The 264,820-nt window shown below is 37.3% G+C and overlaps 8 protein-coding genes across 21 annotated transcripts; 4 read left to right on the top strand and 4 right to left on the bottom strand.

Annotated features, from left to right (window-relative positions):
* Nucleotides 1-772: 772 nt before the first annotated feature.
* Nucleotides 773-2,201, bottom strand: LOC116730446 (lymphocyte antigen 6G-like). The gene is made up of 3 exons (XM_032579695.1): nucleotides 1,830-2,201; nucleotides 1,262-1,369; nucleotides 773-1,123 (listed from the first exon to the last, which is right to left on the bottom strand). The coding sequence occupies exons 1-3, from the start codon at nucleotides 1,972-1,974 to the stop codon at nucleotides 963-965; spliced, it is 414 nt and encodes a 137-aa protein (XP_032435586.1). The 5' UTR covers nucleotides 1,975-2,201; the 3' UTR covers nucleotides 773-962.
* Nucleotides 2,202-2,534: 333 nt separating this feature from the next.
* Nucleotides 2,535-57,555, top strand: msh3 (mutS homolog 3 (E. coli)). Of its 8 annotated transcripts, XM_032579595.1 has the most exons (25): nucleotides 2,548-2,634; nucleotides 11,423-11,595; nucleotides 12,646-12,763; nucleotides 12,859-13,148; nucleotides 14,609-14,821; nucleotides 15,009-15,125; nucleotides 15,220-15,337; nucleotides 15,424-15,563; nucleotides 16,559-16,725; nucleotides 23,104-23,213; nucleotides 23,416-23,530; nucleotides 23,962-24,046; nucleotides 24,455-24,564; nucleotides 27,756-27,888; nucleotides 29,744-29,931; nucleotides 30,876-31,044; nucleotides 31,222-31,286; nucleotides 33,265-33,381; nucleotides 33,657-33,764; nucleotides 36,118-36,232; nucleotides 36,505-36,662; nucleotides 44,343-44,529; nucleotides 53,525-53,657; nucleotides 54,020-54,188; nucleotides 57,215-57,555. In XM_032579595.1, exons 2-25 carry the CDS (start codon nucleotides 11,461-11,463, stop codon nucleotides 57,294-57,296), a joined length of 3,342 nt encoding a protein of 1,113 aa, XP_032435486.1. In that variant the 5' UTR covers nucleotides 2,548-2,634; nucleotides 11,423-11,460; the 3' UTR covers nucleotides 57,297-57,555. The 8 variants fall into 8 exon arrangements, 6 of the variants coding, with proteins under 6 accessions (XP_032435485.1, XP_032435489.1, XP_032435486.1 ...); XM_032579594.1 differs by lacking the exon at nucleotides 11,423-11,595 and having other exon boundaries at nucleotides 2,535-2,807; XM_032579593.1 differs by lacking the exon at nucleotides 2,548-2,634 and having other exon boundaries at nucleotides 11,332-11,595.
* A 1,324-nt stretch (nucleotides 57,556-58,879) lies between these two features.
* rasgrf2b (Ras protein-specific guanine nucleotide-releasing factor 2b) lies at nucleotides 58,880-115,899 on the top strand. Of its 2 annotated transcripts, XM_032579591.1 has the most exons (29): nucleotides 58,880-59,699; nucleotides 82,446-82,552; nucleotides 84,846-84,993; nucleotides 87,911-88,000; nucleotides 88,075-88,211; nucleotides 91,016-91,132; nucleotides 91,261-91,340; nucleotides 93,178-93,371; nucleotides 93,487-93,596; nucleotides 93,675-93,793; nucleotides 96,349-96,509; nucleotides 96,593-96,659; nucleotides 97,064-97,200; nucleotides 97,619-97,701; nucleotides 99,247-99,495; nucleotides 101,903-101,995; nucleotides 104,545-105,026; nucleotides 105,667-105,792; nucleotides 106,759-106,848; nucleotides 108,105-108,211; nucleotides 108,926-109,038; nucleotides 109,173-109,233; nucleotides 110,902-111,005; nucleotides 111,260-111,344; nucleotides 111,429-111,626; nucleotides 111,942-112,021; nucleotides 112,235-112,352; nucleotides 112,446-112,514; nucleotides 113,884-115,899. In XM_032579591.1, the coding sequence occupies exons 1-29, from the start codon at nucleotides 59,424-59,426 to the stop codon at nucleotides 113,974-113,976; spliced, it is 3,894 nt and encodes a 1,297-aa protein (XP_032435482.1). In that variant the 5' UTR covers nucleotides 58,880-59,423; the 3' UTR covers nucleotides 113,977-115,899. The 2 variants fall into 2 exon arrangements, with proteins under 2 accessions (XP_032435482.1, XP_032435483.1); XM_032579592.1 differs by lacking the exon at nucleotides 101,903-101,995 and having other exon boundaries at nucleotides 58,882-59,699.
* Nucleotides 115,900-118,524: 2,625 nt separating this feature from the next.
* LOC116730428 (creatine kinase U-type, mitochondrial-like) lies at nucleotides 118,525-129,106 on the top strand. 2 transcript variants are annotated; one of them, XM_032579668.1, is made up of 10 exons: nucleotides 118,525-118,726; nucleotides 120,633-120,794; nucleotides 121,059-121,257; nucleotides 121,346-121,441; nucleotides 122,173-122,394; nucleotides 122,489-122,574; nucleotides 126,980-127,103; nucleotides 127,261-127,395; nucleotides 127,874-127,999; nucleotides 128,830-128,946. In XM_032579668.1, the coding sequence occupies exons 2-10, from the start codon at nucleotides 120,655-120,657 to the stop codon at nucleotides 128,944-128,946; spliced, it is 1,245 nt and encodes a 414-aa protein (XP_032435559.1). In that variant the 5' UTR covers nucleotides 118,525-118,726; nucleotides 120,633-120,654. The 2 variants fall into 2 exon arrangements, with proteins under 2 accessions (XP_032435559.1, XP_032435560.1); XM_032579669.1 differs by lacking the exon at nucleotides 118,525-118,726 and having other exon boundaries at nucleotides 120,655-120,794; nucleotides 128,830-129,106.
* A 5,650-nt stretch (nucleotides 129,107-134,756) lies between these two features.
* LOC116730437 (corticotropin-releasing factor-binding protein-like) lies at nucleotides 134,757-141,928 on the bottom strand. The gene is made up of 7 exons (XM_032579683.1): nucleotides 141,801-141,928; nucleotides 141,598-141,685; nucleotides 140,371-140,528; nucleotides 139,300-139,510; nucleotides 138,416-138,570; nucleotides 135,925-136,045; nucleotides 134,757-135,331 (listed from the first exon to the last, which is right to left on the bottom strand). The coding sequence occupies exons 1-7, from the start codon at nucleotides 141,879-141,881 to the stop codon at nucleotides 135,177-135,179; spliced, it is 969 nt and encodes a 322-aa protein (XP_032435574.1). The 5' UTR covers nucleotides 141,882-141,928; the 3' UTR covers nucleotides 134,757-135,176.
* Nucleotides 141,929-160,425: 18,497 nt separating this feature from the next.
* On the bottom strand, nucleotides 160,426-164,759 carry LOC116730436 (homeobox protein orthopedia B-like). Of its 2 annotated transcripts, none has more exons than XM_032579680.1 (3): nucleotides 164,547-164,759; nucleotides 163,882-164,291; nucleotides 160,426-161,676 (listed from the first exon to the last, which is right to left on the bottom strand). In XM_032579680.1, the coding sequence occupies exons 1-3, from the start codon at nucleotides 164,620-164,622 to the stop codon at nucleotides 161,173-161,175; spliced, it is 990 nt and encodes a 329-aa protein (XP_032435571.1). In that variant the 5' UTR covers nucleotides 164,623-164,759; the 3' UTR covers nucleotides 160,426-161,172. The 2 variants fall into 2 exon arrangements, with proteins under 2 accessions (XP_032435571.1, XP_032435572.1); XM_032579681.1 differs by having other exon boundaries at nucleotides 164,586-164,758.
* A 66,308-nt stretch (nucleotides 164,760-231,067) lies between these two features.
* On the top strand, nucleotides 231,068-241,219 carry LOC116730434 (secretory carrier-associated membrane protein 1-like). 4 transcript variants are annotated; one of them, XM_032579677.1, is made up of 10 exons: nucleotides 231,068-231,298; nucleotides 233,077-233,157; nucleotides 233,320-233,430; nucleotides 234,085-234,099; nucleotides 235,846-235,954; nucleotides 237,168-237,296; nucleotides 237,398-237,557; nucleotides 237,650-237,751; nucleotides 237,834-237,951; nucleotides 238,741-241,219. In XM_032579677.1, exons 1-10 carry the CDS (start codon nucleotides 231,242-231,244, stop codon nucleotides 238,900-238,902), a joined length of 1,044 nt encoding a protein of 347 aa, XP_032435568.1. In that variant the 5' UTR covers nucleotides 231,068-231,241; the 3' UTR covers nucleotides 238,903-241,219. The 4 variants fall into 4 exon arrangements, with proteins under 4 accessions (XP_032435568.1, XP_032435570.1, XP_032435567.1 ...); XM_032579676.1 differs by having other exon boundaries at nucleotides 231,069-231,298; nucleotides 235,846-235,957; XM_032579679.1 differs by lacking the exon at nucleotides 234,085-234,099.
* Nucleotides 241,220-242,047: 828 nt separating this feature from the next.
* LOC116730442 (LHFPL tetraspan subfamily member 2a protein-like) lies at nucleotides 242,048-258,944 on the bottom strand. Its single transcript, XM_032579688.1, has 3 exons — nucleotides 258,806-258,944; nucleotides 248,511-249,143; nucleotides 242,048-243,506 (listed from the first exon to the last, which is right to left on the bottom strand). Exons 2-3 carry the CDS (start codon nucleotides 248,902-248,904, stop codon nucleotides 243,250-243,252), a joined length of 651 nt encoding a protein of 216 aa, XP_032435579.1. The 5' UTR covers nucleotides 248,905-249,143; nucleotides 258,806-258,944; the 3' UTR covers nucleotides 242,048-243,249.
* Nucleotides 258,945-264,820: the final 5,876 nt, after the last annotated feature.

The raw sequence follows: 264,820 nt of genomic DNA on the forward strand, positions 1-264,820 counted from the left end.
GAAATGAAGTTTTACAAAAATTTCAAAATAAAAGCCTTGACAAAAATTTTAAATCATACTGAATGGTGCACGTCCACCTTACTTAAAGTTCTTGTGATTCTCCACATGCTATTGATTACATTGCAGCGTTCTTTAGCATTGATGCTAATTTCTAGCATGACAACGCCGGGCCCAAACCGACGGGCACGGTTTGGCAGGCCCCGGTTAAATTTCTTCAGAAATTTTCTAGTTTAATCTTATTTCTTTGTCACAATTTTGTAAGAGACACAAAGTCAAGGGTGCCTTCCGGTAAAAATATTTCTTTCCTCCTTTTGATTATAGCTTCTTTCAAATACATCTATAACAAATACCGTCATAATTTCTTTAAACTTAATTCATAATAATATTTTTTGTGTGTGTGCATGTGTTGATTACTTGGGTTGTAAATAACATGTTATATGAACTTCATGTTGGCACCCAGTAGAAATAAATGTAATGACAAGCAAATTGAGATGTTCAGAACTCTAAACTAATCTCTCCACATTACAGGCAAATGCCATGTATAACTCTACAAATTGTTCTTCCTCTTCCATTATGTAATTTTTTTTTGACATATTGGGAGAGTAGATTTGGAGTCACTGGAACAGCTTGATAGTCTTCATTTTACTAATTTTATTATATTGGAAAATATAAGTAGAACACGCTTGATCAAGTTATTAATTGTTTTGATATTGAGAAGAACATATAAATAAAACACTTCACTTATAACAATAAAAATATTACAGTACAGCAATTTGAGCAGTTCATTAGTTTATTACTTCATTTCTTACATTTTTATTGTTTCATTTTAAAAAGAGACATATGTGTATTACATGATGAATAAAAATGCTGTATGTCTGTCCTGACTGCATGTTTGCTGTCACCTCAGAGTAATTGTTAAGAAACCAAGCAATAAATCAGAACAGGATCATGATTTCAGAGCCTTAAATAAAGAGCATCATAAGGGCTGAAGACAGGAGCAGCAGGATGACACCGGGGCCAGTTGGTACGGCACCGTTGCACAAGTTCCCTTCACAGCACTTTATGGGAGGAATGCATGCTGCGCTGTGCTGGCAGCCCTTGGTAATCAGTGCTGTATTCAGTACTGTAAGAGCAAGAAACTTCTTAATAGTATTCATAAATATGCTCTATAATATCCATAAAGTGTTCATACAACAAGTTAAATCTTTTTGTAAGTGAGCAGTTCAAGCAGCAGAGCTTCTGACAAATTTTAAAAGCTTACCTTCCACCTTGAGAGAAAAACATCGATCGAATATCTCAGAACAATCTGTAGTGCCTGTGCAGGACTTAGGTTCAGTAGATAGACATGTGTAGCATCTCAATCCAAGTGCTAAATAAAGCAACAAAACAGATGACTATAATCATCAATAACAACAAAAAACAAGGTAAGAACTTGACAAATGTGTGTCTACCATATTAATCTTACAAGCTGCTTAAATGGAAACTTTCAATTAAATAAAAAATAGTGTTAAAGCCTGTGAAGGTGACAACATATGAAAACGGTCTGTACTGTTGATCTCATCGTTAACACAGTTCAGTACATGTTGTACAGAAAGGAGTAAATCAATCCCTTCGATAAAAACAAGACTCAATTTGGTATACAATCTCAAAAATATAAAATCCAGTTCAAATATTTTGTACACGAATAATGAAAGGTTTAAACAAATAGGTGACTTACAGCTTTGAACCTATATCATAGGAAAAACTCCTAAGCTTTAGAAGAAAACCTGAATTAATAGCTAATCTTTGTTTTGTTTTCCCCTCTGTTGTTAAATTCAAGATATTCTTACCAACAGAAAAAGCTAGAAACAGGACAAGAACTCCGTAAAGCTTCATCATGAACGTCAGCTGTGTGAAGGAAGAACGTTTTCTTTCAGTCCTTTGTACTTTCACTTCCTTTTTCATGGAAAAGGAAGGGTACTTGGATGACATCATGGTCCTCGTAAAAACCCAACATTTCTGTCGCTTTCACCGGTGTTTATTCAAGATATTGGCATATGTAATTTAGAAAAAGAAATGTAGACATGCCAAAATCATTAAGTGTATTAACAGTTCTCTGAAGTTGTATTTCGTCCTTGGAAAGTTTAAAGCTTCTTAATGGCTCTCAAAAAACATTAATGTCTGATATGGAAAAAAACAACAACATACAAGCACCGTCAAGGTTAACAGGCTATTACTGTCTTTAATCTTGACTGCTGAACAGGTCAAGGTAAAAGTTCCGGCGAGACAAACTGACTCTCTTATAGTTTTTAGAGTCTAAGATTATGTGGGAAAAAGCTTTAATACCAAAAGCCATTTTTATATTTCAAAATAAGTGTGGTATGTTCAGCTGAGGTTGCATATTACTTTTAAAAAAATCTAATATTACAACAGATAGTCCATTAAAACTTATTCGGCACATCATTCAAATGCGTCACCTTTTTATAACGGTCAAAACCGGAAATAGTTTCCCACTCCCGTTCTCTTGACAATGGCTCGTTAGCGTCATTTTACGCGTCTGGGTGACGTCAGGTCCTGCGCCGCTATGTTTTGAAAAGCCGGTGTAGATTCAGACTACTACCTTGATTACTTTCGTTCTGACCTATTTTTATCCAGGTTTTAATAATATTTCGGGTAGAAAGGGAAATGTGAACATGCCAAAGTCTGCGAAAAAGCCCTGCACTACTCAGACCTCCATCAGCAGGTACTTTGGAGGACTGAGCAGCAGCAGCAGACCTCAGTCTGGGATTAAACCAAATCCTGCAGAGCATCGGCTCTCAAGAGGGAAGGTGAAGTCTGCTACTTAAGTCATTGGATATCCGACATGTCATCTGTGGTTTGCTTAATGCAACTCTCCCAGAATTCAGTTTCTCAGAAAGTATAATGTCACATAAAGAACGATTTTTAAAACACAGCTGTTATTTCATGGGCTTTTTGTGACCCACACAATCATTGACAAAACCTGCGATATATCAGCACACAATCACTGGACAAAGAAAGTTACAGCTAAAAGAACCATCTACTGAAATATTACTGTGTCCAGTTATATTAATTGAAAGTTGAGAGGAAGGAAGAAGTGTGGTAGAAAAAGATGCTTACGCAACAGGGATAGTTGAACCGTAATGGGTAGATTTTGAATCAAAGTCCACAGAAGAGTTGGTGGGATATTGTATTTTATTCAGGCATCAAGGTAATAAAGTTTGAAGGAAGCGTAAAAGTTGCTTGAGGTACTGGTTGAAGTTTTCACAGTGTAAAATTTAGGGTGCCATATCATCTTCAGAGCAGCCATTTGCAGGAAATTTTAAAATATTTCATGTTTCGTCCTGCTGACAAGCTTTATGGAGTTCAATAAAATATTCAGGATGAACGTTCATCTTTTGCAGAGAAGCAACTGGTGATCCCACCAGTGCAATACCTAATGGACGTACAGGATTCCCGAAAAGCATTCTCTAATGTGTAACATTTAAATCCACATGCTAGAGAAAGAAACAAACAAAAAAACACAAACTGATCCCACAAAGCTGTGAGCACGGAATTGGCTAAAATGTCTTGATATGATGAAGCTTTCAAAGTTCCTCTTACTGGAACTAATGAGCCAAGCCCAGCTCCTGAAAAACAACCCCATGTCATGATCCCCCCTCAACCAAACTTTACACTTGGCACAATGCAGTCAGACAAATACCGTTCTCCTGGCAACCACAAAACCCAGACTCGCCCATCAGATTGCCAGATGGAGAAGCTCAAATTATCACTCCAGAGAACGGGCCTCCACTGCTCTAGAGTCCAGTGGTGACGTGCTTTGCACCACTGCATCCAGCACTTTGCATTGCACTTGGTGATGTTTGGCTTGGATGCAGCTACTCCACCATGGAAACCCATTCCATGAAGCTCTCTGCGCACTCTTACTAAGCTAATCTGAAGGCCACATGAAGTTTAGAGGTCTGTAGTGATTGACTGCAGAAAGGAGCGAGGAAATTTCACGACTGGATTTGTTGCACAGGTGGCATCCTATCACAGCTCCACGCTGAAATTCACTGAGCTCCTGAGAGCGGCCCATTCTTTCACAAATGTTTGTAAAAACAATCTGTATACCTAGGTGCTTAATTTTATACACCTGTGGTCATGGAAGTGATTGGAACAGCTGATTTCGATAATTTGGATGGATGAGCAAATACTTTTGTTGATATAGCGCATAATAAGAAGAGTCAAGTAGGATGACATATTAAAAAAAACCTTTATTTTATTTTCCAGATTATGCTAAAGGCCTTCCATTGAAGTGAACAAATAGAAAAAAGTTATATATCGTTTACGAGCAAAATAGAAAACAATCTATGGTAGAATTGTTATTCTTGCTCATTAGAGCGAGTATAAAACATTCACAGTCAAGCATCTTGTAAAAGAATTAACATAACGAGAGATCCGCTTTTAAGAAATCATTAACAAATTGGTGAAAAGCAAACAATGATCTAGCTAAAAATGAGCTACAGTAAAGATAAGAATTTCAACATATCATTTTATTGGCTTTCACAGTAAATGGTAACTGAAGGAGGTAAATGTTGTCTCTGCAGGTGAAAGCTAAGAATTTAAATCCCATCCATATGTTCCAAAGTTACCAGTAAATTAGTTAAATAGTCAAAAATAATTGGGAAAGCAGATCATTACTACTATTATTGTGATTTTGTTGTTGTTTTATATGTACAGCCAAGGGTGTATTCAACCTTAACTTTATTTTAATCCAACCTTGTACAAAATCCCACAAAGTATTCCAAATCTTAGTTATCTATTCAAGGTAAATGAAGCAAAAAAAACAATAAAATATACAGTATATATATATAGGTATATATATATATGGACTCTTTTGTGCGCCACTTATTATGCCAGGTAAGAAACTTAAGGTGCTACATACTAGAAACTTTTGTTAAATCACTACAAAACATTTTCATTCTATAGAAAACCACAAGAACTGCAGTTGTTTTTTTGTTTTTTTTGTTGTTGTTTTTGAGAGGGTGGTCTGTGACTAAATAGAACTTGCTTTTGAGTTCCAAGAAATAATTTTCATGCTATGGAAAACCACATGTACTGCAGTATTTTTGGGGGGTAGATGGTGGAAAGAATTGGTTTAGAAAACCTTCATGGTGCCTGTCAAGTCAGCCTCACTTTGATACATTCTGCTATGAATCTCGGTTGTATCTAATGTGACTTGAACTAAGTTAGTTTTTGGAGACAAGAAATGAAGCTGAGGCAAAAGGTTGTGATTTCTACACTTACCCACCAGAGATATCAGTGTGGACATTTTTACACAGAATACATTTCACTGCTGTGAACAACAGCCTGAGTAAAAGATAGAAAGGAAATTCATAAAACGAATTCAAACTGGTTATCTTCTAGGCCTGTATTTTGTTCAATCTATCTTCTTGTCAACTCTGACCAGTATGCTGACAGCATGATGTTACCATCAGGGCTGGACTAGGACCAAAATATAGCTCTAGTATTTTTTTCCATGGCAGCCCATGTTGACTACTTCGGTGATATGCAGAGGCACACAACATACCAGAGCATATGTGCATGCTGTATTGTTTCAAAAGTTAAGACAAAGCACAGCAGCTGACAAGGAAGAGTGTAACTGTGTTAAATATTTGTAGTCTATAATGGTTTAATAATTTTTACCTTAAGTTGATGAGTAAGTTAAATAGAGTTAGCATAAAAAATAGTTATATGCAGTTAAGTTATGCTAAGCTAAACAGGATAATTGCGTGACTAGAAAAATAGCTTGTTTTCTAGGTCACTGTAGCAAGCAAATGTTTCCTGTCAACCATACTGTTTCACCTTCTTGATCACTTACTTTTCATTATCAGTGCTGAAACTTTCCCCAAGAACTAGAAGATCCTAAATTGCAGCTGCGCATCAGCAAGACATCGTCACACAACAATGCTACTCCATTATGCTGTTACAAAATGCAACCGTTCTTAGGAGCGTTGGACTGAGAAATAGTTTGTATAATGAGATCAGCAGAATCTCAGTTCCACCAGGCATTTGATAATTGCTGCTGCTGCCGCTAGTTTGGGGGCGATGAGTGGCAAAGGGCTGCTCTGTGAGGTGAGAGCTTGTCTGAGGTCTGCAACTCCAAGGAGTTTGTGCAAATAGTCAGCACTTTGTGTGAGCAACCGTCTAGGCCACAGGTGTCAAACTCCAGTCCTCAAGGGCCGGTGTCCTGCAGTTTTTAGATGTGCCACAGGCACAAAACACTGGAATGAAATTACCTCCTCCTTGTGTGGATAAGTTCTCCAGAGCCTTGCTAATGACCTAATTATTCTATTCAGGTGTGGTGCAGCAGAGGCAAATCTAAAAGTTGCAGGACAGCGGCCCTTGAGGACTGGAGTTTGACACCCCTGGTCTAGGCACTCCTGAATGGCTTCAAAGATTTCTCAAACATTCATGAAAAAATCAAAGCAACATTCCAAGTATGTTTTTGATGACAAGATAATATTATACCATAATATAAAGACTGTATTTTACATAATACTGTATAAGACTGTAAGTACTGAACAAAAATAATTAAACAAAACTTCAACTAAATAAAAATGAGAGATAACTATTCAATAAATCTGCAGCCCCTGAAAGAGCCTGGTATCCTTCACATTTTATTCTTAATCTTAGAAAATGTAAAAACATAATAGTGGATCAATTTATCTTTAAATAACTTTATCAGTTGAAATTGAAAAGACCACAAAACAGCAATTTGTTGATTGACCATTTGATTAGTTTATTCTTTCATGGCTTACAAATTTTGTTTTATGTTTAAAAGAGACAAACTGCTGAATATCTGTTCGGACTGCATGTTTGCTGTCAACTCAGAGTAATTATTAATAGACAAAACAATAAACCAGAACAGGATCATGATTTCAGAGCCTTAAATAAAGAGCATCATAAGGGCTGAAGACAGGAGCAGCAGGGTGACACCGGGGCCAGTTGGTACAGCACCGTTGCACAAGTCCTTTTCACAGCACTCAATGGGAGGAATGCATGTTGTGTTGGGCACGCAGCCCTTGGTAATCAATCCTGTAAGAGCAATAAAACTTCTCAGTAGTATTCATAAATATGCTCTATAATGTCCATAAAGTGCTCATACAATAAGTTAAATCTTTTCAAATGATCAATTCTATCAGATTCTCATATATTTAACAGCTTACCTTCTATCTCGGCAGAAGCACATCTGTCGTAAGTTTCAGGACAAGTTTGAATACCTGTGCAGGTATTGGGTCCAGCTGTTACATATGAGTAGCATCTCAATCCAGATGCTAAATGAAGAATGAAAAGAATTCAACATGAGCATCAATAACAACAAAAAACAAGCTAAGAACTGGACATATGTGTGTCTTTCATATTAAACTTACAAACCGCTTAAATACAAATTTTCAATTAAATAAAAAGAAAGTCATAAAGCTTTTAACGGTAAAAACATAAGAAAATTGTTTGTACTGTTGAACATAGCATTAATACAGTTCAGTTCAAACTCTTATTACAGAATTCAGTACATTAATGAGTTCATTTCTGTGAAAATTTTTACAGAAATGAGTCAATCAATCAATCAACCAATCAATCTTCAATAAAAACAAGACTCAAAATTTGGTTTAAAACTAAAAAAAATATAAAATCCAGTTCAAATGTTTTGTGCACTAATAAGGAGAGATGCTCCAAAACTAGGAGAAAACCTGAATTGCTTATAAAAACTAATCTTTGTTTTATTTCCCCTTTTTTGTTAAATTCAAGAAATTCTTACCAACAGAAAAAGTTACAAACAGGACAAGAACTCCGTAAAGCTTCATCATAAACTTGGCCGTTGGAAAGAAAAAACGTTTTTCTTTCAGTCCTTTCTTCTTTAACTTCGTTTTTCTAAATAAGCCCGCTCCAATGAGACCTGAATATAAAGAGCATTCGAATGACATCATGGTCCTCGTAAAAATCCAGCATTACTTTTGTTCTGACTGGTGTTTATTCAGGATATTGGATTTTTATTGCACTGTATTTAAAAACTGTTCAAAGAAATAAAAACTAAAATATTTTTAGTATTCAAATTCAAAAATACTTTATTGATCCTGCCTTGGAAAATAAAACTTTTGCTTATTTACAGGGAAGAATGAACTGATAACGAAGGTTTCTGAGCAAATGTTATATTTATGGATCTGATAACAGAGGTTTCAGTGAAAATGTTTTTTCTTCTCTTTCAAACCAAAACTCCTTTGAACCAGGTTTGATTTATGGACAGAAGTACTAATTAACCAGAGATGGGAGAGGCGGGTGGAAGGCAGAGTGTACATGACTGATAAGATACAAAAGCAGAATTGTATGTGTTAAGTTTCATTTTTTCTTCCTCCTTCTCTCTTGCTTTTCTTTTCTCAGACGCTGATATTTACTCTGATTTTCTAAATAAAATATCTAAAAACAAATGTGCATTTCTCTGATTGATTCAGTGCATCTCTATAAAAAAAAAAAATTCTAAACAATCTCAAAGGAAAATTAAAAGTTGTTGTAGCTCATTAATTCTTCTAGAGCTACAACAGGAAAGATCTTCTGTAACAGTCTGTATTACAGTGATTTTGAAGAACCCTCTGACTGAAGACACTCTTTTATTCCTGAGACAGTCTCATGAAGAAGATGGTCAGGTTTGTCCACAGACATCCTCGGTGATGTCTCACCAGAGTTTTCCCTAGAGTGACACAAGCAAAACGTGAACGCACAAAAACAGAACTTAAAAGAGCACATGGTTTCCTGTGATTCTGGCACAATAATGCTGCATCAATCTACTTTGAATATTGTTCATGCTGCACACACTGTTTTGTGATGACTTTTTTTGTGTTTGTAGCTACAAAAGGTTTTCTAACATGTCATGTTCTGAACTCTGGATAAATATGAGCTCAGTATTTAGCTTGTTAGACTTCTTCCTTTTGGCATTGGTAGAATGACTTTTAGATGTTTATGTCAGAAAAATCAAAAAGTTCTCTGAAGTTGTATTTCCTCCTTGGACAGTTTAAAGTTTCTTACTATAAACTACTTTAAACTTCTTACTTTAAGTTTTCCAAGAATTTATAAACTTTCAAAGTTTAAAGTGCCATAATTTGGAAAGTTACACTAAACTACTTAAAATTTTGTACTGTCCATATCAGACAGTAAAAGACATTACTGTCTGATATGGAAAAAACATACAAGCATTGTCGAGGTAAGCAGGTTAATTATTCCTATACGTAACCTTGACTGCTGTGCAGGTTAATGTTAAAGCTCTGCCAGATTAGAATTACACCGGTGAGTCAAACTGACTTTCTTTCTAGTTTTTAGATAAGATTATGTGGGGAAAAACTTTTAATACCAAAAGCCATTTTTATATTTCAAAATAAAAGTGTAATATGTTCATCTGAGATTACATATTACTTAAAAAAAATCTAATATTACAGCAAATAGTCCACTTAAACTAATGAGTCACCTTTTTTTAACGGCCAAAACCGGAAATTGTTTCCCATTGATATCCATTTTTGAAAGATGGAGATATTATTGTTGTGACAGGGGAGGAGAATAGAAACATTTTGGTTATAAATTTTGTTAAAGTTCACAGGTGTAATAATTTAAGTACAGAGGAAAAGTTTGTAAAATCAATGAAAATGATCATTTGTTGGAACAAATTGTAAGATCTAATGACTTATTAAATGGCTCCTTTTCTTTATTTGAACTAAACAATGTTCATAGGAAATCAAAAAACTCATCCCCAGATAATATTTCTTATATTATGTTTAATAAGCTTAGTAATTCATCTAAAAAGGTTTTCCTGGAATTGTTTCACAATTTGGAAAGTAGGATGGGGTTTTCTTTATTGATGATGGAGCAATCTGGAAGAGGGGTAAAATCATACATTTTATTGTTAAAAATATACAAGAAGCAATTAATAAAATGGAAGATTGGTCCTTTAACTGGGGATTAAAATTTTTTACAGACAAAACAAATACTATTTTTTTTACGAGGGAAGTGTCTGAAAATTTAAAATCGCAAATATATAATTATGATTTAGAAAGGGTAAAGCCGTTTAAGTTTTTGGGTTTATGGCTGGATGAAAACCTTACTTGGAAAATTCTTATTCAAAAAGTAATGGAAAAGTGTAAGAGAGTTTTAAATGTAATGAGGATTGAAAGCATTGAAAGCAATATACACAAGTTTAGTACGGTCTGTGTTTGATTATGGCAGCATAGCTTTTGGATCAGCATCATCAAACATTACTCAAAAAATTAGACAATATTCAGTATCAAGCCTTGAGGTTACATACAGGTGCCATCAGAACAACTCCAATGTGACCTTTAGTAGAGATGGAGAGATGTCACTTCATCTCAGAAGATTACAGTTCATTTCAACTTACTGGTCTCATTTAAAGGGTCACAATGGAAATCATTCATGTCAAGAAATTTTAAAACATAGATGGGAAAAAGAAATTAAATTCTTTTAGGTTGGGCTATAGAAAACATTATAAAAGACTTTGACTTAACATAAATATCAATCAAGCAGTTCCTCTATCACCAGTTAATTCTTCTCTATTTCCTAATAGTATTGTTGATTTTACTTTGTTGGAGAAAAGGAAAAAAAGAAAACCTTTCAGATCCATATTCACTGCAATCATATTTAGATAAGAAGTACTACGTATATGTCCAGGTTTATACAGATGCTTCAAAAAAACTCAAATAGCAATAATGGGGTGTCATTCATTGTTCCAGAATTCAGTTTTAAAACTGAATTACTGATGGAGTCTCAGTTTATACAGGAGAGATGATGGGAATCATTCTAGCTCTAGATTGGATTGAGGAAGTTCATCCACTAAGAAGTGTGATATGTTCTGATTCGCTCATCATTATATTTATTGAAAAATAATTCTGTTGGCAGACTAGACCTTTTGTTACAGATTCAATTATTAATTTATCGAATTCAGCCAATGGGGTTGTTAGATATTTTTACATGGATGCCATCACATGTAGGAATAAAAGGAAGTGAGTTGGTAGACAAATATGCAAAACAAGCAAAAAAAATAAAGAAGTTATATTGATATATTGGTATCATTCAGTAAAGGACAAATAAAATCAGTTATTAAACAAAAGATTAAGGAAAGATGGCAGAAACAGTGGGAAGAAGAAGAAAGGTTGGTGAAATGAGGAGAACACGGGGAATTAGAAAGGCGGAAAAATTATACATCAACACGTTACTTGCCAACCGCCATAAAAAATGCGCGTAAATCGTAATTTTACGCTTAAGGCGCGTAAAATGACGCTCAGATGCGTCATTTTACGCGCCTGGGTGACGTCAGCTCCTGCGCCGCTATGTTTTGGAAAGCCGGTGGAGCTTCAGCTACTTCGTTATGACCGGTTTTATCCAGGTTTTTAGAACATTTCGGTTAAAAAGAGAAATGTGAACATGCCAAAGTCTGCGAAAAAGCCCTGCACTACTCAGACCTCCATCAGCAGGTACTTTGGAGGACTGAGCAGCAGCAGCAGACCTCAGTGTGGGATTAAACCAAATCCTGCAGAGCATCGGCTCTCAAGAGGAAAGGTAAGACCTGCTACTTAAGTCATTGGATATCCGACATGTCATCTGTGGTTTGTTTAATGCAACTCTCCCAGAGTTCAGTTTCTCGGAAAGTATAATGTCACATGAAGAACGATTTATGGGCATTTTGTGACCTCTGCTCTGTCAGCACTCAGTCACTGGAATCCTCCACTATTACGGTTTGAAAAAAGTCACAGCTAAAGGAATGATATATTGAATATTCCAGTTATATTCCAGTGTCCAGTTATATTGGAAGTTGAGAGGAAGGAAGAAGTGTGGTAGGAAAAGATGCAAGAGCAACAGGGATAGTTGAACCCTTTATTGGAGGACTTTGAATCACAGTCCACAGGAGACCTTGATGTCTGAATATTGTATTTTATTCAGACATAAAGGTAACATCTTCTGAGCAGCCATTTGCAAGAATTTCTTTAAATATTTCATGTTTCCTTCTGCTGACAAACTTTATGGAGTTGCTGATTTAATTTTCCAACAAAACTTGGCATCTGTCCACAATGCTAAGGGAAAACTACCTGCTGGTGTTGCTCTTCTTTTATTGATCAGCAAACTGTCCTGACCTGTATCCAAGCACTATATGATAGACACCAGACCCAACAGCGCCGATGAGCTGAAGGAAACCTGAATAAATTAATTAATGGATAAATTAATTCATCAAAACCTCAGCAAAGCAACAGGCTGCTTGCCTCCATTCTCTGATTAACAAATTCATGCAAAAAGGGTCTCAGCCAAGTACTGAAGGCTCATACTTTACAGTACAAGAACATACATTTCCATATATTTCTGCAGTTTTTTTAAAAATTGGTTTTAGGTAAAGTTATACTATTGTGATAAACCACATTTATGGCTTTCATAAGCACCAAGCTACAATCATCAAAATTAAAATAAAAAAAACAAACCCCGATTGCTTTAAATATTTTACTCTGTGTGTCTACAAATCAAAATTTGTTAGTTTCTTGAATTAAATATTGAAGTTAATTAACTTTTAGGTGTACACTAATTTATTGCACCTGTGATTATTTGGCTTCTGTACCTTAGTTGAAACTTTCCTCTGGTGATGAAGATGGGTTGCCATCAAAACGAACCAAACTGGCTGTGAAGGACCAACAGGTGGAAGACGTGCCGTGTGAGCCCAGACCTTCTCAGAGTGTTAAAGGTGAACACAAGCTTATCATCTAATTTCATTTCTTCTAAAAGTATTTTCTTTACTGTTTGAAAACAGAATATTCTTGGTTTGTTTCTTATCCCTAGAGGCAAAGCCAACATGGAGCCGAGGAGGAGGAGGTCTCTGCTCCTCTACTTTGGAGAAGCTGAAAGGTTTCTCCTGCATGGCTGATCCGTTTTTCCGGGCCATTCAGGACGAAACAAAGATGGATGACCGCAGCGGCAAAAGCTCTAATACGAGGAGTTCTGTTTCGCCTAGTTTTACCGATTCTCATCAGCAAATCAGCAACACACTGCCTGGGATAGAGAAGGAGCGGGATTATGAAACACAGGATCATAAAGAAGAAGAGGATCCAGAGCTGGCTGCCACTAATCAGGTATGTTAAACAAATTCTTCTCTATGTGAAAAAGACATGAGAACATATTTAGACCTCAAAGGTTGGTAGTTTAAGCCCTGAAGATAATATTTAGCTGCTTTCTGTAAATGTTCTGACTAGGGCTGCTCAATATATCACAAATATATTGTCATCATCATCAAAATATCAGTGTGTACAATATTCATATGACAGAGGACTATTTGGAGTGCGGTAATGATTGGCTAATATATTTTACAAGTTCTGGAAGAGCCAGTTGGACATACAGCAAAAGTTCAGACCTCTAACTCTTTCAGATGGGGTCAAGTAAAGCCAGGCTTGCATCATCAAGCAAACAGTGATTGTTAAGTTTATTCTTCACATAAACTCTGAAAAGATCACAAGGACAAAAAGACTTGTCTTTAGCAAAAGGAGAGAAGCTTGTCAGACTTGGCTGTTTAGGCTAACTCCAACGAGAGCTTGCAAACCTTCAATATTTATTCTCTTCAAAGCATAGGCGTTCAACAGCACAGGCAAGTACAGGAAATGCATTCCATATATGGCAACTGCAAAGACAGGCGTTTTACACAGGATGTCACAGTTTCCCTATACTTGTAAACGGCTGCGAAAGCGTCTGCACATTGTCTGGAAACTACTTTAACAGTGAAACACTTTTTGCAGACAGAAAAACACAGCAGATATAACAGTAAAAAATGGTAAACAGTATCAACATTTCCATCAATGACATTACTCCAACTCTCTCTGTGCCCACGCCTGATGCAGTAAGAATCCACTCAACAAGCTGAATATGTTACTCATAAGCATATTCTTTACTTTTGGATTAAACCTGACTATAAATATTGCATAGCAAACAGTGCTTTGTTATACAAAGATTGAGCACATTACTATAGTCATGATGATTAAATACTTTTTGTCACTTTGATCAACTTTGTTTTCTCTGTGCTTTTTTGATCTGAGGAGATAAATTTTAGAATAATTTGCCACATCCGTTGATAAAGTTTGCAAATATTGCTCATAAGGTACAAATGTTTCTTATTTCACTTCCTGTTTTTGGTTTAGTTTGTCCTTATTCCCTTTACCTGCTGTTTATTTTTCTTGTCATGTATTCTGTCTTGGCATTTCAGTCATACCATATCAAGAAGCTGGTTCCCAACATGTGTCGGAGCAGATTTGCTCCAAAAAGGATATCTGAAGTTTGTGTCATAATTGACTTGACTTTATTAAATCAAGATTGCATCTTTGTGTTTTTTATGTTATTCATTTATTGGGATATTCCTCAGTGACTGGAACCTGGAACAGCAGTTTGAGGGAATCAGTGAATCATTTACCTTTTTTGCCACTCAGTGAAATTTTACAGCTAATCTTTTTTTAATGCATCGCTGTTCACAGAGCTTAACCTCAACCTTGAGCACTGCTAATAAACTAAAAATAACCACATTTGAGCATACTTTCTTCCCCTGCAGGGATTTTGCTTGTCTAAGATCACAAAGTCAGGAGAAAGGGAGGGAGACAAGGTTGCAGAGTCTCCATCGGATTCCAGCGCCCCCTGCAGACGCTCCAGAAGCACATACACCCCCCTGGAGCAGCAGGTCCTGGAGCTGAAACAGCAACAAAAGGATGTGCTGTTGGCAGTGGAGTGTGGCTACAAATACAGGTTCTTTGGAGAAGATGCAGAGGTAAAAACCCAAACTTGCTTAAATAATCAAATCTAATCATAGCTCCAGTATATCTGCTACTTTGCAAAAGAAAGTATTCATTTTGAAATTACACACTCCTCATTTCCTAGTACTGGGGGAGGAGAGAAAACATCTTTGCTCCAGATTTAGACCAAATAATAATTTAGAAACTTTTGCATTTGAACAGATTGCTGCAAAAGAGCTGAACATAACTTGTCACCTGGATCATAACTTCATGACGTGCAGCATCCCGACTCATCGCCTGTTTGTTCACGTCAGGCGCCTGGTGTCTCATGGACACAAGGTACCAGATGATTGTTAGATTCTGCTTCTCCTCTCCCTTCCACTCTGTTAGCAGAGACAGATATTGTCTCGTCACTTCTGTCTGTCATTTTTAGGTTGGTGTTGTGAAACAGACAGAAACATCTGCGCTGAAGGCGTCAGGGACAAACAGAAACGCTCTGTTCAGCCGTCAGCTCAGCGCCTTGTACACCAAGTCCACTCTGGTGGGAGAGGGTATCCTTACGGACATTTTCTGTCCTTACATGCCCCTAAAATAGCTTTTTCATCCCTTGATGTCCTTGACGAGGTATTATTTCCAGACGTAAACCCGGTCTGCAGAGTGGCAGACGTGGAGGAGGGGGGCTGTGCTGACGTGGTGTCGGACCCTCCTGACAGCTTCCTGCTGTGCATCAGTGAGAACTGGGACAAAGTGAAGAAGCAGCTCTCCGTGGGGGTGGTGGTGAGTCTGATAAACAGAAACTACAGCTGAAACCAAGCAACGTCGTATTCAGGTCAACAATATGAAGCACACCGATACTGAATGTATCTGAAATCTACAAGATTTTAAGAAATTCCTGAAGGGAAATAGTTTTTTTTAGCTGTTATTCTGTATCTGAACCAGATAAACCGTGAGAAGATCTGTGGTTATTTGTCAACAGGGTTGAGAGTGTCTGGCTGCGTCATGTTGTAAGACAATATTTTCCACCTAAAGAGGTTCTGTAGCTGATTACATCTTCTCCTCTGTTTAAGTGAGATATTTTCAGAACAAATTCATCTGTTAAAACTTATGTGAAAGTGTTGGTCAGTGCTGATGTTTTATATATTGGAGTCTTTCTTGGCAGATGTTATTGATATTTGATCAAAATTATCAATGATGCATGCACAGGTTTATGATGTGCAAAGTGTGAGATAAGTTTTCTAAAATATGAATTGTCATGTTTGTTATATTCAATCCATAACAGAGTATTGGGGCAATCATAGATTAAGATTAGGAATGAGTAAATATCTGCCAAAAACTTATTTAATATTCTTTGTTGTCAAAATATAATAAATTAGCAAGAAAAAATGAATATTTTCCTCGATTAAAGGCATAACTTTCCGATATAAGTACTGAAATATTCTCTGATGTCAGAAATTTGTAAGAAAAAAAATGTGAACATGTTTGAGAAAAATCTCTTATAGAAATATTTTTTGTATGTTTGTCTGGATTAAGGAATAAATACATTTTCCATATTGTCATAAAGATAGATTTTAAAGACATTTAAAAAAAATTTTTTCCATCTTTGTTTAAACAAAGTTGGAAGGAGAATCATTTGTATGCACATTTAAAAATATGGCTGACTTTATTTGTAAAGTCAGCAATCCAATGTGAACTGAGTGATCAAACTACCTCTTTACCCTCTAATCTTTTGTTTTCTCATTTTTCTGTTCCTGTGCTTGTATCTTGTGCATCAGGCGGTCCAGCCCAGCACTGGAGACGTGTTGCTGGACTGTTTTCCTGATGGTCCGTCTCGCTCCGAGCTGGAGAGCCGTATCCTGAGGATAAACCCAGTGGAGGTTCTGGTGCCTTCGGATCTTTCAGAACAAACCTCCAAACTGCTGCTCAGTATCGCTAATGCCAGGTAATCTGCTCTCACGCCACAAGGGGGCGACGTATTTTCATTTTCTTCACGGCAAACTTCTGTGCCGAGCTCATCTCTGCTTCGATAGAACTGAGTGTGTTTGCAATTTGGTTCATTTGATTCTGAGGGATTGTGTTTAGATTTCCCCAGGCCGGCAGGCAGCCCTGCTGAGTGGAGCACTTTGGGCTTAGTGTGGCAGAGGAAATTGATGTGGGCGCACTGAGCGGTTATGAGATTGGGTCTTCAGCACGCAGGTTCTGACCACAAGGCTCAGCAGGTCCACAAGATTCATTTGCTACTTAAGGTTGTAGATGGATTTTGCTGAAACTGGAAACTTTACAGTTTAGTTTGTGAAGATTTTTGGCTCAAATTAAATAAAGATTTGATTTGGAAAGACAATCATGTCATACTTTATGAGTCTCAAAAACACGGTTTGAACAAAGTTATTAGAAGAAAAATTACTGTTATGATTAATTTTCCAAATGCTGGTCACATTTACTGCATGATTATAAAAGTGATCAAAGGAGTTTATTGAGATAATTCATATTAGTTGTTTCTATAACTTTAATGTGTGTTAATCGAACAAAAAGAGCTTTATTTCCATATGATTGAATCATCAACTTTTTTTTTTTTACCTCATTTTGGTCAGAAAGAAATAAGCAATCTTTATATATATATATATATATATATATATATATATATATATATATATATATATATATATATATATATATATATATATATATACACAGTACAGACCAAAAGTTTGGACACACCTTTTAATTCAATGAGTTTCCTTTATTTTCATGACTATTGACATTGTAGATTCACACTGAAGGCATCAAAACTATGAATAACACATGTGGAAATATGCACTAAACAAAAAAGTGTAAAACAACTGAAAATACCCCTTATATTCTAGTTTCTTCAAAGTAGCAACCTTTTGCTGTGATTACTGCTTTGCACACACTCTGCATTTTCTTGATGAGCTTCAAGAGGTAGTCACCTGAAATGGTTTTCACTTCATAGGTGTGCCCTGTCAGGTTAATAAGTGGGATTTCTTGCCTTATAAATAGTCATGAAAATAAAGAAAACCCATTGAATTAGAAAGGTGTGTCCAAACTTTTGGTCTGTACTGTATATATATATAATATACACCGCCTGGCCAAAAAAAAAGTCGCCACCTGGATTTAACTAAGCAAATAGGTACAAGCCTCCTATTGGATAAGTACTGCATAGGCAATTATCTTTCAACTGGCAACAAGTTATTTAACCCCAGCTGATGCAATGAGTAACTCCTCATTTCTTAAACAACCATGGCAAAAGACACATCCTGTGGTCGTGGAAAAGACGTTAGTCTGTTTAAGAAGGGTCAAATCATTGGCATGCATCAAGCAGAGAAAACATCTAAGGAGATTGCAGAAACTACTAGAATTGGGTTAAGAACTGTCCAACGCATCATTAAAAACTGGAAGGATGGTGGGGAACCATCGTCTTCCAGGAAGAAATGTGGTCGGAAAAAAATCCTGAATGATCGTGATCGGCGAATACTTAAACGTTTGGTCAAATCAAATCGAAGAAAAACAACAGCAGAACTCAGGAGTATGTTTAATTGTGAACGCAAAAGCATTTCCACACGCACAATGCGAAGGGAACTCAAGGGGTTGGGATTGAACAGCTGTGTAGCCGTAAGAAAACCTCTAATCAGTAAGGCTAACCAGAAAAAAAGGCTTCAGTTTGCTAGGGAGCATAAAGATTGGACTCTGGAGGAATGGAAGAGGGTCATGTGGTCTGATGAGTTCAGATTTACCCTGTTCCAGAGTGATGGGCGCATCAGGGTAAGAAGAGAGGCAGGTGAAGTGATGCACCCATCATGCCTAGTGCCTACTGTACAAACCTGTGGGGGCAGTGCTATGATCTGGGGTTGCTGCAGTTGGTCAGGTCTAGGTTCAGCAACATTGTGTGCCCAAAGAATGAGGACAGCTGACTACCTGAATATACTGAATGACCAGGTTATTCCATCAATGGATTTTGTCTTCCCAAATGGAACGGGCATATTCCAAGATGACAATGCCAGGATTCATCGGGCTCACATTGTGAAAGAGTGGTTCAGGGAGCATGAGACATCTTTTTCACACATGGATTGGCCACCACAGAGTCCAGACCTTAACCCCATTGAGAATCTTTGGGATGTGCTGGAGAAGGCTTTGCGCAGTGGTCAGACTCTCCCATCATCAATACAAGATCTTGGTGAAAGATTAATGCAACACTGGATGGAAATAAATCTTTTGACACTGCAGAGGCTTATTGAAACAATGCCACAGCGAATGCGGGCTGTAAAGCTAAAGGCGGTCCAACAAAAATATTAGAGAGTGCGTCCACTTTTTGGTGGCAACTTTTTTTTGGCCAGGCAGTGTATATACTGTATATATACTGTATATACAGTACAGACCAAAAGTTTGGACACACCTGTCTAATTCAATGGGTTTTCTTTATTTTCATGACTATTTATAAGGCAAGAAATCCCACTTATTAACCTGACAGGGCACACCTATGAAGTGAAAACCATTTCAGGTGACTACCTCTTGAAGCTCATCAAGAAAATGCAGAGTGTGTGCAAAGCAGTAATCATAGCAAAAGGTTGCTACTTTGAAGAAACTAGAATATAAGGGGTATTTTCAGTTGTTTTACACTTTTTTGTTTAGTGCATATTTCCACATGTGTTATTCATAGTTTTGATGCCTTCAGTGTGAATCTACAATGTCAATAGTCATGAAAATAAAGGAAACTCATTGAATTAAAAGGTGTGTCCAAACTTTTGGTCTGTACTGTATATATATACTGTATATATATATATATATATATATATATATATATATGTTCTGATACTGTTCTGATACTGACCTGTAAAAATATTTATTTTTCCCCATAGATACACAAATAGCATTGTTGCTCCTCCTGGTTAATATCTACATTACTATTGCATTAGCAAAAATTATTAACTTGTAAACAAAAAGTTTTTGAGTTTTTGGGATTATTATCTTTATGTTTTTTACTTATTTTTCTTTTTTTTTAATGGTAATTGGTGGCAGGATAAACTTTGGGTTCTTGTCCAGCCCATTATTCTTACTGTAAATAATAAAAGTAATAAAATGTGTTTTGTCTAAATTCCTGCATTTTTAAGCATTTCATTGTTACTAAAAATAGCTGATTTTTAGTATTTCTCACTCTGTTAAGTCCTCATTCCTCATAGAGGAGTGTTGTGTTTCTCACAGTTTAACAGTGCTTCAGTACGTTGCAGTCATTGATCGGAGAAAGAAAGAAAGAAACATTTCAACTTGCTTGATGCAGGAGATTTCTTGTTCCAGTCATTTTCTGGCTTGATCAACACAAATCTCCACTCTCCAATTTTACAATCTATTTATGACTTTGGTTTTGCAAGAGAGAGAAAACACAACTTCTTTTTAACATCAGGAAGATTTAGTTTCAACTGTGAGATCAAAAAGACAAAGAACTGAGATTTATGTTTGTTTGACTGACGACACGGCCAGCACCGCTGACGCGGAGCTGCTTTGTTGCGCCGTCCTTCATGTTCACATCGGCGCCAATGACGTCCTCTGTAGCCCGGCCATGACCACAAAATCCTGAGAAAATGAGACATGAGAAAGAGAGGGAGTGAAGAGCATTTGATTACAAGCCGATAGTTGGATAAACAGGAGAAATGTCTGCCTCATTCCCTTATAAAACGAGATGGAGCAGATTTATTATCCTCTCTTGTAAAATTCTTGCAGCTATTTTCTTTCTTTTTTCAATTTTCAATCAGTTTCATTGATAATCACTGCTCCTCGGAGAGCTACCAATCAGAACCAAACTCCTCTTTGGCCTCTTGTGTCTCAGATAAATCTGTTACACGTCCGTAGCAAAGGGAGCTTAACGACAAAATTTTCTTGCTGATTATTTTTTCACTGTTTTAATGACTGAACCTGAGAGAAATGATACATTGTGCATCAGTAATTCAGAGATAAATGTTTCAATGAGTACCGGTAATGAGGCTCTTTTAAAAGAGCAGCCAGGAGAGCGTCTGAATCGAGGGATTTTCGTGGCTGCTGACGTCAACGTGTCGGGGCTTCTGTCTCTGGGGTGGGCAGGCGAGACGGGACCCGTGGCAACGGACTTGTGTCCATGGAGTGGCTGGTAATGAGTCCCTCAGAGGTTGATTGTGACTGGGTGTGGTGTTGGTGGCTCTACTGATGCAGACAGAGAGGGAGTTTGCATTTTACCCGGAGGCTTAAGGTGGGGAATATTAAATGTTAAGATTAAATGCAAACATCCCAGAATAGATTCACTCCAGCTCATGCAAATTCACCAAAAAACAAACAACATGAGTGTTTACAGTATATGTTTTTTTGGGGGGAAGGATTTAGTTTTCACCCTGCAGCAATGGTGCTAATTAAAGATCTGAATTGACTGCAAACTCTAACCATTAATTTTTGAGTGGCAGTTTTTCTGATTTAACTCTATTTGTGGCTCTGATTGATTGAGTGGCTCTCAACATTATTGTTTAAGAAAATGCTAATCTCCAAACCACTGAACAAGTCAATGGAAAAGAAGCATTGAGGAGAAACCTGCGGGAATTATAATTAAGATAATGAATAATTATATGCATAGCTGAGGTGCAAAATAATACATTTAATAAATAAAATTTGATGAATAAATAAATGACCAACTAACTGGGGAACTGGTGCCTCTCCAGTGGTCAGTAGCTGAGGACAGGTTGGCAGAAAAACAACACTTCTACCAAAGAAACGTAAAGTGTCTGTGTGACTTGTTTGGTATTTTTTTCATGTGGTATGACTTGTGTTTCTACATACCTCATACCTGGGGCAACCATGGTTTTTAGGCCCATTTGATTATTTATTTATTTATTTTCTGGTAAAGGTTTTTTCAGCACTAGTGGCCTTTGTTCATTTGTAACTGGACAAGCAAAAGGGCAGCAGGAGAAAGTGAAGACATGCAGTAAATGATCCAGGGCTGGGAACTGAACCAGTGACAAAGACTGTAGACTTCACATGTGGTGCAGCTGCTCTACCACTGAGCATTTTTATAGTGTCTATTCTCATTTATTTATTTTTTTTCATTGACATTTTACATTTTTCTTGACTCTTTAAGAGGGATCTACTTCATCCCCTTGCCATTTGGAAAACATTTTTTGCTCTTCTAGTTTGTGGTATTGTTAAGAATTTGCCTTCACTGTTAAACTATTTTGAGTGCTAATGGCATAGGAGAATATTGGATTGTTTTTTAATCTGGCCGTCAGGGTAAGCTCTACTTAAAAGTGTGAAAAATCCTTAATTTTTATTTATTTACTTTAATTTTTAAGTCATGCTGATGTAGAGGTAAAGACAGATATAGGAAGAAACATTTATTATCCGTAGATGATGCATTCTGATATATACTGTATATATATACAATATATATACTGTATATATATATGGCTTGATGCATTCTCTCTTTGTACTTAAGATGAGTCTGGATACTTATTTTCTACTTATCAGTTGCTCTTAGGTTTTATGGACAGTTAAACTATTAACAAGATACTATTGGATGTATCTAATACCTTTATATTTTGTATTTTATGGTTTTAGCTCAAAGTGTTAACTGTTCCAACACTGATCCTGTTTTCATTCTCTTTCATTTCTTTTTGCATGAACCTGAACCAGGATCAGTCTTGGCTGTCTAATATTTTAAGTCGGGCTGAGCTTAATGCAATCCTCACAACGCTCAGGCCCCATCAGGGTTTTGCAGAAATGCTCCTACAACACCAACCGTGGATCAATAACCGCTTCAGTCGCAGTTCTTGTAAATGTCGTTATGTGGTGCAACTGACTGGCTCAGTGATTAATTGCTCCAGTTTAATTTCAAGCACAATGTGGGATCTATTGATTGCTTTTATATAATCTGAGCTCCTGGACGGACCATTTGCTGAACTGAAATATGATGATTGTGTGTTTGCGCATGGGTGCTGGAAAACGGAAGAACGAAAGTGCTTCAGCGCTGCGAAGAGAGCCATGGCAACAACACGCTAGACAAAGCAACAGAGTCCTTGAGAGGCGCGATGCCGAGAGAGTGGATGGAGCAAGAGGGAGATACGATGGTGCACCAAGGAGATGCAGAGGAAGATGTGGCTTTTGCGTCTCTATAGTCTGCTTGAACACAATATGCAGCTGCATCTATATTTTTCTCAAATAGAAAACTGTGATCAAGCTGTGAAGTATCCAAGTTCAAACAGAGTGACAAGCAACACTGAGTCCATGGATCGATACTAACATGTGGTTGTTGTAATAAATTAAGGTTATTGCTGTTGTTGTTCCCCTCCAGTGCTCAGACTGATGACCGAATCAGAGTTGAGAGAAGGGACAGCGCTGAATTTGAGTTCACCTCTGCAATGAACACAGTCGTCAAATTCTACTGTCACACCCCGGAGAAAGGTGGATTTTTATGTTCTGTCATTTTGTTCAGCTTAAAGCTTTTACTCTGAACGCATTTCCCTCTGTTTGGTTCCTGCTATTAATACCATGACAGCCACTCAGTGGTAACACTGGATGTGTCTGACAAGGACTGAGCGATGACTCACGGCTGTGCTTTAGTGTTAAAAATCCGAACATGACTGCGTGTTTTGTTTTCCTCCAGACTCGCGCTCTCTGTCGAGTGTGGCCTCCTTCGACAGCCCGGTCATCTGCTGCCTGGGGCCGCTCATCCAGTACCTCCAAGAATTCAATCTGGAGAAGGTTCTTAGAAATGAAAGGTACATGACACCGACATATCCTACATGATTAATGTTGGGAAACATGGGAGAGATTATAGAGATAATGAATGTAATTCTTCCATATAGAGATAATAATTTAAAATTTTCTTTGGGTACAGCATTTACAAGAAAATGTTGCTTTTTTTCTTTGTTAAACATTACTGTAATGAATCTTCGCAATGTTTAAAATAACCAGGAACATGTGACAGGATATCTGATAACCTGACACTTGTATTTATTATTACAAACATACAATTTTTAAATTTATCTGCAACCTTTGAAATTAGAGAATAAACGCCTTCTTATATATGCCAGTTGTTTCTTGTTGGGCTTGTGACAGTTTCTGTCATCTGATCTACACAACCAAACACTATAATTGTCCTAACAAGGGGAGGTAATGGTGTTCAAATAAGATTTTTCATTTTGTGCAGCTCATTTCGGCATCTGTCCAGTGAATCAGGGGGAATGAAGCTGAGTGCTGCCACTCTCAGGAACCTGGAAATCCTCAATAATCAGGTACATGCTCCTGTCATTTAGCTATTATGGCCAATTTTTGAGGAAAATAAGATTGTGTATGTGGAATTAATAAATGATTCATACTATGCTACTGTGCTGCAGGACATAATGCACTTTGTATGGTTCTATAAAATGCACATGCTGCGCTGCTAAACGTTGTTTACTTTGGCTCTGTGTCAACAGCTCAAAATGTGACATTTGAGCACCTCAGCCTTCATTTATTTGTTAAATCATATGTTGTTATTTTTGCTGCCTAATGCGTCTTGTGTTCTGCATGTCAGCCATAATGATCTACTCCTTGTGATTTCCATTTCAATAATTTTTATGTTCTTATCCTAAAGTGCTTTGCTGCTTGATGGTGCAAAGGTGAATTATTTTTTTATTTTTTGCTTTTTCTTTGATTCATAGACAGATGGGAGTGTGAGGGGAAGTCTGTTGTGGGTGTTGGACCACACTCGCGCTCCGTTTGGACGGAGACTGCTGAGGAAGTGGGTCAGCCAGCCGCTCACAGAGCCTCAGTGAGTACAGGTCACCTTTGACCCCAGGTTCATTCTCACTCACTGGGTTCTCAGTCAGCCTGTACAGTATCAGTAAAACATGTGACAATTATTGCTAAATGCCATAATAAGGATATGATTTTTGAATTATGTGCATCATTTTACTTCTTTTTTTGTGTTTTGAACTATGTTTAGGTTTTTAAGCTCTGAGTTTGTGGAGCAATTTGTAATTTTTTCTTTTTTTATCTGTGAAAGGAGCTATACAAATAAAATGTACTTACTTACTCCAAAGCAACAGAGCAGGAGATTGATAGGAACAAGTCTGTCTGTAAGCTCATCTTTAAAAAGTCTTAAATCCATGTATCTAAAAATAAGGCCTTAGAATGTCTTCAATTAATTTAAATAATTGTAAGTTGACCTTAAATACTTTAATCACAGGACTTAAATGTTGTCTTGGCAGTATTAATTAATCGCGTATATTCAACATTTTATTTTTTTGTGGGATTTATACGTTTGGGTCTCGTTTCGCTCTATGAATCCCTGTTAACTTACACTTGCTTGCTTTCTGCAAAAACACACACCATCATGGGTAAGTGTAAATCTAATACAAGCTTGCTGGATGAAGTTTTTACATTTCTTTTGAGATTCTTCAGAATGGTTTTAAAAAGTCTTAAATTTGAGTTGTTGAATCCTGCAGAAACGCTGGTTTGGTGAAGAGAAATGGTGGCAGAAAATATTCTAGCTAAACCCTGAGTGAGCCAGGAATACCTTCTAATGGTAAAAACCAAACCAGTGACAGGCTAATGGTGTTAAATAATGTTACCACCAGTTGAGGAAGCCTGAGAACCGACTGGGAGAAAACAAGAAACTCTGCTGCTTTCCAGTTCCTTCATATCCACTTTGCTTTTTGATATGGATCTTTAAGTAAAATGTCATGAAAACAAACTTTGAGAATGAAAATTGTTATTGTCATCTTTTCATCTTTATAATCTCCATAAATGAGCTTCAAGAAGAACTCCTCTATTTTTTTGTTGCTTTAGTCTTGTTTGTGAATGAAACTGTGCAACATCCACAATAAATAACTCTGGTAAAGAATATATACAATACAAAGTCCGTAATCTCAATGTACATTGATTCCTCTACTGTTTACAGCAGAAGAAAGAATATATGTAAAATTTGTTTAGAGTCAGCTGCTTAAAAAAACAGGGTTTTTCAGTCTAATTCTGCTTTTTATGCAGTCAAATTGTTAGTAATTTCTGTCTCTGAGGGCAGCCCTCTTTTCTTTCTGCACAGGGATTATGTTTGTGGATTGGGCACCGCTTTTCAGATTAAACGGATAACATCTCTGCAGAATTTAGACATGAATCTAATCCTGATTACACGCAGGCGGATTAATTCCTCGACACACTGCACATCAGCAAAAGGCACGGATGTTCTGGCCCAAAGCTAGACAATGCACCATGACTTTTTGTTCTGAGTATGATGTTCAGGTCACAACTTCTCTAAATCTGCTCCAATCTGCTTGTTTGGGGGCTTTTTAATGGCCATACTCAGATGAACTCTTTGTGCTCCTCGGTGAATTGCTTTAATGGAGTTATTTGCAATTCAATCTAAATAAATTCTTTGATGTATTTTTACAATGATTTTTGTTTTATTCTGGAGTGAAATTCTTCATGTCTTCCCTGTCTGCAAAACCTCAGATTATTTTAAAATGAACAGCTTTTCAGAAATGGATCAAACATGAAGAGAAAGACCAAAAAGCTGAAAATAATATATTCTTTTTAATGAAACTGTGTTATTTATCTTAATTATAATAAAGTAAAAGCTATCTAAAACTGTCACCATTTTCAGGTGAATGAAGATTTTTAAACCCAGTATAAGAGGTTGGATTATGTCACTTTGAATGGTTGTACTGCAGTGTAATTTTTGGATTGCGTTGGTGTTGCAGTCAAATAAATTCTCCCATCAAATGGTGACACAACCAGAAATATTAACATTAATTAAAATTTTTGAGATCTTACTTTTTTGTTTCTCTTACCACATCTTCTAAAATAAAAGTGAAGTTACTGGAGCGAGACAACCACATGGAGTTTGGTGACTAATTTGCTTTTTAAAAAATTTCCCCTTTTATTAAGAACTGAGAACAAAATTAAATCAGCTACCCACTCAACAGAGTCTGACTGTTCAGCTTTACCACTTTTAAAACCAAAATTAATTGCCCACTTACAATTGTTATTATTAACTAGATCTCATATCGTCTGACAGATATTTTACTCAATCTTTTACTTACTCAGGTTTCCTGTGTTTTTCTTGTTCACATTTTGTGACGTTTCAGTCACAAATCATAATGTGTTTCATTCTCGATAATATTTAGGGTCTGGACTTTGACTGGGCCATTCTAACAGATAAATATGCTTTGATCTAAACATTGTTGCTACTGCAGCTCTGGTTTTAAGGTCACAGTTGTATTGGAAGGTGAACATTTCTAAATTACAATTGAAACAAAAATGACTTTTTTTTAAAGCTTCGTGAATATGAAAACTGAGAGGTTTGGTTTGAGACAATAAAACATTTTCTTAAACAGTTTTTTCAAAATTTGCATTTTTACATTTCAAGCTAACAAAGTCAAGCATGGGGATTAATTAGATATTTTTAATTGACATATTTCATAAACTCACAATATAACATCTTTTAGTTTGTGACAAAATGTGATAAAGTCCAAGGGATATTAGTGACTCTGCAAGACGTTTAACTGTAAGAATCAGCTCAGTTTCTCTTCTGCTTTCTGCCTGCTTTGCAGAGCTTCCATCTCAGAGTTTTTCCAGTTATGTGAATAAAGCTCAAACTGAGAATTTCCTGCAGTGTGCCACATGTGTGAAATGGAAACTGTAGGCAGAATCTGCAGTATAATTGCTTGGACCTTTTTCTGAGGTGTTCATGTGACAAAATATAAAACACTGCAGGAAGTCAGGCGGTTGTTTGGTACTTAAAGGCAGCACTATAACTGCAATCAGCGGGGTTGCAATAATTCAAGAATCCAATCAGTGGCAATCATTTCAATCAGAAAGGATTCAGCTTTTCTAAGAACACATATCTTTTGCTCCTTGCATAGCTTGAACGTTTTGATGGCTTTAACTCCTTGCCTTTCAGCCCGTCTTTGTAATTCACACCTCTTCTCTTTCCTGCCGTCTCCTCCTTCCTCTCTCCTGCAGGTGTATAGCAGAAAGACAGGATGCTGTGCAGGAAATGATGGAGTCAGACTCAATAACTCTGAACTCCATCAGATCTCTTCTGTCACATTTGCCTGATCTGGAGAGAGGCATCTGCAGCATATATCATGGAAAGGTAATCAAAAACACTTGGCTGCATATTTTATTTAACTGTGTGCGCTATAAAGCTTTGTTATCCAGAGATGGTTATAAAGTACCTGAAAATATGGTCTGACCCTCTCAAAGACAAAAAAAAACATTTTCTTCTTCTTCCTCTCATCTCGATTGTTCTGTTTTTTTATGGCAGACTTGATTAACAGAAGAGAGCAAGTCACCTCACTGTCACTTTCCTGATTGTCTAACAGAACCTCATTTCCCACCAGACCCATCTAAGAAGTGCCACATACCTTTCTTCTGTCTCCATATGCGTATTTGTGTGTGTTTGTCTGTGAAGCAGCACACTGGTGTATTGCTTCGTGCTCATCTTTCTGTCTCCTTCATTTAGGGTTAAAAGAAAATGATCTGATGTCTTCAAACGTGGACACACAGCGAGCACACGGCGCCGGGCCTTAATTGTCATGTTGCCCATCTGTAGATAAATGGGTCTGTGTGAAATGGCCTGTGTCTCAATGGCTCCATTGACATAAAGGCAGGGAGGGCATGCCTGTGGTCTTCTGCTGCTCTCTGTTTGTTTTTCATAAAAGTGCAACGTGGGGGCTGCAGACGTGGGGCAGCACTAAAACCGCAGCGAAGCCTTTAGTACCAAAACCCCCGGCGGCGTGACCGTCATTGATGTGAGGCTTCTGACTTGTTGCCATACAGTAATAATATTGGATATACTCTCTCTCATCAGAGCCATTCCCAGGGAAAAGATTGATTCGTGCTTTATATTAACTTAATTTAATTGCCACAGCAATAGTGTTGACGGTAGAAAACAGGGGCTGCTGTTATTTAAGGTTGACTGGTTTAATATTTGTCATCATGTGGATTGCTGGAACCGTTTCCCTTTAAACACAATTTAAAGCCTTTATCGCCATTTTTGAATCAAAGTTTTGACATGTGAAGGTGCAATATTTTTAATCTTTTAAAGGAACAGTATGACGCAAAATACTTAAGTGTGGCTGTACATTACTGACAATAAGTGGGATGAATTCACTTTTTCTCATTACTCTTTCTTTTGCACCATCATGAAGATCATGTCACCTGTCAGTTTGGGCAACACGACTAAAAGTCCATCCAACAGGACAAATTCAATCGAAACCAAATGTTTTACACTAAAAGACAGAACTTTTTTTTTATCACTGTCTGACATTAATATTGGTCAGAAATGTTGCAGTTGGAACTCTAATCTACAATTTCATGTGTTTTTACAGCATTTGCTTTTGTCGTGCATTATCTGCTGGGAATGGGTTTATTTTTATTTTTACTGTAATATTGTAAAAGCTGGCAGGCTGTGGTTTATTACGAGTTATGTGCTATTTGTCTGACAGCTTTTTAAGCCTCAGTCACATTCAGGGCAGATTACTGTTGTAATCTTTCTGTTTTTACAGTAACACACCATTCCATGCAAAAAAAAATAACTGAATAAATAACACATGGAGATACATGATGGTTAAAAAAAAGCAAGGACTTTTGCCACTGTATTTACTGTGGTGTAAAAAAAATTGCACTTTTTGAAATTTATTCTGCATTTTTTGTTACTCTTAAGTCATTTAGATCATAGTGGGACTTGCTGTGTTGCACTTTGAGATTGTTAAGCCTACTTCATGTAGTCAGACAGGTTCTATTTAATACTGTTTTTCTAACAGGTCTGTCTGTGGCTCACATTTACTCCTTGTGAAAAAGGGTTTACTCTGGATTTCTTCTTCTGATAATGGAATTAGTTTGATGATATGAAACATTTCAGTGTGATTAAAAAAGCAAAAACAGAAGAAATCTTTATTACAACGTACGACACCACTAAGCTGGTTGTTTTTCTGCATGCGCTGCAGTCTTCCACGCAGGAGTTTTTCCTCATCTGTAGCAGTCTTTCTCGCCTTGGGCTGGAACTGCAGGCTCTTCTTCCAGCTGTCCAGTCGCAGATCCGCTCCTCGTTGCTCCGGAGCCTCTTATTGGACACTCCTGACCTGCTGGCTCCGGCCCATGGCTTCCTCAAGGTGCTGAATGAGAAAGCAGCAAAGTAAGTTGAACTAAAGACAAGAAAACCATAGAAACTGTGCATACCTTGACCGACTTTTAAATATTCTTCAAAATCACTCAAGAAAAATAAGATTAACTCCATTTATCCATCAAAGCATGTTTTGATGGATAAAGGTGTGAACAAATCTTTCTCTCTTGCTTGTTATGTCTATAGACCAAACAAGAGTTTTTTTAAACTTTTAATTCATGTAGTGTAAAATTTTTAAAAATATTTATCTTAATCCATCCTAATTAAAAAAAAATCAAATCTGCATATATTTGTTTTTTATTGACATAAATATTACCTAGACCCTGAAATGTTTTACACATTTTGATCATTTGACGTTTTTGTTCACTTCAGGTGTTCAATACAATTGAAATCAGAAGTTTACATACAATGAGTAAAAAAACATATTCTTTTTAACTGTCTGAAATTAAATCAGACCAAATTTCTCTTAGGTCAGTTACAATTTCCAAAGTTATTTCTTTTTGCTAAATACCACAAAGATGAGAGAAAAAAATATGTCAGAGATTTATTTAGTAACATCTTCAAAATCAGACGTTTATATTCAGAATGATTATTATCTGTTTAGACGATGAGGGAACGGCTGGGCCAGACTCCCTGGTATGATGACATCCACAATAAAACTCCTGAAATCATGTAATCGATTTTTTATTATTTTTTTTCTTCCTTCCCAAAAATATCAAATACCATGTGCCCAACCATTTGAACACTTTCTGAAGGTGCTGCTTTAAGCTGATTCTCCACACTGTTTCTGACAGCTGGCATCAAGTGCCGCAGTTAAAGGCATCTGAGTGTTATATATTGACACAAGGATGTTTCTTTGTCTTGTTGTGGTTCAGATTGTCAAACTGTGAACTCAAAGATTGGCAGAGTGAGGTGTTTACCAGCAGCTGTCACCTTTAAATTGGTTGTTTCTGCAGGTCGGGGAATAAGACGGAGCTCTTCTCAGATTTGTCTGGCTTCCCGATGCTGCAGGAAAGGATGAGCCAAATCCAGTTTGTCCTCGCTGAAATTCAAGCCCACCGCAAAGAGGTCCGCTTGGTGCTTAAGGCCCCTGCGCTCGATTACGTCACTGTTTCTGGACAGGAGGTACGGCCTGTATCTGTGTGCGAGTCTGGGAGAGGGGAAGAAAGTGGGAGGAGGTCAACTGGCTATTTGGGTCGAAGTCCCAGCTGTTTGTGTTTGTCTGATTTGAGCAAAGCTGACACATTATTTTGCCTGTCTTCTCTGCTGTGATTTATCATCGTCCTTCTCTTCTGCTTTCAGTTTCTGATTGAGGTGAAGAACTCATTGTCATCAATCGTTCCACCTGACTGGGTCAAAATCAGCAGGTCAGCTCACTTACCAGTGAAACAATCAAACACTTTTTACAGGTTTTCCCATTTTAAAATTCCCAACCTAGAGACTTCAGTCTCTAGATTATTTTAATTTATTTCTATTGTGGACAAAACCCTGGAAATAGTTGTACTTAGACCACTTTGACCTAGATCAGGATCAAATTCAAATCCTTTGAAACACACTTTGCAATTTTATTTTAGGTTTTAATAAATATTAAAAACAATAGAGTAGTGTTGATGTTTATGTGGGATATAAACCAGAGCTATATAAGGAACTGAGACAAAAATAAGAAGAGGGAAAATTTAGCTTGTTTGTTCTTGAAACAATTAAAATTATAGGATTCTTTAAGGATGGCTAATCTTTTTGAAACATGCCAAATAAAAGAGTTTCAACTTAAGACTTTATTGAGCCCAGAGGGAAATTTGTATTGTTATTCTTAAGTATACCAAATAAATGCAACAAAGACCATTGGCTTTACAACAGTTTTGTTTTTAGTATTGTGATAAGTGCTATAAAAAATAATATCCCAGTTCAAACATTTTCCGACGCCCTATTGTCTTCATATTTTCCACTGTTATCAGACAAAGCTAAACACAGAAGCACTGGACTGGCATATCTTCTGTGATTCTTTGTAATTTTAAGAGAGACAGAAAAATTATGTTGAAATAAAATATGCATTAGGTTATTCAAACCCATAATCTGACAGTTAGGAGGACCTAAGCAGACTCAACTCCTTTCTGAGAAACATGCTGTCATGTCATTTGAAAAGGGAATTATAAACAAACAATGAAACGAGCAAATAAATAACCAAAGTTGGTGATTTATTTTTTAACACATTGTTATTGATCCCATAAGTACAACTGGACCGATTATTAAAAACCAATATTTATGACAACAGAAAATCATTCAAGGTAACAAAATAGCTCTTAACGGGAAATTTGGCCGTAACTAAAACAACTAAATAACACGAACAGATAAAGTTATGCAATCATCTTGAAATCAGAAGCCTGAAATCCAATATTGCTGTGACAGTCAGATTCTTGATTATTGTGTGTGTTTGCATAAATAAACATTTTTGCACTACCATTGCTGTTCAGATGATTCTCGGGAATGGTTTACTTAGCATCTAGAGGCGAGCTGTTTGCAAACCACCTCTCAGCATCAATTCGTTTCACCCACACAGCCGCACCTTGAATCATCACGTTTTGCTGCAGGAAAAGTTGGTTGTTGTTGAACTCTTTTCTTTTTCTCGTGAGGCGACTGGATTCCCAAAAGATTTGCAAGATAGCAACCAGAAAAAGCAATACATGCGTCTGCGCTTCTGGCTTTATCTCTGTGTTTGTTCAAATCGATGTCTTTGCTTGCTGATGTTACGTATTTACACTCTGAGCATCAGCTCAATATCAGCTGAGTGGAAAGTAAATGCTCATTGTTGTTGCTGCAGTTTCTTTTCTGACACCTGAAGACTATCTACATTCTAGCCCTTTGTTTTTATAACAAAAATTGTCAGTTTTAAAACTTTGCAAAAATGTTTTTAGTGTCTTGTAAAAATTTTAATAGTCTTTAATCTGTTCATGTTTAGTAACTTTTATTTTATTGAAAAATTATGATGTAGACTAACACTGACTTGTTCATAAGTGTGAATTGAAAGGAAAAGGACATTAAAAATCTAAAAAGGTTGCTTTGCATTTGTATTCAACCCCCTTTACTCTGAAACCTGTAAATAAAACCCACTGCAGTAGTAAGTGTACTGAAAATTTGAAAGGTTAAAACTGGTAGTTAAGAACTAGAGTTTGGTAGTAAGTAGTTACATTCACTCAATTACATTTACTATCATTTAGTAACTTTCTGGAAAAATGTACTTGTAGTGGTATTTTTCCTAAACTACTTTTTACTTGAGTAACTTTATTATGAATTATCAATACTCTTTTAATGCTTGTTCTCCTCCTCTTCCTCGCGGGTCCTCTGCAGCACGAAGACTGTCAGCAGGTATCACTCTCCTTTCCTGGTTGAACGGTACAAGAAGCTGCAGCAGCTCCGAGAGCAGCTGCTGCTAGACTGCCAGAGGGAGTGGACCCGATTTCTGGAGTACGACAGAGGCAACTCCACACACACACCCCCACACACACCAACACACACACGCACACACGCCAACACACAGTTCTTGTCAGGAATTCAAATAAAAAACAGTTAAAATACATAACAAGTCTGCGGTTCAGAGGTATGTGTCCACAGCTCTCTGCCTGCCAGAATTAGTTTGTTTAAGTCAAGCACCCTGTCAGTTGTCTGCTCTGAAACCTGTATTCACTAAGCTTAATTTACACTTGAAAATCATTTTTTCCTCTCTCTTTCTCTCTCTGTAGTCAGTTTGGGGAGCACTACCACACCATGAAAAGAGCTATTAGTCACCTAGCAACCATGGACTGCCTCCTTTCATTGGCTGAGGTGGCCAAACAAGGGAATTATTGCAGGTGATTTCCTCTTATGCTGACCATAAATATTGATGCATGTGCCGGATCATATATTTTGTGTGTGTGTTGGGGTATTGTTTATATTTCTCTGTGTGGATGGGTGTGTGTATGACTGTGTATGTGGTGGTGGGGAGGGGGGGTGGTCGTCCTCTGTCGTGTCCTATAGACTCCGACAGGCTGTATGTGGGCGTATGCACCGGGCTGAGCACTGTGCTCTGCCAGAATACCAACATCTCTCCCACTCACTCACACACAACCATCTTTATAGTGTCTATTTCTGCACGTTAGATTTCAGCTTTTTCCTCCATCCACATCGTAGTACTGAATGCGTTCTTTCATGCAGCTTCCTTTTAACCTCAGCTCACTGTAAATTTCTCACTTTGGCTGTTTTAAATGTTGCATTCAGCTACAATAGCTGAAAGCTTGTGCTTGCAGTGTTCTGGAAGCAGTAAAAGAAAGATGATCTGCAAGCCTGTCAAAAAGAATTGAGCCTCATGGATGGGGAAAAGGAAGACGTCTCATGAGACAACTCAACTTTTGCAGGGCATAAAGCTCTTAATTCACCTCTTCGTCTGTGTTTTGACCCCGGGGCTATGGTTATAAGATCCTGACCAGAACATCCTGCATTCAAGTGGCCGAAATGAACATTCTGTGTAGGGTGGCTGAAATAAGCCTAAGGCTATGTTCACACAGAAAGTCTTAATGCTCAAATCCAATTTATTTTTTTTGCTAAAATCCATTTTTTGCCTGCTCATTCATGCTACTTATTGAAACCGACTGCAATGAGACTTTAGTGTGAACAGTCTGCGCCCCAAAACTGACGTCACTCAGAGGTGCAATGTTTAAGGAAGTAATAATGATGGAGCCGTTTATATATGATTTTAAAGTTTATTCAGGGAGTTATCACTCCCTGAATAAATCGCAAGATCATTACAAGATCAAAGGAAGCTAATAAAAAGAAAGGACAACTAATAGAAGCAGCCTTTTGTGGAGCACTGACCGCAACTTGAGTAGGGAAGTCTGTTTGGATGTGTAGTCGGAGCCAGAAGTGGTGGGATCGTGATGTGATTCATGATCCCACCACTTCTTTTATAATTCTTTTAAAATTTCATAATCATCAATTTCAACCATTGTTTATGTCCTAATTTACCATGACTGGCTTCTTATGGTGCAAAATTATGATGCATGTCTCACATAAATGACATAAAACCCAGATAAAATGTGACATGATCGTTCAGATCGCAGACTCTTTGAAAGCAATCAGATACGTATCAGATTCAGTACAACATATGAAAGTGGAATCGATTGGATTTTTTGGGGGGGTGAAATAATTAAAATTGGGCCGTTCAGACTGCAGTGAAAAAGCCAGATATGGGTTGCATTTGCCTTAGAGGAGGAGCTAAATTATTTTGGTGTAAAGTTGTTGCTGCTCTGCATCAAAATGAGTCAGGTGAGATGGTTCTCTTTGAATGATGCCTTCTGGATCATTTCCTTTTGAGGGTTTTCCAGTCATGTTCCACTGGGAATAGACAGAGTAAACCAAGACAACAGCAAAGAAATTATAAATCTGTGCTGGACTGGAAGCAATGAGGAGCTCATTCCTGCACCGCAGAATGAGCAGGAGAGAGATGTCTGAGTTTCAGCCCTGATTCCCGTTCAGGATAACTTGGAAAATGGATGCATGATCTGAGCTCTAATTTTAAAATTAGACATAAAATTGTCATCTTCCTGCTTTTTTTCTACATTCACATTTACCTCTTTTCTCTTTCAAAAATGTCCCATTGAATCACTTTCAATCCCAGCCGTTAAAACCACTGCTGCTCACTCTGTTGTTTAGATGTTAATATTTTCAGGGATATCACTGTCAGAATTATTTGCATCCCTGCTGTTAATACTTTGTACAATCCGTTTGCAAACAGGAGAGCATTTTCTCTTCTGTTACATCTCACATGGTTGGATAATATATAGAAGGAATCTTTTATCATTATATTGATAGATTGTCTAGATTCCTTGGTCCTCCTTTAGGTTCTCTTCTCCACACAATAGAAAATCTTTCATCTTGATCTGAAGCTGTTTCACTTCTTTTCTTTTTTGTATGTACTCCCAATTTTCAATATCCACTTGAATATTTTAAAGGATAAAAATTAAGAATCAGTTGCCCTTTTTATTCTTGTTTCAGATTTAGGGCATCTATTGTTGTTTTTTAAAATATTTTTACAGTTTTTACAAATTCACCTCAAACTGCCACTATTTTATCGGAAACAATCAAACTTTGGTTTAAAAATGAACATTATCTCTTTGAGTTTTGTTTCTACTGTGTGTTCATGTCTTTAACCGACTTCTCTCTATTCAGGCCAAACGTGTGTGAAAATAATCACCAGATAATGATCACTGATGGCAGACATCCTGCGATAGATTTATTGATGGGAGAGCACAGCCAGTATGTTCCCAACCACACTGTATTACAGGTACAAACACACACGCACATGTACATATTCAAATAACTCTGAGACAAAGAGCTTTGCACGACACACGCTCACACACACGCATACCCACACACTGACTTCCTCGCTTGGCGCTCGAGTGGGTGTAGGTTAATCTTGCAACAGAAGCACAAGGCTGTGGGAAGAGAAGCCAAGCTTTTTCAGTCCACCCACCTCCTCAGCTGTGCGTGCATGCATGCAAATATCTCATTCTAGTCACAGTTGTTGTCTTCTTCTCCTCTTTCTGTTTGTTTTAGCGTGACGGCAAGAGAACTATGATAATCACAGGGCCCAATATGGGAGGCAAGAGCTCCTACATCCGCCAGGTCGCCCTTATTTGTGTTATGGCCCAGATAGGCTCGTACGTCCCGGCGTGTGAGGCCTGTCTGGGCGTACTGGACGGTATTTACACCAGGTAGGCCTCAAACTCACACACATTTAGGGCTCTGCTTGCAAGGTGTTGGACATTCCTGCATTGAGTTGTTTAATACAAGCCAGAAATTGCTAACTTGAAAGAAACTCCCTGATTTCTTAACTTGTAGCAAATCACTCATAAATGAAAATAAATGCTACAAAAGATTATTGAATATTTGTCTATAAAAAAAATTTATGAATTCTTTGGAGAGACCCTATCCGCATGCTGCAACATCTTGAATTACTAAAAAGTTCCCATACGGACTTGCAAAAGTTCCTCGTCTTCAAGTAATTCTAAAGATTTTCATTCATATTTAGTTTTTTTTACTGCATCCCAAAACTGGAAGCCATTCTTGTGTTGATTTGGTTGTAAGCTTGGATTCATAGTGATGTTGACACCAGTCAGCTTTCTAGGCGTTAGCTGACTGGCGTCTGGTACTGTTCATGTTTGAACCCACTGTAACTTACATAGACCCAGTTCTAATTGAAGGAACTTTGGTTTTTGCCATATTGCACCATTACAACCTGAAAATGTTGGGCATTTCTTATTTTTGCTCACAATCGTGACAGCAATGCTGATTCAGATTCCAACTGGCTTTTTGTCCAATTATATATTTTTATTCGTCCGTTTTTTATTAAATTTTTCCCCCCCCACTTCTCCCCCCTTTTTTTGTTGCATTTTTTACTTCTACCAGTTACTTTATGTGTTGTCCACTTCCCTTTGATCTCTTTGTATGTGTGATTTGTTTTATTTGTTGCTGATGTGTGGTATATATTTTATTCCATTAGGAAAAACGTATACGTCTTTCTTAATTCCCCTGCTCTATATGCAATGCTGTCGAATGTGTTTTTATTCCTTTTCTCCTGACTGATGCCTTTGTTAGATGAGATTAGTTTGATCCTTTGCAACCTCTCTGCAATGACTTTAGCTAATCTATGCAGATGAGCAGATGTCAAACAAAGACTCACTATAATTGATTGTAAGTGTGAACACATGAAAATTGAATGGAGAGATACTGCTGCACATGCTGTGGGTTTCGCTTTCCAGTGTGGCTGAATATCTACGATAGAGCCTTGGGTTTGTTTCAGTGCATTTGATGCTTGATTAGATAAAAAACTGTAGAAATTTGAGGTTAACTTGTTCTTTCTCAGGTTCTCTGAGGATTAATGAGCAGTTTTGCTGTGAGGTAAAGCTGTGTTTTAAAAAAAGCTGCTGGAGACCTTTACCATGGAGATTCCACTTGAATTATATATAAGGGACTAAAGTGTATCATGCATTTTAGTTAACAGTTAATTTATTGAGGCTTCCTACACAAGTCTAGAAAAGGATGGGATTTCATTTCAGTATTTTCCAAGTCTGGAGGAGAATGGAAAAAGAAAATAAAAGTATAAAATAATTATTTCCTGTCTTTACCCAAATAACATCATCCTGTTATTAACAGATACTGCACAAAGTTCAGTCGGGCTTAAGCTCAGAAGACTTTTTGTAAATATGTGACTTATATTTTTTATTCCATTTGTTTTATTTAATTTTTAAATATGGACCTATTTGTCTTTAATAAAAGTGATGCAGATAATGATATTCCCATTATTTTGTCTGTTAAATTAACAGTGAGCATACTTGAGCAACTATGTTTGTCAAATGAAAGGTCTCAAGCTGCATTATTAAGATTTAATTATGTGATTTTCTCTTGTTTTCTCAATAAACAGTAAACATGCCCAAGCTTAATAACTCACACCTTCACTCCTAAGCGTTCTTTATGGGTTCATTATTAGGCAATCGTTTATAAGGACATTGGTGAAGAAGAAGACGTCTCTCTGCCTGAACGTCTCATAAAACTAATCTCACTTTCCCTGCCTGTGACACCACTAAGTTTATTTTTAGGTCTGACTCTCAGACAAATCCCATTTAATCCATTTTGTTGCTTACCTCAAAGAAGGTGTGCAACAGGACGAAAAAAATGAACAACAGTCATTCGACACAGCTGACTTTATTGTTCTATCTTGGTTCGATATGCCTCGATTCATCTCTCTCTGCCAGACAAACTCTCAGACAATAAGGCTTTGTTGCTTCAAGCTTTTTTCTATTTTATCATTATTCTTATTATGATGAGAGTTACTATAAGCCCTCCAGTTCTCCCTGCATATTGGTATAGAGTGGAGGCCAATATATGGTCTCCTTTATTCTCCTGCTGCAGCGGTCTGTGATTAGACCTAATGGCTTGCAGATGTGTGCAATTGTCTTTTTTGTGGGTTTAAGCGTGTTCCCATGTAATAGCCTAGTGGGAGCCTGAGATTGTCAGCAGTATGTGTTCAAACTCAAGTTTTAAAAGAAACATTCTGGGATTTGGGTTGCAAGCTTGCATCTTTAACCTGTACCAGCAGCTTCTGGGGTCTGTAAATATAGAGGCGGAAGGTGTGGAGTTAACTTTGAGAACTGAAGAAAAAGCTTGGATATGTAAAGTTAACGTGAAACTATGATTGTACACAAATTAGATAAGATAAGATAAGAATTACATTTCTCTCAAACTGAAATTGAGAATACACAGGATACAAAACTGTGCAAGGCAGTCTCGTTTTCGTCAGTTTTCCACAGGGATACTGTGGCTTCACACACCATCAGCTTGTAAATGTGTGACTGACTGATTGTAGTGTAAAGTGCTTTGGAGTCCTCAGACTTGATAAAGCACAAGCTATACAAGGTTATTTACCGTTGGTAGTTTATGTGAGTAAAATTTGTAATTTTTCTTTATATAGCAATCTGTTTACAAGTCCAAAACCACAAAGGTGTTTTACAATAAAAACAGGCATGAAAAATTTAAAGATAAACCATAAAAGATGAGCTAAACAGTATGTGTATAACATCACAGCACCTTTTCCCTTTGCAAATAATTGCCGTGCAGTAGAATATCTTAAAATATACACAACATTGTCAGGTTCTGCCAGGTTATGATTATCATGTATTTTTTATGTTAATTTATATTGACCTTTGATATATATCTTACACATTTCAACACCTTGCCACTTCAATGAACATTTCTTGGAGAAACGTAAAATGGCAGCGAGCTTTACACTCTTTGTTGCTTTTTCTCTCTCTCTCCCTTTCTCTCAGTCTGTCGCTCTTGGTTGCTCACACACTCACTTGCTCACTGTCTTTATTTGGACTTTTCTTCAAGTGCAAAAATAATATTCATTTAAATTGAGGTTACAGTTCATTTTCATTTTTTACAGGGCTTTGGAAGTAGATAGTTTTAAGTTGGGGTTTATTACACTTTAATAATTTTTTACAAGTTAAATCAGCCCAGAGTAATCCCTGTTTTACCCAGGTGTTCCTGTGTTTTCCTGTAATGTTCCTGTGTTTTTTTTGCCTTTGTTTTTTAGCTCACTTTTTAATTTGCAATATAGATGTTAAAACTGTCTTTATCTCAGAAATGAATAATTAATTTCCAGAGGCGAAACACACCCACATCATGTATCTGCTGTTGTCTCCTCTCCTCCTCTGTTGCTTCACTCATCCTGTCAGTGTCTAATTAGACTATTTATCGTCTTCCCATCAGAGGTTATGATGCTGGGGCAAATCTGTCTCGATAAACGCTCAATCAGCTCCTACTGCTGTGTCAGCCATAATAAATGCAGCAGTTGGAATTGCCTCGTCACATGAGAGAGGGGAAAATGTAAATTAGAGCTTGGCAGGTGATTTTTAAGGGGAATGATCAGATTTTTTGGGGTTTGGAGTAATGGGAGGGTGCATTGATGTTAAATCCTATCTGGGCTGATCCAGATGACTGATTATAAATGAGGACAAAGAGAATAATCTGGATTAAAATTCTGTCCTGCCTTGCAGAGTCTTATCATTTTTCTGCCCTCTCCACTATCAAGCAGTAATATGTCTGTTATGGCTGATGGTGTGTGTGTGTTGTTTCATATTGGCTGACAGATGCATATTTCTATGTGGATGCATGCAGCTGCTGTTCTCGCTTGTCAGTATTGAGTCCTGAAGGTTACAGAGCACATTCTTCCATGGCTCCATGGTTGTTATGGAAACAGCAAGGGGAAGCAGGATGTAAAACTGTTTTAAAACGACCTTTAATTGACAACGCGTTCAGAGCTGTGATTAGACCTTCTGCTGAAATCTCTTCCTTGCATTTAGAAAGTGACTCTTTTCTTGTTTCGGAGTTCAAAAGATACGGTCAGTCTCCAGGAAAGTGAAAACACCAAATAAATATCGGTCTGTGCTCTGCTGCCAAGACGTCTGTGGGTAACACAAACACCTAATGGGGCAGATGGGTGTTGGAAGCATGTGGAGAAATCTTTTTATTCTCCACTCACTGATTCATTTGTGAGTTTTTATATAGCTGTAGTTTTACTCTGGCTGTGCTTTCTTGCAGGTGGTGTGAGGGGATTTTTTGGCCTTTTTCGTTTTATGTGTAACTCACACTGATGGTTTTATTTCAACTATATATTTTTTAAAACCCCAAGGCATTAAACTTTGTGCATGAATCAGAATATTGGAGCAAAGATTTTAGAATAAGGGATGTAAAGTGCTACCTTATTTATAGTCCACAGATATAGAAATCCACAGATGTAAATGCTAATGATTAAATCTATTTAAGTTTTAAATATTGTTTTATTTCTTGATATTGGGCCTCATATGGTGAGAGGTTTTGGAAAACATAATTTTTCTGCATGATAAAAAGGTGAAATGGGTGTTGTGATGGGGTTTCAGTAGCTATATGGTGCTTTGAAAAAGGACTAAAATACTAATTACCCTCTAAACTTCACATTTTATCAGGTTAAAGTTACAAACTTTAACCTTTTATCAGGATTTTATTTCATAGACTATTACTACCTGCTGTAGGATTTGACAGGTTATATATATTTTGCATACATTTGGTGTAATGAGAGGTTACTGTAGCCATTTTTCCATCTCGAATATGACTATTCTCTTATTTGTGATTCAAGCATACATACGGTTTCTAAACAATAGTTGTATTTTCTTGTCTTTTGGACCAGTCACTGTGAGCTGGTGAAGTGGTTGTCATTCATGTATAAAATGTGGAAATATTTTAGAGCATTTTATACAAAGATAAAGTGAAATTTGGCAAAAAAAGAAAGAAAAAGAGGTGCGAAATGTTGACTAATGGAGCCTATTTTGAGAATCCGAGTTTCTGTCAGGGACTCATTCAAATCATCAGGGCAGCCAGCTGTTGCTGCGTTTTCTCTTCAGTAGACGAACTCTGGCGTCAGATTCTGTTTATATGTTCTGCCTCTCAGTGTGGATCTGTCAACGGTCAGCTTTTAGACACAAAACATGAGAATGAAATGCAGCAGCACGCCTACCACGCCTCTTTCCTCTAAGGCATGTGTACAGTAGCGCAACCATGGTAACGGCCGTTTGTGGTTCATTCACAGGAATGGATGAAAGTCGGTTCAGAAAAAGACTGATTTGGAAAGAAGAAGCACTGACTGGAAAAGAGCTTCGGTCAGGCGTTTGTGTCGGATGAAGGAAAATACAGACTTCTAGTTTGCTTTCAAAAATCCAGATGAGCGTTCAGAAAGGTTTTTACACCTGGAAAGATATCAGTATATTGGTGTTGCATCAGTAATCTGAAAACAGTTGATAGATTTTATATAGCCCTCGGATCCATATAAAATCAGTAACTATATACATGTACGTCTAAAAAAAGTGGATGTTGTGAAAAAGTTGAATATTGCCATCAGGAAATAGTGGGTAACTTCTTGCTTTCTTTTAACAACCTTTATTGAGATGCAACCTTTATTTTGCCTCCATGCGACACTGCACTGCTGCAGTAATTCATGCAAAAGAAGCCCCAACCAACTACTGAGCGCATATAAAGAATACACTTTCCAGAAGCTTGATGTTTCTGTTTAAAATATTGCTATTATTTATATTTAATATTCTAATTTTCTGAGACAAAAAGTGGTTGGTTTTTATTATCTGTAAACCACAACTATGAAAAATATAAGAAATAAATATTAGTCTGCATTTTGTTCTTTTCATCTTTTGTTTGTTGCAATCATTGCTCAGATTGTAGCTTGGTCTGTCCACTGAAGTCATGTGGAGAAGATAAGACTGAAGACAGATAAGACTGATTGCTGTTTTTTGTGTTAACATGAGTAACACGTGTATTTGTACTTATCCACACTACGTTAAGAGTGTGAATACTCGCACCGATGGTCTTCCAGCTGTTAGCTACATGGAGGCAGTTTGGTACATTCTGTTCCTATATGAATCTCCTCCAGAGAGAGTGTGTGTGGATATTTTCTGTGCTAGATTGTTTAATTATTTTACAATCACGTATCACCTGCAAAAGCATACAGTGTCTGGAGTGCTCTGAAATGCACTTGCCCCCTTATGAATTTCTTCTGTTTTTGATTTTTTTTTTTGTCAATGTAAAACAAACTCATTGACAACCATCAAGGTTATACAGATATCAGAATTAGCTTTATTCACCAAGATTATACTCACAACCAATGAATTTAACTTTAATCCCCCTTTACTCTTATAATAATGTAAATGTTTAAATCATGTTATTTTGTAAATACAGTATGTACAGTACAGACCAAAAGTTTGGACACACCTTTTGATTCAATGAGTTTACCTTATTTTCATGACTATTGTCATTGTAGATTCACACTGAAGGCATCAAAACTATGAATAACACATGTGGAAATATGCACTAAACAAAAAAGTGTAAAACAACTGAAAATAGCCCTTATATTCTAGTTTCTTCAAAGTAGCAACTTTTTGCTGTGATTACTGCTTTGCACACACTCTGCATTTTCTTGATGAGCTTCAAGAGGTAGTCACCTGAAATGGTTTTCACTTCATAGGTGTGCCCTGTCAGGTTAATAAGTGGGATTTCTTGCCTTATAAATAGTCATGAAAATAAAGAAAACCCATTGAATTAGAGAGGTGTGTCCAAACTTTTGGTCTGTATTGTATATATTAAGTGTTTTTGCACAAGAGGAAAGCAAGGTCGATGTAGTGGAATATGCATGTCATCGATCTGGACCTATTTTTGCAAATAACGTTCTGTTACCTGAAGGCAAAAGTCTAAACATTTTGTGTCCAGTATATGTGGGGTGTGCAGATATGCGAGTTGTTCTATTTCTGACCCTAAGCCTGCATTTGTTTCCATTAATCATTGTAATTAATCGAATCATCTTTGTCTGACATCAAAATTAGTTTAATTGTTTTTTCAGAGAACTGTAAATGATCAAGACAGAATTTATTTCCTGGGGCTAATTTCTTGCTTTATTCTGGTAAAAATGTCCTGTTGTTGGAGGAAAAAGTTAATCAAAGCAGCTGGGATGCCTCAAGTACGGAATGGGCAACATGTTGTTATAATTATTTTTTTTTACTTTTTCCCCACAGTTTTGACATAAGTAACAATAAACTCTTTGAAATTTCATTTAATTTTTATCAACACTTTTTAATTTCATTCAATAATTTCATCAATTCACTGAATGAGGATTGTTTTAATGTTGAGGCCAGTAAACATTTTTGTAGTTTGTTGACAGATGTAAACATTTAGCTTTTTATTTCTATCAGGAGTACATGGTGAAATCATAGTCTGAATACCTGGAAACTGGACAGACTTTTGTCTGAGTTGAACTGGTTTGTCGTAAACTTTATTTTCTTTTGCCTGATATTCAGGATGGGGGCTTCGGACAACATCTTCAAAGGCCGCAGCACGTTCATGGAAGAGTTGACGGAGGCCTCAGAGATCATATCTCAAGCAACAGAACGCTCGTTGGTCATCCTCGATGAACTCGGACGGGGCACAAGCACTCATGACGGGATTGCCATTGCCTACGCTACCCTGGAATACTTCATCAAAGATGTAAGTTGGTTTTTATCTGTGCTTATGATGAAATGTATTCATCATTACACACATACTCTATAATAATTTGTTATTTTATAACAATTAATAGCTCATAGAAATCGATGAGCCAAAAAACAGATAAAAAGGGAGAATTATTGATACTGACTGCCCTTGACAGAAAATCATTGACATAATCATTGGCCACCGTCAAGCATGCTGGGAATTAGGAATCCAGATTTGGTCTTATTGATTGTTTATGAAATATTTCCTGCTTCTTTTTATCATATTTTATCACATCAATAAGTGCAGAATAGATCTGCACAATATAAGAAAAGTGCTACTGGAGCGATGACATCTACTAGCGTACATTTTTCTTGCTCTTCTCTTTCACACCCGTCACTATCAGCTGTGCCAGGTGTAAACTGCCCTTTGTATAACTAATATTGCCCACACTGGTGCTCTAAGGATAATAACTTTGTGGTAAAGGTTACCATGAAATCTTGTAATATTAAAATGCCACAATGTCTCTCATTAAAGCAAAGTCTGTCTCCTGAAGTACTACAAATGTGCTGTGAGCATGTGACTTTATCTGGTGAAATAAGTCTAAATGTGCGATTCCACAACAAGAACCTCTTCTAAGAACGTAGGTAGTTTTCTGGGATTGGGGGTGCTATGCATTTGCTGGCATCTCATTTACCGTACATTTTATTGTGCCTATATTCAAATGCTTAAAAACAGCTCTCCTTAGTGGACAATAAGTTCAAATTTTCAGTTTCCCCAAGAAAGTATAGACTCAATACAGAGCTCTGTTGAGAGAAATTGTTCAAATGTTTTGCAGAATTTACTTCTAAGATACAAATTCAATTTGTCACAACTCTACAGGATTATGGCTTATTAACTAATTTTAGGTTTGAATGGAGCAGGCATGTTGCTGCAGTTGCTTCATGCATGTTTCTTTAGGATGCATGTCACAGGCTTAAATTGTGATATATCTGTGGATTATTACGATTACAATTGTAAACTTTTTAACAAGTTTAATTTTGGAAACTTGTCAAATTCAACTTTATGGCTCAGAGCAATATGGATAGAGCAGCCAGTAACCAGTGGATAACGTTACTGGTTATGCATCGATATTAGGTGATATTGGTTTATATTGAGAGACTGGTTATGTGTAAGTTGTCTTTAAAAATACTCGGAAATTTAGTGAAATGTCAAGAAACTTAAAATACTCTAGCTTGCATACTCCTGATGTTTTGTGGTGTTCGGTACTGAAAACTAGAGAGTCTGTGTGTGGTATTACTTTCCTCTATGCTGCAGCCGCTCTTGGGGAAAGGGATTTACTATATCAGATGACCAAACATGACTTGAGTGAGTTTGCATTTAATTTGGGTTTGAAACATTTGTTTTTTTTAACTGCTGTGATGAAGAATATTACTGTTTTAGCTGATTCTGTTTAGATTGTTTTTGTCATCAGGGCAGTAATAGTGCATAACATTTTTTTGCAAGGTTCTAAAAGCCCTGGAAATTCTTGCATTTGATAATCTTAGCTTTAGGTTTTAAAAAGTCTTAAATAAATTCAGTTGTTCTCACTAGAGCATAGATTACATTGGATGTCTTAAAGTTGTAGGTTCATGCATTCTTTCACGTGCTTTTTTCTATTTTAAAAGAAATGCACAGGCTGCAATTGTTCTGTGATTTGTTGTTCTGGCTGATAAATTCAGATTTTATCATGCTGTGACAAAAATACAAACCCAAAGGTTAAGGGAAGCAAACAGCTCTCTTCGAAGATTTTATCCCCAGATAATCAGCTTTTCTAGCAAACTTGCAAAAGAATCCCTCTTGTGAAATTGCTTTTTTGTACATCTAAGAAAAATAACAAAAATTAAACTTGACTTTTCCACTACCAACTCTTCCCATGAGGGAAAGTATATATTTACTATATACTTACTATAAAATGTTAGAAGTTGTTTTAGTGTTATGACTAGGGTACATAACACTCAAGTCACATGCCGAAGGCAACATTGTCCAATTTAATTGCCAAAATTAAGTTTAACTTAGGTAAGCTGTTCAGTAAGATATATAAGTAATTTGTCAGAACTTACATATTTAAATCACTATATTACTTAAAGGTCTTTCAAATTAATTGTTTTTTCTTCCTGGAATATATTTGGTTTGTACATTTATTAATCTGTGTTTATGTGAATGCCGGATTTTAATGACCAGTTTGATGGTCAAACAGCAATAATGAACCTAACATTAAAAAAAAAAACACAAAACGCACATCTCTTAAATATAGGCTAAATGAACAAAGCAGAAGGAAAATAAAGTTTGATCATGCTAAACATTTGTAGAAAAAGTCCACAGCATGATTTATGCAAATGCTCAGTCTGCACTGGCGAAGATTCACTCACGTCTCAATGATGGGTGCTTGAAATCGATACTGACCTTTTCGCTGATTAATTTGGTTGTGATAGGGAATTTAAATGTCAATTCCAGGTGATCAGTGGCTTTCTATAGACTGAGAAAAATTATGAGATGGTGATAACAGCAAACACAACGTAGTCTGTCCTGAGGCCATTGAACAATGTGAATTCTATGCCCTTGACCTCGATACACACACACTAATCAAAACAGGAGCACCTCAAAGTGATAAACATAATCCTCTTCATTTCCCCACCTTTAGGCTTTTGTTTTTCAGTAAGAAAACATACATGGTTCCATGGGGGATGACTGACACCAGCTATTACCAGCCTTGCTAAGCAAATAGGATTTAATGGCTGCAAACTCTGTTTTGGGAAACAACCTTTCAAACTTTGCTCCTTTCATTCATATACTAAATGATTAGTTTGGCTTAAACGTCTTGAAGCTTTGTTATGTCTGCTTCAGTGCTTTTGTAGTGTAAATAAATAGAAGGGGCTTAAAAATGGAGCTGCAGCAGCTGTAGCTTTAGAATAAAGCTGCAGCTGCTTTTCATTGGTTTCATGAGTTTGACTTTACTTCTGGTTAATGTGTAATCGAAACTGAACAGCTGGATAAAATTTGGGAGCTCTGGTATTTTATTGTGGATTAATTCTGCTTTCTAAGATCCTTTTCCAACAGGTTTTGGTTGCTATGTATAAATATGGATGAGTAAGGATGCATCTTTAAAAACTTCCCTCCAGTTTTTACATTTTGCCAGTTTTGCATTAATCTTGGATGGAATCATGGGAGTTATGTAATTCTGCAGGAGACCATGGAATGAAATGTGTCAGTAGTCATTTATGCAGCAGGGATCTTTTATTGGCTGGAGGAGGACGCTCTCTACCTTGCATAACGGCATTGATTTATAAGAAAACGTCTCGCTATTAAAAGAAAAGAAAACAAAAGGGCAGTAAAGAAGTTATGTGATATGGGAAGAAGCCTCTTTTCAATTCTGGCTTCCTGCTTGGGTCTTTCATGCTGTCTCCTTGACTTCCCACTCCTCCCCCTCCTGTTCCCTGCTATGCAGACGCTAAATGTTAACGTCAAAAGCCGGACTACTCCTCCTTGATCTCAGTTGTTATAGAAACACACCTTTCCATCTGAGAATAGTTAAGAGTATGGATGGATTTCACAGCACGTCTCAATAATAGAGACAGCCTTGGAGCATTGTTGAGTAGGGAGGAGAGGTTCTCTAAAATTAAAAAGATCTGGTGAAAGTTGCTCTATTACTGGCATGATGGATGGAATCAAATATGTTTATTTGATTCCATCCTCTTCTTTTTGAAGAAGCTCACATTGTTCTCTGGGATGTACGTTGGGTCCAAGGTCATCTGGACCTAATTCTATGACTCAGCATTTGCATGTGAAAGAACTACTTTTGCAAAGAGGGAATCATGTCCTTGGAAACAAAAAGACCTAGAGCTTCACACTAATGGATAAATATCTTGTGCAACAAATCCCTGCATGTGGGAGTAAATGTTCTGATGTGTTCATGCTGATGCACAGAACTCCAACCACATTTTCTTCTAAGCTCTCTGCACTTGTTTCTGCCTTCAGTACACTCATGCACATGGGTTAAATGCTGTTATTTTGTGCTTTTTTTATGCCGCTTTAGATTTTTCCAAATGTCTTAAAGTTCCGACTTTGTTGAAAAAACTGGGGTGGAGGTTTTTGAGTGAAAGCACAACTTTTGTGGTTTAACACCATAAAAGTGAATCTAAAGGTAAAAAGTAAGAAGAAAAAGTTATGCATGGGAAATAAAAAAAAATCTTATTCTTATGTTTTTCAAGTTCTGAGTATTTTACCACCACTTTAAGTTCAAATATCCTGTAGATAAAAAAAGCAACAACAAAAAAACACAAGTACGTAACATTACCATAATAAAGTAACTTATGGCACATTTTGCATTGTCTAATAATGACAAACCAAGTCAGCTGGGTTTTTTCACACATATTTTCCAAAGAGTTCACCCTGTATTTCTCTGTGTTTGAATCTCAAATGACCAATTAAATATTTTGTAATCCATGTGCTTTGTTGTTTTTGACTTTCCCATTTAGGCTTGCTGTGAAAACTTTAAGTTGAAGTTATACAGTTCAAAGAACTCCATCAATGAAACCATAATAATAGTATCAAGTCAGTCTTTTTTTAAAGCATTTTATTAAAACCCATCATAGTTTTTGCCCTTTGTAATAATCAGCCACTCAAGGTCTTATATACTTCATGACGAATGAACACATTTATGACCCGTCTCTTTTTTTCTTTTTTTGGCATCTGTTTCCATTATTGTTCTTGTGCCACTTTTTGGTTGGTATAAGTTGCATAATAATTCAGGATTGTGTCTGAAATAAATTTTGATATAAATTTAAAAAATCATGTTTTAATATGCTCCCTAAACCAGGCGGTAAGCTTTTCAGAGTTAATGGACAGTCAGGTAGCCTACATGGAAACTTTTGTTTTTTATAGTGCAGAAATTATCAGCTGTGAAAGATTAGCGTTGTGTCAGATGTTTTATTCAAAGCAACAAAGTGTGAACTGAACACATCTGGACTTTCTCTCTCACGCAGCAAGGATTCCTCTTTTTTGTTTATAGACATAGCAGATATGGGTTTACATTAATTGTGCTGATTTGTATATATGTAGACTTGCAATGTTAAAATCTCTTCTTATTGAAATCTTAACTGTTGTCCTTTTTCAGTTTCTTGTGAGACAAATACCCAGGTAAACAGGTAACCATTTAACTTAAATGTGATGAGACAATTGTTTTATTAATGAAATTCCGCATTAATGAATCTTTTAATCATTGTCTAATCGATTAATTGTTTCAACACTAATGTGATCAGATTATTGTTCTGCGGAGTCGAGCTCTCGGGGCACCCTGAGGTTCTCTGGTAATGAGCTACCATTAGAACCCAATTAGATTATTATTCAAAGCAGGATTTCCAGCCTCCATCTGGAAATCCTGCTTTGTTTGTAGCCTTTAGTGCAAGAGAAGACTTTTCTATTTGTGCATGTTGATTATTGATTTGTTCTTGTTGAATCTTAACAGGGTAGGAGGCAAGCACGTGGGAGTGAAACCACATCTGTTGATAGACCCAAATCATTTCTTTTCTGCTCCACGTCCATAAGATTGATGATTAAAGAAACATAAGAGAAAACGGGAGATTATGAAATATTTGCTCAAGTATTAAGACACGCTATCTTTATTACACTTTGTATATTTTGGAACGTGTAAACTTTCTATTTGGGGGTCTTTGACAAAGATTGTGCCACCACCATTCATAACAGGTGGTATTCTTGTGTTTAAAAGCCTTAACATGACTTTTCTAAATATTCTTCTTGTAATAATGGGCCAACAGTTCAGCAAGTCTCTTCTCAACCTAAAGCTTTTCTCAAGAGGGAATTTAGTTTGGCGATGTAGACCGTTACAATTTTTAGCTATGTCAAAAGTTTCAGTTTGCATTTCTTTTTTTTCTGCTCTTTGGATGCTTTTTACAGTCAAGTTACTTGGTTTCATTTGATCAATTTTGTCCCTGACTCATCGTATTGGTCCTTACAGGGATACTGTTGTCTCCAGTTTGAAGGACTTGAGTCTTGATTGTTCTTGTATTGTTCCTGAACCTCAAAATCAACATCTATTCATCTGAGGGTGAGGGTCTGGATCAAATGGCTGAAACTTGGAGATCACTGAATGTTTTAACAAAACAATATCACTTACATGAAGTTCCAAACTTCACCTTATTGAATTTATAAACTGTGGCAGGAAACCAGCAATTCAACAATTCTTCCATTAAAGTTGTCCCATGTCCAGCCAGAATTGCAAGTTTTATGTCTATGATATCACAATTTTGTCAGGTTTGTTCTGCTTTTACATCTTTATCTCCACACAGCTTTAAATTGTACTGCATTGGCTGTATGACTTTAACAACAAATGCTCATCAGCTGTAGACTTTAATATTCTGTTCAATGCAATATTAACCAACACAGTCTGTGACCACAAAACTAAGTGGGAGACGGGTTTTGAAATAAATGCCCTGAAGCAGCAATGCTAAAGATTTGCTTCTAAAATTTATTTTCCAATTACTGAGGAAAGGAACCACATTGACCTCCTTGTGGAGCTGAGATGCAACAGTGGATTTAGTACCTGATTATTTTTTAATAAGTTTGAACAGTTCATCTGTCGAGTGTCTACTTGGAAAAAGATAATTGCATTTCTCTGGCTAAAATACAGATGAGTTAAAATTATGTATTTGGTGAAACTAGGTGTCAAGAGTTCACATTTAAATATAAATCAAATGCAAAATAAAACCTTTTTAAGAACAAAAAAACAGGTGCAATCTTTGTCACTATGAAAAACATTTATATCATTTAGACCTAAAAATGTATGTAAATGTTGCAAATGTCTATTTTACTGAGTATTAAAAGCACTGCATTTAAAACTGTGCCAATAATGACTTGGTTTCAACAATTCCTAAAATGTGGGAGAGGATTTCTCTAACAGTATCTTTGTACTTTATTTTCCATTTGCTTGATTACCTCACTAATGTGAGCAGAAGAAATAATGCATCTGTTTTACTAAAAAGCTTTTAGAAACCGTCTTCAGAGAGATGCACTAACCAGTGAAATGTTTCTTCAGATGTCTGAAGCGGCCTGAGTAAGTGACTGACTGTGTGCACCACTTGCTTTGTGGTTTTCATGTGGAACCATTAATTCCAGGGTTCAATCATGTTGCCTCTCTGTATCTTTCACCTCTGGCCGAGGTGAAGAGCTCCTCTCACTTTGGTCATGTTTTTCAGAGCCTGAAAAGCTGAGTTTAGTGTCTGCACCTAAAGGCAGGAAAATTAGAGAGGCTGAATGCGGAGGATATTGAGTGATAAAACAAAATAAGTGAGAACACTGTAAGGGAGAAAATAAATAAGCAGTGAGTGTACAGGTTATTATTTCAAAATGCTGGTTGCAGGGTACAAAGACAGAGAATAAAAACAATGGTAATGTTGATGCTACATTTTTGTTTTGTAGCTGCGTCTTGGATAGTTTTCTCAAGCTGTTATATCTCCCTTTTGTTGTGTTTTGTGTAACAGTAAATACATTATGTTCACTATACAGAGACCCAAGAGAGGAAATTTTGCTTTTAGACATCATCAGTTAACTTTTAGCTAAATAAAGGTGGCATACTTCAAATGCACAGCTAAAAGAGAAATCGACAGTATGCATTAGTTGTTTCATCCTAAAGACTTTTTATTGCATTCACATGGAAAAGGCTGTTATTGTTTTGAAATGTTAGGGTTTCAGTGTTGCTAAATTTTCCATCATGTCATTCCTATCCTGTCGTTATATTTATAGCATTTCATGGGATGAAGATAAGGACAGGTGTGGGAGTGACTGGAGCATTTTCACCCTATATCCGACCGATTGTTTCCACACTGTTGTGTTGATTCTGGTATCAACTTCTCGTCAGGTAGCTGAAGTTTCTGTTTGTTGTGATACTAAGCATGTATATCAAGCTTCTTATCAGTTTAGCTAAATATCTTCTTTTTTGTCTGCTTCTTCAGTCACGCAAAGTTCACATATTTGTTATGCCGTTTTAATCTCTTGAGCCCCAACCTTTGGCTTCAACAAGTCTGTTTGTTGAACACACACCCAAAGTGAAATTAGATATTTACTCTGATTGGTAGTTCAATTTCAAGACAAAAGTGGCTATTTTGTGTTCGTATCTTTCTCTCTGTCACATAAAGCCCACATAGAAATTTTCTTTGTTTTTTAGATTCATTGATTACCAACAAAACCAAATTTTACAAACATTCTAATTACATTAGGAACAAATTATAATCAGCAGCCTGAACACAATTTACCCAACATTAAGATTGTTGTATTTTATTAACATCATGAGTCTAACAGACAACAGAAACAAGGGTTTCTCTTTAATGCAAATGTATTAATGTAAATTTTTGTTTTGAAACGGTAAACAGTGGTGTCCTTGTTTATCTACTACATGACCTTTTGTCCTATTTCCCTTAAGATGTTTTAGGAAGTTTAAGACGACTGTCTTACTGTGTCCAATCAGCAAAGGCAAAAACTGTCAAGTTCAGAGACAGAAAACCTTTTTGTCATTGCCATCGGGGATCATGAGAGCATGAATGGCTTACAGAGAATTACATTAAAGTCAGATTTATGCGCAAGTTTAATCTTTTGATCAGCTGATGAACATGCTGTTTGAATTAAAGTGCAGTTTTAATTTGAATAAAGGATATTTCTTTTCCTTCCTTCTGATTCGTCTTGCACTTTGAGGCTCCACTTCCAACCAGGTTATCATCCTCAAGCATGAAATGTGACTACTTCCTTCCAGGTCTAAAGATTTTTATAAGGAATGTTTTGCAGTTTGAGGTAAAAAAAAACCAAACAAACAAAAAACGACCTCATTTCATTGAAACCTCTCAAAAAACCCAACTCCACTCATTTGAATCTGATTGTGCAGAACACTGACCTTAACATTTGGAGGTTCTGCTGAGTGGACCATCCTGGATAGTAATCCTATACTTTCTCCTCTCTCTCACAGGTGAAGTCCTTCACCTTGTTCGTGACCCATTATCCTCCTCTGTGTGAGTTGGAGCAGGTGTATCCTCAACATGTGTCCAACTTTCACATGGCTTTCTTACTTAATGAGCCTGACGTCACAACTGACGCTGATGGTACGTTTCCACTTTTATGCTAACGTTGCTGTAATACCACAGACCTGTTGCTAGATTGTGCAAAACATAGACATGGTTGTTTATATCAGGATTCCTTTTTGCACTTTAAAGGGGATTAATGATGCAAAATACACACTGTGCACATTTTTGTACTTCCATTTGGTTCTCTACTGCTTCTCAAAACAGTTCAAGCATTAAACAAAAAACACAAAGTCGGTTTTTAGCAGACGAAAACTGCATTATGTATGTATGATTTTGTGCAAAAAATGTAATGAACATGTTTTGTATAGTCCTAACCTAATCTGTTCAGGGAAACATAATAGGTAATCTCTAAGATTTTATGCCACTGGGTTCGTTGTCAGATGGAGAGGTTCAGCCAGAGTTCATCACCTTCCTCTATCAGTTAACCGAAGGAGCTGCTGGGCGAAGCTACGGCCTGAATGTGGCCCGACTGGCTGACGTTCCTGACCCGATACTACACACCGCCTCTCGTAAAGCCCGAGAGCTGGAGCGCATGGTCAACGCCAGGAGGTAACGCACACATAACCACCCTGACATTTTCTTCAAGGAGACACTTACTGTGCATGTCAAGTCAGTCTGTATTTTCATGGTGTGTATACTGTGAGCTCCTTGTGTTCTCTTTACCTTTCTGAGAGTGATGCATGAAATCTTATGAGCTCAGTATAAATCCCAGTTCCCAAATGATTTAAATATTTTAAAGCTCAAATGCAAGATTGACACTCAAAGATGCGGCTCTGTCATAATGTTATAGACATAAACAAAATCTAATGTTTATTTAAACTTCAACACTCAAATGCACTTGATTTCATTCTTGAGTTCACACATTTGAACCGTAAAATGTGCCACTCTTCCTGGAAAACAGGGAGCGATGCAAATGACACAAGATTACAGAAGAAAGATTTGTCATTATGAGATGCTTAAAAATCCCCTTAAGTAACTGTAGCAGGTGTTAATGAAGTAGCTTTGTTTTGAATGGTTATACTTAGAGTAACACATGCATTTCAAAGTGAAATGGCAGCAGCAGAGTCTCTGTAATTTAGTTTTTTGTTCTAATGTGTCTAAATATCTGGAACCAAATAAAATAAATTGGTTTCTTTTGTCATGCCTAATTTTTAATGAATGTTTCTTGACCGTGTATATGCTGCAGTGAATTTTTATGCTGAATTATGACTCATATATTATTAAGCTTTGCACAAATATGCAGATCTGTGAAAAGATGTAACCAAAAAGCATATTACAGATTTCTTTCATTTTTGACTGATTTGTCACACTTACATGTTTTAGATCATCAGTCACATTTTAATCAGGCAAAGCTACTCTGAAATATGCTAGAAGTAGTTTTCATTTCAACATATGATTTCATTTCAAAAATATTTAACAAAACCAACATGACTCAATGTGAAAAAGTATTCACATTGAGTCACCTGCTTGATTTTTTTGCATCATGGGGGAATTTTAACATACTCTTCTTTTCATAATTGTTTTATGCAATTATTCAAGGTGACACCACCACACCTCAATCAGATTTGAGTTCAGTCTTTGACTAGGCCACTTCAAAACCTTTATTTTGGCTTTTATGAGCCATTCAGAGGTGGTCTAGTTAGGAACAGCTTTGTGACTCAAGTGTGCTTGAGTTTAAGTTGGTTGAATGTTCTCCTTCAGAATGAATGGGAGTCACATCTTCCACAAAGTTCAATTTGCTTTTCTTTGTTTTTCCACTAAATATTTTCTTAGAAGTGTCTCTGGAGACTTTGTGTTCTGCGTAGTTTGGAGTGGTTTTGGCCTTGAAACTCTTCATTGTGTTTACCATTTCTGACCAGTTTCTAATTCTTGTGACATGATCACTTGCAGTGCAATAGAATAAAACAGAATAGAAATATCCTTTACTGTCCCGCAGTTTGGAAATTCAAGTTTACCAACAGCAAATGGAAGAATGCATATAAAAACTATAAAAACAGAAAAATAACAGGTAAAGAAAAAAACATAAGAAAAAAAATGCTATACAGTTATTAAGAATAGCATACTTTTGAATTCTGTAACTGAGTATGGTTGTTTAGAAATGCATAAAATGTGTTTGTGTATTTGTGCATAAACACCTGGATGTTGTTCTGGGTTACTTTGTGACCTCCTGGGTGAGTCATTGAATATTGGCTACTGCAGGAAGGTTTCCAAATTGTTGGATGTTTTTTCCATTTGTGGCTCTGAAATTGGATCACTGATGTCCCAAGACCCTGGAAATGGCTTTGGAACTATTCCCTGATGGATGTCAAATACTTTGGTTCTTTAATGTTGGTGTTTCTTTTTGAGCATTTTTTAGCCTACCTTTTGTTGTTAGAAAGGGTTATTGAAGTGGATCTTGTGATTTTGCAGGTTTATTAGTAATCAGGTCTCAGTGTGGTTAGTAATGTTTAGTGACAAAGTGATATTTAACTCAGCTTTTTGAATATGTTTTTTCTTTTAATGAATGAAAAAATTTGAAAAGTGCATTGTGTTCGCTTAGTTTTCTCTTGAGAATCAAATCTGGTTGATTTGAAACATTAAGATGTGACAAAATAGCCAAAAATATAAGAAATTTGAGGTGACGTTTTCATACCACTGTATTTTTCTGTGTATTACAATCATATATACTCAAAGTTGAGAAGTGGAATATATATTTTTTTACAAATTTTAGTTCTGATTATTAAAAAACACATTTTTATCTATGCAGTCACAAAGGTATTTGCAATTTATTTTTTGAGGGAAGTAAATTTTACTCCCTAAAAGAGGCCTACATTAATAATAATAAAGTATTATTAGAGTTTTAATAATTTACGTTGCCATTTGGTTGGATTTGCACTCTTGAAGCTGAAGACAACATATTCTGTCCTCAAAGCCCACAGTCATTTTAGCTGGATGAACATGGGAGGTGCTGATATCAGCTTTCTGGTGGAAAGGCTTCTCTGTGAAGAAGCTGAAGTGCAAAAAAATGTTCTGAATGACTTTGGACACATTCACTGAGTTTGTATATTAAATTTAAAATCCATCTGTTTGATGCTGACGCAGAAGGCTTCTCTGTTGGAGTTCAACACACAATTCCTATATGGCTCAAATTCAGCTTATTGCTGAGTGATGAGATGGAGGACTGGATAATTGTTGGTGTTTTACCAATAAATCAGCATATTGCTGTATATGTCATTCTCTGTGTATAACATACAGACTGCTGCATGGCCGTTTATCCTCTAACCTCTCCACCACATAAAACAAATGTCAGCACTACATACACACACACACAGGCCTGCGCACGCCCACACACACCCCCACACCCCACACACACAGAGAGACAGCCACTCGATCAGAGTAATCCTTCTTATATTAAATGTGTTTGTTAGATGCGTATGTCCAACAAAAAAACAGAGAGGAGTTGAGTGTAGATTTCATTTTATTTCTACATAAATGTTTGAGACTGCAGCATTTTTGTTTCCATAATATTTAAAGGAAACACAATATTTTCTAGTCCAGGATGGTTAACGTTTTGGTGCGTTTCTGTGTCTCTGCAGGAAGTATCAGAAACTTCTCTCAGCTCTTTGGAGCATCTGCGACAAATCCTCCCTCGAAAAGTGGTTGCAGTCAAACTCTTGATGTCTCAACAGCCACAACCATCGAACTGAAAACACTTCCAAGAAATAAATCGTGCCATCAATGACTGAACATTTTTAATGCTCACACAAGAGTTTTTTTTCTCTCTAAAGGAGCTTGTTGATTATGCAGTTTCAAGCCCCTCAGGTTCTGGTAGCTGTCACAATAGTTGATACTAAAGGGTCACATTTTACCTACAACTGTGTGGTGTCCATGTATCCAACGATCAAATAAAGACAAATGCCATACCTGTCTTATTTTATTACCTTTAAACTGGAGTTCGTTTGGTCAATATTGAAATCATAATCATTATGTTCGATTCATTGCTGAGACTTTGGAAACCCATTATTCTTTAAAAAACAGGAGTGTGCAAGTAAAGTGGAACGCATTCAAATAATCCTAATGTTTAAATTTAATTTCCTTGTTATTGTTTTTGTTTTGAGCTAAATTGAAACAAAATGCGTTTATTGGAGGTCTTCACTTATTGTTGAACCGTTCTGGACTCGTGTAGCATTTTAATAACATACCCCTATTTTATTTGGTATATAGTTAAGCGGTTTTTTATTGCATGCACACTAATTGCATGGACTGCATAAAACTAAGAACACAATTTTGCTTTCAGCAGTTTGCATTTATGATGATGGTGTTTAATGATAATACCCCCTCCATCTCAGCCATAATAGACTAAGCAGCCCAACTCATGTAAGATCATTTCAGTTAGGCATTGACAGTTTTAAAATGATATTTTATATATTTCTTGTATAAGATCTGACTGAAGAACATTTTGTGGGTCTATGTAAATTTGATATGTCGTTAGTTGGAAGCAAATTTAATACATGATTAAAATAAAGCTAAAATTGTTAAATGAATTCCAAACATCATGGAACATTATTGGAAATGTTCCACCATTAAGGCATAAATTCTGTTTCCCCCCCTTTTTTTCCTTCCAAAGGAAAAGGAATCAAAAGCACCTGAAGCATAACATGTGAAACTTCAACTCTACTTTGACTAGTTTGCAACAATCAACAGTATAAAAGATCTCATAGCACTTTAAAAGACAAGTCCATCTCAGTTCAAATGCATATGAAATGCATAAACAAATTTATATAAGTAGAACCTCGTCTTTCCAGAGATTGTTACTAAAATGCTGACTTTGCTGCACCTAAAAATCAGCTTTTAAGTGGCTAAATCTAGGAAACGTTTTCAAAGAAATTGACCCAAATCCGTGACTGAGAAAGAAATTTGTCAAAACCGAGCCAAAAAAGTATTTGAAAATTAGATGCAATTCTGTTAATACAACAAACTTTGTATAAAACAAAACAAACAAACAAAAAAACTCTAGCTGTATTTGCTTGATTTTAGTCTTTTTTCCCCTTGTAAATTGACTCAACGATTTTGTCCCACGTGACAAAAAGGTTGGACACCCCTATCTTAGGCCTTCATAAAACAGCTTTATTTATGCCGAGATTAAAACACACAGGTGGAATTTATTAACTAACTAGAGTAAAGAATGGTGAGTTGAAAAACAGAACTGTAATCGAAAATGCAAAAGAAAAAAATATCAACAACTTGTGTTCTTGTTATATTTCTTTGCTTGTTAAGCAGAGATAAATCAACAGTTGCCACTGAGGATCTCTGTGAGTTTCATCTCTCATCTCTCAATCTCCCGGAGAAACAAGCAACTCTCGCTCCGCCTTTAAATCCACTAACTCCAGGATCCGCGCACATCACGGAGAGGGAGACGGATAGAGAGACCTTGAGAGACTGCGCCTCTGAGCGCAGGAGAGAGAGGGACAGAATTAACCGCTGCCAAAGCGGATTACAGCGCGTCGCCTCTGTGATTCTTTCTCTTCGTCTCCCGCTTGAGGGTTTTCCCCTCCTGCTCTCACAATCGTTTCTTCTTAGAGGAGAGAACCATGGCTTTATTATTAAGTGCGTGTTGGATCGGCGCATCTTCACAATGAGTTCCTCCGCTGCTGCGCTTCCGTCACCCCGGCAACTTTTCCGTGCGCCACGGCGCCACTGAGGCGCTTCTCGGTGGGAAAGTTTTACATGAAGCCCGCAGGGACCATGGGCTCTCGGTGAAAGCTCCCACTTTCTTCCCTCTGCCTTTCAAGCTGCGCGGCAAAAATGCAGAAGAGCGTCCGCTACAACGAAGGGCACGCACTGTTCCTGTCGGTGGTGGCGCGTAAAGAGGGCACCAAGCGCGGCTACCTGAGCAAGAAGACGGCGGAGAACAGCCGGTGGTCGGAGAAGTTCTTCGCCCTCTACCAGAATGTACTGTTCTACTTCGAGAACGAGCAGAGCGCGCGACCAGCTGGGATTTACCTGTTGGAAGGATGCACCTGCGAGCGCACGCCTGCGCCAAAAATATCCACGACCGGGAAGGAAGCGCTGGAGAAACAGGTGATGTATTTTTTTTATTTCGTCTCATTTATTAATTTATTAAGGTCAAATCCCAAACATTCAGTCACTGAGATTTAATGTTCCTAAGTCAGATTAAAAGTGTGACACAGAGAAAGGTTACACAGTTACATCTGAATAATTAGGAACAGCATCCATATTTTTGTTTGTACAAGACATAGAGACAGAGTTTTTCATTCCACCCAACTTCCCAGTGCTTAAGTAACACACAGCAGATGTTTTACATGTGCAAGTTATCACTGTTGTAGCTTGTGCGCCGTTTTTCTACCACTCTGTTGTTCAGAATATTACAGTTGAGTGGAAGGAAAAAGTGTGGCACAAAAAGGTACACAAGCAAAAAGATACAAGCAGCCTTGAGAGGACTGAGAAGGAAATCCATTCACAAGTTTTATAGATTCACAAAGCACAAACTGCATCTGGAGAAAGAGCCTCACAATTCAAGAGCCACCTTTTATAGACATATCCAAGTCATGAGCTACAACAGATTTATTTGTGTTAGGATATTCCTAAATTAGAGATAACATCAGAATGATAAGGAGAATGTGAACTGGCTGCTGCTCAGGTGTCCAAAGTCTTATTTTGAGTTAAAAGTAAAATTAGAAGTTTTAGTGTAGTGAGTTTTCCACAGTCAGTGGGGAGTCATGTCATCTGCTGGTGTTAGTCCAATGTGTATCATCAGGTCTAAGCTTAGCACAAACATCTACCAGGAAATGTTAGAGCTCTTTGAACATCCCTCGGCTGACGAGTTCAATAGAGATGCTGATTTTATTTTCAGCTGATTGGACACCTGCTCACACAGGTGAGCAGGTGTCCAATCCTGTGTCCAAACCACGGTCAAGAACCACTGTTTCAATGACCGTGGTTCTTGATTGGCCAGCAAAGTGGCCTAACCTGAACGCCTTAAAGAATCTATGAAGTATCATCATGACGAAGATAAGATTAATCAGAGCTAATAACTTAAATAATCTGATGGTCATCACAATCTGGGGTTCCTTAACGCCTCGCAGACCTTTTGCTTTTTAAATTGATTCACTAAAACAGATTTACTCACAGATTTTAATTGAGAGACACATGTACGTGAGAATGGAAGATGTATTGGTGGGAAAGGAAAAGTGTCTCATTCCACAGACTGGGTGGAATTTCCTCCCTCTTTTACCTTATTTAGAAAATGCTATTTCTCTGCTTTGTCATCAAGTTTATTGTTGTTTATCAGAGCTCAAGTACTACTTTGACTGTGACAGTTTCCCTGTTTAAATTCTGAATATACTATATATTTGTTTGTTATTTTTCATCTTTTATTATATTTAAAGTGTTTTAAAATATAAATATGTTGTTTTATGTTAAGTATTGACACATATTAAATACTAATAGGACATTGTTGATTTTATTAAGTCACAGGCAAAGGCCTTGAAGTTTGGTGACCTGCAGATTTTAGATAATTATGTCTCTGCTTCGTCAATCACCTGATTGACTTATATAATCAGGTGATTAGCAGGACTGTAAAGAACTAGAGTAGATGCTCAGGTGTGTTGAACCAGAGACATGTCTACATGTTGCAGGACACAGGCCCCGTGGTGGTCAGCAATGAAAATGTTGTGAATTAAACTCAACCTGCTTTCAGTGTTGTAACGTAGACTACCTTCATATTATGTTACATTTAAGGTATGACTGCATTGAATTCAGTTTATAGAAACATTTCTGCAGACTATGCAGGCATATTCCTTTATCTTCAGTTTCTATTGTTCTATTAAATCTCTATTTAAAGAACTCTCTCAGATCAAAGATCTCCTGGTCAAGGCAGACAGTTTGAGGTAAAGACTCAGAAATATTGTTAAGAGGTAGGCACGAATAACAAATGATGTTCAAATGATGAGAGCTTATATAACATGTTTTCTATTTTCATGTTTTCAACTGATTTTTGTAATTCTCTCATGTCATTTTTTGACAGCAAAATTCTAAAGATTCACCAGAAACTCAGCTCACAACCCTTCCCCTGTTCTGTTTTTGAACTTTCTCCTCCAGCCCATTCCTTCTCCTCCTTCCAGCTCCCAACAACGTCAGAAATTACAAGTCTAATACATAAGTCCAACTCGTCCACCTGTCTGCTTGATCCTCTTCCTACAGTCCTGGTTAAAGCCTGTGCTTCAACCATAATCCCTCTTATTTCTACCATTATTCACTCCCCTCTCTCCACTGGAAAAGTTCCTGCATCGTTTAAAATTGCTGCCATAACTCCTATTTTAAAAAAACCTGGTGCTGATTACTACAATCTGAATAATTTTCGTCCTATCTCCAACTTGCCTTTCATCTCTAAAATTCTTGAGAAGATAGTAGCATCGCAACTTCACACTTATTTATCCAACAATAACCTGTATGAACTGTTTCAGTCTGGTTTTCGTCCCCTCCATAGTACAGAAACAGCTCTCATAAAAATCACTAATGACCTCCTTATGGCAGCTGACTCTGGCTTGCTGTCCATTCTTATCTTACTTGATTTGAGTGCAGCGTTTGACACTATTTGTCATGTCACCCTACTTAATAGACTGTCTTCCATTGGTATCACTCAGACTCCTATAAACTGGTTTAAATCATATCTTTCCTGCCGCACTCAGTTCGTTCGGATCAAAACCTTTTCTTCCCAGCCTTCCTCTGTTACATCAGGAGTTCCCCAGGGCTCTGTTTTAGGGCCCCTTCTTTTTATTATTTATCTTCTTCCCCTGGGTAATATTTTTCGTAAATATAACATTGATTTTCACTGTTATGCGGATGACACCCAGCTTTATGTTTCCAGTAAGCCCGCCTCCAACCTTCCACCATCCTCGCTTACTGATTGCTTGACTGAAATTAAATCCTGGTTCTCCTCTAATCTACTTAAGCTTAATAGTGATAAAACGGAGGTCCTTCTCATTGGTACTAAATCTAATCTGGCCAAAATCAAAAACTTTAGTCTTGAAATTGATAACTGTTCCGTTTTCCCCTCCCCTCAGGTAAAGAGTCTGGGTGTTATTCTTGACAGCACCCTTTCTTTCCAGTCTCATATTAACAATATTACCTGCTCAGCTTATTTTCATCTACGCAACATCAACCGTCTTCGCCCCTCCCTTACTTCCCATTCCGCTGCCATTCTTGTTCACTGTCTTGTGACATCACGCCTGGACTATTGCAACTCCCTTCTGTTTGGTCTCACCCAGAAATCTCTTCATAAGCTTCAACTGGTCCAGAATTCAGCTGCCCGTATCATTACTAAAACCCCATCCATGCACCACATCACTCCTATCTTGCAAAGACTTCATTGGCTGCCTACCAAGTTCCGCATAGAATACAAAATTCTTCTGTATACTTTTAAGGCTCTTTACAATCTTTCCCCACTATATCTCTCCAATCTTATTCATATTGCCACTCCCTCTCGTTCCCTCAGATCATCCTCCTCTATCCATTTGTCTGTCCCCTCTGTCCGTCTTACTACCATGGGGAGCAGAGCTTTCAGTCGCTCTGCCCCCCAACTCTGGAACTCCCTACCACCTCATCTTAGAAACATAAATTCATTCCCTAAATTTAAAACCGAACTTAAAACACACCTTTTTAGATCTGCCTTTTCAACATGACACAATTGGTTTGCTTGATTTTTATATAGATTTTTACATAGATTTACATATAGATTTTATATAGATACATTGTTGTGTATTTATTCTACCTACTTTTAATTGCTATATTTTATTGTTTTTGCTATTTTTCGTTCTCTGTACGGTGTCCTTGAGTGCCAGAAAGGCGCCTTTCAAATAAAATGTATTATTATTATTATTATCCATCCTTATAGTAGAAGTCATTTAAAACTCTAATCATGCTGGCAAATAAAAAACATCTTGGTGTTTCAAGGTGAGACATCAAAAATTTACTCCTGTACTCGTTTCCATCTGATTAAAATACTTTCACAATAAGTGTCACATTTGTAGTGCAGTTTGCAGATGGAGAATATTTAAAAAGAATCTTTATAAAATTAAACAGGAACAACATGTGTTTTTGTAAAACAAACAAAAAAAACCCAACTCTGATGATTTACTGAACTTTAGTTTTTATTAAGAAGTTAAAATATTTGCAGACTTTGAACTTAAACTTCCAAGTGTCAAAATGGGATTTTTTTCCTGAGACCAACATGAAGCAAATAAAAATCAGTAAAGTGTGGAATGCATTTCTAAACACCTGCCTTTGACTCTGATACCCCTAAATAAAACCCAGTGGAAACAATTGTTCTCAGAAATCACCTAATTAGTAATTTGAGTTTTCCTCAATGCATTTATATCTCAGTATATACACAGCAGGCATGAAGCTGTGGAGAAGTTCAAGACAGCGTTGGGTTATAGAACAATATACTAAGCTTCAAAATCTCAACAGAGAAATGTTAAGTTCAGTATCTGAAATCTACAATTCTGTTTCCCTTATTTAGTAGACTGGACATGGAGAGCATTAATGAGAAGCAGCCAGCATGCCGGTGGTAACTCTGGAGGAGTTGCAGAGAAGCACAACACAAGTGGGAGAACCTGCTGACGAGGCAATTTATAGAGATGGATCCCACAATCTGAGCTTTATGGAAGAGTGGCAGGAAGAAAACACTTTTATACTTATTTTCCATTTGCCACATGCCATATAGAGATATAGAGGATTTAGCAGCAAACATGGAAGATTAGATCATAACTGAACTTTTTGACAGACATGCAAATTCCTATATATAATTCTATGTATGTACACAGAGCATTCCAGAAAGAAAACCTGTTAGATGTTGCAAAACACCTGAGCCTGGGGCAGAGACTTATCAGCAGGACAACCACCTCATATTTACAGCCAAAGCTGCTGGAATGTTTTAGGCCAAAGAGTAGAGATGTTTAATTAAGGCTAATTAAGGTCAAGATCTAAATTCAGTTCTGCAAAACCTGAGAAAAAAAATGATGTTCACAGGTCCTACTCATCCAATCTGTATGAGATTGAGCTATTTAACAAAAAATTACCAGTCAACTCAGAGGAGTGAGATACAAATACACACAACCGTTTCTGGATTTTATTTTTATTTTTTTGCAAAAGATCTAAATATTATGTATCATTTCCCTTCCCATCATATCTATCCCATTAAAATACGTGATGTAAAAAAGTGAATGAATACTTTTAGTAAGAAACTGTAATTCAAGACTCCTAGTGTGCAATCCAAAGACTAGGAAAAATGAGATTAGACATTTAAACATTTTGAGTAACTGTGTTTTTCTTATGTAAAAATAAGAAAAAGAGGAAGTTGTTAAGAGCACAAGAACATTTTCCACACAATAGGAAGCCATATAGGGATTTTATTAGAACAGCATTGCTTTTCTTTTTCTTTTTTTCTTTTTTTTAAGTAAAACCTCCAGCTGTGTGCAAAACCAGTGATGTAATCTCAGAGTTGTATAATTGGTATATGGAAATGTGCAGCAAGCCTTGCATAAGACAATGCAAATCACAATAAAACAACGACCAGTGAAGCAACATAAAAATATTCTATTTTATCAGCCTAAGAAGGAAAATCAAACTTCAAGGCCTCCATTAAGTTCCCATTTTGCTAGACAGCGTTCAGGTTTTCTGAAACTCTTGCTCGTGCTGCAGTTTCTGGTTTAACTGAACTCTTCCTAATCTCCAGCTCTGTAAAAAACAGAAGCTCCGCCTTTGTGATCTAAATTACAAAGTTGAAATAAAGCTCTGCGGATTTAAATAATTTATGCTTGTGCAACCTGGATTTGTACTAACAAGCCAGCAGCTGAATGTTTCTGGGTCAGTTCTTTGTGCATTAAATTAGTGATATGCAGTGGGATAGTTTGAACTGGAAATGTTGTGGACTGGAAGTTCTTCACATCACTGTTGCTCATGGGGAATTACAATTCGCAAATGTTTTTACTGAGAATGAAGCTACTGAAAAAGTGAATAAAAAGGCACGTTTATGACCATTTCACATTCAGAAAAATGCAAAGAAAAGTATAATTTTTCATCCATATGTACCGTTAAAATTTAGCCTAAACAAAAGCATTGGAACTAAGATTTGGATCGCCTATTTGATGTAGAAAAGTTTGTTTTTGTTATCTGTCTTTTCAACAAAACTTTCCGTTACAGGATTTTTTTTACTCCAATGTAACTATAATAAAACAAAAACGTAGTTTTTTGGCATAGCCTACACAGCTGTATTGGTGAATGCTGTGTGCATGAGGAATGTGATATTTATTTATTTATGGATAACTTAACTATGTTTGAAAATGTAAATTTTGTAATTAATCGACTGTTTGATACTGTTTGATTTTAAAATCACCTGTAGTTAAATAATCATCTAAAATGCAAGATGAGGTCAGACAACCTCAAAGTTAGACCTTGTTGGCAATGGGCTCTTTGCACATACTGTGCTGACGTCACATCTGCATGAGCGAAATGCGGCTTTCTTGTTTCTGCTTTGAGTTACCATGACAGCTAGAAAAGATAAAGTCGTATTTCAGATGGAAATAAAGCAATACTATGAACATTGTTGTCTTCCAAACATAATGGGCTTTTCGTGGATTGCTGAATTAATCGCTTAGCGATCCTTAATTCCCGGACATGTGGTTTGTAAATATTTGTCGCTACCAGTTAAAGCTAAAGCCGCACAGCAAAGTTTGCAGCCTTCACTTCACTCCGGATCAACTTCTTCAGCCTAAAACTACCTGGGTAGACGGATGGTAAATAAAGGAGCCGACTTGTGTTATTTCCATGGAATCACTTCTGTATTCAGCCTGAAAGAGCGAGTTTATGGGAACGAGAGAGCAGACCAGAGCCAGACAGCCGAGCATCTGATCCGTCTGTACACACAGTAAACACAATCCTATTTAAGCTCTTCACAAGAAGCATGCAAAAGTAATAAAACGAAATAACATGGTGGCCTCAAGGAGCACGGCCATATTTTTCTAAAAGCAACAACTTTGAACCTGAATAGTCAGCTGAACTCGAACCGTTAGAATGGATTAAAATGTTTAGAAACTTAAATAGCTCATTTTTATAAGAAACATGTCTGTGAATTTTATCTACTAGCATACGCTAAAGTTAATGTTAGCCACAAAGTTTAAAGAAAGTTAAACATACCTTCATATCTGTGAATGTATAATGAGGCATACATATTAAAACCTTTCTCCAGCTTACTTGTTGGGGCTTCGGATCAATGTACATCATTAATTGTTACCTTGGCCAAGCCCTACAAGCACCGAGTGTAAAATGCCATTTTCAATAGACCGGAAACGACCGAGCAGCTTTTCCCCGAACACGGAAGCTGACGTGCAAAGAGCCCATACACAGCCAGCTAAGAATGGAAAACTGAGACTTCAGCTCTACTGAAATCAGACAACAGACCAGAAACTGTTACCTGATCTCATGAGTCCTAATTTTAGTTGCAATGTTCAAATGGTGACATCAGAATTGTATAAACATAAAACCCTGTATCCATTCTGCTTTGAATTAATGATTGAAGTTGGTAGTAGTGATGTAAAGGTGTGAGACATATTGTCTTGGCACAGTTTGGGCGTCTTTACACCAGCTGAGCACCATTTAAACGTCACAGCTTACCTGAATGTTTCTGCTTTCGATGTCCTTTGAAAGCACTGTCCGTGTGCGTACCCTCAGTTACAAGAGTAGCAACTATTCTTGCTATTCAGGAATAGTTTTTTAAGTCTCAAGAGACTTGAGTAGTTTCTTGAGGATCCTGTGCTAATGGCGGAGAAACAACTGGCCATTACAGAACTGTTTATCCATCCTCACTGATGGCCATGCTAAGTAGCCTGAGCTTTCATCAACATTTCCCAGCAGATCAAGCTGTTTTTGCTCTATTAGCACATTTAGTAGCAAGTGCAGGAGGTTGATTGACAGCGCTAAGACACTCCTCCTGGTTCTGATTGGTTGTTTTAGACTGGGAGCGGTGCGTTTCCTCAGATCATAACAGTAGCTCAGGGAGGAAGAGGAGGAGCTCTTGACAATTTTAATAAATATGTCAAGAACATATTTTTAAAAGTTACATACTGCAGCTTTAATGGATTACGTTATCTTCAAAATGCAGCTATGTTATTTAAACAAAGCATTACAAGTCAGTTATTTTGTCCTCTTTCATTATATTCACTTTTCTTTAAACTTTTTGTTTATCTGGAAACAGTTCAATTGAGTTGTATGCATACCGGCTGTGGGGTAGTGTCATTACACAAGAACACAGCTTTGTAGCGGAGTTACTACTGAACAGAGCAAATTGCCATGCAGTTGTTCTGTTGCCGGCACAGATGTCAGCATAAAATCTGTTTTGTCTGATGTTCCAGAGCTTGGCAGTGATGTCTTATTTTGTCGCCTTTTATTCTTTCACTCTCTATCCCACTCTTTTCTCGCCCTGACACTGCAGCTGTGGCGTTTAATTGGGGTTATTTTCAATCTGTTCTCAGGTAAAAATCTTTGGCTCTGATGTGTAAGTGTTTGTCCACAAACAGACTCACAGAACATAAGAAAATCAAGTAATGATGGCGTGTTTTCCCTGATATCAGCTGATGTTTTAATCAAGTAGCATTTCAAAACTTGGCCATCTTTCTTTGCGTATGTGCAAACAAAACAAAGTAAGGCCTTTCCTGGTTCTGTCAGTTGCTCTTTCTCTTCACTGTTTGTCTGTGCGGCAGAGTCAGTCTGGCAGCAACCTGCAGCATCACACCCCCACAGTAAGCCACACAAATGACACACAGCTCCAGCCTCCCTTCCTTTCTCTCTGTTTTGCTCTGAGAGAGACGCAGACCCTTCAGATAATTTGGCGAGCATTCGCAGCAGTCTGAATGGTTTCCACAGCGACTGTGGGTATGCGTTGCTGATGTGAACAAGCATGTAAAGGGGCCAATAGATCTGACACAGCTCAGGGAGTCCATAAAGCAGGAACAGATGACAGTCATGAAAGTGATTTTTTTCCTGATAGCTGCTCATACATCAAACTTTGCTGACAGTTGACATTAATGTTAAATTAATGGGGTGGCAATAAAACAACTGTTCAGTTTGAGGACAGAATGAATTTATATTTTATTTGTCACTCACCAGGGAGACTTGCATGGTTGCAGCAGCAGAGGACGAGACTGGATGCAGAAAGAAATAGTTTACCTAGAAGTCTATTTGAGTCTATTAAAGTAAGTCTGAATAAAGAATATAATTTCAAGGATTTAGTGACAGGTTAAACAGTATATTATACATGCATTTTTGTGATATTTTACTCAATGGAAATTAGAATTGTTGGAAAACTTATCTAGTTTTTGCTTAATATGATGAAAATTGTACAATTGGGAGAATTTATTTTTGCTGGTGAAGATTTTTCATGTCCTTACATGAAAAATCTTGTAAGAAATCTTGAAAGTGAAAAAACAAACAAATTTGACTTCTTATTTAAATCTGGTAAATTTGAGATTTTTTCTAACACAGCAAACAGGTCGGCGATGAAGATGCAGAGAAGTTAAAAGAGATTTAGGTCATAAAACAATATGCCAAGCTTTGAACAACAAACATAGCTCTTTTTCAGACACCATCTGAAAATGGAAAGAGTACGACACAGCTGTGTCCACATGTTTTAATCTCAAAATAAATTGAGCTGTTGTCAGAGGTTGGTTAGAATAGCCTAGTGAGAAAATAGCATCAAGAAGGCCAAGGGAGGCAGAGTTATTAGTAAACAATATCTGAAGCTTTGGACTTCACATCATTCTAAAATGTAGTGTGGCAAAATAGAAAACTTCCATGTAGGGAACACAGAAAACATGAAAGAAGTAGTTCTGGTCTACGTCTACAATTTAGTCCATTCAAAGACTTTTTGGCTTAATTTAAAATGTTATATAGTGGAAAACGCAGCCTGGCCAACAACCTGAATACCAGAGGTGGGATGCAGTGAAGCACAATTAGCTGGTTTAGTTTACTTAAATACATTTTTCATGTATCTGTACTTTACTTAAATAGATTAAATCATAGATACTTTCGACTTTTACTCCAACACTTTTTACATTAAGTATCTGTACTTTCTACACTGCTACATTTCTTTGTGTTGCGTTACATTCACGTCATTTTTTTGTTTTATTAGTTTGAAAGTAATCAGTGACTTATGCAACTTATTCAAAAGACGGCTCCATGCGGCCTGATATCCGGTTCCAAGTTCTGGAAATGTTTTCAGGAAATTAAAATTGATTGAAGATGGATGAGACTAAATATGGGGTAGAAAACCTGCCTCAAAAGAGTTAAGAATAGGTTACCCCCCTTCAGCAAGAAAACAACCTCATACAGCCAAACCAACAGTGGACAAAGAATATTGATGTTCTAAAATGGTCCAGTCAAAGTTCAGACCTAAATCCAAGTGCTAGTAGTGATAAGCCATGCTACAAAAGACATGCAGCTGTTTCTACAACAGAGCTGAACACAAGTAAAGGCCACTCCTTTCAAACTTTTAATTGTAGAAGATTTTTGAAAATAACCATTTTCAAGGCACCACCCTGTTTTGCTACATCACAGAAAATTGATTTTCTGTAATGTAGCAAATATACGTTAAGATGTAGCATATCTTAAAGTTTGTGGTTGTAAGTTGTAACATAATTAATGTGAAAAAGTTTATGCTGGACGCTGCATCAAGGATGAAAAGGTGGGATCACACTTAAGAGGGGTCATAACTTTTGCTGATGTATTTGAGTGGGCTATGTTTGTGTGCATGTGCTTGTGATTAGTTCCAGTCACAAAGCGCTGCTAGCCTCTCACAGCTTAGTGTTTTCTCTGATGTGCACTAATTGGAGCTGATTCTTCATTTATTCTGATCCGCTTTCCTCTTCAGGGCTGTTTGTAATTTCCTCTTGTTTTTTTCTCAAGTGCTAAAGCCGTTACGGGTTCCTCAGCGTTAGAATTGAAAACTGTCCTCTTCAATTTGAAATGCTGTGAAAATTAAAGTGCAGATTGCACTGAGGGACGTTTCTACTATCCAGGAAACGCTTCTGGTTCAAAAAAGGCTCATTAACATATTCTCCCTCCATTTGAAAATAAAAAAACTGTAACAGGATTACGATGAGCTTCTTTTAAAGAAACTAAGCAGGATTTCACAAAATATTCTCATGTATATTCTCTTCGGTCTTTGAAACGTAGAGCTACTGTAAAATCTAAAGATAATAACCTTATAATTCTATAGAGACAGAAAACAGAGGGAAATACCCTGCAAAATTGATTGAACTGCTGTTTTTGCTACACCATGCAGTGACATAACTTTTGAAAAAAAATATTCACATACAGATTGCATACTAGTTTACTTTTTTCTTTAATACCAGCAAAAATCAAAACTCTCCATAAATATGGATGAATGGTGTTATAAAGATTTCCTCAGATGCAATAGGGGTTATTTTCTGTGTTTTTATTTGTGATAAAGCTGCTTTAAAACTGAATACAGTGAATAAATGAACAATAGATTTACATACCACTGAGCATTGAAGCTAATCCCACTGAAAACACTTTAAACCTTTACTAGAATCATTCAAAATGCTCCTGTTTTCTGTGCTAGTTTTCTGAGATCATTAGCTTGACTTTTAAACTCAATGAACTCAATGAATATTGTTTTTTTTATTATCTATAATTCACTGATAGAAAAAATGTATAAAGTAATAACTTTTCATCTCTGGAGTTTTGCATACCAGGACATAATTGGAATGATCTGATCTTCAACAGATGTGTAAGGTATTTAACATCTGTGGAAAAACTAAGTACACCACTTTATTCAGGAACTTTCTGAACCACAGTTGTCAGCAGGTAATCTGAATAGTTTCTGCCTGATTCTAGTAATATATTACACTGTTATGGGGGAATTTTAGACCATTAAAGTTTGTGCACCATTAACTTTGGTGAAAATTAGTTTAAATTGTTTGTCTGAGTCCAACCTGGAAAAAACTAAAATAAATGATCAGTTCAACCCCCAAAATTTGCGTGGAACCATAGAATAGAAGAAAATTGTTTACTTTCTTTTTTCCATGATTTTAAATGTGTTCTTCTCAGTAATCATTTATTGCAGGGGTTAACAACTCCAGGCCTCGAAAACTTCCATTCTGCAACTTTTAGATGCATCCCTGCTCCAACACACATGGATCAAAAGGCTGAATTACCTCTTGGGCTGTCAGCTTGCAAAGACCTGGTCATTAACCATTCATTTGATTCAGGTGTGCTGAAGTTGGGACGTTTCAGTTGACAAGCTGTCGCAGATTAGAGAGAAATAATGCTTTCTCTTCTCCTAAATTGCAGCTTACTGGTTTGTGTTGATAACCTGATAATTTATTTAAGATTATTATGTGTAAATCATATTCACCTTATTGTTGCTGATATTAATAAGGTGGTGTTGGGAAGAAAAAGATGTACACATTTTATGATGTAAGGAAGGTTTTATTGTTTGTGTTTCTGAGGACTGCTTTTATTTGATCTGGTTAGTAACAATTCTCAAGAACATCATGAAACAGATTTATGTTGTTCAGATATGTCCTCTCGCACCGTGGGACTCAAAGGAGATCCTCTTTATATTCCATATCGTTGGCATCAAAACAGCAGGATGTTATGCTCCAACTGCTCCTAGCAATATTGAGAAAGTAGAACTATAAAACAAAAAAGCAGAAAATGGGACTATGGGTCTGCATATATATCTTATTGTCCATGGGTGCATGCAAGGCAGAAAACTGCAAAACAAAAGTGTTTTGTGCTTTAATATCAAAGTTGTGACTCATCTGTACTGTACATCTAGATTGCTTCCTAACCTGTAGTTATCGACAAGACATTTTGGAAATCAGAGCTGCGCAGAGAGCAATAAAACCAGCAGGACATGAGTTGTTAATTCAGTGATTGTCATGATAACTGTGACATCATGAGGTGGATTCAGTGATTCCAAATATCACTTCATCAGATTTAGATAAAAACAAAATGATTTTTGTGCTGTGGTGTAGAACTTTATGTAAATGTTTGTGCTGGTTCCTTGTTTGTGGAGAATACTCCACCGGTCACAGAAACCACCCTGTTTCACTTTGGGGGCATGTTATACACACCTACTGAAATCACAACTAAAGCTTCCTCTTAAAGGCACAAACAACACAACAATTAGACATGAGCTTGAGCTAGGAAATTATCATCAAAGCAGACAAATTTGGCTAAATAGAAAAGCTTTTTTAAGAAAACATAAATCACATCAAACCATTAGCAATCAAAACAAATAGTCCAATAATAACAGGAAACAGGTGGATAACCTTGAAACACACATTAACCAAATTTCAGCTGTGAAAATGCAAAGTCACATATTTACGATATGTGTGAGAATATTTCTGGACTCATCACCATATGGTTGCATGGCAACTGGAGGAGGCTCTTGGAGGATTTCCTAAAATAAAAAAAGAGGTTGTTGTATTTTACAATTAGAAATAGTAACTGAGAAGTAGCAAATATTTTCCAGTGAATTTTCTGAACTTGAATTTTAAGCATCACGGCATACTCAGTGGTTCAGGGGAGAGCCGTGAGACCAGGCGTTGCATCGGGCGGACCAGACTTCAGATTGTTTGCAAGTTACTCAGAGGATGTTCGCACACGGCAAATTAAATGTCAGAATTTAACCAAACATGGACGTCTCTGCACTATTGAAGAAAATCTGCTAAACAAATAAACAGGCAGACAAAGAACACACAAACTGCACAGTTAAAGGCTAAAGGACTTACTACTGTGATGTTTATAGCTGTGAGGTGAAAGTGCTGCTTATACCTTTGTGCTGCTCAGTCAGTAAACAAACTCGATTTAATGTTCCAATTCCTCTAGGGCATTTAGGATCTGGTGAAATCCGTCTGTTGTAGCAGTATTTATGCTGAGCTACAACAGCCAAAGCCTCATTCTTGGCACACATGTCTCAATCTAATCCAGCCAAGGATCAAATAAGGAGATTCTAATCTGACAAAATGTACCTGTAGGGTACAAAGTGCTTCAGAGCTTTCTACAGTATTATTCCTAATGGCAAGTATGATGGACGACACCGCAGTAAATAAGTTTAAATGTGTATTTCTGAGTCTGCAAGATTTTCATTATGTTAGTGGTTTGGTTTGCTCTTGTCCTTGGAGCATTTCATAAGGCTTCATTCAGCATATTATTGCCCCTGTGGGAGCAACAGGAGCTGAGAAATCAAAGGGATATGCAGACGAGAGAGGCTGTTTTTATTTCTTCCCAATAACTTAATATATGGAACAGTAATACATTTAGTGGTAATTTTAAGTTATTTTGTAACTTTAAACTGCTGAATGTGTATTAATGTTTATATTAACAAAACCTCTGAGCACTGCCACTGACAAGCTTTCATCTAACCACATAACCTCCTTTGGGTTATGTGGCAATTATTTTCACTCCTGATGTTCACATCAAACCTGAAATATTCATATTTATCTTTAATATGGAGCCATTGTGACCTGACATAATGTGCTAGACGGGCATTTTTACATCACCATTCGTTCAGCTCAATCTGCATTTTAAATTGGACTTAGAAATAAAGTTTATAGCAAATGCATCACTAATTTTGTAATCATGATAATATAGTTGTTGCTGGTTTAAGGAAAATTCCCTCCTGCAGCTCACTGGCAAGCTAACCTATGACACGGCTCTGGACTCTCTGGATACACCGGTTGTCTGCCACAACATTTACTTGAACTTTAACTGTTTGTACATTAACCCAGATTACCTGCTACTAAATCTGACAAAATGGCAAGTTAAACTGAGAAACTTCACAACTGAAGACTTTATACACCCCGCTGAAGTTCAATAAACTTAGTATTAGCTGCAGGCTAATGCATTGGAGACAACAGGAATAGGTTGAAGTTGTAACTTACCTGGTGTTCTTTCTTTCTGTTTGTTGTTCTGAGATCTATTTCTCCATCTTGTTTTCTCAGCCCCTCCTCTTCACTGCAGCACAAACAGCCACAGAAATGTTCAAATTTCATTTGGTTGCATTTGAATGCAGCCAGGAGTGTCACATGCATGGAGCCTTATCCACACTAAGGAGCCTTGAACCTGTGCATCTCTTTATGTTTAATTTCACAAGCTAAATCTCTCCTGTGGCACAGGAGAATGTAAGATTTAGCTGGGAGGAGATAATTCATTTTTTGTAGCCAATGGCATTTTTAAATGTACCCAGAGCTACAACAGAGTTTTGGGGAAAATATTTTACTTCTATATTTATTTTATCATATTCCTGGAATAATCTACAGAAAGTTCTTAAACTAAAAACAGTCACATCCTCTAATGTTTAAGTTTTTGATAAAATTATGAAGAGTAGATATGCCATTTTTTTTCTTGAGAGGCCAATAACTCCCATCCTCTTTTATTTCTTCTTGTGTCCATGTTTTAATAATTTTCATTTGCATGGTTGTTACTTTGGCAATGTAAAAGAAATTTCTGATTTTAGTGGGACTTCGTGGTTAAAAAAGGTAAAGTATAAATAAATAAATAAATAAATAAAGGTTGTTAGGGAAATTGGAGGAGCTAAATGCTGCATGATAATCCTGGAAGAAAACCTTTTAGCGGCTGCAGAAATCTTGAGATTGAGATGGAGATTCAGAATGTGAGCAAATGCGTGGAGCACTTTTCAGATTCTTGTCAGAAGTATTGAAACACAATATCAATGTCCAGCTACGTACTTTACTGTTATACACTGTCTAGCATTGATCTGTTATGTGCAAGCTCTTTAAACATACATTTAAAGAGTATTGAATGTTTGAAGTTTGCAAATAACAAAATGAGTAAAAATCCAAGGGATACAAATACCTTAAGGCATTGATTATTATGGTCTCCAACTCATTGTAAAGCTGAATTAGAGAGGCTCAAAACTATGGCACAGAAGGTTCAGGGTTTGAATCTGGGCCTTGGGTCTTTCTGCATGGAGTTTGCATGTTCCCCTTGTGCATGAGTGGATTCTCTCCAGGTACTCTGGCTTCTTCACACAGTTCAAAATATAACTGTTAGGTTAACTGGTCTCTCTGACTTGATTGTATGTGTGTATAGTTGCTTGTGTTTTTTCTTTGCATTGACCTGTGACTGACTTTGACCTGTCCAGAGTGTACACCGCCTCTTTCTAAATGTCAGCCGAAGATAGGCCCTGCAGAAAAAAGGCGGGTATAGACAATGGATGGATGGGTTCAAAAATGTGCATATTTACACATACATTTTATAAACTAAGCATCCAAATAACGCTGTAAACGCTCTGTGGCAGTTTATCTATTGTTGTCTGAATGTATTTGAATACACACTAATGTCTAATCACACCTTTAACACTCAGTATTCAGATTTCTCTCTAATAAGCTGAACACAATCAAAGCAGCAAAATGCTTCCTGGTTTTAGAGTCTGATTGAGAGACGGGGGGAACAAGGCCCATCTGTGGTACGGTGGTACCAGACGGCGCAGTGGCATCATTGGTGCTTATTTTGGTCTCTAGTCATTTGTGGATCCCAACACTGATTCACTTCTTCCTGTTACACCATGATGTCTCTGCATCCCTGAAGCCATGTTGTACAAAATAAAAAAATTCTACCAAGTCCAAAGTAATATTTAAGTCTATATTTGGCAATAAAGAGAAAAGCATTCGAGCCCTGTCGAACAAAGAATACTTTTTTGTCACAGACGTTTTTCTCTCCTCTCTCTTCAAGCAAATCAGAATTACTAATAGAACGCTGCCTGTGAATAATAAGAAATTCTGCCATTCATTGTGCTTGTTCCTCCCTTTGGCACAACACACTCCTTTATGTCATTCTGTCACAGTCTTGTTGTTATATGACAGCTTCGAAGATTGGAGGGAAAAAGGTAGTTTCATGTGGGTGTTAAATTGATTGTTTATAACATGAAAAAAGAAGGAGCAGGGAAGGGTCTCAAGCTATTTTTTTAGCCTTTCCCTTTTCTCTCATTCTTTATTAGTCTCAGTGAAATTTCCTACAGTGCATCGAAGCCTGGAGGGATGGAAGATATGTTTGAGTTGATGTGAACGGAAAAGAGCTGGTAGACCTGAAAGCAGCGACAGAGTTGGGAAGCAAAGCAAAAGGGTCCGATTAGGGTTCAGACCTCTCATTATATTTATGACATCCACAGGAACAACCCAGCCCCTGCAGTTTTACCCGTTGTCTAATGAGGACATAGTACAGTATGGCTGTATTCAGTACTGTAAAGCTTCGATGCTACAGTCTGATCCAGATGCAGCAACATTAATCTTTAATGATCGCCCTGAGACTGTTGGGTCACTGCTTCTGCAAGAGTTGATGGCATATAAACGTAGGAATTGGATGCTCAAATTGATATTAAAAAATTATTGGCAATAATATTGAAACAATATTGGTATTATTGTAGATAAAATAACTTTAACTGAATTTAGGCCACAAAATGTAACTGAGGTGAACTATTTTTTAAGGGGGACTTCAGTGAAGAGAAACATTCATGGTGCAGAAAGTTTTCTGTTTCTTCAGTACAAAAGTTGTACTTTGCTGTAATAATCTACCTTGCTAGTAGATATACAGTGGACCTCTGGTATTTTCAGGGGTTAGGGATCACAAACACTTACACAAAAAAAGCTCATGACTGCCTATTTTAATAGTTCAAAGACCAAATATACGTTAATATGCATTCATGCTGCGTCTGACCTCACAGAGGACTTTGTTGTACTCAGACAACATTCAAGCATAGGTCGGAGACACTAAGTCTAGACAAACAAGGGATGTATGGATTTAAGCACATGATGTGGAAAGTAAGCATGTGATAATTTTGTAAGATGTACACAGTGGAGAATGCCTGATGTTTGGTGTTCAGAGCCTTTTAAAAGGGAGGGAGTGCAGAGATCAAAGGAGGAGGACTTTTATTGGTTTATTCCCTCTGACCAGTTTCTAAATATTGGGCTTGCTGAATCTGTAAATTTGGATTGCTCAATAATGATGTTTACTTTTTAAGTCTGTCTTACAGAGTCTTTACTACTACATCTCAGACATATTATAGTCAACTCCCAAATATACTTCAATACATAAGGTTCATGAAATAAATTTTAATTTCAAAGTAAATTGAAAATGTTGTATTTTCTCAAATACCAAAAATGCTTTTGGTATTTGAGAAAATACAAAAAGCAGTGTCAAATGATGACTTATTTTAAGTTAAAAAAATATCCAGAACAACCTTGAAGGGTTGTAAGTGTTCAAATATTGATTCACAAAATACCACCACATCTACCTGCATTAGTTCATCTTGATGACGTCAAGGCAGACGGTTCCTGCATGAAAAGTCACAAAAGAATGCGACCAAATGCCTCCACAGTGATGTAAAAGACTCATTGCCAGGTATCACAAAGGTTTGATGCTGCTAATGTTTGCTGAGCCAGTTATAAGGATCAGAGGGTCATTACCTTTTTACAGTTCCAGGCTGTTTGAAACAGCTTCATTACCATAATAAACCAAGTCATCATGTGTATTTACTCTAGCTGTAATGTTCTGATAGTAAAATCTGCTTGATGGCCTAAAACAACTAGGTGTGACAAAAAAAATCAAACACTGAGGAAATCTGTAAGGCAGAAAACTGATTTTTTTTGTGGTACTATACCTGTAGGCTGGACAGTGAGTAGAGAAAAAAAGACAATTTCACAAGCAATCTGTTGCACATTTCAAATGTCAGTGTGTTGGTGAAACACCCATCAGCTGCCTAATGAGTCACCATAGGGCCTTTTGCAAGATGGACAAAGTAAGCCCTGCCTACCAGCATACATCTTATTAACAAGAGTGTTAATCAGTTGGAAGCTTGAACATTTCTTTTTACTCTTGTCTCAGCAGCTGTAGGGAGTTTTCACACCTGGAAGAAAGTGGATTAATATTTGGCACAGAAGTGCAAAAACATAAAAACTGCATAAAAATCTGCAAGGATGCAACTTAAAAACAACAACCAGGACCTAAAATGGAAAAAAAATAATAATAATGCTACCTTATTCAAGGATTTCTAACATTTTGTCACCTTACAACTGCAGACTTAAAAAACAAACAAACAAACAAATATTCATCATCATGCTAAATAAAATCCACTCCACATTCTATGGTTTAAGGGTTTGTCTGCTGTGGACAAAAAATATTTGAGGCCCTGACTTTTGTATGTTTTACCAAATACCAGGAAGGAGAGCATATTACATGAGAAGGTACAATACTATATTTTATGCTTCATTGTCAGCACAAGTCTGAAATGTGTTGTGCATCACAGCACTACTGTATGCAGACATACAGACAGAATGAAAAGTAATCAAATTACAAAAGAAGAAATTCTTCACTTGCTCTGAAGGACCTAGACAAATATGTTTTGTCTTTTTACAGACCGGTTCAATGTGGATTTTCATAGACAACAGATAGTCAATCATGACTCCTAAGTTTTTATAGAATAGCACCTGATTGAACATCCTATGAAAATGATGTATGGTGTCCTTTAAAATGCCATCTACTCTGCACACACTAGGCTTTGCTTAGATGACCTGCAGATGTGTCAGCGAGACACCAGTGATCTTTTCAGCAGCTCTCACTTTCCTGTTGTGATTGTGCCTCACTATGGCTGTGCTGCTGCCACACCAGGATGTGATACAACATGTGAGAATGCATTAGTGTATTGATGTCTTAGTAGAATGCTGTCATGGCTGGGAAGAAAATGCTTACATTTTTAAGTCTGTGAAGGAAGTGCAAACGTTGTAGTGGTTATTTCTTTACAGTCATGGTGTTTTTCTCATCAGTTCGGTGGATCCCCAAAAGCCTGGATTAATCGTGTTGAAATAACTAACTAATTTAGTAATCAATTAGTTGTTAACTGGAATATACAGACTCAAAAAAGAGGCTATATAGCTGAAAGAAAAACATACAAGGCAGTAATTAACAGTTTTAGGCAAAAAAAATGTAATTTCTTTTTTAAAAATGATTTTAATGTATATCTCATATTGTATGAAAAAAGATGTGCCATTTTTTGTCAACTTAAGCAATGAATCAGAACAATTGATAGATTTATTGATTACTAAAATAACCATTTGTTGCAGCTCTATTTGGAAGTAATTCTTCCTTTTTTAATTTTTTGCTCTCTTTGTTCAATTGGCAGTAAAACATTCTCACAGACAAGGCCTCTGTCACGATGCTTTTTAGTATATTCTCTGTTCTTAATTTTAAGAGTCTCTGAACTTTCCACAATTACACAGTTATTTGTAATTGTGGCCAAATAACTCGATCTTTGTTTTGCCTGTGAAACTGTTTTTTTTCCAGAAGGCATTTGGCTTGTCCATGTGGAAATCTGCAAGTTTCACTCCTGTTTGATTGCATTGATTTTGGAGAAGTAAATGATTTTCTTGTTGGCAACCTTTTGGCCAATTTATGTAACTCTCTCTTCACTGTCGACAGTGACACTGGTCTTCCAGGCTGTTCAGATGTTTGAAACCTGGACGCAGTTGGATAAATGATTTCAAACATACTGTCAGGATCTGTGTTTTTCTGTGTTTATTTAGAGTTTTCTGTGTCCTTAAGTCTCTTCGTTGTCCTGTCCTCCCCTTGATTGTTCCCAGGTGTGTCTCGTCTCTGTGATTACCCTCCCATGTATTTAACTCCACCTGTGTTCTTTGTTCCTCGTCGGGTCCTCGTCAATGTTATGTCAATGTCGTTGTCAATGTTTAGTCTAGTCGTGGTCAGTGTTTCCTTGTGCCTGCTGCTGGACTTATTTACCATTAAAAATCATCATTTATTCATCTTACCTGGGTCCGCTGCGTCTGCCTCACCAACCCCCACCCGCACCTCATGACACATACAGTAATTAGTTTTGGAATAAATAAAGCAGAATATCATAAATTTTGTGGAATGAGCCTCCTAAAGCACCAACACCAAAATCTACAAAAGAGTTGTGAACTGCTCTTCTGTCAGACTGTCCCAGAACAGCTGTGGCTACATCAGGGGGTGAATGTGTTAAGGGGTGAATGTGTGATCCTCTGGACTAGATAAAGCGCTATACAAGAATAGGCCATTTAATAATAAGAAGCTCCTCAAAGCTCCTCTGATAAATGTATGTAAAACACCTGACCAGAACTATATTATCAAAGCAGCAAGGCGATTAATTATCAAATACACCTGTAAGTCACTGTATGTAATCACAATTGTTTTTCATTTTCATGTACATGATGTAAAGCTAAGCATCTCTGACTGAGAATATGTATCCATCTGTAAAATCTGCATTTGCAAAAATCTTTTATTTTGTACTTTAAGATATTTTTGCTAATGTCTAAAATTACAGGATGGATCATTAAAAGCCATCATGAATGGGGCTTCAATGCACCAAATAGTAGAAAATGGAAGTGTAAAACAGCCAAACCATCGAACGTTGCGTTGCCATGGAAATGTTTTCTTGTTAGGTGGTGACACAGTTTAGGAATATGTACTTGGTTAAGATTTATTACGTAACTGTGGCCCTCTTCTCTTTTTGTGTCTCTCCCCATCGGAGCTTAGATTATTGTTGATGTAGTGACGCAGCCGGGTGGCGAATTGAAATGACAGGTACATAATAAGCATGATGAGGATGATGGAGGTGCAGATAAAGATGGAGGAAGATCTCTAAATGTTCACGTTTCAATAAACTCTCCTCAGTTCCTGGCCCTTCCCCACTGTAGGGGTTGAAGCCCGTCTATAAACCTACAGGGCAACCGTCTCTCCTCTCTCAACTCTTTTTGGTTCACTGAGTCCTCCGTCTGAGAAAGAAACATAAAGAGATGAAAGGATGAAGGGAGATGGAGTAGGAGGAAGAGGAGGAGTGGGTTTCGACAACAAGAGGAGCGAGGATGCTGGCTGAGCGGGGCAGAGGAGGTGGAGTGGGAAGATAGGTGAACTGCATCAGGAGAGGGAGGAGGAAATGGATGGATGGATGAAGTGAGCGGGAGAGGAGGACAGAAAGTCCATGCAGAGTTCAGTCTTCTCTGAGTTCAGTTTTTCTTGACTAAAAATAGCAGCTCTTCTGGTAACCCACTGCCCCAGGACACGACCATTTGACTAAAAACCTCTATCACTTCACACAGCCCTTATGTACGTGTGTGTGTTCTACTGTAGTTGTGTGTCTCTGTACTTGCTTGTGATGGCATGTGCCCGTGTGTGGGAGGTTTTTTTTTAAGAGAAATTCACACAGATATTCGTATTGATAAAAACAGACAGGGAGGGAAGAGACCAGCAGAGAACGGGCTAATTGATGGTGATGATAATAGGCTGGTGAAGAGGGGAAACGCAGGGGACACTCGATGTTTTATTTCAGTGAGCAAATGGCTGTGTTGAGCCACCAATGCTACCTCATTGTGTCTTTTTGTCTGTCTTTTAGGGCTGCATATGGAGATTGTTGTCGGGTAAATTAAAGAAGCATTTCAAATGACTCAGAATGGTATCTGGGAACAGAAGTCTAAATTTAGAAATCCATATCTTTAACTTCCTCTGTTTTTGATTTGTTTCTTTTGTTTCTTTGACAAGATTAGTTATTTCAAGGTGATGAAGTAAGGCTTCATGCAACAGGAGAACTATATCACTGGCATGCAAAGTCCAAACTTCTGACACTTTTACATTTCCACCAGTCAAATATTTATGTTTATGAACTGGAACAACACGTTCTTATTTGTTGGAGCATCACATTTCTGATCAAGTCTCCTTTCTTTTTCCTCTTAGCACTACTTCCTGATTGTGTTTGGCCACGATGGACAGAAACCTCTGGAGCTGCGGACGGATGAGGAGTGCGAGTGTGATGAATGGGTGGAGGCCATCCAGCAGGCGAGGTACATAAAGCGATAACAAATACTTTTGTTGTAAATAGGCGTTAAAGTTGAAGTTGTATTCTCTGACCATGTTCCTGGAAAGAGAATATGTCTTCACATCAGGATTTGGTCAAATCTAACTTTAATTAGTAATCATGTTTAATTTACCCAAAGCTGGTTTAAAGAAGAGAGATTTAACATATTCTTGGGACTAAACTTGTTTTAGAAGAGTGAGAACCCTCTTCTCTGATAATATAGATACTAATAATCAATCTTGTCTTAGACTTTTTCTGTACTGAAACTGGTTTTGATTAAACCAACCAGGTATAAAAAGTACGTTTATTACAGCTGCGGTTACCTGTTGGTTCATTCAGGTTAAGTTTGAGGGAGGAATCTGACTTTCTGAGTTCAGACACTTTTACCTCATATTTACTATTTCCTTAATCAAAGGTTGAATGTTAAGATGCATTTCATTTTGTTTTACAAATGTTTGTTTACGATTACTCTTGAACTCTTAAACATCAGGATCTGGCCAGAGCAAATCCTAGAAATGATTTTATTGGATGAATAATCAATCAGAGCATTTTTCCTTTTCCTTTGATCCCCTGTAAAACAGTTTGGATTACCTTGTCTATGAATGCTCTATGAATGGATGTACCTTGCCTTTTTTGAATCAATTTACTTCATATGGTTTCTATTAATTATGTGTATGGGTAAGCAAAAGGTAAAAATAAAGTTTTATGTAATTTGTGCAACTCTAACCTTTTGTGTAGCTAATTGTACAATAAGTCAACACAGGCAAGTCAATGTTTATTGACATTTTTCTGAACAGTTTTCTGTTGCAATCTAAAGAATTGCAAGGCTTTTTTGCCCCATCAAAGGTTATAGGAAATTTTGTGTATTTATGTTGTCATGTCATAGATTTGCAAGGTTTTGGAAACATTCTTCATCCTTCATTACATATTAACATTATGGCATCACATGGTTTGTCAAAATCCTGTATTTTTATTCTGAAAGTATGGACATAGTTCAATTTGGGACACAGTTTCAGAAGACAAAGCAGCTAATCAAAATGATAAAAATTAATGTTTTTAGGTATCTAGGCGTGATGAAGTTCAAACAGTATCAGAATATGAGAGAGGAGTTTAAAGTGACTTATGATATAGTTATTGATGCTAGATATAGGCTGGCCTGAGTATTTAAGAAACTGCTGATGTACTAAATGGATTTATTACACACAACAATGTTTAAAAAAAGAGAAAATCTCGGAAGAGTTGCCAGGAATACATTGTTGGTTGCAGTATGGTTCAAGATGTTAGAAACAATCAAATAAAAACAGCTGTTCTGACAAAAGAATGTGGAAAACCACCTTTGAACTGAAAATAATGGGAATCTTGAAGTGGATGGGCTACGGCAGCAGGAACCACATTGAGTGCTGCACTAAGTCTCACCAGATCCTCTGGATTAAAAACATCTCTCCACATGCAAGTCACCAGCGTCATGGACTTTAAAGCACTAAAATATCCTCAGAGATGCTGGCTTTTTTAACTTACAAAAGCCAAGATCGTTTTCTTATCTGTGCCTTGTTGAACCCAGTATCTGCTGTGGTTTTTAGAAGCAGGTAGATCGTTCCAACCACAGAGCATCTCCACTGATCCCTTGTCCAGCTGAGTTGGGATTTTTCCCAGAGAAGTTACTTAATCGTATAAATATAGCCACATAATTTAGAAGTGGTTTGTAATTCTTTCCATATCCTTCGGCAACAGCAACTACCCTACAGTTATTGCTGTTGTTTGTCCTCCTTGGTATGAGCAACAAAGAGTCATAAACCAGTGATAATGTGCTGTGACTACTGCTAGTAGCAGCTGGTTGCTAATTTCCTCTTCAACATTACAGAATGTTTTTAATTTTTCATGCAGCTTTGTCAGTTACATTTTGCTTTTACGGCATCGATACCGCAGCTCTCACACACCATTTACACAAATATAAACTACTGCTTCAGAATCATTTCAAATGTAACTGAAATTTGTCCGAAAAAAAATATTTCACTCATTCGAGACTGAACTTGGACTTGGTGCAGGGAGGAGGAGATGTGTGTTTGCTTTTTACTCTAAAGGTTGCAGTAATTCTGGAACTTGATGAAGCTGAGATAATTTTTTTACTCTGCCAGTTTTAAAGAGTTTTCATTCCCTATTTGATCATTCCACATTAGAAAAAACTTACTTAGATAACTAAAAGTTCAAAGTGACTGAGACATTCATCCTTATGAATATGTAAGCTGCTTTTTATAATATAAAATGTTCTTTTTTCACAGCTATTCTGACATAATCATTGAACGAGAAGTGCTGATGCAGAAGTACATCCACCTTGTACAAATTGTGGAGACTGAGAAGGTGGCTGCCAATCAGCTCCGCACTCAGCTGGAGGACCAGGATACAGAAATTGAAAGACTTAAATCCGAGGTAGATGATATGCATTTCTGACTGTAGATGCACATGGCTTTATTCAAAATAATTTAGTTTATGTTTTTTTACCTTTTCACCCTCCGTTTTAAACATTTGTCTTTTGAAAAGTCCTTTGTTAATATTTTAAAATGGCAACATTTAAATAAAGAGAATTAAAGCATTTTACAAATGGACTTGGACAGCTGATTTAGTGCTTTCCATTAAAACAACTCCTTCAGTCGTTTATTGGATGGTCTTATGTCTCTGCTCTTATTGCACTTCTGACCCTCAAGGCACGTTTCTGCTACAGGAGAGAAATACAAATCATTTTCAATGGAAATCCGGGACCGATAATATTAAAAGGAACACCAAGTACTTTACAGCACTGCAACATTACGAAGCCGTGCATGATCACAGATAAAATCATAGGATAAAAACCTTAGAAGGGCATTTCAACAGGACTCTTGCATAAACATTTTTCCTCTATTTCCCAGTTATATTCTATATTCTCTTACTCACCATTCTGCCCACACAGCATTGTGTTCTCATTTGAACAAATCACAAAGGGTGAATGCAAAAAGAAAGCATTTGAATAAACCTATACAGTGTACATGTCAGTGTCGGTGTGCTTGCTGTGGGTCGTTTTCTATGTTTGTATTCTTGGCAATAAGGGAGTGGGTGCACTCGGTCACTTCTGGGTGTAGGAGGCCCTCCATAAAGATACTTGATTGGCGTCCTCACAGACAGCCAACCTCATCGAATGAGTCCTGTTTCTGTGCAGCCGTCGCTGCCTGATAAATCACACGTTTGTGTGAACACATAAAACCCAACAAACCTTCACAACATTGTTAATCAACATTATTCCCCTTCCTTCTTTCCCCCCACACAGATTAACAGGATCCAGTTAGCTGTGCGCATTAATTAGATTTATAACATCATTTTGCTTAGTAAACATAAGTGCTCCCACGATGCTTTAAAATATGCAGTGGAAAAAGTCCTTGTGATGCAAATGGCTGGTCAGAAGCTGTAAAGATATTGCTTTTGCCAATTTTAAATAGCTAAGACAAACAGTTGGCAGACAACAAATGAATGAAATGTGTTTAGGACATTGTAATGTTATTGTAATGATTAGGAAAGTCAAACAGAGGCAGACGCAGCCTCATTGTGAGCGATCATTGCAAAGACCACGTTTACTCTGAGCGTTGTTGGTTGTCTTTGGGGTTCTACCAAAAGGTCAGCAAACCTGAGCAAACCTTACAGGACATGTTGCTGTAAATTAGGCTTAGAAATTCTGGCTGAAACCCAACAGTCATGCTTTATCTGAGTACAAAAAGCAAAACAAACTATTTGAAAATAGATTAATTGTGGTAACACTCCTGGCTAATGCCATGCACCAATCAGTCATAACTTTATAACCTCCTTTTCAATAGCTTGGTCTCCATTTAAGACGTTTAAAAAGAAAAATGCATTACTAATGTTTTGCCTCGTCAGTGAGAAGTGCATTAAATCAACAAGCATAGGATAAACATACACAGCATTTTTAGATAACTAAACATCATTTATGGAGTTGTTTTACAACATCATATCACTTTTATGACTCACTGGGATAAACATATTGTGCAGATTGTCTAAACATTATTTAAATTACAGCAGATTTTATCAGATTTAATTCCTCTGCAGTTAATCAGCCAAATTGAACTTTTTTTTTTGCAAAACAAAAAGGAAGATTTTAAATTAGTTTCCTTACTTTTAATGATGCAAATGCACATCTGCCCCAGACATAACCAGAAAGAACTCCAAAGTTGTTCCTAATGTTACAGGGATTCGTTTGAAATTGCATTCTGCTGCGAATAACGATTGTTCAAAGGGGGTGCTGTTTGTTCAATGGTCCAGCTGGTAAACTCTCAATAAGTCAAAGCTCTGCTGTCGTTTCCAATTTGGTCTCTGCTCATTTGTGTCAGTAATCTCTAGTCTAAACACCCAGGCTTGCGTGTGCAATCTTGTCTTTGAGAAGAAACGACGCACTCACTGTATTAAATTTCTCTTTGAGCAACAAGTGTGCCACTGTCTCTGTCTAATGTGTGTTGTTTTGGCGAATCTTATTGACAGGATTCAGGGATGCTGGATGGTAATAAAACAATACTAATGAAAGTTGTTTTGCAATAGAAAACATCTGCATGTTTAATGAAGCTGCTCATGAAAAAAGGATTAGAACTTAAGAGCCAAGGTGCAGCTGGTTATTCAACTCATTAAAACATAGTGGTGCATGTCTGTTTGTTTGTTTTCTTCTGTGTGTGTATGCTTTGCATTTATGAATATTTAAACAAACTAGCCAGTGTTACACTCAGGACTTGGCAGACTGGCTCTTCTTTGCTATAATTTGCATGATAACTGGCAAATGGGAAAATAAAGATGAGGTGTAGCTGAAAATGTGTTTGGTTTTATCACTTGAGCTCGACCACATATGTCAGAAGCAGATACTGATAATTGGGTTGAAAGTAGAAACAAACAGGTTAAATAATGTCACACTGGAGTATATAAATCTGTGAAGAGTTTTTTTTAAGTATTGCTGAAAATGTTGCTCTTCTTGTCCAAATGTTAGCCAGAACGTGTTTACTTTTAGCCAGAACGAGCTGTCCTCCATGTTTTTCCCCTGCTCTCTGTTCTGAATGAAGGCTTTCAGTGATGAGGAAGTCTGATTGGTATTTGCTATAAACACACCAACGATTCTTTGAGCACACTCTGAACTAAAAATATTCCGGGAATCAGCTGGAAGCAAAAGTGGGGCATCCTAATTTTGTTAATTACATAATACTCTGAAATCCTATTTTAATAAATATCTGTGTTAATAAATAATGAAAGGGATTTGTTATGCATCTGCTGTTTTACGTGACAATAATTTCTGAATCTGAACTGAAATCTCTTTTCTTAAAAGATTGTAGCTTTGAACAAAACTAAGGAGCGGATGCGGCCTTATCACGTCTACCATGAGAACGAAGACCCAGATATCAAAAAGATCAAAAAGGTAAACATTATTACAATCACCTTTATTTCTTATTTCTCATATGTGCATTTACCTTTAAACTGTTCCTTCCACAGGTTCAGAGTTTCATGCGGGGCTGGCTGTGTCGCAGGAAGTGGAAAATTATTGTCCAGGACTACATTTGCTCTCCGCATGCTGAGAGCATGAGGAAGAGGAACCAGATTGTCTTCAATATGGTGGAGGCAGAGACAGAGTATGTAAATACATCATGCCTCGAGCAACATCACAATCTGCATCTAAATGGTCATGGTTAACTTCCTATGGAAATAGCCTGATAACAGTTTGGTGGCTCTGTAAATGTAATTTTACTTTAGATTTAATTTTACACATTTGAATTAGTCAAATTAGCAGAAGGAGTGCAACATAGAGATCACAGAGTTCTCAAGGTGGTTATTATACGGACTAATTTTGGTTAATATTATAAAACAATATCTGGTGCCAGATAAAAGTTGAGATTAAGACTTTCTACTTGGAGTGCTCTTTATTAAAGAAAGAAAAGAGAAAGAAGAAAAAAACACGTTTTAATTTTAATAATATTGAAAACACAATTAAAGATTAACAAAAAAAACCCTTTTGGTTGGTCATGCAACATTTTGCATGAGAAACTTTAGCGTCACGTATCATTTACATATTTTACGGCTTCATTGTTTAAAAATGTTCAGTGGTATATTATTCATTTTTATTTGTGGTTGAACATATATTTTGCACTAAGATAGTGGCTGATCTGGTGACTGTTTTGCAGATGAAGCTCTATGAATGATCTCTCATGATATCTAGGATGACAACTGACTGGATTTTTATGGGCAATACTAAAACTAGACCTGACAAAATGCATCGGCTTCAGATTGTCAGATTGACCAGAAGGCATCCGTTCTCCATCTGTTCCTCCTCCTTTTCTGACTCTTCCGTCACTTTGAAACTAGTTAACTCTGAACTAATCACAACTTTAAAAATATGTCAAAATTATTTTCCAATCTTTATGCTCCAAAGTGAACATTCTTCAAAAAATAACAAAAAAACAAAAACATCTTAACTTTTGTCCTGTTTCAAACTTTTTAAAATTCCACTAAACCATTAAAATGACGGCCATACGTTTTAAATCCTTCCTGATCCAACTCTGACCTAAATGTGTCAATAGTTTCTGAGCACCTCAGGCTCTCAGGAACCTGTTTCGATAACACAAAAACTAGATGCTGCTTCTCCTTGTTTAGTTCAGGTCATGAAAATAAAAAATCTTTAAGTCTCTGATGACCTGAGAAACACAGATTGTCCTTTCCAGATTAACAGCTCGGAAATGTTGTAGGTACTGTAGGGTCAAGACTATTCAATGCCATATAAATCCAGCTACAAGACTTTAAAATGTATTGTTTTGCAAACTGGGACACAGTGATTTAAGCTCTATTATATAATTAATTTTTCCAGTGTTGGTTAAGATTGTGGCAGCATCATTTTAAATAAACTGCAGTTGTTAATGTGAAGTTAATATGAGCTGGCGCTTTTTTAAATTGTTGCTTACATCTGATACCAAACATTTTAACTGATGTAATACTTTATAATTATTGGTGCTCTTGGTAAAGATGTGTAGCAAGCTTTCCTATCCATTATTTTGTTATAGAGACTTGTTAACCTCAAGATCAAAAATCAAATCAAAATTAAAGTTTATTTGTAGCACCTTTGTGTTGGAAAAATAAACCGTGGGTCCCTGTTAGAGCCGGATGTCTTGAAGACAATCAAGTTATAGCAATATTATTGTAGAATATTGTGATCGCAATACTAGTTACAATAAATAATTTCTTGTTTTAAATTTTTTTCTATCCTAGCAGAGCTTATTCAGTTGAGCATCTTTAGTCTAAAAATATCAAATGTAATTTTAAAAGTAAGAATCAAACCTTTACAACACATTTGAGAGCTCTTGTTGGAGCTGGTCAAGTTCATTTTAAATGATATGTTTATGTTTCTCTTCTGCCATATTTAAAAGCTAAGCTGATTAAAGTTACATTTATGCAAACTTATGTAAATGATGACTTCCAATTGTTATAAAAGCCTTTGTACTTGTTTTTTTGTTTCAGACTGTGTAGTGCACAGTTTTACATTGTGCACTACAATCCTGTTAAAATCTTAAAGCAAACTGTTACCTGTCACAATGCCACACATGGGTGTTACATTTGCGCTATGATTTTTATTGACAATCTGCAAAGGTTCTTTGGAAACATGTGTGGTTTCTGTGCGTTCACCATCTGTTTTAGGCTCGCTTTGAAGGAAGGCACCATTAAAATTAATCAAATTATCAACAGGATGAAATGATCCAGATGACAGGAGTTGCCTGAACATATAGCACAGGGTGCATATTTTAGCATTTGCAGTAAGAAGGACACAAAAGCAAAAATCAGTTTTTCACTGATTACAGCAAGACTCTGAACCCTGAATCAGTTTGCACTGCACAATTGTAAAATCAGATCTTAAACCACATATCCCTTTCTTCTCCTTAACTGTGATGCATTAAGCAATTGATCACATGATAAATATAAATGAGCTTCGTAATTTTCATTCTGATATATTTTTGAAGGGTTATTTTGTTTACATATACAGTACATCATAATCCATTTTATTTATGATTTCTGTTGTCTGTGGTGTTTATTTCCATTTTAATTATTCTTTTTATTGTATTTTATTTTGGATATTTAAAATGTTTTCCAGTTCCATTGTGGACAGTTCATTTCAGCAGAGAATGCAAAATGTAATAGCAAAATTTGTTATTATGGCAGGCTATGGTGGCTAATGTATTTTGTATTCAAACTGGGACCTACTTCAGTCCCAGTCTATTCGCACAATTTGGAAGTGTGTGCGCATTACCACATCTGAAAGCCCTTTCCCACAGGACGCACATTGCATGCCACTCTTTATTTGCAGTATGGCTACCCCTATATTAGGATATCTTGTAGAACAACCAATCTTTCATAATTTCTTTTTACCTATGTGTGTGTCGGTGTATGACAGGTATGTCCACCAGCTCTATATCCTGGTCAACTGTTTCCTCAGACCTCTTAGAATGGCCGCCAGTTCAAAGAAACCTCCCATCAGCCATGATGATGTGAGCAGCATCTTCCTCAACAGGTGTGTTGCTGTATGTTTGAATGTGTCTTTTTATTACTTTAAAAAAAATAAAACCAAAAACTGTTCTCTGCTTTTCCATAAATCTCCCTAAAGTCGACACTATTAATGTGTTTTCAATATGCTCCCAGTGAGACCATTATGTTCCTCCATGAGATTTTCCATCAAGGCTTGAAAGCGAGGATCGCCAACTGGCCAACTCTGGTGCTGGGTGAGCTGTCACTCGCCTTCACACACAGAGCAGAGCACACAAACACAATCCATAACCACGCTCGCTGAAGGCATGAAGGTCTGCTTTTTAGCGATTCTCCGCTTCAATATTTCCTATTCACACCAGACATCACTGTTAATGTCACTTAGTCCTATTCACAAAAACCCCGGCGTTCCTATCTCAGTCTGCACTGAGCAGACTCATTGTCTTCACAGACAATAACTATCCAGACCAGAAGCTTCTCACCCCCTAAAAAAAAAACCCCTCACCAGATAAGCATCACCCTGGAGACAGGCGGCTGACAGATGTGGCAGCAAATTACTGGTGACAAATTATAACATAGAGGAAAACGCTGATTAAACTTGTCGACCTGATGTGGCTCTTCTTTTCAAGCAGAATCTAGATGTAGACATTTTATCACTGACATCTTTCATATCAATTACTGCTGTAGAAAACATGTTTGAGATCCCCTCATTATGCAGCCAGTCCTTTTATCACCAAAAAGAACTGTGCAGTTTTTATTTTTCATCTATTTCTTTTTTTCCTTCTCAGGTCATGAATACATTTTAAGAAGGGAAAACATGTTGCAGACTGTGGTTACTATATTTATTAAATAGACTTTATTAAGAATTGGAGGGGCTGAATGTCTGATCTCTTTTGAACAGCTTTGATCTGCTAATACTGATTTTAGCCCATTTCTGTTTCAATTTAGTAAAAAGCTCATTTTTGTGAGCAAGTGTTATTTATTTATTTCAGGAAAAAATGTGATGTCACACCCTATGTTTGAGAGAGGTTTCACAGTTATTTTAAAACAAAAAGAAAATGGTAAGAGATTTTAATCATGAACAATCTTTAGCAAACTATAAAAGCAATTACCGTCTTGTGTGGCTAACATTACTAAAGTGGTCTCTATATTCTAGAAAATGCATATGTGTACCATAACCTTTAGATTTGCAAAAGGTTAATAACATAACAAAATGTAATATTTTCCATGGTAGACATTGATTGAAAGCTCAAAGAATAGAAAAAAGCAACTTTGCTCTAATACATTGAGTCTTCCTGTTATCTCCTGAAAGTGTTGCTCTTTCTCACTATCATGCAGCCTAAATGAAACCCTTAGAAAATTAAATGGTTTGTGAAACTGTCCAACTTTGTTAGCTTGACCAGGGAGTGGTCAGTCCAGCATGCTCACCATTCAGGAGAAAAATATTATTTTTGGAGCTTTCAACTCTCCAGTCATTGGTTTGGGCTGATTAAGGTGAAAAGTATGAATTTCTAATCACCAGACAATTTCTCAGTGCATCGTTAAGCTTCATAAATGATGTACTGCATGTACTCTAGTAAGCACATTAAAATTTCTGTATATCTAATAAAACATTTGGACTCTGCTGATTCTACTGAAAAAATACCCAGGGGACATTTTCTTCTACTCATAGTCTCATTTATCCATTTATAGCTGAATTAAATAAAAAATAATGCCTGGAAATCTTTTGCTTTTATGTTTATATTTTTATATTTTATCGGACTGAGCACACAAACTTTAAACACTGAAAAAAATTAACAGTAATTAAACTAAATATGTGAAACATGAATCCTTGCAACTCGTGGAGGAGCTGCATAGTTCAACAGTCATTGGACAGAAAAAGTGCAACTGAATAAATATTTATAAATATATGAATTGTTGCTATTATTACCAATAAAACTGTGGAAAACATCCTACTGACAGTGAGACAGATATTGTCCTAAAAACAATGGAGGGAAAATATATATATATATTTTTGTCACAATTTGGAGGTACTGACTGCATGTGCATTTACATTGTATGTTTTACCTCCAGCTGACCTGTTTGACATCCTGCTGCCCATGCTAAACATCTACCAGGAGTTTGTGCGTAACCATCAGTACAGCCTTCAAGTTTTAGCCAACTGTAAGCAGAACAGAGACTTCGACAAACTGCTGAAACAGTATGAGTCCAACGCTGCCTGTGAAGGAAGGATGCTTGAGACTTTTCTCACATACCCAATGTTCCAGGTAGATCATAAACTCTGCCACACTCTGATGCTTGGAAACAAACTTTTGCACGACTGAATTAAATGTATATATCCACTCAACTTTACTTTTCCATAATGCTCTTTACTCCATAAAGATCCCTCGTTACATCATAACACTACACGAACTCCTGGCCCACACACCTCATGAGCATGTGGAGCGCAAGAGTCTTGAGTTTGCCAAGTCCAAATTAGAGGAATTATCTAGGTAGGTGTTGAAATACTCAACATTTTTCTATTCACTCTGATTATAAAAACTGAAATAACTTCCTTATTGTGTGTCCAGAGTGATGCACGATGAGGTTAGCGACACAGAAAACATCCGGAAGAATCTGGCCATTGAGAGAATGATTGTTGAAGGCTGCGACATCCTGCTGGACACCAGCCAGACCTTCGTCAGGCAGGGTGAGTCTTCATCGGTTCACAGCAATACTCTTTAGCAGTTTGTGTCTTACATGATACAGAAAACGCCTTGTTTACTGTGATTTATGCTGTTTCATTCAAATTGCTTGTTAACAGCTGTTTGTATTGGGCTCTTGTCCCAGTAGTTTAACGTCTGTATGCCTCACATGCTGGTCAGCTGCAACTAGAGGATCTCCTACAGACACCAAAAGTGATTTTTTAAAACCTAATCAAGACATTGGGATGATGTCTCGTGCATATAACTGACCATTCACTATTTTGACTGGCAGATGCTTCAGTAACTGACTGGTATTGCTAATTGCCCTAGTCACTATATACTTTAGGAGCCTCAGGTTCTCATCTTTCCCTTTGCAGATGATGCGATTCTGTCGAAATCTGGATTTTGATGTTCGGTTTTCCCTCCTGGGTCTGTTTTCCCCACATCTGTATGCAACTAAACACATGCATGATTTCACCATAGGCTCTGCCTGGTTTAACAAAGTAAAACCACTCAATTACCTTTATTACTCCACATACCTTACATGGCACTGCACACCTTAAGCAACAAGTAGTTATAAAAACACAATCTTTCAAAACTGAATATGTTGAGGAGTTATTGAGTTACATTAATTCAGTATGGACTCTGGTGTTCATCCTGGATGCTCTAATTCAAAGTGTAGAAACCTAATAACAGCTTCCTACTGTTTCTTAACAACATAACTTATCAAATTTAATCAGATTGGTAAAATTAGATAAGATTTTCTCATTTAGCAGCGGTAATGAAACTCCTTGTCTGATGTTGTGCTGTGAAAAACAGCCGCAGCCCCTTGTGGCATTTATAGAGAACCTTTGTGGGCATCCTGTGGTGTTTGGCTCTTGGAAAATAGCAGCAGGTGACTGTGGGTTGCAGGATTCTCCTTTTGATGATTAGGTTTTCCAGTTGATCCTACAGATTAGGATCTTATGCTTGTTGAGCTGCCTCTACTGTGTGGTGAAACACACAGTCTTGTTAAGAGGGGCGATGTCATCTGGGAGTGGTGCTGCCTTGAAATTGGTGATTGATGCCAGGAACCAAGATTTCCCAGCAGAACAACGTGTTGTAACCAAATAGTCAATGTAATTTACCTGTCAGTGGTTTTATTGTCAAGTCTGTTGGCTGGGAGAGATCTACAAGTCTTTAAAGACATGCTAAACTGTCCTAGGAAATCAGGTTGAGTTTTTCCCTCTGTAGCTGACTCATCAGAAGTGGCTTGTTTTTTCTAATTTGGATCGTGTTTTTAATCCATCAAAAAAATTCTCTAAACACTCAAAGGCATTTAGTAAAGATGGTTTCCACTCAATCCAGAAAATGTGGAATTTGGTTTTTGGTTTTAGTATGTAAAGAAATATGTATATCATCCATCCATCCATCCATCCATCCACCCATCCATCCATCCATCCATCCATCCATCCATCCATCCATCCATCCATCCATCCATCCATCCATCCATCCATCCATCCATCCATCCATCCATCCATCCATCCATCCATGTCTCTCCATTTGTTCAGCAATGCATCTGCTCATCCATTTATCTATTTGTCCATTTTTACTCACTATAATAAAAACATGCCCCCCAAAAATTAAGTTTAGTCCAGTTAACTTTTATTTTACTGTTTTTCTCTCACTTTGCGCATGTCTTACATCTCTGTTGACATTTGCACAACATCTTGTACATTTTTCAAAACAATTAGAACAAACTACCAAACCTAAAATGGATAGTTCATTCATCAAAAGCAAGTATTCATGTCAATGAAAGTCAGATCTTAGTGATGGACCCTAAAACTTCTCAAGACAGCACTTTATAGTTTTTGCACAGCTATTTGAAATCTACATTTAGAAGTTACAAGTTAATGTATTTAGTGAAGTAAATAAGTACAAGGCACTAAACACATATGATTCGCAGTTCTCATTTGTTCACAGCTTTGTGCAAAAGAAAAGCATAAACTTATTTACAACAAACACAAGAAACAACCGTTGGACTAAACTGTGCAGAACTGTAAACAATATTATTAGTGAAAACTGAGTTTCTCCTGAGAGAAATTGTTCAGTTTTGGGAAAGAAAGAATGATAAAGAAAAAGTTGGCAGATTCTGACAACTGTTTAAATAAAATTTATATGTAATGACATATGTATGCGATGAGTTTTATAGGGAATGACTAATTAGCATTCATTCATAGCTATTGTTCATTTTGACTGACATGACATAAGTACATAACACTGTCATAAAGCAGCAGAGAATTGTGTGGAAGCAATTGGTGCATGTCTAAAAGCATTTGCAAGTTTGTTGGAAGAATGAGAAGCTGCTACTTCACTAGTTCTTTAAAGGCAAATGTTGTGGAGGCTCAACTAACAATCGCAGGAAATTTAATTCTAATCACATAAATAGATCAAATCAGTTGAGAAAAACTCAACATGAATAATATGTAGGAAACCTGGGTAAACAAGTTCAGTGTGTGTTTCTTCTCTTCAGTCAGTTTAATGATGAGTAATGTAATCCTATGCCGCTCCTGCTCCACAGGCTCTCTGATCCAGCTGCCGTCCGTGGAGCGAGGGAAACTCAGCAAGGTCCGTCTCGGCTCCCTTTCCCTGAAGAAAGAGGGAGAACGGCAGTGTTTTCTCTTCACAAAACACTTTCTAGTCTGCACTCGCAGCTCTGGTGGAAAACTGCACCTCCTGAAGGTGACATTACTGTTACACTGTGTTCTGCAACAATACACAAGTAGAAAAAAAGAATCTAGAATGTTTTTTTCTTCCTCTAACAGCAAGGTGGAGTTTTGTCCCTTATTGACTGCACACTCATAGAGGAACCAGATGCTACTGATGACGAATGTAAGAACAGTGTTCCCTTTTCTTTGCTTGAATACCTCCTACGTATCGGGTTATTTAGACTTCATCTCTTTTGAAGGTTAATTAGATGTCAAACAATAATTAATTTCCTTTAAATATCAGACATTCACCCTTTAAATACCATGGTTTGATCTTTTGACATTATAGAACTGTAACTCCTTTATGTGAAAATTAATTTTGCATCTAGGATTGGTACACATAAATACAAAGAATGAGTCATACATGTGGATACTCATGCTCCATTTTACCGTTAATCCTCAACAATGCACAGAAGAAGGTTTGCCTAATTAACCTTCAGTGCTATTTTCCTTATAAATATTTAGGAACATATGCATCTAGGTGTGTGTTGTAGTTTAAAACACTGATTGTTTTCCTCTGCATTGCAGCTAAAACGGCTGGTCAGGTATTTGGTCAGCTGGACTTTAAGTTGGTGGTGGAGCCATCAGACTCGCCTTCCTTTACTGTGGTGCTGCTGGCACCGTCGCGGCAGGAGAAGGCTGCATGGACCAGTGATATTAGCCAGGTAATACACCAACACAGATCCATACAAACACATAATAACAAGAACACCTCCGAACAGCAAGAGCATGTCTCCGCTGGGCATTGAGGGGGCTTAGTGATGAGTAAACAGAGTGCAGTGCCGTTCCCCTGGGCTCGCTGCCTCTGTGCTTCACAAACAAGGTAACAGCATACAAGCATGTCACACTAGAGTAATTTTTGTCACAAAGAATACAATGATGGGTTTATAAACTGCGTTCTTGTCTTGACATATTCTTATTAATCCTACCTTTGTAATAATTTAAAGCAGGAAGCATGAGAAAACAATAAAACCCGGTCGAACTACATTGGGATGTTTTCTATTGCTCTCTCCACCAGTTGTCTGTATAATCTTTAGAAAATATTTTGTCTTTGGTTAATTATTGTACTCTGTATATTTACAGTGCATCGATAATATCCGCTGTAATGGCTTGATGACTAGTGTGTTTGAGGAAAACTCTAAAGTCACTGTGCCTCATATGATCAAGTAAGTATGTTTTTGTGAAGAAAAGCACACATATCTTCATGCTGTGCACCTAGAGCAAGCTGCATGTTCAAAGTGAAGTGCTATGGAGAGAAATTAGTTTCAAAATTGACACAAGTTTGGATTTTAAATAGGCATGGGCCAGTTTGCGATATCTGCAACTCCAGCTCTTGAGCGCCAATCGCCTGCAACTTTTGCATTCATTCTTGTTGAAAATCATCTGGATCAAAAGGCTCATTGACCTCTGCTTTTTTGCAAAAGCCTGATCATTAACAATTTATTTGATTAAAGTGTGTTAGAGCACAGGTGCCTCCAAAAGTTGCAGGGTATTTGAACTCGAGGACTGAAGTTGATGACCTCTGAGCTAGACCTATGTATTAAAAAGTAAAATGTCAGGCTGCTTCAGAATCTCCATTGGGCTATACCTTTAGTAAAGCTTGGATATTTTAATGAGAAGTGCAAGACTATCTAAGAGTTTTATCTTAGATTTTACTTTCTGATGCATACTCTGATCCTCGCTCTGCCACCCGTTGCTTAGCACAACTTTTTTTTCCATTACACTTTTTTCTCACGAGTCAATTAGTAGGAATGTAAAATGAGTCTAAATGAGTCCATTATTAAGTTAATGCTATTTTGAAAATTGTGAGCATCCGTGTCTGTTAAACAGCTGCCAAAACCCATGCTGTCAGCCTGACTGATTTAACATTCAGTCTTCATGCACAATTTTCATAAACAAACACTAAACTCTTCAAGAAAATAAAAGAAAGAAAATAAGGAAGAAAGAGTTACTCATTGAAGAGCAATAAAGGAGGCATTTTGTGCAATAAACCTGCTTTGTGGTTTTAAATTTGACCTCCTGCTGGTTGAAACCATTTATTGCAGCCCCATAGCCAAATGTAGCTAATGTGCACTGAGGACAAATAATAACAAAATTACTTCAAATCAAAGCGAGTACAAAGCATCCCTTTGCAGAAGACTCTCTTTTCTTCTCCCCTCAAAAAATTTATAACAAAAGCACCAAACCTTAGAGAAGGGACTAAAACAAAAACAGCTGCATCATCTTAAATTTTCTTCTTTTAAATGTTTATGATAATATGTCAAATTTGTGCAACCACTGTCATTTTATTCAGGGATATAATGACATGAGAAGTCATAGCAGCTCATGCATAGTTATGGAAATGAAAACCTGAGTAAGATAAGACACATGTGTCGTCTTCACTGATTTGTATGAAAATATGGACACTTAAAAGAGCATGTAACAATCATATTCACAAATATCAAGATGCTTTTACATCTAAAGCTTTTGTGACCATTTTGATACTAGATCCATGTTCCTGTGAAAAAGTAATTGTTTTAAGTCAAAGTTTTATGTATTATGTTTGTTTCTTTTAATTTATAGTTTTCATTTTTATTTCTCTCTTTATTGGCCTAACCTTATTTTTGCTCAGTGGCATTTAATAATTTTTTCTTGCTGTGCTGCCCTGCAGTCACCCACATGCTGTTTTGTGTTTGTGTCGGCGTGTGCGCGTGTGTGTGTGTATCCATCAGATCCGATGTGCGCCTCCATAAAGATGATATTGACATTTGCTTCAGCAAGACGCTCAACTCCTGCAAGGTCCCCCAGATCCGTTACGCGAGTGTGGAGCGGCTGCTGGAGCGGCTGACCGACCTGCGCTTCCTCTCTATAGACTTCCTGAACACCTTCCTGCACACGTACAGGATCTTCACCACGGCAACCGTGGTCATGGACAAACTGGCTGACATCTACAAGAAGCCCTTTTCCTCCATACCCATCAGGTCTTACAATTTACACATACAAATTATGCAGTCATGCCTTTGGTCATACAACACACATTTGCTGCAGGGATTGCATTATTTTTCTTTAAAATGTAAGAATCAGTTTTTGACTTTACACATGACAAGATTAAGCCTACCAGCTTGAACAAGCAATGTTTGTATCTGAAGGGCCGGCAGGACAGATGCCTCAACAAATTTTGTTTGGCATCAACATAAAAATCTGCTGTGTGTCACATGATGTTCAATCTAAATCTCATTGTATCTCTGGCTGCATCAGAGCAGGGTGTTTATGCTCCATCCACATTTCTGCTCAGCTCTGGGTTTTGACTGGAAAAGTTTGTGTTTTTTTATGCCAAAGGACATAGTTACTTAACTCACCATGACTTGTGGCTGCCTTCACTGGATGAGAACAAGAAGGAAGCACTTGAGCATTAGAGGCACACAGGAATGATAGTTGCATGTTTGCAGTTTTTCTAGATTTTAATACATGCTTTTCCAAATAGATTAAATTAAAGCTGTATCGTACAGAAAGCATGTTTTGCCTAAACTGTATCTTTATTATTTTAACAATTTTCTGGTAAGCTAGTCACATGGAGGTAGGGATGGTTATTGTAGGATTTGCTTTAAGCAGATAGGTAGTAGAGATGCACCATTCAATGTGTTGTGTTTTATAAAGGTGAAGCGATCAAATCGAGCTTAGTCAAATCTGATTTACCCGTAAGAACAATTAAATATAACTACTAATTTATATTTTAAGTTAATCACTTACTCTAGAAGTAAAGTCAATGTCAATGCACGTGACTGTAAAACAGGGCAATTTTAAAAGATGGAGGTGGGTATTGTGCAAAATCAACTTTACTGAGCTTTTTATCTTGCTATAATGTTATTCCCTCTTGGCAGGTGTTAGCAAACACCCGATGGAGCTGCAAGTCTGCTGAGTTCATCATACAGACTACTTCTCAGTCCAATACTAATAAGAACTGATTTAAACAGCATCATGAAGAAGCATTACTGTGATGATGTTGGAAAGGTTAGGAGCTTCTTAAAGAGACAGAGGCCAATTTCAGGCGTCAGATATGGCTAAGATGCACAGTCAAACTTCTTTTCAATTGTTATAACTGGCGGTAAAGTTACTATGTTACAACTGAAGGTAACATAGTAACTTTATTGTGGTATAAAACTTTGACTATGTTGCAGGAAAATACATAATTCTCCCTTTTGAAACAAACATAAGATGACAGCGAAGTTCCTGTTTTGAGCTTTTTTAACTTTATGATTTAGCTGTCAAGTATATTAAATAATCAAGTACTCAAATCAAATTAAAATCAAATTATCGCTCCATTTTCGGGGTAATTTGATTTTCTGCGGTAGGTGAACCTTGCACCCAGCCCACTAGCAGCATTTAATTAAGTTAAACATTATTTAAATTAGAAAGTCCTTCCAAGACATTTTCTTTCCATGAAAATCTAAATAATCTCTTTGGTTCATTAGTTTTGTCTTCTTTTGTTTTTGGAGTCTCCAATTTTTGAATACAGAGAAGATAAACAGTATTGTTGGTGTCTGTGTGTAACGCCATATTTGTAGGGAATTCAGAATAATTTTGTTTTTAGATGATGTTTCCTTTTGCGTCAGATTGATTGAAAGCCAAGGCAGTTTCTCAAATATCTTCTATGCTGGGAGTGTCATAGTCTGCCAACTTATGAGTCCAGTTGTCACCTACTGGAGCTGATGAAGCCACAGCATCATCAGCTTGACCTTCACTAGTTCTTTAAAGGCATAATAATTCTAGTAGATTTAGAAAAAGAAATGCAAGAAGGTTAAAAGAGTCTCTCTTAATCCTAACTGACCATGACCAAAAAATGTTTATTTGATGTCAGAAAGTAAGAAAAGTTTCACTTTGAAAAATGTAATATCTGGTTTTAACTGAAACAGATTCTCCAGAAAATAAATTGGGGCGTCTTTGCCCAGTACAGTTAAACTGCTTTCATGGGTTGAAATCGGAAACTGCTTCCAACTCTTTCTTACAAGGGGAGAGATTTCTTTCTCACATCTCATTCCTACAGGGACTGAGATGAAATATCTCCACACATAAATATGTATAGAATATGCACATATATAAATATTTACAAATTAAAATGATGTGCCTTTTTGAGGTTGGGTTTCCTCCCATGTGGCCACAGATCATCTTAGGAGTCTGAATATTTCCTGTGCCCTGCTGTTCTCTGACTCACAGTGTCTGCTCCTTCCTCAGGCACAACTTTTCTCCAAGAGAGATTCATTCATCACTCTTCCAACATCATCCCTCTGACCATCTTCCATCGCTTGGATTTCTGTCTCAATTCAACCATTCCAACCTAACATTAAATCATTTTTTGTTATCCATCTCTTTTGTCCCCACATATCCCAGGGTGCAGAGCCACTCATTTGACCGTCTGTCCATCTCATCCATCTGTCCTGACTACAGTCTGAAGATCAAGAAGATAGCCATGGATCAGTCCAAGTAACTTGGTCTTTTCTCTGTTGACTCCGCTGCACTTTCTCCTGTCTGCTTCTTCTCTCTTCTGGTCATGGTCTGATACTGAACTAATGCATGGCTCTAGCTTTTGCTAATCCTGACTGAGAATTTATCCAAATGATTTACTGGGATTGTAACTCTCCATCTGCCTCTGACATTATAATGAATCATCAATAAAGAAATGAAGGGAAATCAGAATATATTTTAATGTGTAAAGGCTGCATTAATCCAAAAGCATTTTTCTCAGTGGAATATTACTTTCTTTAGATGTTTTCTTTCCAACAAATTGTTATACCCATAAAAAAAATCAGTAAGATATTAATCACCTTAAGTTTGCATTCTCTTAATCTGCTTGTTGTTCTTCAGCTTATCATTACTTCTTCATGTTCTTCATGCATCTTCCCCTCTCCAGCTTTTCATTTCTTTTTAAGATGCATCTTGTTCTCTGTTTTGAATTGGTAAGAGAGACCCATACAAACAGAAGATGCCTGTGTTTGCCTTTGCATGATAACTCTACCCATAAACCAATTTTGACTCGACTCCCTGAACTGCAATAATCAAATGTTTTATTTTCCATTTGACAACAGCTTTCATGACACAGAATCAAACACCAAACCTGCGGTGACTCTCAGACTTAAGGAAGATTTTTACTTCTATCTGTAGAAAACACAGGTTACGGATTGACTGTAATTTTATCCTTACCTTAAATATTAGAAGATATCCATATTTTTTGATCTAGAATAGTTTTACATAAACATTTAGTATTGTTTTCATTGTGTTGGTTAGCAAACATAAACTACAGTTACTCTCTGCTATTATTGCTCACAGTTGCATTTACATTTACAGTACATAATATATGTAATTTCTAATTAGTACTTAATTAGAAATTACATACTAAGCACCAGAATGATAATTCTTCGACTTTTCACATTATTGTCATCCAACATCCATCAACAAATTACTTGATAATACAGTAGTAGAAAAATTAAATGTTCATAAGGTGACAATATAGCTGGTTAATATTTGATAAAATTAATATTAAACAGTTTCATAAAGCAAAAATTAATTTTTTTATTTAAAAAAACGTCAAGAAGACTATTACATTACTGTTCACTGACAGCGGACACTGGAGAATTTTTAAGCAGAAGGAACCTGTTTAAAGTCACAATATAGCATCTGAGTTGGATAATAAGTCCAGATTTTGACTAGGCCACTCCAGGTCTCTATCTCTTCCAATTCACTTCCATACCAACTTAGAAATATGGCTAAATCAACACAGAAATGGTTAATCAAACACAAAATCACTGTCTTCCAGGGCCAGCTTAGTCCCCATACATAAATCCTCTAAAACATAAGTGGCAAGCCTGAGAGAAAACTACATGAGAGAAAACTCTATTCTATAGGATCTGGAGAGATGTTGCAAAGCACAATGTCCAAACTCATTCTCTTTCTGCTCCAATTTCATAAAATGTTATAGAGGTAGAGTAAGTCATGTCCTTTTGCTAAATGTTTCCCCACTGTGGGACAATAAAGGATATTTCAGTTCTGTTCTAATCTAATTTAATTGAACAGACTTAGTTTAAGTGTTCCTTAGGTGAGTTTGACAACTATTACTTCCTAACATTGTAATAATTCCCCAATAAATTAAAAACGTTGGGTCTTTCTCCAGTTTACAGTTTGAGATTAAGTTTGTATAAGTATATGTGGATATTTACATATGTGGATATTTACACAATAAATGTGATATAACATGCTGACTATTTTAAAGAAACATTATAATGTTTGTGTTCTTACGAGTGTAAATGTGAACCAGTCTGCACTCTTTCAAACCTATTACATCTTTGTGAAAATAAACTGCACAACACAAACTCTAACGAGAGTGAAAATTGATCGTGAAGAGTGTCAGACCGTAAAAACCAAACCATCTTGACAGCTGCTATAAAACCTCTCAGGGATAAACTGCATAAACTGATGATAACTGTCTGTGGGCTCGACATTAATAGGACAGTATTAAGTTCATCTTCACTTGTCTACCTTTTACCGCATTTATTGAAGCTGAGTAATCTCCCTGGCTATACAAAGCGATAATATTTCTGATGTTTTAAAAAGGTGTGAATTTAAACATTGGGGGAATTAAAGCTGGCAGTCACCAGGGTAACCTGGAAAAGGTTTTTATTTTTTCAGTTCAGTGTGCTGGGATGCAGAGGTACAACAATAAAGAATCTGTCACTGCTCTAACATCCTTTATCCGCTCTGCCCGCTCAATACAAATCACTCTGAAGAAATCTAATAACAGGAAACCTCATGCCCTCCCAGTTATCTGTAAAATCTTCACTTTAAGGAAATATGCCAAATACAACTTTCCTCATTTGTTATGAAAACTGTTCTAAAAGAAAAAAGTTTTATAATGAGAGAACAATCTTCCACACTGCTGCAATTATGTCTGTTTTCTCTTTTCCCCCCTGAACTCTTTCTTTATTGCTTTTTTAATATCCTATTATTTTGCTAACATATTGTTTTTCTCCTCTCTCCAGGTCCTTGGAGTTGTTTTTTGCCACAAACCAAAACAACAGAGGCACTGACAACACAAACGATAGATCTCCTCGTCTCTGCCGCAAGTTCTCGTCTCCTCCTCCGTTATCCATCCAGTCCCGCACCTCTTCCCCTGTCCGGATCCGAAAGCTTTCTCTTCACTCCCCCATCACTGCCAGGGTGGGAGGCCTCGACCTGACGTCTCCTCTGTCCAACTCAAACTTCAACCACAGCAGCTCCCAGTCGGCTGCCAGTAGCCCCACTTCTGCCCAGACCCCTCAAACTCCGACGCCGCAAACCCCAACCCCGACTGCTACCTCTCCACCTTCCTCTTCCACCTCGCCTCCTCCCAACAACTGCAAGCCGTCACAGGACCCTTTGACTCCCTCCTCACCTGACCAGAGTCCCATCCCAGCAGCAGATGGGGAGGAGGCTCCGCGGATCGATCCTTTCGGGGGAAAACTGAGGCGGAGCATTCGGAGAAGTATGTTGAAGTTTCCGTCAACACAAACTTACCACAACCTCCAAGTGTCCAAAGAGAAAATAGCTACATCCACGTAGCCGCACTCACAAATGGACACATTTGAGCACGTCAGCATGTGGCAGGAGAAAAATCTGCAATCAAACCCTCTAGTTCCCACTGCAAAGGTATAGACAGACAGTTTTTTAAAGTCTGTAGCAGGAACTTTCTTCTGTAACACCTCTAAAATAAGAAAGACCAGAGAACATGCCAAACACGCCATTCAAGTAAGGCAGATGTTCTTTACAAGTAGGGGAATTTCTACAAATAAAAATTTCTGAGAATTAGCTTCCAGTATATTCAGAAATGTATAACTGTTCCTGTTCTGGTCGGTGTCTTTTTTTGAACATGTCATCCATCTCTCTTAAAAGCATGTTTTCTTTCAAATTAATCAAATATATTTGGAACAGATATGGACGAAGTCGGTAAAATCCCAAACCAATGTTTGCAAATAATAAATATATAGTGTGTCAATAGAAAGATGTCATCATTATTACATAAAAAAAGTTTTCTTGTCCTGTATAACTGCAGCATTAATGTTCATCATTATAAGCAGTGCTGTCATTTATTGTACCTTTTCTCCTGATCTGAACTTGCTGTCTAGCTGTGTTGGAATCTGTGTCGCTGGAGAAAATCATCCCAGAGTCTCCGCAGAACAGCGAGGCGGGAGACATGTCTCCGTGTCGCTCTCCGTCCACACCACGCCACCTCCGCTACAGACAGCCTGGAGGTAAATCCGTGGGTGTGTTTGTGGGCCTTATTGCACACGGTTACCCCACAGTGCCAGGTTGGCAGCGCTGTGCCGCCGCCCGGTTAGTGAGCCAATCAAGATTTCTGCTGCAACAGCCTGACACAAAACTCAAATCCAAAAAGTGGCAAGAACTGATCAACTAAAAATGCTTAAAATTGTTGTTTTATATGCAACTTGAACTTTTTAGAGTGCACGATAATCTGTAAATTGAATTGCTGCAGACTTAATCACTGTTTTAGGACTGATTGTGATTTTTGTTTTCTGTCGTAAGATTTAATTTGGAAGTAATTTTAATGCTGTATTTATCTTTTTATCTAGAGACAAAATTACTGCTTTGTCTGTGTTTTTCTTCTTTGTCTATGAATACATTCCATGAAACTTGATATTCAACATAAGTTTGCAGTCCACAAACATTCATGAAATGGATTATTTTTACATTTTCAGATAAAATTTTATTCAGCAGGACTAATCTGTCACACAATGTTCCTTGTGAAACCGTTTTTAAAAATGCAAATGGATACTATTTAACTAAGCTGAATAAAATTTGTTGAAACTTTGACCTTTCCAAATAAAAAAGTTCTACAGTCTTTTGTTGCTTCTCAGTTTTAAGTTCAAATCTTTTAATTCTAAATAAATAAAACATTTTTTTTTCTTTGTGTGGTGCAATTATTAAACACATTACTCATCATCAGGCTGTAATTAAGGTTGACATAAAAATGACAAATAATGTTCACTACAACAGAAGAATGATCTCAGCGGACAACCTTTTAATCCTTAAGTAAAGTTATGACTCATAACATCGAGTGATTTATTTGGAGCCACTGTAATCCTGATGGGCTGTCAGAAGAGGTCATTTAATGCACTCCTTTCTCTTGAACTGCAACAGCAGAAAAAACCAACTGTGTTGCTGCTGCTGATGATAATTATGTGTCTTTGTGTCTGCAGTTCAGTCTGGGGAGAATTCACGCTGCTCCGTCTCTCCTGCCTCAGCGTTTGCAATTGCAACTGCAGCAGCAGGACATGGTACCCCACCAGGTAAACACACAAAAGGCACACAGAGTACAGAAACCTACTGCCGAGCTTTGAACTGAATGGTTTATTGCATAACTTTTAATAAAATTAGAAAACTAAACTATAGAATTCTTTGTCCATGCAGGTTTTTATTTGTCACTCGTGTGAGGATGAATACAAGGAGCTCTTGTGTTTTAATCAAACATTAGTTTGTTTAGCATTAATATTTATTCAAAACCAACAAAACAAAACAGTAGAGACACTTTATTTTACCCTGTACTAGTACTAGTTTTCTGGTTCCAAGTATATTATAAAAAATATGAGAAAGTCTTGAAATGTGATGCATAAAAAATGCTGTGCTGGAATGCCACCAGGCGTTCACATAAAATTAGAAAATATTTAAAGTTATGATAAATGCTTGAAGATTTTTTTTATAGCCATAGCAAACCGTAAGCCATTAAAGAAGCGTTTGAAGGAATGATGTGTTCTGTATTAAATATGAAAGTTGTTTTAAAAACATATAGTGCAGTTCACATTTATTGTCTTACCTGGCAAATGTTTGAAAATAGCTGGAATATAAATACACTTTCAGTGCATTAGCATTAATCTCTAGCTCAAACATACTGAACAGTTCAAACTTTATTGAAGAGGTAGGATTTTGAGTTAGTGAAACAATGATTTACAAATCATTATACTACTGAAAAACCTTCCAATTTTATAGAATTGACGTCCATAAATTGATGCTCTATAAAAAATCTTTGAGGTACTTGAGAAGAAAAACTTGCCAACAGCATCAGAAGAACCCAGAAGTGAGCATGAAGGACTTTTCCACATGTTCATCTCTTGTTTTATGCCAAATCCAGTTTAATTCTGACTTCGGTAGATTTTTTTTAATTTCTCATTTTCACTTTAGGTTTTTGCTCTGACTGAAGATAAGGGCAAGTTAACGTGAAGTAGATCATTTCTTTTAGAACATTTCCTGAACTCTGAAAATGGACACACATTTGCCTTTCTTGGGCAGCAAGTTCTCTTCTCTTTCCCATTTTGAAGAGTGGCTAAGAAATATAAAAATAATTATTCCGTTTTTTTTTTGTTTTTGTTTAGTTTTTCTGACCACAGAACAGCTTTTCATTTAACTTAGCTTACTTTTATGCTAAGTGAGTCATAACATTGAGACCTGTGGATGTGCCTCAGGTAAACAACTAATCTGTTACAAAACTGCTGATATGAAACACTTACGCATGAGGAATTTTGTCGCCTGTGTTCATTCTCCCTCACAGTGTTTACTAACTCTGAGAGGACCTGTGATAAAGAGTTCATCATCCGCAGAGCTGCAACCAACAGAGTCCTCAATGTGCTGCGTCACTGGGTCTCCAAACACTCACAGGTTTGTTACACCTACTGCTGTGTGCAGGTCTGACTGTTCCTGCTTGTGTTCATGCATCTGTGTGGTCTAATTAAAGCAGGTGACTGATGGATTCTCTTGCTGCTCCGCTGCTCTCTACTGAAAAATATAAACGGCTCACAAGCACACCCTGACACAAACCCACACACCCAAACACACAGCATATTGTTGCTGTTTCAGCTGGACAGCCGGCTCGACTGACCAACCCCTCTGCTAAACAGCCATTGTTTAATGAATTGAACATCAAGGTAATTGCCTGACTCTGCGCAGAGGTCCTTCTAGGCTAACTGCATTGACCTGTTTTCTGTACATTTCTTCAATAATACAAAATTCTGCGATGACTTGCCAGCTTTAGTGGGCTTGTTAACACACAGCAGAGCTCCAACACAATATGCTCTTTTTGCTCTTCTAGTGACTAAAGAGCAAAAAGAGATTGAATGCTGACCTTTGAACTAGAGTTGAGGTGGGAGTTTACATGGGAATTTACAGAATGAAAAGGTGTAAAGACTTTTAAGGACCGAGGGGAATCTGGATGGTTGGAAAAATGCTCAAGCATCTGGAAATATTTGAGACACAGCTAGTTCCAGATGCTTGACTAGCTGGAGCTGGACAGAGTGGAAAAGCTACAGTAGTTTTAGTTTGGTGTCTTCAGTACAAGCGTGCTCAGTCTAGGTGTTTATTTGTCTTTGTGATTAGGACTTTGAGATGAATGGGGAGCTGAAGATGTCGGTGATTTATCTCCTGGAGGAAGTGCTGCGAGATCCAGACCTCCTGCCCCAGGAGAGAAAAGCTACTGCCAACATATTAAAGTGCGACACCAGCACACAGCAGCAGTAACTGAATTAAAGGAAACAATACGTCTCTTTCATGAGATGTTGCTTATTCTATAAATAAATTTTGATAAACATCTTTTCTTGTCCTTTTCAATTTTTTTGTCTCCCAGTGCCCTTTCTCAAGACGAGCAGGAGGATGCCCAGTTGAGGATAGAGGATATTTTACAGATGGTAAGATACCGAGAGCATTTAATGACAGATTTTATGAGAAAATAAATAATTTTTACAATTTTTATCCTGCAATAATTCCCTGCATAAAGATAAATTATCAACCCTCGTTGCCAAATATTGCCCTCATCAACTACAGCCTAAGTTAATAACACACCATTTAATTTTGATTAATGGCTTTATGGCACCCTGCTGGTGCCTTTATATATTATTAATAATGTTGCAAAATAATGTATCCTCTAAATCGAAAACACTGAAAAACTGAAAAAACGTTTATACCTTGATACCCCAATGTTTTTACATTTTGTCACAGAACAAGACCAAGCTTCAATATAATAAATTAGCATTTGATATGATAGAGCAAGACAAAAATAATTTACACATTTTTTACCTGATGTGAACATGGATGTTTTCCAGAACTTTTTACAAATAAAATTTTGGTTTGTCATACATTTTTATTCAGTCCCCTCTCTCTTCGATACACCAAAACAAAATTTACTGCAACCTCTTTCTTTCTTAAGCCAATAAACTGAGCCCACCTGTGTAATTTAATATTAGTATAAATACAGCTATTCTGTGAAGGCCTCAGAAGTTTTTTGGAGAACATTAGTAAACAAACAGCTGCGTGAAGATCATGAAACAAAACAGACACAGCATAGATACATTTCTGGAGACATTTAAGCAGAGTTATGTTATAAAAAAAAATCCACAAGCTTTGAATATAGATCCACAGTTCAGATGGTAAAATCTATTGACAAATAGCTGTTGTTAACAACAGCTATTTGTTAACAACAAATAGCTGTTGTTAAGTGTACAACAGCTATTTGTTGTACACTTAATAAATCTGATCCCTGTGGAAAAGTGGCAAGAAAAAAAAGCCTTTATTTAAAAAAGCCATCAGAAATCCCATTCAAAATGTCCCATATGCCCTGAACACACCTTCCCCAACAGTGAGACATGGTGGTGGCAGCATCATGCTGTGGGGATTATTTTGTTTAGCAGAGACAGAGAAGTGGGTCAGAGTTGATAGGAAGGTGGATGGAGCTAAATAGGGAAATCCTTAAAACAAGAAAACTGTTAAAGTTGCAGCTTAATCAAAGTCAAGATTAAAATCAAGTTGATAAATTTTGTCAAAATGTAAAAATTGATGTTCACAATTGTTTTCCACAAAATCAAACTGAGCTTGAGCTGATTTAGAAAGCAGCACATGCAGGAGATTTAGTCTTTTGATGTGACTGGTAGAAACATAGGCCACTGATTTTCAGCTGTAATTGCAGTGAAAATAAATCATTAGAGTTTAAACTCAGGATTGAGACGAATTCACTCCAAACTTATTAGATTCACATAAAATTACACGAAGGTTTATGTGACATGCAACATTTTATAGAAAAGTTTAGGTGGCATTAATACTTTCACCAAGGAATCACATGCAACCATAAAAATACCTAAGCTTCACAGTATGTTGCTTGTGTAAGATGTGAAAAGTCTTGGTCAGTCCTCACTGTCCTGTCCTGCAGGCAGAAGGGGTCAGAACTCCCTCTTCCTGACTGTCAGTCAACAGGGGAAGGTTGGCTGTCACCTCTCATATCCATCACAGTTGCTCCCTGTATTAGACATCTATATTATTTATGCTTGTTTATGAGTTTGTTCTCTGTGTGTGTGTGTGTTAAGGCGGACTGTCCAAAGGCTGAGTATTTTGAGTCTCTCTCGGCGATGGAGCTGGCTGAGCAGATCACTCTGCTGGATCACATCGTCTTCAGGAGCATTCCCTACGAGTCAGTCCTTTCATAGCACTCTATTTTAGATGAATTGTGAGAAAACATTAACATTCTATAGTCCATAAATTACAGAGTTCAGAGAGCTGTCTACTAATAAATTAGTTTGTCAGAGTTAAGTGGTTTAACATTCCTCTGTAAATTATGACAGAGCAGTCAGACCCCAGAGGAAAACATCTGTAAGACTTCCAGAACAGGCTGGATTAACAAGTTGATCTGAGCTCAGCAGTTTGTCTTTGTCTCCTCTCTGCCAGAGAGTTCCTGGGCCAGGGCTGGATGAAGGTCGATAAGACTGAAAGGACTCCCTACATCATGAAAACCAGTCAACATTTCAATGATGTAACTTGTGCCTCTGTGAAAAATGTGTCTTATTTATCTTTAGGGCCCATTAGGTGCTTTAAAACCTTTCCATTTCCTTTGCAGATGAGTAACCTTGTGGCATCCCAGATTATGAGCCACACTGATGTTGGCTCGAGAGCGAGCTCCATCGAGAAGTGGGTCGCCGTGGCGGACATCTGTCGCTGTCTGAACAACTACAACGGAGTGCTGGAGATCACGTCTGCGCTCAATCGCAGCGCCATCTACCGTCTGAAGAAGACATGGGCTAAAATCAGCAAACAGGTACAAACAACATGTAATAAACATTTTAAACTAACCACATTGTACAACATGTCCTAAAGCTATTACTTCTAATGTGTGCCTAAATGTGAAACCTAAAAATTACAAACATTATGACAATTACAAAAATACAAAACAGAGTACATTTATATTGTTCTAATCCCCAGATAGATTGTAATTTACTAAAAGAGTATAAATGTTAATTTTATTATGACCGATACGTGGGCCAGAAGTTAATGTAGAGCCCATATTTGTTTTGTGCTGCTTGCAGCAATGCTTTTAAAATAAATGTCATTGTTTGTTTGTTGTATTTTCCAGACTAAAGCTCTGATGGATAAACTGCAGAAGACCGTGTCCTCTGAGGGAAGATTTAAAAACCTGAGGGAGACGCTGAAAAAGTAAGACACTGTACTCATCAAAAAAAAAAAAAAAAAAAAAGGTAATTTTAATCTGCCCTATTTTTTTAAGTTATTGAAATTGTATACTGTAAAATATCCCAACGTGAAAGAAAACAGTTCAAATGCATCAATGTCTAAAATTATTATGACATGTGAGACATGTATGTACATTTCTGACCTAAACTGTATTATTTTCAAACATTCATCATGCAGCTGCAACCCTCCGTGTGTGCCATACCTGGGAATGTATCTGACAGACTTGGCCTTTATTGAGGAAGGAACTCCCAATTTTACTGAGGAGGGTCTTGTTAATTTCTCCAAAATGAGGATGGTGAGCATTATAGATCCACAAGTTTGACCAAATAATAAATACATCGGGACTCTGGTTTTTTTTTATTAGTAATTGTTTTTACATTTTCATTAGATCTCACACATCATCAGAGAGATCCGTCAGTTCCAGCAGACACCTTACAGAATAGAGCATCAACCTAAGGTACTTTCTTTTGTTACTTTTTTGCTTCATTGTCTTTATTTCTGCTACTATTTGTTGTAGATTTTGAGAACATAGAAAGATCAACATTTTATATTTCTTAGGGGAAGTAAACTGTATTGTCCAGAGATGGAGCAACAAAAACACTGCAGCCAACCATTTCTGATTAGAGTAAAACTTTGTTGGGTTTTAGTAAAGCGAGAAACGTTGGTGTATTTACAAAAGTGCAAAATATGTTGTGCATATTTGGGTGCCAGAATAGGTAGTATTCTCTGAGTAGAATAACATTTTAGTCCCTCCTTTAAATCTCAAGGAGCCACATGTCATGCATAAGGATGACAGGAGCAGACAATGTTCCTGGCTTTGCAGCATAAGCCAGAAAAAAGCATAAGCCTGTTTGGCAGAGTTTAGATAGCCTGCTGCAGACATTGGACATACTCTGTAAGCAGCTGTGACTATAATTTATTTGCATATTGGTCGCTAGTAGCTGATCCTGGCTATCACCTTTTAAGAGGAGTGTTTATTCAGATTATAGCATTTGAAAATTACAGTGAGTCATCCCTCATTTCTTTATATTTTGTAAACAAGAATCCAGTCATGTTTTAGTCATCTTTGTTCTAAATTGGGTTTAACCAAAGATGCACACATTAGAGATAACAACTTTCACAGAGTGCTAATGTATGGAAGATTGACTGAATGCACAGAGGCAAGATTTTTGTATCCTGAGCAGAATCTGCTAAAATGGGATGAATCTGATCACCAGCCTTTTTTATTGCATCTATTCTTTATATTAATCCCAGACTTTTGTTGCTTTGTGGTGCTTGGACTTGAAGTTTTGTCACGTTTATCAAAATATTTAGTTTAATTTATAAAAAAGTTCAGATGTGTTCAAACACATTTTCACCAATAAATGTTAGTTTAACAACAATTTGGTGGTTCTCAAAGAGCTATTGCAGAAGCCCTGAACACCTGGCCCATCCTGTTTCAGGTGTTTGCAATATTTTCTTTTTTTACCCTAAATATCTTTCAGATACACTTTATGTCCTGTGGGTCTTCTGTACAACTAACCTTTGTTCATTATTCATCTGTTTTTGTTTTTGAGGCACTCTGTTGAGAATCTGACACTAAATGCTTGAAGAAGCATCGCCCCCAAGTCTGATGTCTTGAAAACAAAATATAGAGAATTTGAAGATGGGTCAACACCATATATACAGACTATAGACACTTAAAACAAAACACATCCCTGCAAAAATCCATTCAAATCACTGATGTCATTTTTCTGTTGTAAAATCGTTCCAGCATGTTAACCATCTGCAGCAACAACCCTAAAAAAAAGATACAAACTCTTGTCTCATTTGTCATTCTGGCTTAGGTGACTCAATACCTTATGGATAAGACTTTGACCATGGATGAGGACACGCTGTATGATCTCTCGCTAAAACTCGAGCCCAGACTGCCTGCCTGAATTATCTGTTTGGAGCTATTGAGAACCCACCGAACCTCTGAGGATGAAACACCCACCCTGATAATAATTCATCAAGAGAAAACTGGAAGAAAGTCATCAGAGCAATGTAGAAAGGAACGAGACAGAACTTGTGGAAAATTAGCTGTTTTGCAGAATAATGAGGTAGCATGAGAAGAGGACAGAGATGGGTAAGGTGTCTGAGCGATTGTTTTCAACAAGACCAAGATGAATGCGGGTCGGATGCACAGCATGACGGTTTCCTTAGTACAGAGTGTGGTGCACATTACATCACTCTTCCTCAGAGAGCCTGAGAGTGCAGAGAAAGAAGTGGATGAACATAACAGAGATGTAGCATAAACAGGTGGAGATACAGAGAGAGGTCTGAGCTTATGTCTCTGTTAGATGATTTGTGTTCTGTTGCTTATGCATTTCCATGCAACGCCCCGAACAAAGATCCCTCTTACAAAACGCTTTCTGTCATGACAGTCACCACATTAAACCTGCATGATCTCATCTTAGGATGTGTCTGTTTGAATGGCCTTTGACCTGACCTCTGAACTCAGCATACAGCACTCCAACCAGAAGGACTTTATTTGGCATTACGCATCCTCAGTGAGCTTAGTAGATTAAAATCTACTGCTCTCCTCAAATCTATTGTTAAATGACACACTGAAATTAAATTTCATATTTCTTGCCGAAGATTTTCACGTCGTGAAAAAATTTAAGCCTACAATTATCTTTTATCTGTGTTCAGCCTCAGATTTCTGTAAGAAATGAAAAGCTATTTTTTTACTTATTGCCCAGATGAATGATACAAATTTAAGATATTTTCCAGTGCCTTCCACTTGTGTAGGTCAACTTCTGCATACTTGACAATTTGTCCAGTCATAGCTTTATATAACTCCTCAATGTACTCTAAAAATAATCTAAAATGGATTTTAATTTTAGGTTAAAACTTGTCAGAAAATAGGTAACATATGCTCCATGGTACTGTAGCATGTTGGTGTAAAGATAGGGAATGCAACATTGAAAACATAAGCAAACATCGCCCTCTACTGTTCAATTGTTGTAACGAGCCCAGCCAGCCTAAACCATTTGCAGCATCTGTGTGCAGTTATAATGTTTTGGCTTTTGCAAACTGTCAGCTGTGTGAATGTGTGTTTTCTGAGTGACCGCATCTTAGGCAGGGGCAGCTCTCTCTGAGATGTAGCTTTGCTTGACTGACGGTGGGATCATTGTTTACAGTTTAATTTATTTAGTACATTAAACTATATTTATTTTTTTTTGTATATAGTGACTCCTCAGATATGTGCGAAATTGTTATGCTGTGTATAACATTTTTATTGTTTTTCATTTATTTAATTTTAATCAGTTAATTAAGTTTGTTTTGGTATTTATATTGAATTGTTGTTTTGCATCTCATGAACCTACACAAATTATGTATTCTGTAGAGTGAAAAAAAAAAGTAGCATTTGAATGATCAGACTTTGTTTTTCATATTGATGATATGATAAATATTGTTGCATGCACACAACAGCTGCATGCTGTGCATGTCTGACTGGATTTCTCCTTTACCTTCATCCGCTGCTTCTCTGTATGAAAATGTTCTGTGTAGCTGCTAAGAAAATATATAAAAACAATATTTTGTCCAATTAAATCTGGCATGTTTGTCTCTTGTCAAGCCCAGTCTCAGGGCTGTCAGCCACAAAACAACCTGTTTTATTACACAGTGATGTGCTGAAGCTTTTTCTCATTTAAAAATGTGTCTCTGTAGTTCTGGACGTCTGTTTCACTCAAGGGGTTAGAAAAGCAGTTTGCTGTATTTGTGTTGTAATTATTTATGTGGGTTTTTTTTTGTGTTACTTTATCTGTTTACATTTTTCACTTGTGGGTGCAGGGAAAATAAATACAACATGCCTTATGCATTTTCTCTCTTTCAATTTAATGCATTGCAGCTTCGATTATATTCAAATAATGCTACTCCAGCTTTTACCTTAAACTGGTCCTATGTTCAGGCCACATGGAGCAAATTATGCGCAACAGAATATGAGATTAAAAGATTATTTATTCCATATTTCACATTGTTGGACTGAATCTCAGAAGACATCTTAAAATAAGGCACCAGTGGCAAAATTATGTACATTTAAATAAGAAGGAACATATTTAACCAGGATAATTTTTTAGTTTTCACCCAATTTTTTACAGAAAGCACCACGATCATTGGGGAAAGAAAGAACGCTAACCCTGTTTTTGTCTTGCAAATGAACAGCCACCTGTTCACCTTTCCAAGAGAACAGCTTACTCTTTTCCAGTAAAGAGATATTTAAAGAGAGCAAATGATTTTTAGTTTTAACCAATAGCCAGTTATGTGGTTTATGAGGTTTGAGATAGCACCTAATAATCAATATGTGATAGTAAATTGATAGAATGATGTAGAATGATGGAACAGCAGAGTCCAATGTATTTGTGTGGCATACTAACGCTAGCAAGATTTAATGTTTTCTGGCTTTAAAATGTGACAAACTTTAAATCAAAACTAATTTTTCTTCTGCTATAATGTGTGGACAGACACACATAACACCGAACAACACAAAATATTTGAGCCAAGCTGGATTATAATGCCAAGAAAGGCATGGTTACAAAAAGTAAAAAAAAAAAAAAAAAATCAAATGCCTGAATTTTACTAGATATATATGTAATATTCTTGCTTTGTTTAAATGTATTTTACATTACATCATTTTGTTACATCTTGCATAAAAAGTGGTTATACATTTTTTGTACAAACACTTACTGTAGTCCCTGTGAAGACATTTAAAACTCATTGCATCTTTAAGTGTGAAGAAAACAATCCGTGTTCATTGGAGAGGCCATTTGATTAATCTAACATGCAGGCTACACAAAATGTTAGCATATTTAATTCATTTAAGGCAGATTCACATTTAAGCTATTACTGCATTAGTAGCTAATTCATTAAATTACAATATGTATTCAAACTGTTCATGGTTCTGATTAAATCCACTTGTGTTCTAATTCATTAACCACAGTCTAACTCATGTTGCCACAATAATGTTTTCAGTGGACTAACTTCTTTTTAAAACTACAAACAAGCACTTGTTTTTTATGCTGGTAAAGAGTTGATCCATGGTGATCTTTTGGAAGAAATTGAGTTAACAAGTTGGACATTTGCACCCCAACCTGCAGACTCACAGCTAACCCTTTGCTGAATTTCACAAATACTGATGTGCATCTCTGAAGACTGTATAAGAAAACTAAGTTTACAACCCCCAGTTCAGCTACGTTCAACAAGTTTACATCTTGCTTTGCCACTCTGTTGCGTTTTTTTCTCTTCAATAATTTTCTTGGTTTAAAAAGTGAAATAATTGCTTCCAAAATGAATGGAGAAAAAGCTCTTATATAAATTTTATTTCAAGCTCCTGTTGACTTAATTGACTGGAAAAGACACTATAAAAAGAAACCGGAGGAGTTTACAGCTTAGGGAACTCCTTAGAGGTATATGAAAAATAGCTCTAAATGGCAAGCAGCAATGATTCATTTAATTGATCCCCCTTGACTTATTTCCTCTGAACATTTTTAGCAGAATCATTTCCCTAAAGCAAGACTTTATATTGAATAGTTACTGTCTTAATCTTTCAGTAACTGCCGTGTGAAAAGGGACATAGATATGTGTGTGTGCTGTAGAAAACCGTCTGACAGGATTAACAAGAACAGACAAGTAAGAAAAAGAAAAATCATTAAAAAAATACTTTTTACAAGTGATAAAGTAGGGAGCTTCAGCTTTCTATGTATAATCTGTTCAGTATAAGAGCAGGGAAGCTCGGTTCAAAGAGCAAACTGCAATACTCACATTGTGCTGTGCTTGTGTTGTGTTGTGATGGATTACAAAGACGAACAGCTATAAGTAAATAAAAGACCAGCATCACCTTCCCATGCATCTGGAGTTTGCATAATGTGATTTCCAGCCGAGCAAAGGGTTTATAAATCAACTCAGAGAACAACACTGGATCCAGGTAGGCTTAATCAGGAGAAAGTGGAACAGCTGTGGAGGAGAGCAAAACAGGAAGATTGAGAGAAGGTCATAAAATAAACACAGAATTAGTCGAAATAGACAGAAAGCGAACTATAAACCAAGGGGTAAAAAGCTAACACTGATCTAAGAGAATGAACTAAAATACACAGCGAACACAACACAAGAAAGAACTAACTCCAAAATGGAAATACCTTAGTGACAACAATGAACAACAGAGAATGAACTGAATATGACAAGACCTTATGGATAGAAATAAACAAAGAAATGATTGGAAAACTAACACAAAACCTAAACACCTCAGGGTTGTGTGTTTGCCAATTAAAGAATGAATATTTCCACTAAATAAGCATTCCCAATAATTGTCTAATCACACTAAATTGCTAAATCAATTGTTTTGGAAAGCAAAAATGAAAGTTTATTATGAATAGAATGAATTCTAAAAGAGAAATTAGTTTATACAAACAGCACAAGTTTTCAGGTTGCAGGTAACTAGAATAAGAGCAAGAACGCAGACATTATGAGTGACGGAGAAAAGAGGATTTTCTGTCTGATGGCCAGGCAGAGGCTAATCCTGGACCGGTAGCTTCGTCCGTTTCTGATCCCTTCACATTCTTCAGGCTGCACTCACTTTGCAGATCAAGCCTCTCTGAACTGAGCTCCAGGAAACTCTCCGGACCTCTTCTTCTTTTCAGCTGAGCAAAGGTAAGTGATGAGATTTGTAATTAAACTTTTGATTGTTTGCTTCTGAAATCTGTGCTCACCTATGTCTTGTAGCCTAAAGTGGATCCATTTTCTCTTGAAGAGGTCCATAAGTCTCACAGTACAACTGAAAAACCTGACTTTATCTTTTAAAACACGCACAGTATAAAATTGGATCATCATTTAAACTTTATTTATTCATGAACTGTGGTCATCTACAGGCTATTTGAGATAAAAGCTTAATATTCTTATATTATACAGCACTCAACATGACTGCGCTCTTTCATTCAGCTAAAGGTAGCTCATTGGATGAACATTTACTGTCCATTCGTACACAGCAGACAATTGTATTAGAGTCTTTTAAGCTGCCTACTGTTCACAAGTGTCAGCCATCTGTTGGCTACTATTGTCTTAAAAGCATTCTTTCTCAAACATCCAGTTGTGTTACTTACACTTTCTGTATGTGGTTCAACATAAAAATTTCTACAACTAATCGTTTTAAAAGTAAATGACTGTAATGTTGCCTTTTAATATTTAAACAAAGGTCACAGGGCACTGGTGCCTAACCCCTTTACTTTTCTCTCCTCATGTAACCTTCAAATCTGGGATGAGAATCCTAACTAATCCCCTTTTTATAATCTCTTTAAGGGGGGCATTTTACTTAATTTCCTGACCTTCGTGTGAGTTTTACCCCACTTTATGCTGACCCCTGACCCACTATATGCCTTCAGTCACTTTGTCTTTTTACTTTACTTGTTTTCTGTTTTCTCTGTGACTAAATTGCGGCTCATTTACTTTTTTGTGCTTCCAAAATTGTCCTGACTGTTTGTTCATAGCTTCATATTTTTGTTCTGTTCACCTTTCTCTCTGATCCAATCTGGTAACTGTTTAACTCCACCTTCACCGGTCCACTCACTGTATCACTTTCTTTTCTTCTGGCTTGTCTTGCATAAGCGTAGCTGGCCATCTCAGCAAGTTAAAACGGATCTTGCAGTGTGCAGGCCTGATTCCAAATCTAAGATAGCACTTTGGCATTACTCAATATCAAAAACTGTGAATACGTTAGTAGAATTTCGACCGTGCTGCAAACTTTCACGTTTTGCAGTTGTGTTATTCTGTTATTCATTTTGTTTTACTCTAAAACAGCAGCTCCTCTTTCAGTATCCAATCACAAACCAACTGATCAGCTGAGCTGGAGACTTTCTCAGGGTGGCCAATCAGAGAGCTTCTGTCTGCTTCAGGAATAATCTCATCATGCAGGCTGAAGGTGTATCTGCCACCTAAAGATCTGATAGCCTAATGCAATTAGGAGTTTTATCACACCTGAAAAGATATATGTCAATGAAACTAAATTAAATTAAACTAACATCTTCCACTCAAACACAAAAATAATTCATAATAACATTGATTTAAAATTTTAACTCAAATATTTTTATCTTTTAAACAGTTATTATAAGAGTCTTTTGGTGATATAATTTATGTGCTACTACTTTTACTAGACGTGTAAATATCATTTATACTTTTTATTTGTTTGGGAAAAAATACAAAATCATCAGTTCCACATGTACTGGCCTTATTGTGCATATTTTATGTGGGTTTTTTTTTACTTACACACAATTTTGTAGAAACACTGCAGTTGTCAATTGAGCAACCTGTGTACAGTCTGTTTCCAATTATCTACTTACTCATTGTCTGTGACCTTTGTGCACAGTTCAACCAAATGAACACGCAAACACTACACCTGACATTTATAGCAAACAAGTCAGATATTTAATCTAAAGCAGTTGGGATGGATTCAAAATTGCTCAAGGATCTAACATTTAATTTATGTTATTAATTGATAGTTTAATTTAACTTTTATGCTGTAAAGTTTGCAAAACGTCACACTGACCTTTTATTTCTTTGCCAGGAAATACCTTGACCAAATAACTATGGCGAACTCTTTCACCCGTATGATAACTGGTCGTAACACAGCAGTGATGATGGCCATGGGAGCCGGCACTTTGGCATCTGCATTTCTTCTCAATGACAGCACTGCTGCAGCTGAAAGGAGGAGGTTCTATCCCCCAAGGTGCATTTCTGGAAAGTGTTTTTTAAACCTTCAAAAACGAAGCAGTATTAGATTTAGCGGACTAGATAGTTACAGCCTCACATTTTAGCACATATTGGAGACTCTGACTAATTAACGGTAAAGGTAAACCTCTTTGTACAGCATTTATTTATATGTTTTCCAAAGAACTACTTATTTCATTTGCCTTTTCTACGTTGGCTCTTTTAGTCAAGGAAACTGTATTTTCTCAAAATTACACCTAATCAATTACTAATTAATTTCCAGTGCTGATTACCCTGACCTGAGGAAGCACAACAATTGCATGGCAGCAGCAATGACCCCGACCATTTATGCTCGTCTGAGGGACAAGGCAACGCCCAACAATTGGACCGTGGATCAGTGCATCCAGACTGGAGTGGACAACCCTGGACACCCCTTCATTAAAACTGTGGGCATGGTGGCTGGGGATGAAGAAAGCTACGAGGTTGGACATTGTATCCAAACCATTCTTTGCTTTCAGTATCATTTTAAAAGTTTTGTGAAGATCAAGTGTTTTTTTTTTTTTAAATCAGGTGTTTGCGGAGCTCTTTGATCCTGTTATTAAGGATAGACACAATGGATATGACCCTCGTACCATGAAGCACCCCACTGATCTGGATTCTTCCAAGGTGACACACAGACAATGTGTTTACATTACAAATGTGTGCAAATCTTTGTCTGTATTCTACTGTCAAAAAAACACAACTGCCATAAGAAATTAAATTAAAATAATCTGCGAATAAGCTTGTTCACGTGATAAGTCATTTAAAATCATGTCAGAGACAGATGTAAACAGTTACATGAGATAAATTCATATTTCAGCCGGCTCATCATCCACCAGCCATCAGGAAGATTTTGGCATCTCATTCAGGCATTGAAGTGACAATCCCCTTAAACTTGGGAGCCAAATGTAAACGCCATTTTGGCAATTTTACAGAAGATCTATGGATTCAACACGTTTGAATGACACAACTTTTTATAAACTGTGTGATGCTGTGAGATTTCTGGTGGAGCCAGATGCACATTGTCCACAAACACGAAGAAAAAAAAACCCAACACGCACCTCTATCTCATGCTACTTCCTGTAGTCTTCTTCGTGGTTTTCGCCTTCAACGTCCAGCTGCTGATCACATGACTCATGTGATGCGGAATTATTTTTTTTTTCCATTACGGTTTTGTGAAACACATCGGGTTTGTTATGGCTGAAAAACCACCTCAGTCTAGTGCTAAAAACCTGTTAGCGAAAATCATGAGTTTTTTTTTTTATTTATTATTGGCATATTGCCAATATGCAAACTTATTTTCGTCATTACAATTTGCGCAATTTCATGGTCGGTACAGTGTAATTCTGTTTTCTCAGGTCACCTCAGGAATGTTCGACGAGCGCTACGTGTTGTCATCCCGTGTGCGCACCGGGCGCAGCATTCGCGGACTGAGCCTCCCACCTGCGTGCACACGGTCCGAGCGCCGCGAGGTGGAGCGTGTGGTTGTCACTGCCCTTTCTGGCCTGAAAGGAGAACTGGCCGGCCGATACTACAGCCTGGGAGAGATGACTGAGAGAGAGCAACAGCAGCTTATCGACGTCAGTACCCAACAGGGCAACGCTGCTCTTTCTTCTGCTGTTGATGCTGTCTAATGTCCCCGCCAATTATTCTGTCTCTTCGCTGGCCAAACAGGAGCACTTCCTGTTTGATAAACCTGTATCACCTTTGCTCACGGCAGCTGGAATGGCCAGAGACTGGCCTGATGCTCGTGGTATCTGGTAAGCAAAAAGCAATAGACTGTAGAGGAAACTCCACTTTTAAGCTCAGAGTATCTGTAAAGCCTGAGGAGTCTGCATCAGTATTTGAGAAACTCAGTTAGTGACCTTCTAGCTTTGTAAAGGGATTGTATTTACTTTTTGTACTTGTTAATACAGACGACAATCTGATATATTTAGTCTTATCTCAGTGTTGGTCCCATATGGACTGATACTAAGTTGGCTATGCTCACAATAGATGTGTGGCAAAGGACCCACTTAGATTCACAAATAAGCCAGCAACAATTAGGCACTCTAATTAATATGTTTATTATTTAGATAATTTGTTTAATTTATGGTGTACGTCTAGAACACCATGTGAGTCTGTTCATGTTTTTACACAGCAATTTTCTGCTTTGAACCTATTAAGGCGAATAATGGAGGACATATTATGTAATCTATGGACAGTCACAATATTTCTAGAATAAGAATATACAATAACACAAGTACTAATCATTGTAATCATCATAGTATTTAGCAAAATTATTTCCCTTTTGAAAACATATCTAATTCCTGTTTGAAATTTTAGCATAATAAAACAATATTTTGGCTAGAGACAAGTATGACTGTAGAGTCTTCCTTGAAAAAAGTAGTAATGTGTCAGAATGATCTACACAGGATACTGAAATAGTTTTGCCCCTATGGGTTACTTTTAGTCAGGCCTAGTGGGCCCCATACAAGAAGCCCATATTGTAAACCAAATTTGATCCATCCTGCCTGAGAAAAATACATGTAGGGTCACACATAAATGATAGGAAGAACAAGTACTAGATTTGGTACATTGAATCTTTGCATCTGAAATACTTAAAGCACTTGTTCTGAACTGTTTTTTTTTAATTTAGTCACTTATGTACATCCTCCCCTCTGGTTTCTCAATTAGAATATGTACAAACAACAATGTGTGTCCTTTTATGTGGCGCACAACATTTGATGTGAACTTACATTATAAGATCATAATGTACAGAGAGAAGTGTGATTAGATGAGACTCCATTGGGTTTTATCCTGACACTTTTTACCCAGACAAAGACCAGTGATACACTGAAAATGGTTTTATGATCTACATACAACCATTTTCTGATTTAAAGTCTTCTTGTAAGTTTTTCCTTGTTTGTCATCACACTGTATAAAAAGTCACTGTAGAATTTACAGTAACTCACTGGCAATAGGATTGCTAGCCAGTTACTGTAATTTTATTAGTTTTACTGTAATTTTTATTACTATCTTACTGTAATTTGATTAGTGTTACTATAATTTCTTTAAAATAGCACAGTAATTGTATAACATGGTTACTGTGATTTCATCACATTTTTATAATAAAATTACAGTAGTCCTGTAGTAGAATTACAAAAAGTTGTAATTTTACAGTAGTTGATGAAATTGCACACTTTGCTAGCTTTTAAAAGTTTAAATATGAACTTGCAACTTCATTTACCAAACTCTCAAAAAAAAATTATATTTTTCTAATTAAAAAAAATATACATATATATTTTAAAATCGCTTTATTTTATTGTCAATTTAAAGCAAAACAAAATATAGTATTTTGCAAAAGCAATATTTGCTGGTTACATAGAAGTTAAAGTATTGCAACCAAAGTGAAAAATACTGTGATACATTTACCCTCATAGTAATATTACATTGAATACAATGAATGAAATAATTTACTAAAACAAAAGTGCCCAAACATCAAAATTTCCAAGCAAACTGCATGCGATAGTCGTAAAAACAATGTTTTACCAGCTTTTCATGTAAAACTTGCAGTCAAAATTCTAAATGTCTGTCGTTTTCTTCCTTTGAAGGAAGGAAGGGATCCAGCAATGTCAAATATTGAGGTTACATATTTTTCAAAACTTTATTGGAACCCCAACAGTACATCTTAAACATTTGGGCACGTTTAAGACTTAGTGAACAGCCAAACAAAACCAACATGGATGAGTTCTGAGTTGCTCTCAGTCCTGAACTTCTCCATAAATAATCAAAGGGTTGCTGGAAGATAAAGAAAAACATGTTTTAATACATGAGATAGACAGAACATTAAACTGCATTTATGTCAGTTAAAGACAGATAGAATGAAAAGGAAAGATTTAGTGGACAGACTCTCTCTGACCTTCCTTCATTGTAGCTATCCTCCTGTCTGTCTATTAGAAATGGACAGGACAGAACATTAAACTGCATTTAAGACAAGCAGAGAAAAAGACAGACAGGGAGAAAGATGGAGTAAGAGAACTGATTGTGTGTAAATGTGTAATTTTACCATTTTAAAAGTTCTGCTGGTTCATGAAGGAGAATGGAGACACATGGGTTCACTGCTGTCCTAGTGTTTTGCATAAGTCGTCCTGTTGGTTTTCCGTTTGCAGCTTTTGTTCCACTCTCTGGGTTGAGATCTATAAATAGCCTAGAAACAGATGGGAGACAGTTTAAAATTACTCTTTTGTTTTTTTAAGTACATATTACATTTTTAGATTAGATGCCTGTGAACTACCAAATATGTTTTGTAAAGGCATTACTGAAATAGTTCTCATAGTTCTCACCTATGAAAAAATACTCTAGGTGGCAAAAGGCGCTGCTGGACTCGCATGTGCACTTTGATGCTGTTTTCTGAAAAATAACAATGTTCAGTGATATTAGTTAGAATTTTAACTTAATACTCAGGTATAGAGAGACATTTCTACAGACAGATACATTCCTCTGTCTCTATCCATATACTATGTTTGCAAACAGAGACACCTTCTTTACCTTCTCTGCCTATCTGTAGACCTATGATTGGCAGATACAGTGAGATGGCAATATCTCACTATGTCGCTATGTCTATGTTACAGTGAGACACAGACAACTGGCGTATCTGGGGCGGTGAGAAGGGTGAGGGGTTGGTCTTGTCACCAACAAGATGCCGCTCTGGGCGGTTGCCCGCGTTGCCCATAGCAGAATCTGACACTGGTTGATTAATCACAATTAATCACTATGCCTAACTTTGAAGGCTTGAAATATAAATATACACCCAGCTGTGCAAACCCCTCTTGCTGCACGCCAACAATTTAAAATCCAAGTAATTATCTTGCATTTGTACATCTGTAGTCTCCCATACTCAATAGGAACCAAGAGAAATTTACTCCACTACACATGCATACAAGTGGTACCAAACTTGTTCAGGAGCCAACTGATCGATAAGATCTATTTCAATTTCTAGTTCTTGGATGCCCCACCCTTTTATGATACCATGAAGCCCATATCAAACATGCACATTCTCAAAAAATGTTTTGCTGTCTCAAACCAACCACGTCTAAAGATTCTTAGTTTTCCAGGTTTTTATATTTAAGAAGGTTTATAGAAACTCAGTTTGTTTTAAACGTTGGTTTAGAAATGTTCCTCTACATTCATTTCCTGTGATGAGGCAGCACTATATTGTCCTCATCCAGCCAGCGAAGACCGGTGTAATTCGTGTACGTGAAATTGCGGGCTAGTAAACTAGATGTGCACAACGTTGGCTAAAGACCCAACACAAGAAAGATGAAACTGTTCAACTCTAGTTGCTGTCTGCTGTCGCAGGAAAAAGTATTTCGTTTTTCGTAGCTCCCCGTGTGTAACGTGCTGCTGTGAACTAGATAACCCTCCGCGGGAGAGAGGCTCTGATTTCAAAATAGATGATTCAATTAATCTGCGTTATGTGATATTAACGCCTTAAAATGTTCAGGTTAATTGCGTGTGCTAACACGTTAACGTTGACAGTCCTATGTGCGAGAGAAATAAAAAAACAACAAACAGTTGAGGCATCCTATCCGCAAACAACTTCCGCAAAAAGACCAGAATATAGCCATCTGCATATTCTAGGTGAACTGAACTAAAAAGCACTTGTGTTGCACATAATGCTAGCTGAGAGATAACCGAAGTTAGCTTTAGCAAACAAGCGAGAGTAGCTCCATATAGCCACATAAATATATATTTTCGTACACAAAACTGCAATATAATGTTTTTTAAAAAGTACTTACCCAGTTTAAATCATTGTTGGCCCACCCTCTGGCCTGTGAACTTTCGCCTCCAGCCGGTAAAAACCCCACAATGCAACTGAACATTAAAAATTTACAGTACAGCTGTAAATTTCCGCACGTTATCCAGCGGTCCAATCACGTCCCATATACTTTCCATACGCATTTCAGATCACAGTAAAGAGCTGTATTTTCAAAACCCAGCCACCTTACTGTATTTTCATGCTGTAGGTTTTACAGCCATTTGTTACAGTGCAGCTCAACCTCAGGAGCTTTCTTGATTTTAAGCATGATTTGAATTTGAATGAAAGGCAATTTGTTTAACTCAACGTGACTGAATTTTTACATGACTTAATATTTATATTGAAATATTTCATGTTTGGTTCAGGCACAACAATGAGAAGAACTTCTTGATCTGGATTAATGAGGAGGACCACACCAGGGTCATATCCATGGAGAAGGGAGGAAATATGAAGCGAGTGTTTGAGAGGTTCTGCAGAGGTCTCAAAAAGGTCTGACAACAGATTTAAGTATTTTTACTTGAGTGTCACAGCATATTTTTAAACATAACACCTGTTTTATAAAAAAAAAAAAATCTGTTAGTGTCAAATTCCTAATTTTCTGAAGACTTATTACTAAATTTTGTTAATTTATTTTTGTAACATTTAGGTGGAGCATCTTATTCAAGAAAGAGGGTGGGAGTTCATGTGGAACGAACGTATGGGATACATCCTGACCTGCCCCTCTAACCTGGGCACGGGGCTCAGGGCTGGAGTGCATATTCGCCTGCCGTTGCTCAGCAAGGTTAGACAAGAATTACACAAGCAAATGCAATGGCTTATTCTCTTATTCTTCCCCATTTTCCATTGCTTTAGTGCCTAAAGATTATTTCTGTTTTTGCTTATTTATTTTGAATATGCAAAAAATACCTAGCTTCCCACTTGTTGCATAATAACATGCATCTCACAATAGCAAATCAAAATTAAAGGAAGCACAATAACTATAAAACATCATAACCCAGGAAAAATAGCTTGAATAATCAAAAAGAAGTGAGTAGAAGCATAGCCTATTGTACCTCACCCCTTTGTTGAACAAAGACTAATTATATACAGCCATATGAACACACATACATACACATTTCTCTTTACATACGTGACTTCCCTATCATCGCCATCTCACTGCATTTGTGATGAACAGGCTTATCCATTATGTTTCTAACAACACATTTTCATACATTTTCTTAAACTGTCTGATATTTTGATTTTGTGCTGGTTTAAATCAGGATCCCCGCTTTAAAAAGATCCTGGAGAACCTGAGACTACAGAAGCGAGGCACAGGAGGAGTGGACACGGCTGCCACCGGAGACACCTTTGACATCTCTAACCTCGACCGTCTGGGCAAGTCAGAGGTAAACAAGGGAGTGGAGGGAGGTGGTGGTGAGTGGAAAAAAAGGCTAAATAGTAAAAATAAAGTTGAACAGCAGGCAGAGAGTGGCAGAGTCTGACTGAGGAGAACAGATATACGGACCACAGCAGGTGTGGACTGGGAATAACCCTACCTGCTGGTTCTTAAGCTCTAATCCTGGCAGGGAAGTGTTACGTGAGGTTATAGACTGCTTTTTCCTTTGCTCAGTCGGTCATACAAGGTCTCCAAATAGACTGTGTGGCACCAGACTTTACTGATTAAATGCTAGAAAAACCAATACATGCATAAGGTCAGGCCTATCTCTACTGGCCTACCTCAGAAAACACAGAGGAAGTCTGATTTGAGAGAACAAAAGACTGCAAATGTAATATTCCCCTAACTCCTTATTGAAGAACCTGCTATACTTATGTCCAAAGTGGTTTATAGTATACAGTATACCAAGTATTTTCCACTCATGGTGGAAGAAGCCTGTCTAGTTTATGACAGAGTGCACATGAAACATGATTTCTTGCATTTTAGTATTTTGCAGACGATGCAGACTCTACACTTAAAGATAGTTTAATAGAGAGCAGTAACATTTGTAAAGGTCTAAACAGCAATGTACTAGAAATTACATTACAAAAAGCCCAATGTCACTTCTTTTTATTATTAATCCTGATGAGGAAATGTTGCTGAAAAAGTAAATTAAATCCACATAGTCATGAACTTCATACCAAACATCTGTATTACAATTAATGTAAAAATAATCCTTGCAACTTACAGCTTTTGTGGATAAAACACCTTCTGAGGATCCTCTCTGTGATTCCTCTGCAGGTTGAGCTGGTACAATTAGTGATTGATGGTGTCAACTATCTCATTGAGTGTGAGAAGAGGCTTGAGAGGGGTCAGGACATCAAGATCCCTTCCCCAATCGCTCAGTTCAAGAGGTAAACGTTTCTTCCGTTGGCATTGAGGAAGAACATTTGCTTCAGTGGCTCATTATTTAATCTTCTGATATTCATGACATGTATAAACTCTGTTCTAACTTTCATGCACAATACAGCTGCTACATGTACATGGATCCTGATAAAAAATAAAATAAAATATTTAAAATTAACAGAATTGTTATGTCTGCTTTTGCTTTATAAATGTGGGTTGGATAACCCTCAAATAATTTCTGTTTCTCCCACCAGAGAAACAGAAAAACTGAAGAGTCCACTGTACTGAACCCCTTTGAAAACCTCCTGGTTATTCCCCAAATATTGATTTCTGAACTCTTCCTGAGTTAAAACAGTAGTATTGTTGTTTCTTAATGAATATGAACTTGTTTTCTTGGTATTAGTTCAGGTCTAAAAGCACTGCATCCTTTTTGTTATTTTGACCATTTCTCTTTTTCTGCAAATAAAAACTAAATTTTTGCTTGAAATTTCAGAGGCATGTTGTCAGTAGTTCATAGTATAAAAGAACAACGTTTATTTTAATCAAACCTATACCTGTAGAAATTAAAATCAGGAAAACAGATTATTTTAAGTGGTATCTTAATTGTTTCCAGAGTTGTATGTAAATAACATGGGATTATTTGAATAATTTATCGAAGTGGACTGATTTATTTTCATACCTATTTTATTTAAAGAACAGAGTATAGGCTGTCCATTTTGGTCAACTTCGAGCAGTTTGCCTATAGGTCCCTCTTTGAGCAAAAAAAGAAAGTATTAGTCAGACCATTATTGGTCCTGGGGAGCATGTGGCTGCCCTGGCATTCAGCCCTCACCTCCGCAATACGTTTAATCCGGGAGTAAAAGGCCAAGCTCATTAACTGACGGAGAAACAGAAGACAGATCCAACAGAGGTAGACTAATAATACCACTCAGTTCCTGCTTTATATTGTTTACAGGCTTACGACGGAAGACCAAGGAGGATATTGCTTAATGAATAAAGGCACCATGCCAAGATAAATTAATGTTTTAATTTCTTAAGAAAACAGTCCTTTGATACCCTGCTGGTAAAACAGCATTTCTGAATCTGTCTTCTTTTTCTGGCAGCAGATTAATGACGCACAGTAGATCTATTAATGCTATTAGAGAGCCAAAGCAAACGGCTAACAAAAATTAGTGTATTAGGAATCATTGCTGCAATGAGCCTAGATGATGCCATAATACATTTAATAGAAGATTCAATTTGATGTCCTGTCCATGAAAAGACTTTACTGATAAAAATGGCTTAACTTTTAGTCTGCTTGTACTGTGAAAGAAGTTTGCTATTGACTAAAAAACGATCAGCATAATTTTTTTTTTCTCTTTTACCCATTTGCTGGCATGGTTACTTCATTTACTCACAGCATCATCACCTGTTGAGTAAATGACTGGCACCAATGAAAGATCAATAATTAAAATCATTAAAAAAAATGTTTTTACTGTGACATCCCTTTAAAAATGTTTTGTTCATGAAGTAATTGAGCAGTGCAGGATGATCATCCTTAAGAAATAAAGGCATACATAAAGTATTGCAGATTCCCTGAAGATGCATCACCATGCACACTGACATCATAAAAACACACAGAAGAGCACGAAGTCCACTTCATAGTTCTCTGCACTAACCTGGTGATTATTATTATTATTATTATCATTAGTAACCTTTAATATAACGCTTACTGGATTGGCCATTTTGAATTGTTTCATATTCTATACTTTAAAATGTTACAGTTTTAATACATCCACTGATTCACCTGGAATATCAGGATGTTCCTGGAATCACTGGGAATTTCAAGTTTCATTGTCTGACATCCTAAGAGCCTTCCAACCAGCTCCCTACTCTGAGAGGTTAACCAGCTTTCCATCCAGCAGATTCAGAGATTAAAAAACCTGCAGAGTCTTAACGTGAACAGAATCTATAGAAAATCTAATTAGACTCGTCTGGCTGCTGACGACCTTCACCCAGAAGTCATGCCCCACTTGAGACTACGAATTAGTCAGGCTGAGTAGCCTTGCAGCCAACTAGGATCCACAGACCACAGCTGGTCGCTCTTCCCTTAATTTACCACTTGCTCTTAGCTAGATTTTGTTTAGTGACTCAAATGGAGCCCATGGGTTCAGTTTACTAACTTTAGGATTAGTAAACCTTTAAAAAGTTCCTATAAATTCATGAATCATGCACCAAGACAATTTGAAGAGCTTAAGATAAAGGTGACTCAAATGATTGAATATCATTTAAGATATTTTTATGCTTCCTAAATTAATGATGCTTTGCAAGGGTTAATAACAGAGTAATAACAGATCTTGTGCATAATGACAGAAGCCCAAAGTCTCCTTCCTTCTGAGTGGGTAGTAACTATTGATAACAATAATAAGTGGTAAGTAATGACTGATTGGGGTTAATTTTCATCTAAAATACATATTATGAAGCAGCTTATTATTGGGTGATATTTGTTAAAAGGTATTGAGATTAGTTTTTTGAATTTCCTTCGACTGGTATGCAGTATATCAGTCTAATTGCAACCTGCAAAAAAAGCTAATCAAAGTTTGTCTTGTGAACAACAACTTTACCAGATGTTTCTGTAGATTTTAAGTTTTAAAAAAGGAGATTGGTTATGTTTAATTTAAAGAATACTAGCTCGACATTACATAGAACCTTGCACCAAAAATCATTTAGTTAATTTGGTTCATGTTGACTTACCTAAGATGAAAAAAGCTAATCATTTTGAGAAAAATAGATACATTTAAAAAAGCAAAGCAGCAGAGGGCAGTAGATGAGAAATTAAATTTGGAATCAACGGCTTCTTGTAAAAGTACCAAAGTTAGCAAACTCTTTTTATTATTATTTTTTAAATTATTTAATAAAACAGGGGAAAAACAGGTTGAAGTGCTCGTATCTGGCATTGGCAGATAGCCTCTATAGAATCTGTTATAATGACACATTTCCTTGGGACTAATTAATGACAGCGTATTGTCTTATTCATATCCATGGTATTGTTAGAAAAAACCCGAATTGACTTCGATTGACGCCTGAAGTGTAGGAAACAAACAGCTAAATTTGTCCTTTTTTCAACTTCACAAGCTTTGCTACTGAAAGTATGGATTTTTTTATAACTACAAATATAAACTCTTAAATGTTCAATGCCTGTTATTGAATAACATAACTGTTTTGTTCAGTCTTGAAGAAACTGGGCTAGCAAATTAGACACGTCTCAGTACACTTGAACATAAAGAGGCTAGTTTGATTAAACTAAAAGTAACTTTTGAAAATTACTTTTAGGTGAGTATTAGGCAAGACACATTTTTATTAGGCTCACATAATCTATACAATGCGTTTCACTTACTGAACTGAACTGAGATGACCTGACTTTTCAGTAATATTCTAATTTGCTGAGATGCAACTGTATGAATAAAAAAAATAACATAAATTCTCAGTTTTGTGAAATGAACAGTCAGGTGAAAATGTTTGTGATGCTTTAAGCATCCAGATCTAAGCAGACATGATTTGAGCAACCCCATAATTATATGTGTGTTTCTCTCAAGACCTGCTTTAATTATGCAATCTTAATGGTCTGAAAGAAAGAAAAGTGATGTTGCTTTTGCCTGGAGTGGTATGAATAGCTAAATTGGGTGTCTTAACTTTATAGCAGCGTGTAATACCTCGAAAAAAGAAAACTGTGCTAATTTTTTTGTTTGGCGTCACTATGATACTTTTGCACGATGGAGCAAAAATAAGATTTCTTTAATTACGGGGTTTCACATGTAGTAGTTAGGAATAAAGCAGCTAATGCATTTATGTGTTTTAGCTATCCGACAACATTTTGATCAAACAGAGTAACATTCCCACTGTATTGGGAGGAAAGTACTGGTTATGTCTGAGAGATAGTCAAACGACTGAATCATTATAACACATTAATTTCTCCAATACGTTTCTTGCTAGAAACAATCAGAAATCGTATTTCATTCAATGGCATCCAGGGTGCGCCTTATACTATAATGGAGGCTGAGAATTGTAAGAGATGGAGTGAAAAAAAAAAGAGACATCCGCTGGTTAATTGAATCATTGCAGGCCGAGAAGGTTTGAGATTAATTCCACGTAAGGAAAAGATCAAAAGCGTCCCAGTAAGGAGGACGTTGATGGAAACAGGAGCACTGAGGCTTGTGGGATAATCCCATTAAGGGCTGTATGTTCATTCAGACTGAAAATGCTTTGCTGTACAGTGGCTATGGAAGACATTTGGGTTTAAACTGGAGAGAAAAACTAATAATTTCACTGAATTAAAACAATACAGTGTGTTATTCTTAGCTCTCTTTAATTATGGCTATGAGCACTGACCAACTGCAGTAAAAATTATTTCAGAGGCAGTCTCTGGAACTGATTGGATTATAAAATACAAGAAAAAAAGTGTCAATGTATAATACTGATCACAAAGAACCTATTTTTAAATACATATTAATAAATACATTGAAGATTGTGAACTGAAGAGTCATTGTATAACAATCAGGGACAGGCTTCTGTAATTGAGAATATGCTCACAAGCATGTTAACACATGTGAATAAATGCTGAATTATATTTGATTACAAGAATGCATTAATTAGAGATTGAAGTTGATTTAAAAGTAGGAAAAACCTCAAAATATCCTGAGGAGAGTCAGTCACTAAACAAAAAAAGGGGTAAAAAAAAAACTATGGAAATCCATTTTCACCACTGGGATTTAATTTGTATTGATGCCAGAGCTCACTGTGTCTGCTATGTTGCAATGTAACAGTTTAACAAACAAATAAAAAGTGAGTTACCCACATGTAAATATTACATTATTAATATTTTCAGCAGTAGATTGTTTCAATGTATGAAGACGTTGAATATGGATCCAACAAAAAACTGGTTGCTGATCAACCATGGAATCATCAGAGGACATATTCATGAAAATTTGCTTGAAAATGTGTGTTTGTATGAGTCCAAGCACAAAATACTAAACACAGATAAAACAAAGTTAGTCACAAAAAATTATTAGTATTTTTTGTAAGAGAAAAAAAGCCTGTGAAAAATGTCATGGTTGATTTCTTGCTGTTCAAAAAAATGTTCCCACATCAGTCTAGTTTAAAAATGTTTCGTTTTCATCATCCAAAGCTAACAGCAACAATAAAAACAATGTTCTTTCCTTCCCTAAATCTACTATAAAACTAATTCCACAATAAGAAGTTGCATAGAAAAGGAACATTTAGTTTTAAAGAACATTTTGTGACTAATGATTGGTTTTTGTAACTAGTTCTGAGCCAATTTGGATCTTAATCAGCAGATGTGGAATTTTTTTGTGCCATTTGGTAATTAATAATCTGAAAAACAAAAATTAGCTTTTCATAGGCTCATTTTCAGACCACTTTTAGTTACCATCTATTATCTGCCAAGCTCAGTTTATAGATTTATGTGTGCAGAAATTGTTGAGCCTTTTACATTTTACTTACACGCCACATAAAATTGGAGAGCCAGCTTGCATTTAACCTTTTAACATTTTTATGTAATGTTTTTTTTTAGTTTAAATTTTATAAATCAAAGCTTAAAACTTTTTTTTTTTTTTTTCTTTTTGCATTCCCTGATTTCTTGGCAATCCTTGAAAGGTGCCATAAAAATAAACTTGCCTTTATTTTGTGTTCAGTTTACTTACACTCTTATTTTACAGAACCATTTTATTTAGGTTAGAGTTGGGTTTTTTGAAATAAACATTTTATCTGAGTCTTGCACACGAGTTTTCTCACAATAGGGAGTCACAAAAGCCAAACAATAAAAATGTGCTTTACCATGCAAGTCAAATATTTATTTTCAAATTGTCAGTCCGATAAAAACAGAAGAAATCAGAGAAATATAAAAAACTATAACCAATGCTAACTGAGAGCAACAAAGCTAAAGATTTCTACCTGTAAATGTGTCACATTTGGTCAAATTACTAAATATCAAACAATAAACTCCAGCGTCATTCAACTAATTCAGAAAAATGTATTACATCAGCATAAATAGCTTATTATCAAAGAAAGCATGATTACATCACTGACTAAAACATTTGGAAAATACAATGCCAACTATTTACTGACAGCATGAGTTAAACAGTACAGTTGTGTGCACAAGATGTGTTTTTCACAGAGAAGCTGGATAACCTGGTGATTGTCTTCCTGAAAGCTCACAGTTGTATTTTCTCCTGTGGTTGTGCATTTCATTCGACAGAGCAGAAGTTTTCCAGGCCGTTCTCTCGGGTTTTGGGAATCTCATTTTGATCCAGTAGTCGGTATTGGAAGGTAACACGGTTAATGTAGTTCCCACTGGAGACCAGCCTCACCACAGAGTTATCACAGCCAATCTTCATCTGGGCTAAAGAGCCAAAGAGACAAAAAAAGAAATACTGAATTCAGACAGAAGAACTCCCCTGGTTTTTCCAGAGGTTCCTATTAGTTTGTTGATGCAACTTATTTGTGAACTTCAGTGCACACTCACTGGCCACTTTATTAGGTACACCTGTTCAACTGCTCAAATAAATTAAACAACTAGAAAGCCATGTGGATTCAATGAAGAATAAGAGAATGGTAAAGAAGAATAAAAAAGGTTTGTTTTTCAGCAAAGAGGAGAATAAATTTGTGCTTTTGTTATGTAAAATGGGAGAAAATGTCTAATTTGCATCGCAGATATTTGGACTTGCGCCACGTGGGATGTTATAATTTTGAATGATTTGCAGCACGCTATGGCAATTTAAAAGCATTGTTCCCTGATGATCTAATGGTGCTTTAGAGAGTGGCACCAAACAGGAAGCTGAAATGTAATTATTCTACTTCAGACAAAACAATATGTACAAACCAAAAACAGCAAGCTTCTGTTAAAAATCCCATAGCATGCAGTCATCATGGTGATAATGTGACCTGAAACAGTTCTGTTTAAAAAGCTGGAAACGGATGAGAGAGCAGACTTACCGAGCCCAGTGAGGGAGAAACACAGGTCGGCTACAGGGAACATCTTGGAGGTGTCCACTCCGTTTCCTCCCAACAGCTCCACGTAGTCACCTGATCCAGAGCAGCCTGGCCACGTCTGTCTCTGCAAACATGGACACACAAAATAAATTAACCATGATAGAGGATAGTTTACTGCTGATGTCATGCATGTTTTAAAAAAAATGTGAATAGTGTGTATGTATTAGGAGCAAAAATGTTGCATTCACATCGTTCTTCGTCATCAGGACAGCATAAATACTTAGACTGTGATCAGAGTCTTGCTTTATCTATTTATTTATTAAAATATTTATTTAATCTATAAGAACAGTCTGGTATTAATATTTCAATGGTGTATGACTTGTCCCCAAGAGGTAAGATAATGATTTGCTTAATTAATCTGAAAGTAGGTCAAGTCGTCAGTTTCACTTTCGGAGGTCAGACAGCATAATGTAGTTTGAGTAATCTTATTATTGTGTTATTGCTGCAAAAAATTGAGTCACAGTTGTGTTGATTTTATTGCAGTGGCACATATGCAGCTGGCATGTGGCAGTATTTATACATATAAATGTATAAATTTATATGTATAGCATCCTGCCTAAACTGGTGATGAAATTATGCTCTCTACAGAGTCAAATGCTTAGTGAGGCGATGCTGAAAAATAATCACCAGGTCTTCCTATTTCATTATTTAAAAGAAATAATAATCGCAGCGGTGTAACTATCCTTAGAAAATGGTCAAAGTGTTCTACACCAAGTTTTCTGACACACAGTGATATAAAATGTGGATGATTTACATGTTTTAAATCCCTTTTTTTTGGCAGGAAACACTTATGATGCTAGAGAGGTGAGTAACAAAATAAGAAGCACGACATACAACAAGAAGAGAAAATGCAATTAAATGGAGATAAACACAATAAGTTTCTTTGTGCTCTTTTGATGATTGAGATAAAGTTTGTGTTGATCCAGCAATGTAAAGGATGCAAGAAAATCAAAACTACTTTAAATTACATTAGAATATGTCACATTCAGTTACTGAATATTTATTTGTCCATTCAGGTTCTACAACGATAATCCAGAAACTGACTGGTGAGTTGTCCAAAGGTCCAATAACTTGGGATGCAGCCTTATCATAACCCTAAATCACAAATTTACATGAAACCTTCCAGATGCAATCTTTCATACTTTTGTCCATTTTTTGTTTCAAATTATAATGATAAATACTTCCAACAAAGAAGTTGTAATCTATTTGCCATATCACCTAATCACATTGTTTAGTCAGACATGATTTTATCTGCAGTGTAGCTGGAATACTTAAATCTTCTGTCTGATGAGTTTTCACTTTGACACAAACTGAGTTGGAATGAATTGGCATCAGTCTGGTAAATTTACTTTCTGTGCAAATTAATCATAATACCAACAGACTGCCAACCACTGTGTTATACCAGTGCCAAAAAACGCATCAGTAATTTTGTTTGTTTCATTTCTATCAGAAGGACTTACAAAACATCAATACTTCTCTAACTCAACAAGATGTTTATTTGGTTAAAGGTTTTCAGCTTTTAATATTTGTTGAGGATTGAAAACATTGCGATTCAAATGACTTTTCATTTCTGACCATATTACTACAGATTTTGTAATTATCCTACTTGTAGCAGCTGTCAAAGTTAACTTAGGAAGAATACCACTATCATATAGTAGAAAATCATAATAATGGTTTTTTACTTATTTTTGTAATTAGCTTCATTTATAAATAAAAGCAGTGATTTAACAGAAGCAGTAAAATTAATAGCGTCTTTTTCACAAGAGTGTTTTTTTTTTTAATCTTAAAAAAATAATTACTCTGTAGGACAGAATCAAATTAGATCTCACAAACTATTGCACAACTTGTGCTGTAAATTACCTGCTTGAGAACATGTCCCTTTAGTGTTTGAATTAGAGGGACATTGGAAGAAATTTTGAGGCGTTAGTACTGAATTTTTAGGTTGTGAATTATGAACATGGATGCATTTATTTTGAGCCTGAGCAAGCTGAGTTTCAAACCAGTTTTTGTTAAGGGTGAACTGGCTCAATACTTTCTGTGAATGATCTGTGAGGTCACACTGAATGGAGAACTTGTGAAAATTTGGTATATGATATGTTAGTTACGCTGTTAGAGCCAGATATTTGCATACACTCTATAAAAATGTCTCTCCATAGCATTGTTTGAATTTAAATGTGACTAAACTATATGATAATTTTTTTGTTTACAATATTTGAAAACAAAATAAATTTTTGGTTTCAGATATTGAAACCAGAAAAGTGTCAATATTTGAAAAGAACATCTCTTTTGTGCCTAATTACTGACACCTGATGTGACTCAGAAGTGTAATAATTCTGGGTCAGTACTCTACTTAAAAAGCACTTTCTTCTTCAGTACAGAACAATGTTTTTTCATTAGTAAAGAAGTCTTGTTAACTTGTCTGTCAGCATCTTACCAGCGGGCTGATCTCATTGCTTTTGGCATCCCCTAAACTGAGATCTGTCAGTCGGATCTCCACTGGGTAGATGATGGAGAAGCTGCAGTTCCGGCGCTGATGTGGCATCACCATGGTGAAACTGCCCTCTGGACTCTGAGACATGATGTTGCAAGCTTCAGACAAACACACACACACAGACAAAACACAGATGCATGCACGCCCACCCACACCCACACACACACCCACACACACACCCACCCACAACCACACAGGGGAAGATGTTTCAGATTTCAAACAGTTCCACCATCACCTGAGAAACTAATTACTGACACCTGATGTGACAAATTGGGACATAATCAGGGTAAGACCAGGGATGAGACACAGTTAAGGCTGTGCATGAAACGTAGCTTGTACTGGTAACAGTAAGCCACTCAAAATGGGTACAAGCAGAAGTCAAAACACTGTGACAGTGAGTTTTATATAGAATTGATATAGTATCATCTACATAGTGATAAAAACTTACATAGTAATGTTGTTTCACTAAAGGTAATCAATATAAATTGTCTTCCCATCTGAAAGTACTCTTGTCTAAGTGATTGTTATATTGCTCTTCAAGCAGCTAGAAAACAGGTGCATCCTTCTCATTGAATCTCTTCATGTCGCCTTCAGCCTTGATTAACGCTTGATCGAGCTCAAATGTCCAGGAAGAACACACATGCATGCACACAAACAAACACTGCATTACTAACGCTTTTCCGGAAACATACAGGAAAATAAGCTAACAAAGGGTGAAAGACCTTGAATCTTTCATCACTGAAATATTTCTATTTAACTAACAACTTGTAATTCTCCCTGTTGCTGTTGCAGCTTTCCTAAAAAGAGGGATGGGTTACAGGACTCACGGAAAGGGTTATGCACTTTTTTGACAGCGAGGGTGAAACCGCTGTCAGGGCTGTGAATGCGAAAAAAGATCATGGCAACATTCTGGGAGGATCGGCCGGAGAGCGTTGATGCAGCAGAGGAGCAGTAGTCCGTGTAACGCTCGTGTGGGAGGAGAGGGTGATCATTACTGCTGGGGAACTTCTCGCCCTTCAGAACCCAGCCGTCAAAAATCTGCAGCAACAGGAGACATGGAGCACTCTCAGTCTGAAGCATGGCAGGATTGTTTATGCCGAATAAAAGCTTTTAAGTTTGAGTTTACAAATATTTGAATATTTTAGAAATTTATGCACCTACATAAGAGTACATATGCATTTTTGTCTCTTTAAATTTTGTAAAACATGAAAATGATCAATGAATGAAGATCTGTGTGGTGGACTTTATCTAAAATATTGGTTGTTGACTTGAAGATGAAGTCTGTTATCCAATCTACTTATCTATTAAGACATTAAGTTTAATTTTTTATTCACTATAAGGGTGCTGTAAAATGAAATATCTTATTTTCCTTTTTACTTATACACCAGCTGATTATCACAACATATATCTTTGCGTCGTTGTATCCCTATTATTTGAAAAATTCACAAATCTGCTGTAAGTCAAACTGCCAAAACAATATGACAAGGCTTGTCTTTCAGCTTTCTGTTTTAAAAATTTTTTTATAACGAAAAAGTTATATATGAACGTTACATTCATTTGTTTTTCAGATCCAGATCACCCCTCAGTTCAACTTTTAAACCTAGAAAGTATCGTCTTTTTCTCTGCCAAAAGCCTTTTTCCCATTTGGCCTGGTTGAACCGAATCTGCAGTGTTACTGGCGGGCTTGGCTCCTGAACTGAAGCTGTTTTCCTCCTACATTTGCTCTTGGCAAAGCACAAAGGATCAGCGGTGGTGTTTTGCCCTCAAACAGTGCCCTAACCACATTTGGAATCATTTTAATCCAATATAAGAAGATGAAATAGAATTTATGTCCTAAATTGCAAAAGGCATGAACTTTCTGGCTTTTGGTAACAGAACAGAGGTTATTTTGGAACAACCTTTATAAAGTCTCCAGCACTGCAGTCGATGCTGACGTCAGACAGCTCCATACTGATGACCTCACTGGGCTCAGCGATGATGAAGGCAGCACAAGCCAGCTGTGGCCGGGATGCCACAAACGTAAAATAGCCTTCAGTCGCCAGCATGTCCAAGCATCCTTTACAAATCACAGATAACACAGTTTCAAACATTTCAGAGGGCATTGCACTGGTGAAACCTACAATATTTTTAAGAAACTTTGTGAGGAATTCACAAAGCAGTGCAATTTTTTTCCACCTATTTTCACCTCATTAATGTATTTGTATGCTGAATTCACAACCACATTGCACTAAATGCAAACAAGGTTGAATGTATCATTCAAGTCCAGCAGCTGAGAACAATTTGAAATTTATTTTAATTTGTCCTCTTTTCATCCACAAATATTGAGACCAAAAAGTAAGAAAAATGTCTTACATTTTAAAATATTTTAAATAAGCAAAACACCAGCATAAATGTTGACTTTATTATCGGAGCAGGACAGCAGAACAATAATGATCAGTCGGCTAAGATATGTGTGGAAATTAATCATAAAGCATTTTACAAGATTACAAAATTTTGTGTAAAGTCACAAAAGAGCCAAATGAACAAATACGTGTTTCATTTTTCAAACATGCCGTAAATAGAAATAATAAATAAAATAAATGTATTCATAGTTATATAAATTGACCAATAATAAATCAATGACTGAAAAATTAGTTAATTAAAATTTGAACAACAATTTACGTACAATTGGTTCTGTTGTTTTAATTATTCCTCCATGGTTCATTTGCTTCAGTACTCCATAAGCAGTTAAAACTGTCACCAAGAATGATCAAAAACCAACCAAAGCCTCTATCTAAATGGGATAATCCTGAGGAAGGTAAATTTCAGACTGTGTTTGTGTTAGCCCTCTGACTTTGATGGATAAGCCTGATAGACAAAATAAATTCATTGTATTCTGCAGCATACAATGGAGTAATTTGTAAATGTCTACATGTCTGATAAAATAACATAAACATATTTACTTACAACAGCATGTTTGCTTTTTCTATATTTCATAATTATTTAATTGAATATTAAGAACTAAAGTAATTATTTAGAGACCTACTTTTTTTAATAGAATTGTGACACGTTTGGACCTCCATACATCACATTAAAAAAAAGAAAAGAAACAGAAAGAAAAGACCACTGTTCCATAGATTTCTTACTGAGAGGTCGGCGGAAAACAAAATCCTCTGATTCCCTTTTCTGGGCCGAACTGATCAGAGAATACAATCCATCTGAAGCCTCGTTGTCCTGCAGAAAACATGACGCAAACAAATTCAGACTGTCCAAAATAAGGTTTAATCTGCCCGGTTTTATAAATATACCCTCTTTGATTTACTTTACCATTTAAAAAGTTTGTTCGTACCTCGATGTAGCGAGTGAGTCCGGTCCCTGATAGCAGGGAAATAAGACAGAGGAAGAGCTGAGCGCGCAGAGCCGCGGACATCCTGAGGAGCGTTTCTCCACAAGTGTTCTCCGAAGCGCAGAGGGGAAGTAACTGCGCATCCTGCGAGGTGGCAGCTTTTATAGCGGCAAAAACCAGAAAGGCAGAGCAACATCGGAGTCCCTGAGAAGGCAGAGTTATTATTTTTAATCAGAAACCAGAAATAGTGGCTAGCATATTTGAGCATTTATGCATGCTCGGCGGTGTGGAAACTAATGACGGCGGATGATTTGATTAAAAGAAACGCGGCCTCATTAAAAGTCATGATAAACAAACCGAAGTGCAGCAGTGCATTAATTTTATAGGTCGCTGTTAGGATTCTTAAGCTAGAGGAGCTTTTTTTCCATCTCTTTATCTATAAAATAAAAAACGATGTGGAAAAAAGTGACATTCCGATGGTTTTCAGAAACTTTGGCATGACCAGAAAGTAATGTTTTTGGATGTAGATACTCATTATAACATAAGAAGGGTGAACTCAAAATTAACTCCAGGAACGTGGTTTGTCTGTACAAGTTTATCTTAAGTTGTTTCATACTGTGGAAGTAGCTATTGCTACAGACATTTAAACTAGAATGGGGCAAGTTTACACTTTTCAGAAATATTTTATGTCAATACGTTTAAAGTACAAATTGGAGCCCTTCTAGTGGTTTGACTTTTGAGCAAAGTCCTCTCTGAAAATTCAACAAAAATATTATAGCTGTCACTGTTATATCAGTATTTATAGTCAAGAAGATCATGAATTTTGTGAGAATCCTGACTTTTATGTTCCCCAAACTTACATCCAAGAACTGGTGACTTGTTCAAATTTTCCCATCACAGATGAAAAGATTAAGACCAAAATACTCTCATGTGTCTACAACTGACTAGATGTGTAAATCCATGGACATGATGACATAAATCTGTCAGCTTAGCACCACATTATGTTGATTAGATGGAAAAATACATTGGAATCTTTTAACTGTGTTAACCACAATTAGTTCACTAATACTCTAGTATGTAGTCAATGGTAGAAACACCATTTGCTGCAACTACAACTGCAGGACATTTGGAGTTTCTCTCTACCAGCTTTGAACATCCAAACACAAAATTGTTCATTCATTCTTCTTTGTAAAATGGCATAAAGCTCAGGGAGGTTGGATGGAGAGTCTATGTGAAAATCAATCTTCAAGTCCTGTCACAGGTTCTAAATTGGATTTATTTCTGCATATTGACCAGACCAGTCTAATAAAAACATTTTGATCCAAAACCACCCAGTACAACCAGAGCTGTATACTGGGTGGTTTTCCAGCTGCAGCCTCAAGTCTTTTGCAGGCTCTAACTGCGTTGCCCTTCCACACTGACCAGCTTTCCTGTCCCGGATGAAGACAACAGAAAAAATGCCCATAGCATATTGCTGCCTCTTTTATGTGTTTACTGAGGTCATAGTGCGTCACTGTGTTTCATATATAGAGTCATGAACAAAGGCCAACATTTCAAATTGTGTCAAATCTGACCTTCTTTGCCACTTTTCTACATGTTTGCTGTTTTCCATTTTGGCAAACTGACAGGTGTCTTATAGTTTCTTTCTTTTTTGCCACTCTTTCATAAAGGTCAGGTTTGAGGAGAACATGACTCATAGTTGTTCTGTGGACAGATTCTCCCATCTGACCTGTGGTTCCCTGCAATTCCCCCATAGTTACAACATTAATCAGAGAAGGCCTGCTTCTCTGATTAATGTCCTTGCTGGCCTGCTGATTCAAGTGTACGGTCATGTCTTGGTCGGGTTACAGTTTCTCTCCCTTTTGGTTTTTAAGTGATGGAAATAGCAGTTCCTTCATTTAAAGCAGAGATCTATTCCAACCTAACTTTTCCCTCATCTGCCTGCTGTGATGCTGTTTGCTCACTAATGTTTGCTAACAAGTCTCCAAAGCCTTCATAGAAGAGTTGCATTCATACTGAGATTAAATTATGTATGAAGACTCTATGTATGAGACAGTTTGGTTGCAGTGGATTCTTTTGGTGGTGACTGAGTGGGTATCAAATCAAAGGCATGTACAAAGTCACATTCTTGTCAATAAAAAAGTTTAAGATTCTGCATAATTTTCCTTCTTCTGGACTGTGGATCTGTGGGAAGGCTTGTCACCTTACAATTGTTTGGTTCCAGCTATTTCCTGCAGCATGTCGATTATGTTTCCACAAGTTGTCTTCTAATCTGTCCATCAGTGTAAGAATGTGTTTGTGAATGTTGCGCTAGAGTAAGTACCTTTTAGTTGTTAGTATGACTACATAAATGATGTATAAATTCAATCAATTCACCAGTTTTGCTATATAATAGGGTGGATTTGTGTAGGTTTTTCAACTAAAATCCCAATAACACACACTGAACATGGCAAAATGTGAAAAAGCTGAAAAGATATTAATAATTTTGCAAGGCCAGTTGGTTTTTGTTAATGAGTTATTGTAGTGTGATGCAATCTGATTTTCTCTATAGTTTTGTTGTATGTCATCTGAAACATCCAACACCACAGTTACTAGTTACTCAACTAAAGCTCTTCCACATGCTTTCTCTACAACTGACTCTGATCTTATTTTTCCAAACTGTGGAGGAAGTCAGGAATGGCATTATAAACCAGAAGGACCAGAATGTATGCTTGAAGAAAATTAGGCAGTCCACATAAAGGCAAGGTTTGTGAAGTAATTTAGTTTGTAACCACATTCTCAAATGATATGTAGGAGACTAATTTTGTGTGTCTGTCCTGCATTTATGAAAGGTCAAACTCTGACAGAGCTTAGAGCAGAAGATGATCGTTCTGTCAGTGTCCGTGTGCATGCATCCCATAAAAACAGCACTCACATTCTCACACTCGTCTCACTGAGTGTGCAGTTATACGCTGCTAATGATGGCTGACATTTTCTCTCACTGATGAAGGTCTTTGAAGCCACACGCAGGATTGTAAACCAGGGGGAAAAAGTAATGAATGAATGTAATGAGTGTTTACTGGAACAGAGACTCAGCTTGTTGTCTCACAATGCTGATGACCTACTCAAGGTGTATTACTGTCATCTTAAAATACCAGTGGTCGTTGATTACAATTAGTTGTCGGACAGAGTCTTTGGTGTCTGAATTTATTAGCCGTGTAAGTTAGTTTTTTTTAATGTGAAAGTTGAGGGAACAACAGGGATATGGTAGTACGATGCTACATGATGTATACGGCAGTGTGTATTTTGCTGGAGTTTATGAGCTCAGTGTTTAAGCACTTGCAATTTAAGCTAATGCTGTGCAGTAGTTTAAACACAATTTTTTCAACCAAACATATCCAGACATATTTTATCTGGCATGCAACAAGCAGAAACAGCTCTGAATAATCAACAAACATGGATTATCAGTCTGTATGTTTGCAGAAATTATTATTTTCCAAAAGTATATTTTAATTCAGTTCAGTTTAATTTATTTAAATAGCAACAACTCACAACAAAAATATCTCAAGGGATTTGAGACCTCTTAATAGACTTCTTAATAATAAGGCAATGCCACAGCAAAAACCACAAACCTGAAATATGTTTGACAAAATAACTTTTACATCCTAAATATAAGCCTTTGATGAAACAGAGGGAGAGGGCTGAGATGTGTTTGAAAATCCAACATAGTGTTGTAATGTGGAGGTAAGAAGATGGAGAAAAAACTGGTTTATTTCCAAGATGTAACCTAATATTTAGAAACTCCACATCGCACCTTTAGATCCTGCATTACACCGAGAGGTTTAAAAAAACAGCACAGCACGAAGCATTCAGTCTGCAAATGAGAAGGTCTTCATGGAGCCATGTTGATTGGTGCAAATGCAAAGCTTCGCTGTTAGTGGAGCCGTATTCTTTCCATGTTAACTTTTTATGATGCATGTTTAAATTTATGAAAAAACAGAAGTAATCTACAAAGACAACTTTGTTAAAAACTGCAACAAAACCATATTGCCTTGTATACCAATCTGGCTTAACATTATAACCATCTGCCTCATCATCATTATGAACTTCTTCTGAAATTTTGGTTTAGTATCCACTGGTCTATTTTGTATAGGAATGGACCGGTCAAGGAGGCTTAATTGCTTATGAATCTACCACTTATTAACCCCTTTTTATACACCATGTTCCAAATTATTGTGCAAATTGGATTAAAGTGTCATAAAGATAATTTTTTTTGTTGTGCTATTAAATTTATAGATGGTATTGTGTGTCAGGAATCTTTGAATCACTATAATTAATTTCAGAGAGCTGGTTGATTAGTTTGTCTGGTGAGCTCAATTAAAGGAAATCTACTGAAGAAGGATGTTCCACATTATTAAGCAAGCCACAGGTTTCAAGCAATATGGAAAAGAGAAAGGATCTCTCTGCTGACGAAAATCATCAGATAGTGTAGTGCTGTATGACAAGATATGAAAACATTAGATATTTAACGAAAACTGAAGCGTTATTGTACTCTGAAGAGATTTGTGGCTGATTCAGAACAAAGATGGGTTCGTCCAGATAAAGGCATAATGAGGAAGGTTTCTGTTAGACAAATTTATCGGATTAAGAGATGAATTTACAAAGCAGGAAACAGTTATTTGAAGCTGCTGGTGCCTCTGGAACCTTAAGGTGGAGGATCCTGCATGTACCTGCTATTCGGCCACCACTAATCAGAGCTCACAAGCAGAAACGGTGGCAGTGGGCCCAGCCGTACATGAAGATTAATTTTCAAACAGACTCGTTCACTGATGACTGCTGTGCAACCCTGGATGGTCCAGATGGACGCAGTAGTGGATTGGTGGTGGATGGCCACCACATCCCAACACGCCTGTGACGTCAGCAAGGAGGTGGTGGAGTCACATTTTGGGCTGAATTCATGGAGAGAGAATCATTGGTCGGCCCCTTCAGAGTCCCTGTGGTCACCATCCTCCTCTGACCTCAACCCTATTGAGAACCTTTGGAGTTTCCTCAAGCAGAAGATCTGAAGGTGGGATGCAGTTCATATCAAACCAGCAGCTCTGGGAAGGTTTTCTGACATCCTGCAAAGAAATTCAAGCAGAAACTTTCCACAAACTCACAAGTTCAATGGATGCAAGAATTGTGCAGGTGATGTCAAAGAAGGTCCTATGTTAACATGTAACTTAATCTTTTAAGATGTTTTTGATTGAAATAGATTTTGATTTTAGTACATGTGACCACTTAATGCTGCACATTCAAAGAATGACCATTTGCAGTTCATTATAATCCATAAAATGTTCAGAAAATCTGCTGTGCATAATAATTTGGAACAGTGCATTTTGAGTTTTTTATTTTTGAAAAAAATACTGTTCTCATGGGGAGCTTTGTTCAGTAAAATTTGATTTATACTGTAATAATTCATGACTTGAAAATTATACTGACCATCATTTGCATTAAACATTTAAGAAATTCTGAGAAAATATCAGTTGCATAATAATTTAGAACACGGCGTAAATACTCACCATCAGAGACAGGAATCACCTCACAAGAGCAGGAGTTATGGAAAAATTTGTGTCTATCATAATTTGGCAGCTCTCAAGCTCAAATCCTTATCTTTGGTTATTTTTCTTTCTCTTCCACATATTTGATTTCAGAACTAAATGCTCAGGTGTCAAAAATAAAGAGATAATCAGTTTAATAATCAGGGTTCACTGCTTAAGGCAATTCTATTTACTGATTTTACCACTTAATAAAACTTTAAAACAGCATGAGAAAAATATCTATTGATATGCTGATGATGCCTTTATCTATCATTTATGAATTCAATAAAGTTTTTTCATCATCAGGAGATGTAATTCAAAACATTAGACTTACATTTATGGCACATTCTTTTTTTTTTATCCGTGCAGCATTGCTATAAGTGAAACTATCCTGTCTCTGAGTGATGCAGGAAAGCTGGTCGGTGCATTGTGTCTTTTCTATTAGGAAGTCCAAAAAGGACTTCAATGCCTTAAAATACCTAAAAATGTTGGAGTGAGAGTTTTTGTGAGAATTATTCATTGGCTCACTGTTTATTTACATTTATCCTTCATTATTGAATTGATCCATCTGTTTCCAACTCTTAGACTGAAGATTCACTGGTGGCTCCTACAGTTTCTTACCTTATACACAGATTTTCAGAAGTTATCTTGACTGATGTTGCTATGTGTTAGGCTGCTGGATGAAAAACTGACCACTTCTCCTTCTGCTTCTTTCTTTTACTTCTCTCCAGCTGTGGATCATTTGCAGTTATTGCTGCCATTAACTTAATCCTTTCTCTCTATTTCTTCTTGTCAAATAAGCTATCTCTGGTATGCACCCTTACCTTGACTTGTGTTACAAAAAATCTGAGGTCATGTTAACTGGTGGTTCAGATAAGATTCAAAAGTCAGACAGGGGAAGATCCTGAAACATCGTGATGCAGAAAAACTAACAGAAAACCTGGTAAACAGACAAAAGAACAATAATGCAAATTATAACAAGAAACTAAACCAGATGATTGAACTCAACTCTTTGTATTTGTTGCTGGCTTACTTTCTGTGATGCAACGTCTTTTTCACTTGGAGAAAATTGATTAGATCAGAATTGATTAGATTTATTGCCATTGTACACTACGCAGGACAACAAAATTAACAGTATAGCTCTTCCTATTGCATTTATAGATATTCAAAACACATCTTTCCAGATCACATTTACCAATGTGATCTGGAAAAACAGATCAGATGTATCTTTGTCTGGTGTCAATTTTACAACGTCTTTGCATATACATAACTTGCAGAATTGCATTGTATGCCAAACACATTTTTATGATCTCTGAAATTTCGTCTTACATTCTACCTACATGTAATCTTCACAACTCCTTGTATTTGCTACAGAGACTGAAACAGTAGCAAAAATACTGCTTCTTTAAATTTTATAATGTTCAGAGCAACGCTATTAATTTATGAGGGAGAGGAGCAATGTTTTCTGTAAGTTTTGTTTGCCCCTTGACACTAACATGTCCAAAAATGTTGCTTACCCATCTGCTTAAATGTATTAATTTATGCTCACAGTGCACTGTCAAAATATTTTAAAGATCATCATGTAAAAGTCAGCATTCTTCAGTTCAAAGTTTTCAAAAGAAAAACGACTGAGCTCCAAACAGGAATGTACTCATTTCAATGAGCTCATTCACAAGATTGCCAGCTGTGATGAAATGTATGTTTATTTAAGACTGTAGCTGAAAATATATGTTTTTCGTTTGGTGTTTCCAGGATATTACATAAGCTTTCCTAAGTTAGTCAATGTTCAAGCAGCACATTGAAACTTTGGCTGGAGTAAGATATGTTGATGGCAAAAAAAAAAAAAGAATAGGAGAGACTGGAGTAAAAGACTGGGTGGTGTTTCCAAAGCCGATTCCGAAACTGGATCAGTATTGTGAGCAAAAAGTCTTTAACAGATTGTTCTACACAGACACCAAATGTTTACTTTTCAGCATGCATGTCATAGCTAAACTAATGCTGCACTAACATACTTGTGTAAATTAAAAGAAATCTAATGAGCCATTCAGACCAATGTTTTATTTCATCCTCAAAGAAGCATGAGTGAAACCACATGCACTCTTCAGAACAGCACATATTTGTAGGAAGGAATATCACAAGTCAGAACAGAGATAAATCCTAGCAAAAAATCCAACCAAAAGGCAGAAATGCAGTTTATTTTCTACGACTGATGAATCATTATGCAACACTATTATTTGTGCTTTATGAACTAGCATTCAGAATACATTTCCATATAAACATCCCTCTCTGCTGATGCCGATGGTCTGATCATATTCTGTATCAGTTTTATCACCTCTTCTTTTTTTTCTGCAAACCAAACTTTTGCAAAAGTATAAAGTTTGTCTTCTGAATTATGTTCTAAACTGTTTTAACAGTTTACTAACACGTAGATTTTCACCCGACCAAATTAACCCTTAATTAGAATATGTAAGGTAAATCTGTTAAAATGTAAATGAATATAATGAAAAACAGCAGATTAAAAAAGGAAAACAAGGGAAGTGCCCACAGATTTTCTTTTAAGGAGATGAAAGGTTGTACCACCATCTAGTGACAAATGTTAGAACACGAATTTTGTTTTTTAACTGGTTTGTTATACTGTAATAAAATACACTGATTCACTGTAATGTTTTGTTTTCACTGACTGCAAGACTTGTGTACTATGTATCTGCTTTCCTCAAGCACCTTAATGATAGAAGCAGAACTTCTTGCTTGGAGTTTGTGTGATAATTGTCCCCCTGTTTGAACGTGACAGTCATCCTTCCATGTGGTCAGAGTTAAATCAGGCAGACTGCTGACAGCAGACATTATCGTTTAGCCCTGCCTTACATCTCAGCATGCTGCCTCCTTTGGTACACCTGCGTCCAGGCAAAGATAGCACAAAGCACTAAGTATTTTCCCTTTGCTCTTTATTGTGTGCTGACTCTCCTCTGCACACAGGCACTCGTGCTTCTTGTGTGGACCCGTCTGTCAACGCAGCAGTCCAGCCCTGCTCTCCTAAATGCCTGACTGACCCATTCATCTCCTGTGGGGAGCGTAATGAGTTGACCCTCCCCGTTTGGACCGGCCTGACAGAGAGAGATTACTTTAAAGTCTGCATGGATTTTCTCACTCGCTCCTCCTCCTCATTCCTTCTGCCCTGAAAGTGGTTAAGTCAAAGTGCATTAATGAGGAGCGATGGATAATGCACTCATCTTTTAATTACCTTCCAGCATAGTTCTTTGGAGAAGGTCTGGGAACTCCCAGCAGATGTTAGTCACTTTGTTAGCCTTGCTTTTACCAGCTACAGTCCTTTGTTTTGCCTAATATATTTTGCAAATACAATAAACAATATGGATTAATGGGTAAAAAATATCACACACCAAACTAACCTCAGAACATATTCTACAAAAATATCATAAAGTGGCTGACCATCGACATTCAGCCCACCTGTGGTCATGATATATAGATAAAGATAAAATAAAACAAGTTTGTGGATTCAGAAATGAGTTTCCATTTTAATGCATTACAAAAGTTTAGTGATGGGTTTCATTTGTCAACAATTACAACAGAGAAGCAAAAAGCAAATCTTTAACCGTATTTGCGTTGGTGTTGCTGTTGATTCCTGTGCACACTACTTTCAGTACCAATCAGACATTATGCAGTGTGGGAAAGAGCCGCCATAGCTTTGACAAAACACTGTTATAGTTCACTGTACTGTATGCTTTGTTTGGCAGAGGGAAATGCTAAGCTCTTTATCTTAAAATCAAAATCTTTCTCATGTCTTCTTCAAGCTTTATTTCTGCATTCTTTATATACCTCATCTATAGTTTTGAATCAATCAAAACTATTCAGAGTGAAGCCAATTTAAAAATAAAAACAACCACAACAAACAAAACACATGAACTGAGAAGGTGCTGACGAAGGAAAAAGTTTCGGCTCCAAAAAGGGACATTTTCAGGCATGACTTGAACTTGCAATTGCCAAAAATCTTAAAGTAACAAAAGTATAATTGAGCACACTTAAATATTTCAGATGGTAAAAATATATTTTGTTAGACACAAATAACCTGAGTAAATGCAAAACACAACGATGCCATTTATTAATACAAAAAGCTTTTAAAACCAACCTAGATGTATGTGTAGAGAAATTCTCCCTTAAAGAGATGAGAAGCAACTTCTATCACTTGCAATAGCGAGTCTTTCACATCACTTTGCACTATCAAGGAATTTTGACCTACTTTTCTCAGAAGAATAGTTTTATTTCAGGTTTCTATGTTTATGCTTATGCTACAGCATTTCCAGCAGATTTAGGCCTGGTCTTTGATTAGGACACTCCAAGGATTTAGTTTTACGTTTTCAAGCCATTCAGAAGTGGACTTGCTGATGTTCAACATACAAACATTTCCTTGTTGGTCATGCCAGGCACAAAGCGTCTTAACTTCAGTACATTACTGACACACTGAATTATAACATTGAGCTTCTAAAAAGGCATCGACACTACTAAAAAATTTGGATTTGCATAGGAAATAAATCATTTTCCATGATATAAAACAATTCTGATGAGAAGACTGCTCAAATATCTGACTGGAATTGTGACGAGCTTGTTGATGGCCACAAAAAATGATTAGATTTTTCTAAAACTTGCTAAGAAACATATATTGCAATATTTCTGGGGGTTTGTATATATTGTAGCCAACATGGATGATTCTGACCATGTCTTGATCAGAGAAAATCCACAATAAGATTGTTTAAACATTGAAGTTGTTTTTGCATAATCAGCCATCACAAAAACAAAAGTCCAAATGCATTATTAAAAGAAAACATTTATTAGATGTGTCTGTAAGTGAGTGTAAAGTCTGAGTGGCACATTCAGTCAGTGGAACTTATATTTTGTTTTGGTTAAATTGCTTAAGATCAATACCCTTTATCCTGCATATCAAGTGTAAAGCTATAAAACATGCCATTAATATACAACTTTAGGTTCCCAGGTGGAAGTTTCTTCACACTTTTTAAGTTTACGTAAGGTGGGTGGACTTTTGGCACTCTGTGTTCTTTTATCATCCAGCTTACACTGTGGTCTGGCCACTTTTATCCAGCCTAATAAACATTGATTAGTTCACATAATCAATGCACTCAATGACAATGATTCAGTGCGCTGCATAAATGTATTGACTGCAATCAGCTTTAAACTCCAATCCTTTTTCATGCATTTTCTGCATTTTATTATATCCCAATAAAATAAGAATTATGGAACTTTGTGTATAGCTAGCAGACATATTCTATTAAAAGAGGCAGAGATGAGGTGAAATATATATTGACAATCTGTCTAGATTATATGAAATTTTTTTTTTTTTTTTGCAAGAGTGATGACACCTTCCCAAATCTACCACAGGGTGGCAGTGTTTATCTGCAGTAGCCATTGAAGTAGCGTTTGCAGGTCTTGGTTGCTGTCTTATTGTTATATTTGTCCTGTGAAAAATATGTATTGTCTCTCTTTTGTATATTATAAGGCAAGCTGAAAATGTATATAAGTTCAATAAAAATTCTGACTTTTTGTTTTCTAAAAATTAATTGCACTTTCATTTATAAAATAATAATTAATTTTTCAGTAGAGGGAATACAAAACTTCACACTTGTTACAATGTGCAATCACATCGTTTCAGTAAGAAAGAAAAGGGCAATACCATGAACACATTCATCTGGTTCATCATTTGATGGGGGAGAAAATTTAAAGTCAAACCCCAAGTACCGTCTAAAAACAATTAAATGCAAAGTAAAATGACAGAAAACCCCAACGCCGAGGCATGTAACTTTTCTGCTTCTGGTTTTTGTGGCCATGCATGACCGGTTCATGTAATGAATGTTGATAAAGTAGAAAAGCCGGTTTAATCAGGACGGATTGCTGTGCAGAGGTGGAGAATGTCAGAGAAAGCAGGCACAGCTGCTTAGTGAGAAATCCAATATTGACTGTCGGGATAAATGTCCTGCATATTCTCTCATCTGTCCCAGGGGCCATGGTATTATGCCTCTCACGTTAGCACTCCCTAATTGGATTAAAAATGGCTTGTTATTGGGAGAAAAATGACTGAGAAAACTATCATGATTATTGCCTCTCAACAATGTTGGCTCCCGGAGCTGAAGAGGTGAAATAATTGCCTTTGCAGCAGAAAATGTCAGAATCAGATGATGCATCAACCCATAGTCTACAGCTGGGATGATTTGGACTGAAATCAACTAATTAAACATGATTTAAATCTAAGCTAGTTGCATATAATAGGAACGGCCTCATAAAAGCTAAATATTGTATATATTTGGAGTAACAGATGCAATATATGAATACAGTCATGAATGTGAGAGCATGCATAAACAGAAATGAAACTGACAAATAAATCAGACATCCACTGGGCTTTGGTTTGTGCACCACCAAGAGCATCTATTAACAGAATATAAATGTTTGACGTCAGAGAGTTGACAGAGTCTCATTCATACTGACACTCTGGCTAAATTACACATAAGAGCTCTGATAACATCATCATTAAATATTGATTTTTTTTAAGGCTGCGCAAAGCAGAAACAAATCCATGCATATTCAAGTATTTGGAGCAGACATGCTGGGGTGAACGGCTACAAAGTGACTTCTGGAGAGGAAAAGATGGACAGAAGAGAGGAAGAGGAAGAAGAGCTGAAGAGCGAGGGAGGAATAAAAGTGAGGCAAGAGTTAAAGCATTGGGGGAGCAGAAAGAGATTTAAGGCTGAGGCTCAGAGCAGATGTTAGCATTGATGATGATGGATGTAGGTTGTTGAGATGCAGAGTTGTTATCATGAGAGGCACTCGTGGTCTTCTCTCTGCGCACTTTCCCCCAGATGTCACATTCTGGGTGTGATGTGTGTGCGCGTGTTTGTCACACAGAAACACTGAGTTACAGCTGGTATGATGAATGCATAAATTACACTTAGTCTTTTTTTTTTAAATAGGTGCAAATTGTGAATTGGGGTTTTCAAAAGCATTCACCCAAACACAAAGTAGTGGTTCATTGTATATTGTACAGGAAACCCAATTTGTGTTTTGGTTTGGATTTGAACTGGGTCAGTCTAACGCATATTTGATTTGTACCATTCAGTCGTAGCTCTGTTTGTGTTGCTGTTGTCCTGCTGGAATGTGATCATTCAGCCTCAGTCTCAAGTCTTTGGCAGCCTCTGACAGGTTTTCATACAAAATATTTTTGTACTTACATCAACCCACCCTCCTATCAACTCTGATGAGCTTCCATGTTGTTGCTAAAAAATACATCCCACAGCATAATGTGGCCTCCACCATGGTGTGTTCAGGCAGATATATTGCATTTGAAATCTGTTTTTTTTTTTGTTTGACAATAGCACCTACTTCCACGTATTTACTGCGCCTCCTACAAGGGCGGTGGCATAAATAACTTTTAATGACTTACATTCAACAATACCATCTTGCTATACTTCCATAAAGGTCACATTTGGGAAGTATATGAATAAACAATGCCACATCAACAGATTCTCCTACCTGGGTGTTGTAGCTCTGCTTCTTGCCCAGTCTGTCTGTTTAGGTGACTTGCCCAGTGTCGGGAGGTTTGCATTGTACCATATTCTGTCCATTTTCAGATGATGGATTATAAATACAGATGGGTTATATTACAGATGGGTTATATTGTCAGTACTTTGAGAAATGCATAAAAATAAGAATATTGATTTGTTCCCTAATTATATTTTAAACTTCTCCACAGCTGTGACCTGTCTGCTGAGCTCCTTGGTCTTCACGATGCTGTTAGTGCTATGATGTTCTCCAGCAAACATCTCAGGCCTTCACAGAATGCATTTATGCTGCAATTGAATTACGCTCAAGTGGAATGTTTGCTTTGGATTTTATTTAGGGTTTCAGAATAAAGGGGGTTGAATACATATAACCCATGCTTTTTAGATTATTATTATTTTTTATTTAACAAGCATGTTTCCATTCCCTTTTACAGCTATGCTGCACTTTGTGTCGGTCTGTCTCATAAAATAATCATGAACTATAATAGACTTAGTGGCTGTAATCAAACAAAATGCCAAAAAGCCAACTGGGTGTGAACATTTTTGCATGCTGCCATTTTTTGGTGCTACTTATTAATAGAAATTTCATTTATAGTGCAAACTAACACGCTACTAAACGGCAGCAATGGAATACAACAAAGAGGAGTTTAGAGACTGATTGCAACAGATGAGGCTAATGAATAACTATCCTTTGTGCTCTTAGGTGCAGACTTCATGAAAAGCAACTTCCTCTAATGGCTCAAATTGGATTGCTCTGAGGATTTTTCTACCTTTATCTCCCACAGGAGAGAGGTTACATTCCACTGTGTAAAACCCTGCATTGCTAGGTTACCCTTTGCATCCCTGCAATCATCTCTAAAAGACAGAAATAAAAATACAAATAGCACACATGTACTCGTAAAAGCACATATAAGCAGCAGGTGGTCTGTGTCTGAATGTTGAGTATGTTGAGTGGTGGTAGCCTGCCTTACATTATAACTAACCAGATAAAAGGTGCTGGACAGAAACATGCTAGTAATTGATTGCTAATTAGTATTTTAGTTGTCCTCCATTGTGTCCTGACAGAGCTTTGCCTCAGGGTTATCTATTCACTAACAGGTCCTGTGACGTCACAGCAGGGAATACCAGTCTGTTCTGAGTGAATCAGTCTGTAATGAGACAAGCTCGTGTTATTCTATGTGAATATTTTATTTTATTTTGTAGCAAGCAGTATCACATTCGAAAGCTGTCAGCAGAAACTAACTTAAACCTCATCCAAACTCATTCAAAAATTTTATATTTTCAAATGTAAATATAAGAAAAGTTGAAATATATAAAGGTAACTTAATTTAAAATTGAACACATTAGATTAATTAAACACAATCTTATGTTTTCAAGCCTTTTTTTCTGTTTATTGTGATGATTTTCCGCTTACAACAAATAAAAACTCAGCTTAATTTCTTAGAAGGTTTTTACATAACATCAGATCAATAAAATGTTTTTTAACGCAGACATGTGGGCTTAAGGCTGCACTGTGGAATAGTTAGTAGCACTGCTGCCTTGCAGCAAGAACATCCTGGGTTCAAATCCTACACTCTTTCAGCAAGTCGCTTGCATGCTCCCTTTGTGGGTGTCTCTCCAGGTACTCTGACTTCCTCTCACATTCAGAAACATGACTGTGAGGTTAGTCTCTAAATTGTAGATGTGAATGTGTCTAGATGGTTGCTTACCCTGTGTCTCTCTGTGTTGTCCTGTGATGACTGGACTTCCTGTCCAGCATGTTCCTGCTGGAGATACACAAGAGAGTCCTGTGACTCTGCAGTGATGATCCATGGATGGATGGACAGGAAGACTTAATGAAAAGAATGCTAAATAGCTTCTGAAAGATTGTTATTATTAAAACTAGAATACTTCTAACAAGCCTAGCAAGCCTCAGTGGAACACGTTTTCTGTTTTACTGAATATGACTGTATATATCTGCTGTGTTGCAGCAGATTGCCTTGCAAAATAATGTATACCTTTTGAAACTTTTTTCCATATTTTTGATGTCATATCAAACTTCAATGTCTTTTAGTTGGATTTTATGCAATGGGTCAACTCAAGCAGAGTATATTGTAAAATATCAGGAAATATTACATGTTTTTCAACATTTTTGAGAAATTTAAATATTAAAAGTGTGCCGTTCATTTGTATTTTTCCCCACCTGAGGCAATATTTTGCAGAAAGTCACACAAATCGTTTTGCAGCCTCTACTTTTTTCCCCACTGTTGCCCTTTATTTAACACCCTGTTCCACATGCCTGCTGTATCCCCTAGCTAGTTTGTGGCAAACTGGTAAAAGGACGTCTTATGTTTGTTTTTTCAGCATTCACTCTATTCTTTCCCACGTGCCACAGAGCTGAGATTTAGGGAGTAATAATAATTATCCCAGCTGAGCAGTGGATCCCTGCAGCTCCTCCAATGTTACCAGATGCCTCTTTGTTGCTTCTCTGATGAATCCTCTCCTTGCTCAGCCTGTCAGTTTAGGTGGATGGCCGTATGTTAGTAGGTTTGCACCTGTTTCATACTTTTTCTATTTTTGAGGATGGATTAAAAAGTGTTGTAGGAAACGTTTACAGCTAGTGTTTTATATCGTTACTGTGATTTAAATCGCTTTACACCTTTCATGGTGTGTTCCTTGATCTTCCCCATGCTGTTTGTTTAATAACTGCTTCACAAAATAGTTGTATTTATACTAATAATAAATTACATATTAAATTATACACAAATTATCTCTAATTTTTTTTTACAAATGACTTCTGAGGAGAACTGATTTAGTTGGATTTTATTTCATTACACCAGCATAAAAGGGTTTAAATATAAAAGCTATTGAATTGCAAATTTAGAAAAAAAAAATTTAATCATGCATTTATTTGTGTGTAAGTTTATCCCATATCATTTATTTAAAATACATTAGAGTTTGCTGTTATAATGTGACAAAATGTGAAAATATTCAAGGGGTATGAGAACTTATGGTATCAGCCGTTTCCACTGCTACAACCACATCTCTCTCCCTCTCTCATCAGTGCATGAGAAATTGCCTAATGAGGAATGGGTCGCACATTTCCACAAACTCATTAACCCGCGAGCGAGTGAGACTAATTGCAGCGTTTGGGTAATGTGATTTCACATCTGTTACTGCAGCCCAGGACACAGCAGTCGGCATGGGGCCGGATCTGCTGGGCTGAGTCGGAACCTAGAACTAGATTCCCCAGATCTGCAGAGACAACCAAACACAGAGAGCCGGGCCAACAGTGCATCAGCTTCAGTCTGGATCGGGCAGTCAGAGCAGAGCCGGGGTTTGAGTGTTCAGTCAGCTGTCGGACTGTATCTTGTAAGTGCATGCTTGTTCTGGGTAGGTGGCCGTTCTGGTTCCGTTCTAGAAAAATAAAATGCAATTAGAGAAATAAGCGATGGAGGTAGCACAGAAAGCTTCAGCAAAGAGGACACGATAAATAAATTAAGATGATATAAATTAGTTTTTTCCATTAAGTTTCGGATACGGTTTGAACTGTACCTTCAATTAACGCTGAAATTAAATGAGCATAAAAAGTTACTTGAGCTGAAGATGATGTGAAACATGTTTTTGTAGCCTCGCAATTCTCGGGTTTTGAACTAAGCAGATAGAAAATAATGGAAAAATACATATTTATTCACGTAAGATTAAAAGTTTATGCAATATCACAGAAACAACGTATTTCTCATGGTGTCACACATAAAAACAAATAAATCAATATTTATGGTTATGACTTGTCTTAGTATATTCTTAATATTTGAGCAAATTACTACAAAACACTGTATGTTAATAGAAAAGGTGGGCACCAACTGCTTAATTTGGAAAAAGTAACACTACTTTCGTTAATTATGATTAATCCTTTGTTTAACCTCCCTGCATTGTTACAGAAACTCCAATTATAAGTTTACAGGCAGCGAGGCTGCTGATGGTAATGCCATATCTCATCAATTACCATCCCGTGACCATAAATTGGCCTCAGCGCTGCGGCGACGATATGAGGTTAACACGCTGATTAATTTGAGCTGCTGTGATTTTCAGGCTCAAGTTGACACTTATGCTCTTTGACACAGAAAGTGAGGTCCGCCCGCTTCTCATAATGGAGTAAAAATTTTATTTACCTCATTCAGGCCTGCTCCCGAGTCTCATCAGGATCGTTTGAAATTAAAAGCAAGAACGGGTAAGATGTTTTCTTATTTAAAATGTACTTAAAGATAAAAAAAACCCCCCCAAAAAACATTGAATATCACATGATCATACAGAAGTAGACTTTTATATTTTTTATCAGAGTATTTTTTGTTTGTTTTCACTGTTTTCAGACTATTCATAAACACGGCAGGACTGGTAGGTTAATATATTAGAAAAATGAGACTTATTTTAAGTAATTTGAAAAACCGAAGATGATTTTAAATCCACAGACCTGTCAGTGACTTATATTATATATCCATACTGTATGTATGGATATATAATTTTTTCACTATTTTATTGACTATTTATTTATCTTTTAAATCTGTCAATAACATGCCCGTCTTTTTCACAAAATAGTAACCGGAACTTTTGCTTTTGCTTTATGATAATTTTAAACAATTGATAAAAATTAATTATTCCAGAACCTCACCTCAGCTATGAGGGAAATGTTACTATAAAAGAATTAACATCATTAACCCGTGAATCGCAAATACATTTTGAATTATATTTTTGATGTATGTTTATCCACTCTGCTCACTTAATTTACACCAATGGTGAATTTTAGCGTGACTCTGTCTGTAATCCTAATGTCGTCATTTCCTGCTGGCTCTTTAATTCAAAATAACCTTCATCAATGGTTAACTCTACTCTAGGCGAACCTAATTGCATTATTGAAATCACCAACCAATATTTTATTTTCACTAAAATGAGCCATTTATAAATATAAATCTAGAACTTGCTCCCAAGTAGGATCCCATATGAAGCTGCACGGAAAGCTTTAACGAGTTTTATTTTGTCGTTTCGCAGCTCTCGCAAATATACGAAAACAATTCTGTTACAATGGACTGAGCCAGTGTTGCCAGTTGCATGTTGCTCGCACAAGATCTGGATTTAAATGTACAAATCATATTCCTTGTGAATCATAGCGTATTCTTAGAACCGTGGGGATGTTTACCCACAGTCCATTCAATATCCTCAGTAGGGTGACCGTCACGGTTAAAAGCAATGACCGTCACATCAGAGCCCAGACATCTTTACCGCCGCTATGAGCCACTACGAGACCAGTCATCCTTCATAACTGCTTTAACCCTGTCAGCTCATAAACACTGTCAAAAAAAAAAGCGTCTCTAGGTCTCTGAGCGATGACCTCAGACTGCACAATCATCTGTGAGAGCAGCTTTTTGGCTTCCCGGTGCCAACTGGAAACCAGCACGCACAGCATGATGCTGCCACGTGTTAATGATGTTAAATTGAACAGAGTCGCACATCCTCCTTGTTTCGACATTCTTGAAAAGTACTTTTATTCGTTTTGTTCATTTTTTTAAACTGGTACAAACCCGTCGATATGGTGCAATCCGATGTAAGATCAAACATTTAAGAAATGTGTCAAGTAATAATAGCACATACAATAAGTTAAAACATGTCACAAAAAGACCAGCGTGTACAGCAAGAATGTTTTATCTACACAAAACATCCTAAAACAGAGTATAGGCCAACTGAGAGGTCATCGTTTTGTTCACACCGTTATGTTTCGCTAATTTGATTTGATCCCGACACTGGTGTCGGTGTGAGTGGGGGCCCCTTTCTCCCTTCATCAAAAGGCCAAATTCCCCCACACAGAGGACGCCTGAGACGCAGCTCAAAAGGCTCTCCGTGGAAGTGGGGTCCGACTGATTTATAATACCTGTTTGACAAAACACAACATCACCTGGATACATTAAAGTGTGCGTAGAGACACACTCAGTGGAAACGTAAACACAAGGATTGTTTGGCTCTCGTTAATTAAGACCTATATTCTAGTGATCATACAATAGCATTTATCGTTAAGTGTTGATAAAGTCCTTTTGCAATAACAAGATGAACTCAAAACTCATTTTTTCCCGATCTTGTCCATTTGTCTTGTTCGTCTCCGTCCTGTTTCCTCATTTCTAAGTAGCAGGAGTAAAAACAGAAGAAAGGCGCAGGGCGGATCTGGGACAAGAAGCCGGGAGGAGCAGGATGAGGTGAGCTGAAAAGTCACTAAGTGAAACTCATTGACACTGTGTGCTCCAGCGCTTTGCGCCTAAGTGACGCGATGCTTGTCCCTCTCCACATATCACTGTCCGGGGAGCTACACAGCTGCGGGGAGCCCGATACGTTCGTGGGGCCGGAGAGGGACGCCGACATTCCAGGGAAAGGCGACTGGTAGAGGTGGGACTGCAAGCCGGAGCCGTTGGAGGACAGGCCGTTAGAGAGGCCCATTGAGTTTGGCGGCGGACCGGGACCCAGGCTGCACTGCGAGAGGGACTGCGCCATGCCCGGCTGACGACCCAGGGCCGGCGGGAGCTGCAACTGGGAGACCCCGGGCATCCCGGTGGCCCAGCGCGAGTCGTTGGCGTGAAACGAGCACAGGCTGTTCTCCATTGCGGCCGCTGCGGAGAACTGCGGCAGGCCAGGCGTCGGGAGCAGCGTCCCTGGGGCGCGGAACACGTTGGTGGTCTTCTTTCTTTTCTTCCACTTAGCGCGTCTGTTCTGGAACCAAACCTGGACAACAGAGAAATAAAATGTGGACAGTTAAAGACACTGAGAAAATAAGAGACAGAGAGGGAGAGAAAAAAAACATGACCTAGAAGAAAGAATTGCTTCCGGTTCCTCGATCGAGGTGGTAGTTTGGATTCAAACTGAAAATAAGATCATTTCAAGTGATACATCAAATTGTTTTAAGTGTTATCAAATCTATAAAGAGTTAATTTAGGATACATGCTATTGACTGATATGTTTATGAATTCTCAACGGGGGACTTCATGATTCTGATTAACAAAGAAATATAATAATAATTGTCGCCCCGCTGATTACTAATCCGTTGCTATTAATGAAAAAAGGATCTATCTATCTATCTATCTATCTATCTATCTATCTATCTATCTATCTATCTATCTATCTATCTATCTATCTATCTATCTATCTAGTGAATGCATTAGCTGAAAATTGTGACTTGAAAGGCACTTAATCTGCATGTAAAGGCTGTATTACAATGACAATAATTCAATTAAATTTGCACTGTTGTGGCTAATCCGTGCAGATTATCCAGAATCCCAATTAATACAAAGTAAAATTCCATACATTTAATTTAATTTCTAATGGCAATGATTTTTCAGAAAGATATTTTTTGTTTCGTATTTTTTTTATTTAAAAAAAAAAAAGTTTTTAAAAGTTACACTCTAAACACACATGGCTGACTTAACTTTACAAAATCAACTAAAGAGAAAACAACAAAACAGAAAATATTCCCATCTCCCACAGACCCGCTCGGCAAAGCTTTTCAGAAAGAAATGAACGCGCACCAGGCGCCGAGCTTTTTAAAGATTTCATCATCTTCGCGTGTGATTAATGCGCGCGCAGGGCCGCGAGTCGATGCCACCGTATTAAAAAGTGAAATCTCGCTCTCATTCCGCTCAGCCAGCCGTGAAACGTCGCCCAAACCCATTACACTCGAGGGGGGAAAGAAAATGCAATTTCTCATTCCATTAAAAAAAAAGTACAATATATTCTCGAGAGTCCCTATTAAGACGTCGCTGATGGAGCATTTTAAAGGAGAGGCTGTGCAAAGGCATGCAGGTGGGGACCAGCACGCCCACTTAGGGTCCCCACCTGCACGGTCAGCACTAATGTTTACCAACAAAAGCCGAGATGCAAAGACAATCTGCGCAGCGTGGAATAAAGAATTGATTGTAAAGGTGACTAATGATTATTCTGCTTTTATTGCTTTCAGAGGAATAATTTACATGGATTTCACATCAGTGGTTAATAATCCATTCAGTGTTATAAATAAAACTGAAATTAGCTGGTAATGGGTTTGCTTTCTTGTTGCCTGGTTTATGTTCTAGGATGCCAGCTTTAAAATAAGCATTGTATGCGTTATTGAATTTAAACCGCTCTCCAGCTTAAATATGTTGGGTTTTTTTTATGGGGATATTTTGGTTAAAAGAATTAAATTTATTAATCGCAATATAAATGTAAACCGAAAATCCATAAAGTATAATCACGAAATAAAGATGTCAATTGTTTGCTAAAATTGTGGTTCGTAAAGGATCAAACCAGGAAAACAAAAAATATTTTACATTTTATTAATAAAATAACTTGCTTGATTACTTAAGGGCATTTCACAAATTTCATAGCATCATGCTTCACGACTGTAAAAGTAAGATGAACGATTCTGACTGCAGTTAAGGGCTGATTTCACGCTTATCTGTAGATGAAGAGTACTTCAGCACCTTGGACAGAGCATTTGGAAATTTAGGTGCGCTTTGTTCTTACAATTGACGCCTGTCACTAAATTTTTGTTAAAGTGGAACCACATGTTGGTATTTTTTTAGTCATCATTTTTTTTTTGACTTTCGCTAAAAATGAAACGATGGTTCCTATTAATGCCGGATATCGCATGGTCCACAAACCTGAAATAGAAAATATTACTCTCTTCATATGAACACACCTTTAGCTTCATATGCAAGAGGCTCCAAGGCGCACATTTAGTTTAGTACTTCTTACATTTTAAAAATATACATTACGATTCCAAAGAAATTCTTCAAAATTTCTTCAATATTTATAAAATAAAAAAAAAAAAACTAAAAATGTATCCGACAAGCCTCCCAGGTGTGATTAAAACTGAATTTCAAACAATCTCAGAGAACCGCAAGCCCGCCCGGCATCAGCGTCTGAAAGCAGCAGGTCTATAACTTGATCGCGTACCTGAACTCTGGACTCAGTGAGGCCGATCCTTAGCGCCAGCTCCTCCCTCATAAAGATATCGGGGTAATGGGTCTTGGCGAAACTGCGCTCCAGCTCGTTGAGTTGCGCCGGGGTGAAGCGCGTCCTGTGCCGCTTCTGTTTCTGCTGGCTGGCGGACTGACCGGAGCTCTGCTGTGGCTGCTGCTGCTGCTGCTGTTGCTGCTTCTCCTGCTCCTGTTTCCCGTTCACCGGCATGCCAGCAGAGTTGGACCCCACGGTGGTGATATCTTCCCCCGGCAGGAGAGTGGTTCCCTCTACGGAGTCCGAACCAGGGGCCATGTCTCCCGGATGCCCCTGGTCCGGAACCCCACCCCCCAGTCGGCACTTGAGAGCTTCTCTATGCCCGAGGAGCTCCGCAGCATCCTTCATCCCTGAGAGGATGATAAGGAGGAGGATTTTCAGTCCACGAAAATGTCTTACTTCTTGGTATATTAAGTAGAATGACAAGCAAAATGCATGCACTGTGTGAATTAAAGATACATTTCAAAACTAATGAATAAATACAACAAAAACGGACATTTCTTAACTTTTAGAATCAGCTAATAAATCACAAAAATTAAATTACTGATACAAAATGAACTTCACTATCTAACGCATCAACACCAAATAAGAAGTAGAAATCTTACACTGGAGTTTCGGGCCGGAGTTTAGTGATGATAACTCACCGAGCCGAGCATCCAGGAGGTCGGCGTGAGAGAGCATCGCGTATCGCTCCAGGGCGAAAGGCGCTCCGAAAAAAATCCCGTAACTTTGGGGCAATTTAAAAAAGTATATCGTCTAAATGAACGAAAATTCAGTTTGTGGTTAAAAAAGGAGGTCCCTTGCATTATAATGTCCTTTAGAGCGACGGGGAGGCGCTTATTAGTTGAAAGAAGCCGTGAGCTTCCTCGTATAGGAGCCAATCAGAGCGGGAGCTTGAAAATGTCACCGATGTGATTCCCCTCCTCCTCTTCTTTTTTTTTCCACTAGTTTTTTTTTTAACACACTTGCACGCTGAGATGCAGGCACAGACCACAGAATTAGTACATTTCAATCTTCTGCCGTTTCATCCTCTGATTTATTAGCTTTTCCTGCAGAAATTATTCAATATTTAACATCTTAATGTGTTTAATCTCATATGGAAACCTGCGCAAAATGCTGGAGATGCACAGATGGAAGAGCTGGCTTTTATTCTGCTGGAGCATAGTGACGCTTGACCAGTTTGGAAGACAAAATACAGAATAATCATAGATAGGAACATTTCGGATTAAAAGAGCTGGGTCATTGATTATTTATAAACTGGGGTTTATATATATATATATATATATATATATATATATATATATATATATATATATATATATATATATATACACACACACACACACAAACAATAGAAATTTAATTTAAGCTCAGCCCGTGGCAAATATTTTTGACCACTGCTTGGCGAATTTTTTTATTTATTTATTTATTTATTTTTAACCAAAATAACTAACTAAATAAATAAATTAAGAAATAATTAAGCTTTTAAACACCCCCCATTACCCATTGGAGTCCAACTTCCCTCCCTCGTCCTTGGACCACAAACAAAACAAATATAGCTCCCATTTCCCCCCGTGGCAGGTGATTTGTGGAGACAAATCGAGGAAATAAATAAATAAACGAGAACAGATGGATTTAAGCTCCGTTAGTGATCGGCCGCTTTAACTCCCATCGACTTTTTTATCAACTCGGGTTCAATTAAAGGTATTTAGGCCTGCTTGCTTCAAACAAAATCAGACGTGCAGGCGCCTAAACGGCCGTGCCCCTTTAGCAGAAGTCCATGAGTAGGTCTATTATACAATTAACAAGACAGTCATCGATCTGCGCTCCGGTCTCTCTGCTTCAGACTGCGGTGGTTGTTTTAGAAACGGCTTCTGGCAGATGTCGGGGGGGCAGATTGGTGAATAGACCACCGCCTGGGACTAAATAGTTTTTTTTTTTTTGCAGCCGAACAAAGGAGGCGTCCGAGCGAGAATCCACATGCAGGCAGCTCTCATCTTTTTTCTTTTTGCTCCTCGGGGCGCAGGGAAGTATAAGCCCATACGCGTGGAACAGCGTGAAAACTTAAGGAAATGGGTTGGCGCATGGGTCCACTGAGATGGAGGAGCGGCTGATGAGCTCCCGGAGGTTCAGGAGAAGCAATCAGAAGCAGCAGCAGCAGCAGAACAGGCTCGATTTCATTTGATCCACACGTAGCAGACCAGGTGGAAAGAGAGAGGAGAGCGGAACTCCTCAGGTTGTGGAGGGCCAGAGGCAGGGGGACATGGTCAGTATGCTTTGGACGACGCTTAATATGCAGGATAAGGAGGACTGATGTGGGAGTGGATGTGTAAAAATCTACCATAACGACTCAGCTGTAGTAAGGAAATGGATATTAATTGATGGAGATAGACCAAGATCAATTACAATTTGTTTTTTCATTTTTATAAGGGAATTCTGTATAATCAGAGTTCACTTTGTTTATTTTTGAAACGTCACATTTGTATTATCACACAATTATAAAATAGTATCTTATTTTAAATAATAATTGTCACTATGCTGTAGTCATATAATATAATATAATATAATATAATATAATATAATATAATATATCAAAATCAGGAGAAATGAAATAATGAACAAATCCAATTTTTTTTAGAATGACATTAACCCGTTACTTCTAGTTAAATAAATAAAAAACAAAACAAAAATAGCCGGTAGAGTGAACATCAGCGTGTCCGATCCTCAGACTGTAATATATAAGCTGTTATAAGAGGAACCCCCCTAAAATGGGTCTATGTCTCACTCAGCCTCCCTAACTGGACCACATCAATCTTCCCCAGTAAAAACACGCTCACGAACGATCCTCTCGGGTTAATGCGGCGCATCTGAGTGCAGAACGGCTGTTTACACGCGAGGAGACGCTTTTAATGGAAGCGCACCAAAAGGAAAAAAAAAAAAAAAGAAGCCCAAAACAAATGCAATTTTGTAGAGCAATTTCAGAGATCAGGAATTCCGTGTCTACCTTTTTTTTTTTTTTTTTTAACAATCACTCTGCGTTAAATCCATTGCTCATACGGGCCTTTGCAGGCTAAAACAAACGTAGTTTGCAAGGATCAGTTTTTTTCCACCACAACCAAATTGCAACATGCGGGCAATTTGGTTGCCCGCATGTTGCCAACAAACAGGCAAGCTGCTTGTTTCTTCTGCTCGGGGTCCATCGCGTCGCCTCGCAGACACCTGCATTCACTCAGTTATACAAATCTAAAGGGAAAATCGATTTTCCATCTGCAGGGACGGGACGCGGAGCAAATCATACAGAGTTTTTTTTTTTTTTTAGTGCAGGTGATTTGACAGTCAGAGGAATAAGAAAGCAGAGCAGTGACTGCGGCTGGATCTAAACACAGACAGTTGAAGCCCATAAAGAGGCTTTCCTCTTCGGTCACCCAGCCTGGGCCGCACCACCCAGCGCATCTCATGCACCAATTAGGCCGGCCGCCCTCCGCCTGGTGTCCGCTCCCTTCTTGATGCGGAGCACAGAGTGGTAATCACGGCATCAAATAAAATAATCAGCAAAGAAGAGCCATTTCCTTAATGAAACAAAAGGGGCTGGTGTCACGGAGAAAGGTGGTGTGGTGGCGTCAGGAGTTCATTCTGGAGTGGGGGGACGGGGGGAAGTGTGTGATTGTGGGGGTTATTAAAATAGCACTGAAAACCACAATGGATCTTATTTACATATCGGCGTCCTCAGTATAGCTTTAAAATGTCTCATTACCTGGTGCCAATGTGTGACCCCACGCTGCAAATGGTCTATCTTTAGGGTGCGCCAATAAACCCGCAGTGCAGCTGAAGCAAGGTGGAAACTATCAACATGTTTGTTGATTTCATACAAGCAAAAAAATTGAGATTTTGATTTCTAATCACAAATTTAAAGAAATCACCGATTTCTTTTAGTTCAAAAACAGAGATTACTTTATGATCTGTAAATAATCAGAGCGAAACAGCAGCTCAGGGCCACCAAACCAACAGGGGGCCCACAAGAGCCCCAGTCACACGAGCCAGGCTTATAAACGTCACGCTCTGGTTTTAATTGTGTGTAATAAAGCTTGTGATCCTTGATCTTTAAAATATTATATGTAAATCAGTTTAGTCGGATTCCAAAGAGTTTTTTTTCCCCCAAAGAAAAATGTTCCGTAGTTTAATTGGTTTTTATGCTTTACTTTTCTATTCAATCACCTAGAGTTCAAAGTAAGAAAAAACACTTTAAAATACATTTAGTGTCTTGAAAATAATTATTTTAAAATCCAATGAGAAGGAGATTAAAGGGTGTTCTCTGTGCTTTCTCAGATAATTTCCAACCTCAAACTTCTTTTTTTTTACCATTTCATGATAGTATTGTCAAACTTCAGTGTATTCTATTGCGTTTTAGAACAAAAAAGCAATAGATAGTTGTGAAGGGGAAGGAAAATGATACATGACTGTCAAAGTCCGTTACAAATAAACATCTGAAAAAATGTGCCACACATCTAACCACTTTTTTTACTCATTTGCCCCAAACTAAAAGCCTGTGCAATCATTTGCTTTCAGAAGAAAATTGTTGTTTTTATTAATTGAATCTGCATGTGTGTAATTGAAGTTCAATATAGATGTTGGCTAGAGAACAGCATCAGCATCAGGAAGCTGAAGGACCACAGCAGATAAGTCAGCTATAAACTTGTGGAGATATTTAAAACAAGACACCTTCTGGTCAGCAACTCCACAAATCTGGTCTTTGTAAGAGAGGCAATTTAGTTTTAAATTTTTTAACTAAATCCACAATAAGCCTTGTTTGCAGTTTATAAGCGATGTGAAGGATACACTAAAAACATGGAAAAGAGTGCTCTAGTCATCTGGTCAGATGAGACCAAAATGAAAAATTTTAGCCTTCCTTCAAAACTCTGTCGGTTTTAATTCTAAGACTGTACATCAGCCTAATTTCATCATCACCATGGTGACGGTAACATGTTGTAAGTATGCTGTCTTTCGCATGGTACTTGGTCAACGTGGCTGAAGCTAAACACAGGCCAATGCAAGAGGAAAACATGTGGAGGCTGAAAAAACTTGAGGTTTAGGGAGAAGGTTCGCCTCTCAACTGGACATAAACCCTAAATATAAAGCAGGAGCTACAGAGGAATGGCTGAGACTCTCTGACAATACTTGATAGCTTTTCAAAGAAGAATGGAATAAGTGGTCAGTTTCTAGATGCAAAACACACAACTGTGCCAGGCTTTTCTAATTTTGGAAATCATAAATTGTTTTTCTTTAAATTCCTTATTGTCACTTACTATGTTTTTTGTTTTTAATATGTTAAAATTGGTTATTTTTATTTAAAAAGCATGAAAAGGCCTCTCTAACTTTTGAGTTGGAATTTTTACCCCATTAGAAAATAATATTCTAATTTAAGGGATGGTTTTATCCTGTCATCAATCTGTTTATAATTAGTTGATGTGAATTTGACTCAAGCAACCCTCGTGTAGTTAAACTGATGCAGTATAATGACCACTGTTACTTCCAGTCCAAGCTATAGTAACTATACGCATACTGGATCTAGAATGCATAAATGTGTGAGCATGGTTAATATAGGCACAAAATAAATCAAGATTTCCCACACATCCATATTGCAGGCAGTTTAATTTATGTACATGACTTCAAACAAGTTCTTGAGTCAAATCAAAATGCATGATGACAAAAAATAAATAAAGAAAATAAAATAAAAGACAAATAAATTGGAGCTTTTCCCCATATATTTTAGAAAAATGCCTGACTTGAACCAGGCTGCAAAAACAAACCTTCTTTCAAATCTGTTGTGACAGTCTATTGGCTGAGGAAAGCTACTGAGGTTTTACTGTAAACCTGGAGTAAAAGCTTGATTCCTACTCATCATGAGGCCTATATGTTTTCATGACACAATATTAACGTTTGAACAGAAACATTATCTCTCAGGTGTGGAGCTTCTATGTAAGATAGTCTAATTAATGCAAATAGTTTAAAGTTTTTCATGTATCCTATTAACTGATTTATTGTCAGAATTCTTTTTGGCATTTTTTGCATTTTAATTTTGTATGAGGATAATGGAAATAGCAAGACATTCAAGAACACAAGAAATAGTTTAACATAATGTAAAAACAGGATAACTGGAAGAAAGATAGAGAAGAGATTTGGACAAATACATGCATAACTTTATTCATTTAATTAATGTAGTCTTAAAGTGAACATTTTCATATCAGTAAAATTGAATAATTAAGGTGCAAACCTCATTAAAACTATATAAATCTAACATTTTCATTGATTAATTTATTTGGCTTGGTTATTATATTATATTATATTATATTATATTGCTTTTACAGATGGAAGACCCTCTTCTCCCTGACACTTTGACTTTCCCTCTAGCTCTGCTCCATCTGTTAGAATATGTTCTTGCTTAAGTCCAGTCATTAGTGGGTCTATTACTGCAGGTCCATCATTAGAAAGCTCTAATGCATCACCGAAGGCAATGAGAATCTGTGCAAAGTGACAGAAACCATAATTCACAATGCAACCTGCAAGAGTGCATTGATAACATGACAGAGACAACAGCATCAAAAAGTAATCCAACATTAATGTGTGAAATATTTCTATTTACACAGCAAAACCAGGAATATGTTACTGGACAAGATCTGATTAGGAATAATTGTATTAATTATGGGGTATTATATGGTGAGAATAACTTGCTCACACACATTTTGTGGCCCTGAAATTCAGAATAAAGTGGGAGGACTTGGGTCAGTAGTGCCTCTGAGTAGCTTGAAATTAGAAACATGTGCTGGTAATTATGAAACTGCAGCAAAGCCACATTGTGCAATTTAATGCCTCAGCAAATTAAAGAATAAATGGGATCAGTCTCTTTGACCTTGCTCAGTCGGACTTGATCTACCTGATACTTCACTCACTCACAGCCAGGAGTCCAGGTAAAAGTCACCTCTGCAATTTGAAAGCAGAGCAACAAAACCAGTACAATAAACCCCAGTAGCACACAGTATACTGCTGCTGACCACAACCCTCGCAGGCTTCCTCGTGTTCTCACTGCTTTGCTCACTCTGCCTGTTCAGCTCGTCTCTCACTTCAAAAGCTCCACACTCTCCTATCCATCCATTCTCTTTATCTCCCTTTCCTCTTCTCCCTCCCTCCCTCCTCTCTCTGCCACATTTCTGCCGCCACCCTGCTAAACACGGCGCACTACCCCTCCCAAGATTAATTGATCATCAATTTAGCTCTAATTTGGACCAAGTCAGCTGGTAAATGGGGCAGTTTTCCCTGATTGTTAGTGAAATGTGCGCAAGTACATTGATAAATTTTGATTATTTATCAATTACAACCAAATGAACTAAATCTATTGAATAAATTCGAGCCTGATTGCCATAATAGAGTTTGAAAATATGGCTATTGATAATGATTCCAGCTAATAGTCTTTTCCGGTCGTGGCTGTCGGGCTTGTCGGAGTGACAACACAAAAGTAATTTTTCACAGAATCAGCTCAGTGACTGCGAGGCCGATCTTTCATTAATCAGTCACATTATACGTGACGCTTTCCACACAAAGACTCAAACACTTTGTCATATTTTGTGTCAATTACCAGTCACTTGGTTGTGTTCCATCAAGACATCTTGTAATAGTTAACATATGCTAAGGTAAAGCTCCCCTGTCCTGCCCTCCAGGAGCTCTATTTGGGGAGCGGGGGGTGTATACTGTCTCTGTTTGGGCTCATGATGAAATGGGGCCCTGCATGCTCTTAATTTCTTATTTTCTGGAGCCCAGACACTTATAGGAAGGGTGGGGCACAGGCTTTTTAAATGAACCTGCCACCATGTTTTCCCAAAGTTAATGGAAAAGCAGCTTGCTGGAAAATAGAAGAGGGGGAAAAATGGAATTAGGTTCAGAGGCTTTCTCACACAATAACAAGGGATAAGTATGAGCTACGGGCCTTATTCCCACACAGACATACAAATTGGTGCTGTCATTTCCTCACAGCCTCACACTATTAACTAAAAACATGCTGTTTTAGATTTAGATGTTTTTAAATCCATCCTGAAGCTCACAGACACATTTAAAAGATTTTCTATGCAAGATCAGATGAAGACTGAACACAGTTTCAGTCAGAAGTTTACATACACTAAAGAAATGTTTGGATGAGTCAACAGGAGGCTTTCACACCTGAGATCATCATACAACCTGTCAAGCATGGTGGTGACAGCATCATGTTGTGGGGCTTTTTCACTGTCTGTGGTACAGGTGCATCGCACAAGATGGATGGAATAACTAGGAAGGACTCCAAAGTCTTTAACTTCTCCTGAAATTAACAATTATACAGTTGAAACTTTGACATAATTGGGTATTCTATTAATGATCAAAAATTCACATCAAAACTAGGATTAAAATGGGTACAGAATCAAAGTAAGCTTTACTGGCCAAGGAATTTGACCTTTTCTAGGCACTCTCAGCTTACAGACAAATATGGAGTATAAATTTGGAGAACTTTAGAGGAAATAAAGGATGTGTGGCGTCTGCACAGAGTTTAGCTGCCCCTTTTCTGACCCTTGACCCTAAAGTAAGATAGGATTAAGATTCTGAGCCATGAGAATTCTTGAAAATATGCAAACTAAGCTTTTAAACCAAGTCCACGGCAGAAAGATAACAAATTTGTATTAGCTCTACGGTTTCTATCAGCTGCAGCGGTCCAAAAACACCCAGAAGCTGCATGACAGCTGGAATGCATTTATATTTTTATATTTGAGCCTATATGCAGTAATTGTTAGATAAAATTGCCCACAAATTAAACATGTGCACAATTGTTTCTTGTATCGTCAGTTCATCCATAAAATCCCAACAAACAGTTAAAAAAAAAAAATCTAAAACAGCCTCCAGTTGATATGACATTCATGCCAATAATGAGCTGCTATAAACTGCTAACCAGAACCAAGTCTGCAAATAGCGGGACGAACTGTAACTTGAACCGAACTGATTTGGTCTTAAATGCGTCTCACATTTTTGCCCTTTCCGGCTGGACCGCCGGGAGACAGGATGAGAGCTGGAATACCTGCAATATCAGCCTTCTTCTTCAATCAATGATGCAAGCCTCTCTGCACCAATCATGGCTGCTGGAAGCAACTTAATGATCAGCGTTTAGACCGGGCAGGTAAACCGCTGTGCTGTGGAGCCAACACAGAGGCCAACTGCAGGTGAATTAACCCGGTCCACATCTAATATGCTGGTGTCAGCTCTGGTTAGTAACATGGCGAACTGTAGCCTGTATTGGCAGTGGCATAGCATCCAACATTGTCTCCCTCATATGCCAGCAGGTAGCTATCTATAATCGATGGCCACTTTTAATTGGACAAGCTGTCTGTTAGTGGACAGTGGGGGTTGTTCTGGAGAAGCATGCTGTATTTACTTCATGCTTATTGTACATACACAAAATGAGAATATGTGAGGTTTCTATGCCAAAAAGTTTGTAATCAATTACATTTAAACGTTTTGCAAAATGACATTCAATGATTTGTTGAGTAATTGACCTAAAATTTTATGTTTTATTGTAATGTATAGTAGTGAATCAGTTGTTCAGTGTGAAACCTTTTTATTGACGCTGTAAAAAAAAATTGGAAGGTGATATTTTACACCCCAAATAAGCTTAATGCAACAAGAAACTGACTTCAACCTTTACTGTCTTTAGTACAGTGAAGATAGAATATAAATGTATTACCAACAGACAGATGAAAACATTAGGTCAGCCATTCACAACTTGTGTGTTTAAACACAAGGACATTTAGCATACTTATTAGCTATGCTTAAAATTCAAGTAATATACTGTAAAGGAACAATATGAACTGAAAAAAGACCTGGTGAAAAATACATTTGGAAGCCCCCACATTTATTTCTGCTTAAAATAACTAAAAATACACATATCAGGTGTACATGATCAGAAACTTGGTAAGTCAGCATTATTAAAGTGTTTTTCCCTGTTTGAATCTAAGACATTAGTTAGGTGTGTTCCTGATTTTTGAAATGACAGTGAAACTGAGCTGCCAAAGAGCCTCAGTTCTTTAGCTCTAATAATCCCAAAAAACAAACAAGATGTTTCAAGAAGTCTCCAAAAACCATAAAATGTGACTGTTGGAGCTACAGCAGACTTTTGTTACTGTTCAAAAGAATGCACACAAAAAACATGAAGACTAGCCTAAAGTTTACAAAAAAAAGACATGAAAATCAGGATTTCTGTACAAATGTTCTTCAGATAGATGTGTTTATAATTTAATTATTTGTTCACAAGAACAGAAGACATTTTTAGACTGGAGATCTGAGACCATGTGAAGAAAGATTAGAGTTCAAACAAACCTGGATTTTAAAAATGGCAATGATCCAAATCCTACCAGTAAATTCTCCAAGGACTAGTTTAAATTTAAGAAATTTCTTTTTCTATTTCTGATGTTGCCAGCATTAGATAGAAATATATTTATACATTCATATTTATACAACAAGGATATGATTGAGCTTCTCTGTTTACATCAGGGGTCTGTTACTTTTACAGTCCAAAGAGACATTTTAGATCTCATTCCTGTTAAATAAAACTCATTTAGAGCCAAAAATGTTATATTAAATTTTGAAAAAAGACAACATAATTTTGATAAACATATACCGTGTTAAACATGTAGTTTTCAACCTAATAACTGCTGTCAGTTTAAGAAATGCACTACATTACTCTGTAGTTGGAATTTTTCTATGAAAAATCTGAGAAACTGCTCAAATCTGCATTGGTAATTTTATTTATATTTTTAAAAAAGCTGGTTTTTTATTATTGTTCGCAAAATTCATTTTACTAGTCTGTCGTGTGGCAACACAGAGACACACAAGGCAAATAATTATGTATGAACACACTTACACTCAAGGTGATTTAGAACCAATAAATCTAACATGTTTTAACTGTGGGAGGAACCCAGAGTACCTGGAGAGAACCCATGCACATCTGGAGAGCTCCATGCAGAAAACAGGGTTTTAAATCCGGGACCTTCTGTGTCAGCATGAATCAGAAAAAATGGAATAATAATAATAATAATAATGAACAAACAAACAATGCAACAAACTGTTTAGCTATTGTTTCAGTCAAGAGAATGTCTATGATGCTCCCAATAAAAATCAAGTCCTACATTTTTCCCCCTAGAGTTTTCTAATCTTCTTCATGACTGTGTCAAATGTGAAACTTTTCCCTAGACTGCAAGAAAAGCAGAGCTTCACAGAAAGACATGTTCTTCAATAAGCTGAAGTCTTAGAATCTTTGACATGTTTTTATCTTTTAAAGTTAATGTTTGCAATAAATATGGATAATAAAGAATCACAGTTCAGCACAAAATAATCCTTGTAATCAGATGCCATCTACAGGCTATTCTGGTGCAAAGCCGCAAAAATGTCTTTTTTTAAAAAATCGTCAAAACGTTAAACAAAAAATTACAATTAACATATTTGGGGCAAGAAAAAATATCCTGTTAAATTATGCAAATTTGCCACTCAATACAATTTGTCCACCTGATAGTTTATATTGCTTTTAAATTGCACAGTTTCTACATTTTAACGCCGAAAATAACAAAATCTAAAGGCATTTATCGACAACAATAATTACTGATGCACCAGTGTCTGCATACCAATAATTATACTGCAGATGCTTTTTAAAGGACACTACAAAAAAATTCTGGAAAATTCTGCAAGCAGACTCGTGATTAAACTGAGGTGGGACAGAAATATCTTCACTAATGTGGTCAATAAATGAAATCAGTGACTATTAGCCTCATTTCTACCTGGACAGGGAGGTCAGAGAAGAGGAGAAATGTAAATTAATTCTGTCTAAGCTGGAACGACCTATTGTTGCTGGGTTGAAAGGCTTTTCATTCTGTGTCCACGTACTGTTCATTATTTCCACCCTGAGTCCCACAGAGAAAAGACTGAACTGTCTGGACTAAGACGCCATTTTTTTTTCTTTATTTTGCCTTTTGATTTAAACTTTTGAGCTAAGCCAAGAAATAGTCATCCATAAAATGACCGGGTGAAATAAATTTGTCCAACTGCATGGGATTATTTCGCTGCATTCCGTTGCATCTCATCTAATTTTGCCTTCTGTACATATTTTTTTTCCCCTTTTTGTCTTCGTTTGATGACTGCATTCCTCTTTAGTATTTTAAAAAAGCGAGAGAACTGCCGATGCTGGAAGCTTACAGACGGAGGGTCACTGGTAGACACGCCGCTTTTTGCGCAGCCGCTAATTGATATTGAGCGAGCGGCTGGTGAGGAGTGCGCAGGGCCACTGCTGGCTAATCTACGATTTAATCAGGGTGTGTAATGAAAGTGGCGGCACGCTCAGAGAGAAAAGAGACTTATAGGGGACGTCTGTCAGAAAATATGCTCCGATTCCACAAGACTCGGGGACGGGGAGGGATTTCAGCACCCGAATGGAGGCATCAGGCGCTGTCCGAGGTGATGACGCAACATGAACAGTTGACGCTCGCTTCAATCTAGATATTTCATACAATAAGCTCATCACAGTTCTGCCTGTTGAGGTGAGCCCATCAGTGAACGGTGGTGCCACTGCAACGGGACAAGCCGTGCTGAAGAAAGAGCGAAGAGGAGAGGCAGGAGAAAGGCAGGCCGTAGGCTGAATAGCAAGTGGAACATTAGTAGAGGTGTGTGTAGGAACACTGTCAGGCAATTAACAGGGCATTAGAGAGGACATACACACATGCACACGCCGTCGCAAAATTGTGCACACATCCCTACAAATGCGCACGGAGCTGCAGACGCCACTTGCATTCATATTTTTGTCGATTGTTTCAAAGCTGCTATATGTTGATTAATTAGATGTTTGAAAAAGTGGAGTGAAAACAAACCAACAAAGCAACACGTGGCACTACAGGCCTCATTAGTATTTTTGGTCGTTTTGTACCAGACCTTTTGGTACGAAATGGAGCTATGTACCTGCTAATGAAGGTTTCATACCCACCTTTGAAACATTTGCTTTGCCCTTTTTGACAACCATCGATTTAAGTAATTGTCTTCAATGTGATTCTAATGGATGATGTGAACCAGCTAAGAAGGTCTGTGACCATAGTCTGCATTATTTCTTAATTATCAAGTGTTCAAACAGGTCTTATAACCTAAATAAATGGAAATAGGATAAAATACTAAGTCACTATTGAATTAAATGAAACGTAAATTTCAGATAATTTATTATCATAATTCAAGAAAATACAGACGCCCATTGTCAGATGACTGTTGCGTACGAGAAAAGCCAAAACTACAAATATATAAACAGAGAAACTACGTCTGTAGTCAATAATCACTGAACAGTTTTAGTGATTATTGTGGAGATGTGTTGTTTCTATTGTTTGATAAGATTATGTGTGTTTCTTCTCTGATAGGTCTGTGGCAGAACAAAACCAGAGCGGTTCAATCGTGCGCTGTTTTGCACCAGCAGCTCTGCCAAGCTGCCAGGCACTGCGCCTGCAGCTGATATTAGCCTAATCTATCCGGTCAGTGACGGTCGTGTCCAGAAAAATCACAGCATAAATGGCTCTGAATTTAGTGAGAGCGACTGGGGAGGAGATGCACCGCTATAGGTCAGCTGATTACTCATCTGCACACACAAAAACAGACCGCGTTGTGGTGGGAAGGAGTGAAGGAAGGGTGACGTGCTGTTTCAATTTGATGGACACCTCGACTTCCCTCTGAGGGGTTCACCTGATTCTAACACTTTCTTCTCTCATGAAACACTCAAGTATATATGAACAATGCATTTCCGTGTTCTTATAAAATGCTAGGTTAGTATTTACACAACAATGAAAAAAACTGCATATAAAGAAAATTGCTTTTAAGAAAAAAAAAAACACATAACCTTCAAAAACTTTTATGTAGATTGCACAACTTCTAGGTACCAGCTTGTGTTAATTTTGCATCAAATACTACACTATTTTGTCATTTTGCTATGTTGCAAGCTGATGCATGCTGAAAAAGATTGGTTCATTAGTTGGGATATCTGCTAGCGTAGCCCATCTGCAGGGGCCCTGTTTAAGTTTCCATGGCTATCTGTGCTTTCTGCACCCAGAAACATTCTCAGCAATGCTTGTGAAAATAGAAAAAGTTAGATTTTTCTCCTAGTTATTTCTGTAACTGCAATTAGCAGAGAACTGAAGCTAAAATAAGATTGCTAAAATGTCATGAAATTAGAATGTGTACAAATAAACCTAATCCAAAAAGTGACTTTCTTCTTTTAAATTTATTTATAGCTGCCAATGGCGCCACGAGGAGAGGACCAAGGGGGACAATGGTCACATACACTCTGTACTTCAGAGTTTGACTTTTTGAATGTCACTCACTCACTCCTGACACAGCCCTAAAATGATACAAGGCTCTTATACTGAGGCAAAAAATTAGAAGTTATTTTTTGCAGGTTGCATCATGTTCTAACATGCACAGTTAGCTGATGTGTGGTAAACAGGAACTTGAAAACATAATAAACTAAAATATTTCATTAGGATCAAGATATTTTTTTTTCTAAATTAAACAATACTTTCAAGTTTTACCAAAGCAACATCCCTGAATAACATTTCAGAAAGTCTGCTATATTGTCTTTAGGTTTTGATTTGCCACCCAAATATTATTAGTGTCCACCCCAATCCCTCATCTGGACACACCACTGACTGGTGCACAGCATGTCTTTGTATCTGTGTGGTCCTTTTACAAAGTGCAGGGACAGAGAGATGGAGATATCAGGGTCAATCACATTTATGGAGCTCTGTGACAAATAGAGGCTGCTACGCTTCACACGCAAATTCCCTGTTTACATAGAGCGGCTCCATTTTCACCTCACCTCTTTTATTGCCTGAGCATTTCCAGGAGCACCAGGTTATCCATGAGTCCATGCATGGCCTAATGACCTTGGAAGAGAGGCCCATCGGGATGATCCGTCCCAAAGAGATTCAAGAATTATTTTAATTTCAGTCAACAATAGTGGTTTGCAAATGTAGTGGGGCAGTTTAAGTTTTCAAAACCGAGGCCAGTTGAGGACAACTAATGGTTTTGTAATGGTGGTGTAAAAAAACAAAAAAACAAAACAAGTGCCAGAACAGAACAATGAATGAGTGAGTCGACCGTTAAGCCCAAAATTATTCAAAGTCCTGCCAGAGTTAGATTCAAAAATTAATTAAATTAATAATCCAACCAAGAAGTTTGTTTCTGGTAGGAAATGAGACATACTGTATATCTTTGATATCTTATTTACTTTTTACTACAAAATGGAACCTCAAACAATATTTATATGCTTCCAAGCTATCAACTGAACAATATTTAATGGCATTACATCAAATAAAAATCAATTTAAATTTTTTTTTTTCATTTTTCCTCTGGTGTAGGATGATGTAGGAAGGCCTCCATTCCATAACCCTAATCTTCTCCCTGGATATATACTGTGTTAGATTCAGGTCAGGACTTGGACTGGGCTGCTTTTAAATTATAATACTGAAGTCAGAAGAAACACATTGATAAAATTGAACTATTATCGTATTCCCAAATCTTCCAGGTCGTCTTTATGAATAAACAGGGCTCAACTGTACATTTCTAAGAATAAATGAATTCATGATAAGAAATATTGCTATAAATTATTACACCAAAAGGGCAAAATTAACACAATATTAAGTGAGAATTTTGCTAAGTTAGTCAGACATAATATTTTAACATTTTAAAAGTGTTTTTGAACTCAAATGATTAAAGTGCTCTTTAGCTGGTTAAAGTTTTATACTTTCTTTTCAAAACCTAAATAAAGAAATCGTTATTCTGGTTTTTCTCTGTAAAATTCAACTTTTTGTGTCAGTGCAGAAACTTCAGCTAAGCCTCTAACATGTAAAGGTGTTGAAGTTTTGGAGGTGAAAAGGTAAAAAGATTGCCCCTCATGCAGTTTGCACGTTGCCTCTCCTGAGCTCCCCTGTGCTATTACTGCCTGTTATGGTTCATACTTGATAGACTCGCCGTTATTTCCTATACAAATAAAGTGCCTTTGGAAGATATTAGAGAAATATGTATGAATTTCAGTTTAATTTATTTGATCATTCCACATTACAGAGCAGCATAGTGCTCAAATGTGATAACAAGTTTTCTGTTCCTTTCATTATGTAAGAGAAATTGGACCTGAATGGGATTTCACCGGAGCGCAGGGTTTCCATGGATGAAATGTAATTTGCGAGGAGAATTTGTTGTATCTGTCACAAATATTCCCAATTAGCTGCATAATTATTTGAGGGTTTCTGCAATTACGGCTTAAACCGCTAAATTTAAAGCCGTGGCTGTCCCTAATTGGTCTATATTTGATATTTTGCATATTTGCATAATGAGGGAATTGGGGGGAGGAAATTGTGTTCATCCATTTGTGAAGAATTCTATGAATTTTATGAATCTGAAAGCCATCCCCTTGTGGTGGGTGGCTTTGCTGCAGATCCCAGCGGAGGAAGCTGAGCTGGTGTGTGTATGCGAGGCCCGGTCATGCGTCAAAGGCAGAGACTTACAGATGGTGCAGCAGTTCATGCACTGTTAATAGAATTGCATAAAACATGCTAAACATACTTAGTCTCTTAAGAGCACAATATTGATGCAACTATATCCATTTGGGATGAAATGTAGGTAAAGAGGATCTACTGTCTGCCTCCACGCTTAACAAGCATTGGCATAAGAGTCACGCTTATCTTTTCCATTTTGTGTCAGATAAACAGTATGGCTGTATGAGTTTTATTAAGAAGCTTTTGATTTTGTCATTAGGTTTATATTAGATAATTCATCCGGATTGGTCTTTAATACCTAATTATGCATTATCACAGTGCACTGATTGATATTGAGAAAGCTAAGTGTTCTATGTAATTGGTAATAAAGTAGGTAATTTTAGGAATTTGTCCAATCAGTAATGATTATGAGGCTGTGAGCAGGTAATGATGTTAACCCTATTTGCCTCTTACACAGCAGTCCAGCTCCAGCAGTTCAAATGTGGAATAGAAAAAGAAGGAAACTCAATTTTTCACACGATAGTGAACATGTTTTTTAGCTGTTACATTGCTAAAAGTGTAAAAACTACATTAGGATTTTTCTGATATAGATAGCAGGATTCCCTGATGGTGGAGTGTGTCCTCATGTAAGGGCTTCATCCCACAGAGAGCCGTATATCAGAGCAGTAAAGAGGGATGCTAAGAGCCCTGATGAATGTCTGGGAGATAGATGTGTTAAATGACCTTGGTACATTACATTCTCCTTCAAATCCACAGAAAAGAAGATCGTTTCTTATCCTGCCATGCCAAGTGTGCTCAAGTGGAAACGCTACTGTCTCTGTTGTAACCTTCACAGACTCAAAAACGCTTCGGATTCAGTTATTACACTTGAATAAGAACACGTTTGTCTGTATATGAATTTGTTTTTATTTGTTTGATGCTTTTGGAGAAAAGCTGCAAGTAGTTTTGCTTTTCTTGTTTTACATTAAAGTTCATCAAAACACTAAGTTATCTTAAACTGCAAGAATAAATGCTAGTGACAAAACTTAAATGCATTTTTAGATCAATTTAAAAGTATCTAAATGTAGAGTCAGCAACCTTCACAATCAAAATTAATTTAGCAAAAAGCCAGATATGTGCCTAATGATTTAGATGTGCCAACGGAATTGGATGCTGACTCAAACTGGGCAATTTACGTCTGGCCTGCTGTGATCACTGACAAACCAGCACAAAAATCCTGTTTTTATTTCATTCATTGAATGCACCTCACATAAGTGCTGCCAGGTTGCACTGACTCTTTTGCAAGGAGATTTTAGTTGTTTTCAGTATCAGTGAGTTATTCAAAAGTAAAGTCAAATGAAGCAAAAAGACTGTTTGAAGCTTCTAGAAAGTCAATGAGACTAAAATGGTTCAGAGTTAGACATCAGCAAATATAGAAAAACTGAACATATTGCAATAAAGTTGCTCTGTTTTACATTTCTGATGAATCCCATTCGGCCATGGAACATGCTGGATAGAAAATCTTGTTTGTCTTTTGGAAATCTCACACACAGAGAAAGGATCTTCTAATCCCTTTAAAAAAAACCTTTGAGCCCCCTGTATGGTTACAATGAATGAATTACTTGTTTCAACATTGATGTTGAAAAAAATTTAATATCTTGTTATATGGAGGAAACTACCTTTTCATATGTGCAAAAAAGCCAAGAGTTTGTGAGATATAATCTACTTTTAAAAGTGAAAGTTAGATATGCAGTGTTTCCTTTTATCTAGAGTTTATTTAGACAGAAACCTATTTCCAGTATACTCGAAGAGTTTATTTTATGTACAGATTTTTAGTGATGCAGAGAGCGACAGAGTTGCAAGTTTTGAGAAAATCACATTCACTGAAAACATTCTTATTGTTAAGTAAATGTTTTTCCCCCAAAAAACTCATACTCATGGGTTTTAAAGATAAACCCAAATTGACTAAAATCAAGGATGGCATGTACGAGCTTTACAAAAATACCGTAATGAAAAATTAACCACAATATGTCTAATTCATTCATTTTTATTTTATTGTATAGATATTTTAAGTAAAATCTTGCTTCTCATTTTAGCCACAAAACAATAACAAGAAACATTAAAGGGAAAAACACACTTTCTGGTGGAAAATGACAACTGATTTATTTGTATTTTTATACCTCACTCTAAAAAATAAATCACATAATTTGTAGTCTAATGACATAAAAGGACCAAATGAGTAGAAAATGTCTGCATCCTTTTTGCTCAGGGTTAATAAAGAGCCAGTGTGGAAGGGTTAAAAATTTGGGCTGCAATCCCCAGCTTTAAAAGAAAGTCAACAAACATTGTTCAAAACAGTTTGATTTTAGTTTACACCCAAATTCCTGAAGATCTAATATATATTGTTCCTCTAATCGTTTCTCAGTCTTGAGTAAAACAGTGAATTTAGGACATCAGAAGGCGACTTATTCACAGTTTAAAAAATACAAAATCTAGAGTGAGTGTGACAACAAAAACTCTAAATAACTTTATTAAAAAGGAGAAGAAAAACAAACACAGTGATTTATAGCCTGGACTTCACAGAAAATATCCTTCTTTAATATTCACTGGGAGCTCATAAAATCGGCTGCATAATAATTTCACCATTTCATGGGATATTAGACCATAATGACCACCGTCCACCCCTCTACACCCCACAGCCCTCCAGGCTATGCACACATACAGATATACACCTCAACCCCTGGGCAGACCAGCACCGGGGCTAATTTATAGGTGAAAATGAAAGGCAAGCTTAATGTAATGGCTTCTTCGAGCCGTGATATTATTCGCCCCATCACTCTGAAGGTTCACAAAGAGGAAGATTTTGCTACAAGAATGAATATGAGTAAAAGGAGGGAGATGGTCAGGGGAGAGAAAGCGAGGAAGATGCAGACTAAACACATCAGCTCGGAGATTGAAGGGCTCAAGGCACACTTCTTTCTTTTTTTTTTTCCAAGGGAAAAAACAACAGCAGCCATGAATGTATTCCCAACAAATCTACAACTACAAGCCTGAACAAATAGAATCACACACACACACAAACACAGCAGCAGCAACAACAGCAGCAGCAGCTGAAACTGGCGTATTCTACTCTTTGAGTTAATGGGAATAAAATACCTCAGTGGATGAGTGCAGATGTGTTTGATACAAATAGTCATTTTCCTATTTGCTGCCTCATTGGGCATGATGAATGATGGAAGTCAGAGAGGCGGTGTGATAAATGGCAGCACCTTGGCTCTACTGCATGGCCTATTGATTCTCCTTCTTTATTACCCCTCCAACCCAGCTGGCTGCTCTGCCACACGCACGAACACGGGCGTGCAGGCACAACATGCAGACACACACATATGTGCATGCAATGCTTCCAGAGAAACAAATAAACACGTGCAAGCAGCCGTGTGCTCAGTGACCACAGTAAAATGCACAAAGCATGCACATGTGGGGAGACGCGTTGCAAAGGAAGGTGGAAAAGAGGAAAAGCTGTGAGTTTTGAGAAAATGTGAAGAGAGCACAAAATGCTTTGTTTTAACAAAGATGTTATACGGTGCTAAAAAGAAGAACTTGTACCATATGCAGATTCAGAGGGTTTTTTTCCCCTCTTCCTGAAAATGTTTGCTCTATTTATAAATTCCAAGCTGTCAAAGAGCAAACAGTTTGATGAGAAATTGGCCTGCGTGAGCAACACCATCAGTCACATAGATAAATCGGGCAGGAGAAATCAGTGATTTGACCATCTACTGAGCTCTTCATCATGAGCTAATGAGGGTGGTATCCTCATGTGCACAATAACTTCCAGGCAGATTACAAACAGGCACGTGGAAACTACTATTACACTCACTCCGGATTACGCACAGACTGAAAACACACACGCATGCTGAGAAGCTTCTGAGCTGCAGCACCAGGTGTATTTTTTTAAAGAGCCTACGTGGATATCGTCCTGCTGAAGACGCATATAAAATAAAGAAAAATCCTGTCAAACATGACTTGAGAAAATGTTTTTATAATCACTGATATTAAAAAGGTCAACATTTTTTCTCTTTTTTAATTTAATTTCACAGTACACACAAAAAGGAAGAAAGAGATCAAACCTTGCAGATCTTCTGACTTCATTTTGTCTGCTGCATTTTGTTGACCTTGAAGGCACAGAGATAATATCGCGGGTCCTGGGTGGGTGATAAATGATTTGGGTGCACAAGCATGTGTGTATGTTTTTGTGCCCAGGCTTTATTGACTGAAATGATGACCTAACAAATGAGAGGTCATGAGCTGGAAAAACTGTTGAAGAACCTCCAACTAAACACACTCATGCTTCTGGATTTTGCGATGTGTAGTTTTGTTTTTTTTTTTTTTACATCAGAACACATTTTTATCTTTTACAAAACAATTACATTTTCTTTTTCAAATATTTCTCTTGTTTTCTTGATTAACTGTGAGTATGTACAGTATTTGTTACAAAAACAATTTCAGCAAATTAATAAATTAGTAATTAAGTAATTGGTGATGCATGCTGATGTTTAAAACCAATAACAAAAAGTTTCCATCTGAGTTTCAGTTTATTTTTTATCGTCTTTTATAGATAAAGACATAATTTGGGTCCTCATCCAGCCTCTTTTTATTGTTATTTTTTTTTAAATATTGCTCACGTTGATGTTTGGATGAGTAGCTAACTTTTTGTTGCTGTGTATTGACTTGTGTAGGTCAGCACCTTACTTGAAAATTCTCGTGTCTTTCCCATTTTTAAGAGTAACTTGGAGAAATGTGCCTTTGTGTTACAATTTCCCCCCATGGATAACAGGAAATTAAATTAAAACTTTCTTGGAAATGGCCCAGTAGTAGAACAGGTGCGCAGTATATGGAGACTGAAGTCCTCAATGGAGCTGTAATTGGTTCAATCCCGACACCAAATTGATTTCCTCTATTTATTTAATCAATACAGCGTGAACAGTAAATATTTTGATACCATAGTAAAATGCGATAAAAACGTGAGCTGTTGTGTTAAGGGGAAAAAAAACAAACACAAAAACCATACACAAATTTAAATTTGCTTTTAGCTAAAATGTAGAAATCTTTTTCAATGTATTTTTTGTAAATAAAAAACCATAGCTGTATCTATAACACCTATTCTGCAAATACTCTAGGACTGTCAAAACCACAGTACTTTAAGTCTAAAAACATTTTAGTTTTTTGCTCTGGCTCATTTAGGGACAAATCCCATGTCACATTTCAAGAATGTAATTGCACTATAAAAGATTAATTGCATTAAATCCAATTTTAAAGAAAGCGTTTGCATGTGCTGCTCAATAAAAAAATGTATTTGTCCCTGTAACGTAAATTCCAGATTTTATACCAAATGCTAGAGGCTGTAAACAAAGCATGTGTTTTACATATCGTACGTATTTCTGACATGTAGATTTAGAATCCAGCACATTTTGGTTCTGGAGTCGACTCGGCATCGGGCCGATTACTGTACCTGCATGTCCAAGAGCAACAAGCATGCTTCTGCTCTCTATATACTGGCAAGATGGCTCCCACCTCATGCTCTCTGCTTTTAAAAGTCCATTTGGACTTCTGCCTACAATCACCTTCTCATGGTCGCTGTGGCAACAGTGCCAGGCCTAATTAGTATGCATTATCAATTAACAAACTTAATAGCCGGCAGATTGATTAGATCCTCAGTTATAGAGGCAGAACTCAGGCGAAACATGGAATGAAAAATAATTTTACACACAAGCTTGCACACGCACTCTCTCGTTCTCTCTCGCACACACACACGCACACAGGAGCAGCTCACTAACCTTCTCCTCCTCCTCACTTGTGTAATTACTGTATGCATATGGCAGTGAGTGGATTGGGAATGAGGCAGTGTGAGATTTTGAATAAACCTTCATCTTATAATGAGTCAGGCCGCCATGGCTAGTTTAGCTCTGATTGTATTCCACTGTAATGAATGACAAACCTTCTCCACAGCACATGCCTGCTCACACACACAGACATGGAGACCATGCAGAGTAAATAATAAATAAACAAAATAAAGATGAGCAGTGACTTAAGCATCTTTAGTGGTTACATTGAGTCAATATACTTAAAAAATTACACCACCACATGCAAACACCCCCCCACAAACGCACACACACAGAATGTAATCAAGCGTTAGGTTTACCCTCCTATCAGAGTAGTTGAGGTTAATGAATGATTAGGTTTAATAATTTTAGAGTGGAGCTCCAGCTTCTTTAGCTTCTCCATCAAATGATAAGTGGAGTAGCAACAAAATGAGCAGCTCTGTGCCACTATATTGAAGGCTTTTACATTACACACTTACAATATAAATTGAAGAAATGTAAACCAGAAAATGAGTAAAATATGCACCTTATCCTATTTTTATTTTAAAATCTTGATGAATCCCCAGAGATGCCATTGGCCTGGAAGTCTTTCTACCAACTTGTTGGAAATCTCAAATTCATATCATTTTCCAATCAGTGAATGCATAATGTTGAAGTGCTGTTAGGCTTTACATAAAAATTTGTTTCTGACTTACTAAACTGTTAGCTAGTTTCAGTAACAGTAAGATAATGGAGTAAAACTACACACAGATGCAAGAAGATATTTGATATGTGTATTTAAAGTGTATTATTTTTTGAAAACTTTTAAATTGATTTACATTTTTAACATATTTTTAAATCATTCTTCCTGCTGTTCCACCAACACACTCCACAGACTTTCACACAAAAACATCTGATTGTTGTTCTAACTTTATGTTTTCTAAAAAAATGTTCCTGTAAGGTTGTAATAAAAATACAACCTTAGCTTGTATTTTTATTACATATTTTCTGCCGTACGATTTTATACACTTTAATATTTTTTCTTAGAAGTAAAGAATTTGTGTGCAGTATATACAGTATCTTAAGTGGCAGTTCTGACATGCATGACACACCAGGCGAGTCCATCCCTCTGCTTTCTACCACCTCTGTCCAATAAGGAACGCCATTTGGTAAAAATAATTATTCTGCAACTTATAGGATACATTAACAACTTTAAAACATGGATCTGACGTCTCACAAATCTTAAATTGTATTTGACAGATGTCTGTTCAATGTACCAAAAGTCAAAGTATTTTAGATTTTAAATGAGAGATTGTAAAATGGAATCCAAAAAAGGAAAGACAAAAATATCCCTTTTATTTACCACTGGATTGTACGGTTCTCTGTTTAGACCATATGCAGCATCCATTCCAGTGGACTTGGAAATGTAAATACGCAATAGAAAACTCTTTTGGTTTAGTTTTTGAGGCTTGTTTATCTGTTTTGTTAGTGGGACCCAAGCAGAAGAATGGCACCAGGAACAGAAAACTTTGCCAATGTTATATCAAAAGTAGCCACTACTTATAAGCCATCATTAATGCTTCCTGCTCTTTGTTTACAATGTGCCTACTGTCTTTAATGCCCCTTTGCATGTGTTCACTACACAGCATGTAAAGTATGACAAAAATATTTAACGACACAATAACATAGGTAGTGGAAAAATGTCAGTACCTCTATTTCTTTACTATTAAGTAAAAAGTTTAGCGCCATGATGTTAGATATTATCTGAATTCTTAGCTGCAAACCACCAGCTTGAAATCACTCAAGCCCTGAGTGGAGAAGCAGTGACCCAACACATCAGGGAAAGGCCAATTCATGGACATTAAAATGCAAACGCATGCATATTTCATAGAGTTAAATTTTATGAAGCATTTAAAGCTCCATCCGGCCAGCAGTAAATCCTAATGGTCTTCTCTCCGATTCGTAATATTCACACTCACCACCTCTGAGAAGTGACATTAAAAATGTTTGCATCTCCACAGATGTTAAAAGTTGAGATTAAACTGAGTCTGGCTGGAAAGAAACATACGCTTCAATATAATGACACACACACACACACATCCACACCCACACAGTGACTTCAGTGCAGATGTGCGCCTGTTCTCCTCTGCTGCATTGTGGCCCAGTTTGCAGCCATCTCCCTCTGATGTATAACTTGTTGTCCAAGCCTTAATGTTGATTTATTATCCATCCATAAATTAGAAAAATATGTTTGAGAATTCCACTGTGCAGCCAGGCTCTGCAGACTGTCTGGGGATTGGCTAACGTGTCAGAGGCGCATATTGGCTCGCCGGGCAGCCTTTTGTTTCCCTGCACCAGCAGGCATTTAATGAGCTCTGATGGCTTAAGGTAAATGTGTTAGGACAGACAGCAACAACAGCCACAAAAACAGCCCGCTACATCAGAGCGATGTGGACCCTTTAAACAGCAGAAAAATGCAGCCTTTTCTCTCCAGAGACATCTGCGGATGGTAAACAACACAATGATTGTCATTAATCCTTCAGTTATTTTGATGAATTTTTTTTCCTAAGCATTTCTTTCTTTCTTTTTTTTTTTACATTTTATATGCAGCTATTGTAATTTTAAAATGCTTATCTCCTTAAAAAAAAATCTCCAGCGCAAACTTATTATTAACTCCAGTTTCAACAGCATGCAAGCCTATTTTTCCTCTTATTCTGTTATCAAATAATGTTGATTACTGTTGATGATTCTTCAGCCAGTCCAGGCCGACTCGTGTTCCCTCACACATATTATTTTCTAATAAAGCTGCAGGCATCTCTCGGGTAACGCGTTGCCACTCACATCAGCCTGTGTTCCAGCGTGCTATAAGAAATGTTTCTAAGCTGCTCCTTTTAATCACAGAAATAATCATAGGTCAAAGTTTAACACTGTGACACAAGGAAACCGGCGTGACGTTCGCCAGAGCTTCATTCCTTATTTACCCAGAACAGAGTGTAGCTCTTTGAGACACAACGAGCGGCTGCATAATCAACACACTGAGACAGAAACATCATTGTCATCTTGTCTTGAGCTGACACTGTCACTTCATTGTCATGGCTGTTAGGTCTGCTGTGCTGATGTCCTGCTCCACTGTTTATGTTACAGATGTTGCAGTAATCAGAGCAGCAGCGTGTGAAGGACTCAGCCCGCAACCTCAGCCATCATCGCGCAGCTGAAAGGTCATTGCAGAAACGCCGGATGATGGCGATGGCTCGGATGGAATGAGACATGGTTCCACTAAGCCACATTTCTCACATCGATACTGACGCTGTCAGTGGCTTCTTTAACTCTTAAGATGCTCGTATCTCCAGAGATGAATGACAAAATGAAATAAAACATTTAAAAGGCAAGAAAGAAAAGAAGGTAGAATGAGCAATTAGGCAGTTTCATTTGGGCAGTAAAGTGGACGGTTAAGTGGGCATGTTTTTGAATTATTGTATTGTTTTTTGAGTTTTCAAAACAACTACAGAACCTGTCACATCATTTGGCTGCTTCACCCATAGAGGATTAAAATTTTGCTCAGCTCTCCAGAGGTTTTTTTTTTCCAAGAAGATGATAAAATATTTTTCTAGAAATTCAATTCAGTCTGCATATTTTTTCATTCAGTTGAAATTAGCGTATTAGCATGGTCCAAGTTAATGATAAGTATTTAGGGAGGTAAAAAAATAACTAAAATCTAAGTTCTCAGCCTACATATTAAACAATGTATAAGTTAAAATAAACACACCATCCCAACTGAGAAACATGGTGGTGACAGTATCATGCTGTGGAGATTCATTTATTAAGCAGGAGCAGTGGAGCTGGTAAGACAAGGGATCCCAAATGCCTGGTTAGTGCTACAGTGAGCTGATCTGCATAAAAACATTCATGTGTTCAAAATGTCCCAGTCAAAGTCCAGCAAAAATGTTTCAAGCACATAATGACATTGTACAAAGTACTAGGAAAGGGCTGTAGTCCTAACTTTTGAATTAGAATATAACTACATCTCAATAGCAGACTTTTTTGATTTTTATTTGCAAATAAATGTTGAAAAACATGAACAAATTTTCCTTCAATTTCACTATTAATGGTTACTTTATGCTACGTAAATACTTATGAAACTGATTAAAGCTGTGGTTGAAATGTGACAATATGTACAAAGAAAAATGTTGCAGTTTTGCAAGGCCTTGTGGACGTAATTTAGTTCAGCCTAAACATTCTGCTCAATATTAACCCAGTAATAGTTTAATCTAATAGAGTCAGGTTAGATAAATGAGTAATTATAAAATGCACAGGATATTGGATTGAGGCTCCACTTCTCTTCTCTGTTCTAATGGCCACAACCGGTGTTGTTCTAAGGGTAAAATGATGCCTGTAAGGCACGCTTATTGTCCGTCAGCAGGGTTAGTTATGTCTCAGTTGGAGCATTTATCCTGGGCCATTACGGGGCGCTGAGTTGCAACTGGCGGCCATTGTTTAATGATCTCCTTGGGCTCTGGGAGTAAACTACTGCAGTAATCAGAAGGGTAAACTCAGCTATATTTCAATTTAGAGAGCCGCTCTTCCGTTCAGAGAGGCCGCTCTGAGACAATAAATAATAGGACTATTTAGGCTATCCCACCAGCTCCGTCTCTGACACCTACCCAAACATACACACACACACGCATGCTCACCCCAACACACATATGTATAAGTCAGCCTATAACAATTCGTGTTGCCTTCATAAATCAAGCCCAGTAGAAGCTGGTGATTAGCAACATCATTTAGCCCCTAAAACCCAAACAGCGACAACTGCTTCCTTCCCTGTTTTATGGGGAAGATAGAGAGATGCACAGATGGTAAATTGGTTGGAGGGGAATGAACTGTAGCTGGATGACTGGACTTGAGGATACAGAGGAAATTCAGTGCAGATTTCAGGGCTTATTGTTCCCGGTGGCAGTTTTTCACCTTGCAGATTATGGCATGATCAACAAGGAAATAATAGCACCCTTTGTGCTCTTCTTTAAAATTTTCTGTCAACAAACGTCTAGGGTGAGAGCGTCTATACATGTAAATGCTGGGCTGTTGAAGCTTTTTTAAGGATTCAAAAACATTTAGATCTCAACATCTAAAATGCTAGATGGACTAGAGTACATCAGGTTTGTTTTACTGCAAAATGGCCATTTAAAATGATCTAACAAAAAACCATTAATCTAAATTGGCAAAGAATTTCTGCCCGTAAATATGCTGTTTGAAATAGAACGTCCTAATATTTTTAAATTAAAGTGTTTTTTTTTTTCCATCATTGTTTTTATTCTAAAAAAAATGTATGCATTATAGATCTAAAAGTTTGATGATTTCTTTTATTTAAAAGTATCATGTAAAGATTGGAAATATTATATGACATTTTCCAGATGCATTGTTTCTCATCTTCCAATATATGTCAGCATACTTGAAAATATATTCTAAGCTGGGCCAAACACTAAGAATTTAAGCCAAATTTATGATGACTTGGATGTAAATTATTTTGCATGATTGTTTTGTATATTATTGTTCTGTAAATTTTGCTGAAGTTTTAATATGTTGTGTGTTTCCCATATTTACTGATCGCTTGACCATCTCAGCAAGAAAATACATTCCTCCTTGAACTTGAATTGCTGTATACATGATCTATGATCATGATCTATGATTAGAAAATACTTCTAAATCTCCTGCCATGTCCACAACCTCGAGCTTTCAGCACACTGAGGTGAGTAAATCTTTATCGATACAGACTGAGCATCTGCATAGCATAGCATAAAATCAAGTAGGGCCTGGTCTTTCCTAAAACTTTTGCTTTTGTTTTGGAGCAGAGTTGCGAGACTCATGTTTTAAACTTTTCAGCATGTCTAAAAATCTGTGGTGGCTGGGTTAAGCTAGAGACGTTGCTATAATATCAAATGTGTAGGAAGGCTATGCTGTAACATGATGCGCTGTTACAGATGCAGTGCATCTGTAACACGATGAAGTAAAAACTCAAAGCTGGGAATGACGTCACACTTGAGTGAGCAGCATAGTAGTTGACGAAGTCCAAGAAGTCAGGGTTCCAATATTACAACACTCAAGTCGTCATTCTTCGAAGTGCCAAACAACGTTTTAAGCAGTAGTTTGCACTTGCAACACCACTAAATTTATTCAATTCAGAACTGCAGGCGCTACATGCAACATGGATTTTATACATGCTCTTACAAGTGTTTCTGGAAAAATAAGTATGTTTTCACCATGGCTTACTTTTGTTGATGTGAGGAGGAGGCATTTTGGATATCAAAGTCTGACTTCAGGTAATCGCTTCAGTTGATTTCTTTTGACTCAGAAGTCAGAATTTTGGAGTTCAAACTAGAAATAGACACCAATAATTGACTTCCACACACACTTTGGAAACCCGAGACAAAGGAGCTGCAGTTTCCAAGCTACTGCCTCACAGAGCACACTCCCTCGTGACGCTCCCACTCAGCTCCTTCAAACTAGCCAGCAGCAATTAGCAAACACCTGATGGACCTGTGCTCCTGCTGAGCTCAACATGCGAGCTAATTCTCAGTGTAGCATGGCTAAAGTAAAAAAATAAAATAAAATAAACGTTGCTAAAGGGTTAACCGAGGAGCGACGTGACAACTTCTGAAAGTGAAGTGTCAGAAAGCAAGAATTTCTTAAAGAGACAGAGGCCCAATTTCAAAGTATTAAATGACGAAAATTTCTTTTCAGTTATATTTATTATGCTATATATTATTGTGTAATATTTATAACTGATGGAAACATAGTTACTTTATTGTGTTATAAAATGTCTTTGTGGCTGGAAAACAACACTGACCCTTTAAGACAGCATGATGAAGTTTTTAATCATCCCTTAAAGATATTTTACTTTTAATAGTTTGAACATTTGAGACTTGTGCTCAAGTCTAAAAAACACTATTTATAGTGTCATAATATACAATAAAATGCTTGGTCTAATATTAAGCAAATGAAACCCCCTGGCTAATGCCAAACAGCTTAAGTGCTCAGTTACATCCATTGTGTTTAATCGTGAGGTTTGTAAAATACAGAAAACAGGAACTGATTTAGTAATATGATGCCAGAAGTAGCTCACTCTAAGAGGCTACACAGTATTACTGACTCCTCCTTTACTTGTAACAAACAGATTAATCTTTTGTGCAGCTTGCATAAAGCACTCCATGTTTTAATTACCGTAATTAAATTGTAATCAGATCCACGTGTGTTCTCACAAAACCACTTGGTTATAAGAAAGAAAAAATAAGAATATTTTCCAGCCAGTAATTTCTTTATTCTTTTCTTTAAACCCACTGATTTACAAGCACCAATAAAGTCAAACACATTAGGCTTCCTAACCCAACAATTTCCTCATCTGCGGCGCAGTAAAAATGTTCTACTGGTCTCAGCGGAGAGGGATTATACGTGTGTCTGATGATGGCTTCCTAAATAGCTTCAATTAATGGACTGTCACTTATCATTAGGACTCCTGAAAGGCGGGGACGCCGGGGAGCTTGATGCAAACAAAGGCGCGTTTTAGAACGTCAATTCTAAAAGCTCCCATCGACTCTCCTTTCTAGCAGCCGGCCTCTGAGGCCCCCGTTCCTGCTGGCCCCTAAGCCCTGCTGTGTCCTCTGGGGGATTACAGAGATCTGCAGAAATTAGCTGTTTGGATGACAAGTAGAGGCCAAAGGGACGAGCGGGTGGTAATGTCCCCTTTTAGGTGAACAAAAGCAATGAGGATTTTAAATAACATGTCTCCATTGCCGCCTGTGGCCACTTCAGTCACGGTGTGTATGGTAGGTTACTCGTCTGTGTTAATTGATTGGAGTCCTGCTACAGCAAAGGGAACTGATGTGTCTGATAGCCTACAATGTCCTGGATCAGAGGCTCTGAAATTCAAATGAAAGTTCAAGGGACAGTGGATTTTAGAAGTGCGGCAAGAGTGAGTAAATAAAGAACAATAAGAGTATATTACTAGGGCCTTAACATGTGCTAACGTGCTAAAGATAATTTGCTTTCACTTAAAAATCATTGAATAGTTTTTGTAGAAAAAAACCTCTGAAGCCAAAGTGAAAATAGCACATTTAAAAGTTAAACCAATGTGGAAAAAAAATAATAAATCAGACTACAAAAGAAGATTTGAGGCAAAATATCATTGATGATTGAAAGGCGCAAACCATTGAAAAAAGTTTTCAGTTCAGTTCAAACTCCATCTCCAAACAACTTATGGTTGTGAAACCATTTTAGCCAAATGGTGTTGCCATACAGTCTGGTAAAATGTTAAAATTGAGAGTATAAATTGCAGTTAAAATGAAACACTGTTCTTCCTTCACTAGAAGCTCAGGAAGTGCTTTGTACTTATGAGTATTTGAACACATTATTATTTTATGCTTGCCCATATACACCGTGTTCCAAATCATTATGCAAGTGATATTTTCTCAGATTTGATCTGTTAATCCAATGAATTTGTCTAACAGAAACCTTCCTCATTATGCCTTTATCTGTACAAACCCATCTTTGTTCTGAATCAGCCACAAATCTCTTCACAGTACGATAACACTTCAGTTTTTGTTAAATATCTCATGTTTTCATACCTTGTCATTCGGCACTACACTATCTGATTATTTTCGTCAGCAGAGATCCTTTCTCTTTCCCATATTGCTTGAAACTTGTGGCCTGCTTAATAATGTGGAACATCCTTCTTAAGTAGATTTCCTTTAATTGAGCTCACCAGACAAACTAATCAACCCAGCTCTCTGAAATTAATTATAGTGATTCAAGAATCACTGACACCACAATACCATCTATAAATTTAATAGCACAACAATTTTTTTTTTTTGTCTTTATGATACTTGAATCCAATTTGCCTAATAATTTGGAACACATTGTATTATTACAGCACCAATTCTAATGGTACCAATAAAGGACATTACTATTTCTGTTAGCACCAGGCTAACTGTCTTACACCAGTTTTGTATCATTATTTTAAACATGACAATAAGGTTGGGATAGATATCTAACACTGCAATACAATATTTTGTTGTGCATACATGAATGCTTTACTCTAGAACTGATTGTTTAAATGTTCTTTCTTATTGTGTCTACAGTTTTGTTGTGCTTTCTTATGGAAGCAAGCAACCTTTATATTTCCCTGAAATGCTGTTTATTAGCCAGATTGTGTAAGAACGTTCACAAAAGGGCAGAAGAACGACAACTGGTTGCATGTATTTTGTAAAGCATCTGAGAGTTGCACTGCTAATACTAATTAGAATTCTTAATCATTCAATACTCTGAGTGCTAGATGTCAACACACAGCGTGAAGACCCAGGATTCCTAATGCACCTCCAACTATATGTGGTCTGGCACAAGCAAGGTTGTTTACTCTTCATTATCGTTCCAGACAGAGGCAGGGGGATCCTCAAAGAGAACATCCACAACAACATCCTCTTGACTGGGGACTCTGCAGTGCAGCTTTTGTCCATTACGCTTGGCCTCCTCATTGACAGCCAATAAATCATTCATTTAGAGGCAAAGCAGGGAGAGAATCAAACAGCCATTTCAGAGCCTGAGGCCTTTCACTGTAGTGGCTGCTGCAGGCCACAGATCTAATGTAGAGTGGCTCGGCTGCAGGCGGGTGGAAGGGCTCTTAAGAGACAGGAGCGCATTGTTTGGAGAGACGGGAAACGTTGCTCTCATTAGACCCGGAGCTGAAAACCAACCTGAAAGGCCGACTTCAATTTACCTGCCCTGTGCTTGGAATAAATCACCCCAGTGTGTGTTTATGTGTGGTGAGCACACATACAGAAAGAGACAAACACACTCATAAGCAAATCTGTACAAAGAGCTTCATACACGCTTTTCAGAGCAAACCTCTTCAGCTTTATAGTTGTTTTAGCATAGCTCTTGTTAAAGGAAAACCTTTTACTGCCCTGCCTCCAATGGCCCTTTTATTTGCTTTTTTATTCAAATCAGAATCACAATTAAGCTGGCTCTTCCCCTTTTGGGTAGGTCTGAGTGTGTCTTTGCAGCTGGAACAACTACCCGCTTCTAGACAGGTAAATGAAAGCATTTGGAGGTGCATAAGACATCTTAACACTGAACAATTCAAGAAAAGACTAGATTTTGTGGATCGCAATTGGCTGGCTGAGGCACTGAATTTAACATGAGCCAAAACAAGACCAAGAGCAGCAAAACTAAAGAGGATCTAATATTGTGCATCATGTAGACAGGAAAAGCAGGTGTGCTGAGGTGTAGCAAAGAATGTGGATCAAAAAGCAGTTCTCTGAGATACAAAATAAAGATTGGCAGAGAATGAGTACGCCACTGCTTAGGCCCTCACTTAATTGACAAACCCATAGGTCTGTAAAAACAACTCAAAAAGCAAAAAACATTGCTATTATATTAACTGATCTAGACAAATAGGTACAGATGAATTAATGTAAAATATGCAGCATTTTAAAAAAGAGATGCTCAAATGCAGTCTAAATGTCCTTAAAATTTCACAATCGTTCTTTTATTTAGGTCAGAACAACAAGTTGAGAACACCACAACTATCCGACTCAAACTTGTACTTGAGTAAGAGTGGCCTAATATCAGTATTTTTTTTACTCAACTACTCTTAATCCAATGAATTTGTAAAGCATCTGCATTTGGTGGATGCATTTGGTAGATTTTTTTTAATCCAAAGTGACTTCAGACATAACAAGGCTGTTAATATCAAAGCAGACAATAGGGGAAGTTTTAATATTTACTGATATATAAATATTATATAGATACAAATATAAGAAATCAGTAAATGGGGTAAAGAAGCACAGTGAAGGTGCCGGAGTATGAAATGCTCTCTGATTAACTGGGTGTTCAAGAGTTTTTAGAAGAGAGACAGAGACACTATTCTGGAAGCGCATAAAAAAACATATATAAAGACGTTGGATTGTCTTGAGCGAGATGTTGGCATCGCTAGCTGACAATCCCTTTACGGCCAGAGTTGTGACATAAACCTCTGTGAGAACATTCAAGTAGACCAAAATCATTCCATGGACAACTTGTAGACTAACATCAGTGACTTGAATTTGATGCAGGCAGCTAAGGCTAGCAGTAGAGCTCAACAAATAAAATGCATAAACATATGTAGGAGTAAAAAGTAGTCATTCAAAAAGTAATGGACAAAAATATTAGTTATGCCTAAAAAGGTCATCGGCAAAAAGGCTTCTCAAAAAAGCAAAAGTCAAATTCTGTGCTTGTGCACATGTTGGCGAGTAAAGCTTAGTCTGATTCCGATTCTTATTTAATAAGAAGACAAAAATATCACACAGACACAAGCAGATCAGAGTTTACTTGGCCCAAACAGGTTTCTGCTTTTCTTTGAGGTCTGAACACCTGATTCTGATTTTGATGTTGAGTGTACTTAGTTTTGAAGCATTTATTGACAAAACAAAAGTTGCAGTTTTCAGTGTTTGACATCCAAGAAAGAGTTGGCTCGATCTCAGGTCGATTAATTGCCACATGTCTAAAAGAAGAAACCGCAGGACATGTAAAGAAATGTAGTTAAATAACTTTGATTTGCTGCCTGATGCTTTATGAGATGTCACCAAAGGCATGTCTTAAATTTAGCTTTTTTTTAGAGGGTAGATTTTGTTTTTATTGATTAACAGCTCACATTAAAAGAGCTCTTAAAAATTTAATATGCCCTGATTGATATGAGTTAAAGTCTTTACCAAAAGTGAGTTCACAGTAGCTTTAAGAAAGAAAGGACAGAAAGATAAGAATATGTAATCAAAAGAGCTATAAATTGTTAGTAGAAATGTGGTGGCAGAGGTGTCAGGCTATTTAGATACTCATGAGGTTTGGGTTTTTTCTTGTCTCTGCCAATGACATGCTCTTCAAATCCAAACAAAAGAACCTGCATTCTAATCCACTTTATGCCTGTCACACAAACAGACACACTCTCACACACACCCCCACGCACACACTCCCTACTGACAAAGCATCAGGGTACATCTGTGTTTACGTGTGTGTTTTGTCCTGACACCACTAAGGAGAGACGGATCTCCTGGTCCTCGTCATACTTGCACTGTAACCCCTCAAAGAAACAGATTTTGGACTCGGGTATCTTAAGCATATCTTTCCTCATTTCTCCCCCTTGTTCCATCATCCATTGGTAGTCTCAACTTGCCATGTCTCCTGCAGCATTGAAAATTAAGTTGTCACACTGGAGTAGATGGATTACGCAGACGCACAGTCACACACAAAAATCATAAATGAGCTGAAATGGATTCAGAGTCTCATTGAGCGCCTGCGAGGAAACACTGAGAGGCGTCCTTAAAGTGCTGCACTCGATTTCCACCCATATTGATCCGTGCTTGTTATTTGTTTTGAAGAGAATGACGACGTGTTTTTGGACCAACGACAAAATCTTTGTCTCTTGGCTCTGCTGACAGGAAGCAGCCGCTGATGGAACAGTGTCGTGAAAGAAAACGGCCTGCAATAAAACAGGTGATAAGCACCACAAAAATGGGCATGATGCGTGAACGAAGACAATAAAGTGTCCATCTAACAGACACTCAAAAAGACAGACAAATATATTTGTTGGGTTTAAGTGTGTGACTACATTTTGAATTGTTATTGAAGCGAGAAAGAAAACTTTTATCCTAAATTGGCTTTTAAAAAAGACATCATAAAACTGTCTCTCCATCGTTCATCGCCCTTCCTCATCTTCCTCTTTGTGACTTTCACTCTAAAGCAGAGCAGAGGATGAGTGTGTGTTCTGTTTGATTCAGTGCTATCTAACCTTGCTTTATGAAAGCATTAAATTGATGGTTTCAAGCCAGCCCAGAGAAAATGCACATAAAACTGAAACTAACTGAGGGATAATAGTCCTCATAAACTGGTCTAAGAGCTCCATAATTCACATCGTCCTCAACTTGTTCTGTCTTACACAGCACGAGCTGTCACATGCAAAATGCTTAAGGTCCCAATTGCACAAGCTGCAAACACAACTGCAAACAAGAAGAAGAAGAGCTCATTAGCAATAATGCTGACATGTATAGGCTGAATCACCAACACCTGGAAAGGTCAGGGTAGTACATCACAAAAATAAAATATCTTGATAAATTCTGAAGAAATTTTTTTTCATGGAATTACTGATGCACCAATCAGTCACTAAAATCTGAGAATTTTCCTGAAATACTGAAAGATTCACTAAATGCGTTGACACTAAAAACCCAAATTTTATGGTCCAGAAATGCATTAACAAACAGTTTATGCATTAGTTTTGTGTTAAACAGGAATAAGCCTGTCGCTGTGAAACAAATCTGAATCTCAGAAACTCAAATTGTTTTTGCTGGAATAGAAAAGTAATTTCTGAAATCTAAAGTCTCAGCTTCAGGTAACTGCATCAAAGATGGACACACACAGTTTGTGATTTTTGGACTTATCTAAATGAGTGTATTGCATTTTTTACCTTTTAAGGAGTTGGAACCTAGCACAGATACTAAAAAATAAAGGTTGCAAAAAATGACATAAAAAAATTTTATTGGACAACAATGGATGAATACTAAGTATGTCGTCAAGGATCCATTGGTCATAAGAGAAGAGAGAGAATGGAGTCAGTGGATCACAGAGTAGGTTTTCTAGTAAGTAATTTAAGATGATCTTACTTGGTGTGAGCAGGTAGACGAGTCTGGGCAAGAGTTAGCAGGACGTTGTGGCGGTTCATATGGATTCCAGGAGATTTTGCTAGTTTTGCTTTCGTTAAAAACATGAGGATATTTGTTAACACAAGATGAGGTCAAGGTAGACCTCATCTTGAGGTCTACCTTGGAAAATTAATGTCAGTATTTTAAACACCCAGTGTAATGCAGTGTTACACTGGGAGAGTCTCGTGACCAACACATTGACCACTAGGCATTAAATCCTGATCGATTTAATCGCCAGGCTTGATGAGTTTTATTGGTAATAGGTGAATCAAAATGGAACAGTCCCATCCTTGTAGGGACGAGCATCAGGATGAGTGAGAAAAATAAAACAAACAGAATCAGCCCTCATGAATGTAACAACAGTTTTTCAACTGAATTGTAGGCAAACAATTGAAAATGGAAATACACAATGTACAGTAGTTAACACTGTGTAAAAGTGCATTTTACCTCACCAGTAGCAGGAAATAGCTGCTCAGTCAGCTATGGATCATGTACAGTAAATGTGTGTGCAGCAGAAATAAAAAACAAAGACATTTAATTTCAATCTAACACTTTGCACTGAATCCTGTGCTACCTGCCTCCATTCTTTCCCTTTCTCCTATCTGCAGAGGAAACCGTCACGTGTGCAGGACGAAAAGAAGCTAGACTCTGTGAAAAAAAAGAAGAGTTAACAAGAACTTCTGCATACGCAAACATCAGGGATGATACACAGCAAGTGCACAAAATCTACGAGTTCATTGTGCATCTTTGCAGGTTGCACAGGGCGGTAATGGATGGCCAGTGAGCGCCCGCTGACGTGTTATTCTTTTATAAAACATTGCCTCCTCGTAGCAGAGCGCAAGGGAGAGTGTGTCATGCTTGTGATGAATGACCAAAGGGTAACATCTTCACTCCTGACCCCTAACACAGGGAAGAATGCTCACACATAAACACACACACACAAAAAACACAGACTCAAGCTTTTACTCATGCACTTGCAAGTCGGCAAACAGTTTTTTTGTCACCGTGAAAGCATCATAAATACCTGATGCAGTGTGTTTACTGTGCAGATGTTTATCCAGACGCAGGTGATCTGTCATTATACCTTCATTTCTGGAGTGGACACAAACAGATGCTCGATTGTACTCTCTTAAAGGTTTCAGGGGTTGTATTTTCTGCTTTCTTATTTTTTTTATTTGATCATGGATTGGTATTTATAAATATTTACTTACTCTCATTTATCAGACAGCTCGAACAACAGGCTTGCACTCATCAAAGGTATCTTCTGCTATGCTGACAGACAAAGCATGAAAGACCAACATCAAAGCAGTTCCTGTTAACGCTGACAAACCCGGAGCTGCTGGACAATGCTGAGAACTGAAGAGGGCAGTAATAAGCACGGACCTTCTCCTTGTTAGTCATACACTAGCTGCACTTGAAGGCAGCACATGTGTAGCATAACAAGCTATTTGTTTCTTTATTCTTTCTGCAAAAGCTGGAAGAGAACAGGAAAAACAGAAAGACAGAAGAAGAGATGGAAAGAGAAGGAGACATGATAGGGAGGAAAACGAGACAGAGGGTTTTGGGGGAGGGAGGGTGAGACAAGGAGACAGAGACAGAGTGGGTGAAAGTGGGGGACGAGGCAGCAGAGGTTTGGTGGGGCGGGTGGAAGGGGAACAGGCAGCCGGTCTATTATCAGGGGTCTATAGAGAAGCATTTAGGGACAAATAGGACACCACCCCCCTGTCACCCCAAACCATTCAAACCCTGTCAGCCCTGCCCATTCACCCAAACCCCAGGAGGAGTGGGGCAGAGGGGGACGCAGGGCTCGTAAACTGGAGCAGGATGTTGGAGGGCTTGAAGATGGACTACCCCAGTACCACCCCTCTGTAATACTTCAGATGCTGTATCTTAGCAACGGCACTCAGGGTGTGACCTGTAGTTCTATGACTCCATTCAGCTTCACACTTTTTGAACACACACACAGATTCACAGGCATACGGGGGACCCCACAGTGCTTATCGGCAGCCAAAACAGGCTCTCTTGTTCAACAATTAGCACCAATCTTGCCTCCCACCCATCTCCTCCAGCTTGGCCATGCTGGCAACCCCGCAGGGAGGAAACTTAATTACCATCAACAGACAGAGGGGAGTTGATCTTTACACACTTAAGATGATCCACTTTGCACTGGCTGACAAACACACAGAGGGCGCGGCATCCCCTAAACTCAAAAGTTTCTATTTCTGCATGCTGTCAATCACATGCTGATTAAGGCAGCACAGAGATGACATTCTTCGCTCCCTAATTTTCGTATGGAATTAGTATTTAATGAATTGTGTGCAGATTAATTATAACATAATGATATTTAATTGTTGCCAACTAATTGTTGTGGCGCTCTTTTGCCTCACAGTTGCTGGGAACTTTGTTTTGTTTTACTTCAGAGGGGAACAGTTGGCAGGAGAACATCTCATTAAGCAGCATAAAAACCTGAAAGGTTTAAGTAAAATAAAGCCTTTTAATTAGGAAAAAAATTGCTTTATTTTTCATGATAAATTAGTTAATTTTCAGTCAAGATGAGTGGGACTAACATTGTATTGGATGTTTTGAGAGGTCAAAATGGAATAACTATTACTCAATCCCATCAGGATTGAAATAATCAGGCCGTAAGCAATGAAAAACAGCTTTCAACTTTGTCTTAAATATTCAGCATGTTGAAGTGGGTAAATAATGTCAGAATTAGGACATTTGAGCCACAATTGTGTTAATTCTGTTGTAGTGGATATGTGGCCAACACACAGCATGGGAGTCTTATTGTCCTATGGCATCATTTAATCCAATACCACAAAAAGGGAAAACTAATACACATTAATATGACAGCGCAATTAGGACTAATATGATTTGTAAAGAGAACATAAAGGATGAAGAGTCAATGTTTCTTTTTGCCTATAACTGAAGTTATCACATTAGTGAAACAGCATTATTTGCATGTTTTTTCATTCGACTTATAGCATATTTAAGCTGTTTTCCACTTACATATTTCAAAGTTCTGCTTAAATATGTAAAAAAAAAAAAAAAAAAAAAGGAAAACATTTCAAAATATGTAATCAAATTTCTTATTCCAATTAATCCAAAAAATGCTTGAAAACACATAAAATAATAGAGGTTATCATAATCCTTGCATAAAAGGGTTTAACTATTGTGCTTGTGGTTTGTCTCTGCTGCCACATTTATAGCAATGGGCAAATAGATGCACTTGAATAAACACACACACACAGCAGGATATGTGTTAAGTAATCCACCTTTCAGATGGATAAATGTCTTTATCCGCCTTGTTCTGGTAATAGATTTATACACTCCATCTATTATTTACCCAGGCATTATCACTATTGCCTGAAGCTATAGTGAGGAACAGTGTTTCCCATGACCTTGCGGGCGTATGTGTGTGTGTGTGTTGATGTCTCAAACATGCACACACAAACACACAACACTCAATTTTACTCTGAAATTGGTGAGTGATAATAAACACACATGCAATAATTGTCCCAAAGTCACTTTGATCTTTATCAACCCTGAGGAACCTTGCAAGAAGGTCTACAGAGTCTACCGAGTCTTTATGAATACTCATTAAAACACACTTTTATCATTTGTTATAATATAGCATGATCCTCTCCAAATGACACCATTAAACATAATTCAATCTTTACCTCTTCTTCATGTGTGCTGATTTTGCTGATTTATCCCCACTTTTATTTCATTTCCCCCTCCTGATCCACAGTTTGGATCAGCACACCCATTGCAAACTGCTGCGCTGCCCCTCTGTGGATGGTTGTAGAACAGCAGGGTCAACAACAGTGGGGGGAAAAAATGAAGAATTTCACTCAAAATTAGCAGAAAGGAGAAACAGAAACCATGTTGGTGTAAATACTGCAATGGAGAAATAACTGATAAACCTGCTCTATTTGCACACTCAAACATACAAATGTAATTGCACACCCATTGAGCAATTTAGTAAATGTCATCCAGTGTGCAGACAGAGAGGGAAATAAGTCTGCCGCATCTTTGTATTGGAAACACAGGTGAGATTGATGAGAAGCGTCTGTTCATCATATCGGTTATTCAAGATGAAAGATGAGCGTTTGCAGAGGGGTTCCTCCCATTCACCATCATTGATTTACACTCATAAACACACACAGCTACACAAGAGTATACCCACAGTAAGTGTCCTTGCTTTGTCAATAGTCAAGGTTATATCATATGCAGCAGAATATTTGACTAATGTGTCACGATCAAATGCTTCAAATCAAAACTATCTTAAATCCCAATGAAAAATAACAAGGTCTGATTTCTTAAGTGGCACAATCTCACTACGTAAGAAAGAAAGTGCTAAGTGGACAAAAGTTTAAAAAGAAGAAGAAAAACAGAACATAAAATTGTTGTTTAAAAGCAATAAAGGTCAGCTGGAAAATTTGCCGGGAGCACTCGGGGGCAGAAAAATGAAGCACTTGAGTTGCAGCCAATTTTGTCCTGGTGAATTAAAACCTAAACCTCTTCCACATTAACGTTCAGAGAGAGACAAGTGGCACGTCAAGTGAATGTGTTGCCAGTGCTTGTGTCAAAAGCGTGTTTTTCTTCCTCCGCCAATTAGCCCGGCTGTGTTATAAAGGCAGCTAATTTTGTCAGGCTCCTGTAAATGGAATGATGGATGCCGACTTGTCGGGGACAATGTGGGTGAACTTTAAAACCTCTTGCAGAGAAAACAGTGTGTGAGGGACACTATGCACAAACCTTGCCTATTCATGATGAATTAAAAACCCACAACACACTCCTTTCACATGAGAGTATTCATTATGTAACCCTAATGTAATGGCATAAAGCACGGAAGCAACAGCCTATCAAGAGCAGCGATTTGGCTTTTTTCACTTGTGCTGTTTCATTGCTATAGGGTAATTTGTTGCACTCAGCAGGGCAGGGTAAAGTGAATCAAGATTAATTTACATGCAGGCGAACACTTAGGCAAGGCAGAGCGGTAAGCAAATGCACCGTCTCTGCGGCTGAGAGGAAAGAAGGCAGCGTGGCAAAAAAAGGTGGGGGAAAGCGTTGGATAATTAAGGAGCATCAAATGTGATTGCTGGAGGCAGTTAAAAGGCCACAACATGCCGACTGGATGCGCACTCTTTAGAATGCAGCCTTCGCGTTTTACCCAAGGAGTTTAATAGGAGCAGCAGCCTTAGAGCAGACTTCAGATTTAGTCTTCATTAATTGTTGTTTAGGATCTCACCTCTATGCTCAGCGTATTATTTCACCACATTAGCTTAGTAGAGGGCCACGCTCAGATGTGCAACAAACAAGACGTTGCAGTGGTTTGAAGAGCCAAGAAACTCCTCCGTGAAGGTTATTCAATTGAAGCGCTTGATTTAAATAAAACACAGCAACATAACTCGGTGACAGAAAGACAAAGCGAAGAGTCCCAGAAGACCTGGGGCTGAAGTGACAAGTCTAACTCAGACAAACTGCAGCAAACACTCAGATACAAATGCAACTGCAAGTCCAAATAGATGGGAATAAAAATACTAAATGAGCTGTTTGAGGTGGACACAGGCAAATCTTTGCCCTGCTGAACAGGCTTAACATATCAGAGAAAGAAAGAGATCACTGGGATGGGATAAAAAGAAAAGACTTGGTCCACTTTCTCCCCTCTGGCGTTCGGTGGTAATGGACTCTGGACCCAGCATGTGGCAGGGGAATCTGATCAAGCATGCCATCCTGCAAGCTCTCTCACACACATACACACAGAATCATTCTGTCAAATATGAATAAACACTAACACACATCGGTTGGATTGCGGGATGCAGCTCTGGGATTTGGGCAGAGCGTCTGGCATATTTGCCCATCTCAGATCTCCTGTCAGGGCCTGAATGCAGGATGACAGCAGGAGAGAGCCCGCAGCGTCTGGAGACCTGTCTCCATCTATGCATCTCTCACATAAACAAATTCTCCCATCGCTGTATTCAGACTAACCTCTCTGCTCTATTACACACAAACACACAGCTGCCACAAGCACTCAGACACCCAATCAACAACCACAGTGAGAGAGAAACAGAGAGGGGGAAAGAAAAGGGAAGCAGATAGGGGGGAAAGAAAGAGAGAGAAAAAAAGTATGGAGGTGAGAAGGGGAGGGAGCTGGAGGAGAGGACATAGTGAGAAAGGGGCAGCGTCGGGGGAGATGGCGAGATGAAAATGTTGAGAGGAGGCCAGCGCTCCGGAACTGTGCTCAGCGTTCTGTCTGGTCGAACAGGAACCTCCTAAAAGCGGGAGGACGGCCAGCGTGGATGAAAGAGAAATGGGCTCTGGTGGGTTAAGGAATAAGCATGGTGCAGGAGAGGAGGGCTAAGGGTTGCAAAAACAATGAAAGCATGAAATGCTTAGGACCTCCTGCTTTTTCATGAAGTGGGTTGAGCAGGAAGAAGCAGCAAGGGAAGAATCTCATCACACAAAGAGAATATTTGTCATCCATTTACTGCAATGTGATGCAGCTTTACTGAATAGTTAACTGCTTACCCCTCCCCTGTTATTTATTGTTTTTAGTCTTTTTTGGATACAAATTCTAAAAAAAAAAAAATTCAACATGCTTTCCAGTCAATAGCATGGTGAAATATTTTGGATGTCTTAATGACAAAATACAATAAAGCAAAAGTAATAAATTTGAACACAGATATCTGCAAATGGCTTTAATCTTACTTTACTTTTGAAGTAGGTAACAATAAATTATGCCTGAACCAAGACCCCAAATCCCAGAGGGGTTGAAACAGGAGCTTCTTCAAAGCAGAGAGAAGGACCAAGTTCAAACCGTCTCTTCCATCAATCATCATAGACGAGGATCACATCCCCAACGCCGACGTCTCTCTGCCCGGCTTTCTAAACGCATGACCAGAGAGATTAAAAGTGAAGCAGCAAAAGCAAATGATGAGGATAAGCAGGGCTCGCCAACAACTGATTGTGCCAGCCCAGCATATTTTGCTATGAAATATTGTCTCTGCTGATTAAGACTAAACAGCTTTCAACTTTATCTTTTTTTTAACGGCAACTCTGCTCTCCAACATTCTTCATGATGACATCCAGTAGAAATTGCAAAAACTTCATTCATACGGGGCAGTACACACCACTTTTGCACCAGTAAATGAGTTCACGTGAAATCTTATAGATTGCTCACAACATGCCCTCTAATTGCACTTGTTATTTTACATTTATTTTTAAGATCAGGCCCTTTGTCTTCTCTCTGCTGTTTTATCATTTAAAGACAACACTGGGTGACAGGGAAATACCTGTACATGAAAATGCTGACAAACTTGAAAACTTGGCTCATGTGCATCTTTGTCAGTGAAGCTTTATTTATATAGAACCGTTCAGGTTTTGGTCAGACATGTTGAAAAGAGGCCTTGAAATAATCCAGATGTGACAAAACAAAAGCATGATTTGACATATCCAGTTCAGGACAAGAGGCAGTGGAGCAAAGGTTGACAATAGTTCCTAAATGATAAAAACATGACATGTGTAACTGGGTCTATATTGTTAGTTGCTATGCTAGTATGCTAGTATCTCCTGATTGACAGGCTGAATAAACGGAGTCCGCCTCCAAACCCAGACTCGGTGTTTTTATGGTTTGTCCTATAAACACACAACGCGGAAGTACACCGGTCACACATGACATTATCTAAAACTTGAGTGAAGTGTTATCTTCTAACAGAAGATTTTCTAAAGTACCAAAATGCCCAAGGACTTCCTTCATCTTGAACATAAATATTAAAGTTTCAGTGATGCAGCCATGAAAACTGAGATAAATATGAACAGAATCACAGAAAATCCTGATGTCCCAGACCAGCGCCTCAACCTATCGACCAAGATTGAATGGTGGACTGTATCAAAAGGTCCAACAGAAGCAGCACAGAACATTTACCTGCTTCACTTTTCATCAAAATGTCAACTTGTCTTTGTCAGTCTGTGTTACTGTGTCACCTGGGAAAGTGTTTGTCTCTTGTGCCAATATCTAAGCAAGGAGTGTAAGTGTTTGAAAAAAAATCAACAGTCTTATAAATGCAGACATGCCTATAAAAGTAGCCTACCACACAGTTTAGGAGGATCGCACAGTGAATGTGATGAGTGGTCAAGAACACACCCAGAGAGTGTGATGTTCTCCAGATTGATCAGCCACATTACAAAACATCCCTCCTGCCTCTCCATCCCTTCTCTCAACACCTCTCTCCTTTGATCAGAGAATCGATCCCTGGATCAGTCGATCGGTTGCTACTCTGTGATCTGGGTTGGGCCAATTACTTCAGTGAGTAATAGTGATTAGTTTGTGTCTAGATCAATCCACACTGATACAGGCAGAGAGGCTGCAGACAGAGCCAGGGGAGCCACTGACGATTCAAATCAGCAACATATTTATAAGACAACAACAGTGTCGATCCACCATCCTACGTTTAGCACCTTGGATGCACTTCCTTTATCATAGTATCAAATTTTCATGGACTGTCTAGGTGTTGAATACAAATTAAAGGTAAATTCAAGACCTACAGGGGGATTTAAATGTTCACAGGTAAAAATAGAAGTACAAAAAAATGTGCATAGACTATGTACATAAATTAATCTTATGAAGCCAGCATTTAAATGTGAGCTTGTGGCATTGGTTTGACATTGTCCAGGTCATTAAAGGAAAGCCAGTACTAATGTCGAAGGCAAATCTATTTATGTTGATAGTATTCATGGGCAATCTTTCCATAACATTGATCAACGCAGTTTGGTTAATAGGAAAATAATAAACAATTACTTCTGCAGACGGGAAAGGTAATTGATTTTCTTCTGTAAATTACTACCACTATCAGGCCTGCATACACAGAAAGGTGATCATCTACATAAAATCAATGGGATATGATCCTATCTGTATGATAATCATGGACCGTAGCCAAGGAGCCTTCTTAAGCTTTAGTGAAAGCACCATTAAAGAAAAGCAGGACAACTTCAGAGTTTTAGTTCTCTTTTTGCAAAGTTAGTGATAATGTTTTCATCATTTAAAAGCATGAATGTTGCTTTAAATTCTTATGTGACATATCATATGTCCACCATATCTTACTCTAGAACTAGTTAGTTTAGTTAGTTAAATCCTTTTGTTGTGATCCTTTGTTGATTTGACTTTTAGTTCTCTAGTTTCTTAATTTTTGTTTTCTTATATCTTGCCATTTTAGTTTAATCCTTATGTTAGTTTAGTTATTATCATCATCGTTTGTATTTTGGGTTTGATCTATTAGATTAGTATTTCTTTTTTTACAGTTAATTTCCCCTTCAATTTTCTTATTTAACCTCGGCCTACCAGTCTGCTCTCCTTCCCAGCTGTTGCTCATTTCCTTTTTTGTCCCCACCTGCTTTACCTGTAATTGTTATCTTCACTCCCTCCTCTGTGTTTTTATAAGCTCCCCGGTTTCTTTATTCTCCACTAGTTCTTTCTGTTGATCCATTTCCTTCATGTACCTGGTGTATGTTAGTTCCCTCATTCCCTGCATCTTCCAGTTTTTTATAAGTTGTTTTAGGACTATTTACTATTTATTAAAACATTATTTCCTCATTATTCATCTAGATTCCATCTCCCACTTTGGTCCACTTTCATTCCATATGCAGCATGACACCTTTGAACTGAGAAGAGTAGGTTCTGTATGTATAAACCTGAGAACTACACAGAAATAATAAAAGGATGATTAATCTTTGGCAAAAGCTCAGACCTCGCTGGTGTTCCCAGTGAGACGCTGACTTATAGTGATGGCTAAGCCCACCATCGCTGTATGTATGACTATGTACAAGCCTCTGAATCGATACTGTTTCCATCTGGACTTCTATACTCCCAATATTAATATTAGTCTCTGTGATAGTTTACTTTAATAAGCCCTGAGTTACAACATTAGCTCAGGACCAATGTAAAAAATTTATTTTCACATTATTTCACATTTATTGTTTGATTTTCTGAGACTATTTGAAGCTGATGACAGAGTTTGTGAAAACTCTTGTTAGCTTTTCAACCTACCCCTGAGATTCCACCTTTATTTTTTATTTTTACAAACCTAAAGTAAATATCACTTAGCCTTACATTCATTGGTTAAAATTGTAAAATTGTATATATAATGTATTTGAAAACAGACTGATGTTGATAGATATGACTTATTTCTGAGGATTTATGGAAAAACTTAAGATTTTATGTAACTGAAGTAACTTTTATGCATATGTTCAGTTTGAAAAAATAATAAAACAATACATAAGCTGAGTAAGCATATTTTTGAAGTATTCATAGAAATTTCACAAATTTAAGTTTGATCTTTCATTTATATATTGTCTAAGCTAAGTGGCCTGTATGTGTAGAGGGCTTCATCTGGTCTAGAAGACTCCAAAGTGCTTTACGCTAAGTTCAATTATTCACACGCTCACACACACATTCACACACTGATGGTGGTGCAGACAAGCGAAGCTGGAATATACACCGGACGGTTAAAGGCAGGTGAAGTGTCTTGCCCAAGGACACAACAAGTGAGGCAGTAAAATATTTGGTAGAACAGATCAGGCATTCGAACCATTGCCCCAATATTTTCTATATTGAATAATAAATATTTTTGTTCATTTCAACTGTTTACATCAGTTATCACTGCTGGAAACATTCATCATTTTAAAACAAAGTGAAAATCATAATTATTACATTCTCTCTGTTCACTGGGAATGCTGAAAATGAACAAAACTTAATTTTGTTTCATCTGAGGATTCTCAAAATATAGTCTATTAAAATTAATTGTGACCAGCACTTTACTAAAATACACAAACTTTGTTTTCTGGCTGTTTAAGCAAACTTAGGTTTCTGAACTTGTATTTTTTATATAGTTGAAACTGCATCTTAATCTACAAAAATGGAGGGGAAAAAAGGTATTAAACATTATTCTGGACCTCCATACTTCACATCTCCACCTCTTTACTTAAGTCATATGATTGAATAAAACCATTTCAAGAACTGAGGCCATTCAAGCTCTTTTCATTTTAGGCTCAGAGTTGAACTTGTGGTACACAGTTTTGTTAGACTTTAATATCAAATATAGACCTTTTTTAGTCATTCAGCTTTGGGCTTTTAAAGCAGGGAGTCTGTGTATAAAGAGAAACAGAAGGCTTTCAGTATATTATCCTCTCAAATCAAATCACCATGGAGGGAAGACACAGCCAGCATTAATATGTTTAAGGAGCCCTGGACAAAGAAGAATAAAGTAAGTGTCCTCTGTTCGAAGATTTTAATGGCCTGTGGAAAAGTGAAGTGTGTCAACACTTGATAACCGCATTAGCCTGGGGCTATTTTTTTAAACCACCAAAAGGATTGAGCCCATTAACTATTTCCATTTCCATTACTGCTGCAAATTACACAAAATGAAATCAAAACCTTTGGAAAAATCAGTCCATAGCAGGTTGTCAAATTAGATTCAGCAAGTTATCAAATTATACTGAATTAGTTGATTTGGAAGATTAAGTGCCCACCAGTGTGCACACATCCTCTCACACTGGGGTCGAGTTTACAGCCACGGATGTAGCGAACGGACCTCTGAATTATAGTTGGTAAAGAAGTGGCTTTGTCCAGATTGATGTTCTGCTTCTCGTCATGACTGGCTGGAAGGCTGAGATCACTCAATACTAATCAACAGGCTGGACACGAACTGGTCTTTATCACTTTGTCCCCTTTATATGAATCCCAACCTTGGCTGTGCGACCAGTTGCCTGATTTCTCATTTTGTTGCACTGCGACTGACAGTGAGCGGCTCTGATTGAGGGGATCCATTAGGGATCGGCCTGAGGAAAGCCTGTTTGATGGATGAGACCAGCAGTCACCTTCAAAGCTTGCTAACAACACCTGTATCCTCTCTGTCTCACACACACACACCCCGCACACACACACCCACCCCTACACACTCTTTTGCTGACACAAAGCGATTCACACACATATTTCCACAGTGAGAAAGATTCAGGTAGCCACTGCAATAAAAGAGGAAAATCCTCCAACTTATCAGCAGTTTCTGCTCAATTCAATCTTTAACTAAAACCAAAACAAACAAAGCTTCCTTTGGAAAATGGAATTGTTTATTTTTAAATTATTTTAAATCAAAATTAGATTTTTACTTCAGCAATATCTGACGAAAAATGTCCTAAGCAAGTCGAATCTGTCTGGCCATTTTCACCTTTGACTTTCCGAGCCTTTGTGCTCCTGGTCTTTTCCTCTCCAACCTTTTCAGGTACGAAATAAAACGGGATGTTTAGTAGTGACCCATTCATATCCACCACAAGGAAACTACATACCTGCTTTCACAACTGTGATTTTAAAGCACTTCCATGTCTTCTACAGTCTGCTTTGAGCCAATGTGGTTATATGAATGTAAAAAGCTACAAGCAAGAGGTTGTTTAAGGATTTTCTTTTTACTTGATCAGCAGTCATATTTCATAAGAACAAACAAGATCAGTTCCACAATTTATGAAGAGAATAATACAAAGTCAATAGAAAATAATAAATGTTCATATTTTTTAACTGTATTTGAGTTTGTATGATTTTTTTAGTTATTTATCTTCATAATTCTTTAAAATGCTGAGCTACTCGATGTGTAGTTGTGCTATTAAATCACCTTGATATTTCTTGTCTAAATAAAATTTCCCAAAACATTGATGCACATGTCAGCATGTGGCTTTGGTGGAGTAAGTGTGAGCTATAATACATCAAAATAATAGCAGTATTTCTGGTTTGTTAGAGTGACAAACAAGCACACAACACCACTTCATCACTCATGTTCTCTGTTTCACAAAAATAAAAATAAAACAATTTTCCAAGCTACCAAACTACAGATACAGCCTCCTGTTTGCTGCTCTTCCATGACGCAGACAGGAACTTGCACTTTGACCTCTTAAAAATTAAATTAAAAACATTAAGACTGGCATGCATAGATATAATCTTGTTCTGTTGATAAACAATAGTTAAACTCGATTCTTTTATGCCTTGGAAAATTAAAGTGTTAATTTAGAAAAATGTTGCTCTACAAAGGAAATGAAAAATGTGTGGTGTTTAAAATTTTCTTCCACAGTGATGTACATTACATTTGAGTTTTTAATTTTTAGCCTTTTAGAACAAATGGCTTTGAATTTATTATGGGTTTTCTGTAGCCTAGCGTTGCATCAAAATATACATACAGGCTCATTTGTGGTTGCATTTGCACAAAATATGATGTTCCAAAAGGGCAATCATTCTAAAAAACATCTCAAAAATGGATTTAGAGTGGAAAAAGCAGGCCAACTAAAACCCCTGGAATGGTCCCAACTTCAAACCTAAAGGAATGATTCAGATGAATAAAAAAATGCTTCAAATGAAAATAAATTCATGCAAATTGTGAGATTAAAAAGAGATTCAAACACAATTTTTTTAACAGGCAGAGGGAGAAGTAACTACGAATAGCATTTCTTTTACAATATTCCATTGAAAGGAATACTGATTTTACCTGGCTCTTTTTTTTTTTTTTGCTGGTTCATCTTTTTTATAGACACTATTGTTCAAGTTGCTGCTTACTTTTGTCAAACAGATCTTTAAAAAAGTTATTAGAAAATGATAGTTCTAAATGTACTTATTTATTTTTGTTTCTCAATTTAAGTTTGCATAATAGGCAGCATTGTGAGGGACTAAACTGATACAATTTTCTTTAAATGTCTGGCCTTCAAATCTTCCCTTGAAGATGGTTGTTACAAAGTGTTTTCATATATTAATATACAGAATGAGCATGCATGCATAAACCAACGGTGTGTATGCATAAGACTGTGTGTTTTTGTGAATAGCCATCTGCATCTAACAGGCTAATTGCTCTGAGCAGTATTATCTCATTAGGGCTCATCAGCGTTTGACATTTAAATACAGAGCTGCTAAAAGCCTCTGCTTATTTAACATTAGCATTAACATCCAGCGGGTTGTTTGGAGAGGCAGGGCAGGTACCGACCTTGGTCTTTTTAGCTCATTTTCTCTTAACTCCCAGCTCTCAGAGCCTCTTGGCAATTTTGTTTTTACTTAAATCACCAATTTATGCATTTAATAAGAATAATGCTGCTAATAGCCGCAGTGTGAGTCTGGCAGAAGTGGAGCAAGAACAATTACATCAATAAGGAGGGAAAGCTGCGGCGACATTAGCAGAAAGGAGAAAAGTGGGACAAGCAAGGGGGACACAGAAGGAGGAAGGTCAGGAGAGCAGCGTTAGAGAGGGACGGTAGAGCCTGATGGGCACCAAATGAACAAATTATGACGGACTCCATTTTGCAGGATGGGGTCACCCCCTCCTCTTTTTCCCCTCTATCCCACCCTCTTCTCTTTTTGCAGTCCTCCTCTCTTCTCTTCTCTCTCCTGACAGTTCAATTTCCCCCTCTCGCCTCCCTGCTCCTGCCTGCTAATTGTGAGTGAAGCCTTATCATTGGGCCCCCCATCCACCCTCGGTCCAAGGAATCGCAGCTTCTGAGAGAAGAGACCGGAATGTCAAAATGTTATCCGAGACAGCAAACAGCCAGAGAGACGGAGGTCACACACAATAAGGCCGGATGTTCATCTGAATGCACGAACACGGGCAAAGCATCTCTCAAAGGAAGCTCAGAAGAAAAGACAGAGAAAAAATTATATGAAAATGTACTACAGACATTTCAATTATGTTTTTGATCTCTTTGCGATGCTTTTATGTTTGGCTATTTTCTAGGCAATTTGGGTTGTCTTATATACAAATGTGGTCTTGTCTTTCATATGTAATCAAATAAATTACCCTCAATATTTCTCAAAGGTTTTTAGCAATGAGTTGATCTCTAAGATCTGGCATACAGTACTTGTAAAAGTATTCATATCCTTTCATTGTTCCTTTCATAACTAGATACTTCAATTTCACAAAGTAGAGCTTAATGTACAATTATTTTCATACGTTGTACAGCGTTTTATCAAGTCCAGAAGACCCTGAAGAATTTCTTATTAGCCAGTCATTCACACACTGATGGTGGGAAGTTACTGGTCAGTAGCCACAGCTGCCCTGGGGCAATCTATTGGATGAAATGTCTTTCCAAAAAAACACAACAACAGAGCAGGGATCAAACCAGCAACCCACCGATTGCGGGACGAACTGCTACCACCGTCGCCTATTCACAGTTAGGAATTTGTAGATTTTTCTGTTTAACGTAATTCCAAGTTATTTGTAAAAGAAACTGCCCATTCTCAGATTGTTAGGTAGAGCAAATCTAAAAAGTTGAAAAAAAAAATGCAGTTTCAGAAGTTAAAATACATAAACAAATGCAATATTGACTGGCATTTGTAAACCAGGGAATCCATGTGTGCTCTTTATTTTCTTTGGCAGAGCTGAGGTAAGGAAGACTGTTGATAATAGCTTCTTTAGTGGTTTATTAATGTACATTAATAAACACAATGAAAGATGGCTTTTATTGTGTTTATTAATGTACATTCAGGTATTTTTAGTGTATATGCTATTAAAAATGCATTTTTAGAAGAGGTCTCTAGTATCTGTGGATTTTAGTCATTCGCAAGCAGCTGTGGTCCCTGACCTCCATGCAAACGAGGGTCGCAAGACTTCAGTTTTAGCTCTGGATATGTATAATCTTCTCTGATCACCTCCTCTCTTTGTAGAAGATAAGCAGCCACAAAGCATGATGCTGCCACTACCATGGATTGCTGTAGGATTTGCATCTCTACAGAGATGTGTAGAGGTCATTTTCCACCACACATCACGCTTTGCATGTGGGTCAAACTGTTTTTGACACAAAAAGAAATATTTTTTTCAGATAGGGAAGAAAAGAGAAAAGGGTTAATAAGAATGTACTAGCCGAAGGATTCTCACGTAAACGTATCCCGATCCCTCAACTTAAAACTCATCTAAGAATATCTGACTTCCATCTGCAAGGTTTTGTTCATAGTTGTCTTTTCGTTTCACTATTCATTGTGATACAACTGTGATACAAAAGAGACAAATAAGCAGAGAGACATGAGGCAATCTTCACTCTGAAGGGAGCAGCTGGATTCTCGATGGGTTTGGGTTTAAGCGTTTTAACGGTCAGCTGACAGCACTGATCTAAGGTCAGAACAATCTGGATGCAGGAGGAACTGTCACGGGCGACACAGGACAGAATCACTGACCCCAGACGTTCCCCATCACAGAAAACTAGATGGTGGGTAAGAACAGAACGAAGGGGGAGAAGATTCAGAGGTGAGAGAGAACGAGCATTCATCTATATTCCAGCCATGGTAATGAGGGTTAATTCAATGGTTAAGGATTAACAAGGTGAAGGAATATGATGGGTAAGCAGTTGGCTTCTTGAATATGGGTTTAAATCAACTCTGTAATGTGTGATGTAACCTCGGCTCCAGAGCCCCGCCTAGTGGGAATGTAATTACGCCGCAACTTCAGGGACTCTTCATGAAGTGAAACTCCAGATCCTGTGGTGCTGAGAGTTAAATTAAATTGTGAAATCAGTCCATAACTACCAGAACTAGTGTGAAATTTAAAACCCTGCTGTCTCGTATGTCTACTGTAAATTGCCACATGCAAATACAGCACACTCCATGCTGATTCAATGTGGGAAAGCTATTCCTTGTTAAGAACAATTTTTGTTTAAAAATTAAAACCATACCTGTTGGCACCAAAATTGTAAATACTTTGTTAAACTCCATTTTTGCCTGTACAGAAACAAATAATCTTATACTGGATCATTTAGAAAACATTTAAAATGTAAGGTCACTAAAAAATAAATGTTTCTCATTTAAAATCCTATTGATTTTGTAAGGTGGCAAGATAAATGTCAGTCCATCTTTCTTTAATCACTGTTAAGTATTGTTGCATATCCAACAAAAACAGATGATTTTGTTAGAAATAAAAAAAATAATTACTTTTAACGTACTAAAATACAACTCTGGAAAAATATGAGAGACTACTTAAAATGATCAGTTTCTCTTATTTTATGTTGTTATGTTCTTTTATTCTATGAACTACTAACAACATGTCTGAAATTTCAAGCAAACATTTTGTATTTATTTGCAGAAAACAAAAAACATGCAGTGCTTTCAGACCTCAAATAATGCAATGAAAACAAGTTCATATTCATTTAGAAACAACAATGCTAATGTTTTAACTCAGGAAGAGTTCAGAAATCAATATTTGGTGGAATTACCAAGAGGCTTTTAAAGGGGTTCAGTGGAGCGGTCGCTTAATTTTTTCCAGAGCTGTAGATGGTGATTTTTTCAAACAGTTCCAGTCTAAAGTAATGCTACTGATCCTATTGTAGTTCTTGATCCTTTTAAGCTGTTTTACCGATCTTTGAACAACAGTGTAAGTAAGTGTGAGATGCATGTGTTACCATCGTCCCAGTTGTGGCAGTATTATGGTGTATAATTGTTAACTGTGTCTGTTGCAGTTCAATATGCATATCATCTTAACATCATGCACAAGGTTGTTGGAATCCATTATTTGTGAGTCAGCTGCACAGAGGGTGTTTCAATGTTGAGACTGAAACTCAGGTTTTTTTTGTCTCCTGATTGTGGTGAAAGAATACATTTTAAATTCTAACCTAATTGATAATTAATCTAATCTACCAGCAATGTGATTGAAACAGATCATTAATGCTAACATTATGTGTAGGCACTTGCCCACAGCGGTGCTCTAACTGCAGGCGATCTATCTCTCCATCTGTATTCTGACAGTCCAAAGGAGTGCAAGTGACATTTTAATGAGGCCTAATTTACGATACGAAGTTCAAAACTCTGTTTGGTCTAAATGGACATATAAAACACAGCAGCACCGAACAGTCAGTCTTGAAACATGCTAAAACAAAACAATAGGATCAGACTCAAAATATCTGGAGACAAACACATTTTGAAAAGGTAAGCCCCTATAAATGAGTTCTGGTGTAGCGTGGAAAAGCATCAAAATTCAATTTCTGATTATATCTTTAAAAAAAGATTTGATTGGAGTAAAATTGAAGGTAAACTTTGTACAAATGCCTATATTTCTTTATTAAGTTCCTGCAGAACATTTTAGCTGTGTAGCGTTAATATTTAGCACAATATTAACAATGAAAAACCCCATCAGAAAATACAATGAATTTTACAGTGCAAAAAACAGAAAAAATATTAATTGCCTTTAGTTGTCATTGACAACAGACAAAAATATGAATCTGACTACATAGCTATTGTTTTTGATCTCTTCATGAGAAATAAAATGAACTTGATCTCCAAGGCAAGCCCCAGCTAACTAATAACGACTCGAGCTAAGCTAATATTTCATCATCACCTCGCCGCCGTGAGAGAGATCCTGATGCTATTAGCAGACTAATGGCTAAATGCTCGAGCACCGCTAAAGAGGATACAGCCACTGACACACTTGGCATCTGTTAGCTCGTTTAGCACAGACATAAATGAGTCTGTGAAGAAAAGACATGAAGATTGGGAACATCAGTGACCCCTTACATACTATATATCAGTAAATATATGCACACACACACGGACATGGTGACCCCTATACATCTGATGAGATGGGAGCTGATATGCGAGTTAGTGGGAGCCACATTTGTAAAAAGCGATAGCCAATTACAGCAGTGCGAACTGGGGGGATAATAGCCTGCCTGTCAGAGTCTGTGTGCAGTATATGTAAGCGTTCGCATGTGTGTGTGTCTGTGCCTGAGCACGCAGTGCCCATGGGTGAGTATTGGGCTCCTATTCTCATCTATTTGCTCTATATCTCCATACCTTAGATATTAATTTCATAGCAGAGCTTCAGCGCGGGGCCTGGGTCGTTAGTGTGATTCATCAGGGGTTCATCCACAACGTGCTTAAAAAAGATGGAAGACAAAGACTATAACAAAATGGGAAGTATATTTCTGAGATTTCAGAAATGTGTTACATTTGAGGGGGGGGGGTTTACCCATCATACTCAGGGTATGATTTTTTTAAAACTAAAATAATTATAAGAAGCAATTACAACAACTGTGCAACAAGCAGTCATAGAAAATAGGAATATAATTTACAGTTTAAATAATATATACATGTTAGCGAAAAATTTGGATAAACTTTCAAGTGTATAAAACTACACAAAAGATTCCAGATCATTATTTGTTAAACCACATGGTAAAAGCTGTCTTGGAAAAAAGTAAGTACTCCCTATTATTCAGTCGCTCATAAAAAATAACTTAGAAGTCTTCAGACTTTGCTGCCATCTTTATAGGGAAAGGCTTTCTGTTTGCAACTCTTCAGAACAAATCGTACTTGTGAATTTTAACATGGTGACAGAGAACAACCATTTTCATTGTTGATGTTTTTCCCTCTTGGCATTGTGTTAACACACATCTGTAAACATTGTTGTGTGCTTCCATACTTATTAAAATTATTTATTAAAACTGGTGTAGACCATATCCTCCTTATGACCTGAAATGGTACTCCGTGGATCTGAGAAGGGGTGTACTTTCTTTTTCCATGACTGCATGTGTCACATTATCCCATATACTGTATTTGTCAGAGCACTCCTACAAAAGTCATGGATCACTGAATCTACATGAACCTCTAGGAGACATCAGGAAGGAAAGAGAACAGAGGGAAACGGCAACGATAGAGACACAGTTAAAGCTCACATAACGCTTTCTTGTCCTGTACTTTCCACAGACACATGATCTCCTCAAGGACTTGGCCCTGTCAGCCCCAGCAGCCAGCCATCTGAAACAGAGGAATGATAGACTATCAGAGAAAGGGAAACTGTTCAAGGGAATTGTGTGGATTTAGTGGTCTAGTGCTGACACATGGCTTTGAGCATGGTAGAAAAGCACTTTAACTCTTGAGTGCTTTTATCGCATGCACACACTCCATAAAACGTGGGTTTATGTCGTCAGATGGCTTAGACGTAGAGCAACACACACACACCGTGTGTGCATTGCACTACCTCAAAAGAAAAAATGGCTTTAAAAGAGAACCAACTGATATTTTATGCTATGTAACAGCCTTGCATTTAGTAAAGGTGTCCCTTCATAAAACAAATGCCGATGGAAGAAATTACCTAACTCAGTTTTGTATCTGCTGTTGAAGCCTTTATTATGTAAACATATTTTAATAGTAAGTAGGTGTTAACCAGTACCAGTATTTACAGATGCATTCTGCCTCTTGCATTCATATTATTATGATAAAATCAAATTGAAAAACAATATCTATATCAGCGCTTCATTATGTAGATTTTAAGACCCAGCTGTCTTTTCTGCTTTAGATATGTCTCTATCTCATTAAAATACAGTCATATGAATGTGGTGTGAATGAATCAAGTGCTGGAAAAACATGTTAATCATCTATTTATTCAAGTCGGGTGCACGGCAGCAGGGAAACACCTAAAACTTTGCAGTATGGTGAGCCATGACAATAAGGGTTTACATCTATATCATGTATTATGTCTAAAACATAAGAAAATGGTTCCATGTCAAACAAAACCTGTAAGAACAAGTGGAAAATGGTGCTGTGGTAAGAAGAATTAAACTTTTTGATCAACATGCAAAATGCCGTGCGTGACAGTGACAGCACACTGAACACACAACCCCCACTTTCACACAACGGAGACAATATCACACTGTGGAGATGTTTCTCTTTAGTAAGGGCACAAAGCTGGTCAGACATGAAGGGACGATGGAAAGAGCTACAGCTGAGCTCAAACTGTTAGTACAAACAGCAGATTTAAATTTTAATTTACTTTAATTTGACCAAGACAACAAGACAAGTATCACACAAAAGATAATAAAGCATCTAAATTATGTATACCCTTCCCCATAAACAATGGAAAAATCATATTTGGCATAATCGTCTGTTTTGTAATTCCTGAAGAACTTCTTGCTTTATTTCACTGGAGACAGTGTCAGGTCGGGTAACTTTAAAACAATTACTACTTTGGGTCAAAAAAAAAAAAAGATGTTGGAAAAGGCAAAGATTACTACAAATCTAAAACTACCAGGGGCATGAATAATTCTAGGCTTTACTGTAAATACGAATTGCACTGAAAATACGACAGTAAAACATGATGGTGCACCATTATGCTGTGAAGATACTTTTATTTAGCAGGGAAGTTGGTTAAAGTTGATGGAAAGGTGGATGGAGCTAAATTCAGGACAATCTTGAAAGTCAGCAAGTTGGATGTTTGGAGGCTGGAGAGGAGCTTTACAGGACAAATACAGAAAATATGATGGAGAGTGATGGAATTGGTCAGATCACAGCAGGTTTATGTAGAATATAGCTGTCTAGTCAGAGTACATACATAAATTCATTTAAAAATGTGGCCTTTAAATTGATTTTAGCAAATCTACTAGAATCGATTTATTTCGCAAAGAAGAGTGTAAAAATGTCAGTGATTAGTACAAATTTCAGACTCATTTTGATGCCGTTTGTTCCTGCTTTGCATCTGTTTTACTTTGTGACAGTGAAGAAAACGCTCTTTTCACCTCAAATGTCAATATCTCGAAATGTTGTCAACCTATTTGTCACCAAGCCTCTTTTTGTATTTTACAGAAATACTAAACAGTGGCTTTAATACTGAAAACAAACGGGAAAGCTAAAGTGTGTCCTATGTGATATTCCCTTCTCTCCTATTCATCTCTGTAATAGAGATGCAAGGTTTGTAATGCTCGCTGGGAGCCAAGCATGAGATTGAGGATTTCTCACACACCATGCATTATTCATACCCCAGATCAACAGAGTGCGTAAGATGAGAATTACACAGCATGAAGAGAACAGGGGAGAGGGGATGGAGGGAAGGAAAGGGGGAGAAGGAGAGGAAGGGGAGAAAAGCATAGGTGAGACACAGCATGGGAAAGAAAAGAGATTAACATGGAGACAAAAAAGATAGATAAATCCATCCATTTCTGGCTTAAGCGCTGCATTGTTTCTGGAGTTTGTGGACAGTTGGGTGGAAGAAATAAATATGGAATCGAGAACCCAGATTGGCCGACAATTTGCATCTTCTAAATGTGGTTCTTGTGAGTTTTACTTGTATTCTGAGCACAAACTGAATAGCGAGCAGGAAATTTCAGGGTTCGTGTTCGGCCTTGGTCTCCGTAATGAAAAACAGTGGGAAGTGAGCCAGGGTTGGAATTGATTTGTTTAACAATGGAAATGAAACAAAGTAGGAGGCACGGAGCAAAACAGGAGGCATGCCATCTTCAGCAAAAGCTCGAGACCACGAAATTGTAAGAATAATTTCTGGGCGGTTAAAAAAAAATAGATTTTATGTTTGTTACTTTGTTATTATTCTCTCAGTCACATTTATCAGGCTGTCAAATGGATTCTCAGTGCTTTTTAAAGTTAAACCGTTATATAAAATCAGAGTACTGAATAGTCATGTTTTTTATTGTAATTATTAAGTCAAACAATAGCAATAAAACTTTAATTCTTCCTCTGATGACCCCATTTGCTTGGTCTGAAAGCCTTTTAGCAGAAGACTAATGTTGTTAGTTTACTCAGTTAATGGAATATTACATTACATTTTTTTTCTATTACATACGTGTGCATGGGTGTGTGTGAGTGTCTCCACAGATGCAGCCTTAATGACAAGAATGTGATGGTTACTGGCTTTTTAGCTTCCCAGTGATGAAAAGCCAGTATTAATTTGGGCTACAGATTTCATTTGTTCCGAACAGGAAAAACAATATAAATCACTTTTAGCGTGATTAGAGAGAGAGTTAGATTAATCCAGGCCTGATTAGGGCATTATGCCGGCTTGTTATGGACACACAGGGTGACTGACGGTAATTACTGTCTGTAATAGGAGAGCGCACGTTCAGTCAAGCCTCGAGCCGGGCAGTGTGGCTGAATTTATGTGTGCAGTTATATATACTGCATGTGAGGGCATTGCTTGACTTAAATTGGGACTGGAATGAAATTTTTAAAAAAAACTCTGGGTAGACTTGTCTGCAAGGCAGAATGGAGATATTGTTAGCTTCATGCCAAAGGAGAGGTGAATGAAAAAACAAACTTATGGCTTTGTTTATGATTATTGATATACTAAGACAAACATATACAACTGGATAATTAAAACAGATAGCTGATGTTTGGCAAATATTAGCCTGCTGAAAACTGGAGAGGTGCTACATCAGCAAATTGAACCTCAGCGCAGTTGAAAGGTGATTGCAGAGACCGCAGCGTCAAATCCATAAACACGACACACCATAGACAAACCATGAGCGTAATTTCTACATATGCAAACACTTGAATTAAATATTGATCATTTATCATTATTTTCATGTAACTTTACAAGGCAAATTGAACTCCTGAATCAAATTTTTGGTAAATCTTTTCAAATCAAAGATGAGTTCAAGGCATGTTTTCCACAGAGGACATCACTAAACATAGCCTGAACCACAGACTGTAAAAAATTATGAATGGACGGACAGGCAAGCAGATAGTAGGAGAGACGGATGGACAGACTGATGGGTGGATATAGAGTAAATAATCAGACACATATCAAAAATTCTCTCTGAAGGATGGAGTCCTTATCTTTCCAATGAAACAATTAAATTGTGCATTTAAAGAAGTGAGGAGATTCTGTATAATTTTCAGATTTATGATTTACTGAGCATCAGCTAAAATTATTGGGTTTTTAGTCAACAATTATACAGAAAAATAAAACAGTATAATCAAGAGTTTGTGATTAATGACACTACGGCACGTTTGCTAATCATTTACTTAAATAAAAAGTAACAAAGAGCAAGAAAAGTCAACCAAAGAGAAGATTTGTGGAAAAAGTTGAACGCAGTTAAATGTCTGAAGAACATTGAGTTCACGTCATCAGTAGCTCAGAAACATTTTTATTTTTTGTAATTTTTTTATAACTATGGAATGTATGTAACTGAATTTGAATCTGAATGATTGGATTGAATTGACTTGCAACAATATTTGATATTTGTTGTAAAATGGTGCTACATAAGTAAACTCAATGCAATTCAAATCCTGAACCTAGAATATGATGACAAAGATGGCCTCATGGTAAGTGTGTGCATCTTCTTTTTATAAAACCGGCATAAAAGTTTGACATTTCATATTTTTCCGGCAATGAAACAGGGAAAAATAATTAAAGTCTGGAAAAAAAACAATAATTTGAGCCAAGCCAGATTTCTGCTTGGCTCAAAGTACATTACTTTTCCACACTGTTTGGGGACCCTGGGCATTAATTCTGAGTTAGATTCAGAAAGGACTCAATCTGCTGCTCTTATCATTATTACTGGGAATTTCCAGCAGGTGCGAGGCTAAACATCTTTTACAGTTTGGAAGCAGACATAAGGCACCCAATGAGATGTGTCCCATTAAAGGCATGGAAAATAACTAGGCATATTTAGCACCACACTGCACATCTCTCTTACGACTGCACTCCCTCCTCCACACTTCTTTTCCTTTTTCCACTCTCCCTTCATCCTCTTGTCCCTCTCTGCTTTTTCTTTATAGCAGCACTTGTTCCTTTTCACTACATCACTGCTTAACAGAGAAGTTTAACATGCTGTTGGCTCAGCGAGAGCCTCACATGATTTAAAAAGGCTTAGCACCCCCCGTTGGCCTCTTTGGGTTGTAAAACAACGGTCTAGAAGCTGATTTTATGAGTGCACGCCTCTGCTCTTTGCATGTTTATGTCAAATATTTGGAACAAATGGCATCCATTGGCTGGAACAACACGGATAAATCAAGTCAATTCGCAGGCAAGGAGAGCGGAGCGGGCCGCAGCAAAAGTGGCCCACTTCATGGCTGACGACAGAAGTGCTGCATTATTCAATTAATACCTGAAAGGGTACGTTTTATGCAGTATTTACGAAAGCCTCCACAAGTCACCATGCACAGAAAACACACAAAACGCTCCCCACACAAACACAAGGGCTTGTGTTTGCATCCTGGGAAAAGACTGGACTCCCCTTCCATTTTGCCAAATCAAATATACAGTGAGAGCAAGCTAAAAGGCACTTTCAATCAGCCACTCTGGGTCTGTCTGTCAATCTGGGAACAACAACAATCTAGCCCACTTGGAGTGGTCTAGTCAACATCCATTCCCCAATAAATTCAATCAGTGATGCTTTGTGTGTGTGTGAGTGTGTGGGCGTGTCCATACGTGTGCATCCGAGAGCAAGTGTTTATGAGAGAAACAAGGTTTCTGACACATTGTTTTAGCACAACAACCACAACAACAAAATTTAAAGTGACATCTTCATGTATGAAAGAAGTTGAATAGCTGGAGAAAAAGATAGACACATCTAAGTTGGTGGATTTTGCTGTCAACCCAAGCCTATTCCTCTTTCAAAGTGACAATAAGAATCTCTGGTTCTCTACATAATCTCAGAAAGCTGAGAAGCAGAAGCAACCGGCCCCAGCTAATGACACTGAGGTGGCAGGCTGCACGCTGGAGTGATTGCCTGACTGCCTGAGACCCAAAAGCAGCACGAGCAGGCTCATCATGGCCCCGCACTCTCATTATTTGGCCACAAATGGAAATGCAAATCGCTCGCTTTGCTGCGGACGCCTCAAATTTATTAAACTAAAAGGTTTAATTTCCATTTTTTCTCTGCATCAGCTTTATTTATAAATGTCGTGCCCTATGAAGACCCAGTTATTTTCTTCCTCTCCTGCAGGCTCTTAACAAATCTGCTCATTAATATGGAAATGGAGAATCAATTGCTTTTCCACCGACAGAGGGCTGCTTCCCTCGGCGGCGTGTGTAATGTGTTCTGACTGGTCATCAGCGCAAACAATCTTGCGTGCAAACACACAACACGTATTGAGCTATGCAGTTTCACAAACCAACATTTTATATATATCTGTATTTCATGCAAGAAAGTGACACGAAAATGCTGGATTGTATCTTACCACCACAGAATGAGTTGCATACTGAATTTTCCAGCAAGCGCAGTCAGACCAGTGCCAGAATGACACCAGATGTTGCAGCATTAATAACCCATAATATCAAGTGCTGCTCATCGAGCCTTTCAGTGCCCTAAAATAACACTCATAGACCTTAATGAGATCTAATTACACACAAGGTTCTTATCTAGGGCAATGTGGTAATTATTGCATGTGTGACTTTTTACATTTGGTTGCTGCATCTAACAGTAAATTGAAAAAGTTTTCACACCCCTGAAACATGCTATTTTGTTATGCCAAAACCACAACATTTCTCATATTTTCTCAGGATTTTATTTATTAGACCAACAAAAAAATGTTTGCATAATTGTGAAGTGAAAGAAAAATAGTACATGGTTTTAAATTTTTACGTATACATAGCATGTATAATGTTAGGTGTGAAAATGTTTTCAGCCATCTTTTACTTTGAAAAACCAAATAACCAACTGCCGTCCAATGTCACCTGATTAGTAGTCCACGGGATTAGGTTATAAAACGATTTTTCAAAGTTTGAGGGTCTTATCTAAGCATTGTTCACTCCATTATCTAAAGAGTGTGGCACAACTAAAACATGGCACATAAACTGACAAGCCAGAGAAGGACACTATTATTAAGAGAACCTGTTTCAATATCCATGGCAACTCTGGAAAAGAGATGCTGCTTTAGCACAGCTCGTGGGAAAATCTTCCAACAGGACAACAACCCATCACGCAGCTCATAAATCTGGTAAAATAATTATAAATTATGCAGGATTGTTGAATTATAATAAGAAAGCAGAAAACGTCCTACTGGAATTTTATCATAAGTCATTTAAAGCATATAGAAAATATGTGAGAAAAGATGCAGATGAGAACACACAATGTGGTAAAAAAGCAAACATCTTGAATACACCATCCCAATGGTGAACCATGGTGGTGGCAGCATCATGCAGTGAGAATGATATTGGTCAGAGTTAATAAGAAGGTGGATTTAACTAAACACAGAGGCAACATTGGAAGAAAATCGTATTAAAAGTTGTAGACTCATTTTCTAGCAGGACAACACCCAACATACAACCAGAGCTTCATTAGAATGGTTCACCTCATTCATGCACTAGAATGGCCAAGTCAAAGTCCAGATCTAAATCTGATTGGAAAGACAACTGATGTTCAAAGACATTCCTAAACTAATCTGAGTTTTAGACTCATTTTCAAGCCACGTGTTTCAGTTTTTTATTTGTAAAACATTTTGAAAACTAGCATCTCCCTCACACTTTTGATGGTCAATCACATATAAACCCAGCAATTAGCAGAACCTAAAAAAATTGGGTGTGAATACATTTGCGATGCACCGTGATTCTGGTTTTCCTCTGTTCTGCCTCACTTTCTGCTCTCGCCCTCATTCCTCTTTTCAGTCGACAGCAAGGGAGCAAAGAAGCACAACTATCGCTGCAGCCTGCAACCTAATGAACATTTCTAAATGGCCATGACCAGCTGGTTAAGAGACTAATGTAGCAGCTATTAACCAAAGCGGTTGTTTCCACACAGTGTCATCTGTGGAGAGCACCGCTAGAAAGGGAGGAGAAAAAGATAATTATTTTTCACACTGTTCTATATACAGTAGATGCATGCACACATTGCCATAGCCTGGCATGGCGTGTTTATCTTTCACATTTTGCAGCAAACAAACCATGTGACGTAAATTCAACCCACAGCACAGAGCTTATTAGTGGCTCAAGGTGCATGTGTGTGTCTGTGTCCTATTAGGAAAATTCAGTTTCACTCAAGGTTTCAGCACTGCAGTCGCAAACCACTGGCCATTGATTATTCATAGAGTCTGTGATTGGGTCCATTAATACAAGATTAGGGAAGGAACCGATGCTCATTTTCTCTCTGTTTGGATGCGTGTGTGTGTGGGGGTGTGTGTTTGTGTGAGTTAGTCTGTGGACTGCAGGTGAATTGCAATAAAGGCACAGTTTGATTCATCCAGAGTCCATCAAGGCAAAACATAATACATGGACACTATATAAAACAGAATCTTAGCAGGGTGCAAAGGTAGCTGATTAACTAAAATGGAGCATGCTACATTTAAAGGCATGTTGTGATGGGCTGCTATAAAACAGAACAACATGGTGCCTTTGTTTAAAAATGAGCAACAGCATTCCAGCAGAGAACGGGAATTGTTTAATCTCATACTGTAAGATTTCCACCCTAATAGCATTTGTTCTTCAATTGGAACTTAATCTGGGTAAATGGTGCTTAAATGTTTAAATCACATTTACAGGCTGTCAACTGATCTGATGTTCTTCACATGGTCACCCTTCGTTTGAATGAAAATAAATTGATGGCAAATGAGGAGGGATTTTGTAAAATTGGCTGAAGAGACCAATTGGATTGTAGCTCCCCCAAGTGGGCATTTGTGGCAACTTGCAAAATCTTAAAGACATTGAGGGAAAGATCACAGGATTTCTAAAAGAGGGATGTGACAACTTGTTTCACTGATAAGCGGGTTAACTGGATTTCCAGAAGATATTAAGGAACTGCATCAAAGAGAGAATATTCTTTAAATTGAAAATACAGTCTGGTTGTTTCTTCAGTTCACTCATGTGTAAGGAAATGAGCTGCTGACATTTTCATATATCACTGTCCTCATCATTATCATCATCATTAGCATAATCATCACTATCATTAAAAAGAGGAGATGACAGTAGAATACGACTCTAAGCAATTTAGAAAATTTACTAAATGGGCACAGAAAAAGTGGACAAATAATTACATTTTTAAGTAGTGTAGCAATTTTCCAGGTACAATTTAAAATGCTATCTTCTAGCCCTTTTTTAAGAATTTAAATATGGTCAATTTTTTTTTTTTTGTCCAGTCATACTTCAACGCAGCTTGAGATATTAAAGTTACTGAGATGGAGCTCTATAGAACAATTTAATAAATGTAAAAAAAAAAAAATTAATAAAAACACAAATTTACAGTTAGTTAGAAGTTTCTGCAAACTTTCTCTTTAGTCTATCCAAAAAGACTCTTTTGATCAAGAATAGAGAAATGGGCAAATAAAGGGCACAGGAGCTGCTATTTTTCTTAATTTAGAAAATAAAAATAGGAAGAAATGCAAAAGCTTTGTTGTACTCAAGAAAGTGTGTTTGCTATTTAGTTGTTAAATTGTTGCTTTAAAACCCCAAAACAGATATACATGAAGTTATGATTCCTAATTTAACATTAAAACAAATCCATTGTATCTGATCAAGGTGTTTTATAAGCTATGCTTTAATTTTTACATCAACTAGGGCTTGCAGATTCAGATAGATTTTATTTAGTACAAGTAAAAGTTGTTGGTTCACTAAAACAACAGAAAAGCCACAGGATTGGATGCAGTCATGCCTGAAGCCATTAGGCTGGAGGCAAAGACTTGCCTAAAAAGCCAAATATGTTCATAAGGATTGTAACAAAATGGTTTAAGTTTGTGTTTATTTTCCACTTGTTCCTTAAATATATCTCTGATTTATTTCATCTTTCTATAGTTGGTCAAAAATCCTTAATTTAAACATTACTGTCATAACTTTGCTTCACTCACTATCCCAGGTTTGTTTGTAGAATCATTATTTAGCAGTTTTCATCCAAGCATATGTTTTTTTGTGTGTGTGTGTTTATTTTATTTATTTATTTTTTTAAGTTAACACTACTAAATCATTAGATAAACATGGATGTTTATTTTGTGCCAAGGTACATTTCTGGTATATTATTTGTTTGTTTCTTTTAAACTCACCATTGTTTGTCCTTAGATGCTACTGGTGTAAAGGAGGGGTGGGCCCAGCATTTCCTGTTTAAATGGTGAATGATGTCACTGATTGCATCACTGGGTGCAACCAAGTGAAGGGTTTTCATTCTTGTATTGCTGTGTTGTTTTCTTTAAAAACAAACAATGTTTGTTGAGTCACCCTTTATTAAATGTCTTATTTTGCAGACCATTTAATTATGTAGATGAGTGTGTAAATTACATTAGTATTGTTATTCTTGTGTCTTTATTTAGATTTATTTATTTTTATTGGTTTGACCCGTTTTCTCACGGTATTGTCTAATGAAGTGCAGGTGTGTTGTCAGTTCTGTATAAGATTTTTTCAATGTCAGAAAACAAAACGTTAAACAGAAATGTTGGCAATATTATTAGCTTTACAATGGGTAGAAGACATAAAACCCACTAAAAACAACAATTTGTTCAGATTCAATATCTGCATTATTAAGTTTAAAATATAATCAATCAGATAGTAGAATGGACATTTCACTAGACATATGTCATACATTATTCAGAATACAAAATACGGGTTTGATAGTTATATTTGTGTGGGTTCCAGCACATACTGTAGTAAAAGGAAATGAGAGGGCAGATAAAATGGCAAAGAGTGCAATTTAAAATCCTATTACTTTTACAGTTAAAACAAGTAAATCTGAGAGAAAGAGTATTGTTAAAGAAAAACTGATGAAAGAATGGCAAAAAAGGTGGGATGAAGAAAAATCAGGAAGATGGTTTTTATAAAATTCAGAAAATAGTAGGAGAAAGAAGAAATGGAAGAAGAAATAGAAAGGAGGAAAGAGTGATAACAAGGTTAAGATTTGAACATACAGGACTTAATTATACACTTTTTGAAATACAAAAGCATACTACTGGCAAATGTGATTACTGTGGAAAATATGAAACAATAGAACATGTTATATTAGAATGCCATAAATATGAAAAATAGAGAAGATATATGAGGAGAGAGTTTGAATGTATTAAGGAAAAGGTTAATTTATTAGATATTTTGAGGAAGAATTTGTGGAGTAAACATATACAAACAGTTATTCGATTTTTAAAGAAAACTAAATTATTTCATAGAATTTGATTATAGTAGGTGTGTTTGTGAATGTGTGTATGATATAGATGGGTAGAATACAAAGTTATGTATAAGTATGTATATTTGTAAATTTGTACCCGTGGGTCCCCATGTGCTGTACCTGCCCAGGTAGTCCAGCTATCGTGATGCTGTCTGACTCTGACGCTATCAGCATCCTCTGAGCTGCTGCCATTTTTCTGCTATTGGCTAACTTGCTAAGCGAGAGCTCTCCATCTGCAGGAGGAGGCAAAGGGGGCTGCTACCAGCAAAAACAGGCAGTCAGATCCGAGGACTAGACCTTTTCCGGAGAATTAGTGGTTTCTTATTTGAAAGGAGGCAGTAATTAGAAAGGCGACACAATGTCTGATTTTGACAGTAATCCGTTCGCAGACCCGGATTTCAGCAATCCCTTTCAGGTAGCTAACGATGCTAGCATGGTCGGCTAACAAAAACCGTTACTTCCCATTGAGCCGACATTCTTACTGTAGCATCCAGGCTAATAGCTTGACAGCCTAATGGAGAAGCTCCTCTGGGAGTTGAAAATGCTATATATTGTCATTTATTTTGAATGTAGTGGTTTAAGATGATTTACAAACAATTATGTCTCAGATTATTCATGGAAACGTTGCTGTTAATACTGTAAAAACTTGTAAATGTATGCTAATTGGGTAATACTAGCTTTGACCATCGCCTGTAAACATTGCATAAAGCCTCTTCGTTAGTACAAATCTTACTGGTTTTTTTATTGTTATTTTTTTTATCTATATTAAAGTTTAACGTGAGTGTCAGTATTTGTTTTATTTACAGCTGTCGCTAGGATGTAGGCCTTGATAACTGAGACGCCAGGCAATAGCACAGATGCAATTATTAATTGTAAGAGATTTTATAAACGAGATGACTGCACTCAGGCTTCCATGCTTTGATTGTTCGGATTTATTTTGGTGTTTTTAATATTTTCTATATGCCATTTAAACGCAACAAGCTGTTTTAAGTTGGTCATAACAAACGATTGTCTGGATGAGGATTAAAAGCTTAAATGAAATCAATAATATGTGTACAGAAGAAGTGAGTTGCAGTGTTTTAAAAGATGATACTTGAGGCTAATGTGCATCTCAATACACATTGAATTCTGTAAAAACTTGTGAATCAAAAAATAATGTTTAACTTCAGACAGGTTTTAGATGACAAATACTCATTGATCAATAATCCATCTTTAGTGAGTCCAAGCAAATGTTAGTTTAAGATTAGTTTTAGATTAAGCTAAAAACAGAAGAAAAAAAATTCAAAACAGCAACTGAGAATATTCTGAATTGAAACGGAAAGATTTTCAGTTTGCACTAATAATTGTAAGATTCTGAAAGTTAATTCTAGCATTTGATGAAATCTAAATCCTGCACAGGCGAATAGAGCATGTGCACGTATATTAAAGTATGTATATTTTCTTTGGAATATATTTTCCTGAAACCATCAAGTAACAAATTTTTAAGAAAAGCCGCTAATTTTGATGTATATGAAACAAATGTATCATATCAAGCGCACAATGGCAAATAAAAAGGTGTTTTCGAGAAGATGACCCAACCAAAAGTATAATAGCCAATCAAGCATTTTGAGCCCAAACAGCAACAGAAGCATACCAATATACATATACATTTATTTTGAGTAATTAACTGGGGCCTACCTCATGAAACTGTTGGTTTTTCTGCCCAGCTGCTCACCTAAACAAGTGTTTACTATATACTTTTTTCACTGCTTATTAGTGTTGAAGGTGCCTGTGAAATTATTTTTTTTATGTCATGAACTTTGTTAGCAAAGAGTTGTTAATCCCAAGTACCTCATTACTGGCGTCAACAAAGTGGAATCTTTTGACTCGATATAGTTTAACTTTTTTCTGATCTTGCTATTAAAGAACTGAAAAGAACTGAACTTCTTTAGCAAATTAATGGAAAAAATAATCTCTGAATGTGGAATTTTTTTGTCACACAACCTCAAAAAGATTATGTCTAGCGCATCCTAATCTAATTTAAAGTTTGCTTTTGTGAAACCACTTTAAGGAAAGCAGAATCTGGTAAATGAACGAATGAACAAGTAATTTGTTCCAGTTTCTATACAAGCTGAGTGAAAAAACTGTATATAACTGATTTGTAGTTGTAGTTTTCCCTCCCTAAACTCCTGTATGAACTTTCGTACCCTGTAGGATCCTTCGGTGACCCAGGTGACACGGTCGACCCCTCCTGGCGGTCTGGAGGAATATAACCCCTTCACAGACGCTAGAACGGTTAGCTTCAGATTGTGAGAGTGTGTGTGTGCGTGTATTTTAGTGTGACCTAGTTTTATCCACCATCCTGTCTTCCATGCTGTAACTTTCAGAGTGTAAAAACAACCCCAGTAAAGTTTGGTTGCACAAGTAACAATGTAGACGTCCTTTTCTGGTCTGCAGGCAGCACCTGGAAATGCGCCCAAACCGACACCCGCCCCGTCCCAGAACACACAACCTGCCATCATGAAACCTACAGAAGAGCCGCCAGCTTATTCACAGCACCAGACTCAGGTGAAACTTACAGCTCCATCATGACTTTTATGTTCTGAACCGCAGCTGTTTATGAACACTAAACTAACAACATACAGAACTCTCCACTATTTTTTGAAACCCTTAGAAAAATGTATTTAAAAGCCTCGAAAGAAATAGTTACTGACCCAAAGTAGATACTCTTTGAATCTTCTAATTGTTTTGGAGATTTTTATTTTTTGTCCTCCCATATAATCCTCTTCGTTGTGTGGTGTCAACATGATCTTGTGTCACAGTTACAGTTATTATATACGTTTTAAATATTTCTCTGATTTAGAAGTGAGTAGGGTTATAATATTAGCAGCCATTTTTTAAACATATGACATTATGCCAAACCAATTTACTTTAAGGTTTTTTTATCCTCTATCTATGGTTCCCAAATATTGTGGAGGGCTTTCGCTGTCTTGATTTTCTTTTGTGCAATTAAAAAACTCATATTGTTCTCTGTAGTTTTTAAGGTTTAGAAAATCTCATATAAACAATAACCTATTACATTAATAACTGTGTCATAATTTATCCAACATGTGCAACTGTAAAATCGCTTAAAGAACTTATCTCTCAACAGAAACTCTATCTGTTCCTTTGGTTCATTTTTCTTTTTGTTCTTCATTGTTCTTGTGTTTTCTGATGACCCAGCCGCAACGTAACGAGGTACCGTCTTTACTTCTGATGTGTTAATTTTTTCATAGAGCTGATCTGGCATAGATTCATCTACACCGTGTTCCAAATAATTATGCAAATTGGATTTAAGTGTCATAAAGATAATTTTTTTTGTTGTGCTATTAAATTTATAGATGGTATTGTGTGTCAGGGGTCTTTGAATCACTATAATTAATTTCAGAGAGCTGGTTGATTAGTTTGTCTGGTGAGCTCAATTAAAGGAAATCTACTTAAGAAGGATGTTCCACATTATTAAGCAGGCCACAGGTTTCAAGCAATATGAGAAAGAGAAAGGATCTTTCTGCTGACGAAAACTGAAGCGTTATCGTACTGTGAAGAGATTTGTGACTGATTCAGAACAAAGATGGGTTTGTACAGATAAAGGCATAATGAGGAAGGTTTCTGTTAGACAAATTCATCATATTAAGACAGCAGCTGTTAAAAGGCCTCTGGAACCTCAAGGTGGAGGATCCTGCATGAACCTACTATTGGACCACTAACCAGAGCTCACAAGCAGAAACGGTGGCAGTGGGCCCAGCCGTACATGAAGATTAATTTTCAGACTCGTTCACTGATGACTGCTGTGCAACCCTGGATGGTCCAGATGGACGCAGTAGTGGATTGGTGGTGGATGGCCACCACATCCCAACACGGCTGTGACGTCAGCAAAGAGGTGGTGGAGTCATTTTTTGGGCCGAAGTCATGAGGAGAGAATCATTGGTCGGCCCCTTCAGAGTCCCTGAAGGTGTGAAAATGACCTCAGCAAAGTATATGGACTTTCTGACTGATCACTTTCTTTCATGGTTCAAAAAGAAAGAGCCGAACCTTCCATATTAAAATCATCTTCATGCATGGCAATGCACCATCTCATGCTGCAAGAAATACCACTGTATGATTGGCTGCTATGGGCATAAAAGGGGAGAAACTCATGGTGTGGTCACCTTCCTCCTCTGACCTCTGACCTCAACTCTATTGAGAACCTTTGGAGTTTCCTCAAGCAGAAGATCTGAGGGTGGATTGCAGTTCATATCAAAACAGCAGCTCTGGGAAGGTTTTCTGACATCCTGCAAAGAAATTCAAGCAGAAACTTTCCACAAACTCACAAGTTCAATGGATGCAAGAATTGTGCAGGTGATATCAAAGAAGGGCTCCTATGTTAACATGTAACTCGGTCTGTTAAGATGTTTTTGATTGAAATAGCTTTTGATTTTAGTGCATGTGACCATTTAATGCTGCACATTCAAAGAATGACCGTTTGTAGTTCTTTATAATCCATAAAATGTTTAGAAAATCTGCTGTGCATAATAATTTGGAACAGTGCATTTTGAGTTTTTGATTTTTGAAAAAAATACTGTTCTCATGGGGAGCTTTGTTCAGTAAAATTTGATTTATACTGTAATAGTTCATAACTTGGAAATTATACTGACCATCATTTGCATTGACCATTTAAGAAAATGTGAGAAAATATAACTTGCATAATAATTTGGAACACGGTGTAATCCCCCTTTTTTTGTATCTATAACTTTCAGTTAAAGGAACCTTGTCGAAGCTAGTTTAATACTAACAGAAATGTGTTGTTTGTAGTGACTAATTAGCTTCCTAACATAACCCCTTTTCCATTCCAAACTAACATAACATTTACCCGAATGAGAAATGTTGTAAATATTTGCTTTGCTGTAACTTTGTAACAGCTTTCAGATGTTGTGAATCACACAGGCTTCTCTATGTCTCTCTCAGGACCAAGCGCGTGCTCAGGCAGAGCTGCTGAGAAGGCAGGAGGAGCTGGAAAAGAAAGCTGCAGAGCTTGATCGCCGGGAGAGAGAGTTGCAGTCCCACGGAGTAGCAGGAGGTCATTCAGATTTCTATCACTCGTCCCCTTCCTTTTGTTTAAACTGGAGCATTTACAATGGAGAGAGACAAAAGTTGCTGTTAATGTGTTGCTGCTACCTGTATTATTTTGAAAATACGTTGCTATATACTGAATAAGAACCAGCTGCAGCAAAAATTGTTTATGTTGTAGAACTGCTATCATCCTCTTTTATAAAAGCCCCAAGACAAGTTTGTCTTGTCAAATATTAGTTGTTTATTCCCACACCATGCAGCAGATCTTGTTTTAATTAGACAGAAAAGAGAAATCCTAAGCTTCAACTGGGAATGAGCTTTAGGTGATGTGAGATACATTTTTTATTAATCAAAAATATATGTAAGAAGGCCTGAAATGTGTCCTCTCAGATTTTACTTATTTGATACAATATTAAAAGCTGGAATTTGTGAACATTTTCTTGAACATTAGTTGTGTTATGAGGGATCCACCTGTCGGCTGAAACTGGCAAAATGTTGACTACTGAGATCTGAGATTGCTCCGCGCTCAATATATAGGAGTCTCATGCATGGGGGGTCCTGCTCCAATTCTCAAGGCCCAATTCAAATTCAAATGGTCCAACTATCTTCTCTGGATGTGAAAGTTCTGCAGAGTTCTGCCATTGGACCTTCATTTGATTCAGGTGTGTTGATCCGGAGAAAGAATAAATACATGCATGGTAACGGGCCTTGAGGACTCACTTTGGATGCCAGAAATCTTGAGTGATTTGTTTCATTATAGTTTTAATAGCTGTTCTAGATGTGCTATATCACAGCTTAGTTGTAGATGAACACAGATAAATTCAGTCATTAGTTAAAACTTACTTTTATAATAAGGCTTTTAATATTTGAATTTGTTTTTTTGTATTTTTATTTCATTTTGTCTTACATTGTTATGTATTTTAATGAATTTGGTATACTTTTTTGTTTTGTGTCATTTGTGATGTTTTAATTGATTTTTTAAGTGTAAAGCACTTTATAACATTTGTTTAAAAAGATGCTATACAAATAAAGTATTATTATTATTATTATTTTATTTTCCTCAGAAAAAAAGCTAGAATTCTCTTTTTTTCTTTTACATTTTTAACTAAAATGATTTGGTCTGACTCTTTCACTATGAATTAGCATTCATAAAAATAAACAATATTTCATATGAAATATGATTAATTATCAAGACACTGTTTGTTTTTCTCATACAGGCCGCAAGAACAACTGGCCTCCACTACCAGAAAAGTTTCCCGTCGGTCCGTGTTTCTATCATGATATTGCCGTAGACATTCCTATTGAGTTCCAGAAGACCGTCAAGATCATGTACAACCTTTGGATGTGTAAGTCGACACATCTTTTAATTTATTTTTGATCACTTGACAGTTTTCGGTCTTGCTCTGTTGCTAAGTTTGACCCAGAGCTGTTCGATGTGATGTACCAGTTCATGCAGGCACACTCTTTGTGAACATGTTTGGCTGTCTGGCGTGGTTCATCGTGGATGCCTCTCGTGGGGTGGATTTTGGCCTGTCCATGCTCTGGTTTCTGCTCTTCACCCCGTGTTCCTTCGTCTGCTGGTACAGACCGCTTTATGGGGCCTTCAGGTAAGCAAGAGGACAGAATATGTCGCTCAACTTTGGAGCAGTAGATGCAAATCAATCACCATTTTCTCACAACTCTTGTCTTCTCATTTCAGGAGTGACAGTTCATTCCGCTTTTTCGTCTTCTTCTTCGTCTACATTTGTCAGTTCGGAGTCCATGTGCTACAGTCGATTGGCATCGCTGGCTGGGGAACATGGTAAATATCTTGTGCTATCACTGGATCCATCACTTTGTGATTGTTTGGTACCTTAATGCTGTCTCTGCTTTTGTTTTGCCAGTGGCTGGATTGCAGCGCTAACTGGTCTGAACACCAGCATCCCAGTCGGTATCATCATGTTACTGATTGCAGCTCTGTTCACTGCGCTGTCCGTGGGCTCGCTCATAATGTTTAAAAAGGTAACAGTATTGCAGAATGTTTGACATGTTGTTAAAAGGGAAACTTGTGTAAAAGTTAAGGTATTGTGTGTAACATGTAAAATATCAGCGTAGTAATGAAAAATATAAACCATTTTCATGTCATTTTACGTTTTATTGAATTCATTCAATAATAAATATGAATACTTCATGGAACAACTAAAAGAACTCATTAATGAAAAGGAGCAGAAAGTATAAACTTATAAAAAGTTAATAATTTATCCATAATGGGGATAGTATATGACTTCCATCACTTAAAAATACTTCTTAAAAGTACATACTTAATGCCACCAGGTAAGACAAGTGACCCTACACATGCAGCTGATGTTTTAAAAGCTTAAATTGAAAGTGATTTGGAATCTCTGATGGCTTAAAAAGGAAACATGGAGAAGAAACGAGGAATTTCAAACTGTTGTTGTCCAAAGTGTGGCCTGCAGCCGTCTCAATGATTTTGTGGAGCCCATGACCACAATTCAAGAATACTACAAATTCTTGAATTTTTAGTATTCAAGAATTCAAGAAGAGGCAGGTGTAGAGACCTGCACAGTCAGTAGATGAAAAGAGACCCTTTTTATTATTTAGATCAAGGTTTTCATTAATGTAAGGCCTCTAAAAGAACATACAGAATCTAAATACTCTCAAAATGAATAATTGTAGACACAACATACTTATATCATCACTTTTGTTGCTCTCAGATTCATTTCATAGCAGGCGGCATAACAAATATCTGATAATTGAACTGAATTGAATTGTCTTTTCTGCCTTTTCCAGGTGCATGCGCTGTACCGAACCACTGGTGCCAGTTTTGAGAAGGCTCAGCAGGAGTTTGCGACTGGCGTCATGTCAAACAAGACGGTTCAGACCGCAGCCGCCAATGCTGCCGCTAATGCTGCGACCAATGCTGCTCGCGGGGCATTCAAGCCTCATCCATAAACAAAACACACACAGGCCGCACACGCTCACACACCCCACCAAACACACACAACAACAAGATGGAGACGCTCAGCTCTGGTCCTGCTGCCTCTCAGATTCAACAGAATATATTTATGAATGTTTCCCCTGCACATTTATCTTCTAAAATGTGAAGTTAAATAACAGACTAGTTACTAGAGTTGTTTATCTTCACCTAAAGCCTAACATCAGTGAAGACACTACAAAATTCACCCTATCTGCTTTACAGTCAGGTGACTGTCTTAAGGTGGGCTCTGTGTGTGTGAGGTGATGTCATCATGCACACTTACCCACTTCTGTGCTCCCCTCATCCTTCTGTCCCCTGTGAGCTGATCCCAGATCAGGCAGAAGTCACATTTCTTGCATAGTTAGTGATGGTGATGACCTCCGAACAGCTTCCTGCCTGATGAACTCAGTGTAGACTTATGAGAAGTTAGAGTCTGTTTGCACATAGTTTAGTTTTTGTTTATTATTATTTTTTGAATAACTGGACGTCAGTGTGATGCAGTGATACATTAATCGCTTTTCTTTCATCCATTTTTTGGACATTTAGGACTTAAAGGTACAGTTCACTTCGTCTTGTATCTGTGCTAAATGTTCAAGATGATAACGTTCTCATTATGGAAAAATGGATTCATATTCTTATGATAATTGAACAATCCCCCAGGTATACATCTCAGTTCTGTTCTGTGTGCTCTTTTGCTTGGGCTGATTCGGCAGCTTAAGATTATCCAGCATGACAGCAACAAGCGTGCTTGGCACACACTACACTTTCTTTTACTTCATTGCCTTTTTTCAGGCTTCACATGTTGCTGGTTGAGGGGGGAGTGACTCAAGTCCCGACTTAAACAGCCTGGTGTATTCAAAGTGGGGAAAAATGCAACAAAAACCGATGTTCCCTTTCATTTATGAATGGCATTTACTCATTACCACACTAAGTGACTCTCTCAGTTGTTTTTGTAGCTGTTCTCACTTGTTGGAAAAACTAACGCTGCTATTAACCTCAGAGCCGCTTGTTGTTGGGCTCCTGCTGTCCTGTTTCCTGTTCAAAAAGAAACAAAATACCACACGTGGAGAGAACTGAAATGCCTTTTCTCTCAGGAGATTTTTTTTTAATTTCTTGAGACTAACCTGCACATATGTTAAAAAGTAAAGAAAACAAACTTGAAACTGTGTACATGTACACTACATAGGCTAACAGTGGCTATCATTTCAACTGGTTTTCCTCTGTAGGAAATTACTGGCTCCAGAAAATGTGTACCCAACGTAAATACTGAAGGAACAGGGGACTGAACTGGATGCACACTCAGTGCCATCACCAACACACGTTAATTTATTCACACTAAAGTTGTACAGACTACTGTCACTGAAGTGAAATGTGGATGTGCGTTTGTTTTTTTTCTTTTTTTGTTGTGCCGAAGCACTTCACGTAGTGAACGTGATTGTCTGACGATGTGCATGATACACGAATGATAACTGCTATGCTAAACATTAAATACTCCCAAAAGTAAATGCTAGAAAGTAAAGGATACTTCCTGAAATAATAAGCTTAAATCTTGGCAGTATTGCTTTTATTTGAAGTTGTTTGGGGTTTTTTGTAATACATTACACATTTCTTGTTTTTACATCAAAGTTAGTGAAAATCATGTTTTTATTTATTTTATTTAAGTTGTTTGCAATTTTGCCTGTGTGTGTTTTCTTTTTTGTAATGACATGGTTAACGCGACAACTAGGCTGCAGAAAGTTCTGCAAACACGTGTGTGTGTTTTATGAGAGTGAGTGTAAATGATTTGGTATGGAAGAATTAAACTCCCTCAAGTGTTATTTTATGTCCTGAAAAGCTGTGAGAAACTACCAAATGTGCATAGAAATGTTTTTCCAAATCTTGCTTTGTGATGTGCACCCTTCAGTTTTACCTTAAGTTATTACAACACTCTGCTGCATACACCCACATGATTACCATGTATTTATACTTTTAAAGTCGTTCTACGAAGCCTTGCCACAGTGGGTAGTTTTTTTGATGTATTTGGCGAGCTGGTTCTGCTGTACAGAACTGTGTGTTTTTGAAGTCTACTGACACAAAACAGTGTTTTCTGGCCTGTGGTAGTGTTATTCGACAGATTCAGAGGGGAAAAGGGACACCTGTATATTTTGTAAAGTTTAATCCTCAATATCAATCACGTGTAAAAAAGGAAAAAAAGTTAATGCACTCCTGTCTGGCTTTTGTCGCATGTGAAATAGTTTCAGTTTTGTATATTTATGGTATTAACATTAAATAAAATTTGAAAGAAGTAATGTTTGGATTTCATTTTAGTGTAATATGATTTTAATAATGCACACACACACACACACCTTGGAGTTTATCTTCTCTTTTTTTTTTCCAGATCACATTCATTGGTTAATAATTTTTCCAAAACAATTGGTATTTTTAGTCCCTCCTCTTTATTGTTCTTTGGTTTATTCCTCAAGCTGCTTACAGATGTGAAAAGTTCCTCCTATAGTTTGATTTAGTTTTGCTTGAAAATTAAGAAAGCTGTAAAATACTTGGTTGATTCTAAATCTGAATACTGATTACATGTCAAACTATAAAAGCAAACCTGCCTTTCATTCAGTGGAATGATAAATTGTATGAAATGGTTGAATGTGGAAAACAGCCTTAGTCAGGAGATACAGTACAGGCAAAAACATTCGGAGTCAACTTCAGCTTCCTGTTTACAATTCCTTTTACTTTATTGCATAATCAGATTTATTTTTACATTAAAAAAATCTTATTTTCCCCAGTTTACTTTTAGGTTGACATTGCTTTTTCAGCACTGTTGCTCATATAAAGCTAATATAAAATAAGGCTTTAATTTCAGGTTTGAAAAGATTCAAAACTTCAACAGTAAGACAGTAAATAGTTTCCATGTTGTATGTTTGAAGTGCTTCTGGTAAATCAGATGATTTAACAGCCTGACCCCTGTAGAAATGTATTCAGTGAATGCATACTGATACTTGTGTTAATGCTTCAACAAGAGAACAGAAAACAGTTTGATATTCTGACATAAAACTGTCTGTAGTCTTGTAGTAATCATTTTCTTTCACTAGGTGTCCATGTTTTCTCAGAAAATTCTGAGTTCGAGACAAATTGCGGGTAACCTGCTTTCAATTTTTATTTTTACAAAAGAAACAAAATGTAGGCACAAATGATCTCTTCATACACCACTCTAATGTTACGTCACACTTTCTGGTTTTTTGTCAATGTAACAAAAAAGAAATCACAAGGAACACTGACTAAAGATTCTCTTTGAAGCAAGTTAATTTCACTTTTAATTTCATTCAGCCCAATCAGTCAGTAAAATACTTTTATTGCACATCAGACACACATTGAATTTATAAAAGCACAGCAAAAGATTAATAACTAGAATTACAGTAAAATCTGGAGCGTGGAATAGAGAAAAACAGATCTAAAACACTTTAATGAAGTCTGCAGCTTTATGAAATGAGCTAAAGAGTGCAAAATGCAATAAAAGGTGCTATTTAATACAGGAGTACTCCGAAAGTACTAAGACGTGAAAGAGGCATCCTCTCCAAGCATAGGAGACTGAAAGGAGACCAAAATGATGCATTTATGTATCAAAAGTTGAATACATAGAAGTAAACATTTGGTAAGTGAAGCTTATTCTGCAGAAACTGTCAGTTGCCATTCTGCTGAGAATTCATACATTTTGCTTTACAGAGGACAACATGAGTTATGTAAAGCAAATGAACATATAAAACAAATGAACAGGTCAAATCCTAAGAAATTCTTTTGCCAGCTGTTGTTAAGTATTGTTTTCCTAATAATCTAAAATAGAACTTCCTGGCAGAAGAGACATAGGATCTCAGTTAAACATCCCTGGTTAAGAAAAATAAAGTGAATTGTTTCTTTTTAATAGCTAATAATAATCATAATCTGCTTGTGGTTTGTTGTTTAACAATATGAACATCTGTAATAGTTGCCTTTAGAGTAACACAACCATTCTTTAATTTTCTCCTTTTCCAATCTAGTGGTTTCTTGTAGGTAAGGCTTTCTATAAAAATAAAAAAGTATTTTTGTAAAAAGAATGTTCATCCATTACCTCCTGTACTAGAATACTTTTTAAAATGTAACCTAATAATATAGAAAAAAATTAATTTCCCCACTTTTCACAGGTTGTTTTCCTTTTAACACTCTTTTATCTGGGCCATCTAGAAAGGAAAAACCCTCAGGGAAGTCCTTGTCTTCCTTTTATTCTTTTGTACAAGTGTGCACATCCTAAATATTCTACCAAAGGGGATTTCCTGCTCTTCCTGGAGCTTCCTTGAGGCTCACAACAGGCAGATAAGGCTTTTCCCCTCCTCGATTTCCTCCTGAACCTTATCGCTGGAAGTGGCGATCTCGGCCTGCGCGGACAGGACAGAGCACAGGAAAGTTCCCAGCGTTCCTCCTATCGCTGTGTAGAACGCCCAGCCGAGGGAGCAACCAGCCGGCCTGAAGGGCGAGGCCTCCAAGCCGCAGAAGGACGCCACCTTCTCTGACCCCCAGCCTGTGGGATACAGCATCAGCCCCACTATTAGCAGCAGACCTGTGGGGACAAAGCCGGGACCAGACAGTGAGATGATTGGCTTCATTCATTCTTTAGATGAATGTCATGATTAAAAAAAGTGCAGATTGGAACATGTTGCGTCAACTCTAGTTGCGATAGCATCTATTCCATGGCTGGCAAATGTTTGATTTGTGATAACAAAAACTAAGTTTGATCCCACCTTTCATTGCTGTGCAAATCTTTTACATATTCAGCACAAACAACTAGACACATGTGTAGAAATTCATTTTTGCATACAAAGAGGTGTGAAGAGATTCTAATATTAGACTCCCCCCCTGCTGAAAAGTGCAATGCAATTGAATTGTGAAATCAAATGTTACAGCTTGCAGAGTTACAGCCGTGAAACTTCCTGCCAGCTTGATGCACAGAGTGCAATAGTGAGCCTACATGGTCTCTGTTGAAAAGTCACATTTGTGACATTTAGTATTTCCGCTTCTTCGGTTTCTCTTTACAATCTTGAAACTTTGCATAGATGAATCCAGAACATATGAATCACTGAAAAGATTAAATGTTTGATACGTTTCTGATTCTGGTCAATGGAGTGTAAGTCTTGTTATAATGACACATTATTGAACAAAAGATTACTTCACACAAAAGTGATATAGAAATAAATGTTTTTATTTTCTATTTTAGCTTCAATCAGATGTTTTTATAATCATTATGTCATGTTCCGTGTTTTTCTGTGTATTTATTTCGAGTTTCTGTGTCTCTGTGTTGTCCTGTCTCCCCTTGATCGTTTCCCAGGTGTGTCTCGTTTCCTTGATTACCCTCTGTGTATTTAACCCCACCTGTGTCCTTTGTTCCTCTTGGGTCCTCGTCTAATGTCCTCAGTCAGTCGTTTGTAGTCGTAGGTTTCCCAGTCTGCCTACCTGTCCATTCGTGTCCCCAGTTGCTACCAGTGTGAGCCTTAGCTTCCGCTCAGCTGTGCTGCCTGGATGTTGGACTGCTTTTGTTGGATTATTCACCATTAAACATTCATTTTTCACTTCTACCTGGATCCTCAGCGTATGAGGGGCCGTTTAGGACAAAATTTACGTTTTGTCTCTCACACACTACCAAAAAGTCTCGCATACTCCAAAAAAGTAGCCACGCACACTCCAAAAAATTACGTTTTGTCTCTCACACACTACCAAAAACTCTCGCATACTCCAAAAAAATAGCCTCGCACACTCCAAAAAATTACGTTTTGTCCCTCACACACTACCAAAAACTCACGCATACTCCAAAAAAATAGCCTCGCATACTCAAAAAAATTACGTTTTGTCTCTCACACACTACCAAAAACTCTCGCATACTCCAAAAAATTACATTTTGTCTCTCACACACTACCAAAAACTCACGCATACTCAAAAAAATAGCCACGCACACTCAAAAATTACTCACGCACATTCAAAAAATACTCAAATTGCGTATACACACACTACTAAAATGTCACACACACACACACAAACGTTAACTTTCTCGCTCACATACACTACTATCAGCTCGCTCACATACACTGTACTAACAGCTCGCACATTCACAAACGTTAACTTTCTCGCTCACATACACTACTACCAGCTCGCGCACATACACTACTACCAGCTCGCGCACATACACTACTACCAGCTCGCGCACATACACACAAACGTTAACTTTCTCGCTCACATACACTGCTAACAGCTCGCTCACATACACTGTACTAACAGCTCGCACATTCACAAACGTTAACTTTCTCGCTCACATACACTACTACCAGCTCGCGCACATACACACAAACGTTAACTTTCTCGCTCACATACACTGCTAACAGCTCGCACACACACAGACGTTTATCTCTCACATACACAAGACTAAAGTTGAACACACACACAGTACTAAGACTCGTTTTATGTATGTGTGAGAGCGAGACTCTTTATGAATGTGTGAGAGCGAGACTCTTTATGAATGTGTGAGAGCGAGACTCTTTTTGAATGTGTGAGAGTTGTCACGGAAGAGGCGGGGCATAATTTTTGGATCAAACTGCGCATGCGTAGATCCTAAACTATAAGTTTCGATTGTTGACTCACTGTATGTTCTATTACTTAGTATATTTGTGCTTTTAAATATATATAGAACGTTTAACTTTCTTGTAGATTAAATGTGCTATAGAAATAAATGAATCTGATTGATTGATTAAAAATAGCAAAATTGCTGTAGTACAATCTGTCCACTGGGTGCCAGTATTACAGGAATTATTAACCGGCGCCAACTAGTGCCGAAGAAGAAAGAGTTTGCTATACCGAACATGGCTAACTCTAATTCGAAACGAGAGAGAATTGGTCAGGCAGCTGCCATTTTAAACACCATTCTATCTTCTCCGGAGGCAACCAGCACTTTGACAGGCGCATTAAACGATTCAACGACTGCCCGCAGTGCTACAATCTGGCACCCAGTGGACAGATTGTACTACAGCAATTTTGCTATTTTTAATCAATCAATCAGATTCATTTATTTCTATAGCACATTTAATCTACAAGAAAGTTAAACGTTCTATATATATTTAAAAGCACAAATATACTAAGTAATAGAACTAGAACATACAGTGAGTCAACAATCGAAACTTATAGTTTAGGATCTACGCATGCGCAGTTTGATCCAAAAATTATGCCCCGCCTCTTCCGTGACAACTCTCACACATTCAAAAAGAGTCTCGCTCTCACACATTCATAAAAAGTCTCGCTCTCACACATACATAAAACGAGTCTTAGTACTGTGTGTGTGTTCAACTTTAGTCTTGTGTATGTGAGAGATAAACGTTTGTGTGTGTGCGAGCTGTTAGCAGTGTATGTGAGCGAGAAAGTTAACGTTTGTGTGTATATGCGCGAGCTGGTAGTAGTGTATGTGCGCGAGCTGGTAGTAGTGTATGTGAGCGAGAAAGTTAACGTTTGTGAATGTGCGAGCTGTTAGTACAGTGTATGTGAGCGAGCTGATAGTAGTGTATGTGAGCGAGAAAGTTAACGTTTGTGTGTGTGTGTGTGACATTTTAGTAGTGTGTGTATACGCAATTTGAGTATTTTTTGAATGTGCGTGAGTAATTTTTGAGTGTGCGTGGCTATTTTTTTGAGTATGCGTGAGTTTTTGGTAGTGTGTGAGAGACAAAATGTAATTTTTTGGAGTATGCGAGAGTTTTTGGTAGTGTGTGAGAGACAAAACGTAATTTTTTGGAGTGTGCGAGGCTATTTTTTTGGAGTATGCGAGAGTTTTTGGTAGTGTGTGAGAGACAAAACGTAATTTTTTGGAGTATGCGAGAGTTTTTGGTAGTGTGTGAGAGACAAAACGTAATTTTTTGGAGTGTGCGAGGCTATTTTTTTGGAGTATGCGAGAGTTTTTGGTAGTGTGTGAGAGACAAAACGTAATTTTTTGGAGTGTGCGTGGCTACTTTTTTGGAGTATGCGAGAGTTTTTGGTAGTGTGTGAGGGACAAAACGTAATTTTTTGGAGTGTGCGTGGCTACTTTTTTGGAGTATGCGAGAGTTTTTGGTAGTGTGTGAGAGACAAAACGTAATTTTTTGGAGTGTGCGTGGCTACTTTTTTGGAGTATGCGAGACTTTTTGGTAGTGTGTGAGAGACAAAACGTAAATTTTGTCCTAAACGGCCCCTCATATCAGCGTCTGCCTCTCCACCTCACACCACACTTTATGACACATTATTCTAGTCACGCTTTGTTAAAAAAATTACATTTGGAATTTTATACTAAAACTATTCAACACCTTAAAGTAGCACTTGATAAATTCTGGGCAAAGCCTGAAATACCTGAACTGAATAATATTACAAGTAAAAATTACAAAATGAAACCTGGCAGGGATTGTGGCTGTGTTGTTTCCATGTAGAAGACTCTACTGGGAGTCATAAATCAATCCATTAAAGATTTTTATCAGAAATCAAAGTTAATAAAAAAAATATATATATTTCATATACTATTATTCTGCAAATAATCTGTTATTTAGTTATTGCTATTTGTGTTTACGTTATATCTGATTGGTTTACTAGACATAAAGTTGGAAGTTAAATTTTTTGGAAACCACTGTTCCAGGTTGCTCATGAATAGTTAAAATGGAGGATTTCCTTGTGTGAATAATACCAGAACAGAAAATAAAACACACAACAAAAAACATTATTGGTCAAAAATGAAAAATAGGGTTTTTTTGTATGCTTGGGTCGAGGTCCCGTTATAGGTCATGTAAAACCCAGTTTGGTCCTTTTTGAGCATTTCCAAAATCCAAATAACTTTCTGTGTTATGTCTTTGTCATGATTGTTGCAGAAAAGTAAGTAATGGTTGTAAATAGATAAATAAAAGTATTAAAGTATGCCAGAGAATAGAAACTTGAAGTGTTGCAGTCCACAACCAATCTTGCTGAGCACTGCAAGTGAGCAGGCTGAAAGACAGCTACTACACTTTTCCTTCTCTTACCTGCAAGAATGACAAATGTGAATTTCTGTGAATATTTTCCAACAAAAACAGACTGCCTTGTGGTGGAAAGTGTATGAGTACCTCCCATTATTCTCATTAAATGAATGCTATTTTAAAATTAAAATAAAGCAGCTGATTACCTGAGCAGACAAGCTGATGAACAAACCCATTAGTAGCAACCAGGCTCCCTGTTTTATTCCATACAGAGCAGAACAACAAAAATCAATATTCTAAACATTTAGCATTTGGAAACTACTAGTAACAGATGTTATTTTTGTTTATGTATTAAAATATAAATATATCTGCATAGAATACTGCAGTTGCGATAATCAGTATATTATGTAGCATTAGCAGAACAATTTCTTATTAGATTTTAGATCATGATTTTCATTTTTGTTTTAAAACTTTGCCTTAAACTGAAGTATTTTTTTTAACCCACATTTTCTATTTACATCTTACAATACGCTAAATGCATCCAGGGCACAGTTAGTGAGGAATATTTGGACAAATGGCTAAGTTTCCTCCATTTAAAAGAACCAACACATCTTTACCTCCAATAGCCTGGAGCAGTCCACAGATGTTGAATATGCTCTTCTTCTTGATGCTCTGAAAGCACAGCGTGAAGATGGAGATGCAGGCCACACACCCGAGCACCAGCATCCCGGCTGCCAGAAACAACATGGCGGCCTGCCAGAATTTACTGGCCACTTCCCCGAATGCCCGTGCGTAAATCCCACAGCTGATCTCTCCCTTGATTCGGTAGCAGCGGTTGTAGAGGCCGAGGGACTCCCTGTCATTCACTTTCGTCTGTGTCACACCGTTCTCAGGCAGAGGGGGTCTCAGGAGCCATTCGGGGCTCATGAAGGCGACCAGCTCCGCAAAGGCCACCACGATGCTGAGCAGGGTCCACAGCATGGAGCGGCATGTTACAATAACATGACACATGGCTTCAGCTCTGAGTCCAAAGTTGAAATAAGGTCTTTAGGTTTCCAAAGAATTCCTCTCCCTCTCCACAGAAAGGTCAGAGAGGTTCCTGGTTTAAATCCAGATGGACTGCAGATCTTGGTCCCACCAGTCAGCACCACTTCTCCTTTTTAGTGTTTCCCTCCTCTCTGAAGCGAGCTAACACACTGGTCATCCCCAAAAGCAACAAAGCTCTGACACAGCTTCCTTTAGTCGTGGCTCTGGAAAATAAAGAAGCAGAGAAACATCGAAAGGTCACTCAGGATTTTCCCGTTTATTATTCATTGGTCCCCAGGATGTAAAGTTCGTCTCCCTGCTACCAGCTCAGACTCATCCTACTACAGATTCTGTCAGCCAGCTGTGAGCGTAACATGAGCATCACTCCCAGATGGTTCACAGTCATAATGAATCACACACACGTCACTTCTGGAGATAGCAGAGTTTATACTATCATAATTTATTCTCAGACCTCTGTGTGCTGCATTTGAACTGAGAGACAACAGGAGCCTTGTTTGAGCAGCTGTCAGCACCGATCAGCACAGAGCTCTGCTACAACACGTTACATCTGACAGCAACAGAAAAACAGGCCTGATCCATCCTGCAATGGCAGATCCAAGTTAAATAGAGCCGAGTGTTTAAGTTACACCTAATAAATGCTATAAATGATGAGTTTTATACATCAGAGCCTTCCTGTGCGACAAGAGCTTGTGTTTATTTACAGATGAGTCACTGGATCACAGAAAGTACTTGTTCTGCTGTTACGATTTAGCTGCTGTGGCCGCACTGGCCTCGCCACAGTCATCGTCTTGCGGGAGTTGAATAGTTTCTCTCATTTCACAGATTCATCATGATGACATAAACATAAAAATATTTATTATCTGGTTTACGAACTGCCTGGTTGTCCTTGCCTAATTTCGCTGGTCGGAAGTCAGGAGACATCTCAGTAAATATCAACTTCTAAAGCTGCAGTTGGTCTGAATTGCTAATCCTATATTACTTGCATATCATATTATGGGCATAATGCATATCACAAAAAAACTGGAAAAGTTTAAGCAAGGTCAAAACCCTTTGCTCTTTGAGAATAATATGAAGGTCAGAGGTTCGGAGTCAGACAACATGACTCTTTCAAAGAGTCCAAAACTCTCCAAATAGAGTGGAATCTTATCATTTAAAGTAGAATAATCTTATTAATGTCATTCTAAATCCTTACTTAATGTCTCATCCTTCTTTGGGTAAAAGTTTCAGCAGAAAAACTTTCACCAGAATTTATAAATCGCTCCTTCTACCTTGCCTGAAGGACATAAAGGAGTTAGGTTTCAGATAACAACACCACAAGTAAAATTCCAGTTTAAGATGGTAAATCTCTCAACCACAAGCTCTAGGAATGAACAGCACTGCTTCATATTGTTTGATAAGGTCTGAGTCACTTGTAGAGAATCCACCTCAGAAATTTCACGGGCCACAAAATGATAGAGTTATCGCTTGTATATTGAAAAGGAGACTTGATGATTCATCTAAACACAGGACTAACTACAAAGCAAAAAAAAACAAAAAAAATGAGGTCACAATGGCAAAGTCAGACAGCATCTGAGATCCAGGTATGGAGCCTCAGCTGTGGTTGCGATTCATATCATCAGGATTCGGCTTTGTCTACGGTTTGTCTTAAGCTGAATATCACGGACTTCACAGCGCTTCACATTTTCTTACTTCCATTCAACTTGTTTTCCCACTCCTAATTAGATATTATATGAAACCCCAGACAAAATACATCGTCTAGTGTCTACATATAATTACCCAGCCAGCTTGGCAATAAACAGCGGGAGTATACTTAAGCTAAGACCAGTTATAGCTACAGGATACACAAGAAGCAGGTTTGTCAAATTACATCGTTTGTCATGACGGAAACAGCTGGAATAAACAGGAAGCAACCAGGAAGCATCAGTGTCTCCCCCTTTGAGGACAATTCGGCTCTTAAACATTCTTCTGATCTAAACCGTCATTCCTCAAGTCAGCTCTCTACAATCTATACAAGGAGGATTCAACAAGGCATACAGTTATAGTCCACAATAAAAAGCTAGAGTGACAGTATAATCGGGTATCCGAGCTGTGTTTATGTGGTTCGGAACAATTTTGGGAGTGCTCCTTACTGTTACTGTTTATTTTAGGCCTTTCCACACTGTGGCTGTTCTAATTCTTGTCCATTTTCCCCTTTACAATACTGGTTTCACACAACAGCAAAAACACAGTCCTGGCTAGCAATGAGCAATCGGTAAACATGCAGACGTAGTTTTTTTCATGAACCTGAATTTCAATGGGATTATGAGTTTACCTTGTGCAGTTTGAGTCTTTAGTTTGCTGCTGATTATAGTTTATTCAAACAGAGCTCAGTGCTCTCTGTTAAGTCTACAGTGCCCACAAATTAGCAGCTCTTCCACTTCAAACTACACGGATGGAGCCATAAAATACATTTTTGGAAGGCAATTAGCAGGCTCCTTTTGTGTAGACCTCAGCTATTACAGGAAATTGTCTCATTCAGATCCCATTGTGGCTCTCATTTAAAGAAAACATTCAAAGGTTAACGAAACCTTCAAGCCACCTCAAAGGGGTATTACAAAGAAATATGTATAAAAGTTTCTTCTGTGTTTTTGGTACAAGGATTGAGAGCAAAACCAGGTAGATTTATCTGAAACCTAAACTTGCTGTCACACTTTATTTTGTTGGAGTTTTTAAAAACCCTTTTTTTACTGGACAAAATAATAGCACAATCCTGTCCTGCATAACTTCAAAACGCACTCACCGCTTTACATACATTTGTTGTTACATCTCTAGACGCCTCATTGACCTTTAGAAGAGTATTTTTTCCTTTGTGGATTCAGCATGGATTCAAAGTTCCCTCTGGGATTTTCCTCTATGCTGACATGATAAAAATAATATAGTAGCTGATGATTTGTTGGCTTAGCATTAACTAAGTCAATTTTTTTCATTCCAACACATCCCAAAGGTGTTTTATTGGAACAAGATGTTCTTTGCACCTTTGTGTGGTTAGTAAGTGTATATTATTATTTTGAAGAAGGCGTAAAACTTACAGTTTTCTACGGCGCCAGGACAGATAAATTTATTGTTTCTTTTTTTTCTTCACTTAATGATCACCTGACACTGTTCAGAAGAAAGTTTCCTGCTCGTTACAGAGACCATAAGCACTGGGCTTATTGACATGGGTCAATCTTCATCAGTACAAACAAAGAGTTGGCATAATGTAGGGTGAGATTATTAACGAGTCGTTGCCCCATTGAATAATATTAGCAACAGTTACATGTGGTGTCTTTTAAGCAAGGTTCATTACAATTACAGACAATCTTTGGAGACATATTTCTGTCAGTAAAGAATTTTAAGAAGATCTTTTATTGTGAACTTGAATCAATGGTTTGTGGTTTTTATGTTTCATGGGGATCAACCAAAATTTTCAGAGTTTCTTTGAAGGAAGTCGTGCGGGAACAGACACCTGCTCAAGTCATTTCTCCATTTTAGATCTCCAACTATTGTCACACTGATTCTGATTCTGATTCAGCTCCAGCGGTCGAACTTTCTGGCATATTCTGTCTCGCAGTATGAAAAGATTTCAAGACTGTATCATATTGAACATGTTGCAATATGACACTTTCAAGTCCCTTACAATTTTTTAAATAGCAGTATGCGCCAGGCTTGAGTCGCAGTAAATTTGGACGTGATTTATTTATTTTGAACATGTCCAATATCCTGAGCGTCAGATGCATCGATGCTGAAACCGTATTTACTTAAAGAGATGCAAATAGTGTGCCAGGGTTATAAAATCCATAAAACCACTTGATGAACTGATCCATATTAAAGCTTATTTAGAGTTGTGTACAAGATGTTACAGAGTTGTATGAGTGATGTGCAGCAGTTTGTTTAAGTGTGCAGAAAAAGTCAAGACACCCTGAGACAAATGAAAACTTCCCACTTGTTTACCGGCTGTTGAGCAAACTTCTGGAGAAAGTGCGTAAGCAGCAGTTCACTGATAAAAATGTGTTTCTCTGTGTTTACTGGAACACCAAACAAGAGAGATTTTACACTCCACAGCACATCAGACACTTGAAGTTATGATCCATTTCAAACACGCAGTTATGGTTGCGTTCTGTGTCTGTATCCTCAAACTGCTTGATCTTTTTTACTGGATGTGCTGCTTGTGTTGTGGATATGTATCACCTCAAACAGTGACGAGCTCTGGCGTCTTTCATGTATTGAAATGATCCTCTGTTATGCTGAGTTTGGCTGATGTTACAGGAGATGGCCTTCCAGATAAAAGCTAGTCAGCGATGAAGCGGTTTCCCATCTGATATGGTCCTGCTTCATCCCACATCGTCCTGCTGCCTTCAGACAGCAAGTCTGCCACGCAGAATAATATCCAAGCAGCACAAGACTGAAAACAACTTGCACAGTTTTCTCAAATGTCTTTTAGCAAACGGAAATGAACAACACACACACACACACACACACACACACAGCTCGATATACCAACACCCAACCGTGTGGCCAGAAAGTCTGTGTTGCTGTAAAAATTCCTTTAACTAAACCAAAACATCAGTTTCAGCAAAAGCCTGAGACAAAACAGTAAAACTGAAGGCGTGTTTGTGTCAGTCAGCAGCTAGCTTGAGGAAGCAGCTAAAGAATTAATCAGGAGTAATTGGTGTGAGACATCATAAACAGGGCTGATAGCATGCCTAGGTGCTGAGGTATAGATAGGAGGCCACTTATTATGGAACTGAAAGTGAAGGACAACTTAAAGGCTGATGGCCGAGGGGTATAAAGCACTGCTGAGTCAGATTATTCAACGAAGGAAACATTCATGAGGAGCCAGAGAAAAACAACTCTATTCATGGACAAAAAATGTTTCCAGTTCACAGCTTCTGTTAGGACGCAGCGCCCTGCATCCCCTTGGACTTTATCTGCGCTTCTTCACTTTACAACAACAAACTTCAGTCTATTTATTAGGATTTAATGTTATTGAAGTAAGATAACCATACTTGGTTTTAATGGGGTGTTTTTGTTAAAACAAATGAAAATTCAAGTCTTTGGTTGCATTTCCACAGACTAAAAGTTTTGCTCATTTTCTTTTCAAATGGCTGGAGCTCAGACTGAACATTAGACTGAGAACTTTAGTTTTCAATTCTTGTCCAATTAATGAATTTAAGTTTGGACTTTAACTACATCATTATAAGGCATGAATATGCCTCTGACGGTTTCACAAAGCATATTTATTTATACTGAAATTAAATCAAACATCAGTGAACTCTTATGACTAGGTGAGTTTGAAAACTACCGGTTGCCTTGGATTTTATTTTGGGGTATCAGTGAAAAACAAGCTGAACAAAAATGCAAATCAGAATTTGAAGTTTGTTGTCTTGGCTCCAAAACCTAAAAGATGAAATGCATTTGTAATTCTTTAATTTAGCTTATATATATATATATTAAAAAAAAACTATCTCAAAAGATTGGTCTAGGTTTTGCATATCTACATGTTACTGAGTAGATTCTAGGACAAACTGGTTCGTTTAGTTGTAAAGGTTGCTGACCTTTTATTTGTCCCAAAAAATCCCAATAAAACATTTTGACGTTTGTGGTTGCAACATCACAAAATAATGAAAATATGAAGAGATATGAATTCCTGTTAAAGGAATTGTACCTTTTTCATCCAGATCTATAGATTTCCCATTTCCATTATATAATCTAAGGAGACTCTGTCCTGTATTTTCCTCTTCAAGCTGCAGGTCTTGAACCAGAAACCTCAAACCAAAGCAATCTGTTCCCTGCGCTGGATCTGCTCAGCTACGGTCTGGTCAAGCATCTGGACCAGCCTAAAGAAAAACCCCTCAAACCAAAACTAACATAAAAAAGCTATTCCTCCTTCTGCAACTCAAATGACATGTCGGGGGACAGTCAGCAAATCACAAGCCACTAATGAGGGCCTATCTTCATCATCTTTCCAAGAACCATAAAAACACCACATGACATAACGCCAGTAAGACAGGATCAGACAGGACCAAGCATATTCCTCCCTCATGACGGCATGCAAACAGCTGAGCTCCACATGAAGAGAGGAAAACTAAAGAAACAAAACTCAATCAGCAGCCACACTTTGGGAACACCTAAACTTCTAGTCAAGATCTGAAGACAGACTTCATTCCCATGATCTCATCAGGACTCTGTTCTGACAGAGCAGGAACATAACACCCAGAAGAACAGAGAGGCTCGAGCCCTGCAGAGTTGACTTGTAGACATTCATCACATCTCTTACAGCTCTGGGAAAAATTAGGAGACCACTTAAAATGATAAGTTTCTCTCATTTTACTCTTTATAGGTATATGCTTGAGAAATATAAACATTGTTCTTTTATTCTATGAACTACTGACAACATGTCTCAGAAGTTCCAAGCAAAAATTTAGTACTTATTTGCAGAAAAATAATCAAAATAACGAAAAAGATGAGGGGCTTTCAGACCTCAAATAATGCTAAGAAAACAAGTTCATATTAATTTAGAAACATCAATACTAAAGTTTTAACTCGGGAAGAGTTCAGAAATCAATATTTGGTGGAATAAGCAAAAAGTTTTCAACAGGGTTCAGTGCAGTGGGCTCTTCATTTTTTTCAGAGCTGTATCAAACTAAACAAAATACAGAGAGAAATCACACCCAGAGCTAATAAACGCCACAGTCATCTAACCTCAGGGAGCACTTACTTTTGGTTTTGCTAACTTTGAATCTAAGAACAAATTTAAGGAAAAATGCAAAAGAGTCACAGTAAAGCTGGAGAATAAACAAAAAGACGAGTTATTGTTCGTTGGTCGTGCCATATGCAGTGAAATTCAAGAAGAATCTCTTGCAGCCACATCATAACAATGTGAGTCGCCACTTTTGTTGCTTTTCATAAACATGAAATAAAGGAATTGCAACAGAAGATTTTCCCATGAATGGGCTTCTACCATATACTGATTCTCAGAACATCAGCCTGCAAGTGATGAGCTTATTAAATACGTTTTCAGTGCTCCTGACATTAGTTAGATTTATTTTGCATACCCTGATTAAACTCTGTGAAACAGCTCAGTGAATAGCCAATAAACATTATTCCCAGACCTCTAATAGGGAGTAAAGTAATCTCAGCAGCTCTGACTCTCTTACGAATAAAGAGCCATGTTTGTTTATTGATCTGACGCCAAAAGGACACCAAAACACGTAAGCAACAGAGCAAACTATAATGAGGCAAATTCACAAACGTAAACTGTGAAAGGTGTCATGCATGCTAACCCATCCGACACGAGATTACATCCAAACGCATGACTTCCCCAGAGAAAACTGTCGGCCAGCCTCATTTATGTGTTTATTTGTGTGCATGTGCCAGTAAATCCCTCTTCATCTGCCGAGATCCTGGCCTACTTAAACTCTCTGAGATGTGAAACTGTTTACCCAGGATCCATGCCATCATTTCACATCCCAACCCTTCAGCTCCCACACAAACTTTGTATCAGTCCTACTATTTCTGAAATACCTCTGTAAGTTTTGCAACTTTTTTCTAAAATAAAAAAAAGTTAATACTTTCTGTTTATTTTTTATGAAATAAACTCTGCTATCCAAACACATGCTTATTAGCAGGCAATGAATCAACTTGATGCAGATGTTTCATCTGCCATAAATCTTGAGCTGAAGCTCCCAATAGGCACTGTTTAAACAAGCCAGCAAGGCAAAAAAATCCCAACACGCCTCATCGAGAAAAGGAACAAATGAATTCTGAATTGTTGATCAATGCATTTTTGCAAACTTACCTCCCAATATCTCTTGTTGACATTTTGTCAGATTTTATTTTCAGCAACATCCCCAGGAAGTCATGTGGAGGAGTTGTGCTGTTCATATTTTAACCGGCCAACAACAAAGATTCACGTTTAACATGCATCCTAAACCAGTTAATTAGTTCTTAGATGATGACACTAATCCAGAATCATTCTGTCACAGAAGTCAATGGTTGAGATTACACACACAGCATCCCCCAATCCCGGCTAACTCTGTCATATTGAAGTCATAATGACTTTGCAGCTTCCTCTTGACATGGATCCAAGTTGGGTGAACTTTGACCCCCCTTTTTTGATGAGTATTTTCCAGTTTGCAAATAAAATAATAATAAAAATAAATTTACAGTGACTATAATCCAGAGCTCTAGGTAAATTTGGGATGTAGGTTCATGAACATATTTTGAGCAGGGGCGTGCTGTGGTGGCGTAGGGGATAGCAAGACCCATGTTTGGAGGCCTTGAGTCCTTGACGCGGCAGTCGCGGGTTCGACTCGCAGACCCGGCGACATGTCTTCCCCCCTCTCCTTCCCCCTTTCCTGTCAGCCTACTTTCAAAAAATAAGGGACACTAGAGCCCACAAAAAAGACCCCCTGGTGGGGTACAAAAAATATATAAAAAAGAACATATTTTGAGCAAACTTCCACTGCTCCATCCCACCTCGCATGCCCTCACTTTCCAGCCACACACTTCTCATAAAACAAAGACCTGTTGCTATGACACACTTCAGGAACATCTTTCCCCTACCTGTCTTATCTTTAAAGGTGTTTTGACTGCAAAGGAAAAAATGACTACCAAGGAATCAGGGGAGCTTGAAAGACTCTCCAGAGCAAAAAGAACAACATACTTTAAAATACAAGCCTCATTTTTAAGCATATTTTATTTTTGACATTGTTGAAATCCAGAAAAATATCCTACTTACATGTTTCTAGACCTCTTATAATGTGTTAATGTCTATTTGAAGCTACTTCTAAACCCAGCTGCAGAACAATAATAAGAAGTAGTTTCCTTTAGTTTGTTGAACTTGTTCTAAGATGCAGCCAAAGTGACGCACTTACAAGTTCCTGAAGCTCTTTTGTTAAAGTCTTGCTCTTCAATGCAGCTCCAGAAAAAGTGGTTTACCAAACCTTGCACTCATTCACAAGGTAAAAATTAGGACTGATCAGTGGACATACTTTAATATATTCATACTTTTGCATAATTTTAAAAAAGCTTTGCACAAGCTTTCATTGTGTGGACTAGTCAGCCAACAGTCCCGGTTCTGCTCCTGTCAAATCTAATTTTGGGAAAAACTCAACATGTCAGGGCAGCCACTAAAGTAATTAACAACATGACTGCAACTTAAGACAAGTCCTGGAATCCACTGAGCACTGATGATGTATAGCTGTTAATGTACTTTTAAATATAGTTTAACATTTTGTTCAGCTCTTTCATTGAAGGGAGGATGAAAATTTGTCATCATTTTGCTGAAGTTTGCTCTTGTATAAACACTGCAGAGGTTTCTGGCTTTGTTTAGCTTGTGAAGTAGTACCACTTCCCTTCTCAACTAGAACAGTATGCACACAGCATGTTGGGTGGCTGCAGCGTAGCTGGACCTCCTCCCTGCACTTCAAGGACATGAGGTTGTGGTTGTAAAGAGAGGGGCTGCTGTGTGGACATTTGCGGAGGACAGATTAAGAAGTAAAAACAGTTCAGTTGTTTTCCTGTGAACCTAACGGCACGGTGATGAGACGTTTGACTGCTTCCACATGTTGTATCTAAACTAAGTGACAGCAGTCATCTGTACACACAGTTACCTCTCTTTTAACCACATTTTATTTCTTCTGCTACATAGCAACGTCATTCTTATTAAGGAAGAATGAAGTGAAGCATAAAGACTTAAGTGAACCTTGTTTCTGGAAATGAAAGCATGATTTGAATGAAGATAAAGTCTGAGAGATGAGCTTCTACTAAAGTTTCATTCATAAAAATCCACAGGATACTTCTGTGAGAGTTGAAATATTTCCTCGTTGCATTGTTTTCTACTTACATGAATCCAGGACTCATTGCAGGCAAAAAGGAGTTCTAACGGTGTGGTTCCGTTTCCTAGAGGCGGCCCAGCTTTCTCAAACATTCATTCAGTGCCTCTCCTTTCTTCAGGACTGTTCTCTTTCCTTCTCATTTTCAAAAAGACATCCCACAGCTTTCTGACGTCGTTTTGTTACGCCCCTCCTTCCTCCTGTTACCTTTACCCATCCCCCTCTGTGTCTGTCAGAGAAAAAGAAGAAGAAATGTTTCTGTGCAGCTGCATATATACATAGGGGTTGGAGAAAAAACTAGAACAGCAGAACTGAGGGCAAGACAGGGGTAAATTAAGTAAACTTTGCTTGCAGTCAACCGTCTTTAAGTCACAATTTGGATGGAGGAGATCAAACATGTAATACCAGCAAGAGTTTTGGATTTCTTTAGGGAAACTCAACCTCAGAATACTCATAAATAGTTCTTTGAAAAAGAAAAAAGAAAAAATGTTAGAATTTAACAGAATAATTGTTTTACATTGCTTTCTAAAAACAAAATTCAGACAAAATTATTAAACGTTCTAAAACAATTTCAGCTTGAAATCCTTATAACAGTGTAACATATTTTATTAACATTATATTCATACAATTAAGGGATTTTTATCAAAACTGAGTTGTTGTTGGTAATGCGGTGATTTAAATGAGTTTTTTCAACATCATATGGCCTTTGAGGCTGACAAAATGCATTTATTTTAAGATGTGTTAAAAAGATCTGGTGAGAGTGTAAGACCACTTGCATAGAAATATATTTCTTCTAGTAATAAAGTAAAGTAGTTTTATAGAATTAGGGCGACAAATAGTCATAAAAGTTTTCAAAAAGCATGTATTGTTAAATTTGTTTTGAGTATTATTACTTGAAGATTTAATATTATGATATTATTCTTGATTGTGACTCTGATCCTTTTGTTGACTCTGATCCTAGTCGATACTCATGAAATCAGATGAAGTCATAAATGAGGGATTATGACCCATAATCATCTCCTGCTGGTGGAAACTATTTATTATAGTCACATAACGGCTTCACTTGATGTCACTGTTGCATAGCAACAGCAAGGTCCTGGGTTTGTGTCCTGGCCTGTCGTCCTTCTGCATGGAGTTTGCATGTACAAAGTCAGTATAGACAGTGGTTGGATATAGTCACATAACTACATTTTCTTTAACTACACCATAAGTAGATTATAGATAATTACTTCAAAAGATTTTTTGTCAGAGCAGGTACAAAATGTCCCCAAGGAAACAAAGAACAGGCGCATGGTTGGAATGTTATCCCCTGTGGTAGATTAGCATCAATCCAGCTTTATGAATTTTGGCAAAGATGTCCTCTGTTCTAAGACTTCTTCTGCTTTCAATTTACCATTCTGACCAGGGTGATAAATTTCACTGCGCACATGCTGTTTTATATTTTACATAAAAACTTTAGAGCCATTTGTTGTTGAGCTGCAAACTCAGTTGTTTTTGATGTACTTTTAAACTATAAAACACATGCAAGCCCTTTCTTCTCCCTCCACTGGGGAAGGGATGAATTGATTTGATGATTGTTATGAGTCTTTCTCCAGACACTCATATGATTCCTCAGTTCATGGGTGAGACAGTGACAGTCAGGAGGTTGAGTATAAAGAACTGGATCAGTTATAGACATGACATGGTGTATACAGAAGCTACATCACCTGTGATGCAAAGGACATAGTGTAACACATAGTAAACAAAAAAACCGAGCGTGCTGATATACTGCAAGAGCAAAATATTTAGACTTTTAAGATGTAATTAGGAATAAAAGCAAACCCGAAAATATTCAAAACGTTTTCCTGTTGACTGGCATTTATCCGGCTGCCTCATATTTTATGTTCAAATGTTTCTAAAAAAAAATTAACTATCACCTAAAGAAGGCTGATCAAATATCAATAATGTTTGAACTGTTTTTCAAATTTGGGATTAGAAAAGTATAATTTATTTCAAACACCTGCACCTTATTTCAGTTAGTTTAGTTCAATCCACTTCCAGGTTAGTGGAAGTGAAAAGACAAATGTAAGTTTCAGTGCTTTGCTCAGCTCCTCTAAGCTTTCTGTGCATTTCTCATTTTAATTATAATGCACTATTTCTTTTTTGCTCTCTCCACATTTTGGTTTGTGTTTGTGACTTTGCCACTCAAACACAACCACACTGCCATTTGCTGCATTCCTGCCGCACACTCTTTGCGTTATTTAGCAAGCGCACAACCTACAAATAAAGCCCAATGACTGCTCTTCCCAGTCTGTTCACACCAGTTCCCGTTTCCGGTTGCAGTGGGAGTTGATTTAAACACAGACCAACCCACCAACCTCCACTCATTCTTCCAGGCTGAAACCAACATCTCCCATCACTCAGATAATGCCTCAGTAGTGTGTTGCCTCTGTGGCACTGTGTCATTTAGCTGGCCTCATTTCCAGGTCATCGTCTCTCCACACCGCCGCTGTCTCTGAGTGACTTCTTGGTGAGAACAGTGTGGGAGGCAGCGCATTCTGTAAATAGTAAAGTGCGGTCACGGCAGCATTCTGGTCTCCAGAGACATGAAGATGCTCTCGGCTGCAGGGCAACTCCATGGGAAATGCAGACAGCGCGTGTGAGACACTGGGAGCGACAACTAGGTTTGATGGTTAGTGTGGGAGGAAGGCATCCCGATGATTGGAGTGTTAGTTAATGCAACTAGATGTGTGTGTGTGTGTGGAAATAAGGGTTGTTGTAACTGTTTTTGTTTTGTTTTGTAGCTTATCTTAATTGTTATTGTATTATTATAAAGTTTTATAAAGGTTAAAGCTTCTGTCCAATTCACAGAAATGAAAGCTTGAGGACTGCAGGTCTACTTCACGCCCAATGACCGCTGGAAACGGGCACCTGCCAAGTAGACTCTACAAGAACAAGCGGGTACAAACAGTGGATGGATGTGTTTTCTCCAGGTCTTTAAACATTTTTCTTTGTACTTTGGCAGTTTTTTCACAACGTTTCAGACCAGTTTATCGATCTTGTGAGGAGTTTTAAAGGAATCAGGCTTTGACCTGACACAAGACAAGATGCATATTATGATTATATACTCACTGCTTATTGTTTTATTTTAATAAAATAAAATATTGTTTTTTATTCTTTTCTATTTCTTCTTTTTTCTGCTCAGTTTATGAGAACTTGATAGTAAGAAAATAACTTTGAACATGAATGGTTCTGAACTGAACTGATTTTGTTCCAGATGAATTAATTTGTAGTTTTTTTTCTCCACAATTCAGAGTTTCAAGATGAGAACTGAAGACGCCTCAATCTGCCGCCGCTTCTTCGTCCCTCCTGGTTCTGGTCCTGGTTCTGGTCCTTCGTCCTTCTTCCTTCCTGGCGGTTCTGCCCTCAGCGTCCTCATCATGGTGGGCTTTGTTTAGTCCAGCCATCTGCAACTTTTACAATCTAGAGACATTTTATTTTTATTTTTCAGTTAAATAAAATGGGTCCAGAGCCACAAAATGACATTTTTAAATATTTACTTTATTTAATCTGTTTTAACTGTTAAAGAGAAAATATTTTATTTTTATTTTAAGGTTTTATTATAAAGAAAACACAAAACTTCCTCAAAAAGATGATAGCTACATTTTCATATATGGGATGTTTATATTTGAACTTAGATTAATATTAAGAAAATATTAAGAAAAATAAATCGAAATAAAATGGCAATAAATCAGTTATTAAAATAAGAGTCAGCTAATTTGGTAATCGATTAATCAATAACTTCAGTATTGACTCAAAAAAGTTAATTTGCTGGAGAAAAAAACATTCAGATGTAATTAAACCAAAACTGTACAAAAGAAATCTTTAAGATTAAGTAAAATCCTGTTCGTAAATATTTTCTACCCAGAACTCATTAAGCTGCAGTTTTAGCTTCAGTAGGTTCTAATTGTGTAAAAATTTAAAAATCTCTTATTAAGAACCTTATGCATCTAATTAAATAATTGAATAAAATAATCATATATCAGTCCTACACTGTATGAAGTCTAACGAGTTTTTAGAAATATAAGTTCTTTGCTACAATTTATCAAGCATTTAATAAAGAAATGCTATTATTGAATTTTAGGCAACAAAGTGTTTATTATTAAAAAAAGAAATTAATTTGTTTGCATCTTTTAATTTACTCCTAATATTGCAGCAAAAAGGAACAAATAGTTTGGTGATTGATTGATAACTAAAATAGAAGCTCAAAAATGTCTTTTGCTTAATATTTACATTTAAAATTTAATATTTAAAAAATCCCGTTTGTAAACATTTTCTACCCAGAACTCCTGAGTGTCACTTTTAACTTAACAGGTTAAAAGAAATCTCTTATTAAGAACCAATTATTAATTTGTTAATAGAAAATCTAGTCAACAGGTCAGTTCTCCACTTTATTGATAAACAGCTAGAAATGATCAAGTGTTCAATAAAGGAATTCTGTTATTAAATGTTTATATTCTTATTTAAAAAAGAAACTGAATAATTTGTTTATTTGCATCTTTTATTTCTAATATTGTACAAAAAGGTTTAAATGAAAAATATTCAAAATGTGATTTTTATTTTTTATCAAATTTAATTACTTAAACACTTTTAATGTAATTCTGTTGTGAAAATTAAATACTAATTTTCACTAAAAAACTGAAAAGTGGTTAAAATCTGTATTTTTTTCTTTTTTAAACTTGAGTTTGTGATTTTTAGTCCTAATGAGCTGCAGGCTGCAGAGCTCTGCTTTAATTAGTCTAACTAACCTTCATCACTAGACTCAAAAAACTCTCCTGTTTGTATAAAATGTGACTCTGCTTGGCTTGCCGGGCTCTGAGGTTGAGGCCCAGAGAAACTATTTCTGGGTGTAAAGATGAAATATAGTGAGGAAGAAATAAAGCTTTAGTTTGTGAGACGCCGAGTCCTGCTGGTGGATTTACTGCCGAACAGATGAAGATCTGCCAGAGCTGAATGAGAGTCGCTGAAGAGAATCTATAAAGTCTTTGGTCTGAAGTCTGAAGATGAAGAAAATCTGAAGAACTGAAGCTCTCCAAGTAGCCAGCAGGCCTCTGATCAGCACTTTTTCTTGGCTCATTTCTGGTTCTGATCCAGACCTGACTAAAGCTGACTCACCTGAGGTTCCGCCCCCTAACTCACCCGAGGCTCGGCCCCCTGACTCGCCTGAGGATCCGCCCCCTTCCAGGTGACATTAAACACCTTTACTTCCATGTTTTCCTCTCTTTGTATGCACAGTGTTCTGAGCTGTGAAACTCTGAGGTCAGATTTGAACTTTTCCAGGTTTTTCTCAGTTTTCAGCTCATTTCCAGCCAACATTTTATTGCAGGAAATCATTTCAGGAAACTAGAAGATTCAGGAGTCTGGGACTGTAACCGACCTGAACACTGGGGCCCCAGAGGGCCCCCTGCAGGATCTGTTCCACCATTAACCAGACAGAAATGACAGTTTTATGCAAGTTGTTATTCTAATTCAATAGTTTATTTAATTAATCGAGTTTTGATTGAAGAAATGGTTCTCATCTGTTTTTTAAAAATATCTTCAGTCTGAATACTGCAAAAATTTAGCTTCCTACTAATTAAACTGCTGGCTTAATTAGTAGCTTAAAGTTTAGATCAACTTGAGATGTTTCTGCTTTTACTAATTTAAGCTGTGAAACTAAATGTGAAAACTTAAAAAAACAAAAAAGGCAAAATGGCAGGGAGGATTAAAATTAAGGTTAATTTATTATATGTATACACAGTGAGCTGCATAGAAAAAACACAAAGATTTTTTAAAAACTTTATTTGGTCATTAAACATTCAGCAACCCACATTACATTAGAAGAATTATTAAAATCAAACAATCAGCACATTATCCTAGTGATTCTCTGAGGTCTGAATAAATCAGTAAAATCACAGTAAAGAGCCCTAATGTGACACATCGAGTCCTAAAGTTCTCTAGAAAACTCAAAGTAAAACATGAAACATGGAGTTAAAAAAGTAAAAACC

The sequence above is a fragment of the Xiphophorus hellerii genome, chromosome 12, assembly GCF_003331165.1.
Source record: "Xiphophorus hellerii strain 12219 chromosome 12, Xiphophorus_hellerii-4.1, whole genome shotgun sequence".
In the NCBI taxonomy this organism is placed as follows: Eukaryota; Metazoa; Chordata; class Actinopteri; order Cyprinodontiformes; family Poeciliidae; genus Xiphophorus; species Xiphophorus hellerii.

Bases quoted from the DNA above. Each gene is read 5' to 3' on its own strand.
- LOC116730446 (XM_032579695.1), bottom strand. From the start codon at position 1,974: ATGATGTCATCCAAGTACCCTTCCTTTTCCATGAAAAAGGAAGTGAAA. The intron at 1,370-1,829 runs GTAAGAATATCT...TGCTTTATTTAG, and splicing joins GTTTCTAGCTTTTTCTGTTG to CACTTGGATTGAGATGCTAC. The intron at 1,124-1,261 runs GTAAGCTTTTAA...TTGCTCTTACAG, and splicing joins TTTTTCTCTCAAGGTGGAAG to TACTGAATACAGCACTGATT.
- msh3 (XM_032579594.1), top strand. From the start codon at position 2,673: ATGCCAAAGTCTGCGAAAAAGCCCTGCACTACTCAGACCTCCATCAGC. The intron at 16,726-23,103 runs GTAATCTGCTCT...GTTCCCCTCCAG, and splicing joins CTCAGTATCGCTAATGCCAG to TGCTCAGACTGATGACCGAA. The intron at 33,765-36,117 runs GTGATTTCCTCT...CTCTCTATTCAG, and splicing joins AAACAAGGGAATTATTGCAG to GCCAAACGTGTGTGAAAATA.
- rasgrf2b (XM_032579591.1), top strand. From the start codon at position 59,424: ATGCAGAAGAGCGTCCGCTACAACGAAGGGCACGCACTGTTCCTGTCG. The intron at 88,001-88,074 runs GTAAACATTATT...TTCCTTCCACAG, and splicing joins ATATCAAAAAGATCAAAAAG to GTTCAGAGTTTCATGCGGGG. The intron at 101,996-104,544 runs GTAACTTGGTCT...TCCTCTCTCCAG, and splicing joins ATAGCCATGGATCAGTCCAA to GTCCTTGGAGTTGTTTTTTG.
- LOC116730428 (XM_032579668.1), top strand. From the start codon at position 120,655: ATGGCGAACTCTTTCACCCGTATGATAACTGGTCGTAACACAGCAGTG. The intron at 122,395-122,488 runs GTCAGTACCCAA...CTGGCCAAACAG, and splicing joins AGCAACAGCAGCTTATCGAC to GAGCACTTCCTGTTTGATAA. The intron at 127,396-127,873 runs GTTAGACAAGAA...GGTTTAAATCAG, and splicing joins GCCTGCCGTTGCTCAGCAAG to GATCCCCGCTTTAAAAAGAT.
- LOC116730437 (XM_032579683.1), bottom strand. From the start codon at position 141,881: ATGTCCGCGGCTCTGCGCGCTCAGCTCTTCCTCTGTCTTATTTCCCTG. The intron at 141,686-141,800 runs GTACGAACAAAC...TGTTTTCTGCAG, and splicing joins GACTCACTCGCTACATCGAG to GACAACGAGGCTTCAGATGG. The intron at 135,332-135,924 runs GTAAGTCTGCTC...TTGGCTCTTTAG, and splicing joins TTTCTCCCTCACTGGGCTCG to CCCAGATGAAGATTGGCTGT.
- LOC116730436 (XM_032579680.1), bottom strand. From the start codon at position 164,622: ATGCTCTCTCACGCCGACCTCCTGGATGCTCGGCTCGGTGAGTTATCA. The intron at 164,292-164,546 runs GTAAGATTTCTA...TCATCCTCTCAG, and splicing joins CTCCGGCCCGAAACTCCAGT to GGATGAAGGATGCTGCGGAG. The intron at 161,677-163,881 runs GTACGCGATCAA...TCTGTTGTCCAG, and splicing joins TCACTGAGTCCAGAGTTCAG to GTTTGGTTCCAGAACAGACG.
- LOC116730434 (XM_032579676.1), top strand. From the start codon at position 231,242: ATGTCTGATTTTGACAGTAATCCGTTCGCAGACCCGGATTTCAGCAAT. The intron at 231,299-233,076 runs GTAGCTAACGAT...CGTACCCTGTAG, and splicing joins ATTTCAGCAATCCCTTTCAG to GATCCTTCGGTGACCCAGGT. The intron at 237,952-238,740 runs GTAACAGTATTG...TGCCTTTTCCAG, and splicing joins CGCTCATAATGTTTAAAAAG to GTGCATGCGCTGTACCGAAC.
- LOC116730442 (XM_032579688.1), bottom strand. From the start codon at position 248,904: ATGTGTCATGTTATTGTAACATGCCGCTCCATGCTGTGGACCCTGCTC. The intron at 243,507-248,510 runs GTAAAGATGTGT...TTGTCCCCACAG, and splicing joins ACTGCTCCAGGCTATTGGAG to GTCTGCTGCTAATAGTGGGG.